Here is a 288358-nt window from a genome sequence, read left to right as displayed (position 1 = left end):
GTTTTCTCTGCTATGGTGGTTTTTTTCACTCCTCTTTTTTGCCCTCAGTGAGACAGAGCACAGATAGTTGGCTACTTCCTGAGAACACAGTGATCCTCACATTTTGGGCTGCGGGTTGTGTTTTTCACGCTCAGGCATAGGATGGGAGTTAATCAGATAGCCATGGGCAGCTCTAGCAAATAGCACATTTGCATCAGCAGAAGGTAGTTTCAGCAGACTTGCCAGGAAGGTTTTCTGCAGCATGCCACCATCCTGCCCTACTGACAGGCACTGCACATTCATTTGACAAAACAGATGACAGTAGAAAATGAAACTTTTAACGTTCTCTTTTTAAAACACTTGAGAAGCACCTTACCCTGAAGGTGTGAGCTTGTGATTCACATCAGCTTTCCATGATGAATTTGAGGTAAAGGAATTTGAAGCTATGGATGAGCCATACTTATTTATCCAGGTGTCAAGGAGAGCTCTTAGAACCACTCTAATGCAAGTGACAACCCTGATGACTAACAGTTTCCAAGAGTCCAAAGGCCTTCAAGTAGAATATTTGGATTACTGAGATTTGAGTGTCTTATTTGCTCAGAAATAAACAGCCATTACAATTTTGTCTTTTTGTGTTGGACAAGTAACTTCGTATTCAAAGCTGACTTTTTCTCTCTTCTAAATGAACAAAGCATCATTCATCAGTCACAGATTTTTTTCATTTTTCCATTTGCCTCACACTTAGTCCCACCATACTGTCTGGGTGTCAGTATAAAATTTAGGTGCTTTATGAATCCTAGGTGGGGCACTGCTGATGTACTGTCTCTGGCTTGGTAGCAACAAGGAGCTGCAACTTGGTAGTTCATGGGAAAGAAGGCTTCCTGATATGTTACGGCATGTTAGGACACACATTTGTTTCTACCCTGAAAATCCATCATATTTGCTGAAAACACAATGCAATGTCTTATCGTGTGGAATATTTGAAAAGCACCTTCAGCATGAACTGGGGAGATGCTTTTAAAAAGATTCTTCCAAGTGAAAGGCGCTTATGCTGGCTAGGGCACGCGACTAGGAGCAGAGAGGAAGTTTGACAGAAACTTTGCATGCTAGACATTTTCAAATATTCCATAAATGCTGAGATGGCAGGAAATGCCAACAATGATAGTTTAAATAGATCATTAACCCTTACAGGAGACCAAGTTTGATCACCCACTGAATGCCTGGCACCAGTTTTCACAGCACAGATCTTGTTCTAGTTGCATATAATTGTGTGTCCTTTGTCCATTTTAGCTCTTGCTGTTGGTGTAAGGCTGAGAAAGGGAGTGAATTAAGCTTGGGGTTTTTCTAATGCCATTTTTTTCCACTTGTTTTGTTGGGACTTTTTTTAATTCTCATTTTACTTTGTGGCACAGGGCTACTGGAAAAGAACCTCTGTTAATCTAAACACTGCACAAACACTAACAGAAAACCCCAAAGAATTTACAGTCTAATTAAGGCTATATATATATACATAATTGATTAATTAAGCTTTGCAAGTCCTAGCCAAGGTAAGTGTAAGGTAGGGCAGAATGAAATGTAATCAATTCTGCTGTGCAATCTAAACCATATGCAATATTCTGGAGACAAGAGAGCAAACTTGTTTTTCTAACAGATGCAGCAAAACAGTCTTGTGTGTTCTCCTCCAGGGTGCAGTGGGATTGGTTTGGTTCAAAGTATTCAACTTTGTTTTAAACCACATCTCTTCAGCTTGAAAAATAAGATTGAAATATATAAAGCAGGTGAAAATAAATAAATTAAGGATTTGGTGATTGTACATGAGGGAGTAAAATAAATATTGTCAATGAATTATTAGATCACTTGGGGGAATCAGGAAATAATTAGTTTCCTGACTTCTAATTAGTCTAGGTTTTAGTACAGCAGAGCAACTTACTGTATCACTTGGACTTCTGGAAAAAGAGGATGACTGATTCCAAGCTCTGTGCCTGGCTTTGAAAGGCAGAAATCCGGGGTTGTATCAGTTCAGTGAGTGAAATTTCAGCCTGGTGCTGATGTGACAGAAGTGAGTGAGGCTGGTCTTGGGAGGCTGGGGCAGCTGAAGATAAAGTAGGGACATATGCCCAAATTTCAGGATATCAAATGTATACTCTGGTCCAGACTTTTCTTTATGCTGAGATGCTTCTGAAGATCATTTGCACTTAAGAAAAAATACTCTAGCAATTTGGTTTTGGAGTGAGCTTTCACACCTCTTAACTGAACGTGTATGAGAAGCACAATGCCGCTGAACTGGAGATGAGAGTTTTCAGTTTCAGGTCATTTCCCACACCAGAGGTAAAGGCTGAGCCCCTCTCTTCTCTCCTTTCTCAGACCACTGATTTTTTTGCCATGCTGACCTCAGTGTGGAGGATAATTAAGAACTGCTTTGGCTATTAAAGAGCTTATGCTTTTTTTTTCCTTGAGGTAGTTGCCTTTGAGATTTTTACTTCTCACTTGGAACAGAGTGATAGCATGTGAAAAGGTCAGTTGAGGATAAATAAAATTTCTTTCCTGATTCTGCATCAGTCTGAGGAAGAAAAAGTTTACTTATTGACCTTGAACAATCCTGGATAAGGAAGAGCAGGCTGAGGGCTCCAATCATTTGCTATCCAGTATTTTATGGGTAGAACCAAGTTTATTAGACTGGGCAGTAATTTATACCTTTGTATAATTCTGTGGGATGTGTCATAGACTATGAGTAGCATTTTCACAAATACCTAAGTTACATAATTTTTTGGAGCTACAGCTTCTGCCTACTCCATGGTCTCTAATCTTCTTCCATGGAACGCATACTGGGAGGGTGACTAGCGCATGGCCAGATTTCATCTTTATTAGTTAGGACACTTGAGGGGTTGTACCTGGATAAAGCAATCACTCAAAGCAGCAAAATGGCTTTTGAGTTCCCCATTTAAAAAAAAAAAAAAAAAAAAAAAAAAAAAGTCTTATCCCCATTTAAAAATAATTGAAAAATGTGCAGATAGGGAAGTAAGGGCACATGATGGATTAAATGTCTTTCCCATGGCCACACAGGAAGTTACTAAGCTAGGAATTAAACCTAGATTTTCTCAGTCTGCATCCAGTGCCTTGCCCCCATTTCAGGCTGTAAAATTTTGTTTATTATCAAATTCTCTGTAGGCTGAAGCAGTAGGACAGTGAGTGTGAGAATGAGAAATATTAGAGAATAAATACTATTAATAATTGGTGAGAAACTGAGAATAGTTCTGGATCAAGTATTACCCATTTCTATTGCTATATAATGTTCTCTTTTTCCAAGTTTACATCAGCATAAAAATCCCCTTGTGATATTGTTCCTTAACCAAACTGCTTATGCCTTTCCCTATGGCTAGGGTTGCAATGGAGCCCAATGCTTAGCTGTTTCCAACTGTTCTGGTTTGACAGTAAGTAACATTATGACTGGATTGGCAGAAAAGTGATTCTATTTATGCCTATTTTGCTTTACATTTCTCATCCAAAGTCAAACAGAAAAATTACATCAACTTCCCGTGGAGAACATCCATTTTTTCTATTTTCTCTCTTACCATGCTCATTTGAGTTAACAAAACATTATTTTTATTGAACTGCTTCATGACTGAATTCTATCCTTGCAAATGCTGAACTACATCAAGAGGGGTTCCATTGAAGTGGAAACCAGACCAGGACCAGTAAAGCCAGAAGAAGGCAGGTCATGCCCCTAAAATCTGAAATAATGAAATAAGCAGAAGCCCATATCTATAGTAGGTAGGATACGACAAGCTAGGCAAAATCATCACAGTCATCATAGTTCCTCTCACGTAAATGTACTGGGTATTTCACAGCTTGGTCGTTGCCAGCCCTGCAAGAACAATGCACTGTGCAAACTCTGCCCTTGTAGACTAGAGGTATGGTGCTGTACCTGTAGGCAGCTGGGAGAGCAGTAACAGCTGCAGGATGGGACATGCAGTGCAGGTCTCCAACAGCAATTCCATCTCAGGGACTGTTGCCATTCACTGGAGGATAGTGCTAACTCCTTCCTACGCAGGTAGGTAGTCCCACATATCCCATATTACATTAACTTTAGCTGAAGAAATAAACACTGCTCAAGTGGCCCAAGGATATTTTCTAATTTACAGATAAATGGTAGAGAGAAGAGCTGAACCTGCTGATATTCTGTGTTCAAGAGTATTTCAAAGAAAGTGAAACCTTACTAAAACCCATTTCTTATCACCTCCTGACAGACTCTTTTGTGGGGAATAGCCCCAAATGGTTTTGACAGTTCTTCTAATAAGGTAGCTTTCATGCAGTGAGGAACAAATAAATATACCACAGTACACCTTTGTGTAACACTCATGTCTTTATTTACATGCAGGATTTAACCCCTATCTTCCTGAGAAACTACAAAATTCAGTTAGTCACCAGATAAGACAAAAACTGGAGCTTGACTCAAAAATTATGCATAACTGTTAGTGTTATGATCTTTATAGAGGGTCATTTTTTACTTTCTGCTTAGTTCTTTGTCAGACAAATTCTTGCTGAAAAGTCCCTAAGAAATGGAAGAGTGTAAAAAGCTGGTGTTCTCACTCTGTTCTTAAAGAAGTCCATGCTCTGTTTTGTATCTATTTTGCCTGGAAATGAAGAAGAGAAAATCCTACATGTGAATCTCAAACGTTTTCTTCTCCAGCCAAGTTTCATTCTGAACAAGTGGGACACATGATCTCAGTGGAAGGACTTCCTAAGTTGTCTGCTCCATCCACTGCCAGCCAGGCGGGATTGCCCAGTTAGGCAATCCCTACTCTGCTTTAGCCAATTTCCTTCTGTACTATTCCATCACTCTGTGCCCCACAGCTGCCTTCAGAAAAAAAGACCATTGTCTAATTGTGCCTTTGATATGAAGGTAAGGAAAGGGCTGGTGGTTAGTTCAGGTTTGGAGGCGTTCAGCTGCACACAGAGAACCACAGTTTGATGCCTGTCTTAAAGCAGGTGAGAAGGGAATACATGTCAAGTGTGTGAATGTCAGAGAGGAATAGTAATCTGGAAAATTACTGGAGAAGCAAAAAAGGGCTAAATCTCTCTAATTTTTTTTCTTTTTTTTTTTTTTTTTTTTTTTTTTTTTTTTTTTTTTTTTTTTTTTTTTTTCTCTCAAAGCCACTAAGTATAATTCCTGGTCTATGGTTCCCTTTATGTCACTTCTCCATAATTCTTAGCATTTCAGTTGGGCTGCTATCTCTTGGCTGCTTCCTCTTTTCCTGCTTTCCTATATTTCATTATTTGCCGTTCTTCCTCTTAGAGTACTTTTATAACGGAGTGAGGAGGATGTGGAAATGTTACAATGTGACACACAAACTGCAGTGTCACAACTGCAGTTCTTTTGTTTCACCTCCAGGAATACAAAGAAGCAAATCAGAGTGGAGAGGCAGGAGTGGATAGATGAGTGAAGGAAGGGAGAGATTTATAAATAGGGAAGAGAAATGACAAAAAGTCAGAAAGTTTCCAGCTTGGTAACTTGAGATAATATCTTTCCACATAGTTAATCCCAAACTGAACCATCACTGTGTTCTTGAATGCAAAGGAGAGATGCAGGCAGTACCAGTGTAGAGGCCTCCCACAATACTGCTGCAACAGAGGAGATAGAGTCATGATGTGTTTTTGAATTTACCTGTAGAGATGAAAGCTGAGCAGAGATCTAGACCTGTATTGTGCACAGTTCTTAAAACTGTCCTTTCAAAACAACAGACAAACAAATAAATAATAGAACCTCAAAAGAAAAACTTAGGGCCCATGTCTATATGTGAAGTAAACCTTTGGAAGATAACATGGTTGAAAATGAGATGCTGTAGCTTTTTTGAGATATCAGGCAGCTGGAAAAACTCACTCTCAAGGATTTTTTCCAGCTGCTTCCTAGGGCACGCATTAGTTAGAGGAGCTTCTCTTCTCTTCTCTTCTCTTCTCTTCTCTTCTCTTCTCTTCTCTTCTCTTCTCTTCTCTTCTCTTCTCTTCTCTTCCTCTTCTCCACTAGAGAACCTTTCAACTTGAGCAAATTAAAGTTACATCATAGCAACTGGTGTAGAAGTTGATCCAAACTTCTAGACCATGACAGATGCTAAGGAGATAAACAACTGTGGGTAGGGAGGAAATATGTCCAGACTGCTCTTTGAGGAAGGAGTTAGAGGAACAGTAGGTAAAGGTTTCCTGTTAAGCCAAGGGGACAAGGGGGAAGCTGTAGTACCTTCTCAGCTATGGCTGCAATTGGACTCAAGTTTCACAGCATTCTCAGTGTGGGTTTACTTTTTCTCTACCCCGCCCAGCACCCCACCATGGGAAGCTCAGGTTGTCTTAAAAATCTGAATATCACTAAAATTCGAAGAGATTTAAGCTCCCAGATAATTTTGATACTTCAAAATTGCTCTCCACTGCAACACAGTTGCTTCCAGTGCTGCAGTGGACCAAGGATTTCAGAGTCTCCCTCTGCTGCAGATTGGAAAGCAATAACTGAACCATTTCTGGGATTTGAAATGCCAGTACAGGTCCTTTTTATTAACTACTGCAGTACTGATCAAGTTACAGGTTATAAAAAACAGAGTTTGTGAGGAGGTAACAAATTCCTGCTTGCACATGCAGGTTAAACAGATGAAGCTTCTGAGGTGACTGGATGCCCAAGATTCAGATACAGAGCTTGAGACAGTGGTCTGATTTCTTAGTGGATCAGCATTTTCCAGGGTGATCTGTTTTCAGATAATCTAGTTTCATTAGTATCTGAAATTGGGGTGCCTCAAAACATTAGCTGATTTGTAAAAATCTTTTGCTGATAGACAGGTGTTTAAGGAATTGGAAAGCTTATTGAAATGAGTGGAAGAGTGTTTGAACACAAGTTAGACCTCATTGGATTACTCTGTTCTGCACCTCATCCACAAATAAAGCTTTTGATGGGATAATTTCTGTTGCCTGAATTATATAAGTTTCTGATGTTCATAATAATCAGTTTTGGGCTCCTTGTCACAATTTACTTGGGAAATTGGAAATATTGGAAAATACTCAGTTTAAAAACTATTATTTTGAAAGACTTGTCACTTGAAGCTCTGCCAGCAAGGTGTTGGCTTGGATGATTTGTTGTTCTCTAAAAGTTTAGAAAATGTTTGCATTTTGATGTAAGATATCCTGTATGGTTATTGTGACTGTCAGAAGATGGTGATCTTGACTGTGTTTACAGTGAATTTCAAACGTCAGATTACTGATTCAACAGAGGTAAAATAATTTTAAAACACCTTTTACACTCACCAGCCTTAGACATTGCTGAAGAATTGTTCAGAGTTTGAGGAAGCTGCACCTGAGTGGATTGCCTTTCTCTTCTGGAAGCATGGTGATACCTACACCAGAAACTCAGCTAAACTTCAACTCTGCAGCATAGTTACTTTCTGGTTTTGGAGACAAACTTCAGGAATAGGGACTCCTGAATTCAGTGGTTTCAAATCACAGATGAGGTGTGATTGCAGAACAGAGTTAGGAAGTTCAGCTAGGATGCTGTAATATCTTTTATGTATAAAATTATTTAGTCTTAACACCTAACATATTTTTTCCACATCTTTCTGAGAAACTCATCTTTTTAAAATATTATCTCCTTCATCATTTGCAGATCGCTAGTGGAATCTAGGTTTTTCTCTTAACACTGCACTCAAAGACCCAAGAAAACAGTATTTGACCTTGCAATTGTTGTATATCTCACAGAAGAGGCATCCAATGTCAGGGATGACTTATCATAGCCACAGTGTGGTTAAGGATGGATTCTGTTTAGGAAAGGGAAGGTGTGCTTGTTTTTCCTGAGGTAAAAGCAAGAAAACTGCAAGCATGGAAAATGATATAGAAGTGAGGAAAGACAAGAAGTCTCTTAAAAATATGCACTAAACTCAGTTTGTAGATTTTCAGAATAATCCAGATCGCTGAGTGCTTGCGAGTTCCCCAGCATCATTTGGGGTTTCTTGCCGTTTCAACATAGAGGACTGATTGCCAGAGAGGGAGTACAGGTTGCTGTAGCAAAGCATTGTCTGTGATACACAGTGGGAAAGAATTGATATTGTCCCAACATTTTTCCCCTCAGGGGCTATCACATATGTCCATATTCAGAGAATTTATTTGACATTTCTGTAGAAAAATATTTGCCTCTTCCCCAGAAGATGTAGATTAGGATTTCTTTTTTCTGGAAGGTTGAGTACACTCTAATCAAATAAACAGCAGTTTAGTTTGCAAAACTTTCTCATGATATTTCTAAAATCCAAAAAGAAGAATCTTCGATAGCACCTGGAAAAATAACTGAGCACTCAGGGTTAACAAACCTAAAACAGGCTTCCTAATTCAGCATCAACTTCTTTGCGCAGTCCTCAGAGAGAACATCTACTTTATCACTCATAAAGTGATGACTGTATTTTATTTGCGTTAGTCTAAAATAAGCTTTCGATATCCCTGGGGTTTTTTTCCCCTTTGTCATATGAGGGAGGCACAGAAGACTCTGCTCAGCAATTTGTTTTTAAAGTAGGCAAGATAATAAAATTTTCATAGTGTATTCCCTCCCAAGTGCTGAAATGGCTGGGTTCCTCCCCATTTCATCCTCTGACCTCTTCTCAAAAGAGGACATTGACAGTGCAGAGCTTTGGCATGACACACAAAGGCACCTCCCCAAACCTAAACACAGCTGCTTGGTCTAAATTTAGATCTACTGACCCTTTGACAGCTATGGGGAACTATGTACATTGGTGAAAAATGTTACTCAAGGCATCATCATGGTAGCTGAATGGTCCCTGGAAAAGTCCCTGTGTCCGTTCACTGATAGTGAAGGCACAGCACATTGTTAACATGCATGTCCTTGTTAATACGGATGGACTTGCAAGGGCCTGCCCTGAGACAGGGTAGCTCTGTGCCACTCTAGGCACAAAAATAAGGATATGCAAGCAGCTTACTGAGTTGGTACATGAAAAGGGGAGAGTTTGCAAAAAAAGGGCTAACTTTGCATTCAGGGCAAAGCAAACCTAAGTTCTCTGAAGGAATATCCAAAATAGTTCATCTCCCTGCTTTCCCTGAACCACAGAACCAAGGGCACTTCATTGCTGCCAAGTGGTAGTTTTGTTCTTCAGGGCAGCAACTTTTGCCTTCATCTGGTACCCGACCAATACCCTCTGTGCATATTCAGATTTCACAGGCTTTTCTCTTGGTCAAGCAAGCTTAAAACTCCCCTTCTAACTACAGGCCACATTTTTTATATGTAACTGATCACCTTGTCTGTTTTTAATCGTGTTTCTATACTTTTTAAGACCTTTGCTGTGTTAAGGGATGACCACAGTAACTCCCAGAAGAGCCTAGCTGTTTCTTCCATCTTCTGGAGCTTCTGGTCTGCCTGTTGAATCTCAGTATAGTCATTCCTCTTCTCCAAAACATTAATCTTTGCAGGTGCATACTCCTTTCCTGTTCTCCCAGCTACACGTGCGACTGCCTTTAGCTAGAGTTTTGTTGCATTAGTTGAAGATGGGTCAACACCCATGACTTACTAAACGTGCTTTGTGGAAGGATTATAGAAGGGAAAAGCCTTATAAATGTTAGGTTATCATATATCTGAGGCTTTGCTGTTCCTGGATAACTGTTGCTGTGTGGGGAAGACCATAAGCTGCAATGATTGTGCCTGTAGTCTTTTTGGAGAAAGCAGCTTTGGAGGTTCCAGTCTCAGGACATGGGCATGTGTGTTCACAGACACACCTGTGTGAGCTGAGAATGTTTTCAAGTATGGTAGTTTTTTACCTTACTGTTGTGCATTGTTACTTAAGGTTACTTTGTTTTTTAAAAATTTTCTGCTAAGGGCCCTTTTACTACTCCCTCATCCTTTAATGCCCATATTTAAAAAATTAGGTGAAAGCAGAAGAGACAAAAAATTTGAGAATGAAAAGTGCTATTATTACTATCATTTGTCAGCAAATTTTTCTATCCAGTTTGAAAGTGTTCCCAGCTTACTTCTCAAAGCAGAGAAGTATCAATAAAGCCTGTTACCAGCAAACCTGCAGCAGTTCCTTCAGCTTCTCCATCATGCAGCCAGTAAAAGATGCAGAGTATTTCCAATCTAGGAAGCATGGATTACACATACATGTAGAACTTGAGAAACAGGTTAAGTATGGCATTTCCTGACAGTGCTCTTTCTCTTGTCTTTAAAGTCTAGTTTAACTTGTAGTTCAGATGATGAACATCAAAAGCCAGGTAGTTAACTGTCCTTTAGAAAAACAACTTGAATCCAGTACAAAATGTACCAGGAAGTGTCACAACAAAGACAAGAAATATGAACTAGACCAGCCCCTTGGTTTGGTTACAGATCATTTCCTACTGAAACACAAATTTAGAAAAGTGTATAAAAGGCACGTATCTTCAAGTATATTTAAGGGCATTATTTGAATCTGTCTTTAACCAATACACCTTTACTTGTCCTTTAGAAAATTCCTCAGGTAGCTAACAGGAGGCTGCTGGGAGAATGTACAATGGAGCAAAAGCCACTTTTTCTACCTAGAGAGAACATACTTTTGTTCACTTGTTTGATTCCATACAGTTTGATTTCACTGCAGCCCCTAGAAAAATATGTTGATGTTTTGCAATGCAGTGAAGCACAGTTCCCTGCTCCTTTCTGCTGAGGACAGGCTGTGCATGCTGACAGGCACTGGTGCTGGCTCACGGGGTGGGCACCTCCCCCAGACAGAAGTAGGGAGAAGTTGCAGTCATGGGTAATGACATGGGTGGAGCTCCTCACACCAGTTGTCCCATGGGAGATAGCTTATCTGTGGACGCCTGTGTTTCTGGAATAATATCCATTTGATTGAAAGCCAGAATTAGAGTAAGGAAGAAATTGGCTGCCAAGGGCTGATTGGCACTTGGAGTTAAAAGAAGCAGCATGGACCCCGTAGTGAGGATCTCCTTATCCATCAGCACCAGCCTCTCTACCTGAAGGTGTGTCCCAGCAGTTCCTGCTACTACTCTTCCTTCTGTTATTTTTGTTTCCCTTTGAATGCCCTCTAACTTTCAGCATTTTACACAGAGACACACCACAAATGCTTGATTAGCACGGCCAAGGTAGTGCTTATGTAGAAAGGAGGGAGCAGAAGAGTAATTTTTAAGAGCACTTGGGTGCACCTGCTTTTTCTGTAGCTAAATAACCAGTTAGTTTGAACAGTCCCATCTCTGTTCTGTTGTGCCATCAGAATTAGACTGAAGAAGAGCTCAAGGCATTGCATTATGATTCCTCTGCCCAGACCTTTTGTTGTCATTTTTCACACCCACACAATTATTCTTCTTGCTTTAGAGCTCATAAGGGAAAGAAACTATTAATGGAAACATAATTTAACTTAAAGAATTGGTCATCATTGTTTGTTGTCAAGTCTGGCTGGCGAATAATGACTCCTTAAATATTCTGTGGAAAGACAACTTTCATTTCTGAGGATGGCATCCTACACAGTGCAGTGTTATTGTCAGGTGAGAACAGAGCTGATGCCACAGTAAATGACCATGATATAAAAAGGAAAGGGAGAAGGATTTCAGTGCATAAAATCAAGTGCTAAAATTTTTGTATGCTGTTACAAAACAGAATAGCTGTTGTGTCTTGTATCAGAAATAACAGGTGGGATTGCTGACAATATTGTTTTCTGAGTACCTATGTAAACAAGATGAGATCCTGTCTGCATTTATTGACACATGTTGGCATGATGAGGTGATTTATTTTGGCCTGATAAGTGGGGCTTCTTCATCTTATTCTGCCTTTTTAGCAACGTTTTCTATTTTTTGTTAGAAAGGATGGTGTTAATTTTTTTTTTCTCACCATTACAGTGATAAGCTACTGTTCAAATCAGTCAGGTGGGATTGCTGGTTGAATAGTTGTGGTGTGTTCATGAGAACTCCTGGATTTTAAAGCTATGATTTAAGCATCAACTAATATCAACAAAATACTTCTGACTTATCTTGGAATAAAAAGTGAGCCATGTAAACAAAAAATTACAGGCACCCAAACTATTTGCAGACACTTGAAGAGAAATCTCTCTCTGCTCTTGGCTACAAAGTACAAACAAGACATTTCATGACACAAAACCAAATTATTGGGATTGTTTTCAAATAAAGTCTAAAGGATAAGTTCTTAAAGGCACATATATGCCACAAGATACAGTTTAGTACTTACTTGGATAAAAGGTCAAATCCCATTAAAAATCAAAGAACTCTATTGTTTAAATGCCTCAGAAGCTTCAGTGTGATTTGTCTTTTCTGCTACTCTTTAAATACCTTTGTTAGCCAGGTCTTAATGCTTTTTACTTTAAAAATCCCATTGGAGAACAGTATGACTTGGGAGGTGAATGCCCCGTTCCAAACTGAATTATGGCCCAGGTACTGAGACCTATACCATTGCCAAACTCTCAAAAAACTGAAAGCATTTTACAGATGGGAGGGATTCTCATAGCTAAAAAAGAAGGTAAATTGGCAGTGGATTGTAAACAAATTACTAATTGTTCCATGCATCTTTTTTCCAGCTGCCTATTTCTCTGTCCTTCGAAAGCCACCCTCTACGTCCAGTTTCCCAGGAGGTCTGTTTGGTTTCTCCTTTCTGCTTGCTATCAACTCTTTCACCCGTTGCAAAATGCCTCCCTTCCATCTCCACATTGCTCAGCTCTTCCCAGGGAAGCGTGACGCTGTCTGCTCTCACACCATCCTGCTCTCGTGACTGCCCCGGCCCAAGTGTGATGTGGAGCCAGCAATGCTGCTCTTCAGTGATAAATTATATCACCACCTCTCTCCCCTTTGACATATCAATTTATTTTTTTTTTGCAAAACTTGAGTAAATCACCTTTAGACATAGAATATTGAACAGATGTTTTAACATTAATTTCAAATGCTCTTCAGAAAATCCCAAGTGAAGTTTCCAGTAAACATAAGAGACCACAAGGGATCCAGTGACTGCCCTGCTTTTGGGTAATTTTTCCACACTCTGGATAGGTAAAAAAAGAATGGGGGAAATCTATCAGTTCAGGTACATCAAAAACTCTGCACTCCTTCCATAGAAAAAAAGGTTTGTATTAAACACCCCTGAATTGTGATAATGTGTACAAAGGGAATAAAATACCAAGCTTTTTAAGGTCACCTCCAACCAAATTGAAGTAAATAAATTAATGAGTAATTTCTTAATGGTGTTAGAAGAGCCAATGAGAAACTATTACCATTAGTTATTTTAAAGCTAATTAATGAATGCATATGTGTGTGCATAGCTATGGATGTGTACAGAAATTATTTCTGCAAAAACTGTATTGGGTAACACTTTCAGAAACTGGTACAGTCTGAGTACCTTCTTAATCAGTGCACATGACAAACATGATTTACAGGTATTTTTCACATTGTAGTTGCTCCTTAAGTGATTTCTCCACTATAACAAGGGAGGAACAAGAATCACTCTCACAAAAGCAGAAAACACTGATGGTTTTTATTTCCAGTATAAGCCTCCAAGAGTAAAAAAAAAAAAAAAAAAAGAAAGCATACCCTGCCTTCCCTATTATTTAGATTTAATAAAAGTCCTTAGCATTTTTACTGGAGTGATTTCTCTCTCCCTTTGTGTCTCCTGCATCAGTGGGACTCTTTTCACTAGTTCTTGTATTGCAGACAGATTCACAAGAAGTACTAAGTTTGAACAGGGAGAGATTTTTTTTGTTAATTAGACAGATAAAATTTCTGTGAGGACCCAGGGTGAGTCAGATGCCCTCAATGTCCACCATCTCTCACTGGCAAAGTGAACTCTGCACTTGAACTGAACCCCTGCCACGAGCTGCACTGCCAAATGGATGCACATCCTGGCTACTCAGCCTGGTCTGCAAAGGGACACTCATTGAGCAGTACAGCTGCAGCAGTCCAGGACATAGCTGTGGAGAGCTTTAGTGAATATTGGCAGGATCAATATCCCTGTCATTGCTTATGTTGAGTAATGAACTCCAGCATTGCCTGTATCAGCATGCCCAATGGCATGGTAATTTGTGTGTGGCTACTTATAATATGCAGGGTTTAATATATTTGGACAACTGTTTTTTGTAAATACCTTGTGAGGACAAGCCTTAGAAGTGCAAACCAAAAATATGCCAATATACATAATAAAAAATACATAAATATGTAAACCTGAACTCCCTCTTCTTCCATTGCATAAGACCAGCAGGTGTAAGAGGAAAACAACACAATTTCACTTTTTATAAACTGCAGAGACTAGAAACAAGGATGTGTAAGAGATTTCTGTCACAGAAAGAGGGCATATTGGCAAAAAATAATTTCTGAGGAAGCTGCACTGTAGGGTCCTGCATTGACCCTTTTGAGACAAGAGTTAGCAAGAGTTCCTCTTTACTTCAGCAGGAATTACTGCACAAGCAAGGGGATTACCCAAGAGCTTCTAGAAAACATGATAAAACTTGTTGGCTGCTTTGGAAGAAAAGGGCATTTTCGCAAATGGGAATTGTTCTAGACGAGTCAGGATTCCCCTGCCAGCTGTCCTTCTCCTGTTCCTCCTTCATCCTAAACTGCTTATGTTGCTTCTGTGATGATAGTTTTGTCTTTCTCCTAGGTATTTATCTTATAGCAATAGTGCCATCTTCTTTTGCATTTACTGCTAGCAGTACCACAAACCAGCATCCTGTTTGCCTTCTTTATTGCAGCTGCATACGGGGCAGAAGGCTTTAGGGACTTTCATGCAATAATTCCCAAATCTTTTTCCAGTAAGTATACTGAAACTCAGTTCACTACAGAGCATTTCCATCTAGTTCCCACTTTTATGATTTTTTGTTTGTGTCATTTTATTTCTGAGTAATGTATGTTTGTCTGCATGCACTTAAGTAGTTTGATCTTTTTATTTTGTTCATGTGTATTTTGTTTTAATGTAATAGAAAATCTGCTTAAAAAGCCACCTTCTCCAAATCCCTAGCAGGCAAGGAGCCTATAATTGTTTAGTAAAAATATATATTTATTATTCTTATAACTGAAAGGAAAAAAAAATTACATGTAAATTGTGGAAAATCTTGTCATATACTCAAGCCAAATATTTTTATTACTTCCATTTGCCTTGGTGAAAACAGCAGTATGAGGTTGTATTCTGTTCAATTTGCAGAATCAGTTCTGTTTAATCAGTCATGCCATCTTTTTAAGTCATTGTTTGGCCATTGATTTTTTTTATTTTTTTTTATTTTTTGTATATCACTAAATTATTCCCCCATTTAGAACATACATTTTAAAGGAAAACTGCTATTTATGTTATGCACTTATTCTGGTTTGCATATGATTTCTATTAACAATGCAATACTTGAAAAAACTTTAAAATACCTAGATTGGTAGACTTTTTAAAAGGTGTCCAGTGAAGCAGTATTCATAAATGTGAAGACTTTAGGCTTCTGTTTCCCAGTAGGATTTTGAGTCAGATACTCTTGTCAGTTACATCCGTGCAGTCCTTCTGGGACACCTGTGATGTTGCAGGATGTATCAGAGAAGAGCTTGGACATCCTGTCATTTTCAAAGGAATATCAAAGTCTTTCAATCTCTTGAGGTAATTATTGCCTGTAGCTTTTTGTTATCACATTGCTATACCATCACTTTTCAATGAAGTTACCATAAAACTGTTGTTCCACAGAAGGAAAAGACCTGGACTTTATTGGGTGAAACAGATCCCTCATATTTTTAGCTACCTACTGAAGTAAACTCCTTTTTTTGGGGTAGGTTGGGATGAAGGTAGATGAGGTTTTACTGTATGGAAAGTAGGATTTTGGGCAATAAAATGATCTTTTTCAACCTAATGAAGAAGTATTTTTTCACCAAAATCACCAGACTAGAAAAGAGGGAAATAACAGCAAAGATTATTTTTTTTCTACATGATACATCATACAGTCCTGTGGAGAGAAGAGGAATGAATACTGGCATGAAGTTGTCTGAATCTTGACCCTTTTCCTTAATGTTGAAGTTTGATGTGTTCATATCACATCCAATTTACTAGCCTCTATGTTATCATATGTTGTGAGGCTATGGCAAATTCACCTAAGTTCTTATTCTGGCTGCAAGAAATTGCAACCTATGGGATTACAGTGTAAAGCATTTATCCACTAAAGTCGTAATAGTTTTTCCAGCCACCTTTTCTTTAATTGGTTTTTAATCATGACTTCTGATTCTAGTAATCGTCTCCAATTACTCAGCAATCCTAATCTTGCTGTCCTAGAAACACAACTGTCACTCTTATAATTTCCTTAAATTCTTCCTTCCATCCTTCTCTACCCTGCTTTCTTTATCAGTGTTTGTACTCTGCTTTCCCATTGTTGTTGCTTATCCCGTAGAACTGCAAACCAAAAATTTGGAATCAGTACAACCCTTGGAATCTTCCTGCCAAGTGGAGAATGTTGCATTTTCTGTTCATTTGTATCCATTGAGTTGAGTTACTTACTTTGACAATTGTTTTGGACAAATCTCTATGAAGTGGCTTAATTTTAACTTTCATTCCAATTAGCCTGATTGTCAGAATGAAAGCTAGAAATGCAAAAATCTCAAGGCGACCGAGAAACAGACTTGTAATATTGTTTGGGTTCTCAGCTCCCTGGATGCCGTGTATTTGTTTTACTGATATTCACTATTCATTGCTCCATGTGTTACAAACACATCACATTGCCCCTAGAATTATAGTTGAGGTCACAGCATTTGTTATTTAGTGATATTGTACCTGCTGTTTAGAAGTTAACTCCTTTCATGTGATTGTTTCTTTGCCACATTATTTGTTCTGTAACCAAACTGAGTGGCATCCTGTATTGTTTCTTTCAGCCGGTAATATTAAAATAGAGACTCAGAGTGATGAAGAGAATGGGCGTGCCTGTGAAATGAATGGGGAAGAATGTGCAGAGGATTTACGAATGCTTGATGCCGCAGGAGAGAAAATGAATGGCTCACACAATGGCCCAGGCAGCAAGGCTTTGTCAGGAGTTGGAGGCATTCGACTTCCTAACGGAAAGCTAAAATGTGATATCTGTGGGATAATTTGCATCGGTCCCAATGTGCTCATGGTTCACAAACGAAGCCACACTGGTAAGGCCTGACGTAGTTTTTGCTGTAATTGACAAGAACTGGCCACATATTAGTAACTAAGGCTTATATTCTGTATCATGCACGTGTTGCCTCTTCTAAGGTAATGCAGCAGTGGTGAGCCTTTGGAACTCAGTTATTTTGGTGCATTCTTTTAGCCTGCAATTGAGACTTATTCATGGAAGTCCACCTATTGGACTAGAAGTTGTGCTTTTTGTTTGATTTGAAACAAAAAATAAATAAACAAATAAATAAATAAAACTGAAAAATCAAATTTAAAAGAAAAGTAAAGAAGTCTTGTTTAATTTCTAAGAAATTTCTGAGAACTGGTGAAGAAAAACCTATTTGTAGCTAACTCTGAAATTAACCCAGTTGTAATGTTTCCAACAAAACAGCAAAGCTCATTGTGGATCAGTGATTATAAAAGTGATTGGAAAAATACCTATGAAGAGAACTGTATTGACAGACTTAGTCAAAAAATACTTACATTTCATGTCCAGTATTTCATTAAGTAAAAACAAGTATTGTCACAGGTCAAATGTGCACTAAAGTGTTTCCACTGGGGCACTAAAAGAAACATGTAAAGATTTTGTGTTCCATAGGGATGGCTTTTCATTATACAGTGCTGTGAATATTCTTTTCTCAATTTTCTGATTCTGATTAGTCTCAAAAAGGGCCAAAGATGAAGAGGCTGAAACAAATGAAAAAGTAAACAGTGAGTCTCACCTTGCCTGATATAGGATGTCTGAAAATTAGTCTTCCAATTCTAAACTTTAATGTCATTCATAGCTAAAAGAGAAGAACTGAAATGTGCTGTTATTTCACAGAAGTTGCTTTGAAAATAAATTTGGGAATTGGCATTTTTATATGAATATTCCAATGAGAGGGAATTTTAAAATATTTTTAAGGTAAGAATTGATCTATCTTATAGTTACATTTGACTGAAATAGTTGTGCCAATAAACACATAAATACTTTCTTCCTCCATATCCTCACAGTCTTGCTTAAATAACTTTCTCAGAGTTACTAAGTAGTGAGATTAACAAAATGCTTTCAGAGTTAAAATTGAGAGGATTCATGAAAAACCCCGCAGTGTGTTCCATTGCCCTCAGTGTTACTGTCTGCAACAGGAACTGTGCCTGTTCAAGCTATGGAAGCGTGGGATCTGTTAGTGTAACATGGGTTAGCCACCTTCAGAAGCAATGCTGTTACACTGCCTGCTTCAAAGTACTCTTCAATTCTATGTGATAAATCCCTCTGTCAGGAAAGAGCTGACAATTATTGGAAAAGCCACAACTAGTACTCAGAAGAGAGGCTGTAGCCTACTTCCAAGATATAACAAAGTACTTAATGATTTCCTTTCCTTTCTTTTCCTTTCCTTTCCTTTCCTTTCCTTTCCTTTCCTTTCCTTTCCTTTCCTTTCCACCTTGCCTTGCCTTGCCTTGCCTTTTCAATATGGTCCTTTAAAAAATGATAAAATGAACGCATAAAATGTGTGCATGTGAGGCCTTTTAAACAGACTCATGGGCTGAAGAGGATGCTATAGTGGTTGAAACAATATGTTGCAACTTGAAATGCACTTAGAGCTAGAAGTTTTTGTGCTTGTTTAAGCAGACTGCTCTTTTGTTAAAAAAAAACCCCACTGTTGCTGGATCAGGTCCCTAAGGGTCCATGGCAGTGTTTGCACCAGGGCTAAGTGGCCTGTGTGAGAACACACCTGACTTTAGGGAGGTGATGGGCACAGCTGCCTTTGCTTCTCATGAGATCCTTGGTACCCAGCCCGCTGTCTCTGAGCATGAGCTGGGTTGCCTGGTCCCTGTGACAGTATCCCCAGGGGCCACCTCACTGGGTGCCAGGTCATTTCCCCCGCACAGACCTTCAGCTCCCCAAACTTCTTGCCTGGCAGAGAGACCCATTTGCCTGCCAAGGATGCTTGGGGTGCTACCAAACAAAGATTGTCATGTGAAGCCTTCTTCAGCCTTCACAGAGCTCTTCCCTTGCCAACTAGACACTCTTTTTAATAAGGGAATATAGTTCAAGCCTACAGCAGAAGCACCCCACAAGAGGCACTTTGCTCAGGACAACCCTCTTCTTTTACACTCAATAAAACTAAAGGGTGTGAAGTTTTGTGCCTGGGTCCTTCCATGGAAAGAATGCCTTTGCTTTCCTTCCTGTCTCATCCTCAGCTCCTCTCCTGAGCAGCCTCTTTGAATGAGCTCAGGTAGTTTTTCAGGGGCTGGCAAAGGAGTGGAAGTTCAGAGCTGGTAGTTTAAATTAAAGGGATGTCATGGGGAAACAGTGGTGACTGCTTTTCCTTTCAGCTGTGCTGTGAAAATTAAAGTCGAAATGGGATATACTGTTACAGACATTTAACTGACTGTGCTGAAGCCCATTTCAATACATGTCTGGTGAAGGAATAAGCCTCACAAATGAATTACTTTGCTGCTAATTCATGTAAAACCTGCATAGCAGTGAGGTTTTCTTAAATAAATATTTGATAAGTGAACAAAACTCTAGCACACTAAAGTGCCAAAATAAAATGAGTCCCTGACCTAATAAAAGACGTAATTGTTTTTAATGAATACACCTGCCAAGTGCAGATATGCGGAGCAGCACCTGACATTTCTGCCCTCTCCTGCCTGCAGGCAGCTGTACAGCACTGACTGCTTCCTAGAGCCTTACCTGTTGCTTACAGCTGCAGAGCAAATCCCAACTCACAGATGCCCAACTCTTCTTACTCTCTTTCCCTTTCAGCACATTAATTTTCTCCAGCTTTTCACTGTCTTGTTTGGTGTTTAAGAAAAAGGAGATCTTGAGAGGAGAAAGAAATTCTTGTTCCTTGATGCTGAAACCTCAGGGTATATTCAGGGTTCTCTTGCTCGCTGTGCATATATCTGCATATTCATGCATATCTGTGTATGTGTGTGCAGACATGTATATATTGCCTCTTTATATGTACACTAAGTTATGTCAACAGTTAGTTCTTAGTTCTCTTGTTACTTGGTTCTGAATGTCTCAAATTTATTTAGAACGAGAGCTCTGTAGATCTCTGATTATTAGGTGATCTTGTCACTGTTTAAGAAATTAGAAATATTTTAATTAAGATTATAAGTATTCTTCACTGAATAAGTGGTCCAGGGCCCAAGCTCCTACGAAGGCTTGCAAATCACTGCAGTGGTGATAATGGTTGATTGAATTCAGGGTCCCATTGCAGTTTTTGTTCCTGGGCCTATATTTGGTCATGATTACATGCCCTGGACAGGTATGTACTTCTCAGACCTGGAAAAACCAATACACTATTTAGGCTGTTTAGGAAAAAAAAAAAACAAAAAACCAGTCATTACGTATTTTTTTCTTTTCCATCCTTTTCCATCTTCATTTTTGGAGGTATCACCACACCCAGTAGCCTTCCATCAGTGGCTGTCATCATCCTGGCAGGTCTGGGAGTTTTGTTTATATCAATAAAGGAGGCACCCCAGTAATTGTAGCACAGATAGCTGAGGGCCAGCCAAGCTACATTTAGCTTCACGGTCTTTTTGTGACAATGTTGTTCTCCTTCTACAGCAACATAAGTTCAGGCTTGCTTACATCTGATCCCACTGTAAGTTCTGTAGAAGTATTGGGCATGCAGCAGTCTTGTTTGAAATGCTCCATTCATCTTTTCCACCTAGTACAAGTCTTCACCCTGTGATTGCGAGAGCTGTAGGCTAGAGATACATTGAATTCCTACTTTTACATTTAATTTCTGGAGTACTTTTATGATTCTTGTTTTGTCTTCTTACACTCCTCTGAGTAAAAATAACAGAAATTAATGCTAGAAAATCTGCTTAGTAAGAATTAACTATTTCTTCTGAATATGTCCCCCTTGCTGAGCTGACTTCTTCCATTTACTGTTTCAGTCCATTTCTGAAAAACACTTTCCACACTGAGTAACTGCCCCAAAGATTAAGAAGTAGAGAGACACTTAGCTGTTTTCTCTTCTCCCTAACCACACCATGCATGGCTTATGAAGTACATTTCAAAGTCCTGTAAGGCTTATGCTGGCATTTTTGCATGCCACCCCAGCTGAACCAGATGCAGGTGTAGTTTAGATGAACAGAGCTACTTGATGGACAAAGTGAGCTCATTTGGCTTTGCAGGCACTATGTCGCTGCACTTGAAACTGACCAATGAACGTCTTGCCATAGAGGGGATTCATTTGGCTGTTTGCTGAATGCTAAAGCTGCCAGCCCTGATGGCAGGGCTTTCATGTTTTTGGGTTGGGACAGTGCTGCTGTCTAATTGATGTTCAGCTGTTCTGGTGCATTACCCAGAAGTCCAAAATTATCATGCTGCACATATATGGACATAAAAGGTCATCCTAGGTATCCAAAATGATATATGATGTTTAAGTGAGAAAGAAGGAAGAAATTGTTTTTGTTTTTCTTTCTTTTAGTATTTTAACTTCAGCACTGAAATATTAAATACAACGTTATTGTTGCACAAAAAAAAACCAACAAAAAACTAAGAACAGGTCATCTTTGGGCTCTTTCTATTGTTGATGCACTATAATTACTACAACAGATAGAACTGATGCCTAAGAGAAACAAAATTCAGCAAATGTCTTTTAAAGGCTAGTTTGACTTAGTTGAGGACAGAAACAGGCATGCAGGAGCAGTTCTTGCTGATAGAATGCTCTTAAGTATAATTTTTCTGTTTTTCTTATCTGGTAAAACTGGAAACTTATTTTATTTGCAGTGATTTCAGAAAAGGCCTCATCAATCTTAAATTAAAATTAAAAAGACAAGAAAAAAAACCATAAAAAAACCCCAAACTAATAAGGTATGTCGATTTTAAACAACACTAAAAAGGAACAGCAGCCATATTAATTTTTGCAAAGGCTTTGATTCACTTCCTTGACAACAGGCACCAGTTTAGACAAATCAAGGCTGCATCTCTTCAAGTTTTTCCCCATCTGTCCAAAGTGTAAACCATCAGAGCCTGTTTGTGCAGCTCCTCTGTTCATACCTTACCTATAGAAAGGTTGGAACTTAGACATGGAAGTACAGGGCTTCCTTTGCAGTGTCTTAACTTCTGTGATTTTACTCTCTAGCTTTCTCTCTTTTCTCTGTCTCTTTCCTGATTTGGCTGCTTAGGGACAGACAGGTAATGGAGAAGAAATTGAAAGGGAAAATACAGGGAAAATGTAAATGAAAAGAAGTTATTATAACTGTTATAATGAAGTGCCTTTCATTTAAATATAAGAATGTAACGCTGAAATGAACTTGTGATCCTGAAATGCATTTTTAATGAGTTTCCTTTTTATTTTGCTGCTTCAGTGGCATATTTTAAAGACCCTTTGAAAAAAGCCACATTAAAAACCCCACCAAATGCCACAACATGCAAAATTGGATATTGGTTTATTCCAAAACTGCTGATCAGGAAGAGTGGCTCTTCAACACAAAATGTTGCAGTCACTTTATTTAAATGAGTTTGAATTTGCATTGTGATGTGCCATTCTGATTTAGAAAAAAAAAATTAGATTTTCAGATCAAATTGACCCAGCCAGTGAAGCATTAAGAAACTGGCAGGTTTAGTCTGAAAGCCTCATGTTATATCAAACCTGCAGCCGGTGGAAGTCACAGAGCAGCAGTGAGAAAACAACTTTCTCCCTGAAATCTTTCTCTTGTTACCACATAAGATTTTTTTGTTCTCACATATTTTCTCCTTCTTCCCATAGGAGAACGCCCTTTCCAGTGCAATCAGTGTGGTGCCTCCTTTACCCAGAAGGGTAACCTCCTGCGCCACATAAAGCTGCACTCAGGTGAAAAGCCCTTCAAGTGTCACCTGTGTAACTATGCTTGCCGCCGCAGGGATGCCCTCACCGGACACCTGAGGACTCACTCTGGTAAGTAAAGGTTTGGGAATAACCAGGGCTGCTTATCACCATACCTGCTGAGGAGATGGGGGTGGCCACCAATCCTGAGAACTCTTCTCACCCTGAGTAGCCCCATCTTGGGGTTAACCAAGCTGTGAGCTGGCCACAGCATGTTAGCAGCAAAGAAATGACTAAACACACCTCACACTCATGACCCTTCACCAGAAGAACTGGGTTTTTTCCCATACTTCTTGGCTGATTCAAAGTTTCTGTATTAAAGTTTCACCTTACGAGCCCCGTGTGAGTAATCCATTTCATGGAAGTACGAACTTTACTTAAGTTGATGAATGTTTTAGGGTTAGAGTTAATATAAAGTTGAAACACAGTCTTGTATTCATCTTCAGCCTAAGGAGTGAATACTGCTAGCAGTGAATACTGCTAGCATTTAGCAGGAGTTATTTGTTGCACGTTGTTATTGCAAGTACTTTGAAAGAGAGACTGGGGACAAGGCAGAGGGTGGGAGAAAGAAAGATAATCATCTTCCACAAAAGAGGACGCTCATGGAGTTTTTCAGTATCTGTCTCAACAGTAATATAGAGATATGAATAAATATTTTTGAATAGCTGCACTTTCCCATTACCATAAACATCTCATTGTTTGACAGAAGCCACAGACACATACCTTCTGTGAAGTAAAACCAATTTAGCACATTTAAAGTGCCTTTAAAAGCAGAGTGCCATCTCGTCTAGTTCCCCAAGCTAAACTGCAAATGCAAATTGCTATTTGGATGGGAGACCTCCAATATACATTGCTGGAATTGACACTGGTAACGTTACTTGTGAAAGTTGGTTTTGGGTTCTGGGTGGCAGATAGGAAGCTCTCAAAATTATATTCTTGTGCTCCAAAAAAAGTAGGTAAATTCTTCTCTAGCACATGTATTGAGTAATAAGATCCTTAGATTTCCAAAATAATTTCTGTCTGTCCTGTTTTTTCCTAGCCTGATTAAGGAATATTTTAAATAGTATTTTCCTCCCACTCCCTCGTTGTTCTTGATTTTCATGAATGCACAGTTTGAAACATAGTTTTCATGTATGCATATATATAAAATCTCACCTAGACACTCTTGGTAAACTCTGAAGATTCCGTAGTTAAATAGACAATGCCTAAATTATGGATAATGATTAGTTCCTGCAATTGGCAAATTGGTACCAATACATTATAAAATAAGTTGGATGTCTGAATCTGATTATCACCTAAGAATCTGTAAATAAAATTCAGAAATTAAACTGTGTAACTATCTAAAATTGTGAAATCACATATAAAGTGATGCAGTCTTATCATGTTAAGACAAAAAATTCAAGTCCAGAAGTACACAGAAAAGTATTGTTGGTGGAAAATTCCTAGAACTAGCTAGATCTAGACTGGTGTAATACAGAAAATAAATTGTCATGCCATTTATCTTGAATTTCCAGAAGCAGAAAACACACAAAATCTAAAATTGTCTTAAAAGAGTTGAACTGGTTCTGTTGACACCAGAACTGACCATGAGCCAAGCAAGTCCCTACCTACACCACCCATTCATCCACTGGCAGTCTCTGTGTGACTGGACACTAGAGAAACTTCTCCCAGACCTTTGAAGGTGTCTCACTTCCTAATCTGTGTAGATGCTGTTTTTGAAGATTTAATGTCACAGTCTTTATCTGACCTGAATCATCTAAAATCATTTTGCAGCACCCATAGAATTGGCCTGTTATTGTAAAGATGTACAATCAGTTTTCCATTCTTTTTTCACTTAGATTTTAAAATTTACAAAATCTCCCTTCACCACAGCATGGCTTTATTTTTGGGGTGGGCTTTTTATCTCTTGTCCTTACCATTGTTAATATGCTGTTGAATGCCTCATCTGAATCTCATAATGAATTGTGTTTTCTCCAGTTGGCAAACCCCATAAGTGTGGATACTGTGGTCGCAGTTACAAGCAGCGCAGCTCTTTGGAAGAACATAAAGAACGCTGCCATAACTACCTTCAAACCATGAATCTCTCAAGCAGCATCTATCCAGGTAATAAAAAGTGTCTCTTTGGGGAATACTGCTGTCCTGTCATAAATGCAGAGAAAGGAGTGCAAAAGAATTAGTAGTACCATTTGTGGCAACTTTTGCTTTGGAGAGTCACACACATCCTCCACATGTATGATACAGCATCTGGATATATTCTTTATTTGATAAATATTTGGCTGTTTTTTCACTTTTTTGGCTCCAATAAAATGCCAGAGTACAATTCAAACATGTAGCAAAACACTTGCAAGGCCTGGAAAGCATCAGTTTGTCATGTCAAGACAATATGGCTACATCACCTCACTGCCTTCTCTTGGAGATCTATGTTGCAATACACTTATGGATGTATTTTTAATAAATATTTAATTCCAGTGTTCTAGTTGGTGCTGCTGCAGAATTTTCTGTACTGTACATCTCCTCCCCTTCCCAGGCACAGCTTAAAGGGCTTACTTGACCACTGGGACCACTCATCTAACAAGGATGAGATATCTGGCTTTGATCTCACTCTGCCAAGCAAGAGGACATAAAGCCAGAGATATTTAATTTAGGCAGTTTGACTTGAGACAGTCCAGAATGGCTAATAATTTGTTGACAGCCTTCTTCCCAAGCTTCCCTTTGAAAGAAAACTGGAGGGAGGTAAGGACCTGTGTTGAGACTAGTGTAGTGTTAAATGTAAAGTCCATTTCTTGGAGAATATCAAAAAACTATACCCAGAAAGAGAGCAAGCAGATATTGGGGCTTGGATTATATTTTTTAACAAAAATCCAGAAGATCTGTAAGGTATTGATCACAGTAATTAGCCATACAAAGTCCTCTTGCATGTACAGTTTTAGATGGAGAAGATCCAGCTTCTATGGTGGAGTTTAAACCCAGCCAGTAAGTTCCATTTCTGCATACCTTTTTAATCCTGTCGGTATATGTTATTTAGTTTGTCAAATGACAAAAAATGGAATGTTCTCTCTGCCCTCTTTGCAATGATGCTTCATTTAATATTTTGTATCTGTACAGACCCTGAATATGTTTTTACATGCTATCAAATAATGTAAAGTATATGCACATAATGATAGCAGTGAATACAGCTGAGATGCTTCTGCGGGCAGCATGTTAGAGCAGTGCCCCTTCTAATTTTATTGAGGGGCTGCAGAATATATGAATAGAAAAATCTCAATGTAATAATACACAGTAAGAAGAAATACTTATTTCTCAAAGAGATGGCAGGATTCAGAAGCAAATATTCTGGTTTGGGATTTCAGTCTTCAGTGTCTAGCATATGGATTTAAGTGCCTGCACACTGAATTTGAAAATCTGTGTGAATAAGTAGCTGAACTACTACAAAAGTCTTAGTAAGATGAAAGTGATGTCAGGAATCATAAACTTTAATAAGAAATAAAACATTTTTAGAGACTGACGCTTATTGATACCAAATCCTGAAAGCAGAGTTTGCACTAGCTTACAACTAATCATCTAATAACTCTGTGGGATGAAAACTTAAGGAATTAATTAATGCTTTGGAAGAATCACTTCTTCTTGTATATATATATATATATATATCTTCTTGTATATTCTTCTTGTATTCTTCTATATTCCATATTTGACATTATAGGACTGCTTTTGCAAATTAGAAAAAAATTAAATTAACTAAAGGGTTTAAACCTCATATTCAGCCAAAGACTCCACCCTTAAAGAAATTTAGTCCTCAATTACAAAATCAATTCTATACAGTTCTAAAAAAATGAAACTTTCCTGCATTTTTCCTAGTATTTTGCATGATGAAAATGTAGAAAAAACAGTTGAGAATGAGTGGATATCCTGTGACTTTTACTGTATTCTGTGATATATCTGGAAAAGCAAGCAGCTATAATATCACTGTTCTTAAACTATTTCAAGGTGTTGTGGATCTGTTAGAGCCATTATTCAGACCCCTTTTTCCCCCAGCCTCAAAAAAAAATTCAAAAAATTGGAATAAAAATATCTGCTAGACCATCTGATTTGACATTCTGCCACAACAAGATTGCTTTTTACAGCATTTTTAAAATACTTTTGGCAGCATGCATAGAAAAATTATCAGTAGCAAGAACCTAAACTTGTAGAAGATTTCCATCAGCTTGGAAATCTAAAAAATGCAATTGAGAAAGAACTTAAATAAGGGAAAGACAGAGTAAAAGGGAGTAAGAAGTGGAACAAGAGATTGTACCTACATTTTTAACTTTTGTTTTCTCTCTTTAAGAGAAGAAAATATAACACAAAATTGGAACCTGATTAATTTAATAGCAAAATTCTTGTTTTAGAGGATTATAATCTCACTGTCCACATGAAGTTCTTCTCTTAGAGATATTATTTGTAGTTTTGCATTTAAGTTGAGTGGAAGTGTCCTGAAGTCTTACCAGGCTTAAATAAAACAGTAGGAGAAGTAGTTTATGAAGTTTTTAAAGGGCCAATTACAATTCTTCAGTCACTGGGAATTTTTGTTTGAAAAGATAATTTTTATTTTTTTTTCACTTTACAGACACCAAATTATGGAGAAATAGCTATTCATTTGGTAGCAGATTTCAGAGAGTTTCAGTTCCAATGCTGGGGATTAGTACATGATTCAATTTCCCCTCTTTTTCAATAACAGTTTTAGAAGTTTGAAAGTTTGACTGTTAAATACATGACTCACCCTCTCTTGGACTGATTAGAAAAGAAATGTTTTTATATCTTAAACAGATATTTCTTGATCATTTCAACTTTTAACTAAATATTCATTCTTTCATGTCCCTGTTGAATGTCTGCCTTAAAACATTCTCTGTAAGTCTCTTCCTGAGATGGTACCTGGAAGCCTTGGTCAGCACAAAATGCTGCTGTGTGCTTGTTCAGTGATGGCTGTGTGCCGTAAACACCCTTTAGTGTCCTTCACCTTCATGACTAAATTCTTCTAATTTCCTGCATTGGTCACAATCTTAAGTGTCTTATGAGGCTGGAACACAACTCAGTGAAACTCTGTGTAACTGTTATTGGCACTGGCATTTTCATTGTCACTATCACTGTCACTGCAGTATGTGCTGCTGCAGCAGGGACTGAGGAACCAGTTGTGTACTCCTCTGTTTGGCTGCAGGGCACTGTTGAATAGGAAACTTCACCTGTTCCTCGCAGTTATCCATCAGAGCTGATTTCATATATTTCAGGAACAACAAAATTTTCACAATCATCCTTTTATGGCTGTGGTATATTCTCAGAATAATACTGGATTGCTACGATGTGTTCTCAGCTATTGACAAACACCCAGGTACCAGAGTAATGGGTCCTGTGAACCAGTAAATCCAGTGATAAGACAAATTCTCCGCAGGCACAGATGGAGAAATGTAGCAGAGTGGGGCACTTAATTGAAACAACTCAAAGAATCAAAGTATAAAAATCATCTTTTGCGTCTTCCTTTAATAGCAACCCAAAAGTTCAGGAAGAATGTCCATATCTTAGTAGCAAATAAAAGTAAAATTAACCCCTTTTTCTGCCTTGACAAACAAACCAAAAAGACTCCAAATCCCACAAACAAAAACCCTACAGCAAAACAGTTGTGTTGTGATCTCAGTCCATTCACCTTCCTCTTAGATGCTGGAGATCAGAAATACCTTTCCATACCTTTTTCACAATCATTGTTTTGACACTGCATTTTCATACATCCCTTTTGTTTCTGCAGGAAAGTACTGAAGTAGAATATACTGAAAGTGAAATAGTCTCCTTTTCCTAGAGCCTCACAGTTAAGCTCCTAATTCTACAGAGTCTCAGCAGAAGCAGGAGGTTGGGAAACAGGTTTGAGTATTGGAAATCAGTGTTCCACTGAAGGTGTGATTTTATCAATTAAAATTGTTGAAGTCTGAAATAGCATCAAGAAAATATTGAAATATTTGCTACAGGATAAAAGGGGCTGGAGATAAGGGTTTGTGTAGATTGCAAATACATCTTCTACTGCTGGAGTTGAGAAGTTCATCCATTTTTCCTGCTGAGGAAGCAATTATCATATGGGAGGTTTCTCTGGGAAAGGTGCAGAACAACATTGTGGGGGGTTTCAGTGGGAGAGTAGAAAGATGAACTGCATTGTGTCCAGGGTAAAGTTAGGACCTCATTTATTCACAGAAATGCAGAGTGGCTGTAGAACAAAGGGTAGAGTGATTATGTGACATACAGGCAGAAACCTTGCAGTTGCTATCTCATTTTTGTGTCCTAAATGAGGAAAACATGAGCATGTACAAAGATCAATCAGCGTGAGGGAATTTGTTACCGAGAGTCAGAATTGTCCTGTGTCTCATAGGCTGAGCTCCTTCATCCAGCTGCTTGGGAGCTAAAAGACATTGACTGACAAATGATAACCTAAGACAACAGTTCCATTAAAATGGAACCTGCCTAACCCTTCTGATGTCATTTGATTTCAGTCATAAAAGACGAAAATAACCAGAGTGAAATGGCTGAAGACCTGTGCAAGATAGGGTCAGAAAGAGCCCTCGTGCTGGATAGACTAGCAAGTAACGTCGCCAAACGTAAGAGCTCTATGCCTCAGAAATTTGTTGGTAAGAGTTAAACGTTTGCTGTCTCCTAAAAATAAAATAAAACAAAGCCCCCTAAAAATCACAGCATTTTTACTTTTGCTTTATAATTTTACTTGTTTTGCTAGATTAACAATATGTATCTCTATAGAAGCAGATGTGTTGGAGGAAAAAAATAACTAAACATCTCCAGCATAAATTTCTGCGTGTTTAATTTTTCACATTTGGAGATCAATTTTAAGCCTATTTCCTGCCTTTTTAAAAGTTTAAATGACCAGATCATTACAAAATCTGAACAAGTTCTTGAAGTTGCCTTTAGAACCTGAAGATAGGAACAAAAGTTTCCTGTTGGGATAGCATTTGACCACACTTTCAGAGTTATTTTATTGAAATCTTGAATGACATTCAGATCTGGGCATATTGGTGTTTCTGAAAGTATTTGTGAATAGTTGAATGTAGACTGGGTAATATTCTTCACCCTTTGATAAACTCTGTTTATTTTTACAGCCCAAATTGATGTGTCTGAAAACAGTACCTAAATGAAATGTAAACTTTGCATACATTCTATGAAAGATGCAAAAACTTCATGCTCATTTGCAGATAGCAGTTCTTGTCTTAACAATGAAAAATTTGACATTAAGCCTATAAAAATGAAGGCTACACATATTGGTCTGTTTAGTAGGCCTGTGCTAACTAGGGATTACAGCAGTTTTGTGAGATCCACATACAATATTTTGTCAGATATGTAAGGTTATTCTTCAATAAATTAAAGCATGGGAGATCAGAGGACAGCATGTACTTGTATCTGGTTAGGTTCTTTTTTAATTCTCTGTACATTTAAAAAAATGTTACTCTGTAGGAAACAAAGAGATTAAAGTATCTGAAACAAAATGCACATTAAAAGGGCCTTCAGTCAAAAGTCAAGGAAAACAAAAAGACCAGTTTATGGGACAGAAAATGCAAATATACTTTCTTCAACAAGGACACAGGGGTGAAAGGAAAATTAGTATTTCCTAGACAAGGAAAGGGGAGTTTCGGCTATGTCAGGAGGTGCAACAAAAGGTTTTAAATTAAATTCCAAGGCTTTTTTCAAGTCCAAATACAACAATTCTAGGAGGTAGTCAAGGTAAAGAAATGCTTATGCTTGTAAAAGGGCAAAAGTTGTAGTAGAAATTGACACCAAAAATATATCAACTATAATATATATGTAAGGCCAACCAGACTAGTTTAGACACTCTAGTAACTGTTTGCATTAGGTATGATACTAATTCTATGAAAGCTCCAGGAAAGCTTAAATTTAAAAGGTACTAGCAAATATACTATATGTAATGTATCCTTGGATATGGACTGGCTATTTCTTTCTCTTTTTCCTCTGTTCACCCTGAAAAACAGTAAAGACAGCCAGTTTAACTATGAGTTTTAGGAGGGCAGAGTTTCCTGTCAGTTTTTCAGGGTGCAGTGTAGGAAGACAACCTACTGACAGCAGATATTTATGGAAATTTTCTAGGCATCAAAAGAAAAGTTTGCTAGGTTTCAAAGTTTTCTAACAAGGAAATGCTCCCAAATCCTTTCCTTTCCAATCCTCATCTGCTGTTTCATACAATAGAAAAATTCCTGATTAACACAAGGCTGGGCTGGCTGCTGAGGAGAACTTTTGGGTACTAAAACAAGTTTATTGCTCTTGTAGACTATCATGTCCCAATACCTGTGCTGAATTCAGGGGAGAAGGATAAAATGGCATCCTTACATATGGGAAGGAGTGTCTTCTGCTTCACTAGTTTTTCTGAAGACTATATTAATTACCTTTCAAAAATTAGATTGTTCAACAAATCCAGCCAGTTACCTGTAAAATTTTCTCTGTGTTCCAAATTGAAATAGTTTCCAAACCCTAAAGAACTGGGCCATCCAAACCAGAGAGTGAGAACTCCATGAAGAGTTGATATATGGTTATAATGTTTAAAAGAACAAGCAGCCAAGAGAGGGATTAAAAAATACTAAGAGAAAAGGTGCTCACATGCAGTGAGTGCATTTTTACTGTTAAAGTACCTGCTTCAGAATCCTGAGCAGTGCAAACCTTAAAGTGCATCAAGCCATTAGCAGTTTAATTTACTTATGCTCTAATAACCACAGAAATGAGCTATTATTTTTAATGAGTGCAAGTACAACTGCATTGCCTAGGTATGGAAATGGTGCCTGCCTACCCTAACTTTGTGTGTGTTTCAGACACTTTGCTTGGAAACAAATTTTTCTTATGAACACTTGATTCTCTCAGCACAACTACCAACTAGTTATGATACATAAAGCAAATACTACCCAAGAAACAGATATTAAAATCTTGCTTTCTGGATGCCCAAAATTTTGGTTATAATGAAGAACAGTCCCATTTTTCAGTGCTGTGCAGTGCCCATGGAATATGAATGATTTTGGCTTCATTTTTTCCTCCTTGAATATAGTGTATACGTTCATGTTAGGAGAGTTTTTCTGTACTTAATTCGAGAGCCTTTTACAATGCCTATTTTGAATCTTAGGCAACTCTGCCTCAAAAGTATAGTGTTATAGAGGATAAATCTGGAATAAAAAAAAAAAATGCAGCCCAAATTGGCAGAATGATTGGGAAAGAAAATAAGAGGAACTGGAAGCTTGTGTAGCATAGCAGCTAAAAGGTGTCTGTACCCTACATCCCCTATAGGAACTTATGCAATTCTCAGGGTATTTCTTTTTCTGCTTGCAGGGCATGGAACTGGTAAGAAACCATATCTTGTGGGAAATGTAGCCCACAGGACTTCCTACACTTTAGCCCCCATCATTACAAAAGTGTTGTGCTAGAAGGTTTTTGGTCTCTTCACTGACTTTGAATGGTCAATCTGAGTAGAAACTGGGTGGAAAATTGTTGATAAATTAATGTGCATATCTTGTGGTAAAATTTCCATGCTTCTGTTAGCATTTCTTTTGAGAAATTAGGACTTTCCAAGACTTACCAGTAAATTTCGTGTTGATCAGGAAATGGTGACAGCACTTCACAGAGATGTTCGTGGCTTTTAGTGTTTCCCAAGATCTGAAGAGGTTGAAAATCCATCCAGACTATCAACAATATATTATTGGTAGACCATAGGAGCTTGTGAAAATCTTTTACCTCTTTACATTTGCATGAATTTATTAAAGGCCTGGTAATAACTTTGAATGGTTTACTCTGTTAGAGAAGACTGCTCGAGTTCATAAAATCAGTATCTGTGTGTTTAAATAGTTTTTTCCACTCCTAACTTTTTCCTTCTGTGTTTTGCTATCTGTTCAGTTATTTGGGGGAAATTGTAGTGAACCTCAACATTTAATACTGGGGTATCCAATTAAATATACATTAGCGCAGTCTGATTAAAAAAAAAATTAGATAGATAGATGATAGATAGATAGGTAGATAGATAGATAGATAGATAGATTTACCCCTCACTTTAGGCATCCCATCAGAATCAAAGTTACCAGTAATAAGTAGTCTTGCTCTAGATAGGGCTTTCTACCTTGTAGGAAAAATATGCTCCAACTACAAATGCACTTAAATTTTTTCCATGATTCTTGGTTTCTCCTGTATACAAAAACTTTTTGACACAAAATATTTAGGAACATGGGTAGCTTCTGGTAATGTGTTTAACATGGCTTATGGTAGGTGTGTGGGGATGGTGGCAATATGAAAAATAAAGTTTTTATTGATTTTTCTCCAGAATGGCATATGTGTGATCACATTATGGATATGGGTTATTTCTAGGAAACTGAAGGTCTGAAACTAAACCATACACTTTCCAGTCTGAGAATGTAATGCTCTAGGTAAAAATATTGATAATGTGCTTCATGCTCTGAAGCATCAGGCCAAGCTTGCTGTGGCTGTGCAGGCACAGTGGCTTCAGCCAGCACAAAGGCAGTGAGCGCATCTGCTCACTGTAAGAGGGAGTGAGAAAGGAGAAAGACATGACAAAGCACTAGATCTGTAGCTCCCATGATAATGGTCTGTAGTTCTGTATAATTATTTCCAGAGTTTCTTTCATGCATTTGCTTTTCCAAAACCCTCAAATTATTTTGCATGCTGAAAAAGACCACCAACCCACCACTTCTCTGAGCAGCTGTATTAGAGAACCGTGAATACCTTAGGTGGATTTCAGAGGTGGATTCGGTCAACTCCCCTCTTCCCTGTTTTATTAATCCATGATGTTCATTTCCTTAATCATGTAGAAATCAGCCCTCTAACTCCTCACTGTTTTCCACTGCAGGTGACAAATGCTTGCCTGATCTTCCATATGATGCCAGCATCAACTACGAGAAGGAGAACGAGCTCATGCAGACGCACGTGATCGACCAGGCCATCAACAACGCCATCAGCTACCTGGGGGCAGAGTCCCTGCGTCCCCTCGTCCAGACACCGCCGGGGGGCTCTGAGGGAGTGCCCGTCATCAGCCCCATGTATCAGCTCCACAAACCTCTCGGGGACAATCAGATTCGCTCCAACCTCCCTCAGGACAGCGCAGTGGAAAACTTGTTGCTGCTTTCCAAGGCCAAGTCTGTCTCCTCGGAACGAGATGTCTCTCCCAGCAACAGCTGCCAAGACTCAACAGATACAGAGAGCAATAATGAGGAGCGCAGTGGTTTGATCTACCTGACAAACCACATAGGTGCCCATGCAAGAAATGGCATCTCTATAAAAGAAGAAAACAGGCAATACGATGTCTTGAGAGCAGGTACTGACAATTCCCAGGATGCTTTCAAAGTGATCAGCAGCAATGGGGAGCAAGTAAGGGTTTACAAGTGTGAACACTGTCGAGTCCTTTTCTTGGATCATGTGATGTATACAATCCATATGGGCTGCCACGGGTTCCGCGATCCTTTTGAATGCAACATGTGTGGCTACCACAGCCAGGACAGGTACGAATTCTCTTCCCACATAACTCGAGGGGAGCACCGTTTCCACATGGGTTAAAACACTGGCACAGATCAAGCCTCAACAGCTGTGTTACTGGAGCTGCACGAGCCATGACAGCAACAAAGGAAAAGTCAGTTGGACAGTAAAAGTCACAAGAGACTCATAAGTTCAGCAATGTTCTCCCACAAGAACAGAGATTTCATTTTGGTAGCATGCATTGCAACTCAGTTTTCTAAAATGAGTTTTTACTGAAAATGTTTGATCACCAAAAACATTTAGTAATGTAAGTAGGAGTTTTTGTAGACACATAGCTGAAAGCCCTTCCCTGAACTGATGCTTCTTGCAAGCTCCCCTTGCCAGAACTTTAAGCATGCACAGGGTGCCCCACATGACGAAGACACAACAGGCAGCAGTGACCAGGCTTTCTCTCTTAGCACCCTGAGCAGAGGGCTCTTCTACCAGATGTGTGGTTTTTTTGGATTTCCGGTATTATTTGACTATTTTGAGAAGATTGAACTCAACTAAAGATGAAGGGACCCATCTCAGATGATTTCACGGACAGCTGGGGTGGGATGGGACCCCCCACAGCCAGAAGGTTCCGAGCTGCTTTGGTGGTAAGAAGAACATTTCCACCTGCAAGGGTGCTACTGGTATTGACAGCACAACATGCCTTGTTTGTGTCACTAGGCTGGTGGGTAGGAATGCAAAAGATAGAAGAAACACCCTCGTAATATACTCTGTGAAGTATGAATTGCATTTAATGTATAGAAAAAGGGTATTGTTGGCTCTTCTTTGAATAAATATTTTCTCTTCCTATCCAATAAATCCCCACTTTTTCTCAAGCAGCCCCTCCTTACTCTGCATACAAAAGTTACAATGTATTTAATGTTTCTTTCTCTTTAAAGTTTTAGTTATTTAGAAGAGTTGATGTACAGTTGAGAAAGTAGATAGGTATATGTGTGGGGAGTCTCCTTAAGCACATTTTTCATCTTTTTAAACTGTCTGGAAAAATATCCAAATGTTCCTCTCTTCGATATAAAAAAAAATCCCATTTTGCTGGCACAGAAGGTGTCCTCTTGTAAATTTTGTGGCTCTACTCATAAGTGTTGCACTTGATTATTTTTAAAGCACTGAGATAAATTAAACCAGCCAGTCAAAATTTGCAGCCGTCTTCTTTTTTCCTGGCATTTGCTATTTAATGAGGGACTAAGACCCACAAATGTGTGGTGACCCTTTACTTCCTATCCAACCAGTCATTTCACTAAGTGCTTTGAGTTACTTTTACTTCAGTGGAACTAATCTTAATATATAAATATGTTGGGTTTTGCAGAATGGAGACCAGAGGCTGCAGCACTTTTCAGAGTGCAGAAAAGTCCACCAAAATCTTTCTCCATGGTGGGTTCTGCTGCAGGTACTGTAGCTTCAGTTAGAATCAAAACTTCTATGACAAATAGATTTTAACTCCATACACATCTGACAAAAAACCCTCTTTTTTTAAAGCTTCTACTTAGCTTCCTCTTCCAAATATTTTATTTCTCTCCCTTAACACCCTCATGCTTTAAGACTGGGCAAAAATAAATGTTTTGCAGCTGCATAAAAATCTGTCACTGGTGCTGCAATATTTCTAGGGAAACATTAATAAAAATAACCCATCTTACTATCTCAATGTAGAAAATACTTCCACTCTTTCTAAGGAATGAGTATTTTACAGTAAACACAGTCAAATACCCAACAAGACTAGCAGTCTTGTAACACATTTACAGATTTTCCATTCACAAATGCATGCAAGCACACATATTTACTATAAAACAGATTCAATGGGACCATGAACAGCTTATACCCGGGCCAATGTGGCCTGATACTACATTTGCAGCTATATTTGATAAACATTTCCTATATACACATGCTATTACAAGCATGCCAAGTTCCTTCTTCTGCTTTCACTTTGGCAGGTGTAGGTCAGGAGCAACAACACTGAGGCTGAGGAAGGACACCGATGAAAAAATGAATTACAAATGTGTGCTTACACAACCTCAAGCTTTAGCTGTTCATGCCAGCTGTGAGTCCCTTGCTTCACTGGACACGTGGGCATGGCAGTGTTTTTACATGCAGGAGAGCCTCACAACGTGGTGGCTTTGTCACCAGAGGTGAATGCTATGTAGGAATGCCCACAGATCGGTGCATACATCCACAGCAGGGAAAACATATTAAGAGTACATGTTATCCCCCAAAATGAGCAGCATGAACTACAGACCCAAAGATGATCATCTTCCTTCCCCACATTAGGACTCGGTTGCCTTAAGGGACTTTATTGATGCCCTCTACTCCTGCATTATTACTCAGCTGAGAGGTTATTGCTTGTTACCTTCCAGCCCAAGAGGCTGCACAAGGGGTGGGCACAAGGAATCCCTGGCCGCTTTCATGCCCCAGCCATGGTCTTGTCATCAATGCCTGCTACACATTCAGCTTCAGTTCACCTGGCAATAAGGTGTTAACAAATATTTTTCATAGGAATGATCTGAAGAGGACTTTCCAGGGGTTAACTTACATGGATGAATTTCCTTTACTTTTTACCTTCTTTAAGTACAGTTGGAATAGGTACATTTTTCATAGCTGGCAGGGTTACATTCAGCTGTTCTTAACCTTCTCCAATTTTGATTGATGCCAAACGAGAGGGGACAAAGTAATTTCTGAGCCCTGCTGCAATGTCCTGTGTGAGATCAGACAATGGCTATACAGAAATCTTCTGCTTTTATTGCTCTTAGACCTCTTTCCTGTTCTTCTTAGGTTTAGGTCACTATATACCCCATGTCATAAGTTTTTCCATCCTTCATTTTAAGACTCCCCCAGCTATACAGGGGAGGGGGACAGCAGCTCACTCAGGTGGTTTTGTTTCTTTGCTTTTACCAAAAAACCAACACAAATAAAGCCACGTGCACGAACCGTGTAAACAAGCACAGCTCCAGCAGAGTTCGAGTGTGCCTCAAACACAGCTTTGAGAGGTGATTTCTGATTCCTGGGTAGGTTTGCTACCTTCACCACATCTCTGTGCACACATGCACCTGTCCAAGTCCCTGTGTCTCTCCTCCTGTCCACATGCACATGCCCTCTCTGTGGCTTTGTGTATCATTAATATTTTATATACATTTGTATGTGTATATATATCTAAAATGGTTGGTATGACATGATGATGCACTGTCATTCACAGTGGGTTTGTTTCCTGGCTCTGGAGTTTTCTTATTTATATTATAACAAAATATGTTGATGTTGTATAATAAACAGTACAGTAGTATAAGTATATTAAGACACAGTGTAGCAGGGCACAGTCTAAAGGCGAAGCAAATGGCATTCTCTGTTCACTAAAGGGCTTTTTTAGTTTTGCTTTTTTTCCAGTGTTTTTCTCTTTTGCACAAAATCATCTTCAATTTGTTTAGGAACAAGTGGTTCAGTGATTTTATTTATGAACATATGCAAGGATGGCATGAAGATAGGATGTTGTGTCTGTGTACATTGAAACAAACTGTGCCCTCAGAAAAGTTTAGTGTAATCTTCTTTTTTCTCTTTTTTTGCTATGGTGCAATACCCTGATATGGCTTAGTTGACCTTTAAAAGGAGTAAATATGTGAGTGGTTTTAAGTTTATATCTGTTTTAAAAAAGTAAAAAATAATTGCTTCCCGTTCCTTCCCCAGGCACTGCCTTTTCTAATGGAAAAAGTTGTATTTACACTTTTTTTTTTTTTTTGCTGTGGTTTTATATTGTAACTTCATTTTCTTTGAGACTATTGTATTTAAAAAAAAAAAAAAAGCAATTTCATAAAAATTGGAAATATTATTAAATTATGTCTGCAAACTGAGATGTATCTTTTGAGACAAGAGAACAAGATAAAAACGCCAAGCCCCAGAATATTTTTGTCACTCTCCTCGTGGGTGAAGGAGGCACTGGGCACAGCCGGAGGCTCTGTGTCTGTGGGTGTTCACTGTGTGGGAGGGGACACAAAGTAAGGTGAGGTGCAGTTAGCACCCCGTGGGGAGTCCATCCATGCTGTCCCTGCACCATGGAGAGTCCATCCATGTTTTTCCTGCCCCATGGGGAGTCCGTCCACGCTGGCCTCACAATCCCAGCTCCGTGGCCAAAAAAAGCCAGGCTGTGTCACCACCCTGCCCTCACCTCCTATGTCAGGCAGCCTTGCTCAGCCAGCTCCAGTGAAGATCAGGTCCTGAACTGGCCACCTGCTATCCAGAGTGTCCCTGCCCATCCCAATCTCCCACGTCCTGCAAGCAGCCGACCGTTGAGAAGTGCTTCCCCTCCAGCCCTCTCCTCGCACCCTTCCCTCCCACCAGCCAGATGTGGACTCATTACAGAACACAATTACTTCTGCATGTAGAGTCATGGTAATTCAAAATAAAACACAGAGAAATTATTTCTACTATTCGCCATAACAAAGGTGATTTCTCTGCGGGTGTCCCTGTTTCCTTCAGATTCCAGCACAGTAAATTTCACATCACATATTTAAATGCAAACAAGAATCAATGTTTTTCTCAGAAAATGCACCATTTATAAAGTTTAGAAATATTTCCATTTGTTAAACTGTATTATTATGAACAAAATGAGATTTTTAAAAAAAGAAAAACAACTCCAAAACAAACCCTTATGGTATTGCAATAATTCTTTTACAGGTTCCTAAAATCTAAATTTTCCTTAAGTTCCTTAAGTTTTTGTAGTATAGTTTCCCCATAAACTATGACTACGTAATATATGAAGGAGCTAAGATCCTAGTTTCTTTGTTCCCCATCATAGCTGGTTCTCAGTAAATGAAACTACAGATTTCTGTTTCAGCTGGTGACTTTTCTCCAAAACAAATATGTTCTGTTTAATAATAATAACAAACACAAAAATAGACCAAATGTACTATTCTCAACCATTGTTATTAAATCCTTTAGCTAGAGAAATCCACAGATTTAAATGCAAGTTTGTGTACCTAAAAATCTGTTCTGGGTCTCTTATCTATTATGCTTCAAAGACTTCCTTCAAATCAACACATTTGTGTTTTTTCCTACTCCAAAAGACTGATTAAATTACATCAGAAACTGTGGCAGGTGCCACGATACAAATTGTTACACAGACAAAACCTACAGCTACCAGGGGCGAGTATTTTCAGCCTCAAGTGCTCAGACCAGCTTCCCAGTCCATACATAGGCATCAAAACACCAGAACAGCATTAACCTGTCCTCAACAAAGTGTTTTTGAAATCAAGAAATACACGAAAAGACACACAAATATTTTAGAGATACCAAAATGAGAACTCAGAGCCAGACCTGGAGCACATGGATCTGATAATGTAACAATTTCCTGGCTTTTTAATACTCTGTATGTGTGTGAGAATCACTCAACATCGTACTTGGGGGAAAGGAGTTAGAAATGCCCCTGACTTTGCCAATACACTGAAGGTGTTGCACTGCTTTTATCAGCTTGTGAGATGGTCGAAAAGCAAGGAAAAGCTTTCACTGAAAGCTTCATGTTTCAGCAGCAGCACCAGCAATTTGAAAACTGAAAATAATGCAACTGGAAAAGCAAAATATTTGATTTCTGAACAAATTGTTCATGCCTGTCTTGTGGGTCAGACCTCCAGGGCATCCTTCCCTGCTATGGGCCAGCCAGGCCCCGTCCACTAGCACAAAACACAGAAAGCTACTTGTCTGGAAGGAAAATTGTACATGAGAACAAATTCTGGTCAAGATGCATCATGAAAGGCAAAAATTCTTCAGACTTGGCCTGTGGAAGGCAACAGAAATCTTAATCTTAACAGGACATCCATTACCCCAGTTTCTAAATTTTAATGCTTCTTTATTTTGGCCACACAGACTTTGACTTCTAGGAGCTGCTGAAGTGAAGTCACTGGCAGCAGCAGCAGACAAGAAGCATTTCTGAAATCCTGCTGTAATGGCCAGTAGATGGGCATGCAGAAAACAGGAAGGACAAAAATTTGCAAAGTTTCACTGAAAGTGGGATAGCTGGAAGTGAGAAATCCAAAGCCAGGCTTCAGACAGCAGGAGTTAATCGCATTTAAGCAAAACAAGGCTGCACAAGCATGACTGAAACCCTGCTCTTGCCAAATGAACAGATCCCTGTTAACTGCAGTGAGATTTCTGCTGCATTTACTGTTACAATTTTTTTTTTCCTTTTCATCTAGAGAAAGGTCTCACTGCTTTAAAGCTATCCCATGACATGGAACAGTTCCTGGTTTTATCTGTCGTGACCACACGTATGAAACATGTGAATGATAGAGGGCAGCTGCTGCTGCTCCTGCCGCTGGTGGTGGCGGCTGCAAATCACACAAACCAACGCCTTCCTGTCCCTTGGGAGAGAAGTGAAGGTTCTGGTTTATGAGCAGTTAGAGAATAAAAAAAGGAAAAAAAAATAGAAAAAAAATCTACACCTTGCAGCAGACAGTGAGCCAGGGGCTGGTGGGGGTGAGGAAGTTAATCAGCCCCAGGCAGGCTGTTCGGGATGAGGCCAAACAGATGGCTCGTCTCCGAAACGGCAAAACGGGAAGCAGATGTGGCCACCGCTTCTCCCCATGCATAACTGGGAACCAGCCGGTTGGTGAGGAACTTTGCATAACAAGGATAATTTGGTATCAAAACTGTCCCTAGAAGTGATCTGAATGGATCTGGGCACAGTTGACAGTTTTCACTTCTTGTTTCCCACTCTACGTTCAACCAGATTAAATCTTAACTGTGACCTGACTGCTTGCCTGGGGTTGCTCTCAGCTCTCTTCTAGGGAAACCTCTGGTGGGAGTCCTCAGGTCTCCACTGAAGTTTTCAGGGCTCAAACCCTGTTCTCTGTTCTGTCAGTTGACATTTTAGTGGCCAATTTCACCATGCTCTGATTTTTCAATCTGAAGTCCATAAACTTTTCAGCAAGCAGCAGAACTGACCTTGAACTCATCTCCTTTATTTGCATGCCCCAAAACTCATAGAGCTTGGATACAGGAATGCCACGGGCCTGGGCTAACATCCCCTGTAATCTCCTTTCCACTAGGAACAAAGCCAAGGGCCCCAGGGGACTCTGGCATCCCCTCCTGGGGAGAGATCATCTGCCTGAGGGAGCAGGAATAGGAGCAAAAAAAACTTACCAACACGTCAGAGCATTTGCACCTACCAGCCCTGCATGCACTTTACAAAATAACTGGGAAAATAACCTGAGTATTGAAGGAGCAGTTTAAAACATAGATGGGATGTGTACTACAAGTAAAAGGTGTTTTTCTATTCCTTCCTATTTTGTTTCAAATGAGATAGAAAGCCAATTTGACTACAGATTTACTTTGTAGTGTCCCTGTTACATTGACAAGGATTAAAGAAACTACAGCCTTAATATGTCATATAAATCAGAAGAGAGATCCACAGAGCTCTTAACACTAAGGGTTGCTCAAATCTGGATTCAAACACTCCAGGTTTATTTAACTGATAGTTGCAGTGTACAAAAATATATCTTTATCACCTTACAGAGATTCCTCAGGGTAGCCATGGAACAGAATATACACTTACTCTCCATTGTGCTGAAGAAAAAGTAAAGGGTGCAAATATTTGCCAAAAACATATTTGTAGGCAGTAACCAAAGCCCTGTTACATGAATTTCACTTTTTTTTAGCACAGAACATAAGCAATTTATCTCCCCAAGTCCAGCTCAAACATTCACAAACTTTATTTTTGCTTTGCATCCAGTCACTTAGTTCCTGACTAGTAATATAGATAGTGTTTTATTTGCATAGTCTAGCAAATGCACATGGGAATTGTGCTGAGCACTCACATGTACGTAGGGGGTTTTTGGACTCCTTAAGTATTGGTACAAATTAGAATGGTTACTTCTGCTTTGGAAACATCTGTCTCTCCATCCCTCTGTAACGGAGGCTGAGACACCAACCAGTCTTATCAGGTGTATTGTAATTATACCAGGATATTATGATAGTGCCTGACAAGAGAATTTTTTCTGCACGAACCAGGGTAAATCTGAGTAAGTGAGAATACTCAGGCTCCTGAGGAACACCCAGCACCAACAGACCCTGCAGCTGCTTCTCCCTGAGCCACAACTCCATCGTGTTTAACTGACCTTTAAACAAAGGTGGGATCCTGATCAGCAGAAGGAGCAGAGGAAGAAAAGCTCGAGTGGTTTTAGGGAAAAAATTAAATGCATGTGTTAATAGAACAAGTAATCTAAAATTAGGCATTTCCACCCATTTTCAAAGTTAGGCATTTCCAAACCCCAGGCCAGGAGAAGGAGACTACAGGCATCTGCCTGAGTTTCATTAACTACTTCTTGATAGCTTAACCATTGGTCATTGAAAGTAGGACCAAATGTACCAGAAGTGATAGGCAGACCAGAAGGGAAATGAAGGGTGGTAGAAGATTGGGTGGAAAAATTAACATATCAAGTTCAGCAGTGAAGAAATTACTGTCTACCATAAGGGTTATTACTATGGAATTAAGAAAAGCCAAACCCAGTGCATTTCAGGGGAAAAAAAAAATCCACTTTTCTTAATGGCTGCATGCCTATTACGGGTGCCTACTATACCATGGGAGAGTTGCCCTCTTCTCTTGATTATCCTTAAACCTGAAATCAACTTCTGAACTAAAACTACTCTTCTATTTAGATCTAAGTGACAGCTCCCTACCCCCACCCCTGCTAAATCCAGGCAACCAACACAGGAGCTCCCCCTATACATTCACACTTCCTTTTTGTCATCTTCTGACAAAGCAGAGAATTGTGTGGTGCAAGTATTTTTCAATAATTCCTTTGATGCTGTCATTAATTTAAATATATATATATACACACATATATATTTTCTTACTATCCCATTCTCTGGAGTTACAGAGTCCTGGAGAATATCCATTTTTGTTTCCAACACAGCAGGTGTGTAGCTCTGTTGACTTCGGGATGAGTGTGTGTCTGTGTGCATAAGATTACAACAAGTGGAAATTACTTTGAATCAAAAAGTGATATAATTTCTTCCTGTTATCTTTAAATTTATTTTATGGTTTCCAAAATTCAAGATACTTTTTCTGAAAGGTTGTAAACAGCAGCACTAGTGTGAAACAGCTACATCCTTCCCTCCCCGAAAAGGAAATTGAAGCACAAAACGTTCCCTGAATTTCTTATGCAAGCTCGTGCAATAGGTTTTTGACAAAATCAGGATTGGGAGCCAGGTCTTCCAAGACTTATTTATTCTCCAGCCACAGATTAGGCTTCCACTTTGGTGGACAGTAAACTCAGGAAACCCCACTTGCAGACCCTTGCACTAAGAGCTAAGAATTGAAGAAAGGCCACAAGACTAAGAAGTCAGGCTTTACATTACAAGTGTGTGTGTCTTTGTGCACATGTACTGTATGTGTAAATACTACATGTATGTCTAATTCAAAATTTTCAATAATTTATATCTTTTTAACCAAGAGCTGCCAGTTTTCCTTCCACATCTTTGTTAATGAAAACATCTTAGGTTGCCTATTTTCACAGAATATTTTGACCAAACATACCAAGACACGTAATCTGTTCCATGATTAGCTGTTGAAGTTAGACACCTTTTGCCTTGCAAATGCATTTCAAATGATAGAAAGACTTAGATAGAAAAAGAAGCAAGTTGGGACAGGGGCTGGTGTCTGGTGTACAGCCCTGTGGGCCCTCTTTCCATTTTTCTACGGATATGTAATGTTCTGCTCAAACATCTCTTTTATGTGACCAACTGATTTAACAAGCTGGGATGCTTTTCTAAACCTTCAAAAGTACAACACAAAATTACTCCATTTGCCCTCACAAAAATGTCAGGGAAGAAACTAAAAAAAAAAAAAAAACAAAAAAAACAAAAAAACCAAAAAAAGAAAAAAAAAGGCAAGGGAAAAAAAAAAAAAAAAAAAAAAAAAAAAACAAACCCCAACAAAGAAAAAAATAAAATAAAAATAACAAAAACAAACAACCAAACAAAAAGTAAATCAGCCTATGGGGGCTTTAGTTAGAGGTTCATTTGCAACGGAAAAGATGAGGCTCACCCAAACTTTGCACAAATAGGAACGTGCAAAATAGAAACTTCAGATAAGCTGTGGAAAGAGGGTGGGATTTCCAGAAAATAGGGAAGAACTTGTTACACCCTCCTTGTCTAACTTTGCAGGATCACCACAGCTTCTCTGGAGAAACAGTACATGCCGAGGGGGAAAGCGAAGAGCTTTCCTTTTGGTTCTGCTTCTCCTGTATAAACTGCTTGCCTAATTTCCTTTGCAATCAGGGAAATATTCAACTCAAACCCCATCATTTCCACATCTGCTTTTGCTACAAAGTCTCTTGCTACTTCCATAATTTTATGCCATGAATATTGTACCGGGACCGTAGTTCTTCTCCAGCCCAGGACTGCGTTAGTGCCGAGCAAGCTGGAGCCTTCAGGGCAGGGGGAAGAGGGAGAGGCTGGAGCCGCTCAGGCCCACAGCACGCCCTGACAGGTCTGCTAGCATGGGGTTAGAAAGGAAATGCCCAGAAGAAACAAATGCCAGGAGGTTTGGAGGCAGCACAGAAGTGAAAAATAAATTTACACAAGATTTAAATTAAAAAAAAAAAAAAAAATCGGGCCGGGGGCGGGGAGGTGGATGTTAAACCACAAAAATTAATTTCTTCAGGAAATTGCACTTCTTGGCTTCTTTAGCCTAAGCCTGCCTCTGCACCAGGAAAACACTGGGAGGAACAAAGGCAGGTATAAGAAACACCTTCTGCAGTGAGCTTTCTAAAAAGTTTTGCAGCAGTGATAAGGAAAAAAACCCCATAAATAGTATTACAAATCGTCAAATGCAGTCAGCACGCAAAAAATTGGGCCTGGAAAGAGCTATCCCAAAGATGAATATTACAGAGAGGGGATTTACGTTTTTTTTTTTTATGGCAGTCTCATATCAGTTTTAATTTTACTTATGTATCAGGAGAAAAAAAAATAAATAGGCATTTTGGATTGGTGTGTGAGCATCTCAGGAAACTACACAACAAATTTCTGGACCCCACAGAGTACCTTGGCCTGCTTTAGGCACACAGATTAAGTCCAGGATCTCCAGCTTGTCCCGCCGAGGCTCCCCAGCCTCACCCCAGCGAGGCTCCAGCAGCGGCGCCCCCCGAGCCCGCACAGGCCGGGGCAGAGATGCTGCCACATTTCCTCTCCTTCCCTCAGGCCATTGCTCTTTGAAGCAACACTCCCTCCGAAAAAGGGAATCGCAGCAGCGCCGGGCTTTCCCCCGACCGTCCGTGCTGCCGCGCTGTGACGTTGCTTTTCCAAGGATTTGCTGAGCGCTGCTGTGTGGAAAACCAAATCCGTAGTCCCGAAATCTGTTGGCTCAACAAAAGGGATGGCTGAAACAAGCTGCCTGACAAAGAGCGTGCGCTTCCTGTTGTTGGCAGAAAGCGAGACTTCACGCTGTTCCCCCTTGCTTCCTTTAAAAACAGTGCCAGGAATTGATGTAAATTGGCTTCAGAGCATCTGACCCACAGAGCAGGGAAGTGAGAAACTGTAGGACTCAGGGAGACAGAGCGATATTGGCCGCCTATATCTGAATATACATGGGCTTTTAATATCCTCGAGCAGCGATTGTGGGTGGCACCAGCGCTTTCCCTTGAAACCTGCCCAGGGGCTGAAGCTTCAGCTGCTCCAGGGCATTATTCCTCCCGAGCAATCAGCCAAGCGGCTTCTCCGGCCTCAAAAGCTCCACTGCAGCGGGCACGCCGGGCCTGCTGCCCGGAGAGCTCAGTGCGACACTGGCACAGGGATCGCCCGCCAAGTTAACTCCTTGCCCAGCGCCAAGGAATCCTGGCCGGACACGAGGAGCGGGCGCTGCCCCTGCCCGGCCCTGGTGCAGCAGCACAGCGGCTTTCACCTCTGGGACAGCCCTGAGGGAGCAGGCAGGGCCATCTGCTGCCTACCGAAACTCAAATGGATTGAGACTTTTGGCTAAGTGCACTCAGCTCCTGTTACCTGTTGTGTATCCGCATGTCAAAGCGCTTTCAGGATCTTCAGCCTGGGAGACTGTATCTGCTATTAAAATGTCCAAGATCAAGCATCAGTTTAAATACAAATGCACTGCACCAGGATTTTCACCTCTTTTCCAAGCCTCCGTGAATGTTTCTAAAGAACAAACCAGGCAAAACATGCACCAGGAATCACAAAAATTAATTCAGCTTACACCAAGTGGGAATTTGCAGATTCCTTATAGTCCTTTCCAGACCCATAATTCTGTGGTAATGCTATTTTGGCTTCACAGCTATGACCCAAGCTTATATGAAACTTCTGAGACACGAAGTAAAATTAATCTTTTAGAATCCCAGCTTTGTTAAATAGGAAGTTCTCTAAGTGTCAGCCTGGTTTTCACAGCTCCCTCCAAAAAAAAAAAATCTTAAAAATTGAAGTCCACCCAACAAAAAAACCCCAATAAATACAATAATTAATAAAATTCCAGTAACATGTCATTGTCACTGGATGATTTTAAGTGACAAAAAGAGGAAAGAATATTGGCGACTCTCGGGCTGTCCTTAAATTGGATGGACTTCTTTAGGAAAAGAACTCCATCTGGTGGCAGGCTAGAAAAAAGAGCAACTCAAACACTACAGCTGTGCTCCTCTCCCTGGAAAAGACTGCTATTATTGGAAACGGAGAGGAGTCCCGGGGATAACTATTTCTCCATAAACTTCTAAGATTTATATAGGATAGACTGAGCAAAGAATCTTTCAGGCTTGTCCTAAATGCAGGCAGAGCTAAAGTTTTTAACTCACCTGGCTCCCACACCCTGCTGCGCAATTTCTGCTGCTGACAGCGCTGTGTGAGACATTCCCAGCCTGTGGGAGATGAGGAGCAGCAGTGCCACTGCCACCTGAGTCTGCAGGCATATGTGTCCAGGATACTGGGATTCATCCACAGCAATAACTACATTCATTCCTCCCTAGTGATAAAAATAAGGCAGCATTGCTTCTCCACTGCTCTAGGGGCAATAAAGACTCTTAAAACATGGATTTTTTTTTTTAAAAGGGATTGTTCTACATTCCCTGGCATGAATTCCCCCTACTCTGGGGTGATGAGAGGCACGAGCTGTACTACCATGACTATCTGGGGAGTTGCAGTACCACAACTATTTTTAAAAGCTCATGAAAAATAGTTTTCATTAATGAAACCACAGTGGAGCAGTCCCCAGCGTGCTCAGCCTTGTCCCTTCTGAGACATTTTCAGACAGAGCATTAGTGTGTATTTTCAGCAGATGACAACAAAATTTTCTGAAAATTTGATCTTCTGTTTCTCTGATGCAAAACTTCTGGTTTTGGAATGACTTCTGATATCACAATGTTTTAATTATCACATTGAATTTTTTTCAGTCAGCTCTAAGACTCACTGTCACATGACAGAAAGGCACTGCATTAAGCAGGGTGGAACCTTGTAAATTTAGCATTAAAATCACTGAAAAAAAAAAATCACAAAGTATGTTCAGAAAATAATGAACTGATCACAGAATTGTCACCACAAGATTTTTCTTTGTCTCCAGTTGTAGCTATGCCAGCCCAGAGGTTCTGTGACCTTTTTGAAAGTGGTTTGCTTTTTCTGCTTTGTCCCATCACCACTAGATATATGTTTTTATATAACAATAAGCCATTGACAGGTATTGCAAAATACATCATCAATGACAAAACAGCCTGAAAGTACACGTTAATTTGTGTCTTTACATGTAATCAATCTCCCCATCCGCAGTACTTTTACATTTTCTCTGTTGATTCTGTTTGGATTTTCTCTCTTTTTTATTGAGAGAAGCTGGCATCAGAATAGCGTGCAGATACCAGCTTCCAGAGTTTGTGCCCTCTCTGGAAAACAATTCTCCATTACTTAAGAAAAATCAGGAGTTTCTACATGTAAATTACTATGTAAATTACTATGTAATTACTATGTAAATTACTATGTAAATTACTATATCCTTCACTATACCAGATCTATATCCATTTTGTAGTGCAAATAATTGGTGTGCAAAAAATACAATATTTCAAGTGAATTCTTTTTTCTTTCTGAATTTGGTAAAAAAAAAAAAAAAAAAAAAAATCCACAGGTCAAATAAATTCTCCTTCTTCAGAATATTGAATTAAGTATGCCAGCACGAGCCATTTCACAACAGCTCTTGTAAGAAATCTCACTGATTACATCAGACCAGCAGGGAGAAGCAGTCTCTAGTTGCAAGTGTCACAAAATACAATTACTCATTTGGGAAAGGAGAAAACTGACTTGTAGGTCTTCACCACCACTGAGGAATATTTTGGGACTGGAGACATTTATTAATCAAAATGATCCTGCACAACAGGCTTAGGTGGAACTGCCCCAGCTGGCAGAGGCACGCTTGCCTTTGGCTGTAGGCAAAAAGTTACAAATGACAGCTTTACTAACGCCAGTAATCGGAAATCGTAAAAAGCCCTCTAAATTTAAAAGCAGAAGCCTAGGCAATGTAATCCTACTACATTTTAACCCATAGTACAGAATTCAAAACCTGTAAGAATTGGGTAGGAATTTTCACAAGCCGCTTCCCAGAATTTTGTGATCTACTTCTGAAAATAAAAAGGCCAGCTTTTTCAGTCCCCTGTGAACACACAGTCCTTCCAGACAGTCGCTCAGAGCAATGCATTAGCAGGCTGGCCATCATTTAATTCTTGGTGCTCAGGTGCTTCCATTTTACAAAGCTCAGAGAGAATTTCAGATCGCAGCATGCCAGTTCCAAAACCAGGCCAACTAACCTGAAATTTGAGTTTTCTACCAGCACAGTTTAGGGAAAGCCTGAGCTCCTGGGAGCTTTTCTCACGTGCCTTTGGTGGAAAGCCTCAAGCAGCCTGGCTGAGTTTGATTGCGCTGCACGCGCCGTGGCCAAAGCAGGATGTGATAAGATCCGAGGCACGACGGAAGCCAAGATTCCACCCTACCCCTGACCAGTGCAAACCAACCCAACCCCAACAGAGGGGCTCCCTCGGGCTCAGGGTGTTTTTTGGGAACCTGAGAGACACCTCAGCTGCACCCGTCACATGCACAGCAGCCGTGTCCCTGCTTGAGCTCAGACAGCTGAAGGTTCCCCTTTTCTGTTCCCCCCTTCCCTGCCCAGCTAACGACTCCAGTCATGCCTGGGTGAAGAAAGGGCAGTTGTTCCACTTTTCCCCAGTTACCTACAGTGAGGAAGCACTGCATCATCTCTCCCCCAGCCAGAAAGCAGATCTTTTTTCTTTACAGCATCCTTTCAGCTTTCACTCACTTTCCTTGCCCCTCAGTTTCTGCAAGAGAACAATATTGCCTTTTGCTTACTGCTCCATCTTAGCCACAAGAAAACAACTTAATATTCCTTTGGAACAGGTTATGTGCCTTGGTAATATGGGAATATGGACACAGGACACACCTTCTCTGAGTCTTTCTTGTGATATTTTCTGAAGATGGAAATTATTAAATTTTTGTAACACCTCTGCCAGTTGGCTGTAAAGCCATAATCAAAGTGCATTAAGAGCCAAACAACAAGGCATGCCAGAGATTTCATGTGGGTCTTTCCTGCAGCTGTGATGATGGATTCATTGGTGACTATTAGTGATGGAAGAGGGAGGCTCCTCTGCATAACTGTGCTGTTGAAACCAACCTGGGCAAGAGGGGAAAACACAGCAACTTCAGAACAGCTTTGCTGAAAATGAACACTACAGTGAAAGTTCATCTACCACCCTGCAGCCATGGTCAGTCCTGCTCTGCTCCAGTTCCATCCCTTACCACTGACGAGCACTCTCATTTGGGGTATCAGCACTGAAGAGAGATGAGCACACAGAAGGGATCAGAAGTCTAACCAACAGGAAATTATTAAAAGGAGCGGAAGAGTGACTTGTATTTAGTACAGGTACTATTGCAGTGCCAAATGATGACATCTCAACTGTTTCAGGTACCTGCCACCAAGGGGATGATTAAACCATTCCCCGTGTCTGTGATGTGAGAAATACAGACAGGATAAGGCACAGAACACTCCCATCACAGTAACTGAGAGGAGACATTAGGGAAGAATTTTACTCACCTTCAACCTTGCTGAAGAAGAATCCAGGCAAGAAAGCCACTTTATTAATGGCTAACACTAAATATTTACCACTCTGTGTTTGCATCTTGGCATCCACTGAAAATGTCAGGTCCTGACTGTGATCATATCACTGGTATAGGAATGAAGTCCAAAAAGAAACCAAGGTTTTTGTAAGTACTGAGTGTTTTTATAGAACAAACCAGGCAAAACATGCACCAGGAATCACAAAAATTAATTCAGCTTACACCAAGTGGGAATTTGCAGATTCCTTATAGTCCTTTCCAGACCCATAATTCTGTGGTAATGCTATTTTGGCTTCACAGCTATGACCCAAGCTTATATGAAACTTCTAAACCAATGGGACAAAAAAAAGTACTAGAGACTCTATTAGTGCTACAGCTGCTTATATCTATAGCATCTTGCATGACTGATTTTCTACAGGTAAGATACAGAATGGTAACAAAATGTTAAAAAGCAAGGCTAAGAAATGGGGACTTTGGGAATACTGTGTCTGTATCTTTGCTATCCCACTTTCAGATGAATTGTTTGTGCTGGGTGCAGGGTGAAGGTGTCAGTAGGGGAGGGCTGCAGGGGCTGCAGACTCCTTGGCTGGCTCCAGCAGACCCAGGGAGCAGCTGCCTGCACTGCAGCCCGGGGGACAGCCCATGCTGCTTGGTTTGGTGGGCTGTGTTCCAGTGTCACGTTGGCTTGCGAGCAGTTCCATAATTTCTGTTAGAAGGAAATTGCCTTGTTTCAAAAGGACTTTCAAAAGGATTTTCAAAAATCTTAGCGATGCTCTTAAGAGGCCAGTCTGGTTTCCATCCACTCGCCATTAGCAGGTGATGATCATTTCTGCCTCATCAGCTTTTTCCCTACATGTGTTGGCACCGTTTTCTGCAAATGAAAGTCCCCCAGGGGACTTCATACAGCTCTGAGACAATTTAGCTAACTCAAATCCAAGAAGCACTGCGAGTCTGAATTGCCTTGTTTATTAATAAGACCTGACTTTTCCAGGACTGCAATTATTTACCTTAAAAAGAAACTGAGAGATTGTGCACCCAGTGTTGCTGAACCACAAAACCAGAGTTGTGCATTTCTTCTTCCAAAGATCAGCCACCCAAAAAGAATAAATAATGAAGTACATAGGTTTCTGCATACACTAAACAGATCCATTAAAGTGGATTTATCTGCACCATTTACCTTAAATTACAATCATGCCCTCTTTCTGTGCAATTTTCTGTATTTTGTGAAATTATGTTCCTGGCAGTCGAATTGCTGTGTGGTGGCACTGTTACAGAGGGTTATGAAACTCCTCTTGGGCTGAAACTGCAAGTCCTGCTGGCTCTGAGCTCTGCAGCAAAGCCCAAGGAACTCTACATGGCTGGAGAGATGGTTGTGTCACCTGCATCATTACTGCAACACAAAAAACTTTACCTAATACTCCCTTTCACTATTTCCACGTGTTTAAAAAAAAAATTAAAAAAAAGAAAAAGCGTGTTCATGTAATCCTTGTAATGAATAATCTAAAAAGTAGGAGGAAGAACAACAGCAAAAAACTTTACCTAATACTCCCTTTCACTATTTCCACGTGTTTAAAAAAAAAAAAAAAAAAAAAAGAAAAATCCTTGTAATGAATAATCTAAAAGGTAGGAGGAAGAACAACACCCTTGTCTGGTTCTACCTTTTATCTTGCTGACAAGTTCCACTTTGCAGAAGACAAATACAGAGGCACAGAACTTTTGTCTCAGTCCTTGTCACCTCAGGAGGAGTTTTATTCTCTGTCACCATGTGGATTCTCACTGGTTCCTCCTTGTAGAGCTTCCATTAAAATGTGAAAATTCAGATGCAGAGATGACCACAGAATGCTCACAGCACACCAGAATAATTCCCAGCATAAATAAGGCAATTATTTCATCACATATAAGGCATTTATTAACCCTTGAGCAACCCTTAATTTGACTTAAAAATTAAAATTCTCTGGTGTTTCATTTCACTTGCCTGAACAATGAATTTAAAGAAATGTTTGGAGAAAGCAAAAATCTTACCTAGTATGTGTTTATAGCTCTCCAAAAGGGAACTTGTAAGAACAGGCTTAATCTCATAATCTTCACCCAAGTGGCACAAAAGTCGATTGGTTTGAACCACATCACACATTTATTCTTTCAGAATAATCTAATTATTCTATTTTCACTGTCTCAAAAATTAAGATAAATTCCCATACCAGAATTTTTACATCTCTACAAAACAATTTTTGATATATATCAGACTTTACTATAATCATGAGCTATGAATAAATCTAACTCATTTGTTTAAATCAGGATGAGCTCTAAGAAATTCTAAGCCTTCCAAATTATTCTGAATTCAAGGCTCACTGTAGTCTCCTGGGCCCTTTACTTTTCAAATGTCTTTAAAAAATGCCAGTCAAACATTCATCTAACTTCAGAGAAATCTGAGGAAGAGCAGCTTTTAAGCTCTGCATTTTCCCCAGTAGGAGAAAAAGTTCTTTAGAGAAGCTGAAAACGAAGCACAGAGAGCAGAGCAGCCAGCTCTGCCACACTGACAAAGGAATCCAAAGCAAAGATTTCCATTTATTTTCCTCTCAGGGGCAGCTGTGCTCAGCCAGTGGGCAAGGACAGGTTATCTGAATAAAAGGCTGAGCATTCTTTCATGCCTTAGGTAAGAATGCCAAATACAAGCTAGCCAAGAATTTTACCATTGATGCATGAGGACTTTTTAAGGAGCGGTGGAACCCAGGAGGTGTTAGGACACGGGATCTCTCCTTCCTGACCACTAGAGCCCAGCACTCTCGGAGGTCACCAGAGTGTGACACAACCCCCACACTCTCCAGTTTCACAAGGACACCTCACTCACGGAGCCTTCAGACACTGCCACGGGATTCAAGTTTACCAAATAGCCACGTCCAGACCCTGAGCCCCCTTGTCCTGCCACTGGGGGCTCTTTCCAAATCCTGCTCTTCCTCCTTGCCAGCTTCTCCAGCCCTTAGTTTGGCAGTGAGTTTTGGATCCCTACAGCACCTGGCTGCCCACACTGGCTACCCCACAGCTGGGCTGAGATCCTAAAGCCCCTAAGACCCCTGGCCTCTTCTCCACCTGCAGGTGTCCAGACCTTCCAATAAAACACACCCACACATGCTGATGCAGCACAGAAAGTAAGGTCAAGCAGAAAATCATCAAAAATAAGTTTTTAATGAGAAGCTGGGATTGACTGCAGTGATGAGCCAAAAGACTGTCAGACAAGAGCAACACTCAAGAGACCTTCCTCTTTTGTCTCCCCTTCCATTTTTCCATACAAGTCCACATCCACCTCCACCCTCTCCTCCCAAACAAAGCACCTCAATTATTCTTCCCTATCCAGTTTTGCCATACTCCCCCTTCCATTTTTCCATACAAGTCCACATCCACCTCCACCCTCTGCTCCCAAACAAAGCACCTCTAATTATTCTTCTCTATCCAGTTTTGCCATACTCCTACCCAAAATGGGTATTTCTGCTATTACTTGAATCCCTTACTGACACAGCCTGGTGGACCTTGCAAGATTTCTCCAACATTCCTTTCAATTATTTGTGAGGTTTGATAGCCTTCCCCTTAAACATCGGTGACATTTGTTTCCATCTCTCCCAGCAACCTGTAAATGCTGCCAGCCTCTCAATGCCACTGCTGTTCAGCGACTTCTCTTATCATGAGCAGCAGTTCCTCATGGTCTTTTCAGCTGGCAAAGCCTCAGCCAGAGCCTGGACATCTGCCTGTATAACATGAGAAGTTTTAATTCCAGGACAGAAACAAAACAAAGTGCAGAGGCACTAAACAGCCACAGGTTTAATACGTGGCGGTGCCGAAATCCTGAACTGCTCCTGTGCAACAGCTGCGATGCAGCTCATCTGCCGCAGCCAAACGTCTGGTTCCAGGTTTCATAGAGCTCCAGGTCCTTGGGGGACACGCTGGGCCGCACCGTCCTCAGGGCACTCTCAAAGTCCAGGAAAGAGATGGGCCGTACCTGCTCCGGCGTGATGGTCGCAATGTCCATGGATTGCAGGCTGCGGATAGGGCCCAGAGAAGCTTCCCGACACAGCTGTGTCATGTCTGCCCCAGAAAACCCATCGGTTTTCTGGACTATGAGTTTGATTTCCTCTTCATTCAGAGAGCAGTGCTCCTTTGCCATCAGCCGGGTGACAATCTGCTTCCTGGCGGAGGCTTCTGGGAGAGGGATGTACAGTCTCTTCACCAGTCTCCTTCGGGCAGCTTCATCAATTTCCTGGGGTCGATTTGTTGCTCCAACCACCAGGATACGATCTTCAGAGGAGGTTGTTGTCCCATCTAACTGCACCAGAAATTCAGTTTTTATTCTCCTGGACGACTCATGCTCCCCCTCTCCGCGCTGGGACAACAGGGAATCGATCTCGTCGATGAAAATCACCGCTGGCTGCTGACACCGCGCCACAGCGAACAGCGCACGGACCATCTTCTCCCCCTCACCCACCCACTTGGAAGTCAGAGAGGAGGCACTGATGCTAAAAAAAGTTGCTCCAGATTGGCACGCGATGCACTTGCCTATGAGGGTCTTGCCAGTCCCAGGGGGGCCAAAAAGCAGAATTCCTTTCGGAGGACCACGCAAGCCGGTGAAGATGTCTGGTCTCAGCATGGGCCACACCACTATTTCTTTTATAGTGGCTTTGGCAAACTCGACTCCAGCAATGTCATCCCAGCTGACCGGAGGCCCGTGGTCCATGATCTCGTGCATGATGAGTTCAACCATTTTTGGTTCTATGTTTTTCAGCCGCTCATCCACAGGCAGCAATGGGTCTGTTGATTCCCCGACATGAGGCTTACACTGCGCTCCTCCGTTTTCACTTCCATCTTGTTTTGGAACTGGAGGCACAAACTTGCTGAATGGACCCCGAGACCTGCCTGCACCCAGGGATTTTTTCATGCCTCCATATGACGAAACTGGTGCACGCTGGTTTTGACATTTCTTTTGCTGATCCATCCACAGCTGCTCCTTTGCAGTTTTAAACCCAAGAGCACTGCTTTCTTCATTTCTGTTTCTCTGCCCTGAAAAGCCATTAGTTTCTGTAGAAATGGAAGCCTGACATGGAGCAAGGCTGGGAACAGCTGTGCTGCCTTCATCAGCCAGACCATAGAACGCTTTTCTTTTCCCAGAATTTGCAGACCAGGCAGGTACAGCTGACTGGCTGAAAAGAGACGAATTTTGTCCATCACAACAGTTACCTGACATTTTCAGAGAACTACTATTAGTGGCTTCTTTGCTTCCAAAGAGCGGAGTTGCCTGGAAACCTGGAAGAACCTGTTTGCTTAAGGAGGCTGTTGTGGCAGGAAGTGTGTCTGGAGTCCTGGTCACAGGAGGCACACTGCTTTGAAGTGACTTGGAAGATGAGGGATGCCCAAGAAGATCTGGTGCCTGACTCACACATTTTGCTGAGCCAGCAGTGAGCTCAGTCTCCCTGGTACTGCCGAAGACATCGAGTTTAGGAAGAGCTGGAGCCGCGGAGGCGCTGACCCCTTTATCAGCTCGTACACGGGCATCTGTCGGTGCCATCTGAGAGCTCTGGAAAATTTTGCCAGCCTGCATCCTCTCTCGCACACACTTCAACTCAAACACGTTATCTGTTGTCAAGGCAGATTGCCACTTGTCACTGTCACTTTGCTGACATTTTGCCAAAGTCAAAATGTTTTCCGCATAGTTATTCACGCCGGTCTCTGCGTTGCCAGAGTCAATAATCGCGGAGTATTTCTCTGCGTACTTCTTAAACAGGTTGGCAGCGCAGACCTGGGAGATCTCGGAGTTTGCCCATGCATACTGAATGCGCAGGATCTTGGCACGGTATCCATCTGCCTTCTGCCTGGGCGTGCAGGTGCCAGAGGTGACAGCAAAGTGACTTTCCTGCCAGTCACTCAGGTGCACCGCGCTGGGGGTGGGGGCCCCCATCACTGACGCTGGAACAGACAGAAAATACCTGCAGTTACAAAATGCCATTTCACACCATTTGCACCAGCTGCTTCTCCCCTTTCCTAAATACTTACACAGGAAAACCTACATTATTTTAACTGTGAGAAATAGAGCAGGAGGTCTTGCAAGCTACTTAGCCAGTCTGGACACTTTAATCTTTTCAAAAAGCAACCAGCTTTGTGGTGCAAAGGCATTTAGGCTGAGGTTCTCTTTTCTTCCTTGTCCAAAGAAAAGAAAAAAGTGGGGGAAAAAGAAAAAAGAGAGTTTGCTTCTAACCAGAGGTCTCCTGGGGAGGTAAGTAGGCTGCAAAGAATGGTAACAGATGGCCAAGCAAAAACTGGCCTTGTTAAATGAAATCACCAGTGCTTTCATTCTTATTTGACAGAATATGGCACAGTGCAGCAGAGGACAGAGGATACACCACTGTCAGAACGATTTAATCCATTCCAGTGATGGCAATAAAAATGAAACAATTAAGCTAGTAAGTAAAATTGCGTGCAGTGTCTTGGAGGGGAGATAAAAATGGAATGAATAATCCTGAATGTAGCAAGCTTTCATATTAAGAAAATATTAGCAGATTACTAGAAAATGTTCAAAACTATTTCTTCTATTTAGAAGGCAATAGAAGGTCCCCATTTTACACTTTAAAGAAAAGATCTTGTGTGTTTAAAGCAATCCTTGTTTCTCAGTTTCAGAAAGTGGAATTTAAGCTCCTTTAGTGCTGGGTTTCTTTTAAGAAACAGGGAAGATGACATTTGGCTCAGGAGGAGTATTTTGTTTGACTTGAAATGACTTGCCCACGTTCACGAGGTACTTTCTTTCTCTGCCAAGTGTCACGTCCATATACTCTGCACCCTTCCAACAGAGTGTGTGTCAAGTTGCAATCCTCTGGATCAGCTATGGACTGCGTAGGATTGCAGAGGAAAGTACAGGTGCAATGCTCATGCCAGGCTGGGGAACTGAAGGAATCAACGCTATGTGAGGGTGTCCTCCCTAATTGTTTGCAAAAAGTCTGGCATCAGCATCAGACAACAGAGAGCACAGTATGTTTATTGCTCATATGCTTATATGGTTACACACACGACAAGTAACAAGGATGTAAATCATTTTGGTTTGAATTTTTTTACTACAGCCCAAATTTGTAGAGCTGTTTAGAAAAGTCAAAATACATTTTACCTGCAAATCTGGCATTTCTACAAGCAAATCCAATTAAAACAAACAGAATCGAACCACAGAAGTAAGAGTTGCTCACCGAAGAGTTACTGCCAACTTTTGTACTGTGAGAAGTGTAACTTGCACCAAGAAAATTTGATACAAACTCACATCATCATCCATCCACAGCTGAGTGACAGATGAACAGGAGATAAAAGGCTGCAGCCTTTTACTTCTTTTCTCTAAATGGCTTTCACTGTGCCCGTAATTATTTTTTGTAACTGTTGAATCAAAAATATCTTAAGTGATACAAAAGCATAAATTCTGGAAAAGTTTTGCCCCAAAGAAATGCTTGCATAATTCAGAACATAAAATCTCAAGTCCACCACCACTTTCTTAAGGATTCAGTGGTCACCTTCATAGCACTGAGGGAAGGTCAAAACAAGTGAACAGTGGTAACCAGTTTGAGATTTCAGATTGATTATTCTCAGAATAACAGAATGGGCAAGGCTGGAAGGGACCACAGTGGTTATCTGGTCAAACCTCCCTGCTCAAGCAGGGTCATCCCAGAGCACATGGCACAGGATTGTGTCCAGACAGTTCTTGAACATCTCCAGTGAGGGAGACTCCACAGCCTCTCTGGGCACCCTGTTCCAGTATGATCACTCCCACAGTAAAGTTCTTCCTCACATCCAAGTGAAACTTCCTATGCCTCAGTTTCTGCCCATTGCCTCTGGTCCTATTGCTCGGCACCACCAAGAAGAGCCTGGATCCACCCTCTCGACACCCACCCTTTAGTTATTTATATACATGTTAAACACCGTCGGGCACCATTCTCTCCCCCGGTCTAACCCATGTTAATAGTCCTCCCAGCCTTACAACTTCTCTCCAAGCGAGCCACATGCACACACGCTCAGCCAGAACAGTTCCCAGACGAGGCCAGGGTACTCCGTGCGCACGCCTGCAGCCGGGGCTGTATCCAAGCACTGCCAATGGATCCGGCACTCGGCTGCGCGCTCGCCTCAGCGCGGAGCGGGCGGGAGCCGCCGCTGCCGCCGCACACGAGCTCGCCCAGCTCGGGGCCCGGGGAAACACAGCCAGGTACGGGACACAGCCGCCCCTTCACTGCCCTCAGGCCGGGGATCCAGCCGGGAATCCGGCCGGGAAGCTGCCTGGGCATGGCTGAGCCCTCGCCGCCCCTACCCAGCCGGCAACCACGGCCCCTCAGCTTAGGAGCCCTGGCCGGCCCGGCGGCGGGCGGATGCCCCCTCAGGGCACGGGAAGCGGAGGCCACAGCCCCGAGAGGGTCCCGCCGCTCCCTCCCTTCTCCCTTCTCCCTTCCCCGTCCCCTCAGTCCCGGCCGTGCCGCTCCCGCGCCCCGCACCCACCGGCCGCCGCCGCCGCCGCCAACCGCGCGCGCCCGCTCTGCGCCCGTCCCCACCCCGCCCGCCAATCGGGTAACAGCGCGCCGGGAGACTCAGCCAATCAGAGACCGGGAGGACGGGCCGAGGGGGAGAGGGGCGAGTTTGCCGCGACGACGTCACCCGCAGCGCTGGGAAGGACGGCGCGCGACAGGGCGGGCGCTCCCTATTGGCTGCGCCGGAGGTGCTCGCCGACCAATGGGCGCGGGGTCCGTGCCTTGCGAGGCGGGGCCGGCTCCGCGCCAAGTGCAGCGCGTGGGGGTGCGCGCGCCTGCTCTGAGGGGTCGGGGGGGGGGGAATCCTCCGCGTGCGCCCTCCGCGTGCGTCCCGCGTGCCCTTGGTGTGTTCCCTCCCGGATCCCTCAGCGTGTGCCCTTCGGGTCCGTCCCGTGTCCCCTGGTCTCCCCCCGTCCTTCCCGGGTCCCTCCCGTGTCTCCCGCCGAAGCCGCTGCCGGCGGCCCCGGGCGCTCCCGGGTGCCGGTGTCTCGGCTGCCGCGCCTTGCCAGCCCTGCTCGCACCCTTCTGAAAAAGCTTTCTGGTCGGGCCTTGGTTCCTCCGCTGAAGGTCACAGCACCGAGAAGGGAGAGGCTGGAGAACGTAACAGGTTCTGTCACGTTTATTGCCTGTCCAGGCCATTTTCAGTAGCAGTAGAAACGTGGAGATGTGCAATTTCTGTGAGGCAGACGAGGTCTTTACCTTCAGTTCGGTGATTTAAGGAGCAGAATTGCCGTGGCTCTTCCTGTGTCAAACTCGGCTTTGGCTGCCCAAACCGGCAGAGCATCCCACCAGCATTCCCCGCTGCCCGCTGTTTGTTCCTCTCCTGGCAGTCGGTCGGAAGGCCCTCTGGATGCCCTGTGCTCGGCTCACAGGCGGCCAGGACAGTGTGTCCCGGGCTCTGTCCTTGGCAGCAGCCCTCCGTGCAGGCCGGCTCCACAGGCGGCAGGTTCCATCAGTGATGGCCCAAGCACAAAGCCCTGGCGGTGGCTTGGCAGCCTGTGATGGGTACCTGGCCCTTAGGCACACGAGACCTGACCTCTGCAGCCACCTGTGTCATCTCTACCGCTGTGCACCGGCTGCAGGACCGCCACAGCCACCACGGCAGTGTCACAAGGGGACTCTGTCTAACACTCCTGAAAACGAACCACAGCTGCTGCACAGCCCTTTTTGGGAGAGCAGCTCTGACAAGGACAAGAAGAATGACACGCTGATACAGGGCAGAAGATGCTGGTCCATGTGGAAGTATCCCATGAACTGAGTGTGGTGGCGGAGTCCCCATCTAGATCACACCAACCCACGTTCAAATTAGCACACAAATCTAGATGCAAATGAGCACTCTAAGCTGCAGTTACACCTCTGGTATTAACAGAGATGCTTCTGAGTGGGTGAACATTTTATTTCCCGTGAGGAACCTTTCCTGCAGTTACTGTCAGGTTTTTGTTATACATCAGGCTTGTTATGCCATCAGTGCAGACAGCACATTAAACTGCGCTGGTATGCAAGCTATCATCTCAGACCCAAGTGGGCTAACATTTAAATAGCGTGTGATGCTGCCGCCATCAAATTTCTCCCGAGGCATGCTTGCCTGATCTCCCTGGGATTGCACAGAGGCAGGGAGCAAAGCAGCCTTGGGGATGTGGGCTGCAGCCAGGGGTCCCTTCCCTGTCCTACTGGATGGCACCGGAGCTACAAACCAAAGCCAAAGCTGGGCACGTGGCTCCAGTGGCAGATCCAGCTGCAGCACTGTGCAGAACTTGGCAGAAAGGTCAGCACTGGCCCTTCTGGATATGTCCAGGTACTTTTCAGATTCCTGTTGCTGAGGAGGAATCTTCCTGCAGGAAAATTTGCCAACTCCCATATGCAAAGCAATTGAAGGACGCATTGAAAAAAGTCTTGGTGGTGAAAGTCAGGGCACTGACTTGATATGAGTGGGGAAGTTGGGCCTCTTACAGCACATCTGGCATGAACGAGACGAGAACAGCTTAGTTAAGTAGAAAGGGACAATAGCTGTAGTTTTGTTTTGGTTTATTTATATTGCCAATTAAATATGTGTATTCAGGAGCCTTTGGGTACAGATTTTAAAGGGAGTCAACAGCTCACAAATCATAATTAGAGCATTAGACTTCTGATTATTTTTCCACTTAGCACATACAAACTCTACATATGATATACAGATATTATCCATTGATGGTTATTTAACCTGCCCTCGCCAACCACCTTGATCTTCAGGATCCTCAGTTTTATTTCTCATTTGCTGTTGTCTTTGAGCAATTCAAGTTTACATATCCCAAGGTTTAGACTGCTGTTGTAAGGCAATTTTAATGTGATTACTACTCATCACACATGGTGATGAGTAGTACTTCAACAACAACAAAACAGCCATAAGCAGAATCTTGTATGTAAACACAAGAAAAAATTAAAAATTTAATAATTATAATGCAGTTCAGAGTAAAATATATTACCAATACTTTCATAAATACATACATTTTCATTATTTCACCATCAGTAATAAAATATAATCTGTCATTAAGAATGTAAGTACTGTACTCTGCTAGTTTAAAAAAAATAAATTGAGGTTCCTGAAAGTAAAAGTCAGGTTTTTCCCTCCTTCTCTAATAGCCGCAGTCTTCCTTGAGATGTGGATATTCTACTAAAGTACAGTTTTGGGATTTTGTAATTACTTTTACTATCAAACAGTATTCATCGGCACAGGCTATATTAGCTTTTGCACACAAGGCACAATAAATCCAGGTTAACATTAACTATTCATAAATACAGTGTTTCTCAGTTACAGATACGTTGCAAAGCTACAGGACAGAAACAGCAGTTACGTTCTTTTTTAAAACTTTCCTTTCAATGCTTCTTCTTGAGTTGATTACACAGCCCACATTTCCTTTTCAGATGACCTAATGTTAATAGTCTAAGAAGGAATTATCACATGGAGAAAAGAAGGTTTGAGAGACTGAATACTATGAAGGCCTTCACTTGTTACATACTTGAATCATTCTATAATTTCAGAAACACCAGAACTGTGAACTTCAGGTTTTGATATTGGACTAGCCAGGGGGAAATGTAATTCCATGGGCCTCATCACTGCTGCTTATTAGACAGATTTACTAACGTCACTTCTTTAAAAAAAAAACCCGAAAAATTAACTTTTGCTTATCTATATTTTAAATTAGCCTTTATCTTAAATTCTTCGCCAACAGGAGTTTCTGTATCTGGACAACAGCCACTTCTTAAACTGATATCCAGATACTGAGAAATGTTTAATTCAGTGTCAGTTTTGGCAGTATTTTCCCACAAATGTCTAAAGGGATCAATGTCTAATTCTGGGTTGTTGAGGACATTTCACCTCTCCTAGGTTTGGGTGTGCATCCTGCCTGCATCCCAGTTTTAAAGCAGTTTGAGGCTTGAACAGGCAGGCATCATTCACCTCTGCTCTGGTTTCCATGGAGCAGACTTCCAGCAGAATCTTCTTATGTTCAGTTTAGGGGTGCCTTACCTTAGGCCTTTCTTTTCCAATACTTATTAGTCAGATTTTTAATTTCAATTATAGTCACCTAAGCCCAAATCAACTCCATTTCATTTCAGTGGAATTATCCTGGATTTAGTCTGTGATAGCTTTGATCCAAATCTGATCTCTCTCTCTCTCTTTTTTTTTTTTTTTTTTTTTTTCCTGGACAGTCCTGGTTATATATTTCACATACAAAATACTAGTCTGTCTCACAGAGAAGTGTAATTCTTTGGTTCCAAGATTCTAGAGTTTTCATAATGTAAAAGTTGTAAAATTGTATCAGTGTGGAAGATACATGTTATGGATGAATGTTGTTTTCCAGGTCATGCGATCTGAATATTTTGTTTAAAAAAACAGAGTAACAGGGAAAGGCAACAACTGCCAGCATTTTCCACTCTCTTCAGTGTACCAATCTTCTGCATTGTGCTACCACAGAGAAGCTGGATTTCATATTGGTTCTGAAGAGAATGGTGCTGTCAAAATTTCTGACACTGTAGCTGACTGTCTTGTGTCAGTCACCTGCTCAAGTGTTACTGGGTTTTACCAAATTCATTGGTTATCCCTTTCTTCATCTGTTACCTGGGAAAGCAGTTCCTTATGGAAATAGCAATCCTTCCCAGTTTGCACCCCAGAAGTAGGGGACTAGGAAAGACAGAGGAGCAGACCACATGCCAAATTAACTGTCCTGATCCATTTTCCCAGGTCTACTTGCAACTTCCCAGCTGTAGGAAGTATGCTTGAAAGGGATGGAGAAAGAAAACTGAATAGTTGTGCACATTGCTCAACAGACTGTAGAAGTTAATACGAGCATTAAAAAGGAAGATTGAAATGCAAATGTAGAAATGAATCCTACCTATTATTTTTCTTCGAGCAGCTACTCTTATTTGGAGTATTCTTATTAGTATTCTGTTTATTCTCAGAGCAGCTGTTCTTATTTACACAGAAATAACTGTCTGGAATTTATGTTTTTAAAATGGCAAAAGTACTTCTTGATTTGATATTGTTCTGACGTTCACCTCTAACTTTCATTTTAGCTCTTTACTGTGCCTGCCTTTGACAGGATGATGTATCAATGATTTGTGTCAAATATGTATGATTTGACTTTCTCAGAAAGAGGTTTTCCAGTATTTTCATTTTCCATTCATCACTGTTAATGGAAGAAAACCACTGATGGGGACACCAAAGCTGATATGGGGGATTCATTCTCTTACTTTTTATTTTTATTGTCACTTGCTTACTCGTTTCCTAGCTAATTTGAGAAACCAAGAGTAATAATATTTTTGACATCACATTTCTTACCACATTTTGTCAAAGATTTATTACACCATGAAGTAATCAAAATGGTAGCTATAAAAAAATCACAACTCAGTTGTGCAGAACATATCTTACTGACTATTTTCAAGTAATCACTGATAATAACTTGATTAAAAATATAGAATACCAGGTAGCACATAGCTGTTGACAAAACTCTTTAGGAGGAGCTTTTCAGGGACCTCATTATGAATGATCAGTATGGAAACCAATAGCCAGCATAACTTATTTGCTGGAATTTGACAAAATGGCTGTTTTAAAAGCAAACAATTTGGGGAAAGTAGAGAACCTGTGAGAAGGATAATTAGTAATTGATTAGTGCTCATTCCCCTAAGTCTGGCCATGCAATGAAGGAAGTCTTGAAGTCCTTTGTCCTTTGTTCATTTACAGAATTCCTGCAGCAAGTGTATCGTGACATGATAGTGCCCCAAATCTTGGCAACATTTGTGCATGCCTATTCAGATACTAACATATTTAGAACCCTAACTAAACTTCCCCAACTTGGGTTCTTCCTGCAGTCATAGTAATGTTAAATTAACTGGCTATAAGACCTCTTAGTTTCATCTGTGAAGAAAGGAGGGGGTGTGCTAGAGGTGAATGGGGACAGTGGAGGGAGCACCAACCCTTCCATTTCCATTGCTTGGTTGAAAAAATGCTCTTGACTACAGACTGGTAAGAAATGACAGCTCAATTCTCCTTGGCTATGTGCATCCTGGAAACAGGCAAGATGAAACTACAGTACAGAGAAGGAAAGATTATGGTTACATCTCAACTTGGCATGGATTTTGCTACTGCAGCTGGGCTATATAACAACAGGTTTTGTACTTTTTTTTCCTTCATAGTTTGACTTTCCCACCTGCACCTAAAATAAAACTTGGCAACACAGAGAAAACCAGTTAATTACCTCATCTCCACTTATACTTCACTGCTGCTACTGCTGGTGGTGATTTTGTTCCCATGTTTTCAGAAGATCAGTTGCCAGCTGTGAGATGTGCTGCCAGGCAAACTTGATGTGGGTGGATTCCACTGTGCGGGAACAAATAGCAAAACGTAGCACAAACTTCTCTCGCAGGTGGCACGGGACCAGATGGATCTTCTTGGCATCATTTATACTTTTTAGAAGTGCCTCATTTAGTTCATTTGAGCCCTGAAATCATTGTAATTCAATGGATATGGCAATGAATTTCAGAAACAATTCTGGAAAATGTAAATCCCACCAAGCAGCCAAGCTGAAGTAGCACCAGTAACAAGCAGTCACCCTCTCATCTCTCAGTGCTTTGTCCTCAAAGGATCACAAAAAGATGTTGAGATGTAAGAGAGAAGTTTTGAGCCACAAAGTGCTTTAGAGATTACCTTCAGTTTAGAATCAGTGCTCACACTGGGGCATTTGTGATAGCTGACTGCCTTTTTGTGACCTGAGGTCATGAGCTACATTAAAAGCATTCATTATTGTATCTATGTTATTGCACTCTTCTTGGATCTAATCAAACAAACATGGGAGGAACTTTTGCAGTGAGCTGTAATAACTTTCCTCACTTAAGCATGGCTGCTGTGAGAGATTCTTTTGAATATGAAATCTTACCCTTAATTAAAAATTTCTTAAGGTAATATATCCCTGGTATAATTAGGTTTCATATGATCAGTGGAAACCCTAAAAAAGTATATGCCTCAACTTCTATAGGAGTTACCCACCACAGAATCCATCAGAGGAAATATCTTAGGTACTGTGCAACCTTTACTCTCTCTATTACACTGGTGGCAATGCATAATTGCAAGAGATTCTGGGAGCATCTGCATTTTTACTGCAGTGCCCCCTTACTGAGCACTGGCTATGGAAAAAGAGTTACAAATGGACAAATCCCTCTGTTCAGCAGCAGTTGTGTTACTGTGGCAATATTGGTCTTCTTGAAAACATCCTGACCAGAAAACACCACCTCTGAAATTCAATTGTGACTTTCCTGCTTCGCCTTTTCCATATAAAACCAAAGCATAAGGCAGACAGTTTCCTACTGGCAGCAAGGATAAATGCATCACTCTCACATTTTAGGCTATATTAAGCATTAAGAGTTGAACTAAAGTCAAAATTTTGTTCTGTCTTACCACAAGTCATTATGAATTTGGTGTGAAGTCCTAAAGTTCATGGCTTAGCTTTACTCTTCTAGGAGATATTTATGAGACTGAAATGCTCCTAACTAAGTAAATGGACCAACTTTGGTGTTTTGTAAGTCCCCACCTATCACAGGTCAGTCACTGCTGACAATGATGTCCTGCTTTCTTATCAAACGCAATGCATTATTAAAATGACAATCCTTGCCTTTAATATCAAATGCACAGCACTGACTTTCAGGCAATACAAGCAGTTATATGATGTTAAGTTGGCAGGAGCAAAGGGAGGAAGAAGAAAGATTCATTTATCTTTCTTCTCTTCTACTCTCACAGCTCCACCTTAGGGCTGCTGTGACACTCGGGTGTCACGTCAAATTGAAGTTGGTAGTGACTAATCCTCTCCCAGAGCTTTGAGAAGGCAGCTTTGATTGAGTCTGTGAGCTTCAATAAGACAGCATTCTCACCCCCTTGGAGAAATTACTAGCTTGACTTGTATTCATCTGCAGTCATGACAAGGAGGCCTAAAACTAACCCTTTGGCATGACATATTTGATGAAATAATTATAATATGAAAGTCATAGGTAATTAGTCCATTTGCTCAACAGTGTGAAAGACAAAGAATTAAAAGTTACAGCTAAGCAAAAAAAAATTTAAAAGGGCTTCTCAAGAACAAAGGAAGTAAGAAAAAATAGTTGTACTTTTACAGCTCTGCAGTATTATATAGTTCAAGTCCCCTGACCCTTAATCCTACTGTAACTACGTAAAAGTTACAAATATCCTACTTCTAAGTTGTATGAATTATATGATTATATGAATTATAAAAATGACAGATTTTTGAAGGAGTGATATAAACAGCAATTAAAGCTGCTAAAATAGCTATAAAAACCTAATTTGAAAGCTTGCTAGGTTTTTTTCTTTTTTTGGATTGGGTAGGCAAGAAATAAAAACACTGCTCTTTTAACACTGGGTTTCAGTGGAATCAGGCCTTTATTCTGCAACTTGTTCAACTATTTCTTTGCTAAAGGTCCAACATTTACCTCCTATTGTAAAATTGTCCTTCCCTTTAGATGTGATTTCTTCCTCTGAATCTTGAGGGACAGGAGAACAGATGCAGATGAGCTACTGGTCTGATCAAAAGTGACAATTCCTGTGTTGCTATGCTCTATTTCACCAGAACTGTTCCTTCAAAGTAGATGTAGAGCACTGACTAACAGCTGTGTCTGGATCTGCAAAACTAGTGTTTGCTTGTTCCATGTGAGAGAGCAGACTGCAACCAACATTTTGTTATTGAGCAATAAAAGCCACAGAATCTATCCCTCAACATATTTTAAAAGTTCTTGTTAGGAAATAGATTATATTCATGTTTCCACTGACTGGAAAAACTACATTCTGTAATCTGTCTGATCCCTTAAACATGGGGTCTTTTTAAATTTAATTTTAAACATTATAAATTCAAACAAAACCATTTTCCTATTTCAGCTGAACTCACCATTACTTTACTATTTACTTGTTAGCTTCTTCAGCTATTTGCATCAAACTCAGGTAACTGGGGCAACTGAATGACTGAGAAAAGAATTTGTTAAAAATAAACTACCCAGAAGGAGAAAAGATGTGCTTGCAAGCCTTCTGAAAAACTAGAAGCTCATTTAGGTATCACATTAACTAGAAAACACTAGTGCTGTTGTTATTGTTATTGTTGCTTGGTGATCAGATTCAGTGTTACAATGCAGTCCTCTGCAGAGGCTTTAGCTGCAAGCTCTTCTAGAAAATTACTGCTTTACCTAAACTGAGACACTGATCCCCTTTTAATGGCTAATTGAAACAAATGAGCTCTCCCAGCTACTGCAGCTTTTATGTTCCAAGTGCAGAAAGAATTTTCTAGTTTCCATTGGGCAAGGCCTCCACATCAATGAACTTGGCACTTTGAGAGATTTTGGGCAAAAGGATCATGTTCAGCAATAAAAAGCAGACCAGGAAAGTTGGCCTCCCATGTAACCTGTTCTAAACACATCTTACTTCTATTTTCCCAGTTTTACCATCAAATTTTATAGATGAAAAACCACTCTTTAGATAAAAGTGTTTAGTGCTCTGATTTTTAACTCAGTTTTTTTTAAAATAAAATAGAATATTAAATATATACATATAAGAAATTAACTTGACAAGAAACAAGTAATACTCATCATATTCAGAAGTCTAGGGAAATACTAAAACAGTCATCTTTATCAAAGCTCCCACACACAGAATGTAAGTAATTTTATATGACTGGTTTAAACACTTGTTTGCCTTGACTGTATGTTTCCATACCTTAATATGCTTTAATTTCTCTTAAGCTTTTGATTCAATTTTAACAAAATTGTCTAAAGCTTTTTTCTGTCATCTGCTTTGTTCTAAAAAAACTCGCTTTACTTCCCTTAAAAAATAATCAACTACAAAGACTATTCAATTGCAGGTTCTGGTGTTGCTATAAACCATGAGAGAAGAAATGGGAGATCTTAGCTGCCTTACCTTCAGCCGGAAGCAGACCAGTCCCAAAACAACCTCAGCACAGATCTCAAACCTCTCATCCTGAAGGACTAAGTGCTCAAATTGATGCGACAGTCTAATGTGCTGAGAAGAGAAAGAGTATCTACATTGAATACATTTGATTCACCAAGAAAAAAGGTGTGCTGAAGTATTTTCCATTCCATTGCTTGTTTCCTTCTGCTGCTGTGTGATAATATTCACATATTGCCATCTGTTTGTGTTAACTTCCATCCCGTTTATGACTTCCAGAGACCATATGGAGCCATTGCTGTATTAGGATCTCAGTCTGTCTTAGGCAGTGCTGGTCTGCTTCTTGAGACATTTCAGCACAATTTGATATGATACCACATTAAGAGTAAATAATTTTAATAATTCTACTTTAGGTTTTACACCACTGTTAGTTTTGGCTGGGAATGGCTAAAGAATCCAGAAGTCATTAGAGGGAAAGGGGGAAGTGCACAGATATACAGGGAAAAAATTGTCACAATTTCAGTGAAAATTGAGCTGGGAAGATACACTTTTTAAAATAGCTCACTTAATATGAGAAACCTGTGAAGAAAGGGAGAACTTGCTCACTATTCTGACCTGGGTGCTCAGGTTCAGTTGAAAAAAAAGCTGATGGCAGTATAAGCAATAAAATGGACAGCAAATCTCAGTAAACCTGTGGAGAAGTTACTGAGGCAAAAAAGGATGACACTGGGCACCAAGCTAGAGCAATTATTTCGAAGAAGATGAAACCAAAATTCAAATAAATAGGAAAAATACCAGGAGACATACTAAAATCCAGCTGGGAAGCCTTAACATTAGTCAGTGATACTTGCATACTCATACCATGTTTTTCTTTGCTTTCTTTCAAAGAGAAAATTAATTTAAAAGCACTTTCAAAAAACCAACACATATCCTCATCAGATACCTGCAGTACCCTATCCAGTCCCCCTCCTACTGGCTATACCATTAACTTAGTGTTCACTATTCTAGAAAAAGCCAAAAAATACAACCAAACAACCAACAAAAAAAGGTAAGACAACAGCAACCAGCCATTTGAATTATAGTTTGTCTTCATGCAATAGCCAATCTATACCAAAAATTATCTGAAACACCTAGAAGTCAAGTTTAAAGATTTTTCAGCTTTTATATATTTAGGATTGCAAATAATTTTACAAAAATAAACAACTAAGCCCGTGCTTTTGCACTTTGACTTTTTGTAAGTTCAAAGACGGCTATTAAACAAAAATGAAACATATTACTTTGGGTCAAGGGTAAATGTGGAATGTATCATCTCACAGGAACTTCTTCCAAAAGGACAAGGCAAAACAGAAGCTACAGAAAAGGGAAAAAGAAAGAAGAAAAAACCCAACACATTTTGCAATCTTAATCATAGCTTTCTGGTGTTTTTTTTATTTCTTAAAATAGAAAAACATAGTTTAGATTGAATCAAAATATTTCTTCAAAACCTTCATATTGGGCTTACTGGTACCCTATGTAACCAGCCAGTTTTCCTGTTGTTACCACTTCCGCTCTGCTGTTTGTTACATCCATTTATCATCTCCCTCTAAAATTAGCCTGAAAGCTCTTTGAGTCAGGAATGAGACCAATAAAACCCTCAATCCCTTCCAAGGCATTTGAACATTCTGCTAATACACAGAGCATGAATTTATAGCTGTGAAATCCAACCAGAAGTATCTGCATACATACAGATACTTGTATGCATAACACGTGCATGAAAAACATATGTAAAATAGGCACAGGTGTTTTAATAGGCTTTTACTGTCTCCTCCTACCCTCATGTTCTATAGCTTTAATCAAATATGTCTTTTACATAGCTCCACAAAATTCTGCACTGCATGTACCATGTCTTGGAAATCAAAGCCATAAAACAAATCATGTTCAATGAGATAAGTATTTCACAACTGTCCAGGTGAATGTAATCACCAGCTGAATTTCATCAAAATTTATCTGGGTAAGAATTGAATAAAGCAAACATTTAAGATCTGGCTTACTGTAAGAAGTTTGTACAAGAAAACTCCAGATGCAAGCTGTGCATGTTATAGCAGGTACTTATGTCCACTTCTTGAACTAAATGATTTTTCAGGAATTCGAAAGAAATAAAAGGGAAAATAGAAAATTTTGAGGTAAGTCACAAACCATAATTCTGGAAGCAATTTGCATTCATGTCTGGATGCAAATACTTTTATTCACAGCAAGTCTCAACAAATAGCAATAATTGGTAAAGACACTGGGGGGCACCAAGTGTTTTAGGTTTTACTGAACTGGAATGAGAGAAAGAGGGGATTTAACTGGAGTTTCACGTGTATAGCTTTACCCAAGGCCCTGCACCTTTGAACCATAAGCTGTTATCCTGAATTGCTCTTACAGAGATTGCTGCAGCAGTAAAGTTAAATATTATTGAGCCTGGAAGTTAAATATTTTTAAGCCTGGAAGTCCAAGTTCTGTGGAACTGCAGGGCATTTAGGTGTCACACGTGCCTCTCTAAGTCCAAAAGCTGTACACACGTTCTGGATGTGAGCATGGCAATAATTCACAGGAGGACACATGTGGCTTTAGTGCTTCAGCTTTTCAAAAGAGGCGGGTACACTGTGAAAATAAAACTGCAGGCATTGAAACTGAGGATAGGAAAGAAGAAGAAGCAAAAGACTGACAGGCTGTTGTCAGTTTTCTGCTGAATTTGTACATACCAAGCCTGCCCTATGGATATCTTTATTCTCCAAGTGCTTTTGATTTTGACATCTGTGTCAAGCTGTGTCCCTAGCACCATTAACTTGATGTTGGTGTTCAAATATTATTTAACTTTTCGAAATTATTTTATTAGAGCTGTTATTTGATTTAACAAAAGTGTGGGCATAAGCAAACCAACTCATATACTGTTTCTAAAACTGCCATTTGAGCAATCCCTCCATCAGGTGCGTTCTCACAGTGGAATCACATGGACTGTGCTAGTGTCCTGAAGTATCTTTGTGTACAGGAACAGAACAACAGCCCCAGTCTTTGCAGTACAATTTAGCTGATTGAAAAAAAGAGGATTGTTATGTGTCACTTCTATCTCAGGTACATAACCTTTGCTCTTCTACAGAAGAGTGAGAAAGGAAACAAGGGATCTAATTAATTTGGTTATTCTGGATTAAGGGAAATGTCTTACATAATCAGTAATAGGAACAGTAAACTTGTGAGGCACTAAGAAGTGGTCCCTATTTAAAAAAACATCTTTATTTTCCTATGTATGTCTGTGAGTAAATAACAAAACTTATGAATATAAATATAAATTTAAATTTGAATGCTTCTGCATTAAAGTGTTCAAATTGAATTTTAATTTTTGGGCAACGCCTTCAAGAGCTAAAATAGCTTTTGATTGCAGGGAGCTTCTCTGGAGCATCAGAGTACACTACTGTGTATATGCAGATAAGCATACTGCCCTAGTCTTGATCACTTCATACTTTTTCTCCTATAAATTTCACTTCTTTGCCTGCCTTAGCCTGCATTCCACTACACTAGAGGGAAATGCTGCCAGAACAGTCTTCTTAACAGCCACTTGGACTGTGCTACTCTCCAGTTCAAATACTATCTCTAGTATTGCTGCTCTTTACAGTTCCAGTTTGTTGGACTCTACTGTTAATTTTTAATGGCATTCATTATCCTCAGTACACTGATTACTTCTGGTCCTAAGGAGGACTCAGCAGAGTCACAATGTTCATAGGGATTGCGTACTAGATTTTGCAAATTACTTCTGAGCTCTTTGAGAAGACTTAAACCAACAAAGAAATAAGAAAGAGATGGTCAAGCAGTTTGCAAATGAGCCATTTACAAATGAGCCATTTGAATTTCACATTTATACGGACTCCGAGTGGTTGGCATCAGTCCAGAAGACTGTTGTTGTTGAGTTTGCCCTCTTTTTACATCTCCTCTGTGGCTTTAGGACTTAACTCCAAAATTTGTATTTGTCTCTCCCCACATCCTTCAAAGATGACTATCCTCCCCTTTACCACTGCTTTAAAACCTATACTTTGCAATAGATTAATATGACATGCTGTGTGTGAAAAGAGTGCATAACTGGAATGTTTGGAAAACAAAAAAAGTTACTGCATCTAAATCCAAGTCACACATTCTCATCTCCTGGGAATATTTTACTTCCTAAATGCCATCCTCAAGCAAGTGCCAAGTTGCAGTGGTTATCCAGTCATTTTGATGTAGACCTTAAGGCTGCAAACACAACAAACATATTTTCCTTAAAATACACTAATAAAAGAGTAGGAAAAATAATTTTTGCAACAGTTTACATCAAGGAAAAAAGGTTTCTCAAGAGATAGTTACAGACGTCTTTGGTCTTCCACATAGAAACTTGAATAGGGTGGGTTCTTAAGGATCTACAGTGGTTTTTTCTTTCTGTATCATGTTAGAAGCTCATCTCCTGAAAATCTCAAATCCCTTTGTAAGTAACACCAGGCTGCACAAAAGAAGCCTAACTAGAAACCTATAAACACTGCACAGATCTTCCTAGAGTTTTCCATGACTTAGGAGCAAACCTAGGCACCTCCTTTCCCAGATTCCAGCCCAAGGAGCTGCTTCAAACCTCCACTCTTCTGCCCGACTCTGTTACCCTTTCCTCGGGGCAACTCCTTCATCTAACAAGAGAGAGAGAGAGAGAGAGAGAGCACTTCTTCCTGATTCCCCAGCTCCAGCCCTCTGTGCTCCACTGGAAGGCTGCAACACCTGCCTCTGTCACCTTTCCTAGGTCTCTTCTCATTCTACCTACCTATTCAGGCTGGTTTAGATACTTCATTACTACTCTACCAAAAGAAAAGTCATCACAATCTACCTGGAGCTCACGATAATTCCTGAAAAGACAGGAAAAAGTACAAGATAAGAAACACATTTTGAATTTTTATTTTCCAGCTAGTGATATAATTTTATCAACATATCTGAAAACTCACAAGAGATACCCTAAATTCTGCTATGGAACAAATGAAATGCAATTTTTTTCTTGAAATTTAAGTTTAACAGAGGCTTGCTGTAGATATAGATTAGTTTTTGGGGTTTTTTTAAAGATGTTTTGGAACCCACTGAACCAGCATTCATTGCTGGTGTGTAAGGAGGTATGAGGAGAAATTAATTTAATGGTTCCAATTTCAAGATGTATACAGTGAGAAAAATTCTTCACCTAATTATCCCTCTTCTCTTTTCATAACTTATTTTTATATCTGTACTGAAGAAAAATTTAGTCCTTAGAAATATAAAACAAACACACTCATTTCAACAAGCTCTTGGAAATCTTAGCTGTCTGAATCACCTTTACAAATGAGGAAACATATAAGGGTTTTTCTTTGGAGTCAATATCTTTAAGAAAATATTAATTTGCTTAGCCTTCCTGAATTGAATTGTTACACAAAATACCAATGCTTGGTCCTCAGCTGTGATTCTATGAAGACAAGCAGCTTTTGGCAGAACAGCCAGGGAAATATGTGGGAAACAGGGAAAGAGGGAATTTTTTGAATGTAAATACTAACCTGTGGAAACCAGCCTGACAAAAGGCCATGCAACTGATATGAGTCTTCCAAAGCTTTTCTTAGGAATTCTTCTGTTTAGTACCAAAATTGAAAGCTATGTGTGTCTGCAGGGAATTTGGTATGCTAGGCTAGATCCTTAGCTAATGGATATTTTTGTAAATATTTAGAACCAAGTCATGGATCTCCCCTCACTAGAGGTTTCCCTGAACTTCATAAAGATGGAAAGGTATGCTTGAATTTGACTTTACTGCTACAGAGAAATTACATTTAAAATTTAGATGGGTGCCACATGTGTTTTTTAATGATTAAAAAACCCTCCTTTTTTCACCAAGAATAAACTTAGTACTTATAACAGTATCAACAGACTGTAAATTGTACACATTCTTTTTTTTTAACAAAAATATATTTTAGACATTAAAAAAGCAACAGCAGAGTCAGACATGCCAAATAAGTCACTGTATTCCTTAATCATAATCTAAACATCCTATCAATGCATGCACATTAATAAAATAAAGAAGTAATGAATATCCATGTGTTTCCACAATAAAACCATCTATGTGCTCTGGCTTAATCTGAGAGGGAACTGTGGTACCATACTGTAGAAATTCCAAATTCTGAGACATTTCTTTCCTAAAGATGAGCACAAAATGAATGGCACCTTTGATGCAGCCATGATATGAAATGGTGACCTTACATGGGGCAAACGAGCAGCAGCCTTGTTGAACTGAGCTGCCTCAAACTGTTTTGCCTGTGCTTTCTGATGTGTACAGAAGTCATGGAGAGTAGACAGGCAGCCAACTCATTTTCCCTTGCCATCCCACCACAGGGATCCCAAGAAGGCAATTCCCAGTCACCTTGCGGATGTGCTCCTGCAGCCCCTTGACCCCGTACATCCTCAGCACGAACCAGAGCTTCAGGGAGCGGAACCTCCTGCCCAGGGGGATTTGCCAGTGCTGCAACCCAGAGAGAAGAGCCCGTGTCAGAGGCCACCACTGCAGTGACACGGCAGAAAGCATGCTCTGCCATGGTTTTGAAGTGAGCCACATTGCCACATCCTATGGGCGGTTGCTGGAGGTGGATCAAATAATAGAAGAAATATCTATTCTTTATTAATCCCTGTTTATTAACACCATTTAATACTCAAAATTTTCAAATTAAAATTGGCAAAGGAGTTTGGAGTCAGAATGGAAGGGTCACATGGCAAATCAAATTTTCTTTGTGCATCCTGAATTCTCCTGAAAGTCTTTAGAAAAACAGGTATCTGAGAAACTCATGTACATTGGCTTGTTTAAAGTTGTGGGGCTAGCATCTAGAAAGACAGGCACGTTTTCCATTTCAAAACAACAATGTTTCCATGGTAAAAGATTAAAATAGAGATGCTTTTAATTTTTTTTAAATTGTGTTATTCACTATGTTAAAGAAAAAAACACCAAACCCACAACTTTAGAAAATTTCTTTATGCTGCCCAAATCTGAAGATATTGCACATGCAAGACAATTTCTGCCTTTAAGCGTTTTTTTTTTCAAAACACAAAAAAAAACCCCAAATTTCTGTTTGTTAAAAAATTTAGTGAGCTGCATCCTTCTTGTAAATAAACATAAAGTTTGGAAGTTTATGGTACTAATGGAAAATAAAGTCCTAAAAATACATACAAGTAATATTATTAATTATTACATTGATACTGTACTTACCCGATAATCTGTTACAAGACCTGGAAAATAAAGAAAAAATGTTCACATTGCATTATCATCACAACAGCCAAAGAAAAGGAAAGACTTCAATCATTCTAATGTTATTGAAAAAGTGGTATCTTAGCTATCCTTTACATCTGCTGCAAACTTCTGCATCATCAGTGTCAACAGGACCACTAAATATCTAGCTGGGTACTTGGCAGCAGGTTAAATGAAGGTGCTTGCAAAACCTTTGTTCCTTAGCTAGACAAAATATGCCACTAACAAACAGTTTACAGAAGAAACGCTATTTTCCTTTCAGTTATACTGCAGATACTATGGAGATGGCAGATCAAATATTATGTTCATTTTCTTCCTATAGAGAAAACAAGCAGTAGATAAAATGACTATTATTAATTTTGGTTTAAACAGTTTGCAGAAACCCCAGACTCACTTCATAACCCATTCTCTGCTGTGAAATGTCATTGCCTTTACCCTAGTGAACTGGTAACACTCTTTAAAATAATCCACTTCTAAATACCTTTTATACTCATGCATATATTTGTTGCTAATTCTTCAGGATATCTGCTAAGTGACTGGAAAAATTGTCTCAGAATTTGACCTGTTCCTGCTTGGAGAACAGTATTCTGCAATTTTTTATGGTTTTTCTTTTGATGGAATGGAAGCCCCTTAAACAGATGGACTAAGCCACAAAGCAGTCCAGGAAGGCAAGCAGAGGGCATTATTAGCTGTCCTTTTACATAAGCACACAGTGTCAGGATTCACCCACCTTTTCTTTGAATCAAGGAATTCAACTGATTTCACAGTAAAGTAAACTTGAACACAGTCAGTTACTTGCTGTAAGTCAGTAACAGAAATTAAACTGACGTAATATTTAAAGCACTTCTCTAGGAAGCATCTGCTTAGCTTCCTTATTCTGCTTTATTTATTTGCATTGGAGTATAAGTTTCATAGGAGAGTATGTACTTGGATTCCTTGGGAAAATGCTGGATGTTCCTGGAATTGTTAACTGGAAGGTTGAACTGTAGCTTCTGAATTTGACCAGTATATGCCATTTACATAATTTTCAGCCTTTATGTATTCCAGGGAAAAAAACCAAACAAGCTTTTCTTTGCTACAAGCTCTCTTGCCAATGTTCTCTCATTTGCAGCCAAAACACAGGAAAAAACAAGGTCCTTCTTTCCCTGTAACAGAAGGCCATTAGGTTCTTTAACCTGTCACTATGTTGATTTCCAGATGGTAAAAAACTCAAATCCACAAAGCAACGAACAATCATTAACTTGTTCCTGGTCTTCTGGAAATGAATGTGGTTGTCTCTGCTTGGTAATGAGGAAAATCGATAACATTCCTATTCTTCTGCATTGCAGCAGCCATTTCTGTTTGATAGCTGCAAGACTGGTAGCAAAGAGAGTAAAGCAACTGGTGACAAATAAATAATCCTACGCTCCTGTAAGGGGCTATGTCTAATGATCCACAACAACGCCTTTCACAAGCTGTGAAGCAGAATGTAATCAATGATTAGTGCTTGATTCCTTGATTACAAGCCTTAGTCTTACATCTGTATTTAACCAGGAGGAATTGCATTGTGGGAGCGTATGTGTTCACAATAGAGTATAAAGCTGCACTTTTCTAACACTTCCATGAGGATTTGACCTATATCCTGGGTTGCCAGGCAAGCTAGCATAATCTTTCTGGTGTGGTGATGCAAATCACATAAAATTATAATTAATGACAAATAAAGACTCTCCCCTTCGGGACACATATAATTGCCATATGGTTAATAAGAGTAATTGCTCATGGACAGAGATATTTTTCTGCTCATTTAAATTCTTGAGTGAGAGATAAGTGAATTCAGAAATACCACTTCATTTACTTAGTAAACCAGGACAGGAATTCTCAGACCTGAGAATACTGAGAATTCAAGACCCTCCATTTGGCAAGTGATATTTTCAGGAGTGCTGACATCCCACAAATCACACAGGGGTTAATGGGGACTGCAGCACCTTCATGTAGCAAATTTGACTGTGTTTATTGAAGGAAAAAGTGTGGGTTGGAAGTTTAACCAGAGGCATTTGCATTTGAAAAGTGTTGTCCAACTCCTTAGAAAATTGGTATCATATGGAAATGGAGCATAGAAAAAAACTGGCATTTCTAGACTGCTAGTAATCAGCTGATCTTGAAATCAGTATGTTAGATCACATAACATGCTATCCCGCTTCTGAAGGCAAGATGAAGGCTAAAAAACTCTTTCTCCAATTGGGTGATAAAGTTTTTAGGCCAACTAGGTGGCCTTACTGAAACTACCTGTTTTTAAGAAAGGTTTGGTTTTCTTCAGGTGTTATTTAATCCAGGTAAGACCAAAAGTTCTTGTGTCAGCACTATCAGTTGTCCCAAGAACATATTTTCGTTTTAGTTAAGGCTGGAATTTTTTCACCTGAAGATAAATATTTTTGATGTATGTTAAGTAGAAGCTAGTGCCTTAAGTGTATTTGCTGTAACTTGTATATTCCATTTAAAAAGGCAAAAAAAGGTATATTTTTTTCTTAATCATTTGAGCCTTTAGAAGGTAAACATCAGCTCCAGAATTACTGCATGTTCCTGTTTATTGCACTGTTCTATGTTTGCATTCCTTAGAAATGGAGGAAAGAAATAAAATGCAAGGTTTGTGCTAGTTCAGGATTAAGGCACATGAATCCATTTTTCCTAGGGCTTTTTAGTGAATAGTGGAATTCTGGGTGGTATTAATTTAAATGTCAATGAGTTCATAGCCATAACAGGATGCACTTCTGAACACAGATCAGCACCAGCAATTCCAGGAAAATTATGAGGTTGAGTATATGGTAAAACCTTCTACAGATGATTCACTCTCTTCAGAATGTTATGAGGGAACTTCCACCACATGTTGACTGTGCACTGCTGTGATCTTCTTCACAATTATTCAGTTAATAACCAGATGTGTAAAAATGGGCTTCAGGAGGGCAAATACTGCTCTCCAGTTGCTAGGTATGTGTAAGGACCAGCATGAATCCATTAAGGAGCTTTGTGAAGAGCCTGAGATTTTTAAGTTCTTTGTGAGCATTTTGTAAAGAGCTTTCATGAACATTTTGTACAAAACAGACAGTCCGTTCTTACTACCTTTCCCTATAGCCAGGGTAAGAGCATGAGGGCTACAGCACATTGTCCCAGAAAGCTATCACTCAAAAGCAGAGCACAGACAGCAAACACAGTTCACGCTTTCTTTGTAGTTTCTGGGAGTGTTTATTTCCTCACAAGTGTTTCTGAAAAATTTGAATCAGAGCTTGCATGAATAACTAAGAAAAAAAGTCACAAACCTTAAAAACTCTTAAACCAAATCAGATCCTGAAATCATTCTGGAGAAAGATGTGTTGGGGAAGACAGGTTAAGGGACTTGTTACACAACACCCAATAATACATTTATCTGACAGCCAAAAGATAATAAGAGTTTTCTCAACACTCCTGCAATCAATCAGTGGTAAGTCTGCAACTGGGGAAATCCCAATACAAAAGCAGTAATGCATAATGCTTTATGAAATTACTTTTCTTGTATTGCTTTTAACTAACTAAAATCTCACTAGACATGTATTTGCACTTTAATGAGCTTAGCTCCCTAGAGTGCTCATAAAATGGAAACGGCCTCCTAAACAACTTGGGTAGTTTAAGAATTGCCATTTTCATCTTAAATCCTATTTTCCCATTAAATATCAGAGCGCAAGCAAAATAATAATAATCTCATTTAATTATAAAATTACCAGACTCCTGATGGTGATGCTGCAGGTAAAGAGGTTCTAATTTAAAGGCACCTATTAAATCTGATCTTTTTTTCACCCTGTATAAAAAAAAGAAAGAAATCAAATTGAGAAATTTAAGAATAAAGACTTAAGGGATTAAATTTCCACAAGAAGTGAAGTCAAATTGAATGTGTTTAAACTGGCATATTTCCTGAGCACAGCCTGTGCCATTTTCAGCGCTTTTTCACAGCCATATCAGTACTGTACTTACAAGCAGTTAAGTGTAAGGCTCAGCAGGAACGGGCAGCATAACTGCACGACTGCATATTTAAAAACAGACAAGAAACAGACATAGAGGATCTTTTTATGGTGATAGACACTCACACCAGAATGTGAGACTAGCTGAAGCAATGTTAATGTTTGCAGTCAACAGAAGTTGTCTTGAAATTACTGCAGTACAAAGCTGCGTGGGAAGAGCTGTTGCTTCCTAAACATCACACAAAGCTGCGCTGAGGCTTTGGGGGTGCTGGCCACCCTCTCTCCATGCTGCTGTGGAAGTAGCAAGAGCAGCCACTGGAAGGGACAAGCCCCCTTTTCTGACTCTGGCTCCCCTCTTGTACCACCCTGCCATTAGCTGGATCCACTACACAATTCCTGACAGGCATTCTACAGCACAATGTTACACTGAGAAGTGTAACTTACTATTGCCAGCTAGGGGTGGTGTGACTGGACTGAGGTTCCAAAGCCAGTGTGTTCCTTTTACAGAGAATAAAAGGTGTTTTGCCAGTGATTAATAACATGATTTTTCTGGTTCATGGTTCATGCTGAGTAAGACTGACTCACCTCACAAATGTTGGGGTTTATAGAGGCAGAAGAAGAAACCATAAATCAAAAAGGGAAAGACTGCTACATCTTTATATTATGCCTATAAATATATTACAAAGTAAGCAAAACTTAACACAGGGATACTCTAAAAGACAAAAGTCCAAATCTTTTTTCTACGTTTTAATGGTTTAATGTAGAATTGTAAATTTCTAAGTAAAAACCTAATTTCCAGTATTTTAGCGTGTATGTATAAATGCACAGGCCAGTACATACTCACACCCTCATTCACATCTAGATTGTAGTCATAAAACATCTTATTCAAACAAACAAAAAGCTTTCGTCTCTCTAATGGTCAGGGAAGTACCAAGGTTAACAGCTAAGTATTTGCCTTCAGGTATGGGAAGTACATGGCTGAAAATAAGTAAACTTTCACATATGAAAAATAATGACAGATTTTCAGATAAAATAAGAACAATGAATAACCTAATTATTGCTGAAAATGTCCCAAGGACAAAAGGAAGAAAACAATAATTTAAATCAGGTTTAATTAGGATAAATATTTTTAACAAATTTTAGGTTGTTCTACTGTAGTTTATTTGAAGTATTTGATTACTTTGGTATATTTGTGTTTCAGTAGCTCATTCTCCATGCAGCTAATCCAAGTTACAAGCAATGTCTTTAGATGTTTTGTGAGCACTTTACTTCTTCTCCTGTAAGGTGCTGTATTAAACAATGGAATGGGTAACTATTCTGTAGCTACATCTAGCTTAGAACACACAAAAATGACATGGAAGTTTCCATAGCAGGGAATGCAGGAAGGGTGCTGCTGCATTCTGCAAGCAGGTCCACACCTCAGGCAAGCCCTAAGTGCTCAGGAGGTCCAGACCAAAGTGCTCAGTGCTCAAGGTCTCTGCCATAATGGTGGCCCCCACCTTGGAGCCAAACCCATTGTGTCGCCTGAGGCAGCACCTGAGAAGTCTAATGCTCTCACTCAGATGGAACTGGTAAGGAAGGAGGTGTCAGTACAGCTGGTGGCTTGCAATGGTAGCCTTTTCTCCTGGAGAAAAGGCTGGTACCTGCACAAGGTGTGCACAGGTGGATGACCTGTTGTCGGATGGCTGCTTTACAAGACACATATGTGGCTCCAGAACCATACACCTCCAGGGGATAACACTGAGCTTGAGACACCTTGGACCCTGGTGATCAAAAATAAGCAGGGCTCCAACCTCCACCCTCCAACATTCAGAGTAAAATCAGGTATGATTCTTCAGCGGTCTGAAGATGTCTCTGAGCAAGGCAAACAAGGAGAGCCTACATCAGGAGCCATACAGTGGCTAGTGTAACAAGAAAAGTTGAGTGACTGTAGTGGGTGGCTCTCTGTTAAAGGGGCTCTGAGGCACACATCCACCAGCCTGAAAGATCTTCCCTGACTACCTCTCAGGAAGAAAATCATAGGGCTAGATGATCTCCAGAAGCCCTTTCAAACCCTAATAATCTGTGATCCTGTGAATATGAATTTCACAAATTATACTGGTAAACTAGAATTTTTTTAAGGCTGGATGTTATGCTAATAGACCAAGACCTAACTTAAGTAGCACAGATTCATATTAAGTATTCATAACACAAAATGCAAAAAAAAACCTCTTGGTGAAATAAGTAATGAAAATCTGTGAGAAGTGACTTGAATTGCACATGTGCAGCTTTTAACTGCCTCACTCTATTTTGTACATTTTTAATGACAGATAAAAAGGTGACGCCATATTATGAACCAGCGGGAAAATTTCAGTTTGTGTTCAAGTAGATTGTTCAAGTTTATTCAGCTGGAGTTAGGAAAGTGAAATACAATTTCATTTCAGGCACTCTTCAAGACCAGGCTGGATGGGGCTTTGAGCGACTTGGGCTAGTGGAAGGTGTCCCTGCCCATGACAGTGGGATTGGAAGTAGATGATCTTTAAGTTCCCTTTCAACCCAAACTATTCTGTGTTCTATGATCTACAGATAAGTATTTCCTGTAAGCACCTTCTTCCAGTTACTGAAACACCCTTCCTAATCAAAAGTTAACACTTAAACTCCAAAAAGAGTAATAAAAGTAAAAAATACCAAGACTTCACAAGATTATTATTTTCACTCTCTCTGAATGAAGACACTCAGTCCTATTTTATAATATTCCAGAATATCATTTAAACAAGTCAGGAAAACTGACTGTAGTTTCAAGACAAAGTGTCTAAAGGACTCTGGTATTTGAATATAGAATATACACCCTTCTTGGACTGGCTTTATGAAATTCCTTTTTATAGGAAATTGACTGCTCTTTTCTGTACATCAGGAAGTCTGAGAATATTTTACAAAAGGTTTATAATGAAATTGTCTCCAAATCTGAAACTACATCAGTGCCACATATTGCACTGAGTAGTTACACAATTACATTACAGATCTAATGGGTAGATTATTTTAATCAGCTTGAAGAGAAAAGAAATGCAAGTGTTTATTGGGGAAAGTGCTGAGGAGTCTGAGTTATTTTGAAGTCTGCCCATCAATGGAACTCAGATTACTTTGGTTCTGAAATGGTGTCCAGCGTTTACTGAACTCTTTCCATACTACCATAGTATTGTACTTGATACTTTTCATGGATCCTAAGAGAATGTATCCTTCACAGTTACTTTTTCTTACCATCCTTCATCCTTTAGTGTTACTTTTCCACCTTCTTAGGGAGTGCTACAGTTGGTAAGACAGGTGAATTTTGGACGTGGGTCTTAGAATTAGCTGGACAATGGACTTGGCTTCAAGTCAAAGAGTTTAAGTGTACATTTATTCTGTGTTAAGTGAATAACCCCTATAGAGAAACGCCTATCTGACTTGAAGCCCAAGTGGCTATAGTTGTGAAATTTTTACTTTGAGTAAGGAGATGTTGCAAGGTCTCTTCAGAGTCCTTCTACTGGAATCTTCCTACCTATAAAAACAAGCATTTTATGCAATGGCTTATCTAAAAATAAAAACAAAAAAACCCAACAAGAAACAAAATGCAGAAAAAATATCTTCCTAAGTCTGAAGTCTAAGTTTTACTAGGAATAACCTAAAGTCACCTGAAATGGGAACTCAGAGTATGATTGTACATAACTTGTTTTACTGGAAAGCCAGGTAAAAAGCCTTTAACATAGTTCCACAGGGTTTTCAGGGAAAGCAGAATTAATGAGAAACTAAATTGTTCAGGACTAGACTGTGGCTCCTCATTGTTCTACAAACATTAAAGAAAATGATAGTGTATTGTCTAATTTGCAAGTGGCTATGTTTTTAACAACGTCTTTGAGTGATGAGAAAAAGATGGGAGGAACTAGTGAAGGAGTTTGTTTCAGCATCTTCCCACCTCCTTACACACGGAGACACAGCATGTTATGGGGTGCTGTCATTACTCATGAATTAGAGTCAAAATGTGAGCCATCTACCCTAGGGAAAAGAAAAAACCACAATGTGTAGGAAGATTTAAAATGTCTACATCAGCCGAAATATTGAAATAAAAATCATAATATATTACCTGAAAAGTCAACTTTGCCAGGGAAATTAAAAGAGATGAAGGTTAACCAAAAGCAACTGAGTGATCACTGTCTTACATTTATTCCACTTTTAAATAAGGTGACCTATTTCTGGATGATGTTTTGGAGTCTTCTTTTTTTCTCTTTTGCAAATTTTGTTCTATTACAACTGAAATAAATGTTTTCATTTATTTTGATAAATAGTGTGCATTTGTTGAATAGCTGTTTTGCTAACAAGTATCATTAATTGTGATGCTGGTAATCATTTAGTTTGGGACAAAACAGGATCATCTATGGAATGTTTTTAACAAACCCATGCTATCATTACTGCTATGATACTTTGCTTTGTCTAGGGGTTTCTATTTCAGCACCATTTAATATCAAAATGTCTCGGCTGTCATCTGGGAAAACTGAAAGTCAGTACAAAATTACATAAATAGGCCTTTTTGAAATCAACCGCTTTTCATCAGCCAAATCTTCAACATTTTTAGAATGGCTTTTAAAAGAATCAAACAAAAAGAAATGTTATGATAAAGAAAATGAATAAAGAAAAAAAAAAACCTGTTTAGCATGCTGTTCATTGCACTGATATGCTTAAAATAAGTTTTTTTATTTATGTTTTAAACAGTCCCAAAATGAAGCAAGTATAAATCTTCAGATTTTTGGGGACTTCTCTCTCTTTTTGGAACATAATACAGAGCTCAGGTCTATTTCAAAACTTTGTGCTTTGGAAACTTGGATGAAATGAAAGTTTGAATTCTGTAAATAATTTATAAGATTTAAAGCTATGCAGTCCTCCCCATTTCAGTTGAAAAATATCAAGAAATGTCTACTGCTAGAAAGGAAAACTAATATAATCTCATTTTTGTCTCTTGTAATGTTTCCCTTTACTGTAATACTTACCACATTGCAGAGCAGTCAAAATTCACTAGGAGCCATTTGTGAGGATTAAAGTTAAATGAATCTGCAAACTGAGTATGGATAAATAAAAACAGAATTACAAAAGAGAAAAGGATCCATGTGCTAACAATGTGACTTTGTCAAATTGTCTGTATAACTATAAATCAATTCCTGAATCAGGTCTTTATAATGTTCATATTAATGTCACCCTTTTTAGTAACTGTTGGGAGTTAAATCTTCATTTATTTTGGGAGTGGAATTCACATTACATATGGAGTTAGGTTAGTGGTATTATCAACATTTTGAGTATTTGTTTACAATTATACTTTCTTGCTACATATCTTGTGGAAAAGTAAATATCTTTTTGTGATCTTAAATAAATAAATACATTTGCATACTCAGAAACATTCACTGGGGTACACATCACATTTTCCAATAATAATTCCCTATGCTTTCTACGTCCAAGAATATGGAACTAATACACATAAAATTCATATATAGCAAGAAACTATATACGTAATTCAGAATCTGCACATCATATTTCTTCAAAAAATTACAACTGACTAGGACTTTTTTTTTGTTTTTTTGGTTTTTTTTTTGGACAGGGTCTTTTCTTTCACTGGAAATTATTGTTTCATCTAAATCAAAAGAAAAACCACCAAAAAGTAAGCACTTGCAGTAAATACATATTTATATACCATGTGCCAGGCCTGGTTTACTTGACATGTTTAGGTGGGGCATCAGAAGAAACCCAGGTGGGCAAGGATTTCAGAAGGGCTTTCTGTTTTAAGAAAGGCAGATGTCACCAGCCTTAAAAAGCTGGGGATGGGGACCCAGCAGCACCAAGGTCTGACTATTCCATATTGCACTTTTCTGTTCTCATTTGCTTCTCATAACCTTCCCTGTCACCTGTAAACAATTAACAAATGCTCCAATCAGAGAAGATGATCTGCCTGTCTCTCTATCCATCTATCTATCTATCCATCTATCTTGCTATCACCCTGTACTATACAAGGTAGGAAACCTATTCATGGTTGATAAATATTTACTCTTATGACAAATGCTGGCCCAGACAAGGGAGCTGTTTCATTTCCTTCAGGAACCAATAACAATAATTTTAAAAATATTCCCCCACAGGAAATTACAACAAGCTTCATTTGCTGATAAAAAAGAGACAAAAAGAAATGCTTTATTTGTGAGGGGGTTTTCCCGCCTCTTCTTCATTACTCACTGCCTATCAGTGTTGTGTTTAAACTTCTGGCTTTACCAAACAGTAATATTTTCTCCACTGATGTGGAAGACAAGGACTTATCTGACTGAGGGGAGCAGCAGGAAATTGAAGTACTCTTATCTAAGCAACTGAATGCCAAGTAGCTCAGTAAGGCAGCAGAAAAGGAACAGCAGTGCTGTTAAGGGAATATTTCATTTAGGTCTCCTGGTTATTAAACCCTGTCTGTTTGAGATACAGCTACTCGCTCTATACCATATGAATTTCAGGATGTAAGACGAAAACCAGACATAATGAGCTCATTAATTTGTTGAAATTATTTTTTTTTCCTCATTTTTTGTGTAATGTAGGATGTTACAAATATGTCTTTAGCGATATTTGGGGAAAAGTTCCTTTTTTGTATTTGTTGATTCAGTACTACTTGTTATTCTGAACGACAAACTTCTTATAGAGGGGTACTCGCATAATCCCAGTATAAACCATTAAAAATTTAAAAATTTAAGTAATGCAATCGAATGTACAGGGATTGGTAGTGCAAACTGAGGTGCAGCTTACTCAGAGATTCTGGAAGAGCCAATAATCTTGGGTGTGTAAAAACCACATAGATTCTATAAAAGAGCAAGGTTGTTTCAGCAGGCTGCTAGAGAAAAAACACTCATTCACCTCCACTCCATTTAAAAGATGCCTGAATTCAGGGCAGATGAAAGCACTTCCTGCATAGGCTGCATCAATATGCATCCAGATATTTTCCTTATTACCTAAAAAAATAATTGAAGGAAATAAATTAAACAGCTGATTAAAAAGTCCAATTATTTTGCATGAAACCAAATGCCTGAGAGATTTCTCTTTGATGTTATTATTTTCCCAATTTGTAATTAAATTAAAAGATTAAATGTTTCCGCCATCTGGGTTTTCATTAATATATAAATTATCTATATAGTGTATTATTCTTCCTTCCCACTTCTACTGGAAAAAAGTTAAAGAAGCATAGAATCATAGAATATCCTGCATTGGAAAGGAGCCATAAGGTCATCATATCTGGGTTTATCTTACCAAAATTAAGCAGCATAAATTATTTTGTTGTTTTGATTTAAGAGCCATTATAAAGTACACTTTCAAAAATGTATCTAGAGATTTAGCTATCATTTCTATGGTAATAAAACTACTTTTGCAGGAGCAGATAGAATATTAGCTGCGCTCCCCACTTCTAACTCATGAATCACACACACATTTCTAAGCAGTATTTTTTTTACATATTGATAAATGTGCATGCACATGCTTTTGAACTATGTGCAGTAAACTACTCATTTCAAGGATGGAGACACTTAGGCAAAAGCAAGCACTGAAATGCTAAGAAAGTGCTACTTTTGATTAGTCACTGAATGGTTTCTGCAGAAGTATTTTGGCATATGAGCAGCTCACGCATACTCTGTAATTAAGTATTCACACTCTACTAGAGAACACTATTTTAATGCACTCAGTAACAATCATGGTCTATCAGTTTTATGGCTGAAGCCCACGTTTCACTGGCCACCAAATAATTCTGATGGTTATTTCCACATACAGAGGTACATCCACTGAGATCTGCAGTTGGGCACCAAGTTCATGCTGAAATTTGCATTCTTGTGAACTAAATTTTCTTTTTGCAAGAATGCCTGGGAATGCCAATAAAATATTATTCACAACATCCCCAACTTAGGTTTATTTTAAAGCATGTTGAAAGTTTAACTGATTATCTATGTTTAAATATACTTGGTTTGAGACACTGCCTTTATGTCATAGGACTGCTGCTCATGTATGCTAAGGAGAAAATTAAAAGAAAAGCTAACAGAAAAGGTAGCATGAGATTTGTGACTTCACTGCTATGCCATCCTTCTGCTGGGCTCTGCTACACAAGCAGGGAATCATTTAAGTGAAATACATGATAATGGCTACACCTAAACGTATTGGTGCCACTATTTTAATATGTCTTTAGGAATAACACAAACAGAAATAATCTGTAGCTGCTAAGCAAACTACTAGGAACCTGTTTTAAAAAAGGACTGGGAGAAACCAAACCACTGGGTCTTGTGCTGAAAGGCAGCAAACCTCACAGAGCAAATGACCACCATGCAAGCCCCTGAATAAATTAACAGGACATCAAATCAAGCTGTGTTTCTATGAAGTTGCTTCCAGTGGCTTACAGCTATGGATTTCCTGTTCTAAATGTTCACTTGAAGAGATATGGTGTGCTTTGGTAGCATTTTCATCAGCCAGCAAACATGGGATTTGACCAAGCCCTGCTGCAGATCAAAGCTTGACACAACAAACCACAACAGAGAAAGAAATACTTATGAAGAGTCCATGACTTGATCACTGTATTAAGCACACTGGCATTTGTCTTATTTTCTTGGAAGAGGAAGGAAATTGGGAAGGGGAGAGCAAGGATTAAGAATAGATGGGGGATTTTTGGTGCATATTTCCCTGACTTTTATAGTTATTAGCACCAGGCAGAAACAAAGCACTTGGTGCAGAGTAGAATTAAGAGTTCAACTTTTTCCTGATATTCAGCATTGTTCTAGAAGCCCTTGCAGGTACATGGGCTTGAAGAAATATGTTACAAACTGAAGCATTAGAGTAATTCTTAACTGACAGTATTCCAAAATATATCTCCCCCTAGAAAAGAAACCCTTAAGGCAATGTCCTCTAACTTTTTTAACAGCTTAAGAACGCACATTTGCTGCTTGACCTAATATTAGAAAAAAAACTGTAACTGAAGGTCTCATCTAAAAGTAGCTTTATTGTATTTGGACACTGACACTGCATAATGTCCTGGAAATGACTCAGCATGGCTTAAACTGGTATCTGCAGTTTTAGAAAGAAGCAGCAAAGACTTACAAATAGGACCCAGTTCTAACAGTCTGTCAAAGGAGCAGCAAGGGGTGGTTCCAAGTGTTGCACAGAACTGCAGAGCCAAAAAAGAAAAAAGTGTTACAGCACAGAAAATTACCAAAGGAGAAAAATGGTCTGCAAAGGCAGCAATAAACAAAAAGAATAGACACTATAGAACAAAAAAAAAATGTTAGTCATTAGTGGAACTCAAGTAGTCCCTTAGTGGAACTTTTGAGACTGTGGGTGGGTATTTTCAAAGCTCCCATAACAGTCCATTGAAGCAGATGCATACAATCAAATGTTTATATAAAATTGAGTGATAAGTACTGTAATATAGGCACAGTGTTGTGCTAATGCTATATTTTATGTATTTTCTGTAAGTTCCACATGCGTATTGTGTGGCTCAATACTACCTTAACATATGCAAATCCCATCAAAATGACTGCAGTTCATGGTACATGAGCAAATTCTGAACTTGAGCAACTCAAAGGTGCTGGAATTATTGTTGACAGAATAGATCGACAAATGTTGCTGTCTTGATCAGAGCTCTTGCTGAGCTCTGCAACAGAGATTTGTAACCAGTTTATGCTCAAGACATCAGCAACCTGGAACCTGCTCACTAGCAGCATATGTTCACTACTTGGCTTGCAAGACTTTTTCACAAAGAAACTTCTTTTCCCAGATTCAGCCTAAAACACTGGAACAGTTCTTCCTTCGTTCTGTTAATGTCTCCTTTAATGAATCCTTCTGTGTGACCAGTGGGCCAAAAGCAGAGACAACATGCTGAAGTTTCACAGTAGAAAGAGAATATAACTTGGTGAAAATGAGCTATTGTAATTTATTGCGAATATGCAGGTAGAATTTTAATCAAAAAATCCCCAACTACCAAGGGCATATAAACTGACATTATTTTATTTTTCATTGCTACACTTATGTTTTAAATACCCTGTCTTATTTCTGAAAGCACTAATAAAGGCTGAGTATGCTTTTTGTCTTTTACTAGATTTTTTACACAATAAAAGACACTTTACAGTTTAAATAGACAAATAAAGTATGCTGTGTTATAGTCAGAGTTACACAATAAAAGACAGACACTTTACAGTTTAAATAGACAAAGTATGCTGTGTTATAGTCAGAGCATTGAAACATAAAAGAGTTAGATAATTTATCCAAGGTCAAACATAAACTACAGAACAGCTAGGACATGATTATAAAAATGCCAAACCCAGAATTTTGCTTCTTTTATTTTAGTATTTCTGGTTACCTCTTCTGCCAAGTACACTGTCAAGCAACATATTTTGTTCCTACAGTTTTTCCCTATATATCTGGAACTAGATACATTTTTCTGTGTATATGTGTCCCTTAGCAAATTCATGATGAGACCAATAAGAAGAGAAAGGAAAACCTAAATTATACTTGTCCATCCACTGGACTTTTCAAGAAACAAACATCCTGTGCCAGAAAAACTTGAAAAAAATAATTACTAAAATAAAAAGGGGACAATTCAGTATTTTTTCTACATTAAGCTACTAAGAATCAGAGTTTGGAACAAATACAGTTCTGAAAATGAGAAGCACATTGTATGTATATAGTTAGTAAAATCCTAAGCTAACATATTTTTCCTTCAATAGAATCTGATCTTTATCTATACTGGGCCCTCCTATATTTCTGAGACACAGAAGAACAGAAAACTGAAGTGCCTTGAGGTAAGTTTAAGAGTTCTCTGGAAGACTAATCACCCACTGATAGAGGGTGCTTTGAAAAGATTGTAGGGTATTTTTTTAAATAGCAGGAAAACATTTGGTTTCTATTTTTCGTAAGAAGGCATGGGTGTATGGAGTGAAAATATATTTATCACAATGGAGGACACCATGATGAAAATGCCAGTTTTTTATATGTATAAGGAATATGCATATATTGGGAGATAAAAAGAGTGCACTACAGACTTAACTCTGCTTTTACACTTATATTTTATGGTAATACGGTATGAATTTTCTGACAAGATTAGAGTGAAATTGCTTTGGTTAATCCAGCAATTAAAATAATGATGGAAATTTCATATCAAAAAGTTACACAGTGATAGTACTTTTGTACTGCAGTTAAGGTATTCTAATCAGGATAAGAAGCATGTTTTTTCAGTGAGAGATTATATGAGTTGAAACATATGCTTAGTTGTTTAAATAATGGCTTATTCTGTAAAGTATATCTCAATTTCTAAAATAATTTTGTTTTCCTCTCTGCAGGTGTCTAAGCCTCAAAGCTACTTGCTTTAATTCTCAGAAACCACTTAGAGTGACACCATCTGCCCCTGTCAGGACTCTCATTACCCCGCCTCAGTACTACAGAATGAATCTAACTCAATTTGTAGCCTGTGTAACACCAGAAAAATCACATTTGTGCAAAGGGCAGGGGACAGACTGCATCACAGAAATGGGACTGATGGCTCAGTATAGCCTGCAGGCCTTTTCCTTTTTCAGGTTGTGCACTTCAAATTTGACTCAGCCCTTGGTTGTGAATACAAAGCAGCTAAAATGCTTAACTCAGTCATCTCATGTATTAGTTTCCTGAAATGGAGTGCTATGTCAGGAAACACACATGAATCTTTATGATTCCTGAGAGCAATTACTCTCAATCTTTTCAACTAGAAGACCTCCTACAGCTATTGAAAAAGATGTGGACACATTTTGCATGGTTCCACCACAAAGCTTTTCATTTGCAAATAACTAAAATGAGGCAGAACTTTCAATGTTCGCATATTGTTTTTATTTTCTCCTATTCAGTTCTTGCCAGCTTGCACTCATGAGAATGTCTGTGGCCTGAATAAAACTGCAACAGTTCTCTAAACCACCATTCAGTATTTTACAGAACAGCTATCATTCACAAACTGTGGGTTAAGAAACATCACCCTAGACATCTGTACGTGTCTGAAGAATGTTTCTATCAAATGGAAATCTGTGGTCAGGATCTAAGTGTTCTACTGAAAAGATGGCTTCTCTGTCAGTCTGATTCTGATTTGTTTCCCGAGTGAGTCAGGACACAAAAAGCCTGCTTCTTAATATCCTGTGGAACACATTCAGAAGAGTCATTTCATCTAAAATCAGAGAGATTTCATGCTGGGCAGCAGGCAATTGTGTTGTAGCAGCTTTATACTGGTTGAGGTCGTTGAAGTATATTGTATATGCCAGCTGCAATCTGTCAGTGCTGACTTATGAAAGACAGCACAAAGCTCACAGGCCACCTACACACGTTTAGGTGAGCCAGGCTTGAATGCAGTGGGTACTCTATCTGAATTTAGGAGTGCTTAACTTAGTGGTCTTCACTTTTGAGCATCCCAGCCAACAGTCTGCCAACACAGAGGTCTGTCTCAAGCTGGGAGCACAGGGCCCAACTGAGAGAGGCATTTACACACAGGTTTAACCACCAGTGTGTGTTTACAGTTAATGAAATGGACATTAATTCAGCATGTGCTTTAAAGCTCCCCCTTTAATTTGGGGCCAGATCAAGGGCTGCACATCATCTGTGCTGGAAAATGGCTCCTTAGTAAATTGTGGCAATTTTAGTCCCTCAACACCTGACATGGTTAAGTGCTTTGTTTGCACAGTCTGTTTGCTTTACTATATGAAAATACATCTGTTTCAGTTTCTGCAAAAGTATTTTGAAAGAGATGAATTAACACAAGTCTGAACTCAGAAATAAAAGAAAGAAAACAAAAGTAGAGATCAGGGTACCCTACTGGTAACAGCTTTTACTGAACAAAATGATATACACATTACTAGTGCTACAGGACATTGATGGTGGGTAGGAATGCAAAGATTCCTTTGAAAGACAATGCCTGTCCCCAAAAAAAGGCTGACTGCCAAATCCTGTGTATGTGAAAAGCAAACCTTTAGTTAACAGATTGCTGTAATGACAGAATCTGTTTCACATCAAGCTAATCTGACCCTGATTCTCCACTCACCTCTACAAGGAAAGCACTGCTATCAAGTTCAGTATAATGATTCTTCATTTATTCATTAAGACTAAGAGAAGAAAGATGCCTATAAGGCATTGCAATTTACTTGTATTTTCTTTTTAATCCCTTACAAAACCTTTTCTTGCTTCTAAGGGAGACTGTAGCAGCTTGGATGCAAACAAGACGTCTTCATTAGGAATGATGTCTCTGCTGTCACAAGTCTCTTCAGGCAGAATTTCTTCCATCAAACTTGTTGCTTTGATGTTGGATCACTCCCCTTAGTGAAGGATCAGTGAATACAGGGAGACAAGGAATCAAGTGGCGTAAGGTGTTTCCTTGGCAATGTGCATATCTTTGTCGCCAGAACAAAATACAACAGCATCAAATTACTCAAGAACAAAAGAAATGGAAAGGCTTTTGAAATCTGCAAGCCAAAAAAGGGAGCACTAATACAGTGCATGGACTGCTGCTCAGCATGACAGAGAATTAACACACCTTTTGAGTTAAGAGGCCAGCCATACCAATAATGTTTGAGCTAAAGCTGACATATTTTATGTACACAAATAAATGGAAGACTCGATACAGGCTGTATTAACTCAGGCAGAGCCTCTGCTGTCTTTGAAAGCCTGCAAAGCTAAACAAACAGAGGAAGAAAAACAGCAGTTAAATCACCTTCTGTAAAGGTGTCACTGAATACGTAAATTAGAAACCTTTTCTCTCTTGTATGCATAGAAAAATTAATAAGGCCTGAATATTTGTAAGGGGCAAGTTGCATTTTTTTGCTAATGGTCAAAAGCTGAGGAAAAAAGACATGCACAGTTATTGCATGAAGATATCCTGCTGTACTTGTAATCATTTAAAATTAACAGTGAGATATAGAAACAGGATCCTGTGTAAGGTATTATGAACTGGGATAATAAAACAGAGAAATAAAACATGCCTTGTGGCATGTTCTTCACCTCAATAGGTGCGTCCCACAGAAAAAAGTTCTTTTTGGAAACCCTAGAAATGCTTTTTTTCTCAGTCAGAATATTGTTATATCGTAAAGCAATTGTCAGGATGTGCTTGGTCATCCTAAAGACTCACTAGTTCTAGGCACCCTAGAAATTAGCAGTGTTCTTCACATATGAAAATCACTTCTCATTCTAGTCATCCTCATATTACATAAAAAACATTCTCTAAAGGTTAATAACAAGAAGAGTAAAAAGATTACATTTTCAAAAGAGCCTGGTGAAATTTAAGCTTCTTTGTCCCATTTGGCACTAATCTATGAGTATAAGCAAGCTTAATCTTCTAATTCTTCTGAAAACAGTTCATAGAAATTTAAGTCACATTATCCCTTATCAAAATGTTACAACATGAAAGAAAAGAAACAACCATTGTCAGACAAGACTTTTCTGTGAAAAAAGTGACTTATTTTTGAATCTCTTAAAAAATCCCATTTCTGAAGTTCTCAGTTTCTAAATTAATTGTGTGAGGATTTTTTTCTTCAGTGGAGGCCAGTAAAAACATATTTTCTGTAGCATGTTATATCCCTTACGAAATCTATACAGCCTGTGGTCCTTATCAAGTTTAGTAGAGCATAATGCTTGGAAATAAGCAAAGAATTTTGTTGGTGATGTACAAAACCACAACAGAAGTTACTTACTTCATGGGAAAAAACCAAATGGCAAAATCTTGTTTTAACTTGAAGTAGTAACAGTATTCTGAACTGGTAGGAGGAGCAGATCTGATGAATAAGCAATTTTTCTTTTTGATCAGGTACTTATCATGGTAGAACCAAACTTTAGAATTTTATCTAATCTAACAATACTCTATGTCAAAACTTGGGGGATTATGAGCTTAAGCTACTGATACATAACTATATTTGCCTTTGCTGTCCTGCTGTGGAAGTAGGAATCTTTGGGGGGAAAAAAAATGGACAGATAACAGGAAGTGGTGACACCTAAAGTTTCCACAGCTGCATTCTCTACAGCTCATTTGCTAGAGATTAATTACTTACTCACAACTACCTGACTGTGTCTGATCTTGATAATATTTGGGATGTATTATGGAGATTCATTTTTTTGCTAAAGTACTATCAGGAGGAAACTATTGTTTCTTGAAGACACTTGACCTTGAGATAGCATAATTTAATTTATTGCCTTTGAACTTGTTTTATTTGTAAGTAAGTTGGAACCTGAAAAATAAAGGTAAACAGTTCAGAATTCAGGAATTAGGACATTATACCACTGCAGGACTACATGCAACTATGAAATTGACCCCAAACATCATTTTGCTGAGAAGTGCAACCAGCTGCTCAAATTATTTTCTCCTCCTGCACAAAAGAATACTTATGGAACCTCTCCTAGTATTCTAGCCCAGCTGCCTACCAGTGCCTCTGTTAGGGATGAGACCATCTATTAATACCAAAAGAATCTTATCCATTGATTTGTTAAAATCCAGTACTCACAAAGAATGGTATAAGACCAGCAGCTTTGTCTTCATCCAGTACTTTCTTCAGGGCTGAACCACAAACACTGAATGTGTCATCTGAAGGAACATTTTTAATCTTCACAGCACCAATTAGTGCAGCTCTTTCCACAGATGAATGAGCCTACAAGGAAATGGGCAAGTTTTAAGACCAACTCCTTTTACTGGAATGTAAGAAGTTCATTTGAATTTACAAACTAAAAAAGTAAGTCCTTTCAAGTAAAGCCATACTTGAGATATTAGGACTGTTGACGGTATGTAATAGATACATACTTCTCCACCTTTCCTATCAGTAGATGGACACATATATATATATACATAAATACACACACACACAAAATAAACTAATAGCAACCCTGACACACCCTTGAGAACACTGCCATGATCACATTAGACAAGAGTGCCATTAACCTTAGTGAGAGCTTTAATTTACATGGTAGGATTGATGCAGAGTTTCAGGATTTGGCTCTAGATCAATCAAAAGATGTGCAGACAATCACCTTTAATTTACATGGTAGGATTGATGCAGAGTTTCAGGATTTGGCTCTAGATCAAAAGATGTGCAGACAATCATCTTGTCTGATAATGATTCAGGTGCTTGCTAGCATATTTTTATGGTGTATAACTTGTCTGAACTCTAAAACTATACTTGTCACAGTATGGTACAGACAGATATTTTCTTACACAACCATTTTTGTTCTGATAACATACTAACTACATTGTGGTTCAATCATTCATTCACTTTTTTAGGCAAGTAAGGATCATTCCCAATATGTTATTTTATTCACAACATACTTAATTTGAATTTCCCTGAAATAATATTCTTTTAGAAAATAAATCGTATCTCTGTAAATAAAAACAAAGTTATCACTAAGAAATTCTCATAAATTTGTGTGGTACAATAGAATAATAACAGGAATAAAAACTCCATTGACAATGAAAGATACATTAGCCACAAAAGAATCTCTTTTAAAGCATGATTAAAACAAACAACCAGAAAAGCTATTTTATCTTCTATAATTTCATTAATCATCATTAATGTGAAAGAGGAAAATGCCTCATCTTTTCCTATCATGACTATTCTCATTCACAATCTCCTTGTTGATTTTTGCCAGTGCCTAAGACTGCTTATTAATTCTATTTTAATTTAGCATATAATCACAAAACAATCCAGAATTTTGTTGAACTAGACTAGACAAAGTTTTTGCCTTTCAGCTAGACATATTTGTGGAATTACATGCTTTAAAGACAGATGTACCATTAATTTGTGTCTCAGTAGTGCCCCTTTTCAAAGTGCTTTGGTAAGTAATCAGGCACCAACTTGAGAAAATTTAGAAGCCTAGATTTGAAATATAACTTTTTAAGTGGAAAAATGAGGTGTGTGGCATAGCAATACCATACTTCATTCAAGTGTACAATGAAAAATGTATTTTAGAAATTATTTATACTAGAATTGCAAATAAGCAAACTACAATAATACACTGAGGTCGTTAGCCAGTCAGAAGCCCTGAACTGCTTCATCAAGACTCAAAAATTGTAACAAGATTCTTTTTTAAATGCATTCTGGTATTGTTGGGCTCTATCAGTGAATAGTTTTTCCTTCCACTGAATGGTTTGCGTTGAACTTTCTTTCGTGGATTATTGCCTATGAGTCACACAGGTCTGTTCTTAATGCAGAAGGAACGGTGAGCTCGGTAACAATCGGCTTGGAAAGGTCAGCAGTATCTTAAGGCAAATCCTTCCGTAAACATAAGATCCTCTGACCTTCAGTAGGCAGGAAGGCCTGTCAGTCCTCATTTCAGGTCAGCCTCTTATATGGGACAAAAAAGTCAAAACAAGTAAAAGGTTTTGTGCATCACTGGATCGGTAATAGCTCTGGGACTGGTGGTCTGCACAATACTGACCTTAGGGTCCCAAACAAACAAAAAGAAAGGATAAATATCCTTTGTGCCTCTTGAAAGCAGTTATCTTTTCTCATATTTTCTTGTCTTGAATCTTCTCACCATACAAGTGTAATCCCTCTTCCCACCAGCAAAGAGCAAGTGTAGTGTTAACTTCTACAGTGCCCTCTAACATATACTTAGTAGTAAATCAAAGAAAGGCTGAAACTTGGCCATTTTACTCTGCACATCAGATATTACTTTAAAATAAACAGTAAGTACTAAAAGAAGGTTTTTTTTCTGTATCATTGACATGTAGGAAAGAAAATGTCACACATATTAAGAGAAACAACATTGCATGGCCCTTCAGTAGGATTACTGTGTTAGAAACATAGCAGCAGCAGAACTCACATGGGCAGAATTTGTTTTCATTGACATTAAAAGCCTCTCATAGTCATGGCCTGCTGAGAATTTAGTGTAACTCAGTCTGCTAAATACCACTCACAGTCACAAACCAAGGATTATATTTTATGTTTCCTTACAAGATTTCTTAGTTGGATTGGCAGATGGATATCTTAAAGGTTTTCCTTTTTTTTTTTTAAAGAGAAAAAAAATGTTTTTGCTTCAAGTACTGTGACTGGTTTGCTTTTATTCATGGATTAGGTTTTTCTGTGTACACGCATCTGTACCCATGCATGCATATAGGGGGAGGATGTTTGCTTGCACATGTGCTTGTAGGAGGAAAATACTGTGTGCACAGATGGACATAGAAGACTGGATGTGACAAAAGGTACCCTAGACTTACTAAACATCACTGAAATTAATACCTTATTTAATTATCTTTATTTACTTCAAACAAGCTCTTTATAAAGACACTGACATCTGGATATTTATCCTTTATATTATGATAGCACACATGACATTCCAGTTCAGTTACCACAGAATCATAGAATGGCCTGGGTTGGAAGGAACCTTACAGATCAACTACTGCAAATCCCACTATCATGAGTAGCGACATCTACTGGACCAGGCTGCACAGAACATACATCCTGGCCTTGAACACCTCCAGAGGTGGGACATCCACAACTTCTATGGACAACCTGTTCCAATGCCTTGCCACGCCCACAATAAAGAATTTCTTTAATATAATCACCCTACTCACAGTTTAAAATCATTCTGCCTTGTTCTGTCACTACATGCTCTTGTAAAAAGTCCCCCCATATCCTTCTTATAGGCTTTAAGTTATAATTATGACACCCCAAAGCCTTCTCCAAGCTGAAAAATTCTAATTCTCTCAGGCCTTTTCTCACAGAAGAGGTGCTTCATTCCTCTGATCATCTTGATGTCCACCCTCTGTACTCACTCCAACAGATCCATGCCCCGCTATGCTGGGCACCCCACAGCTGGATGCAGCACTGCAGGTGGGGTCTCACCAGAGCAGAGCACAGGGACAGGATCCCCTCGCTGGCCACAGTGCTTTGGATGCAGCCCAGGACATGTTTGGCTTTCTGGACTGCAAACACACTTTGCCAGCTCATGTCCAGCTTCTCATCCACCAGCACTCCAAAGTCCTTCTGGGCAGGGCTGCTCTCCATCTGTTCATCCCCCAGCCTGTGCTGATACTGGGGGTTGCCCTGATCCAGGTGCAGCACCTTGAACTTGGTCTTATTAAACCTTATGAAATCCCCACGGAGCAGTTTTCAAGTTTGTCCAGGTCCCTCTGGATGGCATCCCATCCTCAGGTGTGTTAACTGCACCACTCAGCTCAGTGTCATCTTCAAATTTGCTGAGGGTGCACTCGATCCCTTTGTCTGTCATTAATGAAAATGTTAAACAACACTGTTCCCAATACGGATCCCCGTGGAACACACTTATGATGTACAGTAAGATTTAAACCACCAAAATCAAATAGTCTCCAATCCAAAGAGTTTATACTAAATTTACCTGCCTATTCAGATGGCAGAAATTGTTAAGTATAGACTGTGTTTCCAAGTTAATGAGAGATACTCACCTGATCAGAAGCATAAGCCACCAGCCTGCCCATGATCTCTGTTTCTGTCAGCTCAGGCTTCTCTGACTGCACCTGTCTGATAGTCTTTGTCCTTGCAGCAAGCAGTGCAATCAGGGTGGCCTCACTTGCACTTCCCTGTGGGATAAATTGAGGGAAGATTCAAAATGAAAACATTGCAGAAGAAGAAAAGTGACATTCATTCTGTGTTAATCTGTGAAATAGTTAACAGAAAATGCAGATGAGAAACTTTGCAATTTCATGTTTTTAAAAATATGTCTGCAGCAAGGGAGGAATCTCTGCTTGATCTTGGTCGCCTTCCCAATGCCTCTGCCTTTTCTCTTAAATCTCTATACTTGTTCAGTTTAGCCAACAGCCTTGCAACCAAGTGCTACAAAGCTGGATTCACTAAGATTAAATGTGAAAAGGCTCTCAAACTAGGCACCAGTCTGCCCTTTAATTCATAACAATGTCAGAGTAACTATTGATTTGTGTTATTTCTGCACATCTATGTTCCATCACAACCTGAATGCCAACTCTCACGTCTATCAAGACACATGCCTAATTATACGCCTCCTTTCATGTTAGAATTACCTTGGGCAAGTAAATTATTGTGACTAAAAGAGAAAAAAACTGAAAAACCAAAACTGCTATGATTCAATATAGCTAATTGTACTTCAAAGTATTAGTTATGTATGTTTTCTTCATCACCAACAAAGATGAAAAGAACAATGACACATTATTTCTAAATTGCACTTTGACTCACAAAACATCAGTTTAAAATGTGTCTTGGATACACTGTGATAAGAGAAATAATTTTTTGTATCAATTTATCAGTAGATTTCACAGAAATTCTTTATACAGTTTTCATCTAGAAAATGCACCTGAAACATGCCCTAAACTACTCTTTTAAACTATAAGGAGCAGTTTGTAAATACACACTCATAAGTTTCAATGTACTGGGGAGTCTGTAAGCAAGATGAAGTTTTTAGACACTTTCAAAGTTGATTAAACATCATGTGAATCATAACAGTGCTCTGAATACAGTCACTTATTTTAGTAACTCTGTCTCAGAAATAACCCCAGTGTCAACAAATTAATTTTGGAGTGATGTTTCTTGTCCTGTACCAAAATTCTCTCCTCCCTCTGTTGAAGACTTGAGTATACTTACTAATTACACAAACGTTTCAATATTTGGGAAGCAGTTTTATTTCTCTGAAGGTGAGCCTGATCTGACAGATTTCATATGTGAGAAAGTCTGAACTCACTGGGATCATTCTCCTACACTGAAGTTGGCTGAGCTACTCATATGAGACCAAACTCCCTTCTACACATGTCAACATCTCAACAGTGAATGAATGAAATCCAGCTGAAATTCAACGGAGTAATCAGGGAAAAGGATAGTCCCGGAACACTCATTGAATGCATTGCCAATGATTAATACATTTTATCTGCCTTTCTGGTAGTGTGAGATTTGAGGAATGTAGACCCCAAGGCATTAACACAAGCTGGAGAGTTTTGTGCACTAGTTTGCATTTTTTGTGCATTTTTTATACCTGCTGCTGCTGCATACAGTATTTCAGCAACTGAGGGAATTATTACAGATACAGTATGGAATTAGGATACAATTACTCCTTTTGATCAAGTAAGGTAGAACTTCCATGTGGAGGCAAGGGGCAAAAGAAATTTGGTCTTTTAATTATAGAAAACATAGTTTGGCCATCTCCTCAAATAATGTTATTCTGTGTATGGTCTGTAGCAAGACAGAGCTCTCATCACAATATCAGAACATGGAGAAATCTTCCTACTTTTTCTGTCTAAAAAGTCCAAATAGCTGAAATAAAATAATCATTTACACTGTAGGTGCATTTCCAGGATATGAATGGAGTACACATATTAGAAAAATGGGCATTAATACATAAAAGAAAATGGCTGTAAGAAATTATGAAAGCTAAGGCATTAATTTGATATCTGGAAATTTAGGCTCCCACTATTCTGGTGATCACCAGGCTGGGTGGGCAAATGACTTAGGCTGAAGAATAGCCTCCACTTCCTAAGAAGTGCACCCAGATATCCTGGCTCTTCATCTATGCTGGTGCGTAGTCAATGTACACAACAATTCTTGTATGAATTTCCTTTTACAGAAACAAGGATGAAAAGAAAAGGGCATATTTCCCAGCTGAATTTTGCCTCCTGATATACAGTGGGGACATAGCCTAAAGGTACCTGAATCCAGCAACCTGGAAATGCTTTTGGATGTCTCACAATAGACACAGGATTTTCCCCCTTGCCTCAGTTTCCATAAATCACATTTTTCATACTGAGTCACCTTTTTTACACTGAAGCTTTTCCCACTGCTTGCATTGCTTGGTTTGCAATGCTCTTCTATACACTTGGCACCAAAGTTTTGTGCTAAATATTTTTGAGGGAAAAAAACCGCCTTGGTTCTTGAACTACTTGGCTAACTGACAAGTAAGATAAATCAGCAGTGTTCTTTGCCAGGCCAAAGATAATTTTGTCTCACCCCTAAAATACTTTTTCTTTGCAGAGCAAGAAAACTCTTTAAAATTCAAAGCAGGTACACTTTCCAGCAATTTATCTAGAATGAACAGCAGGTTACAAACTTCAGGAAGAAAGTTGCTTTCTCGCTTATTTTTGAAAGCTGTTTTTTCTCCTCTTGAATGCTGTATTCTGCATTAAGTGAAGGATGATGATACCTTTGCTTTTACCACAGGCAAACAAAGGTTGCCATGGCAAGCAGGCTCAAGAGGCAGAGGAAATATCAGCAAGAGCTGATGTTCATGTCCACCAGAGCTCTGAACTGAAATTTTCTTTCATCTTTTACCATTTTGAAGTGTCATCCTGCACACAACAAAGTGCTTCATATTGACATAGACTTTCAAATGTAATTAAGAGGCAATTTTCACAGGCTCAGTTTTACCCAATAGCACAATAATTACTTGGCATTTAGGAACAGAATGACTGGCACTTTCACACACATTGTCTTTGCCTCACGCTCTCTTGCTTGGATCATTATTGTTTCAAGAGCAAGACAAAATCTGCAGCCCAAATGACTGCATCATAAGCTGGAACAGAGAGCCCACTTTCGATTCTGAAATGACCGGTTTCTGATGAAAATTATGGGCAATCCAGCACTGTCAGCCTGGGGGGGGAAATATTTCCTGCTGATAACAATCAGGCATAATTGCTTGCTTTAACTGGTACAAAATAGATGCTGCTACGATGCATGAGGGAAGTTTGATTTCTTGAACATAAAGCTCTCCCTAGCAATCCTCATGATAAAGATACTAACAGAGCAAGCAGATGAGTAAAGAACTATATGTATACTGGAAATACACTGGTGTAGGTACAGGTCCATCTAGGACAATGAGAGCATTTGGATTAAATTCATTCTTTCCTGGGTAGGTGTTGGGAAGAATTCATTGGAACACACTATAGGCATTTGCAGCTGAGATCAAAGAAAGAAGCCCCCAGTTCTAGCATTTAAATCAGATGTATATTGGAAGTCTGTCTTTGGATAAAATGGATTGTGCCCTGGCCTTCAATGACCAGACTTCAGAGATTATCACAGGAGCACAGAACAATTATTTACATTTCAATCTTCTTCATAGCAATCTATTTTAGATAGAATAACAGCTGTGACCAGAGTTGCATTTGCAGAATGATCACGTGCTAGTGGAGCCATGGCTGACAAACAGCATAGCTCTATTATGCATGAAAGATTGCCCATGATATATTCATTATTGTTCAGGTTATCTGCTCAGACATTTTAAGTTTCATTCAGCAGTCAATGTAAAAGTTTGGGGACTTTTTTCTAGTTTGGATATGCAGTGTAGTTTAAAAATTGTATTATCTATTGGTAGAACTGCTTAGGTTCACATTTTAAACAGCTCTTCATTTTATTATAATATTCTGATATTTCCTTTTGTTATATAAGAAAAACTTAAAGAAATTTCAACCTCTTTGGCAGAAATTGATAAAATTTTTACTACATTCTGCTATTTCTATTAATCAAAGTTTATCTCCAAGGTTCTGTGGAAACTAACTGAAATAATTGCACATATAAAAGGTAGACTTCTAACCTCAGCTATGAAACATTGCTGCATATTTTTGATAAGTATGAGCTCAGTTCACTGAGTAACAAGTTAAATTCTCCATCCTACAATTCTGATTTGAATTTTAAGCCTGAATTTTAAATTGAACTACTAACAATTCCTCACTGAGAAGTATTTTAGAAATCAGCTGATATAAAAAACAAAAGCAATACTTTCATGGATGATCCTGCCTACCTATAAACATTCTCACAGACAATCAGTGCTTCTGTAAATTTGAAAGGAACCCATGTGGCAGCAAAAAAAAAAAAATTCCTTCATTAGTGTCCTAGTATAAAGATTTTACAAAATCATTATTTCATGAACTCAATCTGTATTCTTTTTTGGTGTCCCCTCTTACCTGAATGACTCCTCCACCTTGGCCATCCTTCCCAGCTAAAAACTCCTCAGGCAAATTAACCATCTTCCCTAGCCAATCCAGCATGACAGTCTCCAGCTCTGTGCAAGCTGGACTTGCAGCCTGTGTTGAAAAACAAAGCAGAGGAATAATCTCACTAGAGCATTAAGAGAAATCAGATCAACTAGAGCAAGAATAATTCTCTCTCTTAGTCTCTTTCTTTTGCTATAGAGACTAGATGACTAATGTCACCAGCCAAGTTAGGGACCTGAAGACCATTTTGTGCATACAGTTTCCAACACTTACTAAAAAATATCAAACTAGGCCTTACATAGAACCATGACTATCAAATGTCAAAGCTAGGATTTTCATCTTGCATATTTTTTCTCAACATCAAATACCAGCCACTTTTAAGAAGAGTATACCTCATATGAATGTGGAGGTTGTAAGAAAATTTTCCATTCATCAGGTGAAAAGAGAAATAACAACAATGGCAACAATAACAAACTATAGCCACACTTATTACTGGATTACCAGTATGTTTGCATTTCTATCACTAGCTCTAAATGTTGGTGATTTTTCAAGAGCAAAATTTGTATGAGGAAATAGCCTTTTATTCCTGGAATCATCCAGGGTGTCTATGTGAAAACCCTTAATTCATCAAGGAAATTTGCCTACAAAAATACTCCTGTGACTTCACTGCTAATAATCAATAATTTCATTGTAGAATGTTACTGAAATGCTTAAAATCCTGGCAAAGTGAAGCACCATTACCACACCAGAGTAAACTCACCCAAGAGAAGCCCACACATCCTATTCCACCACACAACATATCTGCAAGAAGAGCTGGGAAGGAAGAGGCTGCAGGGAAGTAGGCAAAAAAGTACGGACTGTGCCAGTGAGTCACCTGTATTAAGTGGAAAATAGTTATTTTTAACTAATACAGGAAGCAGAAACAATTTGTCACAAAATCAAAAAAGGTTAGAGGTTGTGACAAGCCAACAGTTCTTGACTAGCTGGCTGTAACACAGGATTCCATTTTTTAGAAAAACTTACCTTGTTTTTTTTTTTGTAATTTTTTCAGCCAGCTTTTACTCAAAACTAAAAATAAGTTCTTACCCCAACCCCCCAACAGCGCCAAAATCAGAGCTCTCATTTTCCTTCCTAGAAGACAAGAATTGTGGGGTCATGGCAGCCTGAGCTTCTGTGCAAGCTCAGGCTCACTGCTCTTGAGTCTCTACTGCCAGGGACTCTGGTATTTTGGTTTTCCATCTCTGTCATGCAACAGACTTAGGAAGAGTGTCTTCAGTGCAGCGGAAGTCCACAGAACTCTCTTGTCCACACTCTCATGTTGCTTGTTAATTCTCAGGCAGTGAATCTGACCAAACAGCTCCTCACCACAAAATGAAACAACCCATCCCAGTATATAATACCTTCTGTAGAAAATTAAACTCTCATCTCTCTTTAACAATTTTTGATTTACATACAATTCCACTTTGTATGAACTAATATGAGAGAACAACATGGTAACTGCATAAATGGTAGTCAACTGTCTTGCCAAAGCAATGTTTAGAATTCTCTTATATAACATCCAAGCAGTTTTAAGGATCTGTGAGATACTTGATAGTGCTCCACAACTCCAATCTAATAAAATTTGAAAGCAGGAAATGCACAGCCACACAGCAGTGTTCAGTGGAAATAATGTGATGTGATACATTTGGCAAAAATAGCTTTTACATTCAAGGTAAAAGGCAAGTTTTTGAAAAAAGTGCTTCCACAGCTGTAAGCAAGAATTCAGCAGATCTATGTAAGATTTTTTTCATAGCTGGAAGTCTAGAGGCTGCCGAGTTATTAAAGGCTAGCCTTTTCTTACATCATTTTGTTTCCTTTTTAGTACTGGAATTCTTCTATTACAGCTGGAGGATAGTATGACCATACATTATCTCTTACCTGAGTTCAGTGTTTCTGTGCTGTTTTGTTCCACATTCATTCTCTGATGAATTTTAGCATTTACACTCCTCTCTCCCAGTCTGTGATAAGGTTTCTGGTTCTAGAGCTAACTCAGGAATTGCTATACCACACTGTTCTGCATGCAGCAAATAATCTGTTTCTTTCATCTTCTAACCTTCCTCATGCCAACAACCAGCTCTTCTTTAAGGGATGTGATCCATGCTAAGGGGAAACTGTCTAAACTCTTGACAGAGTGAATCAGGTATCACTTTCCCTGCTGCAGTGTACCAATTTCAAATGTGCCCACCTCTTTCACAGGAAAACATCTTCTATCCATGACAATTTTCCACTCTCTAAACTAGCCCTGTACCTGCTATGTTCAAGATTTAATTTTTAATGGTCACTAGGCTGAAACCTGTCAAATCACTTATCCAAAGACAATCCACTGTGAATCTTTTCAGCTGTATCTCATATTTGGTCAGGATATCCTTCTTTGCTGTAACAAAGTTTTAGAGCTCTTGTGGCAAATGTCTTCCTTCACAAATCAGAAAAAAAAACCTGGATAGGACGTGGTTCTCCAAGGGAAAACAATAAAATATTCAAGAAGCAGTGGTCCCCGATAAGATCCACAGGCACAAACTTTCACTGATGCCTGTAATGAGCCAGAGCTGCCACTGTTCATCTCCCCAGCTCTAATCCTCTGTGATCTGTAAGACTTGTGACATTCATCTTAGGTTAATCAAGTTAAACTGACTGCTTGCTGGGAGCCATTTGCTTGATGAAACACAGCAGATTCCAGTTGCACCACTCACACAAATCGAAAAAGCTAAAAGCCCTGGGGCAAGTGCAGCTGTGCTTCTTCCTCCTGCCTCCCCTTCCCCCGTCCCTTGAAGCAGCTGTAAAATTATTTTTTTTCACCATGTTGGAACAGATACACTTAGTCAGATATTGCAAAGAGCCTGACATAATTGATGCCTGGGTTTTTTGCCCTCTGCTGATGCAAACGTCTTGGATTCACTCTAATTACCACTCTAGTGCTTCTCAGAGACATTCTATTTCCAAGATTTCTTCTAAGGATGTCTTTCTCTGGCTTGCTTAGTCTAAGAAATAGTCTTCCTTTACCACACACTAAGGACAGGCACTTCAGCTGAAAGTTCATAGATTAATGGATCCAATGGGAGGAAAATTAGCATCTTGAGTTTGCAGTTACAACTACTTGATCATTTTTGGCTCTAAAAAAGAAGGACAACAAAACAAATCTGAAAGTGAAAGGAGACTGACATGTTTACATGCAGAACCTTTCCTACTGTCTGCCTGCTGTGGAGATCAGAGTTCTGCAGTTATTCCCTCTGTCTCTGTGTTAGAATCAGGAACCTAGTGCCATTATTGTCATTATCATTGGGTGGACTGCCCTTTGAAGGTCTACCTTACGTTTCACAATTAAAGATGTTTCACTACTCATGAACGCTTTTCTCCTACAGGGTGAAGACAGCAATAGATACTGCATTATTATCACTTTACACAATTGATCCCTGCCCTTCTGAACGAACACCATTTTCACACTTTTAGTCATACAGTAAGTAGCGAGTATCTGAAAAAACTAACACAGTAAAGATGTCAGCATGAATGAAACAAGAATCACTTATGAGCCACCAATAGCTTACAGGCAAAACAAGGGTTAATGATATGTCATATTACTTATTCTTTCTGAAAAAGCTCTTTGTGAAGTTCTTCATTTATAAAATGGATATAAGACATTCCCGGGTCAAACAGTGGCTAAATCCTATAGATAAAAACACTAGATGTACTTTTAAATGTTATTCTTGTCAGGAAAAACATGGGAAGAAGATTAAGGGAAAATATAACCAGAACAATTAGAGCAAAAACATCTTTGCAGACTGGCTGGATAACCTGGTAAGGAAGAACTTTAAATTATGAATGATGAAGGACTGAGAGGAAAACCCATAATCAAGGGAAGAAGATGGACCAAGCTGGCAAGGAAAGGGGGAAGGATAACATGGACATGAGAGAACTCAGAAAGAAGCTAAGGCTAAAGCAGACCAATCCCCAGTATATCTACATAAATTGGGAAGTGCTGAGAGGTCAGCATTAGGGCAGGGCCAGAACAGAGGAGTTCTCACATTTTTTCTGGGGAATCAAGACAAACGGGTGCCTCTCTGAAGCACCCGTAAGCTGTGGCACAACACATGGGGAACAAACAGAAGGAAACAGAAGGCTGTGTGCAGGTACAGGGCTGTGATTTCACTGGGATCACAGAGATGCTGTGGGATTGCTCGCATGACTGAAGTGCTGCATGCAGCAGATGAGGACAGGCTCCTCAGGAAGTCAGACCAGGAAGGCGAGGCAGAGGATAGTCCTTTATGTAAGAGAAAAGCAGGAATGCACTGGCCTCTGCCTGAGAATGGACAATGAGCCAGACAAGAACTTGTGAGTCAGGACTGGTGAAGATATAGGAATGGGAAACATTTGGGGGTGTGTGTCTGCTACAGACCACCTGATCAGAAGCACATGAGTGCAGCATTCAGACATCTGGAAGAAACCTCATGTTCATAGGTCATAGTCCTCACATCTGCTGGACAGACAGCACAGCAGGACACAGTCTGGAGGGTTCTGGAGTGCACTGATAATTACCTACCACAGGAAACTGTGGAGGAACTGACAAAAATGTGGGACATGCTGTGGGACTGCACATTCACCAACAGGAAAGAAGCGGTGAAGGCAGTGCCCTGGACTGCATTCAAAGCAGTGTGGGCAGCAGGGGAAAGGAGGGGATTCTGCACCTCTCCTCCATTCTGGTGAGACCCCACCTCGACTGCTGTGTGCAGCTCTAGGATCCCCAGCACAAGGGAGGACACTGACCTACTGGAATGAGTCCAGAGGGCGGATATCAAGATGATCAGAAGAATGGAGCACCTCTCCTGTGAGAACAGGCTGAGAGAATTAGGATTGCTAAGCCTGGAAAAGAGAAGGCTTTAGCGTGATCTAACTGTGGCCTTCCAGTACCTAAAGGGAGCCTACAAGAAAGATGGAGAGAGACATTTTGCAAGGGCATGTAGTGATAGGACAAGAAGGAATGATTTTAAATGGAGAGTAGGTTTAGATTATATGTTTGAAAAAATATTTCTTTACTGTGAGGGTGGTGAGGCACTGAAACAACTGCCCAGGCAGGTTGTGAGTGCTCCATCCCTGGAACTGTTCAAGGCTAGATCACATGGAGAATGAAGGGGAAAGGCCAGTACTTCATTAAATACCTTGATGATGGGATAGAGTGCACCCTCAGCAATGTTACAGATGATATAAAACTGGGAGGAGTGTTTGATACACTGTGTGGTCATGCTGCAATTCCAAGGGACTTTAACTCTCTGCAGAAATGGGCCAACAGGAATCTCATGAAATTGACTAAAGAAATGCAAAAGCCTGTACCTGGTGAGAAATAACGCCCTGCCCCATACAGAGCAAGGATCAGCTTCTGGCAAGCAGCTCAGAAGAAATGGACCTGCTGGCCAAGCTGAACATGAGGCAGCAATGCACCCTGGCAGCAAACACTGTGACCCAAGAGCATTCTGGGCCATGGTAACAAAACTGCTGCCAGAAGGTCAAAAGAGTTGATCTTTCCCTTCTATGCAGCACTGGAAAGGCCACACCTGGAATGCTACATCCAGTTCTGGGTTTTCCAGTACTAGGAACAAAGACATACTGGAGTGATTCCAGTGAAAGACCATGGAGATGATTAATTGCTCTATCTGTCATGTGACAAGCATCTGAAAGAACTGGGGTTGTTCAGCCTGCAGGAAGCTCAGGGGGTACCTTGTTAATGTGTATAAACACCTCATGGAAAGATGTAAAGAAGATGAAGCCAGATTCTTCTCAGATGTACTCAGTGACAAGACAACAAGAAATGTGCAGAAACTGAAATAGAGAAAATTCCACTTAAACATAAGAATAAGCTTTTTTACTGTTAGGGTGATCCAACTTTGGAACAGGACAGCAGAGTTCATCCTTGGAGATATTCAGTGACCAGCTGGACATAGTCCTGAACAACCTGCTCTAGCTGACTCAACTTTGAGCAGAGGAGATGGATCAAATGATCTCAAGATACAACCAATCTCTACTATACAGAACCTCGTGGTTCTGTGCCCATTACTATAAGAACTGGGATTTATATTGTGCTCTTTGTGTCTCTAACATTTCACACCAGTGGAAAAATTTAGGATACAATGATTTTTCTTCAGAATGTATCACTTTGTAAATTTATTTGCAGGGCACATAAATATCAAGAAAAAGTCGATTTAGTTAAGAGAGAACATGACATGTTGATGACATAATTGGAATTCAGTGTCTCACTTTCTACTCTCTAGTGATTAATCTCTTATTTTTTAATGCATTATTATTTTACTGAAAGTTCTCAGGTGTTCAAAGTGTTTTCTCTTCTACTTCACAGACATTACTATTTTCCTCCAACGAAAAAGAAAGGGCAATTGTATCTATGAGAAGCAATTAAAGTATTTGCATGCGTTGGGCATAATTCTCTTATCTAATCTGCATTGATTTAATTCCCTTGGATTTAAGATTTCATCCTAAAATCTTGAAAAGAGTGCAGAGGTTTCGACTGACTTCATTGGAGCTTTTGCCTGTTAAAGTACAGTAGGCTGGCTCCAAGGAAAACAAGATAAAATTATATTGTATATCAAATATTTGCATTGGTCAATGAAAAGGAATTGGCATCACAGTACACTGACTAAAGCCATTTCGATTGTGATGTCCAGTCCCGTCACAACCTAGCCGCATCTAGAGAAGAAATCCAAAGTGTTTATTGAAGAGATCCAAAGGAGGGATTCCTCATTAACATCTACTAATTCAGTTCTCTTCAAGCTACTTAAAGGCCTAAGGAGACAAGTACATATTTAAAATAAAAAAGGTGTTCCATGAGTGGAAAAACAAGAAAATTTGAGGCCTGAAAAAATGCCAGATGCTTTGCCAAGTGTTCTGCATTGTCTGTCCAAATCTGATCTATTCAAGGACTACTATTTAGGCAGTGGTCGTCTGCCTTAGAAGTTACGAGAAGCAGTTGACATTTAAGAGACTATGTCAACAGAACAAGTATTGGGAAGAATCCTTTCTAGTCAACTCTCTAATAAAAAGAAGTCTCCTAAGAGAATTTTAACATTTAAAGATCAGCTTGAAGACACACTTTGGGCACAGCAGACTAATAAAAATACTATTTTGTAAAATATTTACTTTGCTATGAAAGTAGTAAAAATATCACATGAAATTGAAAGTTCTGAAGTTTTGTCTTGAACAGTTCAAGGGAGGAAAGGGAATTATTTTCAAAAGTAAAACATGCATGAAGCAAAAGAATGATTTGATTATTTCTAGGAAGAATGGAAAACATTAGTTAGATCACATTCAACATGCAAAGCTGACTCCTGCCTTCTAAAAGTTAATCAGTGTGGGTACTTATGTTGGTAAACCCACACTTTCTTTAAGGTGTTTGAAAACCTAAATGCAGTATTGAACATTGCACTACAGTTCCATTTTTCTTACCCCTGGCATAATGATCTTCTCAATGTCTTTAAAGACATCCTCAAAGCTCTCAGGATCCTGAGGTGCACAGTCTGCGATGAGGGGCCGTAGGTATCCTGGTTCCACATCTGGGAATACCTGTCGTTTCTCTATCTTCTCCAGGTAATCTGCAACATAGTCCACCATCTCCTTCCCTCTCCTGCGGAATTCTGCAGCATCCATGGGTATCAGAGTTTAGGGCCTATTCTCAGAAAAACACTTGAAAAGAAGGAGAAAAAACAATCATTTTTGAAAGGGAATTTTACTAGTTTTAAACCTGTTATTCCTAGGATTTATAGGAAGACTCATATGGTCATGATATGAGTAGATTAGATTAATACAGATAGAGAATAAATTTAGCACAGAAGAACAGCAGAAGCACACTGATGAAGATTCAAAAATTACAGATTTATTTCCTACAGCTGCTGGTTGACACAAGGATGTGGCACTGTTAAGTGGCACATAATCCACTCCCTCCTGCCTTATGGAGAAGAAGTGTAAGAAAACAGCCTGCTGTGTGTCTCTATTATAATCTGCAATAACAAGCTATAATAATCACAGTGATCCACTCTACTGTCCTGTCATTTTAGCTGTTTCTCAACTCCTGTCTTGCCTCAAGATCTAGCTTCTTTACTCTTGCACTGCAAATGCACATGCTTTGTCATCTACAAAACTTTGTGAGGTTTCAAAAAGAATTCACTTCAAGCTGATCTGTACTGTATTTTGCAGGAGAATGTGAGGAAGCTCTGTCTGGGGTTGTCCATATTTCCAAGACGTTGGTCTGCAGCTCCAGGCATTCTTTGAGATAGGCAAATTGTGTGAGCACACCCAAGGTGATACACAGCTCAGCTGAGATGAGCTGGAGCTTGTCTGCAAAGTGCTCTGCAAACATAAATTCATGATATAACAGTACCTGCTCCTGCCACCCTGGCCCACCCAATTTTATTACTCTGTCTAGCTGTGCATTTTGAGTACTCAGTGAATAATATATGGCTGAAACTTTTTATCCACTGAGTACCAAAAAAGTGTCCCAGAGTCTTTATAATCTCAGATTGAGGGATACTGTTCTTTGGAATCCAGTCAGAAGACTGGCAAGAGAAAAAAGGATACTCACTGTTGGTCTCAAGAACTATTGTGCTTAGCTCACACACCTGTAGATCTTCACTTGGTAAGGAAATAATTATATTAAGCACAATGTGAATAACAGATAAGTAGAAGACAATTTTTCAGATAGCAAGTATTTGTGATAATGATTTCTAACTGAGAATTTTGAGAAAACAGAACCTCCTGGGCTTTGTTAAATTTGAATTAGTACTGTAACATCACAAGAAAAAGACATTAATAAGCACAGTCTTAGACATGTCTCTGCTGCTACAAACAGAGGATCTGGGATTTGTGTGGAGCAGCTGCTGCTTCTATTTGAGAAGGCAGGGTGCTGCTGTATGTCATGAAACACTTGGGAGAGCAAGGATTTGCACAGTAGGGACTTCTAGATTCCCCAGAGATGGTTGCTCCTGTTGCGATTTTACTACAGTTTTAGTGTTATCTTTCATTATCATGTAAGTGTTTGTCTCTGTCTCTACCTTTCATAAAGGGGTATTAGGACCTTTCTCATATCTTCCTACTACGTTGCTGGAAATACATTACCAGTGCTCATTACAGTCCTTAGAATGTGCAGTGGGCAGCTTTGTGTGTCAACTCTCTTTTGAAAACCTGTGTTTAAGTGAGCAGTTTTGTTTCTATTCCTTTAAAATCAGGATAACTCAATTTCTTACATACTCCCCAAATCTTATGTGCATTTTCATTTAACACATCTTTGTTCATTGCTCAACATTTTAATAAACTCTCTAAAGAAATCAGCATGAACTGCAGCAATCAATATGCATTTATGTGGCAGCAATCTAATTACACACCAAGGCTCTGTTCTTTGGTTTGGATATTTTTTGCCAGAAGAAACTGAAATACTGTACTGTTGCACTTCTTTTTCAATGCATCTCTAACTTAACTCTTAAGTCACGCTATTATTATTTCTTTTATGCTACTTTATTCATGGATTCTTTGCTACAGCATGCCCTAAAGAACTTGCATGAGATGATCTGTTATTTCTTCCTCTGATTTCAGAGAAGAAAGCTGAAAAAAAAGAATTTAACAAACAACTGACAAATTAGTGGGAGATGCCTGAGACTGAACTGACTCAGAACATGAGGATTGGTGTTTCCAGCACTGCTGTTGCTCACCACAGTGCTACAGTTATTCCTACAGACCTCTACACACAGATCACTTCAGCTGAGTATCTCATTCCACATCTGTGGTTCCAGTGAACCCCAAGTACAGCATCAAGATGGGTAAGAGCATCACTGCATAAGAGCATCACTACACTACTCCCTAGCTTTACCTGGTAGTAATGAAATAAAAGGGACCACTTAACATAAAAACTTCTGTGGATCACGTGGTCTTTTCCGAAAATACTAATCAAATGGCATAAATTAAATCACATTATGTGTAAGCTCAACACAGCTCATAAACACACAGAAAAAAATAATTTATTTAAAAAAAAAAAAAACAACAAAAAAAAAAACCAAACTTAATTATATTACCAGAACATACATGGTATGTTTTATAGGTTGTGACATTTACATCATCTTGTTGCTACACAGTATGCTGATATTATTATTTTTATTACTAGAAGTTTGGACAAAGTTATTTTTGGATATCAGGATAAGCAAATAAAATATTATATCTAAATATCAGATACACATTCTATGGTTTTAGTCTATCTCTATGGAACCCAATTTGACAAAATAAACATTTTGATCTTGTTTTGTTATCGAGTAACTTTACTTCTTCCCAAGAATGGGTGGTTCACTGGCTCATCCTAGCATTGTTTTGGCTGCACTGCTTCTGTCATTAAACACTGTTGCAATAGCAAAATTCAGGTAAAAAATTAAATTACAGGGGAAACCCACTGTTTTGCACGGAAGTAACTGAACCCAGAAGCTTAAATGTTAAGATTCAAAGGTTGAGCCTTTCATCCCAAATGTGCTACAGTGGTTGCACTGTTATAAATTGATATGAACTAATATTTACTTAATCTCTAATACTCTGACAATTCAGTTTGATGTAGTGAAGTATGTCAAACTGCTTCAATCTGAAGCAAAGTATTTAACCCTTTTTTTCTCCAAAGACTACACCAAGAAATTAAAAATCTGTTTTTTTCTATTCATGCATCTTCCTTCCTAAAATTCCCTACCTACAGTAATACACGTATCTCACGGGGGAACTGTGAAGGCATACTCCTTGCAGGAACACAGTGGTCATCCTTTTCATCTCCTATGTTATATCTGTTCCTCTGTGATTGACAAGACCCATTACCCTTTCATCCCTATTTTTATTCTCTTCCTGAACTGTTTGCTATAGATCTCATTTCACTGCTTGAAAGTAGTACTTGCTATGGAAGCCATCTCCAGCAGACAATTGTAATGCTCACTAGTGAGTACTATCAAAATGCAAATTACTTCATCTTTCTACCAGTACAGAATATCTCCACTTGCACACACATAAAACTCATGTACAATGCAACAACACAATGCATAGGGAGAGACCTTCCCTCTATGCCAGTATATTTTTAAAATATAGAGATTTTCTAAAAAGCAAAATATTTCAGAGAACTCACGCCTTAGGGTTTAAAATGAAAGTGCTGTTAGAGAGGATCTGTACTTTCTGAAGGGATGTGTGTTACAGTCTGCATGCAGTCAAAATATCCACTTGAAGGAACTTAAACTGCAAAATAATGCAAGCCAAGTTTCCAAAATTAAAGGGAAATTTCAGAGAAGCTAATCCTCTTTCTAAAGTATTTAATAGGAGTATATCTTCTTGAAGGCCTCTAAAAAGTGAGAAAGTCACCACACTTTGAGAGATCCCACACTTCCCAGGATGAGGTTCAGCATATTCAGTATGTGCAAGCTGAACTCCAAGTGAGGAGAGCACAGCTTCTCAGGAGGTGCCCTGCCTAACTATCAGCCTCTGCCACACTGTGAGCAGTCTGTATGCAAATTCACTGACAGCCTTACTCTGACTGATAAAATACAATTTTAATGAGCATATATTCTGCCTGAGCATTTTTGTTCCCAGCAAGAATCAATGGCTACTGTCACCACTGCATACTTCTGATCAAATACGACTTTACTGGAAAAGACTGAGTTCTGCTCTAAACTGCAGGTAAAACCAAATAAAAACATGTTAAACCTTAAATTACATCAGTATATCTTTTTTTTACTTATGCCTATATAAACTCCTTAGTCTTTTATTTTGCTGTAATTTGTTAGAGGACAAGTATACTACACAATCTAAAGTTGACATATCCTTTGTTGCTTTTTTTTAAACTACTTCTTCTACCTCAGAGCACTGAAATTAGAATACAGACACATTTTATTTTACTAAAGTTATTGAAAATTGTTGCTGGTCTTGAGATTGCGTATCTTCATTTGCCAGCAGTTTTCTACTTCATCTGAAACTGAACTATACAAATGAGTAATTTACACACAAGCAATTATTAAAGATATTTACAGGTATAATACTTTGTTGGTAACATTCAGCTTATTCATTATTTCTGTTAAAAGGCATTGTCTATGATTTTAGAATCTGGGTGGGTTTTTTCATATTTACTAAATATGAATGTAAAATATATCTAAATGCTACCAGGAAATTCATTATGAGAAAGTAAAAAAGATGAAAAAGCAGAAGAAAGAGGGAAAAGAGGAAAAGCAGAACAAATGAGGAGAGAGGTATATTTGATGCGTTGTAATTTTATGTATCCCTCTTCTCCAGTTGATCAAACTAAAATAAACAACAGCTAACAAAATAAAATCTTTTAGAAGCTCCTGTTTATAAGTACAGACAGGAAGAATGCATAGACACATTAATAGCACCTAAAACTTTACTTTTTTTGAGCAAATACAGCTATAACTGCGTCTCTTTCCAATATGAGTCAAGTACATTTTCTATTCTGCCAACTGATTGTTGCAGACCAAAATGTAATTTAAGGGCTCATGGTGTTTCAGTGACACCACTGAAGCCACGAGAACTTCCTGCTACTGAACCCAGCTGAAGGTTTTTGCAGCTGTTGCCACTGTTAAGCTGAACTTCCCCTGCTGGCAATAGGATATTGCCAGAAAAAGAGCCAAAGGATGGATTTTACTTCAGCACAAGTAAAAAGGAACTGGATCTACACTGTATTTCTACCTTTGCACAAGTCAAGAATTAGGAGTATATGTTATAGCCCCTACATTTTATTTAAAGAATTGCATTTTCCAGAAGTTGCTGGCTGTATTAATTTACTGTCACTGGCACAGTGTTTGCAACCTCATAATGTTCCCTGCTGAGGTCTTACTACAGTGATGGGAAAGGGTTATTTCTGAGGAAAACTTCACCCTAAAAAAGTAATGCATTTAATTTATCTTGAAATTCTATTATTCAGAATATTTGGCAGAGAATTTCTCAAGTTCTGCTTGGTTATTGCAAGCACTGCTGTACTTGGAAAGGCAAGGTAGAAACTTTTGTATACATGGGATTCTACATAAATGCATATAAACAGTTACAGCTGACATACATCAGATGTAACAAAAAGCAAACACAACACAATAGGTGTACATTACATTGTGCAAATTTGGATTAAAAATAAATGTTATTATTGTTAACATCATCCCTAAAATAACACAAGCTGGCTGTTTATTAACTGAGATCCCACTCTCCATAACCAATTGTTGCATTAATACAAAAGCACCTACTTGAATTTAATAAGGACAAAGAATATTACTTACAACGAGTTGGTAAGGTTTTTGCTTCTCCCCTGCCTTTCTCACTGCCCTTCTTTTCTCCTCAGTGACAGATACAAAGCAGAGAGGATGCAGCTGCCAGCATATATAGGCAGAGTATCCATGTCCCTCCAGCCTATCACAGCCACGGGCTTTGCACTGAACGTGCAGCAGCAGCATCTCCCCCTCCCACAGCTCCTCCAAAATATACCTTGCAAAGGAAGCTCCCTGAAAAGCAGCAGGATCCGACGGAGAAACGGCCCTTGCCTAGGTTAACTCTGCAGTGCCCTGTGTTTTCTTCCAGGGGCTCCATCCACAAGTTCATTAGCAGTGAGTGTCTGATCACATGCTCCCTGTCTGTGCTGCACACTCCGGGACATTTCTGCTGAGGCTGCTGCAGCAACAGCAAGTGCTCTGATTCACTTCTGTGAAATATTATTGCCAGGAACGAAACACAGATATGATTGAAGTACCACTCAAGCGACTGCAAGCTCAGGTATACAGCTGTGGAATAAACATCCCCAGATAAGCTTTATCCAACTTCTTCCAGTTTCTCTCTTTGATCATATTGTACACTTAAAAGCAATTCTAAGTGTTTAAGATTGGTTTTCCTATTCTAGAATTTTTATGCGGAGTTCTCTTTCCTAGATGAATCCAGGTGACTTCCTGTCATTTTTATTTCAGTCAAGTTAATCTAAAAAAAAAAAAATAGTATCAGGATTTCATAGTCCTAAACAGCTTATAGAGAGGTAGTGCGGCAGATTTGGGATGGTCATTGCTCTCGCACCAGTCTCCAGTCCATTGCAGTCCATTATCACAGAAAACCTTTTTGTGAAGGAAGAATAAGTCACAGCTTTTTAAAACTGTCATGGCAGTGTTTTCTCTTCTAATGTTACAAGACCAATGACAACTCTGCTACAATTCTGGAAGAGCCTATTCAAAATAAAACCGGTACCTCAACTCCCCAGGTGAGCTTTCTGGTGTCATTGCACTTGTTGTGCCAGATGTTATTCTATGATCTGACTTGCATTTCCAATGCCGGGTCGGCTGCTGTAATGATTACTTCTTCAGTCTTGAAAAGCACCAAGAAATCCCAGAGTCAGTTGCCACAGCCTCTGAGACATTTTCCACCTCAAATCAACTCCTGAGTTCACAGAGTTATAAACTGGGCACATTGGGATCCCACAGAAAAACAGGTGTTTTGCAGACTTTTCCTATATATTTCTTTCCTCCTGAATTTGACTGAAAAGGCTGAAAATTCAGAATTTGTTGTGAGGGTATAAGAGATGCAAAAATTGAAGTTGTCCCTAGTAAACCTAAAGATAACTGAAATTTCACTTCAATGTTTCATCCAAATGGCTTGCAAAAGGTAATAACTTTCAAAGGAAATTAAAAATGGAAACTAAAATTAAGACTGGAGTATTAAAATGCTGGTTTAACCAGCGTTGAAATACAGCCTCAAAGTCACCTGATGTGTTTTTATTTCTCTGCTGTACCTGTAAAGCTTTCTGTGAAGAGGCAATAGTTGCATTTTCCATTAAAATATTTCTTTTTGTTATTTCTCCGGAAGAAAAAGGAAATTAAGTGTGAAGGTACAACAGGCAAACTGGAAAAGGGGAATTAAATGCCCTTCTAAAAATCATGCTCCATGTCTATTCTATAATTTAGAAATTCTCCTGGCTTGTACTAATTTTATAATTCTCATCATTAACTGCTGGAAATAAATCTTTGTTTAACAGAATCTTTCTGAGGTGGACAAAAGGAAGATCACTAAGCTTTCTATCACAGGTTCTGGCTAGGTCAGACCTGATGAACTTGTTCTAGACCCTGCAGACTGCTCTCTCTTTCACAGACAGAGAACAATGTTGTTTACTACTGAAACACAACAAATAGAGATTCCTCCTTTAGTGCCAAACTGCTCCAAAATTCAGGATATTTCTCACCAGTGTGTGAGAAATAACAGATGACCCCAAAAGTTTTAAAGGCTGGGGCTTATTGGTAAGCACCCAACAGACCTATTATTCACAGCTAACAAGAGACAAGCTTCAATATGTTTTTGCACATGGAAGTTGACTGTGATGATGATACATAAATGATGCCGTGCCCATGCAGCAATAGCACTGATTTATTACCTTTACTGGACCCTTTGGTTTGCAAATGAGGTGGGAGAGAGGCTGTGTTTGAACAGGAGGCTCCAGCACAGCACCAGAAAATGAAGCAGACAATGCATTATCAATCACTGCAGTTCCATTGTCAGTCCTTATGCAAAAACACAGATCAAAGCAGAGGGGATTAAACAGTTTGTACCTACTTTCTAACAGCTTTTGCCTCCTCCATGACTGTAGAGTGCAGGTTAGAAATGAAAAGCCAGTTTCTTCAGGCTTTTAGTCCAGCTATGATTAGATGGTTCCACTCCCAACTTTGTTTTTCCCTCACCTGAATAGCCTGACACTCTTCTCATGCTAGCCTCATGGTGTTGGTCTAGGTACTAAATTTGATGAAGATGTGTTTGGGCTGTAGTTCACTGAGCCTAACATTGTTTGAAAAAACCTGTTCTGAGCTATAACATGAAGGGCTTTAAATTGACTCAGATACACTCAATATCTTAGATATTGAGAAAATAATTTGAAACAATTAATTAGAGATCTAGCACAATGTTTGTGCCTGTTTTCCACATTTGGTGTCTAGGTGTCAAAGGAATAGAAACTGTTGCCTATGCATAAAAAAAACCCACTGGTTTGTTGTATTTGGTTTATTCTGTGTCTGTAGTTTAAGGATGCTGTTTGGAGACTGCAGGCATTTTTTTCCAGTTTTCCTTGCAGCTGCTCCTTCAAAAAGAGAACAGTAGTAGAACCCTATCTTTGTCTTTCTTTTTTCCCCCCAGCATAGTCTTCCATTAATATAAAAATACTAGTTACAGGAAATTATCTACGAGAAGGTAAAAGAAACACAAACAAGTGAGAATGGATTTTATGTTTATGGAACATAAAATCCTTTTATGTTCCATAAACAAGGTCCAAATCTGCATAAGCACAAAGATGAGACAAGAAAGAAGAGAGTATTTTAGATAAAATGTGCAACTAACAATTTTCTAATTAAAACAAAGGGTATATTTCCTTTGGAAGAAAGTAAGAATTAAATAAAGCCTTCTGACACAAACAGATGGATTACTCTCAACGTATGAGGATAAAACCTAAGTCTCCTGCAGAACGTAAGTAGACTTTGCAACAGATTAGCCAGGAGATGAATCTGAGACAGAGCTGACAAACTGGGAAAGTAACTATCCTCTTTTTTCATAAATATTTTATGTGTGACTTGTTTTCCCTGTTCAGTTCCTACTGCTGGTTGTGTGAATATGTGAAGGTAAACCAAAGAAGGAAAAAAGGAACTGCTAACAAAGAGAACATGGACACAGATTCACACACACAGTTTCAGAGAAGTTAATGTACCATTTGCTGGTTCGAGGCAGCCTGAGCATATTACTGTTATGGAAGCAAGCCTACAGAAAAGAGAGGTTGTGATGAACTGAGAAAGTGTCAACAGAAAAACTGACAGGCTGTGAAGAGTCACAGAGACGGTGAGAGCAGGCTGCAATCACAGTAGGCAGAGTCTTCCAATACCAAGATAGGAATAGCTTCTGCTGTGAGCTGAGATGTGCTTACCTAGGGGTGTAGGCACTGCCAGGGCATCCATCCAGCCATATACTGCTCACAGAAAGAATGTTCTCAAGCATTGACTATTGTCAGCTTCACAGAAGCTGTGGCTGACAGATGAACTGCTACGAGGCCTTAAATGTGCTGTGAAGACCTCATGTTAGAAAAGCAAGTTAGAGCAGTTAGTTTATGAATGGAATAACCCCTGTGTGGATGAAAAGACAGACCTAGATGAGGCATGAGGAACAAAGATGGCTTGAGATAAGAGGGAACACAATGCAGCACTTGCTCTTGAGCAAGTGATTTGTTCAGATCACTGTTTACAAAAATATTAAAGAACACACAGTGCTTGGTTGAGAGGGTGTTTTTAATTTATTTTAATCACTGACTGTGATTAACACCTTGGCACAAGGGCCATGCACTTGCAATAAGCTTGGAAGAGCATTTGCCACCACTGTAAGACTTGAATCATTCTTGAAAGGATGAGAACATCAACATAGAGTCTCTTCATTAAGAGCATGTTGGTGCCCAGCAAGTGCTATGGCAAGGGATCACACCAGTGTTTCTTGCTCTACCTCTCTGTCAGCTTTTCTACAAAGGTGTCTTTGGCCCCCCTTCACTCTGTGCAAACACATGCATCTTTCCAGAAAAGACCACTGCAAAGCTTCAGGAAACTTTACGTTTAGTAAAGCACATTGGAGAAGTTCATAGAGGACTGTCTCCTGTGGGAGGACCACATGCTGGAGCAGGGAAGGACTCCTCTATCTCAGCAGCAGAAGAAACAACCTGTGATGAACTGACCATAACACTTCCATTCCCTGTCTCCCATCACCACTCGGGAAAGAGGAGGTAGAGTCTGGGAAGGGTTGGGGCAAAGGTGTTTTAAAGACTTATTTTACTTCTCATTATTGTCCTTTGATTTTATTAGTAATTAATTCAATTAATATCCCAAATTTGAGCTTGTTTTGCTCATTATAGTATTTGATGAGTGCTCTCTCCCACTCCTTATCTCAACCCAGGAAACCTGGTTGCATTTTCTTTCCCCTGTGCAGCTGTGGAGAAAAGTGACAGAGGCTTTTTGTGGGTGCTGGCATCCAGCCAGGGTCAACCCACTACACACATATCCCGAAATGAGAGCACTGAGTGGGAACCAGATCTTCCACATGCACAGGGTCTCCCTGGTCATGGACACACATTCACAGCTGAAACAACGAGTAAGGTAATATTTGCTCCCTTCTGCTCTGAGTTGCTCTCTTTGCCTCAGGGATGGGAGTGATATATGTACACAGCCCACCTGCTTGAGTGCAGGAAGATGCATTTACACTAAGATGAGTCTTTCCATTGAGTCATGTGACGTTGCTCCTAACTCCTGCTAATATGATTAGCATAACCACCACCATTTCCTTAGACAAACAGCCATAACATGTAAGCATGCTGGTTGCATATCACCTCCTCTTTGCCACTTTTCAACACCGTAGTTGTCACCAAGATGTGATGACCCCCATTACAGAAGAGCCAGATCCCTTGTCAGCATTGTGAAAAAACTATTTGCCCCTCAAGATTGCTACCAGGATGTGGTGACACCTGATCTGGAATACAGAAATGCAACAGTACATGAGATACTTCCTATAAAACCAAACAGCTGCAAGGCATGATGCTGGACAGCAAAACCCGTGATCCCCCAATGGTCTGGGACACAGCCACTGCTGTCTTCTTCCTCTGAAGAGGGAGTGAATCATTTCTCCTGGGTAAAGTCTGAGTCTAGATTATGATTATTGTATCATGCACTGATTACTAAGATTTTGAAATGATCTGCAGAGGGTCCAAGTAACTAAAAGCATAGTAATTACACTCTTGATAGTAAGAAAGCTACAATTGTTATTACAAATTTTGCTTAGCTGAAAGTATAATTCATAAAAACTGTGCAATAAACTACACTAAATCTTACAAATTGTAGATAACAATAAACTATGCTGAAAATTAAGAGTTTAATTGTAGTAATAAAGGTCTAATTGCACCTAAAACCCAGCAGCAAATTCTCATTCTACCAAGGATCCCTAAAAGAATCTGCCAGTCCCTGTGACATTAGGTGACAGAGCCACCAAGTGTTCACATGCTCCATCCTGCCAACTCCATAAGACATGTAATCATCTCCAGCTAGGAGGGAAAACAGTGAGCCAGGAAAGATAACAGCTTAAGCTGCTGCAGGTAGCTTCACCACAGTACAGCCAGCCATCTCCCCACTCAGAACTGCTTGCCATCTGTTCTCCTTATGATCTTGTTCACTTCCACACCTCAGATAATCACAGCTTCCACATTATCATTAGGAGAGACAGGCTCTCATTTAGCCAGGATTTAGTGGCAGAGACAGGCAGTTTAATAAGAAGGACAGTCCCATGTATTCATTACATTTGTACTCAGAGGCCTTAGTTCAAGCTCCTGCTTTCAAGTACAGATGCAAGTCTTTGCCATATGCTGTGAAACGCTGGGTAAGTTCTAAGAGGAATTTTCCATAAAATATTTTGTTAGAAAGGGTTGTTCTCTTCCAGCTTATTTTTCTGTGCTACCACATTTGGCTCCAGCTGGATTTGGAATCCAAACAGCCTAAATCTAGGCCAGGTTTAAAGTGGCAGCACACTCTGTCAAAACTGTGGCAGTGTTTGTCTCTGGTCAGAAGCAAAAATTTTGAACCTCTCTGTGCTGAGGTCAGATGAAGCCAGTCTAGAAGCAAATGGTTTTCACAGCAGTCTGATATTCTGCAGAAATCTCTGAAGGACAGTCTAGGAAAGTTTTAGAAATTTTGAGATTTCTGTTTTCTTTCTTCCTGGTAACTCTTAAAAAAAGCACTCTCTTATTAAGTGATCTTGTTCTGTGTAGTCTCAAGAAACATCTCTTCCACCTCTACCACCAGGCTAACTTTTGTCAGCAGGAAGTGGTTAAGAAATGTAATTTTTCACTGTTTTTCAGTGCTCAGAGAACACAGAATGGTGTGAAATTATGCTTAGGGAAGAAGAATCACTGCCACATTTTATGTTACATACACTGCAAAATATAATGAAGCAAGATAACTTACCTGTCCATAGCGTCTGCTGAATTCTAGGGGATATTTTCAGTTTCTCTCTTTCAACACACCAGTCTCAACTTATTACTGTTGCCCATTGAAGCAATAAGTAAGAAAACAGCTATGTACCTACATTCTCTGACTTGTGAGTGATTTAAAAGCAGTTAAAATTTTACATTAGTTGCTCATTTTCTTTCTTAATATGTATGCTCAGCATGTAAAATCACAATAATCTTTCATCAAAATTATAATTTATTTACTTTATCTTACACAATAACCAGCTCATACAACCCAGGTCTACATTTTATGTGACTGTAGTCTTCAAGAAGAATAATTGTGGAAATTAATTCACTATATATATATATATATATATATATATATATATAAAGCCTAACTCAAGATTCTTCAGCTGTGAGTACAACATGTATCAACCGCATTCCAATCCTGCAACACTGCTGAAAGAAATAACTCAAATCTATGTTAAACAAAGGATTAATTACATGATCTCCTTACTTCCCTTTCACTGAAAAATAAAATCCCATGAGAAATAGTGTTACACTATATTCAGTGGATACTTACAAAGAAGAGCTGGTTTCTACCAATGCTAGAATAGTAAGCTGTCACAAAAAGCCTGGCAGTATTTTTGCATGCCCAAGACAATACAGTTCTTTTCAGCTCTGCAGCTTTCAGCTTTGCTGGCTGCTACTGCTGCTATCCAGGAAGACAAGCTGTAAAACTGTGATGACCAGGTGACCAGAAGCAACCTCAACGAGCACGTGGATCAAGATTGGGGAATAAGAGATTCAAAACCTGTGTTAAGACTCAGAACATCTGCTAGAGTTCTGCCTGTTGAATTTGAAATAGAGATAGGTGGAGCTGTGGGTTTTCTTATAGTGAAGCTCTTCACATCCTGATCAAACATCAAAATCAATTTTTTTCTTAGTGAAAAATGGGCTGAATATTGTGCCTGGGACCAAAATGGGAGTGTAGAGGCACTGTGCAGTGAAGAAGGGAATGATGTCCAAATTACAGCAGAGGACAGAACTTCCTGTACTCAGAGCTCAGTAACACTGCATCATCTAGCATTACCTATTTCATATTTCTCTTTTATGTTTGTCCTGTTAAACATCTATTGAATAAGCCACTCATGTTCATAACATTTCCTGTTTGGTTGAAAAGATAACCTTCCTGCTCTTTTTCAAATAAATGAATGGTGCTTCTATATCTATGTTTGCTCTGTTTTCCTTCCAGTTTCTTTTAACATGTACTTTTCTTGAGCAAAATAATATTTTAGCCTACTTTGGATACAATAAATTTTGATTCATCATCTTAGTGATTTCGAAACATTTCCACTACTTATCAGAGGCTTCTGTTGCTAAAGTAACTATGAACTGCCTGTAGGAACTGCATTTTTTTCAAAAAACCCCTAATCCTCTCCTGAAAACAAGTATAGGATTCACTTCTAACATGGAATTCTGCTGAGCAGTAGAAACCAATAAAGATGACAAATCAAAACCTGGCAGCAAGGTCAGCTGTACTAGATGTGATAATCTTTGTATTGTAATTATGTTGTAACAACATGATGTAATAACATTCAAAACTTCAGAATAGCAAATGTAATAACATTCAAAACTTCAGAATACCTTTCTTTGCACAACTTTTGTAATTTGTGTACCAAACATACGTACACTAAAAATAAATACTTGAATGCAATTTGCAGCAAATAGCCTCCATAGCCTTGTTCTTGTGATGGAACTTGACCCTCAAAACAAGGAAGATAAATTAAAGATGTGTCAATATGCCTTTCCCAGTAAAACACCATAAACAAGTCTATAGGTCCACCAAAGAATCTGCATAACATCAAGATTATTTAAAGTTTCAAAATCAATGAAACATTCAAATTAGGGATGATTTTCTAAACAAAATGGTCACCAAAAGGTGTTTTTTTAACAGCCACTATCAAGAGCAGGATAAATAAGAACAGGTAAGAAAGAAGGCACTAACACACAGTAGTTATTGATGTGTAATAACCTTTTTTATTTTGTGATATTAGTAACACTGGCTTCCCTATACCACTTTTAATATCTCACTCCTTCTGCCAGCTATGAAATTTTAACCAAATTTATGTGCTTTTAAAATGACTATTCATAACGAGGTATTACATCAAAAATTGTTACTCCAAAAGGGCACAATATATTTTTAAGAAATATATATTCAAAAGTGTAAGAAATCTGCTCCTGAAAAATTAAAAAACACTGTCCAAAGGAGCCTTCAAAATAAAGCAAAAACTGTAGCAAAGAAGACTGACATTTTCTGTCTTATTTGCTTTTTAACCTTGAAAGGAAACATGTGAGAAAGCCACAGTAGTAGCAAATGAGTAGTTCACCACTCAATCTTAAAGTCATTTAAGGACTAGTATGCAATTAAGTAATTACTGGGCTGAACAGAACAGCAGTCAACATGGTAACAAATTACTGCAATGGTAAAAAAATATATATATTTTTTTTTTTAGAAAAAGGAAAATTAGACAAAAAATATGTTTGCATCTCAGATTTTTGGCTAGAGCTGGAATGGAAATCACCCAAAGGCAGGAACATACTCATTAGGATGTACAATAGAAATGTGTATCAATAACCTTGAAAAGGAGGAGGCAGAGGTAGGCGTAAGAACAACCCAGGGCATGAATTCACACAACAGTTGTGTGCCGTGGGCAGATATTCTTGAGATCAGCCTTATAACTAGCTGAGCTGCTGATGCAGCTACAGAGAATCCTCACACTTCCATACAATCATAATAATGCATTCTATTTTTTGTGCCTTATTCTTCATTAGCACAAAACACATTTGCAAGGCTCTGGGTTTTACCTTTTGAATTTTAACTTTTCATTATAAGAAATGCCATTTTCAGCAGCCTAGCACAACAACAGGTCCCTATCCTGGCAGATGTGGCAGGCCTCAAGATGTGGTCCTGCAATACTTGATCAGGAATCAACACCTTTGTACCTGGTGCCCAGGTACCCAAGGAGAATGGTACAACATGGGCCCATTTAAGAGCTGGCATGGCAGGCAAACAAGGAGACAAGTCTTTGCCTCCATAAGCAGTGCCAAGAAAAAAATCCTGGCATGTGCAAGGCAACAGAAAACAGGAGAGAGAGTGTGTGAGGCACCTGTCATGTTAGCAACCAGCAAATGAAGGACTTTTGAGAGTCTGAAAAGATCTTGTAAGAGAAGCTTAACATATATAAGCATGTGCCTCTATACCTATCTGAGTACAGGCTGTATGTCATTAGCCTCGAGAAACAAGGAATGTACATCTAAATTATTAAATAAATTATAGTTGATGATAAAAAGGAGTATTCTAGGGAAAGATGCCAACGTTAAATATAAATTTCCTTGGAAAGAAAAGAACAGTGAAGAAACAGAAAAAATATGCCATAAGAAAGAAGATTAAAATGCTAAAAAAAAAAAAAAAAAATTTAAAAAGGAAAATCACAGCAGTATGTGTAAGGTGTGCATCCAGTCAGAGGTTGCTGGCTTTTCCTGCTGGCTCAGGCCAGGGCCCTGCTGCTGGCTGGTGACTGCCTGGGGATGCCTCTAGTGGTACTCCAGCTGGGGTGCAAAATGCTTTTTGTTTGAGCGTGGACATTCCTCAAGGTTTATGCTGTTATTGTTTACAAAGCTTCACAAATGCTTTCTGTTGCTCAATAGGTTAGTTTGAATGAATCAGTTGAATTGGTTAATGACGGTGAATGAATACCAAAAAATGCATTTGGTCTCAGGACTTCTGTTTCTGAGAAACTGTAGTTCTGTATCTGCATTTGTTACAAAGATTGACTTCATACGCCAGTTGATCATTGGTTCTTAATAATAATAGTGTTAAGTAGTCATGCAGAGGTTTTCAAGTTCTCACAATCAAGTATTTCCTCTGATTCTACATTGTGATATTAAATTTTATTACACATTATTTTGGAAACGTATTGATATGAAGGAATTTTCCTCCTAGATTAAGACCATCACTAAGTTGCTTTTAATAATTAAACTTTTACTATTTAATATGAAGACGTCTAACACCTTCCTAGTTTCTACCTTTCATTAGAAATATTTCAAAAAGAAACTCTCTAGCCATAATTTCTTTCTTTTCAAAAATCAATTATTTTGTTCCCCGAGTGTTTCCACTTGCAACACAAAATCCATAAAATTAGCCGGTCTTTTACACTTGGGCAGAAAATATGATCATCTTATGGAACATCTTCAGTATGTGTCAATAATCCTGGGCAACAGACCACAGAATCTCAGAATGGGTCAGGTTGAAGGGACCACAGTGGTCATCTGGTCCAACCTCCCAGCTCAAGCAGGGTCACAGCAGAGCAAACGGCGCAGGATTGCGTCCAGATGGTTTGTGAATATCTCCAGTGAGGGAGACTCCACAACTTTTCCAAGCAACCTGTTCCAGTGCTCAGCCACCTGCACAACAAAGTTCTTCTTCATATTTAGGTGGAACTTCCTGTGCATCACTTTCTGCCTGTTACCTCTTGTTCTGTGGCTGGGCACCACAGAGAAAGACCTGGATCCATCCTCTTGATACCCTCCTTTCAGATATTTATAGCCATTAATGAGGTCCCCTCTCACTTGTCTCCTCTGAAGATTAAACAGGCCCAGCTCCCTCAGACTGTCTTCTGAGAGATACATACAATATTCCTCTTTCTCTCCCACAAATTCTCTTAGATATTTGTCTTTTATCAGAATACAGGCTTACCCATCATCTCCCACCTCAGACCTCTCACTACCCATCACTATAGTGAGTACTCTTTCTGGTCCATTCTTTCTGTGTCCCATCGTAACCACAGCTGGAGGTCACAGAGTCCTCTACTTCAGCTACCTAAAATATATGAAACCCACAATATATGGGGGCTTTTATATTTGTGAGGTACAAAAAACTTGCAGTGAAAGAGTATCATTCCATCATCCCATTATCCCCCTCCCCCCTCTCCTTTTTTCCTATTAAAGATGCAGCCATAGGAACTGGGGAGAAGAGCTAGGAATGTCACATCTTGAATAGTCAGTACAGAGTTGCAGGAAGCTCAGTACAAATAATCTGAAGCAACGCAGGATACAGGGAGCGTTAAGAAGTCTTAAGGGTCAAACTTAGTCTAACCAATGTTGGTGGCACTGTTGGATGAAAACCTCTGTTTAATAAGTAGCATGATCAAGAATAGCAAGAAGTTTGGATCCACTAAGAACAAGTTGGAGAATTAGAGGATAAATATTCTAGTGACTTTTGATCAATTGCTGGAACATTTCTCTATCATTCAATATTCTCTCAGATTTTCACTTTCAAAAATATTTCAGTGCCCTCCTGGAGTATAAGAGAAGATTTCTCTTCAAAGACACTTATGTTGTCCTCTGGGGAAGATTCAAATGAGTGGGCCTGGTTAGCTTTGAAAACAGAACAACATGAGACAAACCAAGGAAAGCATAAGAGAGCGAAAGAGTACAGGGAGAAGACAAAGAACTTCTTTCTGTTTTTCAAATTCTAAAAGCCCAAGAGGGACAATTCTGGGAAATTAAAGACAGCACATTAAAAATAGACAGAAGGAAACACTTTTTCACATCATGTGTAGTTAAAACTGTAGAAAATATAATTACCACAGGAAGAATTACAGTCAAGAACTCAGCAAGATCCTGATGGGTTTGCAGATCTATAAGGATATCAAACATATCAAGAGCAATTTAAAACTGCTGGAAGACACATGTATTTCTTAAGGGAAAACTGTCCAAGCATTTTAAAACTGCACAAAGACATGTGCTAATCAGACTAAGAGACAAAGAAAAAGGTCTCTGCAAGATAATGCACCCACAGGATGCCGCTAAAGAAATGACACCTCCTCTGAAATCCTTTGCATTCATTCTCTCTCCCTCCCTCTAAAGAAGCAGCACAGAAAGGGACAATATCTGCCACGCTGAAAGGCCATTTCCTTTACGGTATTGTCCGAGATGAAAAGGTGTCTGCCAGCCATTCTCCCAGCATGCTGGCATTTCAGCAGTCTTCAGCTTGTCCCATGTGTCTGGAAATGCATATTTGCCTTGAAATTCATAGAGCTGGTTCTACGATTAGCTGGATCCTTTCTACTTCTCAGAGCTCAGATTGTTTTTAAAAGCAGAAGGCACCATATGTAGTATATCTGTAATTTCCCATCTCGCTTTTTTGCATGACTAGTCACAGCAATAATGCTTCCCTCTTGTTATGTCACGTTAACTGTACCTGCATTGTCATGTGTCAGAAAAAAGAAAATCTAAAAACTGTGAGGTTTATTCATTCAAATGAAATAGTTTGTCAATAGCATAACTGAGTGCAAGTGAGGCCAAAACACAGGGAGGTGTCATAAGTGACTTAGCAGCAGCATTACTCTGGTGCTGAATTCATAGCTTTCCTAAACAATACACTCCAGTGCATTTTTTTTCTAGGACCTCTTTTTGCACCAATTTTAGTCTGCTACTTATATCCTGTCTACTGAGCAGGAAGCAATTATTCCCTTCCTTTTTGTAAAGTGAACTCCAAATTATATGCCAGTACTGCTGACACCAGTGCTTGACGTTGCCCTAGCAATCAGACAGTAGATGGTACTTGGTATATAAAAAAAAAAAAAAGAAAGAAAAGAAAATTAAAAATCTGAAGCATAAGGAATGTCACAAACCCAAGTTTGGCACGACTGGCTTGAAACTCTGAAATGCTAATAATAACCCTGACTTAGGGTTATACATATTCCAGCTTCTACTGGAATGCACACTTGCTGTTACTATGGCTTCAATTGCCTCCAGTGTTAAGATCAGATGAATCCCATGTCCTCCCTCCTTATGCTCCTTTCAGTGACTGAAACCTTTCCACTTTATCTTTGTTCAAAACAAAACATTCCTAACCTCTCTGCTTCATATCCAGCCTTGCAAAGATAGGCTGTACCTAACAGATGGGGAGATACATCCTCTACAGAGGCTGTTTTGATAGGTGACACAGTACTGGAGTCACATCTTTGCCTTCAAGTCATCCCCCGTTCCTGCACTGAAACTCACAGCACAGCACTTCACTGAGAGAGAAAAGAAGAAAAAAAAAATCATGTGCTGCCATTAATCCTTGCATCAGTCATCAACCTTTTAGGGAAAAAATCTCTGTGTCTGCCTCCGATGCTGTAAAAAACAAATTCAGAAATAAAGTAGTATGTCTGATGTAACATAAGAATAATAACATTAAACTACATTTGACTCCATGTAAACCAGCCAATTCCTCTGAAAACATACAACCAGCAAAGATAAAACTAATTTCTATTTACACCTTCACAAAGCTTAGCAAACTTGCCCCGATTTTTAAAACCTCTTTTGAAACAAGAGGAGAGTGGAGGGGAAAAGGGGAATGACACAGTATTATTTAATAGTAAACTCTAAGAGCAACTTTTAAGCATACAATGCTCTTGCCAGCTCTCTGACAAAGAGCCTAAAATTAAAACCCCAATGTATTTTCGAAGAAATGACTGTTTGCCATAGTATTTCTTCTCCTGTTTATTCATTTGGTTTTGAGTAGATAGCAATACAATCCACACAGGATCAAGAGAGTGAAAAATGTACAATAAAACAGTTGTTTCATTTCCACAATTTTCTACAGGAAAAATATCACTGCTAGGAGAAAAAAAATATAATCAGCATGAACTGGCTTAATGGGGAGACACTCATCAGAGGAACACTGGAGGATTGTGGACATGCAGAGGAAAGAGAGGTGAGTAACAGGATTTGGATGAGGATATGCTGGAAGTAAATTGAGTGTGTTGTATAGGTTGAATTTTTTTTTCACTTAGCAATAATGAAACACTGTTGGCCATGTATTTTTCTGATTACACAATATATTACCTGTGATTGAAAAAATATACCTTTTTTTGTGACTCAGAAGAATGAGATGAAGAGTTCTTCACAGAATCACAGAATGAACTGGATTGGAAAAGACTTTTGAGATCATCAAGTCCAACCTATGACCATCATCATCAACTCAGCCATAGCACTGAGTGCCACATCCAGTCTTTTTTTAACACATCAAGGGATGGTGACCCCACCACCTCACCAGGCAGATGATTCCAGTGCCCAATCACTCTTTCAGTAAAGAATTTTTTTCCTGATATCTAACCTAAACTTCCCCCAGCACAGCTTCAGACTGTTGCCCCTCGTTCTGTCAGTGGTTGCCTGTGAGAAGAGACCAACCCTCACCTGGTTACAAACTCCTTTCAGGAAGTTGTAAGGACTGATAAGGTCTCCCCTGAGTCTCCTTTTCTCCAGGATAAACACCCCCAGCTCCCTCAGCCATTCTTTGAAGGGCTTGTGTTCCAGGCCCTTCACCTGCCTTGTTGCCCTCCTCTTGACACATCTGAGCACCTCAACATCCTTCCTAAACTGAGGGGCCCAGAACTGGACACAGCCTAATGGAAAGAACAGAGTAAGAAACACATACTAATGCAATACAGGAATTTCCCACTGGTGTGTGTCAATTGACCAAAGAAACTCTCTTACAACTTTAAACAACCTTTAGCAATTTTAGCAAGAAATTCCAGTTTCCTCCCTTTGTGTTGCTGGAGGGGGATGCACATTTTGAACATCAAAATTCCAGGATTGCTCTTCCTTGAGGCATCACTCACCTAAGGAAACTTTTCAGCATGTGTCACAGGTATACTGCAAATCTTGTTTTCATTGACCTTTCATTACAGTATCTTCTTTTTCCCTTTTATTTACCATTGGCATAATCAGTAAATTTCTGTAATGTAAATAGTGATTGTCACTTTATTTCACCTTTCCTTTCCCAATTTCAGCATCTTCTTATTCTTCAAATCCCAGCAATGCTGTGATAATTTTTGCTGTTTCACAATTAGTCCCACATAAAATTGGAGAGTCAACACATGAAGATCAGTCCCTGAGCCATAAACAGGATCTCTACAAGAGGATACACCTCATGTGACAGGTTTATAACAAAACCAAGCTCAAGGACTAGGAGCACAAAATTTTCAAAAAAGTAAGAATTTTTTCTTCTGACCAAATTTGAAAATATTAATAAAATTACCTTGTCAGCTGGGATCCAGCTCCAAGACTGCTCAGTACACCACCATTTAGTACTGCCATCCCTCTGCATTGCTTCCCTTAAGCAGCAGTGCTCTCAACTCAATTTTTAGCAGCAGTTAAGAAGAGGTTCTCTTAAAAATGTTGTGAACTGCAAAGCTTTGATTTCAAAATACTTCATGAACTCCTGACTCTTTCACCAAAACTGGCTTAAGCACATGTCAATTAAAATATTTACATTTAGCATATTATGCTGCACTTCTAAACACTGACTAGTTTAATACCTAACAAATTACATGGGTTTGTTGGTTCAGATTATTTGGTGAAAGTGCAGAGGTAGCTTCACTTTCGGACATTACCGAATTTATCCTTACCTTTTTGGGGATTTCACTCCTTTTCCAGGTATCTTGGAAACAGGTATTGGTTTTAGTTGCCTACAATTAGTTCCCTGTAGCTCAAAGTCGCCCTGTGAAGAAGAGGTCACCAAAAGTGGCTAAGGAATTTTAATCTCAAGAAATTTCTACGGCTTTTGCAGCAACTATCGCGGCTTCACCCACTTCGTTAACCATTAACCAGGCGTGGCCCTGTGCCAGCTTTATCAGCCGCTCTTTCTCAGCACGGGGAAACCAGGAAACCTCTGGGCTCATCCAGCCGCAATTCTCAGCCATTGCGATAGGAGGGACGTCGGAGTTCTCACTTATTCACAGAGCCTTGGGTGAAAAATCCAACGAGACATGGGGTGGAGCGAGCCAGCAGCCCCGGCACATGCTGCCTCTGCCGGGAGGAGGATGTCCACGCCACGGCGATGTCTGGCGAGTCACACGAGCAAGCGAGTGGGACAATTCGGGAAATCCCATGGCCAGAGCTGCCGGGGCAGCGGCTGCCTGGCGGCTCCCGGGGCTCCTCAGGGGCACCACCGGAACGGCGAAAATCTCCTGTCCCCGAACCGGGACATGCTGCTCTTGGCGGGGACGGGGCGGGCGCCGCTGCCAGCCGTGCGCCACGCTGCCATTTGTAGCAGCAGCCCCGCCGGAGGCACCCTGGCCGGGCTTGGAGCTATTTTACAGCGGTTTCACAGGAGACGAAGCCAAGGCTGCCCTCACAAAGCAAGGGAACACCAAGCACGGGAGAGCCCCGCGCTCCCGTGTGGGGCAGGCCCGGGCTGCGCGCCCTCTGCCGGCGCGGGGCAGCGGACGGGAGCCCGCCGTGCCCGCGGCCTCGCCAGCCCGGCCTGCCCCGGCTCCGGGGCCGGCACAGCCCGGGCTGTGTGTCAGCTGGCTCATGCGACGTACTCCAGGATTTAGGCTTGTCAGAATCGGAGACTAGAAATCAGCAAAATGGGGTTCTCTGGTCGCCAGCTCCCGTTTGTCAGAGGCGATCCGCAGCCCCTCGCAGGGCAGCAGCTCCCGGGGCCAGCCCTGGTGAGCCCGTCCCTGAGGCAGCACAGAGCCCAGCCACCTCTGAACGCCTGGAGACAGGATCCTCCAGGGCGGGATGGGCTGGGCACCAGCGTTTGATCTCATCAATGCACAGAAATGCCTCAAAGGCGGGTGTCCAGGCTATGGTGCCAGACTTTTCTGTGGTGCCCAGAGTCAGTATGAGGAGCAATGGCCATAAGCTAAAACACAGGTGACTTCAACACTTGATGTTGAAGTTCCACCTCAACATAAAGAAGAACTTCTTTGCATTGAGGGTGGAAACGGCTGCCCAGAGGAGGTCATGGAGTCTCTGTGTCTGGTGACAGTCAAAACCCACCTGGGCACATTCGTCTTTAACCCGATCTAGGTGACTGTGCCACGGCAGGGGGTTGGACTGGATGATCTCCAGAGATCCCTTCCAACCCTAAAAATTCTGTGATTTACTCCTTCCATTCTCTGACTGCATGAACAGCAGTGGGTGGCTTGGGAGAGCCTGGGCAGCTCCCAATGTGTCCCCCACTCCTGGCCTCCCCACCCCAGCACAGCACTCTCCCTCCAGCTGCACCGTAGCTTTCGGCAAGAAAAATCACCTGGCTTGAGCAGGTGCACACCCCCTTCTGTTCCCCAGATGTCAATGGTATAAGGAAAACATGCGTTTTACCTAGGAGAACCCTTTACAACATGTCCCTGTGCACCGCTGAACAAAAATGCCCAGGGATACCTATTTACATGCAACTTATAGTATACTAATTTCTGACTGGAAAGGGAGTAGCACCTATTCTCTGTTTAGTACTCATTTTAGAGTACACCTCGAAAGCTCAGTCCTGATCAATTATGACCCAATTTTGAGGCTGAATGAAGCCAGACACTACTCTTGAGCAACTTCAGAACCCTGCTGGACTCAGCTGTGCTGTGGCAGCCCGCACACCCGCAGCAAACCCTGCCAGTGGCAGGCTGGAACAGAGGAAGGTGCACAAGGACAGGAAAGCTGTTGCAGGTATCACTTCCTGGGGTGGGGTGGTAGGAAGAAAATTCCATACTTACATGACTGTTTCACTAAGGTCAGCCTTAATTCAGTCAAAGGGAGCCTCCAGTTGACTGTAGAGCAGGTTTTCTCGGTTGTTCCTCAGGTCTTAAGTGCTGCCTTCAGTTGCTACTTCTGTATGAGCCAGCCCTCATGTGGGCACATTACTGGATCAGATAAAAGGTACCTCTAGCCCTTGTCTTAGTGGACATGCAGGAAAGATGTACTTACATATGTGCTGTTAAGTAATGTTTCATTCCCCGGAAGACTACTCCTGCCACTTGGTGACATATGACCAATGGACTTTCAGAGAAAAAGGTTTTTGTAGTTATTATCCATCAGCTGAGTTTTCTCTATCATAATGTGATAGAAGCCCTTTGTGAAGCCATGTGAACTTTTGCCATGTGCTACATTTTGTGGTGGACAATACAAGAGATTGTATGAGCAGTTTATTAAGAAATACTTCTGGTTTTCCTGAACTGGTCCTCTGCATACTTCAGGCGACTTATGTATCAAAAAATAACATAACTGCTTTGTTTCTGCTCAGCTGCCTATGTTTATCTATAAATCTATTACACTAGCTCACTGAACTGTTTTATTATATCTTTGATTTTTCCTCTGACATTCACGTTTGGTCTTCCATTTGTACTGCATCCTAAGTCTCTTTTTCTGCTGTCACTGGAGTTCCTGTTGTCTTATACGTTTAGGGAGAGAGGATGCAATCCCTTCCCAGGTACATGCGCTTCTCTGAAGCAGTCTGTTTTCTAGAGCAGGTCAAATGCTTGTTACAGCAATTAATTTTAAGTATTTTGAGGCAAACTTTGTGAGCCTTCAATGACTTTCACCCTTGTTCAGCCAGCTGTTTTCACAAACCTTACTATCTAGTGAAAAAAACAAAACAAAACAAATAAGTCTTCTATCCACCAATTCTATAATTACCAATTTACATTATTTCATAACTAGATATGTTGTGGAGTTACTTTTCAGTAAGCTCCAATCCTCAAAGCTTGGTTTATTTCTATAATAGTTTTTGATTCGGAGAGTGCTGTAGCAACCTTTTGAAAACTAGGAGTTGGTAAGAGTGACACAGAGCACATTATTATCATGCTCAAATTCAGCAGCAAAGAGAAGTATTATGAAGGAAATCAAATAATGAAAAGGTCTAAATAATTAAATAATTTTAAAATAGGATGTGCCTAGGGTTCTTTGTGGAGCAATGATATTGTACACTTTCAGGACTGTGCTTAGCCATTTGCTTTAATCATCATCGTCCTTGGCAGAACCATACTAGCATTCCCCACCTTCCTTTCTTCTTCAATGGCAGTTGGACAGGCTGTTTTGGAGAATGGACAGGCTGTAGAGAACACAAATTCCACTGCTGTTTCTCTCCTTGGTAATGTGAGATGCCAGTTCTAACACCTCTGGAGAATGTTTCAAAGGGCAAATACGATGGGAGTCTCTATGCAGAAGTGTCTTCACAAGTTTGGGGGAAGAAGGAGAAACTGACGGAGAAACTGACTCTTAGGGAGCGGTGTGCAGCACTCAGGGCATCACATCACTGTCTTCTCTGTGCTCCTAGTCACACCCAAACAGCCCTTGGACAATACTGCCCAGGAGTAATTATTTTCTCCCTTCCACTTCCCTCCCTGTGTCTCTTCTGAGCTCTGAGAAGTTGTACCTCTGAGCACAGCCAAGCTGACATTCAGGGCCCATAAAGCCAGGCTGTATTTTTGCTCAGGGCCAGCAGATGTTTGCAATTGCACCTTCCTATTCCTTAGTTGTGGCACCAGGATCTTGCAGCCAAGGGATGGCAAAAGACAATTATAGAAAAGCATAACAAACCTGGGCAACTAACAAGTGCTGTAAGAGCCTGTTAATCACAACTTAGTGTCCTGTGTGAACCTGTGTTTCTTGCTAAAACATCTGCTGGTATCTGTGCAAACTGACAAGCAATTAGAACAGAATTGGCTTTGGGCTAAGGGTTTGCAATGTGTGTTACATAAACAAATTCATTTTCAAATCTCAGATGTGCCTAACCACAATATCTAATGAAAATCATATAGGCCTTGGACATAATTGTGGTTATGTTGGATTTTCAAATACTAATTAAATTGTCTTTTAAGTCAAGGAGGGAAGACTTAGGATTTAGGATGCAGAAGCAATCCAAATGAAGGCAGCGTGGATATTTCAGAGTAAGGTATCTTTTCCCTCCATCTGCTGACATTGTTACTGAAATTTCCAAGATGTCAGAAAAACAATGTCTGAGACACAAAGCAGTCTACAGACTGGACATTGACAAACCAGATTAAAGCATTACTAAATTAGCAATAACAAAGACCAAAAGTTCAACTTGAAGGGAAGTGGCTCATCTGGTGATGTTTTTCTCATCTGGTTTTGCAGGTACAGACTGAAGCAACAATTTAGTGTTAAAGGAATCCTAATTTAAGGCTTTATATCAGGATGAAAGTCCTGCAGCCACATGTTGTAAAACATGAGTCTGATAGGAATTTATTCACAGGTCCAAATGTGTTTAAGCTGTTTTGCCTGGTGAACTTCATGCTAGAATGCTTAATGTGGGATCAGATATCTGATCATGTCTGTTGTTCTGCAACTAATGAAAAGAAGCACAAACCTATCAGGCAAGTAATTAAAATCTGTAACACAGACCCACTTCTGGTCCAGACTAACTTTGTACTGGTGATATTCTGATAGCCCAAGCACCCACTGCTAATGCCAAGGGCCAGATTTCACAGGTATTATTTTGCATCTACCACAGAGGTGGGCAGTTTGGACAAACATGCTGGCAGCAGTACCTTGCCATGGGGCAGGCTTGCTGAGATCTTCTTACCATGTTGTTTTTGTTAATGCCATCTTCTTGTCTGTTTCAAATGCAATAAATACAATAAGGTAAGGTGGGGTTTTGGTTTTGATTTTTATTTTTCGTTTATTTGGGTATTTTTTAAACAGATTTGTGTAAAATTATTGTCTCTGACTTTTAATGATCATAGTGGGAGTCAGTTTCAATGTTTCAACTCCTCTGGCCAAGCAGGAAATAGGCATCTGCAGTCCCTTTAAACTTAGTGAAAAAAGTAAGCTACTGCATGCAGGATAGTGAATTCTAAGCATTTTAACATGCATGCCCAGATAGAAAAAAAACTTGAGGAATATCAAAATCCAAAGGAAGTACGCTGCCTCTATGTGCTGATGAATGATTTTCATCATGCTAACATATTAATTAACTCATGCTGTAGTGCAATATGGAGGCATAACATGCAGAAGCCAGAGCAGAATGCATTTGATGGCTTCTGTGGATTAACAAGGAGGAAACAGGTGAGGATTGCGTCCAAAAAAATAAAAGTGAAATATTCCCAACCTTCTGTTTTTCTACGTGCCTAAAGAACCACCAATCCCTTCACCCCACTCCTTCACCTCCCCTGGAATTTTTATGTAAAGATGTGTTTTGTGCAGATGATGCTTTTCCACCCAAATTCTGACAGACCACTCAAATACAAGAACTACTGGGCTAAACAACTGCTTTCTGGAAGTACTACTGAGAAGTTTTCTGATCCAACAGCTATCAGACCAATAAAGTGTTTTATGCAGAGTGTGCATTTTCAATGAGTTATAACTTTATGACCTGAAAGTTGGTCATAGTGTGTTCTCCTGATATGATTCTAGCAGCCTTCCCAAATGAATACTGTAAATATCATAGCAGAATATCCCCAGTAATTTTTCTCAAACAAAAGGAGTGAAGAAGTTCTTTGCTAAATAAAATGCAGTCTATCCTAGTAGGAATATTAAAGACAACAGCCAGAATAAAGGTATCTTGGGGATTGTGTTCTCCTCTTCAAACTTCTTAAAAGCTATTTAACATGACTTACTCAATTAACCTGAATTGAGGCAAGAGATACACAGTGTACTGATATATCCAAAGGACGACATTCATTCCAATATAAAATGAATAGCATTGTATTAACGTTTATTTCTAATTACAAGAAACAGAATATCAGTCCCTTATTTGTACAAAAATACCTGAAAGATTACAATTAGGTTCACAAGCCAAAAAGCTATTTACAGTATGAAGCAAAGCATATTGAATAAAGGTTTTGTCTCTTAAGTTAATACCTTTTGCATTCCCTGAAACTTTAAACTTTATTCCATTTTACAGTCACTAAATCTTGCATTGTGACAATATAATTTACGATAAGCAAGTCTTGCCACTGGAAAGGTGCATTGATTGGTCAAACTGTCAGGTATTTAGTGCAGAAAAGATAAGACAAAACATCTAAACTGAGGCACGTGTTTCTTCAAGATTAATTAACAAATAAAAAGTTTTTTGTACTTTAACACCTATCGTAACATAACTTAACTAGTAACCTCATTACCAAAATGGTTTGGCATTTTCCTTCTCAACATATTCAAGATTGCTACATGAAGTATTTATTTAGAAAATAAAATCACAGGCAAAAAGATAAAAATTCAACAGGCTCCAAAACAACCCTGAGCATCCCCTTTACATTCATGTCATTTAAATACAAAAATAAGAGTCAAATGTCCTTCAGTCCTTGGTATCTGAGCTGGCAGCCAGCTGAATCTGTTGGAAAACTAAGGTGGCATTGACTGTTTTCCAGCAGAAAGAAGACAAAGCAGTGATCTGCTTAAGTAAGATTGTTGCCACTTTGAAGGTGGTCACTTTCTCAAAACAGCTCACTTTAGCTGGGAAGAGTACAAAATACTAAGTCAACCATCTACATACAAAAATCATGGTTCATAGTCAAACTTTTATTCTCAATTTAAATAAGATGCAAAGTTTTTTTTTTTTATAAATATGAAACACTGCAAATACTATCTGCCTACTGGGAAAAATGCATGGTTGTCACTAAGCTATGTAAACAGAAAAACTTAAAACTACAGCATAAATGGTCTTATTAAACTGGTAATGTAGTCAATAACAAGTATCTTTTTTCTCCTAATAGGGGCCAAATAGAAGCATGCAAAGTGAAGTCAGACTTAAGTTAGCTTAATTTCAAGGTTTTAAAATACATTGTCTAGAAAGCAGGAACACTCATTTCACTATGTACAATTAAAAAAAGCAAAACAAAACAAAACAAAAACGGCTTCTACTAAAAACAAAATCAAGTTTCTTCATTTTTAGTATCTAGACATTAAATGGAAAAAAATACTAAATGTGTTCTGTAAACTAAAATACAGTGTTTCTATACCATTGACATAGTTTAAGCTGATATGGACGACTCAGGCAGGTTATGGTTTGTCTTAAGCTATTCTTAACACTACATGAAGACCTAAAAGTGTAGGATTGGTTTTCCTTCTTTACCCTTTCAGATGGCTAGGATTTCAAACCCAGTGGCAAATATTAAGGATTAACTAGCCTTTGTAGATAATTTACCATTTTACAAATGCTCCATTCTCCACTACACTCTGCAAGGTCCCAGGGTGGAATACTTTTCACTGTGGCTCATGGCACCAAGCACCGGGAAGTTATTTCATTTCAGACAGTTGCTGAAGGAATGGCTGGTTGCAACTGCAGGATCAATGTGGGACTTGTCTGACTTTAATACTGATTTATCATCAGAAAGAATTATTGAGTAAACATTAAAGAATTAAACATTGACAATAAAGTAGTTCTGATGACAAACCAGAACCAGAGCAAGATACATGCTTGTCTGCCACAGGTACTGGTGTGCAGTAGCACACATGACACAGGGATCACCAGTTACCTCAACGGATGATATTGCCAGCAGTTACTTCACAATCAAATCTGTTTCTATTCCCAGCATGTTCCTTCTCACCATGTAAACTTTCATTGCCTTACAAGAAGCAGAAGGGGTTCAGTTCTTCTTATGCCCTATCCCCAGGAGAGCGTTGTGTCACTGTAGCTTTACTCTATTGAAAGAGCTCTTTGAAACAGTCTGAAAATTCAAGGAGCTATAAAGCTAAAAACACTGGTTTTAATTTTTTTTTTTTATTTTGTCATACTAAGACTACCTGCAGAAGAATCTTCTCACAAAAAATGGTGGTTTCAAATACAAGTGTAGTCATTCGGTCCTACTCTATTTAGTAACAGTAAGTTTCCTCAGGAAAACAGTCAAAAGGCTGTAAAAAACAAACCACCACTCCAATAATAAAAGTTTGTGCATAGAATCTAATACAGTCTCTGCATGACTGGATGCCACTAATATGCCATCAACGTACTACAGCCATAATGCTACAAGTCAACAGTTTTAAGAGTACGTATATTGGTGGTATGTTCTTTTAGAATTGTATCCTCATTGCTTCTTCAAAGACATCGGCAGATCATTGAACCTCAGGTCTCCAGAGAAGTACTGAGACATACGCGCGCGCACACACACACTTCTTGATTTTCTTCTAGATCCTTTTAGGCTGAAGCATTCCATACATTTTAGGGTGCAGATTAATACCCAACTCCTGCATGAATTTTAAAAGCCACATCAGCTCCTAATATAGGCTGCATACAATATCCGAAACAAAGTAGGAGTGCAAAAAAAGTGATCAATACAAAAAGTAAACACACTAGTCTTAATTGTCAAGATTATTCCAGGGCAAGAGTTCTTTTCAAAGATTTCTCTTCACACTTGTTCCTGTTAAGTGGCCCAGCCAAGATAGTTTCCAGTTTTGTTTCAAATTTACTCATTGTTTTACAGACCCTCCCCCCGTTTTTGGGATGCTGGGACACTCAGCAGCAATCACTCTTAGGTGTTAGACAAACCAGCAATCTTGGTCTGTTGGCACCTGTCGAATCCATCCCTTTCAGAGTCCCAAGGTGCATAATATTTATTTTTTTAACCAACTTACAAATCTGCCAATTCCCCAGTGTCAACGTTCTCTTACAATTACTCTTCTATCAAATCCAGTCTTCAGCAAGAATCAGATTTGAGGTCATAAGGCCACTCGGATGCAGTGGTGTTTGAGTTTGCAGGGCAAGACTCCTTTGTTTAGTTGATAGAATTCAACAAGCTGGATTAGATCACTGAATTTGGTGTTCCCATCATCCAGACTGAAAAATATCTGTCCATCATCTTCACACTAGGAAAACAAAATATCCTTTTCAAGTTAGGCTGCACATGAAGAGAGACACAAGTGGAAAAACTTAGAGAGTACCACCAGTGTGTGACATAAATAAATGACGGACACTCGGTTGGCACTCAGTTGCATAAACGACACAGTGTCTGCAGTTCTTTATGAAACCATGCACAGGGCTATAAAAAACATACCTTAACCCAACTTGTAACATTTTGCTTATGAAAGTGGAAACTTGTGGGCAGAGTAATTGAAAGTTGTACAGACAGCACTGGCATTCATTAGATAAAACAAAAATACCCTAAAAGGATTTGTTAACTTTTTGTAAAATTGGCCAGCTAAACCATAGAAAAGGGTTTGGAACAATGAAAAGGTCTATATAATCTTAAATTTTTCACACTTTTTTGGATCAAGATAAAAATCAAATTGTTTTCCAACATCTCTGTGTAATGTTATTTGAAGCTCAACATTATTGGATAACCTCCAGAATAAAACTTTTTAAAGTTTCCCAAAGTTATTCTCCCTTAAGAGAGAAGGGAGACAACAGCTGCTGTTGTCTCTGACAGTCACAGAGAACAAGTTCTGTGCATTACACAGACTTGTGTAATGTAGTGACTTACAACAGTTTTCCAGCAATGTTAACCAATAATTTTAATCAGACATTGGATTGATTAAAGAATATTCTAAAGAATATCCACTTATATATTTGCTAATGGAAACATCCTTGTTAGTTACATCACTAATTAATAAGAGATCTCCTCAGACGTTGGCAAAAGCTTAACGGTTTAAAATTCTGGGTTTTTTTTCATCAGTATCAAAAATAATCTACTTACCGGCAAGATTTGAAAATGCTTTATTTTTTGATGATGGCATAACGTAAGTACAAATGCCTTTGGATTGCTTTGGCTGTCCCGGAGAAGAAATAATCTAGGAGAGAACATTTTTAAGAACAAATTGAATACCCCCATCTGTTTGTTCTTAAATAATCAGAACCACTAAGCAATATTGTGCCACTGCCGAACTCTTCTTTAGTGGCATTAAGAGGTGATTCTGTAACTGGCAATTTGCTTTCTATTATTATACCATGGCTATGCAACATTAACAGATGAATAAACACGAAGTGCAAGATACATGATGGTAGTTCTTCCCCTAAGAATGTATTTATGAGGTTTTTTTTTAAGGTTCTCTCTAACTCAGCTTTCTATTAATGATAGGTACTCTCACGAAGAAAATGCTATCATTTAATTCCAGAGAAAATATGAATTTCTGTAGATGGGAAAGTAATATATGGGAATCTGTTCCCACTACAATATCTTTCATCAGTTCACAGAAATCCAGTGTCAGCAAAATTATGTGTAGGTTAAATGGCTGCAATTGCACAGAAACAGGTCAATACTTTCTTAAAATTATTTACCAGTTAAGTAGCTTCCAAATTATCAAGATGGGGAAAACACACACTGATTTTTCCTCTAGAACAGTCACAGTATTTTCCCCTCAGCATGTGGAAAAAAATGTACACTAGGTGTACAGCTACCAATACCATACACCATATAGCTGTCACTTTTAAGTTAACCTACAAAACTGAAGTCCTACCCCAAACAGACTTTATGTAACATCCATACTGGGAAGCGGAGGAAAAAAGCTAGATAAAAAACCCTGTGTTTCCTCCCTTTGATATGAACTAAGGAAGCAGATCCTCTCCATGCCACAGGAAAAAAGAATGTACCTTTGGCAGAAGGCTTATAGCAGGAAGCACAAGTGGATTTTGAGAGATGGCTGAGCACAGGACTGGGGCAGGCCTCTTAATTGCTGACCACTAAGCAAGGAACACACTTTTCCAAGGTGCAGTTGAAAGAACTACTTGTAGTCTTAAGAACCCAAAAGATTTTACTCTAGTTCCTCAGAACTCATTGAGAAATGTCAGTACCAGAAAAATCCTCCATCATAACCAGTGAGTTCAGTAGTAAGGGACAGGCATGTCTTGCCACTCTCAGAAACCATGCATTGTATTTGAACGTTCCATTGTAATCCTAGGAAGACCAAATGTGTGGAAAAGGGACAAAAGCCTTTATAAATTAGCATCCATGTGAGGGAGAAAGACCATACCTGCCCTGTGGTTGCTGCAGTTCATGCAGGTATCTCTCAATTATTTTTCATCTAGCTGTTTCTTATCATGCATGGTATCCTAAGCTGGTGGCACACAGCAAAGGTCTGCACAACTGATGCTGCAACTGTTTACTCAACCTCTGGCAAGCAACCAGCTTCCACACAAACAATGGCTACGAGAAATGCATCCCCAGCAAGAACTTCCAGAGATATCCAAGATAGCAGCATCAGTTGCTTGTATACAGTGTTGAGCCTCTTCCATGAACCATCAGGAGACTTAACTTTCTACCTCCTTTTGTTCAAGAACACACAGAGCAGGAAAACATAGGCAGGAGTTTTCCACCCTGAAAATCATGATCCTTAGATCTCAGAGCACATAAGTAACCTGGTTCTTTTTTCACTGCTGGTGGACCTTACTATGGCTAAACTAACCAGTTTTTACATTCCACAGTGAGTAAGCTGATTCAGCACAAATTTAACACAGCATCAAACACATGAACATGTTTAAAAAGGCCTCAAGAAGGATGGGCCACCAGATTCCCAAGGCAACAAAACAAAATGAGCCCAAGATTATAGTGTGAGAAAACCAGAAACACAAAAAGTCAGCAGTGCTCTCAGCAGTGCTCTCAGCTTCTCTTCTCTGTTCAACCTGCTTAGCTAAAACCCCCTGTCTAGCCTTAGACTAGACAAAACCCCCCCAAAATAAGCAAACACTGCTTGATGAATATATATATGTATATGCACTAGCAATTTCTACTTCCTTGATATATTTTAGTCTTCAGAAAGATTAGTGTTGCTTCTGAATCAGAAAATGCTGAAGGAAAGATTTGAACTTCAGTCTCCTGTGAAGCCAACATGGATGTTTCTACCTTAACCCTGAGAGCAATGAAGACAGTGAACCAAAGGCAACCATGCCTTCCCCATCCTACAAATCAACAATGCTGAATGCAATTCAAGCAATAACCGTAACTCCATATAAATAATCAAAACAGAGATGCTCAGAAAATACTTAAATAACGACCACAGACATTTAAGAGAGTGCTAGAACAGGTACTTTCATTTCTTTGCTCTAGAACAGAAATAGTGAGCAAGCACCATTAAGCTGCTCTGATTCATGCAGAAGAGCACGGATGGCTGATTATAAATTTGTTGGCAAATGGTTAGGTACAGCTTTGCCTGAAAAATATCTCCTCAACGCATATTACAAGAATTAACTAACTTCAAATTCTATAATCTAAAACTTGACTATCTCTGCTGGAAAAAAAAGAAAGATAATTAAGTGTATTTTAAGATTTTACTTTTCAAATTAAAAGTTAGGATCCATTCCTACAAGCACACACTCTGACTTTTTGGAATCCAGGCAGGTTATAACGGGACTACTCAACAATCAGATTACTCAGAAATGCTATAAACCTGTAAACTGTTACATCATAAGTTGTGCTCTCATCTATAAAGCTTACTGTCAGATCATAAATGCTGTGCAACAAGAATACCTACCCATCTACAAGCCCTTGTTGCTTAATAATCCTGTGAGATTCTTCTCTAGAGATTCTGCCGTGAAACCAGTGCTGTGTCCTATGAATAACTGGAGGTGAGAGGAAAAAGAGGGAGAGGATGGTTAAAAACAGTTACACATGCAACCATTTTTTTCACATACTAATTATTTAAACATTTTAAAAGTGGGTATAGATCTCTTACAGAATATAAAGTATCTTCCATCAACCTATATAAAAAAGAATCAATATAAAAAAATGCATCTACTTAATATACCAAGTAGAGAGGCATCATATCTCCATGTATTTTCCAATTTGCAGATACACAATTAGGTAAAAGAGAGAAGTCTCTTATAATACTGCCTTCTCATAGCTTCTTGAACACACTAGGACTAACATTCCTTAGAACTCAATGTATGAACTAATGAGTTCTCTAAATCTCAAATACAGAAATGCAATTTAGATGGTGCTTTCAAGAGTCACGTTAGTCCCCAATATTTTTATCTTTATTGTTTTGTTCTTCAAATGGTATTTTAAAATTCTGTTAACAGAATAGCAAGAGAAAATAGCTGTGTTTCCTCCAAGAAGTCTAGGATATTAATATGAAATTTCCTGTTGCTTTAATAAATTTACAGTTTCAAAGAAATGTTGAGGACTTGCATATTTTACGTTTTTCAGTTATTATGGAACAAATTCCACTTTGAAAACTCTCATTTCTACTCTTTAAAGATTAAAAGATTACTCATTGACTTTCCTTGTCCAAAATGGCAAATTAACTGCTGGATTATTTTAAATGAAAATACTTATGGAGTGTCTATTTTTACAAAATATGAGTTTCAAAAGACTAGTCCTAAAGAAAAGTTTGAGTGGGCCATCAAAGGAAAACAAGTTCCTTCTACGGTACCTGCATGGGTAGGCACGTTAATGACACAGGAGCTACTGATAAGGATTGTATTTGACATCAAGGCATTCGTACTGTATGGCTGCACTCTGTGTCGTCTGTATGAAATGTACCTTTTCTTTACCCACAGAGACCTCTGATACTATGGTTACAAACCATCAGAATTTACCTGTACTCAGTGTGGAAGGATGGAGTGGACTTTGGCTACCCAAGATGTTCATTCTTGTGCTACGTTTCTATAGAGAAAATGAATTACCGTTAAATCCACACTAACGTCTCGGGAGAAGAGAATTAGTGCACATGCAATATAGATTAAATTTACAGGAAACTGGGGGCTGGGCAGAATTTAATGCAAGGATGAGAAAAAGAAATGCAACTTTGAAGGGGGCTAATCTACAAGCAGCAGCTCATTTCAATTGGCTTAAAACGCGAGCCAGATGTTAATGATGAAAGCTCAGTATCTTAAAAAAAGAAAAGGAAAAAAAAGACAGAAAAAAAAGTAAAGACTGATATGTTTCTGCTCAGGCAAAACACCAGGCACTCAGTAAATCAAGCAGTATTTCCCTCCCGTACATAAAGCACCAGCTAATGCTTCAGTAATGACTCCTTTTCCCTAAAAGACGAGCATGTGGGAAAACTTGTACTGCAGCTGTCTGTCCACAAGACACTATAAACAAGTTACATCAGTTTTCATTGCAAGAGGTCCTGCCTCTTGTATATTCTGCAATTAAACTTACTGGGAGCAAGCCATTAGTCAGAGCCCCAGCCTCTTCCATGTGGGGAAGCATTTAATTTGACATATTCCTCCTCAGAGACTGGTTTTGCAAACTGGCAGTAAAGTTCTGGTGGGTCTGCTTTCCCCCTCAACTTTCCTCTGGACACTAGGGGGACAGAGAAGCAGTGGTAGAAGGTTGTTGTGAATGTGACAGTTTTGCTAAAGATGGATATTGACTTTCAGATCTGCATGCTTGCAGTGTGATTGCTTCAGGTCGGAGCTAAGCTATACTGTGACCAGCACTGAACTAACATCATAGCACACTCTGTGTTTTGGCTCTCAACAGACACTTACTGATTGCAAAAATAGAAAAGAAGAGAAGATAGCTACCCTCCAAGCATGTCCTTCTTCCAAGGCAGCACTCTGTGCTTCAGCAGGATTTTCAATAACTCTTCCTATTTGCCCCGAAAAATCCATTGCTACTAGTGAGTTTTCAGATACACTTCTCTGAAAAGGAATTTTCACTTGTTTCAAAAAACAGGGAAAGGAAAAACCAGCTTGAGAGTTTCACTTCAAACTGTTTTGGTTTCAGAACACTATCCAAAGTCCTCCTTCAACAGCACAGAAAATACATCTCATTTTTTTCTCCTTTCAAAAGGTTCACAGACACAAAAATAGATGTTTTTTCAACTGTAGGGGAGGGAGACGATTCAAAGGCTCAGAATAAAATCTGTTTGCTCAAGTTGCCCACTTGCCCTATTACTATATTCCAGTCATTTTCAGGGCCAGTTGGGATCCAAATATAGGCTCTTCCCTTTTAGGTAGTTAACAGTCAGCTCTTGGCCCAACATATTTTAGGAAATCTACGTGTTAGTTTTGCCAGACCTAAGCTGGCTTCTGCAGAGACAGCCAGATGTCTCTCTGTGCCGTACATCTCAAAGAGCGTGACGTAGCCAAGATTTTTCAATCATGTGGATCATGTAAGCCTAAGATAATGGAGAGCCAACCACAAAAACTGTAGTCATGCAAAACATGAACTTTACATTGATTTGCTACACAATGCTGAATTTACATTTTATAGCATAAAATTTTCCACTTTTAAAATGCAAAAGCAAATGTATTTTTTCCAACATCATAGATCAGTGAGGTAAAGTTCATCACTTACTACTGGAGTGGAAAAGTGTGGAAGCATGGCTTTTCGCTGCTGGGGAATTCTGTAATTCTGATACAGTAGCATTCCATACTGCCAACAGAAACACAAGGACATTATTATTCAAATATATGCCCTAGGAAAAAAAACTGTAGTGATTTCTTAATACCACTTTTATACTAGACCAGGGTCCCAAAGCCATTTGTATTGAGTAACAGTGATTGGCAGGTGGCAAAGAGTAAATATGCACAAAAAGTTTTATTTAAAAAAATACAAGCTTGAGTGATATACACAGGTTATTTTTGCCACTCTCAGCTACAATCATGTTTTCCTTGTAGAACACAAGCTTTCATTGAGATCAGAACACACATATTAATTCCCTCCTTTTCACCCACTAGAACTTAAAGAAATTCTGCACAAGACATTCAAACTCAGTTTTCACAGTGATAAAAAATAAGAACCTTTCTAATTCACTAGCTCTTTCAATAAATTTCACTATCACTTGGTACTTATCTTAAAAAAAATAAGATGATTGAATTCCAGTCATGCCCTTGGTTGAACATGATGAATTTTAGCAACACTTGTAGCTAGAATAGGTAAACAGCTACTCAGTGCCTTCCTTAGAGGCACAGTGGAGAAGGAGAGCAACATTGCTTACTGAATGTTCTAACTGAAACAGCTTATGCCATTTCCAAACAGGGTAATACAGGACTATGGAAGGTTAAATGAGATGGTGAATAAAAAGGAGCGTTATGGACACAGCCTTGGGGCAAAGCCTTAATTTTCGCTGACTGTACATCTTTAATCATCTTTTGGTGTGTCTTAAAAACAAAGTCTTTTGTTTTCAGTACATAGGACATAGTAAGGTGGAGAGAAAAACACAGCAGTTTTCAAAGCAGAACATTCAGAAAAAGACTTAGAACCAAACCAGAATTTATGCACATTTTCCTATGAAGATCAGGAAGTTCCCCCCTTCAAAGGGCACCAAATAGTCAGCTTTCTCCTCAGTTCCCTCCATCCAGATTTTGTTTCAAAAAGCAGTGAAGCCTCCTATCATATTATCAAGAAGAAGTTTCATTGCGTTATTCAGATATGAACAACTTTCACCCAGATATAGGGTTACTTATTTTTGTTACCTTTTCTAATAGAAAAATGGGAAAAAATGGAAAAAATTGGTAAAGGAATGCTGTTCTGGTAAAGAGAACCACTAACCATTATAAAGATATTTTCTTTAACTATGTGATAACTTGAAAATACCCTGTTAAGCAGGTTTTTTAATTCGTTCTCATATCTCAAATTTGTATCCCAAACTAAAACTGTACTTGATTCATATGTGAAGGAATAGATCTTAGTCCTGTGCTTAAATTCGTAGGTGGGATAGGTCTGCTTGGCATTTTGCTCTTATCTGTATTGTTTTGGAGCAGATGATATTTAAGAACATATAGGTAATTTCTCATTAACAAAATAACCAATGCCACTTAACTCTAGGTGTAGCTTTGCAAAAGTAGAAGAATTAGCTACCTTGAGGAGTCGAAAGGCAGTCATCCAGCACGTCCTGCTTTGCTCGTCTTCAGCACACAACAACCGCAGTTCCTTAGTTTCATTTCTCACTCTGTTTGGCTTTAAAGTATTAGAGGGAAGTCAGATACATTCATCAGAAAACCAACAACGCTGTAAGCTTAGAATCACTGTAAGCAGGGTAAAGGCAGGTACAGTATTAGTCTAAAAACTAGCCACAAAAAGCTCCCACCACACTGAATTTAAAGCTTAGGAGAGGCTGAGCATGCTCTGAAGGAAATCACTTTCTCAGCTGGATCCAACAAGATCAAATGTTGGTGCCTCCTGACTTTTAGAAGATGGGGTCATTGATCCTTGTAGGTCCCCTCCAGCTCAGGGTTTTCTGTGATTGTGTGGTTTGAAATAACCTGCAGTCCTAGCAGTTTGTAGGAACAAGGTACTCAAGCCATGCTAGAACCAGACCTGGGCGCTTAGTTTTGTTGGGTTTGGTAGTTGGAGGGTTTTTTTTTGTTTCTTTGGGGTTTTTTGAGGTTTTGTTGTTGTTATTGTTTTGTTTTGTTTTTTTTTTTCTTTTTGTTTTGTTTTCAAATTTGTGAGAAGTTTTATAAACCCCCATTTTGAAAAGAAGGATGAAAGTTTCCATAACTGAGGGTAACTGAAAGTTTGCTTCCATCAGTTCAGGATGTGTCCTGCAGCCAGTCTCTTTGATGCAAACTCTTGCTGTCTAGCTCTGGAATGGCTGCTAGGAAGGAGATTACTTCACTACTGTCATAAAACCAGCTCCCAGTCTTATTTTCTTTCCAGAAAATTACACTTTTCAAACCTTTGAAATACTTTCCAAGTGAATCTTTCAGCACAACAGTTTTAAAAATCTTCAAAGGCAAATGGTTATTCTTACATTAATTTTTCCAATACACTCTTCCTCTTTAATAAAGGCAAACTTCTGGCCCACAATAATGATAAAATTGCACCCCATCAGAGCTTGATCCTTTGCTACTATATAGTTTTGGTGCTTACTGTCTACAGCAACTCTTCTGTTTGATTAGTGAACTTTGGAAAAGCTTTCATCTCTGAGGTGAACCAAGGCCATCTCACAAGCACACCATGCTTCAGCTCTGAGCTGCTCTTGCACAAAAATTTCCCAAACCAAAGGAGCACCAGATAAAGTGTTAAAAGTGTCACAAAAAACATGATGACAAGATTCACAGGACATGCTTGCCAAATGAAAGATGTTAAAGATCAAGTCCTTGTGACAGAAACGGCTTGCAGAGTTTTTACATACAAATTCCATTTAGCTGGGGGTTGGGGTGACTCTGGGCTACCAACACTGTCTGGAACTTTGGAGGAACTCAGTGAGAAGATTTACCTTTATACAAAATCCATACTCTGCAGGAGCATTGTACAGCTTCTTGCCTGCTATCAACGAGAAGATATTGCTGTCTTCTAGGTCAGCCAACAATTGCAAATGTCTTGGCTCCTGGGGAAATAGCACGATTTAGCACAGGTAAGTGAAAGGTTTTGGAAGATGTGCAAGCTCTGCAGTCTCTCAAGCTCAGCCTCCAACAGAGGGCAGTGCATGAACACTGCTCCTCTCCCAGGCAGCCTCAAGTGGCCGTGGCACACACCCCTTAAATACCAGCCTACCAGCAGAAAGTGCTTGGTACAGGAGACTCACAAAATACTTATGCAAACTCATCACATTAAAAATGGCCTGGCCTATTACATTGGTCCAGAGAAATCTGAAGGTTAGCACAACTTTAGTGGCCACAATGATGTTGCCTGGCTGGTTTGTTCTTATTTCATAATGAAACTCTATGGTTATGTTCATGCATTGAGAGCCCAGAGCTCGACTGCCATTTGACGTGCCTTACTTATCTTTTTCTGTGGAACAAAAAATGGGAACACTGTGTGGAGATTTTTAAAAAACAGCAAAAAATACCCACTGTAAAAGCAGAAAATGCTTTCACAGGCTAGTACTGTGCAACTTCTTTTCTAATCTTACCTTTGAAGTTCCTTTTGTAGAACAATAAAGTCCTGATCTCCTCAAGCACATAAACAGTTTCTTCCATGATTTCCTACCCAGCTCTTTCACATGCAAGAAACCTTGAATTTCAGGGCAGCTACTGGAGTTTAAAAAGTTCTGTTGGAGAGGAAAATGTAGATGAACATTGTATCCTATGGATGAATTGTAAAATCGTCACTGTATTTGCAGAACAGAGAATGAAATGGCAAATCACTTTGCTGACTTGAGATGTAGTTTCACACTAGGCTTAAAGTGACCTAGATGTTTAATCTGGTTTATGACCAAAACATCATTCCTGCTCCTCCATTCTGTCTACCTGGCCATCTCCTGGAACTGACACCTTCCTATTCTCTGCATCAAGACTTAAATCTCAAAAAAGCTACTGCTTCTCTGTATTCCCATTCGTCTTGCACCTGGCCTGAAGGGAGAGAAAGTGAGCTTATTAATTCTTAAAATAATATCTTGTCACAGCAATTCTGGAAAATTGTCTAACTTGGAAACATTGGCTAAAATCTCTGTTTTTATCCTCAAGTTTTTGAAAGGGAAGAGCCTATTTAGGGATTTCATGTTGTCCCAAGACAAGAGGTATAACAGACAACAGAGTATTTAACTGAAAATGAAATGTAGAGCAGTCAAGTAAGTGCCAGCAATTATATCAGACCTCAGGATTGAAAAGCATTTAAGTTCTTGACATAAGTTGAGGAACCACATACAAAATAATTTGATTTCTGATATATCACAGGAAGGAAGAATTAATTACGGAAGAAGAACAGATCGATTGCTCCCTTATTACAACAGGCCAGGTTTTTAAATGCACAAGAAGACTTGATCATTAGGTTAAATGCCAAATTAATAAATTCAATCAGTATGAAGAAAAATGCCTAAGTCTGGTTAGCCTAGATGTCTCAGCAATTCTGCAAAGTTGTGTTTTGGTATGGATAATGCCCATAGGAAACAAAAACAAAACCAGCACCCTGTGTCAGAATTCTTACTTCCATTAAACCCTAATTTTTTTCCAGTCCTCCTCCTTATCTCATCTAACAGAATGGGAAAGAACAATCAATTTTCTTGCTGTTTGTACTATGAATCCACTTGTCAGCTATGAAAGGGAAAGACCAAAAGGAGAACAGATTCTTTTTGTCCAGTCAGTTAAAACAAAAGTAAACTAAGATGGCAAGATTTTCTGTATGTCAGAGCCAGGTCAAGACCAGGGAAAACAGATTCCACTGGTTTTAATGCTATTGTCATGACTAAAAATACTAGCTCTTAATGCAGTATGTGATATCATGAGATGATATTTAATATTCTTCCCTGTCATGTGTGTAATTAAAACCAGCAAAATTGCTCTAAGAGGCCTCAGCTGCAACATGCTTAATGACTACTAGGCTGAAGGAGGTTTATCTTGAATAAATTACAAATGCCATTGAAATTCTGAAAAATGGTTGTGTGTTTTTCAAAAGAAGTACTTAATATAAAAATTGGAACAAAAATAGGTTTTTTTATGGGTAAACAATGAACTAGAGGGAATATGTTCACCCTCTTTCCCCCACCCTCTTGTGTTGTTAACTCCCATGACTTATGCTTCTTCAGGACTGTCCCTTTCTGAGCCTTCCCAGAAGCAAACTCATACCTCATGAAGCTGTTTTCCTTTTGCTGCCACATGAGGTACCCTCAAAACTTTTCCATCTTCAAGAACATCTTGTCTTTTGGGGAGTCCCACTGCTTATATTAACAAGCAAATTCAAATCTCCACTTAAATTATAGGAAGAAGGGTCCAAGGTGTGAAGACCTCTCTTCCTACCGGTCTGTGGCAATGCCAGTCCATGCTAGTTTTGGTTCATTGCACATGACTTTCATTTATAATTCCAGAAATTGGCTTGATTTTTTTTTTGTTTGATTGTTTCCCAGACATAAGTGATGCTAATGTTTTAAATTCTTCTCAGTGAATGTGGAATCAGATTTTAATGGACTACAGTATGGTTATGGGACAAAATGAGTGCACTGGATCAAAAGTCAGTGGAAACTTGTCTTTAAACAGAGAGTCAGTATATATTTGCAAACATGCAAAATGACAGAAATCTAAAATCAGTTACTTGTATGCTTATATTCTTCATATATTTCTGCTTCTGCTCTATAATTTGCCTGTTATTCATGATACTGTCTTCCAGGCATCATGGTCCTATGTTCTTAGCACAGTACTTCTCTAATAAATTTTGTTTTAATTTTGGAGTTGTATGCCCACAGGTTGAGAAAACAAGTGAAGTGAAAAGGATTTATAGATTATGAGGCTTAGATTGGAGTGCTAAAATTGAGAGATTTAAGTGAATCAGTTACTGGTCAGAGAGGTAGCCCACCGTCCAGCACCATCCTTGAAAGCCCACTAACTATGCCACCACCTCCATTCCTTTATGAGCAAGTAAGAAACTGTAGAGTGACACCAGAACTTCAGCATAAATGCAGTGCACGTGCCACCACCACACAGAGTGCACAGCTCTACCAACACGTATGCATAAACATGCCTGCAATTTAACCTGGGGAGCTTTAAATGGGATTACTTTGCAAATACTGTGTACAAATTTCTACTTGCACTTACTTCTTAGGGCATTATTTTTCTATACAAAAGGCAGCTAGTTGGCTGAACCATGGGGAAGTTGGTCCTTGTTGTTAATTCTTGCCAGGCACAAACATGGGACACAAAAAGCAAAAGCAAAACCTCTCATCATCTCAAACTCGTCTTCTAATATCCACTTGCATTTTTACACTTTCTCCTGTGCTATGATGTGGAGTACAGAAGAATACTTCTGTTCTGCCTTTTATAAAATGTATATTTGTTTTTCTACAAATATACCTTCCAAGACTGTTTGCGAGTAACAACAGGTAGCTAAACCAGACACCCACAGAATAAGCTGAGTATTAATGGAACAAATATGTATGACCATAGCTATGAATACTTTGTGTTTAAATTTACACCTCAATGCCACTGGGTAAGATCTTTGTCAGGCATTTTCAACATTAGCCCCACATGCTATTTCACTATACTGGTCTTTCTCTGACTATTTTCCACACCTTTGAATTCTCTTCCTTCCTGCCTGCCTCTCAACATCCCTCACCCCCTCCCCCACCCCGCCACCTCCACCTTCTTTGTCCATACAGATAATTTACAGTACCTGCAAAAGTTGTGACTGTGGGATACTGCCATTTGTTTGCTGGCACCAGGCAACCATTTGTTCGGGAAAGAAATTCTAGACAGAAAAAGAAGACAATTGGAAGTCACATTATATTTAAACACTTACAGAGAACTAGTGACATTTTCTTCCAGTCATTAATTTTTTGGAACTATCATTATTAAATCAATTTGGAGATCCCCTGACACAGAAAGTAATACTAGGGCTTTTCAAGTGCAGTTCTCCCCTTCCTTCTGCTCACCAGATGCCCATGCAGACAGATTATGGGTTTTTAAAATATCTGTTATGCAGCATTTCCTAAGTGCATTTTCCTCTCACTTCCTCTTCTACCTAGGACTTTTGGGGATCTCTACCAGCCTCTACTTTCTTGGGAAGATAAGGATGAATGGTCCTGCAAGTTGAGCATGCAGTGACTCCTTGCTTATTGCACCAATGACTTGACTTCAGATTTATTCCTCCAGTTCCCCTTTCATCTGCTATGTTTTAAAATTCCTGTATAATTTGGTACACTGAATTTACTATACACAGCAATGACAGGAAATCATTCTTGGAGTTTTTAAACATTATTTGAAGCATGGAGACATCCAGAAATGCCTGAAACAAAACAATGACTGATTATAACAAGATGAATCACAACAAAAACATTTCCAGTTTAGAACATTTGTCACTCTTCAGGCAATATAAATTTCAGTCTTTAGGGCATAAAGAGAAGGGCTGAGGAGGGATCACCCTTCTGCCAGGTAAGTTGCACAATGAGTTATGAAAGCTAACATTTACCAGCCTCTCTTGAGTAGAAACAGTGCCATATGGCAACAGCTAATGCAACGGATAGGGAGCCTTCGCATTCTTACACCACAAGAATGATTTATTCTGTGATTGCAGGAGCCTGGGACTGAATGCCAAGCATTCTGGGTTTTACTCCCATGCTCTGTTATTAATTAAAATATACCACATGAAACTAATGCTCTAGCTCCTATGATACCAAAACTTTTGTACAACGCTCAGATGTTCGTGGATTATCAGATGGTGAGATCAACAGAAGTGAAAAACTAGGAACACTCCATGTACAGAAATGTTTCACAGAGTAAGTCAAGGCACAGACTCTGAAAGAAGCACCAGCAGATGACAAATGTACATGCAAGCACATGTGTGAGGATGCAGCAACTGTGCACTTGCATCTATGAGGAAAGGAATTAATTTATCATGCACAGTTACTTCAGCAGTGAGTTTACACATGACCTCGTGTATCTTTTTTCCTTCTTGCACCGCAGATGCCTGACTGACCCAAAATCTGTTCTTACCTAACCACCTCTGGATTACCCTTCCTCAGCTATCTCAATGGGTCGCACCAGCTGACACTGGTTCATGACAACAGTCTGCTCCAACATAATTATTTGGATAAAATGTGAAAAAGTCTTCCTCAGATAAGCAGTTACACAGTAACCACCTTAAAATTACAACACTCAAAGGATCTTAAAAATTCAGGAATAGGTATGGCATGCAGTACTTTTCAAGCATGGGTATACTGGGCATATAGAGAGGGCAAGCTACTGTGATCAGCAAAGAAGGCAGAGCACACTAGTAAAGCACAGCCATAGGTGACACAATGTTTGATATATCTAACAACAAACTGGAAATTCCTTGTATGGAGTAAGTGCTTTAGGGGTCACCCAGATGGGTTTGGTGCTTTATTAATGATTACAGTCAGAAATTAAAGGGTTTAGATACTGCTTATTATGTGATGAATTTGCTTTGAATCAAGTAACTTTGACAATAATAAGTAAATTGTGCTTCTGATTGTTTTTCTTGAACTAATGAAAATTTCCCTGTCTTGGTCCCTCTCCAATGTAACTACAGACATTTTGAAACATTTTGAAAACACTTGAGGTTTTTAAGCTAGGAGGAAAGTACAAGGAATTTAAACATTGGTTAAAATTTCTTTGGAAAGAATTCTGTTAGTTGGTTGCCTTTTTTTAAATAAATGTTTAAGACATAACAGTGCCCAGCAATGTTATTGCAATCCACCCCTCTGTGGTGTAAACAACCAAGTAATGAGACTCACCATGGGATTTTTGAAAAATTCGTATTTTGCGTAATTCTTCCTGAACAAAAATTTACTTTCACTTCCCATGGTGGATTCAACTTGAACTATGAGCTCATGATCTTCCAAGCACCTCTCTGTGGAAAAAGAACATGATGTTAACACACAGCCAACCAGAAGTGAGACCAACTAAGAACAGAAGTTAAAACAACCCAGTGCAATTCCATTACCTTTTAAGAAATTAGCAAAACACATTCTAACTCTCAAACCATATTGCCATGAGGCAATACTTTACTTTGTAATGTATTACAAAGTTTAACATTATATGACAGTGTTCCTCAAGGAATTCCTACATCAGAGCTTCATAAGCACAGACTTTTGAGAAAGCAATAGATTTTTTTTGCGTGCAGTAGCTACAATAATACAGACAAACCTCTTCTTTCAGCACTGGTTGTGTGCTGTGGAACTAGCAAGGTGGACAGGTTTAAGGGGGCAAAAAAGTTACAGAAAGGCCACTGTTAGGTCTTGAACTATCACAGAAATACAGTGTTGTATTTGATCACACTCTATAAAATCAGTCCATTTCAAGGTGAACTTCAGGCCTTTATTGTAGATGCTAGACAATGGGGTTTATTATGAAAGAGGTCACAGGATCTACTTTACAGGAATACTGACAGAGACAAATGTTTTGTACACATGACAGGGCAATTTTCTGCTCTAGATTTGGTTACAAGGTAACTGCCCATAACCACCACTTCTCTGGTCAAAAGAATGGCACATCAAAGCATGAACAGATAGCTTAACAAACCCAATTCACTGAAAGCAGTAACTCAAAGAAGGCAACTGACTAAGTGTGCACTACTTAATGAACTCATTATCTTGACAAGTCTTCAGAACTTTCTCAGAAAATATTTAGGTATTTTTCAAAAGTTTTAACTAGGCAGTGCTTTCATGCCTTATATAATACAAAATTTAAAAATTAGGTCAAAACATAATTTCTGCAAAACTTTAAACAAAATGCCTGTGACTTGCTGACCAAAGAAGTTTGGAGAGTCCCTTCCCCACTTTGTGCTCCTGCAATCCTTGTATTCCTACAATAAGAAATGTCAGGGTGCCACCCGAGTTCTCTTGGGGTGTTTTCAGGATAGAAAGCACCCAGTCATTGGCATCTCTAAGAGAGCAAGCCCTGGAATATCACTTGAACTACTGAACTCACCAGATTATGTGGTGTTCTTTGAAAATTTAACCTATGACCGAATGACTCCATGATCTTTTTCTCCGCACTTGGGCTGTCAGTCGTCACCAGCTCATTGACGACTTCAGCATTTACTGTGCATTTGTGATGTCCAGCCTTGCTCTAGATTGCGTTTTCAAAGGGGTTAACATTGAAAAACCTCCATAGTGGGCTGCTCTCAAACAAAGAGCTGCTTCTTAGTGCATCAGGTGTAAGACCACTTTGAAGGTTAGTTCTTTGACTAAGTGCACAACAATACTGCTACAGGGTGGCTGTTAGTAAAAGACATTTGGCACCACCTCAGCATTCATCACCTAAACCTACTCATTTCTAGGGGCTTTGAGGATAAAGTTTCAGGTATTGCTAATCTGGTGCTACTATCATGGTTTTTAAGCAACTGGTGAAGTCAAATCTCCTCCACATTGTGGTGAAGACTGTGGGCCTATGAGGGTGAAGGGCCTGTTTTTTAAAATTATGCTTCCCCCAAAAAACCATTCAATTACATTGGTATGAAGCTTTATCACAGTATGAGCCCCAAAAGATCCCATGTCCTGTTACAGTCTAGTTCACCACCACCCAAAGTTGTGGTCTTCGCTTTCCTAACACATTAAAAATTGCTTGTCAGGGAAAAACTCTTCATTCTGTTCTAAGGAAATGAAGTATAGATGAACATTTGTGAATTGGTTTTGTATTTCAATGTTTAGTTTGTGTAAATATATTTAGTGCCTGTTTCTTAGATTCTTTAGACAAGTGACTAGATGTATTCTGTTACTACATCAAAACCCTTCTGAGATTCTCTGGGGACATTCCTGCAGATTTAATGTTTATATTTTCATTTTGATGGTCAAAGCCATCTTGGAGAAAAGGTGCAGCATTTCATAGTACGTGCATGTAAAAAAAAGAAGCTAGTCCTGGTCAGTTTGCTATTACTTCATAGTAATACATACACTTGGGAAGTGCTTGGTAATTTGCACTCGGTTGGTACAAATGGGATGAACTTGACACACGAGCAACTCAGCCTCAGCCCTGCTTTGAGCTTCCTGCTACAAAACTAGAAGCACAGATGTCAGCCTGTTCAGTTCAATAGGTCAGTCTGTCTTCAAGTGGCATTGCTGTTGAAGTGACCAGAAATGTGTCCTTTCAGTTTATCTGATAGGCTCCACTTTGTCTCCTCTACACACTTCCTGGAACAGACTTTTCCCCCACCGCACCCAAGTTAATCTGCATTATTATCAGAACTTCTACTAAACTGTAGCAGTGATACAAGGTGGGAAAAGGAGCTGGGTTCCATCATGAAAAACTCACAGGCATAGCCCAAAATTCCCAGTCAGAGAATCACTACAAATGACAGGTGGACCCCTGTATCAAAGAGCCCACCCTGATTTTGCATTTAAGCAAGTGCTGTGTTTAACTGTTCCACTTTTAATTCACTCATGTTAAGGGAAATCAATGCACGTTAACAAAAAAGTCCAGGTACAAAACTGCAGAAATGCTTTCTTTTAACTCTCACATATTTCAGAGCCCTCTACGTTCTCTCCTGCTTTAATTGTATTTAGTAAGGTGTACAGTCAATTCTGGAGCTCGAAAAATGAAGTGTGTAGGTAGGGAAGGATTCTTTCAGTGTCCAGACACATATAATCACATTAATGTCTTCACCATTAACATTTTCATTAATGTCCAATACACAGATCTCTGTCCCTGTCCTAAACTGATGATAGTTAAGTATGGAATAGAACACAGGGAGAATACCACATTTTATAAATGTGGTATTTATAAATATAGTTAGTTATACTTATAGTAGCATGTGAAATAATGAGACCAATTCAAATTTCACAGACTGCTTAAATATTGACTACAATGTGTTTAGGTATTAGTGGTACAGTGCAGTAGGAACCACTTTCAAATGTCAAATCAAGCAAGTCTGATGGCAAATTGTCACACCACTGCCTCCAGCAAGAACACAAATATCTTGTACAGTCAAATAGGTGTTTAAAGTCATGTGTAAGTACACATTTTATTTGGAATATACTTGGCTATGTGTGTGAAGTGAACAGTGGGTTCCCTACAAAGTGGGACCTCAAAGACCAATGCAATGATAAATATGTAGCTGGCTTAAAAAATTTCATCTTGTCCTCAGTCTGTCCAATAGTAAAACAATGAATTGGTTCTGCAAGACAAGCTCTTTTGGAAAGTACTATTAGGCAAAATACAGGGAGCAAAAAAACATAGTGAACTAAATGAAGGAACTCCTCTCTTTTGGTGGGTTTCACGACTACCACCTAGAGCACTATGCCAGCAAGGATGTATTGTATAAGAAATATCTTCTAGAAACACACAGTTCTGACTGCTCTTTAACCATATTTCTCTTCACACTATGTATTTATTCACCATTGTGTCATACTTAGACTAGCAATCTTATATCTAGAGGAGCATATATGGACCATCAGATGCCTGATGATAACTTCATCCAGGTTGCAGTCACACTACTACCTTATCTGACAGTCTCCGAAATACTACAGGGGAGCTAGGAATAAGCAGCCAAATAATAAAAAATTCAAACTGCAAGCAAAACTGGTGGACAGTTGGTATTTAAAGTTTATTGAGTATGTATACTTAAGACCCCAAATTTAATAAACTGGATGATGTTGTCTCCTGTTAAGTAAACGAATTTATTCCCTTTCCTGTCCTCATCCTTTCAAATATGTGAAATCTGTATAGTTACATTTTTAAAAAATTCTTTAAATTTTTTTGTCTGTTGGCTTTACACCCCCAAAGGCTGCATTACTTCTCACAGAGATCTACTTCATGGCCTACAGCGGACAGCCCTGGGGCTGTCCCTGTGGAACCAAGTTCGGTGGCTGCTGAAGCCCCAACCTGCACACCCCGCTTCTCTGGGGGCCTGCTTTGTGCTTCAGTGTGAGACAGAGGTCCAAGGCAGGCAGGTCCCCATGTATATAAATGCAGCCCGATAAGTATCTTGCTCTTTTCCCATCATTGTTAATTACCAAGTTATTTGTGTGTAAACAGAAGCTTTTGATTTCCTAATCAGCCTCCTGCCCGATTCATTCAGAGATGTCACACACCAGAGTTTGACAGCACAATTAGTCACCATGGAAGCTATTGTGATGTCACAAACACTGAATTGTGGCATCATTGAATGAATCTGGCAGGAGAAGGATGTTGGTTACAAAGGAGAAGGCTTCTGTTTACACAATACCTTGGTAATCAGCAATGATGGGAAAGAGAATATAGAAAGAGAGAGCCTGGTAGTTTAATGAGCATTGATAAAACTGAGTATTTGCAAAGGTTTTTAGAAGCGCATGTGGTGTATTAAGCTACAGAGATAAAGATTCTGTAATTTATACCTTAATTCTTCACCTCATCCTATGTCCTCAGAATTGAAAGTATATCACAGACACAGACCAGTGAGTGTTTCATGTTAATTTTTTCATATATTTCTACTCTAGGAGAGATAATAAAAACATTAACTAATCAGGATATCCTATGTCTTTGGGGCTTTTTTAAGTGTTAGTCTGCAGAGCAGTGAATTTATTAGTGTTTAACAGTATTGGTTTAGGGCATCACATTTCCAGCAAATCATTTCCTTTTTTTATTCGTAAGGGTTCTGAATTACATTTTTAGACATAAAACCCCCTCTGTTAGCTACAGATAGCATTCACAATTCCAGTGCTGGCGATTGCAGCTTATAATTTGCCTTCTTCTGTTTTCTAGAAAAAACATTCCCCATGAAGTATATCGTCTCATACTCCAAATGCTACACTTTTTAAAGCGTTATTGTATGCCTTGGAGAATTATAGATAGTATTATCTGAGCGATACGCTGTTGCGAGCTGCACAGCAGAACCCTGTAACTAATCAGTGCCACAAAATAACAGGAAAAGCAAGACTGAATAACATGAGATCCTTTCAGGTACTGTAATTAAACCAATTCACGGTGTTATTTAATTCCCCACAGCTCTTCCTCTTGCTGCCTTCTTGAAACTGTAACCATGACACCTTAATTTAAATCAGGTGGAGGAGCCGCTGCCTGGAGAGCAGATACCACCTCTGGTCCAGAAATTGCCCATGGATTTGCAGGTGGTGCCACCATTTTTTCCCTGCCTGAAGTCAAGTTTAGCCAACCCCCTCCCCCAGCTCAGCATGTCTAGCTTTCATAAGCATTACTGTAGGTATGTAAGGCTGAGTCTGTTCACCCAGGTCTCCCAGCTGGTGATGAGCTGAGCTGTTTCATAGGACCGTACTCTAAGGATCAAGCTTAATTTGCCTAAGCTGTTTATTTGCAATAGCTTCAGACACAGCAAGGTAGCAACAGAGCGCTAGCGTGAAGATTAGACAATTCTTTTTTTTCTTATAATAAAAAAAAACCAGAAGATGGGAAATAAGGGAAGGACTTTAAATAAAGGCTTAAACGCTTAACACATCAAATTGTAATACACAGAAAGCACATATGTGACTTCAGCTAATTGTACAAATAAAAGCAGTGGAAAAGAAAACGTTCTGTCTGGAAGCACATTTATATGAATTACACGTTTTATGTTCCCAGGTAACCATGCCACCCCTTTGACCATTCCCTACCTAATCCTAGGTGAGGGTGATGCTCCACTAGAGTCCAGCTGTTATCATCCACACAATGACTTTTGTAAACGAGCAGCTGACAGAGGTCCCTGGCTGTCATGTCTGCTAGAATCTCGACCACTTTGCTTGTTCCATCTTCACTAAAGACTTTTACATCCTGCAACATAAAGGGTACACTTACAGATCAACAGCTCTGAACATAGGCAAACCACACAGCTACTGTAGAAAAGCATCATCCTCTTGGTGTGAGGGTTCCAAGCACCTCGGCAGGACAAATGAAATGGATGATTCACTTTATAACACTTTCTCTCGATGCCCACTAGACCTATTTCCCCTCCCCCCTCCCCAACACCTCCCTGCACTAAACAAAGATTCAGCAGGGTTAATATGACCACGTACACAGGAAAAGTGAGAGAGCAGGTTCTGTATAAAGCTGTGTAAGGCAAGCAAACGTGAAACAATGTCGAGAGAATACTTTGGCAACAGTGGGCGAGAGAAATCACATCCAGTCAAACACACACAATTTTCATTGCGATCCCATTGGAGGCCGCTGAACATTCACAGAGGAGCAGGCCAAGACCCCAAAGCTTAAAAATGGCTCTCTTGTTTCCCACTAACTTTTGATTGTTTCATGTGTGGAAGTCCCACTTACAGTTTGCCGGCAAATCAATTACCTAGCACAGTCCACACATTTCTCTCCCTGCCCTGACTTCTCTTTTGATCCTAGCTTGAAAGTAGTTTGAAACCAAATGTGCCTACCCTGCACATCCTAAATATCAATGGGGATGAGAGAACAAGTCAAGAACCTTCTCCCCCACCTCCTGAATTATACAGATGCTTTCCTCTTTGCATTGTTCTGCTCAAACGAGAGACACTTCCCGCAAAATTATTTCTCCGGGCAAATGTGCAGGTCCCAGATTTAAATCAGCTCCGTGTTTAAAACGCTCCGCATCCTAGCTAGAGAAGGAGAGTCTAACAAAAACCTAGAGGGTAATTCGATACGGAAAATCTTACCTCAACGGCACGTAAAAGGCAGCAGTCGGAAGAACAAGATGGCATTTTAAATGGGGATTGCCTCTTGAGAGTTAGTTCTCTGCCTCCGCCGACCCTCTGCAGCCTGCGGCTGGGCGCCTGGGGTGCCGGGCGGCCGTACCCTACCTGTCACGTAGCCCCTGCTATGGGGACTGTTTCTGGGGAGGGAAACAACTCTGCCAGAGCTCCACTCAAAGGGTTACACGCAATCTTTGCGGTAGTGAATCAAACCACACTGTGCAGACCAATCCTAGCCCTCCCTCCGACTGATGTAATCATTTCCCACACACTATCAGACTTCCAAATTATTCCCGCCTCCCCCACCCCCCCCACCCAAGAAAAAAAAAAGGAATTACAAAGGAAATGTGGGGTTTTTTATGACGACCTCGGGGCGCTTGAGGCCCCTGGGGCGGCGGCGGGGCGGGGTGCGGGGAGCCCGGCACGCGTGTGCTGCTGCCCCGGCGCCGGTGCCGGTCCCGCCCGCAGCCCGGCCTGCCCGCGCTGATGTCATCGCCTGCAACTTGGGCACTTGAACTTCTCCGCCGCCGCTCCCCGCTCCCCGCCCGGCCCGACCCGCGCCCGCTCCGGCTCCGCTCCGCGCCCCGGCGCTGCCACCGCGCCGGCGGCGAGCGAGCACGGCCGGCGCCGCCCCCACCCCCCGCTGCCCGCTGCCCCGGCTACGCACAAATTCGAGCCCAGTGAGGGAGGAGTTAAAGCCTCATCCAGCCTAAGTGACTCAAACCCGCGCGTTCAGGAAACGGCTTCATCTGACAGCAGGGATGAGCCAGCTCTTTCAGAAGTGGGCTCTGGAAACGAGAGGAGGGGGAATCCCGGTTGCTCTGGGGAAGGCATGCGTGCTGTGCAATGTTACGGCTGCACTCCTGCCAACGCTTAGCCAAGCCAGAGGCATCCTCATACACGCAGGAATTTGTTGGGCGTGGGGGTGTCCCCGTTTTCTGTCCTGCGGGCGAGTCTCTGTTGTGTCGCTAGCGCCGTGTCGCAGCAGAGCCCCGCATCACGCCCGCAGCGGTCCCGGCCCGCTCCGCCACTCGGCAGCGCGCCCGTGGGACGGGGCCACACGAGTGGATCGATGTCCGAGACTCCCCGCAGGCATCGCACGGCACCGCAGTGTGCGAGTGGGGAGCGCAGCCCTCATGCTCCCTTCCCAGGATGGGCAAGCACACCGAAAAGCCAGTATGCAGCAAGAGAGAAAGTAGCTATTTTGTTTGTTTTAGTGGGGAATGGCAGGGACTAACACCCGCTTGATATTTATTTTTTCTTCTACTTTTTACAGTATAGCCACAGATTGGACCAAAAAGTTGGTGGTGAAAGAATTCTTTTCTACTTTCAGCTTATTCTGCACGTAACTGCACTTTCTGTATTGAAACGAAACTATTTGGATGGATTTCCTGCCTCGGGAACCAACCTGGTGACATCATTCATTCATTAGTCACCAGAAGCACAGCCCTCTGCTCTCTGCCTCAGCTTTCACAGGGGAGCCCGAACCAGGAATACGCCACAACAATCGCCACTTTCGCAACACCTGGAGCACAAACCCCGCCTCTTTTCCTTTCCTGCTGGGAACAAGGCAGTGGTACAGACAGCACCTGATCACTGTCTGTGCCAAGTCCCAGAAGAGAGGCAAAGCTGTTTTGCTGAGGGTGCCTCTCCAGCCCGTGCAGGTGGAAGAGAGCTGTAAGACAACCACCACACTTTTCTCTGCTCCCAAGCATGGAAAGCCTTAATGCCCTGTGGCCACTGGAAGAAAGCTGCAGCTGTCTTTTATGCTCATTCATGCTGTGCTCTCTCAGTGTGAAGTAAAGGGGTCAGGGGTACGCGTCCCACCCTTCCCCCTCCTTGCCCAGAATCTGAAGTGATGTTGATGCCGATGCCAGCCCCCCTGAAGTACCCAGCATTTCAAACTACTACTACCGTAATGCCATGTTCCCTCCTCCGGAGAGCCAGGCTCTGGAGGCAGCACCCACTATCCCCACACCACAGACACTATGGGAGTTGGGTTACAAACATGGACATGTTCATTCATGGGACCAGTCAGCCCTTGGGCTGTTAACAGGGCCCTTAAGGCACTCCAGGGTCTGAAGTGCAATGGGTGGGCAGCGTGAACTCGGCGATGAGCAAGCCAACTTCACTGACTATTAATAGTGCTGTGTTTGCCATCAAGGACAGTGCAAGGCCATGTATCACCACTGACATCACAGATATAAAACACTGCATCAGGAGGGGATGTAATGGCCTGCACTGAACCCTGCCCCAGGGGACAGGAGAGAGGCAGAAGTGAGATGAAACCCTGTGCCTCTGCAGAGGCAAGAATGCAACAGTCCCTAAGAGGCTTACATGGAAGGTAAGGGGATTTTATGCCTCCACACAACTCTGCAGAGTTATGAAGTATAACCACAAATACGAAACCAGCTTGATGACAAAGCTTCACTTTTAACTTTCTGACAGTTTATGTGACAGAAGACACAGATACCAGTATTTCTGTTTCACAGAGGGAACTGAATTTAAAGTCAATTGGTCATATCCAACTCTCTCACTTTTCCTTTTTCTCTCTTTCTTTCTTCCTAAGGAAGCACCTCCCACTTTAAGGGCTCCCTATTCAAACTGCATCCAGCAGAAACAATGTTTCATTTCCAAAACTGTTTAGGGCTTATTACCTACAAGGGAAAACTAAGCAAGATTCACTCCAATAAAATACTCCAATAATGAAAACACTTAGCCTGATGAGAGGTTAAAAAAGTTAGTCTGACACTTTTGCACTGCATCCCTCTGAGAAATGCAGTGAAATGCAACAGCAGACTGCCTGCAACAGTGATTTACAAAAGGCCCTAATTACGTCAGCAGCACAAGGCACCTTCTATTCAAAATTAAGGTTAAGAATGCTAAGCCAACCAGAGCACTATATTGGCTGAACATTCAGTGCTTTACAGCGCAAAGGAGCAGATAACAGACTGCACCATTGTTCTGGGAAGAAGTCTTCCCCCAAGCTTTTCTCTTCTTTTTTTCTAAAGACAAAAAAGACTTTAAAAATTAAAAATTTAAAAGAACATTAATATTCATCACTTCAGAGGTTTCATATAATGGGTCGCATATCTTGAGTATCTTCATGGCTCTTTCATCTTCCAGCCTCAGTTCCTCAACCTCACTCAATATTTTGTGTGTATCAAGTAATGCAAATATTTTAGGAATGTGAAGGGAAAAAGAAAACAACAACAAAAACCAGAAAAACCAAACAGTCATGTGATGGTCACATCAATTCTTCTCCACTTCTTATGCTATTTCTTTCCTTTTTCTGCAAAACAAAACTTATGACTATACACAATGATCACAGAAATTCACTCTTTTACATAATGTTATGCTAAAAATCTTCAGTGGGAAACAGATTTAAATTTGAATTCTACAATCTGAAATTAAACAGCGTAATTTTTATCAGTGCAGACCAACCCATGTTATCCTGGGTTATGACTCCAAACATAAGAAGGAAGCACCAGTTATCAGAAGGCCCTCTGACTGAAATCTAATAGATCAAAGGTTTCAGTACACTAGTTCTTTTAGAGTTTTGCTTTATAAGAGATGTAGATCAGAGACTTCACAGAAAGCTATTAAAGTGCACTGAAAAGTCATTACTAAGAGCTGCACAAACAGAAAATCAGTTCAGCAAGTTTTGACTTCCATCCCCCAATTTCACTCATCAAGACTGTTCAGACATGATAATCATACAATCAGTGAAGTGCATAGAAGGAAAATGGAACTGACATCTATGCATGTACCTTGTGCAACCAGAAGCGCTATTTACTGCAGAAGGCACCTATGTACTAGGCAGATACTTGCTGTTTTCACTGGAACCCTGTTTTGGTGAGATCTTTTTTTCTAAAAGCTTTTTAATAATCAAAGCTTATCAGCTCACAAGAGCAGAGTCAGAATCATTGGAGGAATGAGGAAGCTTTCAATTAGGAGCGGTCAACACAAAGCTGCTGAAGACTCAAGCTCAGCCTGCAGGCTACCCTTGAACTCCTATTTGCCTGGTTGAAAAGGCAACACATAAAGGAAGGTTTTGCTTCCTGAAGTTACAAACCTTTGAAAAAGAAAGGCCTGTAAGCACGCTCTGTGCACACCTGACAGGAAAAGAACTCAGTCAACCACATCTACATGCTGGAGCACCAGCCAGTCCCCCTTTATTAAGACAGCTTTGTAAGACATGGAAAATTCAACTGCTGCAATCAAATAAATATATAGGTCAACCCTATGGCTCTTTTTGCCTTCTCTGTTGCACTGCTCATGCAGGAAAATAGCCCTTCAGACAAACAGCAGTGGTAACAGCAATACAATGTGGATAAGATCACTTATACACAAGGCATCAGATAGTACTTCCTTATAAAGAAAAAATCCTGTGAGGTATTTGATCATTGCATTTTTCCCCCTACATATACACATTAAACCCTTGGAAATGCTGAGGTTAAAGTTTTCATAGCAACATTAACTCTCTCCTCTGGCATACACTATATTTAGGTACACATTTAAAAGCCTATGAACAACAAATGAGAACAACTGCTGTATGATCAAGAACTTAGTCTATGACTTTCATATTCAGAACAGTAACCTCAAAACAAAATCCCACAAACCCCTGCTTTAGTTGGCCATGTTTCAAAATGTTCATTCTGTCCGCCTTCACTGGGCTATTGAATTTTAAACCCATTTCCAAGGGTCAGAGGAATAACCTGACCTGAAGGGGAATCATAATGCCATCTTATGTTCAGTGCTCATCAAAACCAATACTGAAGTCATAAACCCCAGGAAGGTTCTACCAGCAAGAGAGGTTTTGGGAATCACAGGGATGGGCAGGGCAGGATTAGCGCCGGGTTCAAGTCAGCATTGGTATTCAGAAGGTTAGCTCTCCTGAACCCATGAACACCCAGTGACACATGCACCCAGTAATTCCGAAGAGTTACATTCCTTGTGAAACTAAGGGAGAGAGATGGAGCAACTTACTGTCTGAAGCACGTGACAAAGGCTCCTGATTCTGGACTTAAGATGGATGCTGTAAGCTACACTGGCTAAATTCAGGCCACCGTGGTGATTAATCAAGCAAACATCTCTCTGCACTATTAACATCATGGTTTAACCCCAGCCAGCAGCTCAGCCCCACACAGCTGCTGACTTACTGCCCCCAGTGTGAGGGGGGAGAGAATTGGAGGGAATAATGTCAGAAAACTGATGGGTTGAGACAAAGACAGTTTGATCAGGAAAGCAAAAGCCATGCACATGAGCAAAGCAAAACATGAAATTCATTCGTCACTTTGCATGGGCAGGCAGGTGTTCAGCCATCACCAGGAAAGCCCATCATGAGTAATGGTGATTTGGGAAGATAAAAACCATCACTTCAAATGTTCCCCCCTTGCCTCCATCCTTCTTCTTCCCCCAGCTTCATAGGCCAAGTATGATACCAAGTGGTGCAGGATTTCCCCTGGGTTAGTTGGAGTCAGCTGCACTGACTGTCCCCTTGAGCTTCTTGTGTTCCACTCCCCTCCTTGCCAGAGGGATGCGGTGAGGACCAGAAAAGACCTTGGCTCTGTAAGCCCTGCTGAGCAGTGACTAAAACATCTCTGGAATTATCAACACTGCTTTCATCATAAATCTGAAACATGGCCCCATACCAGCTAGTATGAAGAAAACTGACTCTACCCCAGTCAAAACTAGCACAATTACACACTGCAATTGCTGACATTTGAGCTTAAAGAAATAAGCAAAGTGTGTTATGTTGCATGTATACAAAGCACGTTTAAAGGAACATATACAATGAGCACATTTGAGGTACTACTAAAGTTTAAAATAGAAATATTGTAATAACAAGCCAAAGCTTTTCCTCCTCTAATTCAAAACTGTGAAATATATTTCACAAATAATGTGAAAATTATTATTTTTTTCTGAGGGCACTGAATTATCTGCTTCTATCTTCTCAAAACTTAAAGTATTTCTTAAATCTAAAAGTATTGCTCTCTTTATAGGTTTAGCATTGTATAGAAACTGCATTGAAGCATCTTCAAAAATCTCAGCTATTTATATACAACTGTGCAGAGCACATTTTCAAGTCACAACCACTGCCTGCATGAACAAAAGATTTATTTCTATGTGTGTGCACATACTTAGAGGCTGAAGGTTTGGAAACTGTAAGCTGCTACCCTGTAATTTCCATATTTTAAAAATAAATAGCGGAATGCAGTTTTAAATGATACATACCTACATACAGACAACACATCAATTTTGTGACAGTATTCCCAAAAGCTGTTTCAACTCTTTCCCACTTTGGTTTAATGTTCAGATGTTCAGATAGATCATTTGACCTGTTTGACATTTTCACATCTTCCCACTCAATTCCTCATTTGCCTCTCATTTTTAGGTAAAAGAAAGGAGAAAGACTTTTTCAATCCATCTAAGAGTAACAATAGGCCTTTTATGAATTTTGCTGAAGCTTCAGGGTATTTGCAGAATGCTGGAAGAGAGAAGGCTTGGGAAGCAGTTTGTATAGGCTTCGACAGTCCACACCAGCAGGAAGGGAGTGCAGCAACAGCTCACTCAGATCTGGAGCTGGGGGTCCAGACTGTTCCAGCATTTTCTGTTAGTTTTGACTTTAAGTCTGTAAATGTGCTCCCTTCTCTCCACACAGCTCCTCCTAACAGCAATTGCTTTTTATGCAAAAATTCTTTCTGGCTTCAAGATCCTTTACATACATTAAAAAAGACAGTTACAGACACTGTTACACTCCTTTGATTATGTAATGAAAGGCATTAAATTATTTTGCTGGCATTAACCTTTATCTTTCAGATACTTTATTGTGCAATTTATCCCTAGATAGCTTGCAATTCTCCTCAGCTGTGCTTACAGAATGCATTATTTATTGTCTGAATTTGCTCCAAGAGCAAGGTTTAGTACAAAACTTCTTGCAAACAGAATTTAAATCACTAACAACCCTAGAAAGGGCAATATAAAGAAAAACCATAATAATTTCTTGATTAAATCCTTAAGTAACCAAGCTAGTTACTGAGTATTTTAAATTGCTTTGCCATTATAAATTACTCTGTAGAAAAGGAATTGTTACCACATCTTCCTTGCTGCACAGGCTTCCAACCACAAGAACCACATTAATTTGAAGCTTGGCAGAGGGTTCAACAAGGCTCCAGGGAACAGATTCCCATTGGATTTAGGAAAATGGTACAGGTCCCCAAGACCTGGATGGCTCCTTCTTTCCCAGCAGAACACTGTGACAACAGCAGCTGAGGCTCTTGTCATCTAGGGCCCAGGCCACCCTATGAGCCAAAAACCCATTCCAGCACAGGGCCTGGCAATGTGCAGTTCGCTTCTCACTTTGATTTACGATTATCCAAGCAGAACTTCTCTGTGGGTAGGCCACAAACCCCCCCTTCCCTTGCATGTTTTTCTCAGGAGAGAGGAGCAGAGAGGTTGCAGAGCAGACAACAGGAACACCTTTAAGTTCTGCACACACACCTAGACCTGGCTCCAGCGTGCTATTCTACATCTACATCTACATCTACATCTACATGTCCAGCCAAATATTAGTAGGAAAGGGACCAGAGACTGCTTTCAAAGATGTCTTTGGAGACTGAGGATTGGTATTTGAAAATGTATGCATTTTTAATGCATGGGAAAACCTTTGGGGTGGTGACTGTCTCTTATGTGATAAAATGGGACCTTGGCATTTTGATTGTGGTTGATGTAGTAACAGAAATAGAACAAAACGAGCAGCCCAACAATTGGGGACAATGCCAAATAAACTGTATTTGGAATGTCCAGACACAACAAAACAAACACATTATTTTACGAACCAATAGTTATGAAATTTGTCTTGAACAAATGCAATCCAATTTACCTAGCCTGGCAGCAGAGGAATCTAAGCAAGCATTAAGACGTAGGGCTGAACAGAAATTAAACTTAGAATGCAATACAGGGTAAGACAAAGATAGACCCTCTTCCCACTTCTGTGTCTTCCTCCATCCTCCCAAAAAAGTAATCACAAGGAGAGAAAAAGCCAAGGATTTAAGGACTTGTGAATCTGTTCCCCAGTGCTTGCAAGAGCACAGTTCCTAAGGGTTCCTCTGCATCCCTGAGGGATAAAATGAATTAAAAAAATTAATGAAAACAAGTTCTTAGCTAAAGCCCCAGTTCCCAGACAGGCTAGCATTGACTTCAGCAGCATGAAAAGAGTTTTCAGAAACAGATACAGCAGTACACTAGATTAAAAAAAAAAAAAAAGAAAAAAGAAATCAATTATCTATCTTTACAAGAGTTCCTTTATTCCTCATACACACACATGAACACACACATCCTGATGAAGCAATGACATCCCAGAAGAGGAAGTTACACCAAAGATGCCAGGAGAGAGGGGGAAGCTAGAAAGCAAAACAAAAGAAACTTTTTAAGAAAAACCTCTATGAATTCAACATGCAAAGCTTGATAAGTGAAAAATCAAGCATGATATGTCACGTGGAGAAAAAATACAAGGACTACAACCAACCTAAGTATGAAAATATGAAGACGAGAACAACTTAGAACAGTGAAAAAGATAACGGAAGCTACTGGAAAAAAAAAAGCAAAACATGAAGAAAAGACTCCTCATGAAAACTGTCCGTAACCTGCAGGCACTCAAGGAGTGATGACCATTTGAAGAATAAACACCCTATGAAACGTACAGCATAATGGCTTCCATGCACTGAAAATCCCAAAAGCTCAAGCACACTTGGAAATACAAATTTCCTGCCCTCCGACAGCATCGGGCACAACGCACAATCGGTTTTTCCAAGCGGGCTGAGTTTGCACTGCTCTGGCAGCAGCAGCAGGGTGCTTTATAAGGAGAGGGTGACAGGCTTAACTCCAGCAGCATGGCAGAGCATCCCTAATGCCTGGCCGTGCCGTCAGCTGCCTCCGCGCCGTACAGTATTCAGCAATATTGCTTAACTTCCCGTCTCCCAAGCTACCGGCTCTGGAAGCCGGCGATTCCAAGCAGCGAGTATCAGCTAATTGTTGCTGCCTGCAATGTTCAGGATGTTTTATGGGTCAGTTTGTCACATGCACATAATAAATGCTGTTAACAGAGCTGCTCTCATTGGGCGGGGAGGGGATTTCTGCGCAACTGTGTAAGCATCGATTGTGTGGCCAGAATTAACCCCCTGCAGATCTTTACCCAGGAAAAGTTATGTCAATGGAAGAAGAGAGCTTATGTTATCCTCTCCCCAAGGCATGTGCAATTTTCATTTCAGTGATTTCTTTGATAGGAAGAAAACTGTTCCATGAAATTGCTCTGCTGTTTAATTTTTGGTAAATTTAAGTATCAGAGGAAAATAATGGCGTGATATAGCAAAAGTTTCTAGCGCTGATGCAGCTAGCCCCATGCAAATCTCACTCTCTTCCCACCTAATAAAAATTTTTCATTTTCAGTGGAAAAAAGCGAGAAAAATATTGGCGTAAATCCAAAAACAATAATACAAGAGATTTATTAGCACACAGTGTCTAATTACACCACCCCAAAATACTTCATGTAGAGATCCAAGGTACCAAGAAATTTTTCATATCTCTCACTACTCTGCTTCACTGCTGCACCCATCCTTCCATGCACACTACAGGAAGATCAACTCTCAAGTTTAAGTCCACAGCAAGCATCTCTAACTTATCTGTTTCCAAGTTCCCTCTCCAGGGCTTGCTAGAGACCACTCTGCACACCCCTTCCTCCGAATAGGGGCACCACAAACAAAAAAACAAACACAAAAAAACCCCACACAACCCAACCATTTGCTTAGCTTACAGGGACAAATTCCCTGCTGCCATGGTTACCACTCCAACTTCTCCTGTGGAACTAGAAATAAAAAAAAAAAATTAAAAGGAAAAAAAAAACTTCCCTGAGAACAGACGGCTATATGTTAGCTCTCCCTCCCCTCACTCATCATTGTTAGCCACTAAATCAGCTACATCTGGCATATTTAATTTGGACTAAATAAAATGTCACTAATTAAAAAGATGCCGAACAAGCAATCCATGACATTATAGAAACAGCTTGGTATTCAGCCTATTATGAACTGAAAGGAATCAACCAGTTTTTACCAAAAGCTGAGAAACAAAGGCAACTAAATGGTCCTCTATACAATCCTACTCACAACAATGTCCTCCAGCTCTCCCCTATCATCTACATTTACTGAGGTTTCCAGGCATTAATTCCTGGAGCAGCAGTGGCTCAAAAGTGAAGTAGTTAGCTCATTATAGATTGTATTATATGGATTGAAGTCTGCAGCATTTATGCCAACTTTTAAAAAGAAGGTTACTTTGCTAAAGCGACAATAAGTAAGACATTCAGCAGGCACACACACAAGTTGCTTTAAAGGACCTGTGGCAACAGAGTGGATGAACAGTAATAGCCTCTCCCCTCTTGTGTTCTCCCCAGTTCTCAGCAGCCTGATTTGAAGTATCACAAACTGCTCCATGCTTCCTCTCTTGCAGCTCCTCTCTTCAGCCTGCTCCTGAAGATTAAGATGTCAGCTCTCTGCATCTCCTGCTGCAGGTCACAGTGCAGAGATGTGTGTGCTGCTTTGTACCAACACTTACTCCAGGGCAGCTCCTCTTGCCCTGACATCAATACACCCTCCCCACCCAGTCCTTCCCATCATAATACACACGTCTGTCTCCTTTGCAGGTACATCATTATCAGTATTACACTGCTGCTTATCAAACAGATTTCAGTGCAAAGCTGCACTGAATCATATAAACCTCTTTTCACAGCCCTTAAATTTCTTCCATCATCTTTTTTGCCAACTGGTAATCTTTCATTCTATCCCTTGTGACTAGTTGAATAGGCATTTGAGTGACGTTATTTTTTCGTGCCTCTAAGGCTGAGGATTTCCCAAGAGAACAGATTATCTTCTAAGTGCTCTGGTCCAGGTTCTCATCATTTATAAATCAGACGACTGGCTACTCTATTTTTACTGATATATGACACAGAACACATATTTAGGTGTACTTCGATTGCCATTGTTCAATTTCAGTACTATTCATAATCAAATAAGATCTAAATATTCAACATAGAAATCCCTCCACTAAAGCAAATTTTAATAGAATTCTTACAAGATATTCAAGCAGCTTATGTTGGTAATGCTGGCACATGCCAGGCAAGCAAAAATATTACTCTTAGAAACTCAGTAGTTATAAATTAATTAACACGGAGCTTTACCCTCGTAACTCCAAACTTTATTATTAAAGACATGAGACAGAGATTATATGTGTCAAGATCGACACACCTTTAACCGTTTTTTGGGTTGAGGGTTTTTTTTTTTTCATTATAGAAGTTTAGGAACAATCACAGGCTCACATAGAGTTCAGGGATGGAAGGGATCTCTGGAGGTTATCTGATCCTCCCTGTAACTCAAGCAGGGTCACCTAGAGCCCTTTCTCCAGGACAGCATCCAGGTGCCTTGGAGTGTGTCCAAGGATGGAGATTCACAACCCCTCTGGGCGGTAACTGAGAGCAGTCAGTCACCCTCACAGTTAAAAGTGTTGCCTCACATTTGGAGGGAACATCCTGTGTTTCCATTTGTACCCGTTACCGCTGGTTCTAACCCTGGGGACCACTGGAAAGAGCCTGGGTCTGTCTTCTTTGCACCCTCCTTCAAGGTAATTATGCACATTCATAAGATGCTCCTGAGCATTCTCTCTTCTAGGTCAAACAGTCCCAGCTCTCTCTGCCTCTCCTCACAGCACAGATGCTCCGGTCCCCATATCATCTCTTCAGGCCTGTTGGATGTTCTCTCTGGGGGAGCCCAGAGCTGGACCCAGTACTCCACATGTGGCCTCATTAGTGCTGAATAAACCTCCCTTAACCCACTGGCGATGCTTTGCCTGAGGCAGCCCAGGATATCATCAGCCTTCTTGGCAGCAAGGGCATATTGCTGGTTCACATTCAACTTGGAGGCCACCAGGACCCCCAGGTCTTTTTCTGCCAAGCTGTTTTCCAGCTGGGTGACTCCCAGCATGTACTGGTGCCTGGGGTTGTTCCTTCAAAAGTGCAGGACTTTACACTTGCCCTTGTTAAACTTCATGAGCTTTCTTGCAGCCCATTTCTCTAGCCTCCAAGCTCTTATACAGATAGTGAAAAGTTACATAACCACGACATTAACTAAAAGCATAAAGAAGATCTTGTTTGATCATAGATCAGGAACCCTAAACGGGTCTTTTTGTGGGATTCTTCATCACTATTTTCCCAAGCCAAGCCAAAGTGGTTCGAAGTTCCCTTTAAATTAGTGTTATGGTTTGTTTGTCAAAGGCTGATGAACTTAACAGCGTAGGTATAAATATGACATACTGTGCTGAAATCAATGTCACGATAAAAAAAATGCTTCCTCATATAGAACTAGATAACATAATGCCAGAGATCTGATGCCAAGGGCTGCATGAAAGAAAATGCTACTTCTTCATTCAGCATCTGCTTCAGATTATTTTACATGGAAGTCACTGCTGCTCTGAAGCTGTCAAGGCACAGTCAGTTTCCAATTAAGCTATCTTATCTTTGAAGTTAATTGGAAGCAAAGCTTTCTCCTCCCTATAGGCATCCCCCTACAAGCAGGTAATCTGAGATAATTTCCAAACATATTCACTCTGTGCTGTCCACCCAATTAAATATCTTACACAAATGCAATCAAAGAGCCTTCTCTCTAATTGTAAAGTTTATGCAACAATTTTCAGGAGGATCCCATTAAACATTTAAAATAATTACCTGTATTAAAAGACAATTATATTCAAATAGCTCATATGCCTAGTTTCTTTGTTTAGTGCAAGCAAGAGGGTATGAAAAAAATCACAAGAGGAAAAGAGCAAACATTGGGTGAATCTTTCAAGAGAAGAGACACCCTCTAGAAACAAATTCTGCATGATATTAAGTGGGAAATCTTTTTAACAGTGGCCTACTGTAGCTGATCATAGAGAAATCAACCATTTCCAAGACTCCAAAAGGCAATGACAAGGGAGCTGACTCTGTATTTATATGTGTTATAGGTAACACATAAATGTCATTACCTACAAGCATGCTTCCTTCCGCCCCTCTCTCCCCTCTGTAAATTATTGTCAAGGGGTTAAAGAAATTCACCATGCAAAGATACCAGTAACTTTATCTCTGTCCTGGCACGAATGATAATTTTTTTCTCAAAGGATTTTGATGGCTCTGTATTTATATCATGGATCTTCTTTAGGATTATGCTGAGAAAAAATCTGGGTCATTGAAACCTTCTTGAACTGAACCACAGAGAAAATGAAAGATAATATAAAGGCACTGGTGTCAGGTTTATTAAAGGAAAATGCCTTATCCCAGGCTCATTTTTCCCCCCAGATTGACTGGAAGAAGGTAGATCATCCTTTGGACATCTTTCTTATTCTGAAGTTTCTATTTCCATGAGTGCATAATTATATTCCCTGTCAAAATAAAACATTTTTTAAAATGCTGTGCAATTGGCTCACAGATCCAGCGACATAAGTTTAAGAAAGCTAGCCTCAAAAGGGAAAAGTACAATTTAGATCAATGTATAAGGAAGGACAAGTAAACATCTCAGAATCTTAGGGTCCTGGGCAACATAAAAATTTAATAGTCTCTTCTAGGCAAAACTTGAATCAAATATATTTCAACACAAACAGTGTTTTCCCCTTCCCTTCCTTCCCCAAACAGCAGCTTGGGTTTGATACAAATCTGAATACTAAGATCCACTTCCCTTATCTCTATGCTTATTGCAGTCTTGTATTTATGTAAACGAGTAACATACACTTAAATATCATTCTATACACTTCAAATTTCAATATCTAATTCTTCCATTCAATTGCCATGTAGAATTTCATAGGTTAAATACATAGTTGTACATAAGAAAACTAATTTATTTTGAAGCGTCCTTGAAAAATATATTGTATTAATAAATGGCAATAATAATATTAACTATTAATTAATACTTCATTTGTAACTGTGTCAAACCAATCTGCTGACTTCAGCAAATCTCACTACTTACCACTTTCAATTCATTCATGTAGAGATAATTCTACATATAAGAAAAATTTTATTGCCTTTTCAAGCTTCACAAGGTTGGTGGCTTTGGGTGGTGGCAGAGTATAAGGCTTCTTACTGGAGGAACATCTATCTTGCCTTTTGTACAGCACAGAAAAGTGCCACAACACTTGCTTGTTCCACAACCCCCCATCTTCCTGCACAATATTACACACAGCAAAAGCAGAAATTTTTTGCTGCCTGCAGAGTATTAGCAAAAAACACTTGGTACTGAAACTATTTTTGGTTCAACTGTTGCTTATACACTCTTCAACATAACTGACACTAATCAGACCTAAAGTGTAACTCGTAATAAATAAGTGGTTTTGTGGATTTGTTTCCAGACTTCTGTAGGTTCTTCTTTCTGTGAACCCAAGTTTGCTTGGCTCACATCAACCAAGGCTTTGCCAACCTGTGCACCCTATAAACTGCACTTTTTAAAGCTTAACAAAATAGCTAGTGCATTAATTTTCTTCAGCTACACTATGAAAACTCAGTTTAAAGAAGAAGTGAAAAGGTACACTTCTTTGAGTGTGATATAACACACTTCCCTTCCACGGACAGTGCCCTGTTAAGCCAAACGTCTTGATCTTTTCTGCAGACACCATTATTTTCCGTATGTACAGGCTGGATTAGATAAATTACCAGGCAGCCTCATTCTGGGGTTCAATACGGAAAGCACCTTGAGATGACAAATTCAGCATTTTTAGTTAGCTAAAGCATCCAAAAGAGATCTTAATGACTTTGATTGTCCATAACGAGGATAATCAGTTGGGGAAATTAAACCTCCTTCCTTCTTCACAAACCAACTCAAGTTTCTTGCATTTGCTTTTCTACAGAAAATAAGAGCTAAAGGTAGCTTTCCCTAGTACAAAATCAGAAAGCAAATCAGAGGTAAGTTACTTTCTGAAATGGCAGTCCAGTTCCTCAGCCCTCTCCCTTAGAAACTCTTGCTATTGCTCTCCCCTCAATGGGCTTACTGGTTCTTGAAGAAGAGCTATTTCCCCAGCCCAGATTCCCATTTGTTATTAAATTTTATTTTTCTCAAAAATTGGCATCACTGTTGTGTATCAAGTACCAATGGCTAAAACTATCTGTCCATGAAAGTCTGTATTCCCTCCCTAAATCTTATCTATAATCCTCTATTGAAAAGGCTACCTCAACTGTCTGAACACAGCACACGGAAGTGAAACTACTGAACAAATGTGGAAGAGTACTGACTTGAATTTGCACAAGACTGTGATATGAAACTCATAATTTTCCACAGGCCCTTAACAAATGATAGAAAAAATCAGCCCTGGAGCTGCCAGCATCTCTCCAGATAAACAAACTCTGCTGTTTCTTCCAGGCGTAACTGAGGACATGGCCATTCAGGCACATGGTCAACAACAATTTCCCACTTAGAGTCCAGGCCCAATTTGGTCCCAATAAAACAGCTCAGTAACATAGGGTAAGGAAAGGATGTTCATGATCACAGATCACTACCTGGCTTACATTCCTCCTGAACTACACAGAAGAGGTAGCAGTCATTTCAGCTGTCACTAGCCACTTCAGTCAAAGCACATCCTGTCTTCACTAGTCATTCAGGTTCCCACTGTGGTCAACAAAAAGAGGAAGAGGCACTTGTGCAACCTATCATCTTTTATAGCTTTGCTACCCTAAGACAGTATGAAAACACTTAAAGCTACTTCCCTGTGTCACCACTAGCTGAAGACAAGCAACCCAAGTAAGATGTGAGGAGGAACAGAGCACACACCAAGTTCCCTTGGTCAGACCGTAAGGCTCATCAAGCAAAATATGGAATGCGACACAAACAGCACTTTCTGTTGTTTTTGAAAAGAAGCAAGCATATACCTGAAGAGGTCTGTGAATAGACTGTAAATACAGTAAAAGGCTGGGACTACCATCATTGCATCTGACAACATAAGGATGATTAAACCCAAATCTCTAACAGAACTTTTATGAGACTTATGCACTGAGTTTAAGCCAACTGCTGATATGACCACTCAGGATATGAAGCTGGACACAAAAACATCAGGATTTCTTCACCAAGAAATTCCAATACTATTCTTTGAAGTTAAAGTTTTTTATCTCCACTTCTTCCAAGCTGAAATTCAAAAGAGGGCTCTCTGTAGGTGGGCAAAACAACTATGCAGGATATGTTCATTAGTCTACATGCTACTTTCCAACAGCAAAAAAAATGCCACTGCAAGCAAAAATTATGAGAACTGGCCATTCCTACTACTTGTCTGCTATAGGTAAAGACCTCCAAGTTTGTCTTACATTAATGCACATATTTTATAATTCAATATGCAATCAATAATCAAAATAGGTATTTATTTCCAGATACTGGTAATTCAGCTACAGCATATAAATCTAATTTGCAATCATGCTATGCAAAGTCAAATATGTCCTTCAAAAACACTTCATTATGGTTGTAGTGCAAAAGCAGAATTGTCCAGCATAAAGAAATACTCTTCAACAACCATTCAAAAGATCTGTTAAGTCACTATAGAAAAACTTGCCTTGCAAAAATTTTGCACCAACACAATTAGGTTTGAACAAAAAATCATGGAAGAAGTCCTCCTATATCAGGGTCAGAGTTCTGCATTGACTGCAAGTCAAAGCCAAGTAATCTGAGCAACTATCCAGTCAGACTTAAACACCTCCACTTCAAGTATTTCCAATGTATTTCTTGAACTCAGTGAGACCTTACTGGTTTGACATTTTATATAAATATATTTTATATAAATATCATTAATTTAAAATGAAGAAATAATTACTTTCTCCTTCCCTATATTACTCTATTTTAAAATAAAGAAATTAAGATAATTAACTAATTCCCCCACAATCTATCAGTCCTCATACCTAGATATTGCCATTAAGTTGCACCTAATATGTTCAGAAAAGACGTAACTGTAGTAGAGATGAACTCAATTATGCAGAAAGCAGAGACTGCTGCAAACTCAAAGAAAGCATCCACTATGAATCATGTCTGACACTGTACACATTTTTTTACAATCTTTTTCCTGGAATTTTACTAGAGTCTCCGCTTTCTTAATGGCTAGTATTTGAATGCAGGGCTATTAGCACTTCCAGGCCTCTAGCACAGGGATAAAACAAGCTCTTTGCAAGCACATCATCCTTGAGCATTTTGATAGATGAGTTAAACATCACAGCTTTTACAGCTGCACATTGGAGAAAGTCCGGGAAAGAAGCAAAGCAGAGAAACTGATGTGAGCATGTTTACAGTGCGGTAAAATTTATTTTACCATCTTCAGAGCTACTAGGCTATTTATTTATTTAAGAGATTAAAGTAACATATAGAAAGCTTCCTATGAGTTCATTCAGCTCTTTCATTTTAATGATTATACACCATCATAGCAGTCTTTCACCTCAGAGCCATTCAGACATCAATAGATGAACTGCTGGAGACACCCAAAGCCAGCATCTGCTGCACAGGCAATTTCTCTACTCACTGAAAGACACGTGCTCTGCCTCATTTCTTCCAGAATTTCTTGCTTTAACTGAAATCCTAAAAGGTTTCTCTGTGACCTCTGAAGATTGACCAAGTGCTATTCCATGGACACAGAAGGCAAGACACAATGAAACCTTACAGACACAGCAGCTAGCACAACCTTGGGCAGAGCACAAAGTTAATTTCTTGTTAGTCAGATTGCCTTGAAGTTCCTCTGTATTACTTGAAGTGTTGCAATTAAGTACTGCTCTAAGCTATGCTTAATTAGGCTGTAAGCAAATGCGCACTTGTAACTTGCATGCACTGTAACGCAGAACTGAATGTTCACTGGGAGCAAAGAGAAATTATACTGAAGGTACACTTGCACAAATATAGCTGGCAGCCTCCTGATTTTCCACTTCTTATTAATATCCTAGAAAATACTAAAAGATGTGTTATATTGTACAAATGGTTAGAAATTGATAATCTTTAACCCTGGGACTGAATGTAGTGCCCTCATGACCCCCAGTTGACAAGCACTTCCCTTGAACTGACAGCCTCTCTCTGCAGAAGATGAAAGACTCAAGATTTAGATTACCTTTTCCACCTGTGCAGCCAAAAAAAACCCCAAGAACAACCCGATGCCAAAAAAACAACCAAAATCCCCAACAGACTAGCATGCAAATCATGGCAGGTAAGTACGCTCAAAGAAAATCGAAAAGCATAAACCAAAACCTTCACCAGAAACATTGACTTGGGTCCACATTTAGGAGTAAAACCCAGTCTCAGCACTGCTCATGAAGACAACAAAAGAGGTTCTCAAATATATTTAGGACCTTTTAAATGCTAGAAATGGAATGACATTAGCTTCAAGCGGAACAAGAGCATTTTTCAGCAAAACATTATTTGAGTCTGCCTTTCAGAGCATGCTCATTTGACAAGGCTGCAACAAGAGGCAAGGCTCAGCCTCACTTGGATGAGCTTTACAAAGCTTTAACAAGCTAGTTTGCTAAAGAAAAAGGTTCAAAGGTCAGCCATGGGAAAAAAAATACATAGAACAAACCAGCATATAACACAGAAAAACACATGGAGAATACAAAATAAAAAGTTTTATCTGTATGACTAGATGTTGTTATTCCCGTAACATCAGCTTTCTTTTCTTTGCCTTATGAAGAGGAGGGTGATCTTTATATATTTAATGCCTATTTCTTTTCAAGCTGTCCCATAAACCCATTATAAGGTGACAGTATTCCAAGCAATCTTTTCATTTTCTCCTATACACAAGGTTATATATGTGTGTGTGTGTGTGTGTGTATATATATATATATATGTATACTTCAAACGTTTAAACATAACACTGCTCTGGAGTTTGTGACAACTTAGTAAAAAGCATTCACAAACTGAAGCACAACAGGTATTTTTCAATGCTAAAATTCTGTACCTGATACCTGATGCTTATCAAAGATCCCATCTATAGCTTGTTCAGCAGAACTGAGTACTTGGAGAATGAAAATTGCTGAAAACATCTGTAAAGCTATTTATAAACTCCAGAAACACTCTGGTCATCTTGTTTTTGGTGGATTTTAGTAAGCAACAGGGAAAATAAGTGCAACCAGCAACAATGTGGCAAGTAAGTTTCTTCAGAGTAATTAGGTGCTCTTAAATTTTGCAGGCAAGGACATGTTCACAAATGACTCACAGAAGCCTGAGGGCGACTTGTCTGTAAAATTAAATCCAGGTGTTTTACTACACAGACACTGTTATTTGGCTTAGAATACTCTCATTAATGTTTTGCACCTCCTTTTTTTTCCAGCATTTTTTAAAGCAGTTTTTGTTCCTTATGTACAGCTTTTTCCTATTCTGGCAAGGATGGTAAGGAAAGAAAATTTTTAAAGGTGAAGGTAAAAAAACAAGAGAAGGAACACAAGCAAGGTCAGCACATGGTGAGGCAGCCAACCTTTCCTGGTGACTGTCAGGCACAGGCATCAGTTCCAGCACTCAGGAGCTGCTTCCTCTGCAGCAGATACAGAGATAACATTCCTATGAAATGTCTGGATGGACAATGCACACTGCAAACTTTGTGCGTGTGTAGAGTGAAGCAGTGTCCTCATAGCCCATCTCCAAATAACCCTCCAAAAAAGAGTGGTTCCTCACTCTGGCCAGACAAGAAATCTAGGCACATGAAAGGGGTAGCTAAAAAGACCTGGGTGCTATAAAGTGGCACCTGTTTGGCAAGACACAGAAGCAGCTTTTAAAGGTCTCTCCCACTTTCATCCCCTTTTCCCATAAAAAATTACAGAACAGTGTTTTCTTTGATGTTAATGAAATCTCACTGCAAGTAAGTCTGCTGTGACAAAGCGACTTTATTCACATTCCCCAGAAACATGCTCTTGGGAGGGATCTTGCATCCAAACTTCCAGCTGATCGTCAGTCCATTTTGTTTCGGAGCGCTATTCATTTCTCCCTCAGCAACACCAGAAAAACCCAAACAGTCCAGGCATGAAGCACAACTATAGTATTTCCAATTCTGATGCCTCCTGAAATGCAGCAGGAGAAACCAGCTCCAGTAACCCTGGCAGCAGCAGAGTCTACCACTGGAGAGAACAAGCAATCCTAATGCCAATGGAGAAGCATGGGATGTATCTTCTATGAACCAGTGATGGCTTGTCGTTTAGCAAGTCCAGATTAAACTCACATTTATGTAAATTTTGTAAATGATGTTCAGATTACAGCCAGGCTGAAGCAAAGATTGAAGGTATTTACATTAATTAAACAAAATCACTTTTTAGTACAGTAATTCTGCACTCTCATTAGGAGGAAGAATAATATAATAAGAATTTGACAGCAATAGGAGGCTATAAATCAAAAGCATAGACAATTTAAACTCATCCCACAATGATTTAATTAACTTGCTATTAAATTCCAACTGACATTTCCCCCTGTTTAGGAAATGGAACAAAACCATATCTGCAAGTTCTGGCACAATGCAAGAACATCCTATTACCAAAACAATGAACTAACTCCAAGTTCCTTCTTCCCCACGCATCCACACACAAACACCACCTGAGTGAAGATGGACATTTTAAACAGATTCCCACTTTAACTGTGGGCACAGGTCACTGTCCAGGAAATTAAAAGAAGTCCAAAGAAGCCTTTTACCTGCTCTGGATGAACAGCATCTCTCCTCACACTTAAGAAACAACTGTGCTGATGGGTTGGAAAGGAACAAACTAAACACTGGCTTTGCCTGCCATCCCTAGAAGTAGATGCCAGCAAGCAAGCAAAAACTTGGGTGTCTTCCCAGTCCTGCACTCCATACGTCCACAGCATCCAGGGATCACCAGCAGCTCAGCTGCAGGTGCCAGCACAGCTCTGCAAGAGCTGCCACAGCTCACCTCGGGAAGGACCTCATGGTCAGCTCACCTACCAGCTGCTGGCAACAAACTGGTGCCACAAGGTCACAGAGGATACACACAGCAGAGGCTCTAAATGATGAGCTGGTGCTTTCTTTCACCTGCCCCTTGGGTAGCAGAGGTCCAAAAAGGCTTCTATCCAAAATGTCTGAAGTTCACTGAACTCACACCTCAAGTCCAGACAACACAGATGTCACACAGACTCAAAATGGCTGCTCCTACCTTGCTGAATGACTCCTTAAAGGCTATCAGCACAAAGTTATGACATCTCTGATTCATCTCAACCATTCATTTATGGTATAATTACGGTCACTCAGTTTAGTTCTGGGGTTTTTTAAATTCCCTGCTTCACTTATGCTTACACCAAAACCCATTCCTGCCTACCTCACTAGGCACAGAGAAAGTTAGAACTCCTTCCATATTATGCTTTTCCATTTTTCACTGCCTTCTCAGCCTGATTGCTCCTCAGTTCTGTCAATTCCTGATCAAAACATAGAACAGCAAAGTTATACTCTTACTCTACTATTAATAAAATACAGCAAGAGGAACTTGCAACAAAATGTGCAAGTGCACACGTAACTAAGATGCACACAGAAAAATGCAGTATGGCCACACTAATGCAGCTACTGGTGCAAATACTACAGGCTGCTCAGTATTATTACTGTGCAACAGCTGTTTAAAACAACTGCAAGTATTACTGTGTGCCTGGAGACCCAGTGAGGTACCAGCACACATGGAGCAAAGCAGGCTTGGGCCAGGTTGGCTCCGTCCACCGGATGGACAAAGCGTTCCCTGCTGGTCCTGAGCACACAGCCCTCCTCCCAGCACACCCCCACAGCCGGAGCATCATTTCCAGGTAGGGAGCCAAAACGCTCCTGGGAGCTGGGCCAGGTTTGTGTCATTGGAAACAAACAAAAAAAATCCAAACAAATAACATAGTCTTGGGTTTGAGCATGAGATGCCTTTCATATTTCCAGTAATTCATGTTGGGACTGTAACACTACTGTTCTGGCACTTCCCAAAAAGCAGGAACAAAAAGACTTATTTCTTTCCACCACAAAGCTTCTTGCTGTTAAGAGGCATGAGGAAGGAGAAATAGAAGCTTTGCCTCTGTGCTGATCCCAGTCCTCAGCAGCCCATGTGTAGGGCTCCAGCTGGAGAGCCTGCAGACCCACCAAACAGCACCAAGGCCTGCTGGCCTTTACCTTAGTCCAGAAAACTTGTAAGACCTCAGGTATTCATCATTCTCTTCTTCAGTAATAAGTAAATGCGACTTTCAGCATGATGTGAACTCACCCCCAGCCTGACATCAGGACAACATGTTTCCATGAGAGAGGAGATAAGATGACAAGTAATGCAACATCTTTCCTACCGTGTCCATCAAATTTAACTCATTTAGTTTGGGAAAGTGTTATTTCTCCACATAACAGAGAGGCCTGCTTTCATGCAGTTAGATCACAGCCCTGCAGCAGACGCCTGCTCTTTCCCTATTTTTTCCAAACACAATTGCAACTGCCTTTAAAGAAAGCATCTGAGTTAAACATGCTGCAACGCAATTTATGTTTGGTTTATTTACTTAGCGTAAGAGACTTGCTGCAAAGAAAGATTTGAGAGAAACAGCACGATGTGTCATGGCAGATACTCCTGAAAACCCATGTTTTAAAGTTGGGCCAAAGGGAATGCCTAGACTTAGACCTAAGGAAATGACCAGATTATATCCAGCTATAGATTTGGCCTGTTTAAAGGAAGTAATGCCCTGTTGACTCACTTAGATGTCAGTATTTATTTTCAAAATGTCTTGTTGCAAAAGATTGTTCCACTGAAGGATCAAGTACAAAATTTGCTGTGACACACACAAAATCCAACTTAGTACATAATGCCTGCATTATACTGAAGTTCATATTTTCATACAGCTTTTCTTTAGAAAATCAACATCCACATCTTCAAAAGAGCCAATATAAAAGTTTTATGGAAAGAAAAATAAAAAAATGTGCATCATAGCATGTAATTAGAACAATAAAAACTAAGAAGTCTGTTTACACAAGCTCCCTTGAAGAGTAACTAAATCTGGAAAAAAGAATGACATTAATTCATACCCACTTGTGAATTTAATTTGCTAGAAAAGAGTAAATAATTTGGGTACATCAAACTGCTTTTTGGAAGTTTGCCTGGGTTGTATAGAGGGGGGATGTGAGAAATTTGCCCTATTTTTACAGTTGAAAGCTTCATTGACTCACACAAGATACTTAAGCCTAATATCCTGTGGCATTGCAGTGACCTACATGTAATTATTGCATGCTTTTTCCAAAATATTTGTACACAACCAGAAATTATAACCTAAGTTACCAACTAGCTCTTCATTTATACCAGCCACACAAAGATGGACTTCAATTGGCAGTAAGGTAGCTGTCTGATGTTTTTAGCAATCTTTTGGACAAATGTTTGGTCTTGGTTTGGTGTAATTTTCTGGTTTCCATTTTTCTTAGACAAACATATTTATCCTGTTAAGTAAACAATGGTTTAAAAACTTTCAGCTGTCCCTTCTCCTAGCCTGCAACCCAACTTTCCCCACTTCAGACATGGGGTGATCTTGTGTTTGTAGGTGTGCATGAGCCTGACATACAATTATGTGGGGAAAAGGGAAAGAAAAATGGAATGCCCCTGGTGTCACCCAGACCATGTCCTTCCTGCTCCTGCCTTTTCTTGCCCTTCCCCTGCATGGAACGTGGGAGTGCTCTCAGAGGTCCGCTGAAGTTTTGGGCTCTGTGGTGGTGGGCAGATGGGTGATACTTAGAGGGCAAAACCAGGCACAGATGAAGAGGGGGAATGCTTGGGCATGCACTGATCAGGGAGCTCCTCTCCTGTCAGCCTCCTGTCCAAGCTCACAGACATTGCTGCTCTCAACTCAGGGACTTAAGAGTTCTTTGTCAGTTATCACTTGAAGGATCATGGTTTTCCAAGCACAAGACATCTGCACTGTCTCACTCACCACACCAGCAACTGAAGTAGCTACTGACCCAACAGCACAACCGGGTGGTATTTCTCATCCAGGTGCTCACCAGCTGGTTGGCTACATCACTAAAACTTCAGCTGTGCCATTTTTTACAGACCCATCTGCTGTTCACTATTCACAACCCGATATCTAATATTTTTCACTATAGAACTAAGCTCAATGTGGGCCATTTCCACCTGCCGACCCACAACAAAAGACCATACTGCTGAACTCCAAAGAGGCATGTATCTCTTTAATTACAAATAATTTCTGAATGTCCATCACCAGATTTGTTTGGTCACACAACCCTATCAGCACACACGTTGTAGATGTTGTTCAGAGCAGGACAGCCTTTGAAATGTAACCTAAAAGTTCACCGTTATTTATCTTCTAAGTCTTTTACTACTAAATTATGCTCTAGTTTCTCAACCTTTGTGTGCTCAGAGAAAAATTATCCACAAGATTAAGTTCTTTTTCTAAAGCAAAGAAGATTATCCAGAATTAAAAAAAGCACCCTCTAAAAAACAAATCTAAAATGATTTCAATAAGGCTAACACTCGACTTTTACCTCCCAGATTGCTTCTCCCATTAAATGACTATCCCATTTGCCTACACGTGTGTTTAGTTTTGTGCTAGTACTGAAGACCTGTTATTTCCCACTGTTGTCTGTCTTCTGGGGGGCACCTGCAGTACACTGCTGCAGCCATCAGCTTTAAAAGCAGTATTCAGTGCCTGACTGGTAGCAGAGTTAGAGGTGGCATACTGCTTCCTGCTGTGGTGAAATTAGTACCATTACCCAACAGATCTCGTAAAAATATTTTCCGAAAAATGTACTCTTTTGAGTACAATAAAGAAAATGCTTTGTCACCATGAGAAGATAGAAAAAAGGACCTAGCACAAAAAAGTAAGAAAGGTTTATTACAGCTATTTTTCACAGCTTTACTGTTTTTATCTTTCTTTGCTGAGGCAAGAGTAGGAAACAAATGCAGAACAGCGCATAAAGCAATGCTTTGAACTGCTTGTTAAAAAAAGCAGTTGCAACTACATGAAAAAAATAAGGAAGAGATTCAGAATCAACAAGAAATTTGTATGCCAGGCTCCAGCTACAGAATAAAATTTTGCATGAAAAGACAATATCAATTTTTTCAGCCAAAAATGTAATTCAAGCTTTATGACCTGAATGCTTCTTTACTCACTCTTTCATTTACACACGCATTCTTTTCCTAGGGGAAACAATACACTGGGAAAAAGTACAACTTTTAGTAAAGCTTGAATAGAGCTGGCATTTCTTTATGCTAAGGCTTGGCAATATGACATGAGACTCTTGTATGTTTAACAAGACTGGATCTTTAAATTCCTCTTGCATAACCACTACTAGATTTTATCATTGCAGAGTTGTATTTTGCAATTATTAAATAACACTAAGGAGTTCCAGGAGGAACAATACTGAAATTTCCTTTCTTACGAAGACCCTCCAGCTTCCCAATAATCTCTCTACAGTTTCACAAGGTCAGCAAACAAAATACTCACTTATTTCTGAAATCCCCAAAGGCTACATTAACCTGAGACCCTCTCAAGTGCCACAAATCTGAGCTGACCAAAGGCAATACTTCCTCCAAACCACGTGTGTGCTGTGATGCCCTGTGTGATCAGAGCTGCAGCGCTGCTGGCTGGAACTGCTGTTGGCTTATTTGCCTGTAAATGCTCAAGAAGCACCAAAGGAACTCACCAGCACCTCATATATTCCATGTAAACCGAATGGCTGATTCCCATCTCCAATTTTAATCTGTGTTCATAATTTGCAAGCAGAGAACCTAAGTTAAGCATCTTGATGTTTTACCTTGGTTAGCAGCATTTAACATCGTATTTATGTTTTCCTCAGAGCACAACTTATTTTCCCTAACTGCCAGGTACTAAAACTTGTTATTACACTCCTTTAACTAAGCTCATAACTTGTTTTATTAATCAGTAGTTTGTATTGTATTGATGGACATTTATCTCAGCCAGAGCATGTCCTAAAATAATTTACTCCAATTCCCAAAGTCTACATTTTTTAATGGGTTGTAAACATGTATAACATTTCTTAAGTTACTAATTTTTTTTTTTTAAACTCATGATGTTTAGCAGACTCCCGTGAAGGGAACTAAAACTGAGTTAAACAAATTACGAGGAGGTTGAACAGAGAGATTATTTTGTTATCCAGTGATATTCCATGTTTAAAAAGTGAGATAGTTTTCTTCCTTCATGAAGAAACCAAACCTACTCTCTTTTACCATTCATACTTTAAAAACAGAAGGTTTTTTTCAGTTTTGTTTCTCTAACCCTTCATAAAAGAGAGCAAAATAATTTGATAGAAAGGAAAAGAACACTTCCCTATTCTTCCCTCACCCTGAGCCAGTGTTTCTCAACTGCCTCCAATGAGTTGATAGGCTGAAATGAACAGTGTATTTGCATCTACAAAATAAACCATTATTGCCCAACATGCTTTACCTCCTCAGCTTGTACCCTAAAAGTTTTTACCACTATAATGGATTGTCTTTGATTAAAAAATTCAGCAGCAAGCATATCTATACAATATAAATGATTGCATTTTTAGGCTTTCAAAACATTTGTCAAAAATTTTCATTTTAAAGTAAGGTAGAATAATCTTTTAAAAAATTGTAAGGTAAAACTTGTGAAAAGATCTTCTATTCTGCCTTTATAGCCATCTTCTTACATACATTAAAAGGCTGGTTATTTTTATATTTATCTGCTGTTAAACCACTAGTTTCTAAATTCAATCAAAAACTGACTCACAGATCATTTAGGGTTCCTTAAGGTTTTCCTGAGCCAAGTTTAGGGTGGCTTGGGTAATTTTAGTAAAACATAGAGCTAAAAGGCAAAGAAACCCTGAACCAGGGGAATATTTGGAGAGGTAAACACAAGTTCATCAGAAACTGAAGTTTATTTCAGAAAGACAGCTCTGCTGCTGTCCTGCTGGCAAGTGCCAGGAGGCAGAATTGCCCCTGGTTTTCTCTCCCCAGAGTCACATCAACACTGCCTTGGCATGACAGCTTAGCCAGTGCCTGGGTCACTGACAGGGCCCTGTGCTAAATTCCCAATGGGGTGGCTCAATTTTTTCCCAGGGAATGATTTGGCTACCTGTCTGTCTTGTATGGGTAAGAAATACAGTAAAACCAGTGGAGGTGCACTGTGTCTCTCGGGACAGGAGGCAGCTGTTTATGGTGCTGTAGCACAACACAGAACACACATTTGGGTCCCCTGCTTGTAGCTGTACCCAAGCCCTTTATCTCCCAGATAATTTTGCTAATTACAAATTAATTGAGCAGTGGCACAAAACTTCTCCATATTTTTGGGTACTCAAGAACAGAATTGTTGTAAGCCAATACTCAGAGCAACCCATTTTTTAATTCCCATGCAGGTCAGCACAGTTTATAAAATAAAGGTTTTTGAGCCCAGCTTTAATCTTCAAGTGTGTTTGAGGAATGGTAACAAAACAAGATGATTGTTTCTTATAGAGTGGAGTAGGATAGAGAAGAAAAACTTCTGTGTCACTGAGGTTACTGCTCTGGACCATGTGACAGCTCAGTCTGGGCTATCTTAACTGCCAAGAACCCAGAAAATTACTCCACCAGTTTTCCATGGAACAACCTTCCTCTTAAATCCCATTACAATGAGCTGTGCCTAGTTATAAGCTCTAAGAACGCCTTTTCTTTTTAAGCAGCTTCATGAAAAACAGCAAATAAAGCACCACCATGTCTTTAAAGAATTCAGCTTGTCAGTGTTTTTGTGACACCTAGTATAAAAGGCACAGATCCTCATCCAACTCTAAGATAATTCACTTGACTTCAGAATCAGTAAATATTTAGGCTGAATAACAAAATCTGAAGGATATTAAGCATTACTGCTCCATTCACAACATGCATTTATCTGAAAGAGGCTTACTTAATTTTTACACATCTTTCTTACAAATCATTTAAAAAATGTCTGAAGCCTATTTGAAGATACTCTCTCGGTCAGTGCTGCCCTACTCACAAGTCCACAAGTGTTTTTACTTATCTGGAAGCTTTCTTTCTGCCTTCAAAATGAAGTAGTCCACTGCTGGTTTGCACAAGAATGGATGACCCAAAGCTTCATCCCATACTCACATGCTTACTAGCAGGTTGACTCTGAGGTAAAGATCCAGGGGCCAGCACTGGAGAGCTTGCGGGGCTACAAAGTTCTGGGAAGGGGTTTGGGATGGCCGGCAAAGACGATGTTCGGAATTGCTGCTCCTCTTCCTGAAGACGCCTGTAAACAGAGAAGCACTATGCATTAAGAGGAGCAAACTGGAATCATTAGACCCGGCTCTCCTGCCTCAGGGTTTGTGATAATGACACTAAAGACAAGGAATCAAACCCACTCTTTTTCTAGGTAACTACTATACAGTTACAGCAACTCCTCGTGCAAAATAGGTAATTGCATGTAAAAAATGACCAGTCAGGCATCCATGCTTGTTTTGTTGCTCATAATTTGATTACTTGGCTGAGTAACTGAGGTAACTGTGCAAATAAAATAAAGAGAAATATCTATCTGTACTCACTGTTGTAAGCACTAGATTACAAGCTTAAGCTGTGTGTGCCAGAAAGTCAGTAAAGCTCTTCCAAACCAATGTGAAAGAGGAGAAAACAATGGCAGTCACTCAGAGCCAAATTCCAAGTGGATTTGAAAACAAACATGTACCCTACTGTAGAGTTCTCTAAGCTGAGACTTAAACCAATATTGTCACCTCATTATAATACCAGATTCTATCTCCAAGCAACTTGGCATTTCCCAGAGAAACAAAAAGGCAAAGACGTGGCTTTAGCAATAGGCAATTAGCTGGAATTGTACCCTCCCACCACCATACAGTTACTGTTCAGACAAGTTTGCATCCACCAAAGTATGCCTCATGAGTCTACCTGTAGCAGAGTTTCAAGTTCCAGTTTATAGTACACCTGCAGTGCCCACACCGACAAAAGAAAAACTAAAACCTACCAGAAAAGCTGTAAGAGCTATTTGTGACTACACAGATGGCTTTTGGTTTCCCTGCTGCCAGGGCATCACCACTGAAGATGCACTAGCTGACTGCAGCAAGCTGCCCTTCAATGCCTAAGCAGAAGGCACCATCTAGTGGCAATCATGCAAGTTTCCAAATAACTAACTCCTGAATTTGAAAGGCAAATCATTAAAAACTCAGTTTGCTCTCATTTTTCTGCACGCCTTCAGCAAGCAGAGCCTACATAACAGAGCTGCCTGGGAGACAACAGCTGGGTTTGTCCATGGCAGCATCTCCCACTCTGGGTACTCTCATTGTCTTTGCCTCTAGCTGGGGGATGGCAAAATTTAACTACTGTGAAATCTGCTCCACAGGTAACTTTGTCATGCAATTTAGTTGCCTTGGTATTCCATGAATGAGACTTACAGATCTGGGGGGTTGCAATAAATAGCAGGTTCCAATCGTAACTATGAACTATGCCAACAACTTCTTGATCTGCTTCGTATTTCTTTTGTGCTCCCCATGTGTGCATTCTCTCCAGCACAGGGTAAAAGGACAGTGTAAGATTTTTCAGACCAGTAGACACGTCATATCTGTGCAATAGGGTGCTGTGCTGCAAGTTTTTGACTGACCTCCACTGTAAGAAGTGGAACCAAAGACTCAATACAATTAGAAAGGTGTGGTTTCCTGAAGCTGGGAGCTCTCTGTGCTGTGCTCTGCTGTGCCTGTACTGCTGCCTGAATAATTTACTTCGTAACTGATACACACATAAACCTGCGCTCCTAGGAGACCACAGTCAAATCACTATGTTCTGGTTGCAAACAAGATGGGTCCAGATAACCCTGAATAGAAGCTTCACCATTACCTTCTTTGATGTTGACAAACACAGGATGTTCTGGTGTGCATGGAAGTACAGATTTCAAAAAGGCAGAGTGTTCTCAAAATAGGAGCTTCTAAGTTTTTAAACACGAAAAAAAATTCAAGTGGTTTGACTGAGATATTTACAAAATATCAACATCTACAGTACTCCAGAGAGCACCTTTTCCAGTACAGCCCCATTCGAGGTTAACTATGAAATACCTGTAGAGATAGCATCATTAGCTGACTTAGCTGCACTGCATATCCATTCAAATAGAAAAGCTGCCTGTCTTACATATACCGTTCCTATAAGCAATACATCAGTGTTAAGAGTTAGAAGCCACCCCTTCTACACTTTCTTTTATTATATTATTTTCACTTCATTCAAAAAACAAACTGTTAACTAGCAGGAGAGAAATTAATTTGCCTACTGATGCTGACAGGAGCTCCCTTCCTCCTGCTGCCTAAAAAGATTTTAAGAACCTGTACAACACATATGTACTCTCCCATCAACATCAAGAGTTTTCCACTTGAAGCCTGAATTCCCGTCCTCAGCTTTACAACAGGGGGACAACTTTAACATTTTTTTTTGGTAATGACTTACATACTGCACTCGAGTGAGTTGAGAGTGCTCTGTGAAGAACCGATACATAACTAAGACATGCTCTTTTTTTTGTTTGTTCGTCTTAAACCATTCAGGAAACCTCCAGAAAGAGAGAGGCACTTGCTATATATCAAAACTAGTTGAGCATACCTTCATCTATCTACATGATCCCTTATGTTTAATAAAACCTATAGGCTGTCAGTGGACACCAGACATGAGAACACTGGTTTTAACAGTTTGGAAAAAAATACAAATATGGATATAGCTTCTGCGAACTGGTACCAATGACACACTCCTACAGATCAGTGACTGCAGAAACATCAAACCTTTCCTAGAGGAAGGGTGATAATACATGGAAATATTATGTCCTTGACCTACTTAGTACACTTCTCTATGCACAAGTCCAGTCTAACATTAAGTTCCTTACCCAAGTGGACCTGCTATTTTAAAATATAGATCTTTTGAAGCCAGTTCATGACAACCTATGGAAAAGGAGGCGAGTGCCTTGTCCCTACCTGACTGCCATGATGCGCACTGGCTGGGAGCGCTGCACCTTCTGCCTCGGGGACATGGGCTGCAGGGTGCTGGACCCCGAGGAGGGCAGCTGGCTGCGGTTCAGCTGGCCATTCTGGAGGAGCGGAGCAGTTTCCGACTGCATGCTGCATGTAGAGTATAAACTTTCAAATGAGGAATTCATGTCGTTTACCAAAGCTTCCAGGTCCACATCGTCATCTGAAAGACAAAATAAAGGCAGTGTAACACACCTGGAAGTCCCAAGCAAAGGAAATGGCAAGAGCAAAGACTACGTTTCAGTAAAATTGTAACATAATTACTTAACTACATTTTTACAGTTCAAATTATTATTCCAGAAATAATGTATTTCTCTTAAAGTAGAAAACCACAACAAGCAAGAGCCAGCAATGGAGATTTGTTTTGTCTTCCATGGAGAAAAGCTATGGACACAGAATAAATATTACAGTATTTACTCTCTCTCTCTCCCTCTATACATATGTATGTGTGTGTGTGTGCGTGTGTGTGTATGTGTAACCAGACTTTGCTGGGATTTTTAATAATGACAATGCTAATGTGCAGCACCACTTCACTTACTGATAAACTGCCATATATTTCCAAAGCATATCACTTAAAAATACCTCAGTTTGGCTTGGCCAAGTATCAAGTTTAGATTGTCCAACACTGTAATAAATACTTTACAAGATCGAATAATTTAAAAGAGAAAAAACTAAGACAGGGCTGCAGTCTTGTAATATATCATTACACAAGTGACTATTACATCTTGTTAAAAATCCTACCGTATTTTTGTGATATGGTATTTTGAAGGGCAGTCCAGTGACTTTCATATAAAAAGATTTATCTGTATCCTTGCTCTTGCAGTGTGATAGATAGACTTCCACCTTAAAGAGTACAAATGAAATCAACCAAGGATGTGGTGTGGCTGGCTGGAGGAACATCAGTCCCTAAAAAGGGCACCAACCTTGCTATACACGCCACCTTACCTCACTGTAAATAAGTAACTTGTGCTGAATCATTCCTCCTTAACGATCATAATTACTCTGCAAGACAAGAGAACTCTGCAAGCCCTTTGCACTAACCACTCTCTGAACTCCTCTTGCAGAGCACTGTAATTACTCCCTAGCCACAAGTTACATCACTCCCTATCAGGAGTTCAGCAGCCTGATGAACACACACATCGATATCTGCTTCTGGTTACAGCACAGCCGCTGCCTGAACAGCTACTCCTGACCCAACAGAGCTTTTTGCAGCCAAAAATGTGCCCTTATTTTCCAGCTGTATCAACTGGCCTGGCAAAACATGCCACTGCTGCCTGCAAACTTTCTGCCTCACAAAACTCTTCATGATAGGGATGGAAAGTAAAGACAAGCGATGGAGCTGGCAAACACACACTGCTTTGCAGCTTAAACACATTGTGTTTTCTAATATCCAATCTTTTGCCATGTTTTCTAGGTAAAGGAACCACCAGAAGCAGCTTGAAACCCGCTGCACTATTTTCATTTAGATACCATAAATGATTTTGTACAAATATCACATTTCTTGAGGATATAATCTAAAACAGCATCACTCAATTTCTGTCCACCAACAACATGCCCTGATAGCCATAATGAGACCTGAACATGGCATTTACATGGCAATTGTATTGGGATGCTGATGACCTCCATTCTCACTGTTGGATGAACAAAAGACATGCTCAGAATTAAACAGGTTTCTGGTCATGCCCCTACACCTGAGCTCTATTTAGTGACCTGAAACACCAGGTTTCTCACTGCAAGTCAGTAGGCTCTTTACTGTAAAGTAACAGCCACTTAGCCTTCATTAGAATGTACTCAAGAGGATTTCAAGGTTTGAACACATGTCAAAAAAAAAAGAAAAAAACCACCAAAACTGAAAGTAAAAAAACCACCCCAAAACCAGGTTTCTTCCTTTCAATTCTTTATGGTAAGTTCCCTCAATTTTTGTACTTAACAGGTACTACACTACTACTAAGACTCACCTTCACTAGGTTACACCATCTTCTCTGTATGTCAGCTAGCTGATGCATTTTCAACAATCTAAGCTTTGCTTTTCTTGGACAAAGTCTACAATAATTTTCCTGCTATTTTTAGCGATCTTGAGACAGAGCTGCAATTTAAATTTCATTCCATCCTCCAGATTCTTATCCTATTTGGAGAGGACATATCGAAAACACTTCTTGAGCAATCACAAGGGAACCACAGAAGTAGGAGTATAGAGAGGGAGAGGCCGAATTACAAGGCTTTTAAATTTTATCATTCATCTAAAGTACTGACCTGAAAGTAGGGTGTCAGATGGCTGTCAAGTAAAAGCTTAGGGGTTGGATGTAGGAGACATAAAAGACAGACACTGACCACAGAGTCAGGGAGTAAATTACAGCAACTAACAGCAATTGTTTAGCATGGTGAAAAGCAGAAAAGGAAGAAAGTCGAGGCATTTATTCAGTGGAAGTCCATATGGCTTGGTCCCTGAGGGTGCTAATTTATTAACAATTTAGACAAAGCTATTAGCCTGCAAGATCATTAAGTTTTCAGGTGATTGTAACAGGGGACGAATGATTAAGAGTCATCTCAAGCTATCCCTGAATAAGCATATAGTTGCAAAGGTATCCTATGTAGCTTAATATGCACAAAATGAGGTCCTTCATGCAAAACACTAAGCAAAACAAGTACATAGTTTAAAGTATTGAATTACCATTAGCAGGCATTTAAGTATATCAATTACACACCTAAATTCAATTTCTAACAGGAAAGGCACTGACAAGGTGCATATAGAGTTCTCCTAATAATATGCTGCACTGAAGTCCAGAATCTGGTTTCACTTCTCTGTCAGCTCCTTTTCTCCGTGGGTACCGCACTGTCTATAATAGCCCTCAGTCTTGCTATAAAACTTTTGCAGGAGCAAAAGATCCTTAAGATCCTTAAGCTTTTCGAAGACAAAGCCTGCAATCTTGAATTTCATACAGTTTCATCTCTATACAATGGCATTTACTACTAAATACCATTATGTTTTGGAGCGATTTCAGCATGATGCAATAGGAAACCTCACTGCCGTAGCCTACACCTCAGAAGTGCCAGCAGATGTCTCAGCCTGCCAAGTAATCCAGGATGTTACTGTGATGGCTCTCCACAGAGCTTAACTAAACAAAAATTAAATAAGCCCTCTACAGGATTTCTAACTGTTTCAACCATATGCAGGCATACTGTTCAGAAGTGTATTTCATATACAGTGCAATCCTTCAAAGAATCTCTCTCTACCAACCAGTGAGATCCCACCTCCATCAAGACAACACTATGTAAAAAAAAATTAAAAAAAAAAAAAAAAAATTTACAAAACTGACTTTGAGAAGGCTTGCTAGTAAACAGCAAAATTTGCAGATCATTGGACTTTGATCCATCACAGCACCGTGCACACACAGATTTTGTGACTGACCTGAAAGAATCTAGCAGGCAGAGATTCAGGTAGCTGAGGAGCTTCCAGCTCCCCAAATACCTTGCATACATGCACTTCCAGGGATACAAAATGATATTTTCCTAATCTGTATTGAATTCGGTCATAAAATCAAGAAGTAGGAAAGTGGATATTCAAGGTCTATTCTTCCATTTTAACTGAACAGCACAGATGTTACCTATCACCTCCTTGCACAAACATGCAAACAGCCCTTAGCTTCTGACTGTCATTTTTAAATGAGAACACTTGCAAAACCCAGGTCTGACATACTTCTGGTGGTGAACAGGGTACTGGCAGTTTTGTAGATTCTTCTGTGAACTATGTTCTTTCCCAAACTAGAACCAAAGTGCACACACTGGCAGCTGTCTGAACTTCCTTTTGTTTCTTTGCCCACAATTTGTTAAACTTTGGCTTTGTTCAGAAACCAGCTCCACTTGATGTTGCAAGTAATATTTTTGGTAAAGTACACCATGATTTCAATTACAAGAAAAGATTTAAAAGTTACATTCAAGGAAAGAGGAAAACCTTTTCACAAAAACTCTACTAAGCTAGTTAAGCTAGCTAGGTAGGTAAGCTGCCATGCTCCATTTAAAAAGAAAGCACCTTGAATACATTTTTAATGTTTTCAAGCATAACACAGGAGGGTTGATAACCCCTAAATTAGGCCTGAGCAAACTTTAATCTGTACTTAACCATGTCCCACTTGCCTTTCTGCTTCTAGCCCTTCTCTATCCCCCTAGATCCTCATTTATTTACTTATTTTGGTAGTTGTTGGCCTCGACATGTTAAGCTCAGCTAACAAGACTAAGCAGGATCCCACTTATTCTGAAGCGACACAAAGCTGAAATGATCCTGCTCATCTTCAGCTGTGCAGCTTCCTGAAGAAAGCAGGTATTTTCACGGCTGTCAAGGGGCTCACTGCATCACAGAAATTCTATTTACTGAAAAAGGGATAAACATGGAAAGAATCTCAGCTTTGGACTACAGAGCAGGATGCATTTAATGTCTCTAAATGAATGTTCAGCAAACAGCCTTCCCTTTTACATGTTGTCCACAGTTCATAGGGAACACTTTGAAAAACATCACAGGATCTAAATTAGTTGTGATTTAAGAGGCTTGTAAAAACATTTGATTTAATAAAATAAATCATTTCCTTCTTGTTTGCTCATTTTTGAATTTAATCATCCAGCATTATCCCTTGTATCAGTTCCCAGAGATAACTAATGCAAGAGCTACTAGGAATTCAGTAGATGATTTATAAAAAGACTATAGCACTTTTCTGTCGCCATGGAATTAAGTCTGATACTATAGGAAACCTAACAACACATCTATAAACAAGTGTTTCTTGTGTATCTATAAACAGACAGGCAGCTGTTGATTGATCACCTATTCCTATCAGACAACATAACACAGCAAAATGAGTTTCAGAGCAGCACACTCAAGAGCCATCTTGACAAAACAAAAAAGCTAAGATACACCTGATGTAAGATTTCACTGAAGTTAGCTGAGTAGGGCATGGTATCCAAGTTGTAAGCAGCCTCTCCAGCACATATGAATTAACCCTCAAGGAGACAGATGGAAACAGTGGAAGAAAAGGAACACAGCTGCATACAGCCTACCATCCTGCACTGATGATGCAGTGAAACACTATGTAAATCACAGGTGATACAGGGAAAATTCATTTAAAGTAAAATAAACAGAAGAACTGTACCAGAATTTGAAAAGGGGGGAAATAAAAAGACATATAAAGTACTTGTGGTATCTATCTCAAGATCCTGTTTCAAATCCTCTAAAACCACATGTAAGCTATTCTGATTCATACTGGTGATGCAATTAAGTTTTGCAAGGGTTTTGGCACTGTGTAAATCTCATGTTTTAGGATCAAAAATGCAGGTAAGGATTACCACAGTGAGATGTGTATACAAACCCTTTTCTAAGACTACCCCTCATATTAAGGGCACAAGAGCACTGTAGCATGTCCCTCCAGTACCGTGTCCAAATGCCATTTTAAAAAGACTTTTCAGAAATCTCCATCACTACAATTTTTTGAAAGGCTACTATTACTGACAACACACAGTTGTAATGATGCAAAGAGAAGTCCATTCTAGGTAACACTCATACTCCTCTATTACTTTCTCCCTCTGAGCATGTTACTACACTCGCTGTGTTTACACAAATGTCACATATCCCTCCATACTCTGGTTTCAGCTTCCACTAATGCCACAGGCACCAGCTGATCTGTAATTTTCATACAATTGGTATCCACAGCCCCCTAAGGATGCATGTATTTAGTACTTGGCAGCTTCTACACCTCTGAGAGATGCATGCAACAGAAGGTGGATGATAATAAGCAGATCTCTTACAATTTTTTAAAAACCTCACAGTGCCCTCTACAGTGATGCTACAGCTGAATGACACCCTCTGTTCCAATATCAGCTTCAATTCTATGCAATCTCTCCCCTCCTGATTTCTTGAAAGCTCCATATGGATGGGAAGTTTAGCAGAAGAAACAAAAAGACAATATAAAAAAAACATTTGCAAACCCTATGCTTTCACACTGTTCTCCAGATCAGAGAAGGCTGTCAGACAGAATTACAAAAATATCAAGACTGCCTCAGTTGAACATTAGAAGCTTAGAGGGTATTTTTGTTCATTTAAAGTGAAAGCAGAAAACACAAACACAACTTTGTGTCCTAGAGGCATCACTAACCCCAGAGTAGCCACAGTCTGAATTAAAAATACAAGCCGGAACCCCAAAACTACCTATGTCCTGTAAGCCTCCTTATGGGCCTCTGCACTCCTTTCCTTTATTGCATTCTAATGTTCTTCAGCTTAAATGAAATCATCTATTTTGTACTGTAACTATGGTTGCTGGCCTACAGAATGTCACATCAGTGCATGTGCAGCTTGCAAAATGCTAAATGGACCATGCTGTGGAGAGAAGGGCAAGAAACAGAGATGCTGGTTGTCAGAGCATGAAATTGAGATAGGCATCTGTGATCTTTGAGCACACTGAAACCAGAGAACCACACAGAGAAATCAACAGTGAACTTGTAACTGCTCCAGTATTCTCCAGGTGATTTTTAAACGCCACAGACATCTATTCCCATGTCTGCCAGAACAGCAGTGATGGCTAATACCAAGTATACATACATAATTACAGGTGCTGGAGAGAACTCTCTGTAAATTATTTTACACCTCTTTCTAAAGGTTCATGGTTGGACTCCAGATATGTTCTGAAAACACACCTGATAGATTTCTTGAAATAGAAGACAAAATAAATTGAACAAAATTAATGTTGCTAGGTAACAACTATAGGAACAAGCTACATATGAAAGGTGCTCATAAAAAACCAGAAGCTTCAATAAGTAACAGGAACAACTGGCTATAGGTGCCCTACAGCAGGAAGGAATGAAGTTGTACACTTGGATTAGTGGGTAAAATGAGTTTTAGGAATTCTGATAGAAAAAGAGGGAAGACTAAAAAATGAAAAATTCAGTTTTTGTCCAGTTCACAACTAACGTTTGACATCCCAGAAAGTGAAGATGATGAAAGCTAGGTATTTGGGGGAAGGGAGGATGGACAAGGAGGGTTTATTTGCTTATTTTCCTAATAAACTACAGCAAAGCACATCTCTGATGGAGATTTTACTGGGCTGCAATTATTCACAGATAACATTCAGAAGCACTTCCCACTGTACATGCTCCCATTTCTAACCCAAGGACTGCAGAGTCAGGTTGGTCCTGTTGTGGAGTGGATGGATATTGGTTGACAGATGATTGCTGTAGAAGGTTATCACCACCACCACCATTGCTGAACTCTTGCTAGACTCTACTGCACACGCAAGCATTGAAGCACTAATGGCATCAGTATGAGAGGGGTTTGAAATCCAAGAAAATCATCTAAACCATCTAGAATTCTGATTGCACATGTTCCAACTATAAGGGATAAGATTAAAATATGTAAATCATGGCCAGTCCCTTTTCCAGACTCATGCAGACCATTTAGAAAACAGAATTCCCGATACCCATTTTCTCAAAGAAAATTTGCAGCTTTGGGGAAAAAAAAAAAAAAAAAAAAAAAAAAAAAAAAAAAAAAGAGAAGAAAGCATACCTTCCTTCCTAAAAAAGCACTAAAGTTTGAAACCAAAGCCAAACAGGACACCAGCTGATCCTGTGTCACTGCACATGGGGACTGCCCACCTCCTGCTGGGCGAGCACACCCTCGTCCAGCTATCGCTGATGACAGCAATCAGCCGGTCGGCTTTCCAAGCCCTCTTTGCAGGCCAGTGCCTGCACAACCACTGCTGTAGAGTAACTATTGAGTAAGCACAACACTTAAGCAGAACACCAGATTAAGCAGGCCTCCGGGAAACCATAATTCTTGAGCAGATTACAAAATCCAGTGAAAAGATTGATTTTCAAGTAACTGGTAACATCTGTGGGTTTTTTCCATGAACATGAGGTTCAGTGGTTTTCCTGTACCTTTTTCTCATGCCACCTGCTTTTAATTCACTGATTTAAGAAAAAGACTGATAAAGACTTTTAAAAAGAAAGCATTTCTTTGTTTGGGTTTATCAAGACAAGGAAAACCCAAACCAGCCTCAGTTACCCAGATAGAATCAGCATCACAGAAGGCAGAATGGGATATTTTCCCAATTGCCAAGCCTGGGGTCAGAAGAGACCAATCCTCAGAAAACCCCTCAAGGACAGAGCGATTACATTGGTGAATGCTGCAATACATCATAGAGTGCACAGGCCAGATGGATTTTCCTGGCCCAGAAGGAGACAGGAACAGAAGGAAAGCTAAAGCTTGTCATAACTTTGTGAGAAGTAGTCATGAACCTATAGCCTTGTTGTGGCCTACCCTTAACTCAAGACAAAAAAGAAAAGAAAGAGTGAACATGAGACACAGACAGATCAACTGACCCCAGGGATTCTCCATTCAAGTCTTACCTTCCTGGTGAGATGAACTGGGTGCCACACTCTTGATACCTTACCTCAACGGCAAAACTGAGAAAGCAAGCCCTGATGCTCATATAAAGACTGTCACTTATCCTGTAAGAGGATGTGTGCATGGAACACCTGGGCAGCTGTAGGGCTTCTGGTCTGTGCAGCCCATACAAAACAAACAGAAAATCCACTGGAACTTTTCAGACAACAGGCAAACCCAGTTTAACCTACTGAGCCATTAAGGAACTTACAACTCATAGCTCAAGAAGCACAACACTGGGTGGCAATAAAGAGGTGAATTGAAATACTGTCAGATGACCACACGGTAAATGGTAGACTGCGTACTATATTAGACAGTCATATTTATAAGAGAATGGCTTTAAAAAGATATCTTGTATCAGTGAGAGCTGCAATTCAACACAGAAAAGGTCAGGTTTAGCTGCATTTTTATTGAGATTACCCAATCCTCCATCAGAAACAGAATAAAAAGCTTTAAAATGCCGAATAATTAAATATTTTTATTATGTTTACATGAAAAAAATACTATTTTTCCCAATTTATTCTACCATTTTCCATATACAGATTTCTACTCATAGTGCTTCTCTAAAGTTTTACTTGGATATTTTATTCTTATTGTCCGTGTTGAAAAAAAAGAAGGAAAAAAGTGAGAGTGCTAATCAAATATAGACAAATAACACTACTACACAAGTCACCATTCAAAAGGAAGTTTAAAATTCACGCAGATGAGAAGAGCTACACGTGTCTTGCAAATCTAAAGCTATTAAAGGCAAAGTTAAAAACAGTCAAAGCATCTATTGCTTTCCTTTCGGGAACCTGTGTTCTCCCTCCCTGATTAAACACCATAATACCCAGCTGAGTAATCCCAGCTGAACAATCCTTACAAATCAATATAAGTACCACTGCACGGATTAGTCCCTCCCATCCTGCCAAGAAAGCCCAGGCTTTATCCCCTGCTCCGGGAAACATCGTGCATAACCTCCTAACGTGCTGCCGTAGCTCCAGCCAAAGCCTGCAAATGCCCTGCCTGCCCCAGCACCGGTGCCGGCAGCTGCTCCAAGAGAGCACTGCCCGACTGCTTGGGGAAGTCCCTGCCCGACAGCCAGCAAACTCCAGCTTTCTTGCATAGTGGGGTTCATTTCAAATCAACTTCACAACAACTTCAACAAAGCTTTTAAGTAAAAAGCGGTTGGATTAACCCAAAAAGTCCATTAGCATTTCTCTTCAGGAAGTGATGGTTCTGCAGAGCTGGTGCTGAAGCATTATTATTATTATTATTAAATTAGGTGTGTCCCTCATCACCTGATACCCCAGCTAACCTTTACTCCTAAGGTTAAACCATGAGTTTTGAATTTTGCTTCAAACAGGTTTGTTGCTGGCTTAGAAAGCATGTTTGAGGACGTAATATAAGTTCCAAAAGTTGCACACAGCAATTAATGAATCAGCTATTCTTCCAAGTTAATTAAATATTGCGTTTTCAGCATATAATAGTTACCTAGCTATGACCGATGGACTTACAAAGCAGAAAACTTGGAATATTTCGTATTTAAGGTAATTCTTGTCAAACTTAACAGAACCAAAGTCATGTGAAAAAGTAAAATGCGTAAACACCAGGGTAATTTTGGTTTCTTTTTATCTGTTGCTTTAATAGTTCAGTATTAACTGTATTGTTATTTTGGTAAAATAGCTACAAGAGACTAAACTGGGGGAGAGTTGTTTGGAATTGCAACACTGCATTAAAAAAAAGCCACCTTTAAGAGGCTGTTGGGGACTTGTAGAAACTTACTTGTAGAACATTAGAAATTGCCTCTGACTTGACTTTTAAACCCACTACCCAACAAATAATGACGAGCAAGCCTAGCTACCTTAGCTTCACTTCAGAGACAAAGGCAGCTGCCATCCAGATGTCCTCTTATTGCATAGGCAGCACCTCGATATAAGCTTTCCCTACATTTCTCTGCCCTACTAAAGGAGCAGCGTTTTGGGGCACGCATTTAATTTCATCTGCACACAGCTCTGCTGTCCCCAAATCAGCTGTCTATTTTAGGCTCTTCTTTCAGGCAAGCTGAGCAGCTGCTTCTGAAAAATCACACAGTCCTTTGGGGTGCAGAATAAGGAGATCTCCTCCCTTGGCCTTGTCAGCAAAGGGTGGATAATTTGAGAGGAATTACTGCTGTAAGGAAGCGTGAACCTCCACTGCAAGAGAAGGGAACGCTTCAGCCCTGGCGCACGGATCCCCAGATGGCAAAGCATATTGCTGCAGTCTCATCCCAAATGGCGGTGTGGAGCCACTGCTGAAGGTGTCTGTACCCCACTCCACTCAGGAGGAAAACAGTCATTTATAAAAGCTCTGTGATGCCTCCCTCTGCCATGACTACACTGATTCTAAGAACTCCCATTAGTCAATCTAGTTTGGTTTTTTTAACATAAAATAACAACCAAAAAAAACCCCAACCCCAATCAAGGATTATGTCATCAATAACTATCCTGAGACCAGCAACAACACAAAAGAACAAGTAATCTACATTTACCATTCAAAATTTCACTGACAATCAGTAACATCAGCCTGACTTTATTTAGGCCTAAGAAAACCATGAGCTAATGTTTCTTCTGAACTCACCAAATCGAGTTTCCTTTCTTTTCAGCTAGGCAAAGCCTGGTCCTTCCTTCGTGATTTATATCCCACAGGTAAGTTGCACTGGTGAAAATCAGTCAAGATCAGGCTCACCCAGAAGGGAAACCTGCAGGCGTGCTATGCAGAAGACTCATCACAGCTCTGCGTGAGTCAAAACAAACTTTTCCATTATGCCTGCTTTCCTTCTGAGATCCACGTGCCTGATTTCACAAGCTGTGCACATTCCCAGTTCAGGTACGCAGGGCATACCCTGTGATTTTGGGGAATCAGCCTGCTGCTCTTCTCCATCTAGTTGGTATTCATGGAGCCCAATCCCCTGCCTACTCACCTCCTTGCATGTCCACAGAACAAGGCTGGAAACAGAACACAAGATATTTTCCCTTAAGGGTACTCTGTTAACAGACCATCACTTTTTATGAGGCTGTCTCCACTTCTTTTAACTCACGTGACAAGGATGCCACCAGCATGCTCAAACGAGCTTGCCGATGTCCTGCACTGCGCTGCTTTAACTCACCCCAGTACCCCTCTTAGGAGAGATGCCCCAAAAACCTGTGGACACAGGGTCAGCGTTCTCAAGAGGTGAGACAACCTGCTCACCTTGCTCTGTTTCACATCTGAAATACAGCCCAGAAAAGCAGAGAATACTGGTTTGCTCCGCCAAAAACACACCCACGTATTTACAGACCTAGAAAGGCTTAGACCTAGAAAGAGGCAATGCGTCAACAGGACAGAGCTCAAGGTAGGCCAGAAGTGTTGCTGTAAAGCCTGAAGGCTCTGAAGGACTTCTCTCAGTGGCTTTTTAACAAAGTCAGCACCTCCAGGTTAGCCACCATAGGAATAATACCCACGGGTGTCCCAGTGGCAAGCCTTCCCAGCCTCGCTTCTCCGACCGAGTGACTCATCAGTGATGCCACCCTAGCCTTAGAAGTGACCTGTATTTCGACTTTAGTATATTCCACATTCTCCCCCAATGTGTATTTTTCTGCTTAGGCTTTAAAACTCATTGTCATCTTTCTGAAGAATATTTATGGTTATTCTGGAGCCTAGAAGCTGTGGTCACGGGGCTCATCACCCAATTGTCTTTGAGTTGCAGACCTTGCAACTTAAAAACCTATCATCTGCAGTACTTCAGATTTCAGAGGGACTTGGAACACTCTACTGTGCCTGAGCTCTCCAAGATTTTTCAACCACTTAAGGACAAACCACAAAAACATACACAAAAACAGTAACTCCCTTTTGCCCTCGAACAACAGCAAGAAAGCTCACAAATTAATTGCAAAGATAAACAAAAAAATTAGCAGCCCCCACGAAGCCTTGTTTGAAATATAAACTTATTGCCATCCTAGCTTATGAAAATTTATAAGTGCATGCACATGTAAATTCTCGAGCAATGTATGTTAATTAGGAGGGTTAACACGGCACAGTCAGTTCAAGATGCTCCTGCGCAGTAACAGATCCACTCAGACAGTGGTGCTGTAACACACCCTAACATCGCACTGTTCCCAACCTCATCTTGGACATGGCACAAATTGCCTGCAATCTTGATTTGGACAGAAAGACTTAAATATTGTTACTGCAATCCTAACGCGATTAATGAAATTACATACTAATTGCTTTGGTCAGTAGCACCCTATATACTTTAATTACTTAAGCAGCTGCTTGCTGTTAAGAACTCCAAGTTTAGCTACATCTCATGCTGTATTTTGAAAGGGGTTTTTTTGTTTAGCTGGTTTGCCCCATTTAACTCTGGCTTTTTTTTTAGCTGAAAACGCAACTAGCTTGACAGAATCTTGTCCTTTTTAATAGGCACAGAGACTTAGAAAACTTGTAACAAATTCAGATTGATCTTCCCCTTGAAGCTTCTTCGCTTTAAGAGAAGTGCTGCAACCTTTTTCAACCTCAATGCAAGAATGTCAGCTACTTTGATGCATTTCTCAAGTATCCTCACATGACACAGCTTGCTGAAGTGCTGTCATGAACCACTTGCAGCACAATGTTTACATAAAGGCAGAAATAAATACTGTGCTGCTTATCACAGCCAGGTAAGCTGAAAGACAGTGATGACTGAAGCTCATTGTTACAATGGTGCACTGTGGTAAAAGATTTTAGTGCAGAACTGACGTCAAATTACAACAGAGTTGTTTTTTTTCTACAGATTTTGCTTATTTTATTAAATTATGAAATTTCAGGGGTTTTATCTCCTCCTCTTATTACATGAGCTTAAAACAAGTCTCAAGCTTGCTATATCTGCTTTACAGACAAAGTAAGAAATCTGAGTTACAGAAATGCACTGTTCTAGTTCATTTTGGGACAGCCTTAACACCACAAGATTTTTTTTCAAAGGTAAAGGCACCATAAATAATGCAAGACTACAGTATTATCTTTTGCTATTTTACTCCTCTTTAAAATTTCAAAAGTATTTTCTTTGATATGACAACATATTTTCACTGAAGTTCCTCAATCTTTTCTTAGATGGACCTGAAGACCATCTGATAGAAAAACAAACAAACAAGCACAGACTTTGTTTCCTTATTTGACAAATTTGCAACCTAAGGCACAAGCCAAGGCAGCTGCAGCATCAGAATGCATAGTTACCTGAAAGTATTTTTAATCTTTAGTAGTGAAAAATAAATGAAGGTTATTTCTCTTTTCTGACACATTTATGCACCTAAACACACTTAACTCTAACCATAAAATGAATAAAACACCAACATATGGTCTCAGAACAGGAAAGACCTGCACCAAGAGCTTCTGCACCATGTAAAGCACTAGAAACCACTTCAAAGTTTCCTCCATCTCCAACAGCTCTCCAAAGTAGACACTCCATATGGGCTTCCTTTCAACTTGCAATGAACTAATTTTGAGAGTTATCTTACTGAAGAGCAACACCTTCTTTTATACTTGACTCAAATAGATTTCAGATTCTGTCTTTTTCTTTCACCACAGTAGGGTACCATTTCATTGAGAGCTACTTATGTTCTTTTCTACCCTATTAACCTCTCTAGTGTCCATGCTGTCAACAACATTTCTCAATTCTATCCTCATCAGCGAGTCTGTCTGTTGTCCCCTCAAAACTGAGAATGCACTAGAAGACTTCCCACATGCTTCCAATAAAATTTTGTATAGAAATGCACATTTGCCTGAAATACAAAGAAAGGTTGCAAACCACCAGTTCAATAGAAGTGACTCCACATTTCTACTACTTTTCCTGTTAAAATATCTGTATTTCTAGCCCAGTATAAATGTCTAAGAATGCTTTTATTGCTGCATTTCATTTCACTTGTCAAACCAGAATAAACTTCCTTCAGAGAAAGTGGTTTTTTGCTATTACAAGTACATTAGGAAGAGTGCCAGCGCAGCTGTACCACCAAACCCTTGGGAGACACCAGACCCTGGAGAATGCAAATGGTCTGAGAACATCTCTTTTCAGGGCAAAGTCATCAGCACGAAGATCACCAAGTCTTCTTGCTCAAACACCCTCACTGTAAGAAAGGAGGCATTCACCCCAGCCATGCCTTCAGCAAATTTCTCTGATCGTCTCAGTTTGCCTCGGAGCCAACAGTCTGACAGATTCATCTCTATACTTGCTGTTCAGAAAGAGATCTCTCTGTTTTGTATTTCACCAGCATAACACAGCAGGAGACATGTATCCTGGCCCAAAAAATCTCTGCACTATTGCCATAGGGAGGAAGGGTTGAGAGGGTTTTTTGTTTTGCTTTGTTTAGTCGTTTTCTTAAACAGAAAGTTTATAGAGATACACAATGGTAGAAAGATATTACCACAAACATAAATACTGTATTAGTAGACATCTTGGCTCCTACAATAATGAAAACAAATTAGATCTCTTTCAATAGCTTCATTTCAGCTACATACTAAAACCATCTTAAAGCAACTCCATGGCTTTTCACTTATGCCTCAAGTGTTTTTAACTTATCTCTTTATCCCACATTTAATGCCTTTTTTTTTTTTCAAAGCATATGGTCCAATGTCATCTGGCAAGTCTGGTCACTGTTCCCAACCTTAATTTCAATCCCCACATGCACAAAGCTTCAAGTACCCTTCAGCTTAATTCACTGACCTACTCCCTCCTCTGAGTCAAGAATTATGGACCATCAATCAAAGTACATTTATGGTACTTAGAGGCTGCATCATCTCTCATCACTTCCATGTCAAAGGCTGCACACAATGAAGTAAATTTACAGAAAGGCTACCCATCATATCAAAGTAATACTCTATGATTTACCCAATGCATTAGGACACAATCTCACGTATGTTCTCATTTCAGTCTTGACTTCATCTCTGCAGAACTGGCTTTCAACTTAATACCATGAATAACGCTGAAGTGAGACTTTGTCTTCAAAAAGCAGATCTCAACCACATATTTGACAGAAGTTCTGCAATAGTAGCATCCTTATTTTGCTGTTGGGGAAAACGTAGGCAGACATCTACAGTTATTCGTTTAATTCCATGTAGAAGCTGATTCACCAAACAAGTGCTTCTAACTCTTTGCCTGCTCCACACAGGCACTGTGGACAACCCCAACAAGTATTTCCCAACTTCTACACAGACGGGGTTGTGGGCTGTGGGGTGGAGAGCCCATGGCTACTTCTGCATGCTCACGTGAAGAAGCACACACTTGTCATCATCCTGCCATGATTTCTGCAGTCCAGTTATTCTGAGCAGCCTGGTTAGCTACCACCACACAGCAGCGAGGTCTGCTGCTGCCATCATCACCTACTGCAGTTTGCAACCCCTCATTCCCATCTGTGCCTAAGAGTCCAGGCAACCCCACAGCAGAGGCTGCAGATGTTTGTTACTCTACACAACTTCCAAAAGGAGTGAGAAATAACCAACCCCCCAACGAGGACCCTGCTACCTATAAAGCTGCCAGCCAGCCCAAGGTCAATCACATTGTTTCAGCAAGGACTGGCTGTAAATAGGCAGGACACTCTGCAGAGATACAGGGCTCACAGAAAGAACCAGAAAGTTCCTGTAATCAAAGCCTGTACCATTTTACACTCTTCTTGGTATCTGAAGTCTGACTTCATTCATGAATCTTACATCATTTTTTAAACATAGAAAATCATGCTGATACTTAAATAAACATAACTCTGCCACTAAGAAAGCCTACTTTCACACTGACCCAAAACCACAGAAATTTATTAGCCAAGTATTTTTAGCTACATGCCTTTTTTTTTTTTTTGATACACCACAGTGTATGTTCTTTTTTGACATAACTGAGTTAAGGTATACTTGCTGATATAGACCATGAGTGCATTCCAGTGTAATTTGTTTGTCTCAACTAGAAGAGATACAGTCCTATGCTAGAAAAATCTTAAAATCTGCAGTCCTCAACTTCCCAGTCATCTGGCAGAAGCAGTCTTTATTTTATATACAGATTAGAAAAGACATTTCTAAGGAAGACCATGTTTAAGCTTAACTTGAACTGGGCATTTTCCTCTCAGCTGTACAATGTGTTATGTCTCTATGCGACAATCCCATTTTTCTAGTACTTAAGCTCCAGAAAATTGTTTTAATGTGCAGAACAGGATACTAAAAACTTACACAAATTCTATACTTGTTCAGACTGCTTAACCTAAATTTGCTATAATACTGCCAGCCAACTTTTAAAATCCATTTAATTTTTAAGCACAAGGACAACTTTTGTTTAGCATTTGTAATTCTTCCTCTAACAAGTGAAAAGGAGGAGCGCAAAGTAGTGGAATGAATCCTAAAGCACCAGAAGCCTTTAAGAGCACCAGAAGCTTGCAGGAGAACTGCAGTATCAGAAATATGCCACATTTTACTATTGCAAACAAGTCTTTCTTCACCTTTGTTCTATTTCTCACCCCTAGAAATGTTACAGAGATAGACATTGTTTAGTTGTTTTTTTTATTTAATAATTTTTATTTTTTTATAAGAGTACCAAAGTGAATTTCTGTATTAATTACTAAGATGATAAAAGCTCTGCTTTAAAGATGAAGCTCAAATTAACTTATACTTTTCTTCACCTGAGGCATGGGAAAGAAGAGACATAAATCAAAGGTTAGGACACTTATTGGGACAAACAATGGAAGGAAACTAAGAGCTGTACTGCCTGTTCTCCACCCTCTCACTACTTTGACAGAGACCAAAAATATAACTTTGAAGGTCAGGGGAAACCAAAAATCTAAAACTCAGATACACATCTCTCAGAATTGTTTGCAGACAAGAGGGCTGCACTGTGTCAGCTATTAAAAATCACCTGCATCACAAGGAAGATCAAAGGTGCATGGGTGGTCAGAGACAGAACAAAAATCAGTTCAGTGTGCTTTTAACAGGGATAGGAACAAGTCAGGACTTTATCTGGTTAAATGAATTTCATTTTGGAAAAAAAAGAAAAAAAAATCTGATTCCAAATTCGTTATGTGTTCAGGTGAAGTAAGGCTGTTAAAAAGTTTCTTGCAAAGATGAAGTCTAACAAATATTAATTCAGGGAGAAGTTTCTGACATTATATCTGCCCCTACTTGACCACACCACTGCTACCACACTCTTGGAAATCAGTTTCATAGAAAATGGGGTCCATTTCCCCCCATCATCTTCAGAAAGCACAGAAGCACAGTTAACATTGTCCTGTTGAGAAATCTGTCTGCTTTTACCAAAGCAGAGGGATTCATAAAATAAAACAGCCTCCCCTCAACAGTCACAGTGATTTCAAATATTCCATGTGCTGCAGATAAATGGCAATCAGTTTCTGACAGATGATACTCTTAAAAGTCTGAATAAGCAGAATAGATTTATTTCAGATTTGAACACAGTCATGAAACCAGATTAAAGCCCTAGAGCTTTCCATGTAATCAGATACTGAAAGTCAGTTCTGTTTCCATTAAAGCTGACCTTGCATAGTGACAATGTACTTTTATCTCAAAAATTAGAGACACTTCTTAAAAGATTATTTTCAAAATATATAACAGTATAGCTGCAGTGAATATGGATTGTTTCCATCTCTAAATATATTCTTCCCCTTCATATATCAAAATGCCTTTAAAATTTAGAATTTGATTTTGATTAAGGTGTCAGAATTCCAAGTTAATATTCTGATGTTGCAGAGACACTGTTTTTACTGAACAACTGTCATTGTTATAGCATGATTAAAAGCCAGGCTACATAATAAATCAACTTTCTTAGCTGGAAATCTCATTAGTATTGAGACTATTTTAAGTGCCCACAGCCATGTTTTGACATTTGGCTATAACACCTTCACTAAAAGGTTCAAAAGCTTCTTACATAAAGCTAAATACACTTAAAACATTCCCCCTAACAGGGAATATGCAAAATCCAAGAACGTAAAGGAAGAGGGTGTAGAAGCACAGGCAAGAATTCAACCCAGCCATGTTAAAAATGTCATCCAGAAGCTATCAAAAGAGCTTGTGTTGATACTACTAATTTCCATCCTTTTGCTCTAACATGTTGACAGTAGAAATTTAGTCAGATTACAAAAGAAAACATAAAGGCAATACAGTTATGCCAGAGAACATAAGAGCTCATCCCATGATTTTACAGTTAACTTTCACTGATTAAATTAGAAGAGGATATTTCAGATCACTTAGCTCAATTTTGGACCACTAACTCAAATGGAAGAAAAATGCTGCCCAGTAGGCAGAGGAAGACCTGAGACCAGAAGTGCCCCAATACCTGTTGGACTGTATAAATAACTATATAAAATGATTTTAAAAATAGTGAAATCTATCACATTTAACTGCTTTAGCAATGGAATGGTGCCATTTGCTAAGCAAATACACTTAAAGAGGAGGGAGTGCACCACCCATAGGATAACAGTTTTACTCCCTCATGAAAGACGTGAGATAAACACAAGAAATGAGCTCAGCCCTGATACCTGGGAGAAACACCTAATCACGAGGTAGATACTGAACCACTGGTTTCCCTCGGATATCTGAATTTCCCCAGGCACACCATGTCAAACAGATGTGTCAGACCCGTGAGCTCAAGCCTGAGAAAGGGAATGCCCGGAACGACATCACCCCCATGAAGGGCTTGCATGCGGCTCCCTGCCAGGAGCCCCCTCTCAGCCCCTTCAAGGTGCTCTCCTTCCCACGGCCTCACCAGCCAGGCTGTGGCAGCAGGCTGCCCGCACACAGGCGCCTGCTCAGGGAGGGGCTGGGTGACCCAACACCGCTGCAGTGGTGGCAGCGGCACAGAAAGTGTCTGCGCCACCGGTGGCATCACCTCACGGAGCTGGCACGTGGCTAGAGGAGCTGCCAAACGTGAACAAATCCGTGATGTGAGCATCGGCCTCCTGCAGACACTCCCAACAGAGCAGCGTGTTCAGGTACCCATCCCTGGCACCCCAGCCCCGCACCAAGAGCCCCCTGTCCTGGGCTGGCTACATGACGCTTTTATCCCCAATCATCTGGTCTGTTTATGCTGGATAATAAGTTTTGTACCTTTAAGACTTGTTACAGAGCGTGAAGCGGGGGAAAGAACAAGCGCAGAGTTTATTTTCAGACACTGCACTCACTCCTCCACATTCCAGCTCCTGGACTGTGTTGTCTGCGGATGGACAGACAGCAGAACTGAGCTCTGCTTTTAGTTAGTTTTAGGTAGCTGAGGCAAAGAAGTTCCCTGGACTGTGGCTTCTTTCTTTTCTTTGGACCTGTTCAAACCTGCTCTGGACTGAACACCCAGAGGAGCACCTGGAACTCGCACCTGTGGCCCACCGGGCCGGGCCTGGGCCGTGGCATTTCCAGCGCCGGAGGGACTGATCAGAGACTGAGTGAGCCGAGCTGCAGCCCACCAAGGGGACTGTCACAGCTTGTCTCTCTTTTGGAGTGGCAAGAGGTTTTATTGTTCAGTATTGTTCCATTTTTTTTTTGTCATTTTGTTTTTGTGCTGCTGAATGCTCTGCCTGTGAAACACACAGGTTTTTCCCACTTTTTCTCTGAGGAAGTATTTCTCCTGAACCAGCTGGGGGAGGGGCTCATTGAATCTCCTTTCTAGAGGAAACCATCTGGAGGTTCTCTCCCAAATTTGCCCTGAATCAGGACACCCCCATATCGTGCTGCTCCCCTGAGCCGTGTTTGCACAATAGCTGCAGCACAGGGAGGAAGTTTTCCACCAGATGCCCCCGAGCGCACATCCACCAAGAGAGAGGGCATTCCATGCTGCCTCTTGCATTACCCAGCCAAAGGATGCAAAAAGAACAGTTTATTTGCTCTTCTTCCGTGGCAGCAGGAAATCCATATATTTTAATATTAAAGGCAAAAGTGAATTAAAAAGGACATTTGATTTTACAATTGATTTTGCAGTGTCTCTATTTGATTTGTGGCGAGTTTCTTAAAGAGTCATAGCTGTACACTTATGCTAGCACTAAGCTAACTTGTTTTCAAGGAGGTAACACATAAGGGGTGAGGGAAGTAAATGCCCTCTGAGACAGATCTGTAAAGAAGCAAGAGAAGCTCATCACCCAGATGCCCAATTTACACCTTCCCTTTCCAAAGCCTTAGACAAAAATTTAACAAGAACAAGAAAAGAGCCTCTAATTACCCTGAATTAATGCTTTGTGAATTTACTCCCTTCTGTGCCATGGTAACAGCAGATACAAATCTTGAAAGAGAAGCTGGAGGAACACCTATCTGCAGTATAAAAAAAATCCTAAACAACTATTTCAGAGGTCATACATCCATATAGCTTCAGTCCCTGAGGAATGAGTATGGTGCATCATGGTCTGTCTTGAGCAAGGAACCCAGTTTCCCAGTCCAGCTCCACTTGCTTCTCCAATGCAAGTGCTCTGCCCCAGCAAGCATCTTCCTCCAGCAGAGCAAGACGGTCATTGCAAACCTAGTAATAATGTTACTATTCTCCCATAGGCCACAGAAAAAAAAAAAAAAGGTTTAAAATTAATTTTTAATATTGTAGTACTTCTTCGTTTAGGCTTACTTAAAATTTTTATGTTTTTCTACATCTCACCTTGTAAAACTTCCAATGAACAAAGGCCCCAAGGTAAACCCTATAAAAGCAAGACAGTGGGCTCCTTCCCTGCACTGAATTCACTGAATCCTGTCTCATCAGAGAAATTCAACAGATAGACACAATGAATCCTTAGATTATAAACAAGCTTAAAATACCATGCTTGTCAACTATGAGATATTACAATGTTTTTTTTATTCATATCATGTGGCTTGAGAGAAACACAATTAATTTTAAATTTGTCCAAAACTGATGATTTTCAAGCTGATACTAAAAAGTTAATAAATAAAAAGTAAAGTAAAGTAAAAAATAAAATTAAAATATACAATAAAAATTAAACAAAATCCATCAGTTGCCTACAATTTATTTTCTTTGTATATGCTACAGTTTAAATATCTTTTGGTCTGTTTCTTTTCGTTTCACTGTTTTCACTCAATCTTCATTACATTATGTACAGAGTCTTCCAGCTAAACTCGATCAGTTTCAGTTCATCTGTCTCCTGTAGCTTGCTGCAGATCTCTGAAACAATCTGTACTATACACCAATCTACTGTCTTGTCTTTTCATTATTTTTTTTCAGAGTTCTGTCAGCCCAAGGGTTTGGAAACTAATCTAATGAGGGAAGTTAAACTTCTACACAGCTATTATGAGTGCCCTCCTAGAAGCCATGCTAACATGATTCATCACCAAATATAAATGGAAGCATTCTCCAAAAGAAGACAAAGGTACTGTAATGAGCTAGGCAGGAAGCAGGGCCTCCGCTCTCCGCGTAAGATTAGTCAGTGTAAATCATTTTGGCACTAATGGTGGCTTTTTTCTAAGGCTGGACAATGACAACAACATTTATACAAAGCAAGAGAATTCATGAATGTCTGGCAGTATTGTCTCCAAAATACAAACAATGTTTGTTTTTCATTCTACACTTTCAATTCAGTACCAGCTGGATTCTGGAAAAAACATGGGTTACTTCAGACACACCAGATAACCAACTCATCCCAGTCAGATCCCACAACTGAAGCATTTCAGAAGCAGCACTGACTGTTACTAAACACACTCCCCTTTAGCTACAGAATGAATAACAACATCACCTCAATCTCCCATGTCTATCCTGAGGCAAATACAGAAGAAAATACATTAAAAGCAAGTAATAACAACAGTGGTAGAGAAAAAGAGTGCTACACAGTATTATTTCTCTGGGCTAAATCTTATGCATGGTAATACTTCACCTACACCCATGCTCATTCCAAGGTCTGCCTGTATTTACATGAGCTTATAGTTTTTGGACACAGGACTGTTCCAGTGTGCTTGAAGGGAAGCTTCCACCATGCTGACATTTACTGTCTCTCTAAAAATTAAAGTATTAATGATTAGCCAGCAAGGTACAGGACAGCATCCACCTCAAAAGTCGACTGCAGCATGATGCAACTTTTGGCAGATGCCCTGGATCCCTCCAGTTTCACTGAGAGCCAAGTGGTCTGTACATACAGGCAGGAAATCTAGGGCCCACCCAATCCACAACCAAAGCATATTCATCATCTCACTACCAGCAAGACTTCCGACTATCACCAACCAAGAAAGACCAAAGGCTTTTAAGAAAGGACAACTGTTGGCTAAAACAATTTTATCACCATTTCCTTTCTGCTGCTGGAGCCACCTGGCTGTGGGGCCAGAGGTACCATAAGTTTCAGCTCAACTCTGTCTGCAAACTGCAGTGATAAAAAGCACCAAGTCCAGCAAGAGCTGAGAGCACCTTGGGAAAGGAAGATTTTGTGTGAATGCACTAATAAAAGGAAGATAAATCTTTCATCACAGACCCATGGCAAAACACATTTGTACAGAAACTAACAATCATCCCATGAGTACACACATACAGAAAGTGCCAGCACTGCATGTCTAATACTTCTACTAAAAGGCAAGGTGACAGAATGTACTTTATTTATGCCTGGCTTTAAAATTCTGAATTAGAAGTGGCTGCGCAATCTCAAAAAGTACATGTCAAGTACCAATAAAAAGCATTGCCCATAAACTTCACATCTGGGACTGAAGTTGGCTGTATTTGCTGCCTGCTAGAAAAACAAACAGAAAAAATGAGCTCCAAAATATGTATCAACAAAGAAAACACCAGAAGTATGGAGCAAGAAGACAAACAGCAGTGGCATGGTGGGCAGCTTAAAACCCCTGTAGTCCAAGAGTCAACAAATTCTGTTGGGCTTAGAGTTTTCTGTAGCATAGTGCATTTTGCCATCACAATTCATATAGCAAAGCTCTTCCACAGTAGCACAGGGAAATCTACATGATAGTTTTGTCCTGCTACTGAGACACATTCAAGGTTAAATTTGGTGGCATCACACAGCAGCAGCACAGAGCAGCCAAGGGGAACAGAGGCTGCACTGCCAGGGTACTTAGAGAGGAGAACCAGCAGCACCCTTTGGGAAGGGTCAAGGGAGAACAAATGCAGGAGCCCGTCACCTTTGTGGAAGGCCTCTAAATGGCATCCTGTGTGAATGGAAGGACTGGAAGAAAAATCACTACTGTGGATCCCCAGCTCTGCCTCTCACTACTGGACAGAGTACCAGTACTGTAGGCTACACACTGCAGAAAACTTGTCATTGCAAAATTTTAAATATTTGTGACTGCAGAATCTTTTGCAAAGTGAGAAGGAAAAAGTTTTGGAAATAACAATACCTGACGTTGCCTCCTAAGCATGCTCTCACTTCCTCTTGGTGTTTTTGAAGATGATAAATAATTACTTTGCTTGTATCTTCACCTCCTACCTTTTCCTCTTCAAAAAGCCACATAGTTTAGACACATTTTTCTTCTTCAAGCCTGGAGGCTTTACTACAGCTTCTGGAAGGACTGTTCCAGAAATACTTAGACTTGCTGGTTATTAAATGCCATAAGCTGGCTGTTCTTACCTTTCTCTAACTTTTAATAGATATATGAAGCATATTTGTTCCTTTACATTACTGGATACTAGTATTGTTCAGCAAGACAGCTTGTTCTTTTCTATTACATTTGATTTATGAAGTATCCTATGGGGAATATAGGAAAGACATCATAGTTCACACTCTTTGCATTTAGTACCTTTACAAAACTTGCCCCATTAGCAGAATCACTGAGAAGTGATAAACTAAGTAATGGCTTAGATATAAAATTATTCATTGTTAAAGTAAGCAAGTTTATCAGCATACCTACACAAAAGGAGTTATTAAACTATTTCTAGGAAAAAAATACTATTCCATCTGCACTCAATTTTGCACATTACTTTCACATGAAACCTTCCTATTCTAAAGACTCCTCACTTTACAGAACCATCTTCTGCTCCACAATGTATACAAGACATTCTTTTGAAAGAAGAAGCCGAAGAGTTATAAAGCATCTGCTTGTGTAAAAACAGTGATTCAGCAGGAAACACGCACTTGAAATACCCTTCACAAGAAAGGGCTTATTCACGCGGGGACAGTTGGCAGGGCTATCTCAGTCTCCACTTGAATGCTCTTTTTCCAGTTTGTGTTAAAGGGATTCAGATGCCTGGGAAGAAGCTAATCACCATTTTTATAGGCTATGGAAAGCAGTCTTGGTTCAGAACTGCAGGTGCTTGTACCGAAAGCTCTCCCAGTGAAAAGCAAAGGACCACAAGTTAATGTTCAACAGAAACTGGCAAATCTGCTGCGCTCACTGAGCAATGTGGTCAGGTGTGAATTGCAAGTGCACACATAAAACAACGTAACCACTATGGCTGCTCAAAGTTCAGCTGCAGTGTTTAACGCACAATACACTAAAAAGGCAGAGAACACCTAAACAGGAATTATTTTAGCCAATTCTAATTCTTTCCCAATTTCTGCTCATGCCAATCACAGAAAGCTTTAGGCTAATAGGCATATGCTTAAATCAGCAAGTAATGTTGCCTATAACTGGAAGCAAAAAATTACCATAGTCTGTTCCAAACATCTTTATCATCGACATAATCAAGGCATACCACCAAACATTAATTTGCAGTGGTTCTGCAAGTTGCTTCTGGATACAGGTTTACTCTTTCAAGCTTTAAACCAGTGTCAGTGCCAGCCAGGCTTTAATAAAAAGTAATGGATAACAAAGTTTAGTATAAGAATAACAAAAACCAAAGCAAATAGTGGCCACAGAATGTAAAAATCCATTTCAAGTTAATAATCTAATCTTCCTATTTACTGTGTGACTAATATAACCATATGGGAGCTAGTTCAGACCATGCCATAACTCCCTGAGATGATGCTCTTCATGTTGTATTTTTCTGCATTCTTTCACTAATCTGGAATTCTAGAATATATGCCAGCTCTAAAAATACTTGTATGTTCAAGTTCTTGGACAAGTATGTATATTTCATATGCTATGAAAAGAGCCTAGATGCTCCTACTCGGGCAGAGCAAACACTCAAGACGTGATGTAACATCACGCTTATGGCCACTTCCATTTCCAAGAGGGTACCAAAGCAGCAGGGACCTTGCTTCCCTCCAACACTGCAAGAAGGCAGAACTCCTACAGCCCAGCTCAGCATTAAAGGCCACCGTTGAGCATTTAGGTTTCAGTTCTTAATCCAGACCACTAAAATAACAGCATCAAGATTGATACTGTACCATACACTTATTGCAGCAAAAAAAAAAGCAGAAAGATATTAGAAACAGTGGATTTGATTGCTGTCAGTCAGTTGATATAGAAGAAAAATCCCAAATAAGTTGTGGATGCATAAGCAATCTTTACTTCAAAAAGTACAGGGGAAAAACATAAAATAGGTCTTGCTTGAGAAACAGGCATTGAACTGCCAGTACCCCCTATGCAAACCATTTTCTCTAAAGACAGCTGCTTCCTAAATTAATTGGAACATTTGTCTCAAAGCGGCTGAGAAAGAGCCACATGTCAGGTGACACTGTATGGATCCTTTTGCAGTACAATATTGATACAGGAAAAGAAGGACCTGAACAGGAAGTAGGAAAATGTCAGGCTGCAAAGCTGGCGTTTTCTGCCATTGAAACAGAGTGTTACCTATTTCTTCTATAAATGTTCAGACTTCAAAAGCAGCAGACACATGCACTGAAACACATGAACCCAGACCACACAGGATGTACTTCCACCCCACCCACCCTGCAAATCCCTTGACTAAAGGGAAATATTTGCAAATAGCTTCAGAAGTCACATGTATAGATCTGTTCCACAATTTGGGCATCTTGACATAGGTGAAAATAATATAACAAACATTATTAATTCTAAAGTACATGAAAAATTGAACTTCTAAAATGTGTTCTGTGCAAGCGAACATGCCACTACACACTGCCTCTGCTACTCTAAGTTTTAGACTGGATTACATTGCAACCTGTTGCGTTCTCTTTTCATTGAAAACAAAGCTTTAGAAAACACCAGAACACCTAAAGCATGGAAAGGGGAGCAAGTTAAAATACAATCCTCATTACACTCTGGGACTTATTTGTGCAACTTTAATTGTCTTGATAATCTACAAGTCATGGAATTTGAGTCTTGCTGCCCTTGACAAATTAAAAAAAGCTGAATTTTTAAAGGAAAAGTTAAGCATGTTATGTTTGGCAAATATTTTAAGTAATATGCTTATAATCTTTCTTGTTTCAATAGTCTTGTTCTGTCTGCATTACTATTAGTTGTTGCACTGATGAAACAACATTTGAAGATGACCTTCAAGGACTTGGTTTCATCTTGGTGTTTTTGAAGATGATAAATAATTACTTTGCTTGTATCTTCACCTCCTACCTTTTCCTCTTCAAAAAGCCACATAGTTTAGACACATTTTTCTTCTTCAACCCTGGAGGCTTTACTACAGCTTTTGGAAGGACTGTTCCAGAAATACTTAGACTTGCTGGTTATTAAATGCCATATGCTGGCTGTTCTTACCTTTCTCTAACTTTTAATAGATATATGAAGCATATTTGTTCCTTTACATTACTGGATACTAGTATTGTTCAGCAAGACAGCTTGTTCTTTTCTATTACATTTGATTTATGAAGTATCCTATGGGGAATATAGGAAAGACATCATAGTTCACACTCTTTGCATTTAGTACCTTTACAAAACTTGCCCCATTAGCAGAATCACTGAGAAGTGATAAACTAAGTAATGGCTTAGATATAAAATTATTCATTGTTAAAGTAAGCAAGTTTATCAGCATACCTACACAAAAGGAGTTATTAAACTATTTCTAGGAAAAAAATACTATTCCATCTGCACTCAATTTTGCACATTACTTTCACATGAAACCTTCCTATTCTAAAGACTCCTCACTTTACAGAACCATCTTCTGCTCCCCAATGTATACAAGACATTCTTTTGAAAGAAGAAGCCGAAGAGTTATAAAGCATCTGCTTGTGTAAAAACAGCGATTCAGCAGGAAACACGCACTTGAAATACCCTTCACAAGAAAGGGCTTATTCACGCGGGGACAGTTGGCAGGGCTATCTCAGTCTCCACTTGAATGCTCTTTTTCCAGTTTGTGTTAAAGGGATTCAGATGCCTGGGAAGAAGCTAATCACCATTTTTATAGGCTATGGAAAGCAGTCTTGGTTCAGAACTGCAGGTGCTTGTACCGAAAGCTCTCCCAGTGAAAAGCAAAGGACCACAAGTTAATGTTCAACAGAAACTGGCAAATCTGCTGCGCTCACTGAGCAATGTGGTCAGGTGTGAATTGCAAGTGCACACATAAAACAACGTAACCACTATGGCTGCTCAAAGTTCAGCTGCAGTGTTTAACGCACAATACACTAAAAAGGCAGAGAACACCTAAACAGGAATTATTTTAGCCAATTCTAATTCTTTCCCAATTTCTGCTCATGCCGATCACAGAAAGCTTTAGGCTAATAGGCATATGCTTAAATCAGCAAGTAATGTTGCCTATAACTGGAAGCAAAAAATTACCATAGTCTGTTCCAAACATCTTTATCATCGACATAATCAAGGCATACCACCAAACATTAATTTGCAGTGGTTCTGCAAGTTGCTTCTGGATACAGGTTTACTCTTTCAAGCTTTAAACCAGTGTCAGTGCCAGCCAGGCTTTAATAAAAAGTAATGGATAACAAAGTTTAGTATAAGAATAACAAAAACCAAAGCAAATAGTGGCCACAGAATGTAAAAATCCATTTCAAGTTAATAATCTAATCTTCCTATTTACTGTGTGACTAATATAACCATATGGGAGCTAGTTCAGACCATGCCATAACTCCCTGAGATGATGCTCTTCATGTTGTATTTTTCTGCATTCTTTCACTAATCTGGAATTCTAGAATATATGCCAGCTCTAAAAATACTTGTATGTTCAAGTTCTTGGACAAGTATGTATATTTCATATGCTATGAAAAGAGCCTAGATGCTCCTACTCGGGCAGAGCAAACACTCAAGACGTGATGTAACATCACGCTTATGGCCACTTCCATTTCCAAGAGGGTACCAAAGCAGCAGGGACCTTGCTTCCCTCCAACACTGCAAGAAGGCAGAACTCCTACAGCCCAGCTCAGCATTAAAGGCCACCGTTGAGCATTTAGGTTTCAGTTCTTAATCCAGACCACTAAAAAGCATCAAGATTGATACTGTACCATACACTTATTGCAGCAAAAAAAAAAGCAGAAAGATATTAGAAACAGTGGATTTGATTGCTGTCAGTCAGTTGATATAGAAGAAAAATCCCAAATAAGTTGTGGATGCATAAGCAATCTTTACTTCAAAAAGTACAGGGGAAAAACATAAAATAGGTCTTGCTTGAGAAACAGGCATTGAACTGCCAGTACCCCCTATGCAAACCATTTTCTCTAAAGACAGCTGCTTCCTAAATTAATTGGAACATTTGTCTCAAAGCGGCTGAGAAAGAGCCACATGTCAGGTGACACTGTATGGATCCTTTTGCAGTACAATATTGATACAGGAAAAGAAGGACCTGAACAGGAAGTAGGAAAATGTCAGGCTGCAAAGCTGGCGTTTTCTGCCATTGAAACAGAGTGTTACCTATTTCTTCTATAAATGTTCAGACTTCAAAAGCAGCAGACACATGCACTGAAACACATGAACCCAGACCACACAGGATGTACTTCCACCCCACCCACCCTGCAAATCCCTTGACTAAAGGGAAATATTTGCAAATAGCTTCAGAAGTCACATGTATAGATCTGTTCCACAATTTGGGCATCTTGACATAGGTGAAAATAATATAACAAACATTATTAATTCTAAAGTACATGAAAAATTGAACTTCTAAAATGTGTTCTGTGCAAGCGAACATGCCACTACACACTGCCTCTGCTACTCTAAGTTTTAGACTGGATTACATTGCAACCTGTTGCGTTCTCTTTTCATTGAAAACAAAGCTTTAGAAAACACCAGAACACCTAAAGCATGGAAAGGGGAGCAAGTTAAAATACAATCCTCATTACACTCTGGGACTTATTTGTGCAACTTTAATTGTCTTGAACAAGTCATGGAATTTGAGTCTTGCTGCCCTTGACAAATTAAAAAAAGCTGAATTTTTAAAGGAAAAGTTAAGCATGTTATGTTTGGCAAATATTTTAAGTAATATGCTTATAATCTTTCTTGTTTCAATAGTCTTGTTCTGTCTGCATTACTATTAGTTGTTGTACAAGTCATGGAATTTGAGTCTTGCTGCCCTTGACAAATTAAAAAAAGCTGAATTTTTAAAGGAAAAGTTAAGCATGTTATGTTTGGCAAATATTTTAAGTAATATGCTTATAATCTTTCTTGTTTCAATAGTCTTGTTCTGTCTGCATTACTATTAGTTGTTGCACTGATGAAACAACATTTGAAGATGACCTTCAAGGACTTGGTTTCAAATTAAAACATCAGGAAGCCTGAGGGTAAGAGGGTTTACTGCTTAAAAGAACACTGTTATCAATTATTTCAAACCTAAAACAATAAAGCTGAGCTGAAGAGTCTCTGTAGTAATAGCAACTGTTGTCTTTTAGGTCTCTGAACAGACAGAAATCAGTGAAGACAGAGTTTTAAGATTTGTTTTAGCTTTTTATGAATAGTCCTGTTGAATTACAGAAGCTAAACTATTACACCTACATTACAACATCTAGTTCAGGGCTGTCTTTTCACAAATGAGCTGATTTCTGTCATGGAAAGCAAGTAAATATGTTGGAGTTTTTTTCTTCTCCTACTGCAGACACTGTCTTATGGCAGTCAAAGATTTTTTTAAAATGCAACCTTAACATTACAAATGTTGAATTTAATGTCAGTACTTTTCTCCTCCCCACTCATAAAAATAGGAGAACGTCCCTATCCCCCAAGATAGTAATCGTATCTTGGGTTATGAGGTTTGAGATGCACACAAGTCCTTCGCCACCTTCACTCACAGCTCAAAGGACAGTTGTGACAAAATCAATTTCTTCAGCTCTCCTTCTTCAGCCATCCAGAACATTTTCTTTTTCCCCCAGTGAGAAGAAACAGCCATGGAGGCAAAACCATGCCTGCACTCACCTGAGAACTCTGGATTTCCACGCACTATTCCTTACCTTGGTGGTTCAGGGAGATGCGGTTAGATGGTTCTTGGAAACCTGGTTCCACCAGATCCCGCCGACCATGAGCTGAAGTCTGATCTACATTGTCCTAAAAACAGAAGAGCACAATATCTCATCAAAACCAGGCATTCTGTATTCACTGCAAGCTACATTACATGGAGTCAAACCACCAATACAAAACAAAAAACCCTGCCATGCCTCTGAAAGGAGAAACCAATGTCAGAGAAGGTGGGGGAACAGATCACAGGGGGACACGAGGCTGTCACATTAATACGTGTGGCATGGATCCAGAATCAATGACTGTGCTGTTGGCACATCAGTACACCAGTCTGCGTTTCAAATGGAGAAACAGTGATGTAAATGCACTTCCTAGTTTAACAAAAGTTTCTTGCATCAAATTATGTGGAGGCTTGGGGCTTTGTTTTCTTTAATTCCAAATCTGTGGCTTAGGGCTTTGTAACTAATTAACTGGACTGAAACAGATTCAGTAGTGAACTACTAAAACTCAAGAGAAATCAGAAGTTCAGTTTAGATAAACATCCATGGCTCTGGATGCCAACCTGTTGTTTTTTTCTACTGGAATTCTCACAAGATCAAGTTTCATGAAGTTTTAACACAAACAGAATTTGGCTAAGTCTAAAACACCACAGTTTCTCACAGATCTTGCCAAAGAAGTCAACTAGGAGAAAGCAGGAAAATTTAAATATAAACAAGAAAATAGAAAAAGCAAGGTAAGTCACATTTTAGAAGAATGAGAAGGAGATTGAGAGCAGGTGCGTGGTTTTACAAAACTGGCATACCTTTGCACACACCAGTTAAGGGTGGGTATGGAAAACTGTGGAAAATTGACTGCATTGATGTATCACCAAGCATAAGCTGCTGCTGTGATATACGTGACTATACACATCATCCCACTGGGCCCCAAGTGTGGGCTAAATACACAATGGCATGACCTGCTTTTATGTCAAAACACAGGAACCACCTTTATGGCAAATGACATTGTAATTAAGGCAGAGCAGAAACAAGCACACAGTGAGTGGCAGTTCAACTACACACAACCATGAGCCCTCAATCCAGTAGTGACAAAGTACAAGCTAATGCTCAAAATCATAATGGATGTAGTGTTTGGGGACTAGAACTCTATACAGTTATACAGTACGTGAAATAAATTATCTCTTCTTCGAAGAGACTGTCTCAGCAAATGCTTGAGCTTTGGTTCAAGTACTCAAGCACTGCTCTCAAGTGCCATCACCATCAGGGATCAGTTCAGAAGCCCATAGGCATTTATAAGACAGAAACTGACAACAGTGGTATGACTAAGGAAGGTTTTTATGAGTAAACACTGTATGATAAGATACAAATGGCATCCATCTATTGATGCCAGATACAACTGGGACCACTCAAACGTCTGCCTCCATACTGGCTATCTCCCCTTATAGGTCTTTACGTTCTTCACATTGATTTTCACAACACTGGCGGCTGCTGTTTCATGCGCCACATCTCACTTATCTCGTGAGTTTTTGTTATTGCTTCTCAGGAACCAAAAAAAACCTCAAACCACATCAGACCTTCTGTCAGCACAACTGTCTTTGTTCTTACTTTCTTGAAACACAGCGGTATTTGTTAGCTCTTTCACAGGAGCTAACTGAACACTTACTAGGAACAAGCAACTCACGAGCTCCTGTTTTCATCAAATCCCTTGCAACCACATTGTAACATTATTAGTACTTTTGAAGCACTAGTCATTCTCACTGGATTTATCTCATTTTCTTTGGGACACCACACGGCCATCCCTGACCTGACCCACATCATCTCCATTTTAAATTTGAGGCAGGAAATTTGGGACTTGCAGCATAAGAAGGCAACTGCAGGACAGACATACAAAATTATGACTCTGCTCCCCAGAAAGTTCAGTTGTAATTTTTCCAAGGTGCCAAGGGCAGCAGTGGGGAGGAGATGCTTATCTAGGAAAGTTTCAGTCAAAACTTAAAGCTGAAGCTGACTGCTCTCAGTACAAAGGCTAAGAGGTAAGCATCACAGGCATGGATAACTCAGAACATCCCTCCCCAGCCCAGAGCTTTTCTCTGTGCATTTCCTTCCATGAAATTCAACATGACCAATTTTTATAGGGTAGCTAAAACTTCACAGATGCAGTTTAGCAGCATTAGTTCCACTTCCCAGGAAGAAGTCACAATGTCTAACACAAGACGCAGTGACAGATTGCCTCTTGGCTGGGAAGAGCAACAGGGCATCCCAAGAGAAATAAAACTTGGAACAAGAAAACCAGATATAAGCTATTTGTCACATATTTAGATGTGTTTTCAGTTGTCCCAAAATATACAAGTTTCTTCTGGAAGGCAAGATTCATGAAGTATTAGGTAGTAACAGAGGTGAAATGGGGCCGAGATGCATGATTTTACATTTGGGTTTCCCACAGCAGTAACACACAAACAGTTAACGGAGAGACCTTATTTCAAGGTTTCACCTGGCTCCAGGGCCGTAACTCTTCAATTAAACCAGACTTTTATTTCTTTTAACTAGCAATTGCCAAAAATTTACAGGAACAGGATACACCCTCTCTGGAATCGCCTTAGATCTTGTACCAGAAGATGCTGAGAGCCACAGGCCTTACTCACAAAGTGAAGCCAAAGCCATGGTAAAGTAGATCAAAGTTTTCAAAAGCAGAGGTTAGAGTGACTAATGACTGCTGGTGCTGCCCTTTTAAAGATGATGCCCCTGCCTGTTTGGCCCGGTGCAAATGCCTGCCCACAAGATCCAGAGAGTTCTCCTGCAGCTTGAGCAAAACAGGGAGGCAAAGGTTTCCTCCGGACACTGCGGGCCAGCAAAGCCCAGGTGCTAAAGCAAAGCGACAGGCCGTGCATAAACAAAGCCACACCTGTCCGAGCAATGCGGGCAGTGGAGGGGAAAAGGTAAGGGCGGTGAGGTTTAAAGAGCCAGGGGTAGTTTCGCATGACCCTCCAGAATCTGTTTGTGTCCGTTGTGCACAGACAAACACTGGCACTCGGCCAGCTGCCGTGGAGATCACATGCTGGAACAAGGGTAAAAGAAGCAAGGGGAGGGGGGCAGGAAATAAAGTTATATAATTACTCTGTGCCAGCAGCCTTGCTGTCGGGCCCCAGCACAGGGCTGAGGCTGTGGCCCCCAAGCAAGGTGGGCACCTGCTTTGGTCCGTCACCATACCCCACTGCAGCTGAGAGCGGCCTCCAAGCAAGTCATCTGTTTGCTTCATGGTTTAATCCCCAGCTCTCCCTCCTCTTCCAATAAATGCTCTCAATATGAAATTAAAGCATGTTACTTAACTTACTTTACCATCCAGCTATTGTAGTATTTTTAGAAACTAGCTTGAGCATTAGCCCTCACTGACTTTTTGCATGTGCTGTTTTCTCTGTCAGTCAGCCTCTGCAACCAAGGATGATTTAATCGAGTGACTAGCAAGAGGCATAGAAGGACCTGAAGCAGGGTCCTTTAAAGCATTAGCATTTCATAAAGCCAAACACACCATCATTACAGGTCAGATTACAGTGTCCTTTTGCAAACCTATGTTGCATGACACAAAATGTGACGTGCTTGCATCGCCTTAAGAGCCAAAGTCCACTCATAGACAGTGTTATCTTTACGTATCAGTAACCAGGACAATCTAGATTTATTTTTCAATCTATAACCAAGCCTTTCAAGTTGCACTCCTTAACTATGACATACAGTGTTTGCTGCTGTTTGTGCTAGCACGATAAGCATTTCAGTTATCTAAGAAAACATTAAATCTCATCTTTGAATCAGAGAATCACCCAGACATATACTACAGCAGCTTTGCTGTCTGCACACGTGCTCTTTAATCACCTCTTTGGCTCCGAGTGCCACTGTTCCCACCTGCAGTTTAGCTCAGAAGAGTATTTATCAGTATGAGACAGCATTATTAGACAGACCAGTGTGTTGCTACCACTCTACTGCTGCTTCTCTCATCCTAGTTTTTTCAGCAAAGGTTATCCAGTCAGTCATTCAGGATAATCTTAAAGGTAAATAGCGCTTAGAGAAGGGAGGAGGCAGATTTGAATGTACAAGTAATGAGGTTTCATTTATACTTCCCTTCTCCTTAATTTTTTGTCAAGAAAGGGGTCTAGCATAAGAGGAGACAGAGCAGCTTTCTGGAAAAGTCTGGAAATCCCCTGAAGGGTTCGGCTTCTTCTAATTTCAGCAGTCTCTGCAAGTTTACAAGATGAAGAAAGGCTACAAGTGGCAGCACAGCTTCTCGGAAGCTCCTGGGAGCATGGCCAGACTGAGGATGTCCAGACCACCAAGACGACAGTCCCTGGTTTTGGATTTACTGTAGCTGCCTGCAAACCCACACTGCCATGCCCCTGAACAAAAGGTTCAATTGAGCAAGAGTCACGCGTACTCATGCCAGCAGTCCCACAGCAAACGATCAAGATCATGACATACTTCTGATGTTTGTACACTGTCCAGCACAACAGAAAGTAAAGTCAGACGTGCTGACGGGTCTCACTGCAATTTAGGAGACTATCACGGCAGATACGCCTCAGTTTGCAGAGAGGGCACTCCTGCCAAACAGGAGCTCCCTGCCAACCTGGCGGTGCTCCTTAATCACACCAAGGTACAGGTCTTAAAACTAGCTGGGCGTAAAGAGAAAATTAGCAAAGTCATTATTTGAACCACCAAGCTTTACTCTGTTCAGGCAACTTGTGTAAAGCAAAATTAAGTACCTTATGTTAGCACAGACTGAGGAAGCTATTGCAGAGTGCTCAAGTGTAAGTGGTTCCCAGCCAAAAAAGCAACTACAAAAATTCACTGAAGAGGCGAACACCAAGAGCCGTGAAAAAGTGGACGTAGCTCCAGGCTTCAGAAGCAGAAAGGGGATACTTGGAGAAATTTGTATCTGCAACTTGTTGCTCTTAGAAGAAGGACACAGATAGACAAACATTTCTTTACCTGACTCAGTAATGTTATTCTTAGCATGCTCCTGGAGTTCCCTTAGGCAATGAACAGATTAGACAGCATTTCTTCTGAGGATGCTTCATAAGATTCTTCACTTTCCAAACAAAAGACTGTTTGCATTTATGTAAAGTAACTTCCTGCACTGCTTTTTAAGCTATGCTGATTCTTTATACCATGAATTTGCAGCTTTGGTTTCCTTCAAGCATCAAATGTACAAAGAGGATAATAGACTCAATTATGCTAAGTGCCGAGTAGCCAGCTATTCATCTCAGCAAACTTTCCTAGAGCTTACTGGTATCCACAGCCATCCAGAGTTTCTGCACACTCACTTTTACTCTTAGCCCTGTGAAGGCAAGCATACAGGCTATTACAAGAGTAAATCCAACTGACATATCCAGACCAATGTTCAAACTCTAATCCAAACTCCACAGTTGATTAGTAATTCATGTGACGTTCCGTTCTTAAAAACACAGCAGCACAGTCCCCTACCAGACAGCTGTTTGGTACAATGTATTTTCAGCAAGCTGACACCCCAGAGTTTGAGGAAATGTGTTCCAATTAAGAGTCCTGAGGGAAGTGCAAGGTTCTTGGGTTTGTCCAAAGTCACTGCTTTGCAAACAATTTCAAGTTTACTCAAACAGCGTGTGTATGCTTTACTGTTTTCTGCCATAGTGTTCAACATGTCATACAAATAAAGAAAACACAGGCTTTGCACAGTAGGCAAAAAACTTTAAAGCACATTCTCAGACAACCCACATATTACATAATTAAAGACCTGTAACCTGGTTTCCTGCCTCTTAACTATAGTCATTTGACTAGGTAAGAGCCAAGTGAAAGGCTCAGTAAGTCAACAGAGTAACTGTGAACCTAGAATTTTAGCATTCCCATTGCTAAGAGAGCTTGTACAAACAAGGGCTTAAAATAAAGCCACTTAGCTTTGTCAAAAGTTGGGCTTTCTCTCCTGAAGTAGCAAAGCCACTAACTGCAGGAATCCTTCTTATTTTACAGTACTGGCTGTCAAGACTGGGAGCAATAACCCTGGAGACCAAGAACAAACAAGCCAGTTCGGGATTAAAGGAGCAGCAAAGGCAGCAGCACATTCCTCCCAACACACCACAGCACCTCCAATCCTCTGTGCCACAAATCACTGAAAACACACCATAACCTGGCAGGGCACACAGACTGTTGTGATCCACACATTCCTACAACCCTCAGCAGACTTACCAACCCACCACACAACATATACAACAGCTACAACAGAGCAGGAATTAGTGAAGGGAGAAGGAAAATGAGGCTGACAGAAAAGACAGACCTGCGTCCATGGTCCATGTCTCTGCAGTGGCAGAGAATTTGTTAAATGAATCACAGGAATTATATTACGTCCCATGATACAGGGGAAGGCAGAAAGGCTTGTCAGTCTGACCTTGGAGGAACTTATCTCCTGACCCCCTCTGGGCTTTAGCAACTCACTGATCAGAAAACCTTCAAGTCTAAAAAAACCTGGGGGTTTGGACCCTGCTGTCAACACTGAAACCCCATAGTGTGCATGCCCTGAGCCACTGAAGTGTTTCTTCCTAAAAGCTATAGCCCAACACAGTTATAGAAGCCACTGCTACAGCTGAGCCAGAAACTTATTTTTCTGAAGGTGCTTCAGATTTATTTTTAGGAGTCTAGTTATGTGACTTATCACTACCTGCATTGCAATTGCTGTCAGGGCAAACCAAAAAGCAACATCACTCTTTCTGTCACCCCCTGCCGAACTCCCAGTGTCTCTTTGGCATCCAGGAAATTAATTAAATAAATAATTAATGTAGTCTACCAAGAGCTGGACCACAGCTAGCAACCTCCAGCAGTATCTGGTAGCAGCTGTTTACTCCTAAAAGGCATTTCTCCAGTAAGGCAGGAGTGAGCATAGTGAGTGTTAGCTGACAGCTCCAGCAACGCACTTTTACAGCATGCATACAGGCTAACACTAGAGGTTCAGCTTCTCTAAGCTGATCTTTGCAAAACTGGCTTTAACAGGGCTTTCAACACTCCTGAACCCAACATTTGGCAAGAACTCTCTCACTAGATGCAGTCCTCTCCCAGTAGGAAGCAACCACTTCTGCAAAAATTGAGCTGTCTCCCCATGCTCTGCACAGAGAAAATGGATAGTATACTCCACAGTGTGCACTTCTTGGACCAGAATGGCATTTATTATGGTAGAAGACAATTCAATGCATCATGGTTGCTGTCTTTTAATCAGCTAGCAATGAGGGAATCCAACTGACAGCCTTAGAAATACTAAAAGCTTTGTTCTATTTTTAATGAGATTTAAACCACTGTGGCTGTTAGAGATAGTTTACATAGTTTACAGCTAAAACAAATTCTTGAAATACAAAAAAGAAACAATTGCACAAAATTCTCAGTGAAAGCAATCATTCCTTAGAGTTATCTTCACCTATAAATGAAGTACTGACTTACTGATAAAGTATCCTTTAACTTTTTTTAAAAAAAACAAGCTAAGTTTCTTTTCATTTCTAACAAAACACCACTGAATAAATGAAGTTTATATTAGGAAATTCTTCACACTAGGAAAGTAGCATGCTTACATGGAAATTTCATTTCTTCTGCTGGCACCCACAGAACCTGATAACGTATCTCTAGCTTGTACTTAATTGTAAATTAGCCTTACCTCCAAAGCAAGTCACTCTCACTGGCAAGGGACTACCACTGACAAAGATACATGTTCAAAGCTACATCTTTTGCTGCATGTTCTAAGCTCTTTGGTTTTGGTCAATACTGACTCAAACACTGAAGTCCCTGAAAAATCTGGTATTTGTTAGAGTGAACTGTACTTATCAATAAGAATTCAATTTAAAAATTGAGTTTTATTACCATGAGAAAGTATAACCTAATGCAGTATGTCATATTTCTCTCTCTCTCTCTCTTTTTTTTTTTTTTTTAAGGAGGCTTTTTAGTTAGATCTTGTATCAGAGAACTGACACAGAGCAGACTACAGTATTTAAACTGAGCCAAAAGCACAAGTTCATACCTGTTAACTACTATACTGGACGGTGCTCACACAATCTAAGGGAGGAATATTACCCACAACAATGTGTTGTTGCTCATAAAACCTTTAGCCTATTCAAGAATCCTTACCAGGGTCACTTTTTTCCAAGTTTCTGAAATGCACTGTCAGACTATATTCCTTCTTCATCAGAAGGACAAAAAGAAACATTATGGGAATGAATATTTGTACTCTGGTGCAATGGAAAATTTCAACATCACACACTTGCTAACACACCTGTCCAGTCTGAGAAAACATCTTCAAAATTATTTCCTTTAAGCTTGTATTAAAAAAGAAACAAATTTTAAAAAATCTCATCTATTATTTTGGGGGAAGCCGTAACACAGAAAGAAAGTACAGGAAATTTGATCCTTTCCAACACACTGGCCTCCCCACGCTCAGACCTGTGAAATACAAGGTAGCTCATCTGTTCTACTTGGCATCAAACCTGCTACAGCTTTGGTTAGGGTTAGGCCAGCTGCTTCCAAGAACACTGGCTTTGGGAGTCAGGTTTTGACAGCATCCTTCTACCACATGGACAGGAGACGTTCCGCAAAATGCCTTGGACAGTCTGTCCTAGCACAGGCTAATGATGCCCTGAATTAACCTTGGAAGGCTCGGCGCTTGAAAGGATGAGCTGGTGGACTCTGGATCTGGCACTGCAACAACATATTTGTGTGTCTCAGACCAGGGGAGGAAGCAGAGAAGGGAAGATGCCACCTGGGTTGAAGGAACCACCGTTTCCATACAAGTGCATTCTCTTCAGGGATTGATATTCAAATCTCTATGCTTTGGGAAGTGGCAACCACAGCCAGATGACCTAAATTAAGAGTATGTAAGCTTATAGCTAGGAACCCCTAGACATCAAGACAGATGAAACTCAACAAAGGGATACAAGCAGCATGAAACACAGAGGAATTTATACCATCTGAATGTGGGTCTGCTCTCTTATGGCAATAGTGCTATCCTCCTTTTGTCTTTGTGATGGTTCAGGTTCAAACTGAGAATCTGAATGGGCCAGCGAGTGAAGATGGTTCTTCACAGCCCTCAACAGAAGTGATGAAATGATAAACCTCCTGTGGGGAAGGAGCCACTGTGCCCACATGTACCATTAAAATTTACTGGATGTCAGTGAGCAAACTCTCACTTGCTAATGAAATTTCTCTTCAGGTCTTCAAACTGATAATCTGACCAATTTCAAGTGTCATATTTAACAAATTCATACAAGACTACTTCGCTATCCTTCCTTGCTTCAACTATTAGCAACGTGGACCTCATCACTCTACTTTCTAGGCCATTTGCTCAGTTGCTGAAATTTAGGGTGTGCTTGGCACCCCTCCCTCCCCTCCTTCCCAACAGTGATCCTTGGCACTAGATACATAATTAACCAGGTCTAGAAGTGCCTATTCCATCTGATCAAACCTGTGATCCTAATTACCTGGACCACACACCTTTCTGCTCAGATAAACATCCATTCTCCTGTTACATGGTGCCACCTGCCCCAGAACTCACTGCTCACTTCAGACAAGGGCATTTGTAGTTCTGGTGACTTGCTCACAAATCAATACAGAATTAATTCTTTACACATCTCTGAAACAACAAGCCTTACCAACAACAAACCAAAAAAAGACATTTCAGAATCTCAGATATGGGGCAAATGTTTACATACTTCAGTTGACTGCTCTACACCCTACTTAAACCCCACAGAAATCACAGTCTACCAGTCTAAGGCACAGTAATTATTCATGATTAATAACCTAGCATCAGATCTTGTATTGGAACAGATTGCTGTGTTCTCCCCTAACCATATATCAGGGTTACAGTCTGAATAAATCAGTAATGTAGTATATGCAAAAAAATGTTGGAGCCTAAGAAACAGTCTGCAATATATGGGTACTTAAAATTGTTGTTTTGTACTGCATATTTAGCAGTAATGGGTTACTTTGTAAGCCTTCAGAATACGAGAAATAAAGCACAAAAGCCCTCATCATTACCAACAGAACAACATGCCTGAATGTCTGTGTTTCTTTCCTTAATTATGCATGAATCTCATTTAACCTATACATCTCTAAGAAAGTCACATACATAACTGCACCTTTCACTCAGAAGTTCAAAACAGTTTTCCTGAAAAAAAAAACTTCACAGCGATGCTCTATCAGACTTCATTAAGTTGCCACCCCCAAGGATTAACACACAATAGTTGGCAAAATTTCTAATACAAATGATGCTGCAGCCCGCATTACAGAAATACCAACATAGGAATTGTCAATTCCTAACAAATGAAAAGAAAACAAAAATTAAGATAAGACTAACAACATGAGCCATTCTGACTACTCCGGTACATCACTGTCTTACTGCAGTTTCTCAAACTGAGAGAAACTTACAGAGTTCAATACAGGGGCCAGTCCTCTTCAGTAGCTTTGATACTGAGGATATCAAGTGTACCCTCAGTAAGTTCATGGGCTACACTAAGTTGGGTGGGAGAGCTGATCTGCTACAAGGCAGGAAGTCTCTGCAGAGGGATCTGGATCAAAGGGACAATTATATGAGGTTCAACAGGTCCAAGTGCCAGCTCCTGGACTTGGGTCACAATGACCCCATGCAACACTCCAGGCTGGGGAAGAGTGGCTGGAAAGCTGCCCAGCGAAAAAGAACCTGGGTGCTCTGGTCAACAGCAGCCAAACACGAGCCAGCACGTGCCCAGGTGGCCAAGAAGGCTGATGACATCCCGGCTTGTATCAAAAATAGGTCAGCAGTGCCAGGGCAGTAATCATCACATCTTTTGAGTCTCTGTGTCCAGTTCTGGGCTCCTTACTACAAGAAAGACATTGAGGTGCTGGAGCAAGTCCAGAGAAGGGCAATGGCAGTGGTAAAGGGTTTAGAGAATGAGCCCTACAAGTAGCTGAGGGAGCTGGGGGTGTTTAGCCTGCAGAAAAGGAGGCTCAGGAGGGACCTGATTGCTCTCTACAACTGACTGAAAGGAGGCTGTAGCCAGGTGGGGGAAAAAGAACCTGGGTGCTCTGGTCAACAGCAGCCAAACACGAGCCAGCACGTGCCCAGGTGGCCAAGAAGGCTGATGACATCCCGGCTTGTATCAAAAATAGGTCAGCAGTGCCAGGGCAGTAATCATCACATCTTTTGAGTCTCTGTGTCCAGTTCTGGGCTCCTTACTACAAGAAAGACATTGAGGTGCTGGAGCAAGTCCAGAGAAGGGCAATGGCAGTGGTAAAGGGTTTAGAGAATGAGCCCTACAAGTAGCTGAGGGAGCTGGGGGTGTTTAGCCTGCAGAAAAGGAGGCTCAGGAGGGACCTGATTGCTCTCTACAACTGACTGAAAGGAGGCTGTAGCCAGGTGGGGGTCAGCATCTTCTCCCAGGCAACCAGCGATGGGATGGGAGGACACAGCCTCAAGCTGCACCAGAGAAAGTTGAGGTTGGACATCAAGAGGAATTTCTTCATGAAAAGGGCTGTTAAACAATGGGACAAAGTGCTCAAGAAGATGATGGAGTCACTGTCCCTGGAGGTGCTCATGACGGGACACAAAGTTTAATGTCATAGTCTAGTTGACAGGGTGGTTATCTGTCAAAGGTTGGACTCAATTATCTTAGAGGTCTTTTCCAACCTAAATGATTCTGATTTTCCTCATCTTCATTGTCCTTAGAAAAACAAGTATCTAGGTTTGACTATAGTAAAATCCAAGTGCCTCAAAGGTACTTTTTAGCCTGAGAACTTCTCTCAATGCTCTGCCTAGTTTACCTATCTCTGTCTAACTTTCAAAAATCCAGGTACCATATGAAATATGTGTTACATTTGTTCCAGTATCAATAAAAATATATACTTGTATCTATCCATCTCAAGGTAGTGGCTGCCATGTTTTCCTTTCCTTGAGGAAAGGGAGTTAATTGCAAGTAGCTCTACCAGTTATCCTGCATTAAGAAGATGGCTTTATCAGAAAATCTTTATTGACTTAACATTCTCTGAAGGAAGAAAATTTACAAAAGATCAGCAATTTGCATTTAAATAGTAACAAATTACATGTAAAATTGCACGCTGTCCCAGAAAACACAATACAAAGTATAAATCTTCAGTTTTTGCAGAAGCTGGCACACTAAAAGCAATGACATCAATCACCTCTTCATGCTTGGAAGGTTTTCTTTTAGTTTTGTTCTGTTTTAAAGTTGTTCACAGTGTAAGTGTGTCAAGTGACCAGTTATTTTATACAGCTCCTCACCACTTCTTTTAACACCTACTGGACACATCCAAGGAAGCTATCCACAGCACATCAGAACATACACTGAGGCACTCCTACACGGTTAGCAGCAGCTGCTTTAATTCCACACAAAGTCTCTGAGGCTACATTAAAGCCTCAACAGATCAAACGGGTTTCTTAACTACCAGTGTGCTACTGAAGGAAGGTCTGGTGTGCCAAACATTGCCAAGGCAGCACATGAAACAAAACAAGCAAACCACCTCAAAACAAGACCTGCCCAGGTAAGGGTCTCCAAACAAGGAGATTTGAACAGAGATTGCAAACCTGGTCAGCCAGAAGAAAAGTTCAAGAAATCCCACAGCTGCAATAAATCCAATGTTTGATCAAGCTGGCTTTAGCAACACTGAAACACTACTGCTATCAACCTCAAGAACCTCTCTGCAAATGGATTTCTACTGTTCGCTCCAAGAAAAGATGGGATGCAATCGGATGAGCTGCTGTTCAATCGGTATTGAAGTGGCTTTTCTTTCTCTTCTGTGAAACAACTGCTGAAGACCAGGGAGGGGAAGTAACTTGTTTACCTTGCAGTTCAAGGGGCTGGCAGCTTGCACATGAGCAGCTACCACACTTCAGCTGAATGGTGACTAATTCAGGGTGGCACCTTTTCCAGTACAACCAGTATTTATTGTACTGCTTCCTCTAGTTTTGAGCTATTCTTTCTAACCCAAAAATGCAGGTCTATGAAATAAAAGGTAGTGGTAAACATTCCTGCTGAGATTAAAGTCAAATCAGACATAAAAAAAAAAAAAAAAAGGAATCACAGGATAAGGTGGAGAAGAGGAAAAACTTTGAACTAGGCTTCAGAATCGAGCTGTGGGTGAGAGGAATGGGCCACCTAATAATACATGTTATTGTGTCAATATCCCTGTTTCAGAAGATGCTACCGGGACAGATGATGGATGAGAAGTTTCTGGTCTTGTGGGTTTGGGTTTATTTTAATCTTCAGGGCAAGTCATACTCAAAAGATACGCTGTCAGAAAACTATTTTTCCAACTTGCTCTCATCCAGCATAGCAGTTATGGTTTGTGACTTAACCATACAGACAGTTCATGTTCAACAGCCAGCAGCTTGTCATAATTCCAAGGACATAAAGGACTCCAGAAAAAACAAGATTGCAAGAGATGCCTTTTTCAGAATATCTTTAGCACACTTCAGTTAACCCTTCTGCTCACATCATGCCAAAGAATAATATATTTCATACAGAAATATCCCCAGCAAATATATAGGAAGGAATTTTTTCCATCCAATTTGCAAACCACTGCCTTATATACTTCTGTGCGGTCAGAAGTAGAGAAACAGGTGCTCTGAAGTCTTTTTACCTTAGGAAACAGGTTCTACAAATGCTTCCAGCTACAGAACACTTAAGGTGACTACCTCAAATATTGGATATTGAAAAACTCCTTGGGTCTGTCCTGAATTTGAAAAGGAAAAAAAAAAAAATCACCTAACTTGAGAGGGCATGTGTGGATGAGTAAACAAGTTGCTTTAATAAATGGATTATTTATGGATGTATGTAACATGTATGTTACATATGATCCTGGAGTTACCTTCTGCAGAAAACTTTCCAAAAGGTCATTGCAAGAGGTTATGGTGGTGTGGCCACAAAGAATGAGCTGAAGAAAGAGCTCTGGAAGAAGCAGGATGTGCAGAGGGGGAACAGGGTACAAGCACACAGAAAGACTGTGTAGGATAAGAGGGCTTCACCCAACCAGGTGGCAGGACCCCACAGAGAGTGACGAGGAAAGATGTCCCATGGAAGTGGACTACCCATAAATACAGTTAACTGTCTCCTAACATCATCATTGCCAAGATGTTTTCCTGAAAGAGCCCGTGATCTCCTTCCAGGAGAGTTAAAACATCTTCTCCCAAGCTCCCCCAGGCACTACTGTCCATCAGCCTGAACACAACCACCCAAGGAAAACCTGGGAGGTCAGGTCTCTGCCAAAGATGGAAGAGGTAGAAAACCCAGAGGTAGGAAAGGGAGATGTTAGCCTTGCCAGGCGAGGCACGAACCCTTTACAATCAATAAAACAGTTCATGCATTGGAAGGCTTTTGTCAGCCCTTGCTTCCTGCACTGCCTCCATGCTCTCCAGGCAGACTACCCATAAATACAGTTAACTGTCTCCTAACATCATCATTGCCAAGATGTTTTCCTGAAAGAGCCCGTGATCTCCTTCCAGGAGAGTTAAAACATCTTCTCCCAAGCTCCCCCAGGCACTACTGTCCATCAGCCTGAACACAACCACCCAAGGAAAACCTGGGAGGTCAGGTCTCTGCCAAAGATGGAAGAGGTAGAAAACCCAGAGGTAGGAAAGGGAGATGTTAGCCTTGCCAGGCGAGGCACGAACCCTTTACAATCAATAAAACAGTTCATGCATTGGAAGGCTTTTGTCAGCCCTTGCTTCCTGCACTGCCTCCATGCTCTCCAGCCTTTGCTCCCTGCACCGCCTCCATGCTCTCTCCAGGCGTGCAGATGGCATCTCTTCTGCAATGGGCCCACAGTGGAGAGGAAAGGGGAGCATCTGGCCAGGACTCCCCTAGGTGTCTCCCCACCAAATAACTCCGAGCCAGAGGCAGTCATGACCAAAGGACAGCAGCATCAGTCAGATCTGAGGGTGGATGCTCACATGCCACTCAGCAAGGGGGAGCTTCCCTACACCACCCCAAGGACAGTCCTGGGGAGATATATCTGGCAGTAGGTCCTTGGAGAAGGCAGTATGGCAGACACTTGGATGTAAGCCTTGTGAGAGAGAGTAAACATCAGGGAAGCCAGGAGAGCGCCACAACAGGAGACTGAGTAGCGAGATCCTGACTGGGAAGCCACAAGGAACAGTGCTGGGACAGGAAACACCTGGACAATTGGCTAGCACCTCTAGGTTCTCCTTTGCTTCTGTCACACTGCCAAGTCCCTTATTTTCCACCTCAATACTTCTTCCCAAAAGAAGCACTCAGCATCTTTAAGAAGATTCATGTTCAGAATACCTCTCTTGCTCAAACCAAATGAGTCCATTTTTGCAGCCAGGTGCATGGGATGAGGAGAAACTTGACACATATCAGCTAAATCACGTTTCTGAGCCACACACAAGCAAACAGTGCCGTTCCAGCTGCAGCCAGCACTGGACTCTACAAAGATTTCTGGAGTGGGTTGAAGTTAACTTCACAAGTGATCAGTGAGCCAACAGGGGAAGCATTTTGCTGCTTGACCAACAAGCTGGCAAAGCCAACTGACAGACAAGGAAGAGCCATTTGGGGAGGAAGAGGTTGATGGCAGCAGAGATGATGCAGAGATGACAGTAATGAGTAAGCAAAGAGAGCAAGACTACCAGCAGAATTACAGTCTTGGACTGTGGGAAAACAGATTTTTGGCCTGTTCAAGGATCTGCGTGCGAGGTTCCCATGGCAGACTTCTCTGAAGAACCAAGGTACCCAGAGCAACAATCTGACCTTGCAGGACAGCCTACTCAAACCTCAAGAAAGGTCCATTGTGGCATGCAGAAAGTCACAGGGGAATGGCAGAAAGCCATCTGAATGGACAGGCATCTCCTGTCTCAGCTAAAATGCTGAAATGCAAAGAGCGTTAAATCAGGAAGAGGTTACACAGAAAGATCATGGAGATTGTGCCCATGCAGAGAAGCTGGAGCAAGCAAAGGATGCAGAGAAAAAACAAGGCATTGTTATATAGGCAAATAAGGACAAAAGGATGGCTACTATTAGTTTAGCTAGTTCTCAGCTGTGCACAGGATCCAGCAGCTAAGGACACAAAAGACCAATGATTTTTTTGCCTCAGTTTTTCCTAGTTCCTCTTCATGTCTCCCAGTTCTTTGAGCACAGTGCCAGCATCTGGAGGACTGAACCATTACTGACAGCAAAGGAAAGTTAAGGATCAGACAAGCTAACTAGGAGCAGATAGGATGCATTAGAAAATGCCAAGGATGCTAACCAACACTATGTTAGCAAGGCTGCTCTCTGTTATCTTCAAAAGAGTAAGTAACTAATCAGAGGATGATCCTGGCAAGTGCAGAGGCAGAGAACACATTCCTCTTCAAAACAGGTGAGGATGACAATATGAAGAACCAGAAGCTGGTCAGCCTTGACAAGTTGGCAAGAGTATGAAGCAAGTCCTTCCAGAAGTTGCTGCCAGGAACTCAAAGGATAAAAAAAAAAGCAACTCTTAAATCTACACTGGCTGTTCCAAAGAACAAGTCATATTCATTGGCAGTTTTATACCACTTGTACTAAGGGTCTTATCTCTCAAGAAACCAGAACACTTACACAGATTGTGGGTCATTGTGCCACCTTCTGATTTCATCTAGCTGCACAAACTAGGTGTCTTCAAGTACATCGTTAAAATTTTACAATACTGGACAATCATATGGGATTTCTGGAACATCTATTTTCATTAGAAGAGCAGGCACTTCATTTGTACTCCCTACAGCCCAAAGCAACCTGCCTCAATATAGCTGAAGGCTGTAGAAAAGTCAACTGAATACTTGAGAAGAACCTACTGCAACAGCATAGAATTCATCAAAAATCCCTCTTTGCCTCCACTGAAGTATTAATCCTACAAATCTCATGTGAGCTGAAATAATGGCCTGCCACTCTCCTACACTACTAGCTTCAAGAACTTCTTCAAGAAAGGTGCCAACACCACTTTGTCAGAAACCCCCCCTGAACTGTACAGAAGTATTCACTATTCTGGGGAACTTGCCAGCATGACAGTATTTACTGTATGACTAATATGCATTAATGAAGCACAAATGGACAACTATTTACTTGTGCTAATAACTAAAGCGCCTTATTAGAGCTAAGGCCTCTAGCATGAAGGACTGCCAGGCTTCCCCACTTGCCAAAATTATGTCAAAAAATGGAGCCCATGTGTAAGACATCAAGAGCTACAGCCACTGTGTAGTAGAGTCTTAAGTCATTGTTTAACATTCAGCTTGCAAAGGACCAGCATGCTCCAAAACCACTGGCTGTTTCCGAGGGCTTGTCTTTTCATTGTAGAGGCTAGAATTTCAAATATGCACACTGGTCGTACCAGCACACAGGCCAAAGCTATCTTAAAATAGCAGTAAAGCCTGAGAGCTTTGCTGGGCATTTGTGTTCCACCTTTCATCGCTCACTGTTCTTTCAAAACCAGATATAAAAACACTGTATCTTAATGCCTTGGATTAAAATATCAATACTATCTAGCATAAAAGGCCATTAATACCAATAATCTGGCCCCTTGTTCATGAAGGATTCCTGAAAGCTGATCAATTTAGTAAAATTCCATCCTGAAAAAGGAAAGTCAGCTGCACAAGTCCTTGCTCTGTGCAGCACTTTCCATCCCACCTCTCCACAAAGGGAACGTACCTACAACACTAGAAATAAAAGACACACCTCAAGAAGTGGCAGGGTTTTGTGGGAACCTAGGAATAACTTTTTTTAGAAGACCACTTCAGATTACATTATATTAGGAATGGAAAAGAAAGTTCTTAGGGGATGCAAAAAGAGCAGGTAAAGACTGTTTTCAGTCATAGCTAGTATTAGGTTGACCTGATATATTTATCCCTAGCTTCACAGAGTAAATAGCACCTTCACCACACCAAGGCCACAGTGAGTTCAGGCTCTCCACTCTTCTTTGAATCAGCAGCTTGAGTTTGGAGTAGAAAGTCTGCAAGTGTAGAAACAAGGAGGTCTCTGCCACAAGGCATCACAAGAACAATAAAGTCTGGAAACTGTACCCACAATTTCTTTCTAGAAACAGGAAAGTTCTCTTCTCAGATTTGATCACACAAACAGCTTCATTCAGAATCACAGGATTTGGGGTGGCAGTTTGGAGGAGTTTTTTCCCCCCACCTTTTTAAACTTTAAAAAATATATATAAGTAAGTGCTTATGAGATATTGTCTTTCCTTCAATCACACAGATTCTTTTTAGACTATGTAACGCAAGAAAATGTACTGGGCATAACTTTATGCAAGGTCTGTATCTAGATATATTTCTTGGAAATACTTAAATATAAGGCAACATTATATCACTGGTCTTTTCCAAGGATAGAAAAGTTCTCTCTGAGCCAACTGGCATGGACAACAACACTAAGAACTATCTGAGCCACAGTGCTTTCTTGAAAAGTGACAGCTCCAAGTACACAGCAATATTATCTTCTGCTTAAAAAACAAAATAATCTCCACTGGTTACTGTTTACTCAAATCTAGAGCACAGAACATCTGTATGAGGAAGGTTCATTAAAAGCACATCCCCCCAAACTATCACTAATGTAATTCCAGTTGGCTATAAACAATGCAGTTAAAAAAAAAAAAAAAAAAGCTTCCATTCCTTTGTATTTCAGGTTTCTGTCTTTTTATATTTATGCAGGCATTTGAAGTGTGAAGCTGTCTCAGGACTGGTACATCAACTCTCTTCTGTTAAATTAGAGCTGTTATTAACATGAAAAAACTCATACTGGTACTTCTCCAAAATAACCAGTTGGTAAACAGCTTGTTAAATATTTACTCATTTGGAAAAGATCCAACTCATGAAAAAATATGCAGGATTTTGTTTGGTGCTATAGTCTGCTAAACTGATTGTTACCATTGCTTCAGAATGTTCTCATCAAGTTTTGTGAGAGAACAGCAGAAAATACTTTGTTCTTATCAACATGGGTATTCAGTCTGGAAGTATCATCTTAAAAGTTGTGTAGAACCTGAAGAGACCCACTGCTTTTGATTTTCACACTATCACTAAATGATTGGGATTGGAAGAGACCTCTGGATGTCACCTGGTCCAATCCCCTCCTCAGGAAGGGCCACCTTCAGCCAGTTGCCTGAGATCATGTCTGGATGGCTTTGGATGATCTCCAAGGATGGAGATTTCACCACCTCTCCCAGGCAACCTCTGCCAGTGCTCAGTCACTCTCACAGTGAAAGAGCATTGCCCAACACCTAGGGGGAACCTCCTGTGTTTGAGATCATGTCCACTGGCTCTGGTCACCAGAGAAAGAAGCCTGGCTCTGTTCTCTTTCAGGTACTTATATACATTCCTAGGATCCCCCCTCAACTTTCCCTCAAGTATAAAAGTAGAAAATTGTAGGCTTAAGCATGAATGAAAATCAGAGCTAAATCAAGAGACTGCTTGCATTTAACGACAGGGTCAGTCTAGTGTTTAAGCATGAAATCATTAACAGGAAGATGCAAAATTAAACTTCTTTATTTCCTCACTTGATTTGCAACATCTATGTTGTTTCCTGACCAATGGTAGTAGTAATGCAAGTAGCAAATGGTATGATTGACCACTAGGGTGTTTTTGAGTCTTTTTTCTCAATGGATTGAAAAAATTCATGTCATTGTAAAATGTAGACTGAGCCGCTTGAAATTTCTTGCTTGCATTCACCTTCAAAAAAAGACTTCATGTTTTGCCAACCAACTTCTGTAAATCAGAACACAAAAGCAAAAGTGCAAACAGTAAGGTAGATGCTTGCGACTGGAAATGTAGAAAGGCAAACTAGTACATCCAAAAAAAAAAAAAAAAAAAGATTGATTACTATTTCTTGTCAGAAGGGAAACTGTAGTCAATTGTATATAAGCTTAGTGCAAGATACAAATTTCTTTGATGTTATTTTGTTTCATATAAAGTATTCTGATGATACACCATAACGGTGGCAACTAGACTTCCACTCCTCTTTAAGTGGAGTGTGGTAAGCACCACACTTTTTTAATGTTAATGAAAACAACTGCTTTCGGGACAATTTTTTTAAACAGATTTCTTTCCAAGAAAAATAAAAGCTTCAGTTGGTCTTCAATGAAAACTAACAAGCAGCATCAACTCTATCTGTAAAAAACATTTGCAGTCTGCACTCAGGGAGACAGATTTCATAACTTCATATTGAAGGCAACATGTCTTGTAAAAACATTCACTAATGTTCGCGCTGCTTTGTACTTTGTCTGCTCCAGTCCGTCAACCCTCTACACCACATACATGTAAACTGTTAAAACAAGAGTATCGTCAATAAAAGATCTGTTGACTGACACCATATTTCACAAATCTGATGACTTTCTGCATTGGCAGTAGCACATTTCAGCTTTTCTTTATGCAATATGTAGAAGAATGATGCAATGTAATAATGCATCTGGTGTTTTTTCACTCAGCTATGCCCAAGGACTTTGAAAGCCTGCTTGTGCACTCTGGTCCTTCCATATTGCCCTATTAGGGTGAAAAACCCAAACTCCAGGATTAATTTTATGCAAGCAGAATCCTTGTACATTTAAGCCTAATAAGAGTAAATTAAGCCACCGTTTGTTTTGGATCTTGAAAATCATGTATTGGGTTTGCAAGAGAAGGCTTTGGGAGTGGGGGGAAGGACCAGGTTGACTTCTGTGAGAAAAAAAAAACCCATATCTGCTCAATTGTGTCCTGGTTCTGACCAAGACTGGGTTAATGTTTGCAGTAGCTGGGAGGTGGCATTACTAGGACATGGAGGTTATTCTACACCACCTCACCTCACCGCCCAGGGTGGGAAAAGGAGGATTCTGAGAAGGGGTTCATTCCTGACAAGCAAGCCTGGCACTGGTCAGGTTCCCTGAGCGTCCTGCATGTGAAATCACTCTCCAAGAAACACTTTTGTTGTCAATGTTGTTGCTGTCACTGTTCCTTTTCTTATCTCATGGCTGTTTCCAGTAAACTGCCCTCATCTTAACCTGTTATCTTTGCCTTTTGTGCCTCCAATTCTCCTCTCTGGCCCCCCCAGTAGTAGGGCTGGGGGGTGACCCAGCAACAGTGTGATTTGGAGAGTCTCAGTGGGAGAACTAAAGCAAGGAGTACCATTCCTAAACCACAACAAATTGCAGATGAAGAGAGGAGTGGGAATATTCAAGAGAAACAAGTCTGCAGAAACTGGGGTCAGTGAAGAAGGAGGAGGAGGTGCCCCAGGAACTGGAGCTGAGGTTTCCCTGCAGCCCATGGTGCAGAGCATGGTGAAGCAGCTGTGTCCCTGCAGCCTGCAGAGTCCCATAGGGGAGCCAGAGACCCACTTACAGCCCATCCAGTCCTCTGTGCCACAGCATGTAGATGCACAAATGAGGCTGTGACACCGTGGGAAGCCCACACTGGAGCAGGCTGCTGGCAGGACCTGTGCAACCATGGAGAGAAGAGCTCACACTGGAGCAGGTTATGCCCTGTGAACCCCACAAGGCACAGCAGCCTGTTCCAGAAAGACTGCACCCCACAGAAGGGACTTATGTTCATGTGGGAAGGACCCACAGTGGAGACGTTCATGGAGATCTGTCTCCCTGGGAAGGGCCCCAAACTGAAGCAAGGGAAGAGTGTGAGTAGCCCTCCCCCTGAGGAGGAAGGATTGTCAGAGACAATGTGTAATGAACTGACTGGAAACCCCATTCCCCATCCTGCTGCATCACTGGAGGGGAGGAGAGAGAGCAAATTGGAAGCAAAATAGAACCTGGGAAGAAGGACAGGGTGGAGGGAGTGTGTTTTTAAAATTCAGCTCTATTTCTCATTACTTTACTCTGATTTGACTGGTAATAAATGAAAGTAACTTCCCCAGTCAAGTCTGTTTTGCCTGCATGGTACCCAATGAGTGATTTCTCCCTGCCTTTACCTCATCCCATAAGCCTTTTACTATGTTTTCTTCTCCCTGCCCAGCTGAGGAATGACCAGAACCATTTTGGCCTGGCACCTTTCTTACCACAACTGGCAAGTGACATCTCTAAAGAATAGATAAACAATTGTCAACAGCCAAGCTAATGAAGATATTCAAACAAAAAAGTGTCAGGCAGACAATGAGGGCCAAAACATAGGTTTCAACCGCCCTCTCCAAGCTCACTTGGAGACAAATTCTGCAAACAAATGTTTCCCATAAGGGTTTTTTATGATTATGATGTCCATTTTATGCACACAAACATGGATTGCAGCATGTTTACCTATATTAACAACAAATAACAGACTGTTCAATACCGAAGTGGCAGAGATGACTGAGACATATAGAAGGCATCTGGATGTTACAAGGGTAAGGATTATTGCATCCATCAAGGTAATTATCTAACTAAATTAGAGATTTTTTTTCAAATCAAAAGGGGTTTTTTCCTCCCCTTTCACTAAAAGAGAAACCCTCTCTTCTCTAGCTGCCTAATCTAAGCATGCCATCCCTGAGAATAAAAAAAGCAAGTTTCCCAAAAAACCACACTCACTAATACGAAGCACTCCAGAAAAACAATATGCTATGGACTTTGACCAGATGACCTCCAAAGGTGTCTTCTAACTTACTGTATCATTTTACTGAAAACAAGGATCAAAGCTGCCATACTAAAACCTGGAGAACCTCTGCCTAACTGCTCCTACAGACAAAGGCAGAGCAACGTTGTTATTGTAGTTCTAGTATTGGCAGCAAATCACCTCCCCATCCTCAAATCTGACATCACTGAAAGAGGCTTTCATTACAGTAGCTAGCCTCTGATTAATTCTCTTATGTATTTAATTCTTACTCTTGAAGTGCACAAAGCTTCTCAAGTATGATGTGCTCTATTTTGCACTCTTATCTGATCAAAAGGATTATTAGCAATCCTGAAATCCACAGCTCTGTAGACGTAAGAGAAAGCAATTTCCATTTTCTCCCTACTTTGTGGCCAAGTGCGTGTAGTCCATTTCATACCAAGTTACAAGTTCTTTCTCAAATAAGAATTCAACTCACTAAAACCAAACTACATTAATTATTACTGAAGTCATACCTGCATCTTGGTCATGAGAAAACAAACAGAAGGCAGAAGGTGGAAGATGAACAGAACATTCCTGTATGCCCAAAATTTTATCTTCATAAACTAAGAAAAAAAGCCTGGTATTTTGTTATTTATGTCACTGAGACTTGTACAATTAAAGCAAATGGTTAAAGAACTAACTATTCCCCAAGAGTTCAAGTCACTGCACATAAATACTGTTGTGACTACAGATTGCAAAAGAACGGAAACACAGTAAATCATCCCATTTTTTTCTGAGAAATTCTAGGACTATGTTCTGAATTTCCAGGAACAGAAGACAAATACTGCCAATTCTCACTGCTGGATTTTTATTAAAGAGTTCAAGAATTTGGAAAGGACTCCTAAAAGCCACTGAAAGATAGTATTGATTTTTTTTTTTTTTAACAGAGCTAGAGATTATTTCTAGGAGAATGCACTCAGTGTGACTGGTTTATGTGCTAACTCCTGAGAAAGTTAAAAGAAAAAGAAGAAAAAAAAGCTCTTAAACAAGACCTGAAAGGTTCTGAAAGCATCAAACATTGCAAACAAAGAGTCCAGTAAGAAAGTCAGAGATCTATACTTTGTCCATCTCTCTAAAAATATTTTAAAAAATAAGGAAAGGTGGATTGGCAGCAAGACATTCTAAAGGATATTCTGTAGGGCATACTCACTTACCCAGGTTCTCATTTTTCTTGCCTTGAATATAATCCCAACCTCCAATGAGTCAATTTATTCTAATACTGAATTTACAGCATTAAGGTCCCAACCTCGGGATCTCTGGAGCTGTCCTTCATAGCTTCTCATTCACATTAAGTAAGAAAATGTGCTGAAAAAATAGAATACTTCTTTACACTCTAATCTAGAGCATATTTAGTTTAACCTTCTTTCAGCCCTTTACCAACAAAATGCTTTCACTGCAGCCAAATTTGAAAGACAAGTTGATGAAAGCTCCTAAGTCAGATTTAGTAGGGGTGGAAAAACAGATGTTCAGGATTTTTTTAATGCAAACTTCAGTTCTGACAGAAGGCACAGTAGTTGTGAATGGGCTTCCAGAGCTAGTCTTCAAACTGGTTATAAGCACTTAGGGTAGTTAATACACAGTAAGCTTTTACCAAAAATAACTGAGTCACTTTCCCACCATCTTAAGTCACCCCATGTTGCTCTGACACTTCCAGTCTGCTGAATGCCCCAGACTAAAGCAGATTATCTACAGGGCTTGTCAGAGAAAGGAGAGTACCAATGAAAATTCACATTTTTACTTCCTATGAACCACTAAAGACACTGTTTTCACAGGAGAGATTGACACTCAGTTAAAGAATTTGCAGCTCAGAAATGACTGCCTAGAATGTCAAGTTTCTCTTACATAGCTCCCCTTTCCCTAAGCTTCACATCATGACTCAGATGATGCTCTAAATGAATTGGAAGCATAATTTCACAGTGCATCAAAATTATGAAGTCCAGGCACATCTATTCACATATTCTTTTAAACTCATAGATCCAAGTATAGTAACAGATTTTCAGGACATCCGATTTCTCAAAGTCCAGTCTATTTTTATAGGTGCAAAAGAAGCTATAAAAGAACTGTTATGTTTTTCCTGCAATCAGGAAAAGCATTCAGGTACATTCAGCTGACAACTCAGCACATACTAACATTAGACTTTTAACTAATTAGAGGTTTCCTGTAGGGGAAAAAAAATTGTAAGCTGACATATTACACAACATGTATGAATCCTAATCTTAAAGAGAATTTTTGGAAATGTTGTTGTTTTTATCTAGTTTTTTGCTTTTCTTCCAAATGAGTAGCATGACTGTAGTAATCACTACTAGCAATGTTTCTCTTGGGACAAAAGCAAAAGGTTTTCATGTCACATGACACTGTTTAATTATTTGTGTATCTGCAGGGTCCAAAATCATAACTGAATCCTCAGGGCGGTAATCATATTATGAAAACAGAAGATAAAAAGTGCAAAGAAAAGATCATATCCAAACTAGCAATTTACAGTTTCATAAAAAATACAAAGCAAGCATTATGCCAACTAAAACTGCCCAGGGGAAAAAAAGAGAACTTCTACATGCATTTTTGTCAAGTACCTTTGAATTTAGCTGAGGATTTTTAAAATATACTCTTTGTAATATGCCATATTGGCTGCTTAGATACAGCACAATGACTCAAAAACACAGGATCTAACCAAGTGTAAAAATCTCTGCCTTTGTTCCTACAAATATAGCATTCTGCAAACTGATACATTTTGATGCAAGGCATTTCACTGGGATTGTAGTGAAACACCTTTTCTTTGGAAACAAGTACCTTCTCCCAATTAGGAAATGGCTATTTTAAAGACAAATATCAAATCCGTATATACTAACGACCCAGTGTTTTCAGCATCAGAACTTGAATACAGGATGGTAACAGAGGCTCTGTTTCCAAAATGTTAGCAAAACCCAGAGAATTGCCAGACAGCTATTAGCAGTTTGATGAAAAGTTTGAATGCACAATCAATCACCAGCACACAGCAATATGATGCTACAAGCTGACATGAACATGCAATTTCACAACTTACTATCCGATAAGGAAGATGTAAAAAGGAGTCTGGGCAGCCAGCTAAAGCCATTTGTTCCTTCAAATTTTCTTCAAATTACATCTACTGCTTCCCAGGACCTGCAGAGTACAAACAAACTGTCAGAAACCATACTGAAGACATTTCATCAACTTATTATTGAAAACAGTTGGAGGAGGGAGACCGAGAAGATCAAGATGAGGTGATGAGGATTTGCATCAACTTGAAGTAGAAAATGTGCACATTTGCTGCCTGTAGCCCAGCAAACACATTCAATTTGATATTTCATTAAAAAACCCAACATAACTTCTCAGGCTGTGTGGCTCCTGCTTTATTTCCACTGTTTAGGCAAAAATGAAGGCCTCCCTTCACAGCAAAACCCGAGGCATTTGAAAACTGGCTCTCACCGCCTGAGGCTATGTTTTCAATTGTGGAAAGAAAACACTGAAATCTCTGAGTTAATTAAGATGACAGTCACTTATCGCAGAATCATTTTAAAACCCCTAAGATCACCAAGATCACTATGCAGCATCAGCCTCCAAAGCCTGCCTACAGAACTTCTAACCTTTACCCTTTTCTGCCTGCCTTTTCCCCCGTGGTTTTATTTTCACACAATATATCAAACAGACTGTCACATACAAATTCATTCAGGTCTTGCACTTGTTCTTCTGAGTGATTATTAGCAGCAGCTTGGCAAGGTGAGTTGTGTATCCTTTAAAGCACCACTTTGTGATCAAATAGAGCTCGAAAAGAAATCTGCAAACATTTTGAGCTACATATGGCTAAAGAGCTACAAATAAGAAGGTAACACAATGTCAAGAAAGTTATTATAACTGCCTCAAGACAATGTCAAGAAAGTTATTATAACTGCCTCATAAAAAGGAAACAAAAATAAATCTAAATAAATAAAGCACAGTTTGCTGCTCCAGCATTTATTCCTACCTGCAGGGGTGGACACACCCCTGGCAGTGTAAGACAAGTGATGCCACCTCCAAGTAGATGAAAAAGGTATGACTGGGGATGACAAAGCAGGCTGCAAAGCACAGTCAGAACTTTTACTTCTACTACAAGCAAGCTCCTGTCTGGCTTGCTGTTAATTATCAATTATGTGTTCAGAACAAAAGCCTGAGTTTTAAACGGGCTACCCACTGCTCTCTGGTAAGCACAAACCAAAGCTGTCAGCAAAATTTATGGGATAGTTAAGTGAGGGACAAGGGTAAAAAAAACATCTTGGACAAACTGTTCCTGAACAACTTCCTGCCTATGGTCCACAAACCATGCACTCATCAAGGAAGCTTTATTTTATCTAGGTCCAGAATGAGTTTGGCTGAGGTACGGTAGCCTCCTCCTCTATCAGTAAGGCAGGCAAACTCCTGGGAACTTCTTTCCAGGAAGCAGTTACTGGGCTTCTGCAGCGATCAATTCATACAGCCAAGTACCCCGGGAGGAAACTGGTTTTGGCAATAGCAAGTCTGAAAATCCATTTAACCAAATATGCACAAATCTAGTTATTTATTCTAGATAAGCAAATGCTATGGAAAAAAAAATTAAACCCAAAATCTTACAGGATTCAAAGTGGGGGGGAGGCCACATCAAGCATATAACTCTGTAGGCACTTTACTCAACTTGCACTATTGCTAGTCTTTAAACATATAAAGAGTGATCTACAGCCTTCTAACTAATTCTCCACACCTAAAAGTTTGCAGTCACTTTTAAAGATTGATCTGTAGATTTCACTTTAATCACTCACTTTGCTCCAGGAGAATTAAACACAGATTTAACAAAAGCTCTTAAAAGTCTTTTCACTTGGGGAAGTACAATTTTTTTTTTCTTTCTCATAAGCACATCTACAGAGAAATTAAGCAAGCCACTGAAATAGCTGTTATGAAGTTGGTAAAATGCATCAATAAGGAGATCTGTATTATTAGCCTCTAAACCCAACAAGACTAAAGAAAGTTAACATAAAGGGGTAAGGGAAAAGAATTGAGCTCTACACTGCAACAGTTTTATGTTTATTATCACTTCAGTATTTAGACATCAGGAAAAGGCACAACTGCTGCAAGTTTAATGGTAGGTTATTTAGGACTGAACATCAAAATACCGGTCCTCTGACATTTCAGCAAAAGGCTCCACTTCACTTACAGCAAGATAGATTAAATATGTTCCGAAACAATACCAGACCAATTTGTCTACTCTAGGGCGTGCTGCAGTTTATGCCACAGCCCCATTACACCAGTGGAAGATCATAAATTACCTCAAACAATAGTTGGAGTCAAGACTGCATAATTTATCAAGAACCATTCGCTTTGCTGATACATTCTTGAGTATTCATTTGTTAACACTGCAGAAACAGAGGAAAGCAATAATCTCTAGATGGTATCACTCCTGGTCAGTCACACATTAACATTGATTTAAGATCTCATCTCTTTTGATCTGTCTAAAAGCAGTTTATCAACCTAGTCCTACCCCAGGAATACAAAAAGCCTTTGCTCACCTTTAAGACCTAAGGTCCTTTGTACCACATCAACAAGTAATAAATTTCATAGGGACATAACTCTACACCAATTCATGCGTTCATGACCTTAAAAAGAGAAATAGATCAGTTTTTCCAGTGCTGTTGTCTTTGAACATGGTATTTAGCATATCACTTCTCACCAGATGTAGCTGCACACAGACATACATGTTCTTTCCACACAATTTACACAGCACAAATCACAGAGGTATTCAAGTGCCAAGCTACTGCCCTTCCTAAAAATGCCTTAGATGAGGGAGGGAAATTCCAAAGGATTGTAAATAGGAAACAAGCTATGTAGTCGATCACTGTTACAAAACTCAGGACATTCAGTGGCGAGAACAAGTGTCATGCAGCATCGAGCGAGACAGCCTGTGCACACTCAGAACCAGGAGATTTCATGTGCTTCTACTGGCTTCAGAGCTCTACCTTGGACAGAGGCCCTGAAAGAAGGAGAGTCATGATAAACCATGCTTCAAAGGTCAAGAGACTAATTTTTGGTATAACATTCTCCAGAATAAAGAATGGACTATTGTGAGGCACAGCTTGGATGTCTCAGCCTCCCAAAAGTGCTAAACAAACTCACAAGATTTAAAAGATTGATATCAATCCTGCATGGAAAACACTGCAGGTATGCACCCTGGAGACTGTCACCGCTCTGAATGGGTTGTTTAAGTCACAATCAAATTACTCAGCTAACCAGCAGATTAAGTTGTCTATTAACTGCAAATTAAGCCCATCACAGGTATGTTTTTCTGATTTATCACTTGTTATCTGCACATTCCCAGCAGAGGAAATGGTATCTCGCCCAGCACTCTGGAAGCAGACACAGCCTACGCACCTACGGATACTGTGGTAGGAAAATGGCAGGGGTATGGTCACTCTGCCAATTCAGGACGTTTTCCAGGTTCTACATGTGCCATCTGTCAAAGTCTTTAAATTCAAGAGAAAAATAATTTTTAAAACGCAATTGCTTGCAGATTAGTTAGGAACAGGAGGAGGAGGAGGAAAAAAAAAAAGGATTTTAACCTGGCAGAGTTGCAAGACAAGCTCCAGAGCTCTTGAAAACTGGATTTATGCTCTGTTATAAAAGGTAACTTAACAAATTTGTTGAATGTTATAACCTTTTAAGTATTTAATCATTTTTCTTCTATAATGTTCTGCTTTCTGTAGCAGAACCATTGTCAAAGAGGGAAGGGGAAAAAGCTTCGTCTTTTATCTAAGATCTCAAGTTTTACATACACGTTAAAAACCTTTCGCCCTTTAATGTGTATCTTTTATTCTCTCAGACACTAAGTATCACTATTCATTTCTTCCCACAAGACTGAATGAAGTTTTGCAGACCCCTGGATTTTCCTAAGAAACTAGAACAAAGTCTTAAAAATATTCTCCCCTAACTTACCTTCAGAACTGCCTGAGTTAAGTCTACTGCACTGGATTTAACGTCTTGAAGACCCAGGGAGAAAAAGATCCTCTTGGTCTACACAAGGAGCAATCTCCAAGATTTTATCTGGCTGTTCTTCTGGCTGTAGGCTCCTCACTACTTCATACGATCTAGGAAAGTGTTCTGTTTTTTACTGTAGACACGTGTGTACATACATATATTTATACACACACATGCACCGGTGTTTATCTGTATCACCAAAACAGGTTTACAAGATGAGGTGAGGCAGTTCTATGGATACACCAAGCAACCCTCTGCAACACAGGCATGAGCACCCATACTCCGACACTCTCTTACCAGTCTACTCCTATTGCCATAGTTACAATGGAAATAAAGTTGGATACAAGCAGCATGAGGCATGCCAGTGAATTTTCCCTAGTTGAAAGACCTGACAGCTAGCAATGTCCCCGGCTGCACCGATACTGCAAGACCCAGATGTGCTTTTGCATGCAAGATCCAGACAATTTCTCACAAAAATGAAGCCTAAATGACTGTGTGGGCTGAAAAGAAAGTGCCATCGGGTTCCTGAGATGGCTGGACCAAGGAGACAAAAACAGCCTCAGCAGCACACAAGTTTGCCATCAGATTTCATCATGGCTTCAGCAATCAGTACACACAAGGATTTCTAAAGCATCTTCCCCTCTTTAAGTGATAGCTTCAGGTGGAGACTGTGTCAATTTACAACACCGAGAAAGCCCCTCACCCTCCCAAAGGAATCACTTGGTCAGCAGAACTGGATTCATCCCCTCAAACATTTTACTGACCACTTTCTCAAGTGGTCAGGTTTCTCACCTACTCAAGTTCAAACACACACTTGCTTCTCTCCCCAGCTCTGAATGTTCCTCCTCACACCCAAAGTCTCCAGCCTGCCCATGCTGAAAAATAATACCTGGCTAGTTTCCCTTCAAACAAGTTTGGTTTTCTATTCCTCCAAAACATGTCCCCAAACACTCCAGAATGGAATCACTCTCCAACCACAAAAGACTCAATGACATCATCGTCAACACCCTGATGGTCTACTGAGATTAGCAGCAGGTAATATTTAAGAATACCTGCAGCTTTCCCAACTTCTCCCCATTTTCCTTGCAGGAATTGGTATTTTCACACCCATTTTGTTACACATATGTACCCAAAAGGCATTTGCAAGTCTATGATATGGAGCAACTGCCTAACTAGAGGAATACTTTGAACATCTTTGAAAACAAAGCATTGTTCTAGCTAAAATTTCAAGCGAGTGTTGCGCACTAAAATCAAAAGCACTGTTCAAAATATAAATCATCAATCAAAAGCACTTCAGTTACGTCCAAACACTCCCACGAAACCATACTAAAAAATCTGGTCTTATAAAAAAAGGGAATATAATTCTTTTTTGCCATTCTTAATTGCAAAGCTGTTAGTCTAAATATTACACCTTGTAAAGGAAGCCATTTGCCATTGTACTTTTGCCAGAAAGTGAAGAATCTTGGCAACGGCAATTCAGGCTTTTGAAAGCCAAAACAGATACATACTTCAGAAGAAGCACAGAGAGCTGATGCCATCCCACTTTGAGCCTTGCCAAATAAAATTAAATAACATATATGCAGTTCAGCATTTTTTGGTTTTCTGAATCTGCCTAAAATTTTGAAAGGGCTCAAGACTCATAGCCTGTGAATTCATATTCACCTTCTGATAGAACATCTTCACTGACAGCAAAGATAAGGTCCTGAGGAAAAAAAAACCCCAGTATTTAGCCCAACAACACTGGACAACACCACCAAAAAAAACAACCAAGAAAAATAACCAACAAAAAAAACCACCCAAAAAAGCCAACAAAACAAAATCAAAAAACCAAACAACAAATCCCAGATCTATAATGACCTTTGGAAATATTGACAAAACTCTGCAGTTTCACTGTCTTCCTTGATCACTGAAAATCCTCTTCTATCTCCTCATAGCTTCAAATCAATAGTTTTGAAGCAGGAACTTTGGCAACTAAACACAGACTTGTACCAAAGTCTAAATGAAATGCTAATTAGACAGAAACTGAAATAAAAACCCATGTAGTATACAGCAGACAACCCCACCAGCAAGCCATATGCAGAGGTAGAGAAGGTGCAAGGATGCATGACTGGGACATGAGAGGTACACGAGTGAGGCAGCCCAAGGAGAACTTCATCTGAGAGTGCCATGACTAGTGGTCTCCAGTTTTGCATATGTAGTTTCTCACTACATCCATTGCCTCCAGAGAACCAAAAAAACACTGTCTCCATTCTCTCTGTGTTGTCACTGTCTTGCCTCCCCTGCCCACCCCAATCTAGTCACATTTCTCGTAAAACAGAATCCAAAATTTTGTAATTTTGGGAAGCAGTCTAAATAATTATTTCCTTATGTTATTTTAAGCTTTTATTATCCAACCTGAAGACTTAGAGTGAAGTTATACAACAGTAAAGATGATTTAATAGCTTGTTACTGCCAAAAAGAGGACAGACATCCCACTCTCTTCATCAGCCCTTGTTCTGCTTTCTTCCTCCACTTCCTCCCAGCAGCTTCATGGCACTCCCTCCTTCTCCCCCTTTTGTGCCATGTATGGTCCTAATGAGTTCAGCTTGTGTTAATTAACGCACTTGTTTTGCTGGGTTAGTGTTCTGCTAAGGAAGCAAATGCAATAAACTTAGATGTGACAGGCAGCTCAGTTGGCACAATGTGAACGGCAGGAGACCATGGGCAAGAGGGGAAGGGAACAGGATCACAGGATCACCCCCTCTCCAGTGGCAGCTACCTATTACATTGGCCAAGGCAACCTGTGAACTTTCATTTTCTTTGTTTACTTCTATTAGGAGCTGGCAACCCTTTCCTACTGCACATCCGTGAGAATTAATGCTTTCCAGGCATCTCACAGAAGTAAACATTCGGACAGATCTCCAAATAAAATAAGAAGTTTTTCTCAAAAGCACTTTCACCTTCTGGTACCAACTCAATTAAAGTCTGCTTTTCTTGCATACTTACCAAAACATTGCTTTTTTGCATTTAACACACTACTGAGCCTTTATGTTTCCAACAGGCAACTGGTGTGAATGGTCCTTCCCTTTGCTCTGCGGTGGAATTTAAAAACCAAGGGCTCTAGACCCGCCCCAACCCAGAGACTAAACTACACACAATATATTTTTCTGAACATTTTAAGTTCATCAGCCTCTGCACAGTGTCGCTCTTTGGTTTTTTTTTCGTTTTTTTTTTTTAAGTCAGATCAGTAGAGATTCTGTTTGAAACCATATCTTAATCTACGTGCCTATCCATAAACATCCATTGGACAGATCTACCAGACTCAACTTGCCTTTACTACGGTGACAAGATGGTAGCATGCACTCCTCAGCTGCTACTTTTACAGCCTCCAGACAGAAGTTAGGAGGCTGTAAAAGTAACAGCTGAGGAGTGCATAATAATAGTTGAAATATATATACAAAGGTTTGATAGAGATACTTTTCAATTCACAGAGCAGTAATCTGCAGCAAGGGTGCCCTGCTCCCAGCTTCTGGTACCTCATTTTTCTACAACACTCCTTCGTTTTGGAGAAGAATCTTCCATAGCATGCAGAAATCCTTCTTTCCCCTCCTGGCTGATGAAAAGGACAAAGATATTAAAAAAAAAGAGAAACAACAAAAGGCAATCTCCTATCTGATCAGTTTTTCAAGCATTTTAAGCCTGTTGCATCCAAATGATGCATTAATCTATCACCATAATTATTCACAGCCTATTTTTCTTTCCTTGGATCTTTATGCAGCGGGCACCATAGCTTCTCAAAGAACTTGCCAGGTTTTGGTTACACTATACTAACTACAGAGGGCTGACCATAAGGCTGACTTCAAAACCAACACCAACACTTGTGCACAGAAAGCAACAAGCAGATATCTATCAATACCATTCACATCCCTCCTTAGGGTCTCTCCTGCTCCCCAGCATTTTCAGGTGGGTTAAAATACTTTTCCTGGATTTAGAATTTCATTATTGTGGACCAATGATACCAGAGATTAGTGCTTTTACTTTGACAATTTACAGGTTTTAATGCTGATAGTTAACACAGTAATTGTACATGTATCACTAGCTGTTCTCTTGGTACAAGATTTTTTTGGGAGGAGTTATTAACTAGGAATATCAGAAGCTTTTATACAGACATCAAGCTCTGCATTTTTGAAGAAAATCAATTGAAAGAGGCTTTTGCAGTTATCTGTGATTTATGTTCATGAATAAGCATTGGTTTATTTACATAGTCCCGTCCCATACAAATGGTTGAGGCTAGAAGGCAAGTTTAGACATTTCAATTCAAACTGCCAGCTACTCATTAAGATGGTATCTTTTTGAGATACCATAAAAGGTACTCTTAAGTGAGAATGTTACTCTCAGTATACCTCATTTATATGGTTAGAGCACTCAAAAGAATGACTTTCTGCTTAGCCTCTGAAAAGAAAAATCACATTCTGTGAGCAGAGATGCATTCCCCAGCATCAACGGTAGGTTAATTCACCCTCCAAGTAGTTTTGTGGTAACTTCTCCCAAACATTATTTATTCCAAATAATTCAACTGTTGAAACAATTCTGACGAGGACACCACAGTAAGCAACAGCAGCAAGTAGCAAAAATAAACAAGCAAACCCCTTTTACCTCTCACTCACAGCAGGGTAAGGGTTACCACAGAAGGGCTTGTAAGTGATAATGCAACAGAGCCAGGAGAGCTCTGGACTACATCAACCCCAAGCAACGAGGCAACGACCAACTCTGCTTCTAGTTGCAAAGAGTGCAAGGAGGCTCCTCCAACAAATACTGTGCTGCTCTTGAGATGAACAGAAAATCCTGCCAATTCAAGAGGGCTATAATAAAGAAGTGCAAGAAGTGCAAGGGATAACACACAGAAATTAAAGGAACACGTACGCCCTTGATTGACTGGAACATAAAAAACTGTACCCAATTTGGAGACTGCACTCATTCACTCCTATGCAATGAAGCACCAGCAGTGCCAGAGCTCGCTCAACTGCAAAAAAACTGCTTGTAGTTTTAAGATACTGATGTCACAGATACCCCGTGTGTACTTTAATGCTGCCTCACTAACAAATCACAGCAATCTCTTCTTAGAGCAAAGAGACCATTTTGTAATCTCAAATGCATTTGCTGGCATTATGCAACACACAAGCTTCAAATCCACGGGTGGCTTACGGTTAGCAGCAGGCAATCAGTGCCGACTTTCAGAACACAACTAAAATGTTACTGGTGCTCTATTCTTGAATACAGGCTAAGAATTTCTATAAATAAATAAATAAAGGATATCAGCAATGCAAAAGTCTTTCTTACCCTCTTACGTTTTTTAGCCCTTGAAAAACAATTTCAAGCTGACATCTCAAAAGCAAGTATGCTGACCTACTTGCAAATATAATACCACGCTGGGACAAACAGGGCATAGCTTTTTCAAGTAAGTACAAACAAAAGAGAAAATAAACCTACAGAATAGGTTAATATTTTGCACAAGAGCTAATGTTCAACAAAAAGCTGAAATCTGGCCAACTGATCACATGTTTCATGTGCATTAGTGAACACTTATTTACTGCTGTTAACTTGTACCTGCAGAGAGGAAGAAAGAAGATATTCTTCCTTTGATTCTGAAGGTCATAAGGTGACCAAAATCCCAGCTTAATGAAGACTATGGTGAGGTTGCAAGTGTCACAGCTTCCACCAACCCTTTCAAAATGCAGTGTTAGAAAACACAGGGAAGAAAACTGAAGTAATACCACCCAGGTTTCACAGACTATGTCAGCTTCATTAGAATGGTATTTTGGCAGTACCAAAAGATTACATATCGAAGGCTGAGTAGCAGGCCAAATAACTTGACTAGAATATTTCACCAAGCCACCTACATTAACAGCTTCTTCCCTACTGTATTTTCAGGGTGCCATAAAGGAAATCAGGCCTTGTGTCAGGCCTTATGTGGCTGTTTAACAGAGGTATGAAATGTTGAATATCCCCAGCACTGAAGGTTTACTAGATATGCATTAAACAAGGAACATCCCCAGGTAACCTTCAGACTCCAGAGCTGCCAGAGAGGAACATTTGTTCTCCAAGGGTGTACGCTCCAGATGTAGCCAAAGTGCCTTCCCTGTATACCAATGCACTTCAACCCACAAAACACCCCGTACTCCAAGCCTGGAACCCACACATAGGTCCCAACTGCATTCTCTCACCTCCAAGGCTGTCCAACTGGTACTGGCAGCAGTGGAAAGGAGGGAGAAGACAGCATGTAAGTGTCCCCTCACAAACAACATAATTTCACAGGCCTGTATACACTGCCCACAGAAGCAAATCAACATCCAGGCTACACACGGAGCTGAGCACTATTACAGGATATGAAGGCAGTCACATACCCTAGGTGGTGGTGGTGTGCATACAGGAGAAATGTACATGCCTAGACTGCCACATCAGTCAGGGAGGAGAAACAGGCTCTCCTTTTGTGCAGTCCATCTCATTCCACAGCAGCAATCTGGATGTCAGAGAAAGCTGGGGCTTGCATGAGATCAGCTCAAGAAGCCACTTACAACCCACACAATTCAATGAAGCATACCACCAGAGCACCTGGTTCTTTCCATTGACAACAACACGAATTTAGAAAACTGGTCCACATGTAGCCATCCATGATCTGGAGACAAAAAAAAAAAAACAGCCAAAGAAATCCGTCCCCAGTGTACAGCACTGAAACTTCAAATTTTCAGCACCTGTGGACAAGACAATTATGCCAGACCAGTCATGCACTATGCCCAGACTTTTGGTCTCTGTACTGCAGAAGTAAATCCTGACAAAGCTTCAGTTTCTCCCATCAACGTTTAGGGTTTAATTTCACTCAGGTGTCTGTGTATATACTACATATATTATACACACATATGCACTTACCTGTGCCTGTGAACTCTATGAACTCTAAATTAAGAGATGCTTTATCAGCAGCACAGGATGCAAGATGCCATGGCAGAACTCAGTCAACCTCATGAAAAATAAAAATCTCAGTTCCCTTCCCTGAGTTTCTTTCCCTGTTTGATGCAGAGATTTTGTTCACACTTTGCTCTTACAGAAAGTTCTCCCTCTCCCAAAATACACTGCAGTATAATAAAACAAAATGTTTATCAAAGGAGCAGATGAGCTCTCTTGCAAAAGCCTCTGTGAATATCATAAATTTGAATTTCTAATTGCCACTGCTAATTGACAAAATAACAATTCCAATTTGTTTTTTGCTACTTTGTATTTTGATCTATAAAAGCATTCACTCGTCATTAATACAATCAATTTGACAGATTCATCAGAAAAGTTTCGATTTTCATTTCAGCCCTGCTAATTAGCGGTTCTATTTTATTAAAAACCAACTCTGCATGAAGAGATGGCTTCACACAACTGCCTGTTTTACACAAATACCTCCCACAGGCTTTCATGCTACTTTCTGTCACTGGAAGAGGGAGAATATTCCCTTTACCTAATGCTCTGATGCTTACAGATCTCAGGAATCACTAGCTTGTAATACTCCCCATCTCCTTCAAACTGACAGCAGTACCACAGGATTTGCCACCAATGCCCAATATGGTCTCCCCTTTATTGCATTACTGGTCTTAGATAAACTGCACTATGTCTTGGAAATGATCACATTTGTTTCCTGCAACATCTTTGCCGATACATCTTTTCCATTCCAGGAACTTGTATAAGTCAACAACCTAAAATGAGCAGCACAATTTTCACGAGGACTCTCCCATTTAACTAAATTACAACGTCCTCATTATACAAACCCAAAAACACAAGACAGAAGTAGTTCATTGAAGCTGGATGCCTCTCAGGAGTCAGGTTTGAGAAGGCTGCTCCATACAGAAGTGCTATTCTCTCTGTGGCAGGTGATGATAGCCACTGTTCCCAGAGAAGTTCCCAGTTGCAGAACTTCCTAGTCTTGTCTCTTAAGCTGCAGGCATACCCTCATATTCTGCTCCTACAGAAATGCAACAACACATTGCCTAATGCAGCACTCCAGTCACTCTCAGTGGGACAAGCAAGCAACAGGAATTACACAGATACCATTCTTCCCATGACAGCAAGAAGCAGCACTTAGTCAGAAAAGACTTTGCAGCTCAAGTTAAGAAATGCAGGATTACAGAAAATCACTACCAATGCATGGGGAGGGAGAAATATTGAGCACACCAGGAAACAAGCACCTGAGTTGCTCCCATGGCCTAAGGGACAGAAAGACATGCCCGATTTTCTACCAGACTTTGAAGGTAGATCCCTAAGTCTTAACACAGATCTGTCTTAGGCAGGTTAAACCTTTTAAGGTTTCAATGCCTAATGAGATCCACTTTTTAAACACGCCAAAAAAGACAACTGGAAAGCGTAGAATGACTCTGCTTTTGCGCCAAGTCAGAACACAAACAGCTCCTTCTGTGGAAACCACATGTGCCAAGAAGGACTAGGCTCCAGCTCCTGGCACTTGAGCAGCACTGAAGTTTTCATTCTCTGGATGGAAAATACAACACTGCTGACCATTTGCACTGCAGACAAGTTAAGAAATCACCCCGGATAGTCAGACAAAATTAAGCAAGTGTGTCGTTCATTACCAGAAACCTTCTCCCCGATATCCAGTGACAGGATGTGTGGGAATGGTTCACATCTGAGTCAGGGGAGGTTCAGACTAGATACGCACAAACACTTCCTTTACCAAGAGGGTAGTCAAACACTGGAATTGGCTTCCTAGAGGAATGGTCAATGTCCCAAGCCTGACAGTATTTAAGATGAACTTGGACAATGCCCTTAACAACATGCTTTGACCTCTGGTCAGCCCTGAAGTGGTCAGACAGTTGGACTGAATGATCACTACAGGTACCTTCTAATTGGAATGTTCTATTCCATTCATCAGACATTCAATGCTCCATTCAAGGAACATTCTTATATACCAAAATTGCCTTACCTGAGTGAATGGTCTTAACTGAAGTTCAGGACATTCTCTTTAATGTGTAATTGTTTGGTTTTTTTTCTGATGCAAGTCAGGCATTGAGGCAGCACTGAAAATAACTACTTCTAAAAATGTCCATCTCAGACCAATTAGTTGCCCTCTTGCCATCAAATTTGAGCTTATGGAAAAATGACAGTCAACTGAGAAAAAGTAACCTTCCCATCAACAACCCTGTTCTGTCTCAAAGTAAGAGTAAAAACAGTCAGAGTCAAGAACAGTTTAGGAAAAACGGTTTTATTTGACACTAAAATGGACTGGGAAGTTCAGAGGATAAACTGCTATGTCCAAGGTAAGGGGCTGACAACATCCCACAGCCATCTCAGGAACCACCTGACCCCCACCACCACAGTCCCCCATTTTACACACAGTTCCCACTTCTCATCCAACACCCTCACTTACAGCATGTGGCTCTGGGGAAAAGCGTGGAAGCTTGCACTGACTGCTGACCAGTGATGCTGGCCAGCAAGGGACCAGTTAACAACACAAATTACACAAGCCCACAATTACAAAACAGATATGAGCAAGTACTCTGTTGGCAATTAGAGCTTCAGCTTTATTTTATTTATTCTAGTATAAGAACAGATGTTGCAGTTATTCAAAGGTTTTCACAACCTTAATTGCTGACCTTAATTGTTGTTAATCTTTCCCATGAAGTGGAGACAGACAGACGCCACCCGTATTTTGTGAAGAAGATAGTGAGCTGCAGGGTATGAATAATAAAAGACAGTATTGTCTGCCTTCTCTCTCCTGTGTGAAATACAAGGGTATTGGGATTGGCCAGCAGCATAGAAGAAAAAGAATGAACAAGTGACTCAGCTGTTTTATTCATTTTTTTTAAGGATGCATCTGCTACAGGGCTGACCCTTGAGATGGACATTTCTTCCCCCTCCCCAGGAATGGGGAGCCTCCAAGTGCCAGCGAAGGAAGTGCTGTATTTAGCCTTCACGATGCCTGAAACAGCCGACACACAAAGCATCCTGTCCACCTCACTGGGTATCACTAAAGCTGTAGTATTAAACAGAGAAGTGTTGAGTTTCACAGGGCAATATTAGGTTTCATAAACAAGTTCTCAGACTGGACAAGAAAGCAGTACTTAATTATGCACAAGAAACATGGCAAAAGATACATGAGAGCTTCCCAAGTCTTTTCCTTTGCTAGTGGAAAGCCTGCCTGACTTCTTACTCAGGTATGGAAATTTTATATCCATCCTTTTGCTGCAGAACTTGATAATTTAGGTTTTCTAACCAAGAAGTACACTCCTCTGACTTTGTTCAGCCAAGTCTACTGAAAGATTTTAACTTGGTGTCCCAGTAATTTGAGACCAGGCAACGCAGAGGAGGGACACAAGTTCAGAAGTTTAACCTAGGAGTACTGGTGCAGGCATGCCCTATAATCTAAGGCAGGAGCCCCAGAAGTCAGGATAGTGAAGATCAATTTCATGTTTATGGTGCCTTCAAGCAAATGCCCAGAGTGAACTTGGGGCACAAGACTTAACCCAAAGACCAGAGCAGAAAGGCATCAGCTACCAGCTCTGCTGCAAAATACAGGAAATCAAGTCTTTCCTCCACCTCTCACATCAAAACTCACCTTAACTGTGAAGGATTCAAGGATTACAAAACTTCAAGGATTCTTGACAGAAAGAAAAGGTAAGGACTGCTTAGTTTTAGTTCCTTAAGAGATGTTACATTTGTTCATTTAAAAAAGTCAAAATAAATAAGCCAACCAGGCACCATGTATACTAAATAACTGCTCACACTTTACATTTTAAGAGCAGCATTAAAAGATTTTTGTAAATTGCACAATGGAAATAATTCAGTCAATATTTCTAGAAGGAAAACATCAAGCTATTAATTGCTCTATATACCCTGTCACACCTACAGGGATCTGGACATAGCACGAAAGATGTTAAGTTATATGCTTTTAGAAATGAGTTCCAGGTAAATCCAGGGAACTTAAAAATCAGGAAGATACTTTGCTTCTGAAAGAACTAGCTAAAACTAGATACCACAGACACGAATAATCAATAAGATGGTGTGAGCAAATGTCACTACAGCTTCTGCAGAAGTTATAACTCAAATCCACCCAAAGCTTACGGCACTGCATGAACGAGACACAAGTGGGCATTATCCCCAGGGACTCTTAGAAGGACCTGAGCTGCTGTAGCCTGCACGAGTGGTTCCCCCCTTAGCATCCAGCCAAAGGATAACAGTTAAGGGTAGGAAAACACAGACTGTTTTCCATACAAGAAGTCTTCAGAACTACCACAGCGGCCATTCTTTTCAACATATCCTTAAGCTCTCTGAAATGTGACAACCAGGGAGGTGACACAAAGTTTGTCAGCAGTATAATGTGTTCAGTCAGATCTGGAGCTTCATGCAAAGCACAGCAGAAGATCTCACGATCACAGGCAAATTGGTAGCCAAAAAGGCAACTCTGATTTAATTTCCACAAACTCAAGCTAATGTGCTAGAAGAATAACCCTGCCTGTGTGTACCACTGAAGTAAGTGTCAGAAGTCTGAAGTCTTGTTTGAAGTATCATCTTAGAGGAAAGAGGGAGGGGAGGAAAAAAAAAAGCAGAAAATATCTCACAAGGAAATACAGTATTAAGAATCAAGAACTGCCACAAGCAAGGCAGAATCATGACAAGTCATTAAACCCAGGGCACACCCACTCCTTGAAAACTGTGGGCTGTTATGACATTGAAAGGGTAAAACACAATTAGAAAGAGTACAGAGAGGAGGAATTCCTAAAGCAGAAATGAATAGTCCTGGATCATCTGGCACAGAAAAGAGACAGCTGAAGGAAAAGAAGGCAGACACCAAGTCAGTTATAGAGGACACGGAAAAAGTGCCCAGAGAACAAGCATTCCCTCTCAAAAGAAAAATTCAGATAATGTGAAATCTATAGGAAACCTGAAAATCTTTCCCATGGGGTGACTGGATTTATAAGTATGTTAAAATAATAATAATAATTTAGGCAAGCACTGGGGAAAGCTCATAAGGGATAGCAATAAACATGCACACTCCAGATAACTGCAGCACAGCTCACCAAAAGGCAGAAGGGTCTAAAAGCAGAGAAAAACTCCTTGCAGGCTTTCTACCTAAGCAACTGCAATTCAAATCAACATTGTTCTTTTTTAATTAATATTCCTGGCTGAGAATTGTGGGTGCTAGACATTAACCTAATGGGGATAGTGGTGAAGAAGAGCTGGAGGAACAGCCACATAACTACGGTGCCAAAGCACCACCTCAGCACTGCCACACTGCATCCTCCAGAAAACACTGCACCAATCTAACAGATCTGCACCTTGAACAATTAGGCACAACCTAAAAACTACAGTTGCTAGGCATCCTCCATGTAACATTTACTTTCAACAGCAAGTCCTACAGACTGCTGCAGCATGCAGAGGGAAGAATACGTGTAACCCACAAGCCGACAAGCACACACCAAAATGCTGGCTCTCCACAACACACAACATGATCCACTTTGCCAAAATGCCTGTCCCACTATTTCCCTGGGAGTTTACTACGCCCATGATGCAATTTTAGCAACAAATACAAAATGTGCAGTTTTCATAACTGGCATCTAGGAAGACCCCTCCTTTGCATTTCGGGACAGACAAGAGCAAATTGAAATCTAAGGTTTTAAAGAACACGATTCCCACATGATTAAGGAAACATGATTAAGTCCTCCCAAAATCACAACTTAAGGCTAACACCACACTGAATGCTGCTAAGAGACCACAGCTGAACAAAACCTTGAATACCTCTTATCAGCTTTTTATTTTGAAAAAAAAAGTAGAGCTACTTTCAAAAGAGCATGAGAGTCACAACACCGGAAGGATTATGGCTTTTTCATGTTCTCAAAATAGCATGCTAGAAAGATATCTACAAAAATAGAAATTTTAGGTGCATTTCACTTTCATCTCGACATCAGCTCAAGTCTATCCAACGCAGCATTTGCGTAAGGCTCCATAAAGCATTCCCTCATACATACCCCACTCTGATCAGTAACAGAAAATTGTGATCAGAGGCAGCCAATCACTTGAAAACACTCCAGGACCAGAGGATTTGGATGCTGGAGCATGTTTGTCCCTTCCCCATCACCACACAGACACTGTGCACTGAGAAATGCAGATTCCTCTAACTTGCTTCACTGAAATCCAAGCGAGCTAATAGAAGGTGGCAGCCAGCAGCATCACCAAAAAATAAAACCCTCAGAGAGAAACTAGTGAAGTGTAAAGTAATGCTTTGTTTCAGGAGGTTAAATATGCAAGTTATTTTCACTGTACTTCTTGACACAGAAAAGCAACAACAGCAGCAGCAACAAATTTCAGGAACCATACTCCCTTCTCCTCCATGCCCAGGAGGCAAACCAAGGGAAAAGCAATTGTTTTCCAACAGCCCCTCTGCTCCTTGACTGCCCAAATTCACCCTCACTGCCCTTCTGTGTGGGAGAGTGAAGCTCACTCAGTGTGTCAGGGAGAGCATCGCTCCTCACCTCCCGCTCCCTGCCTTCTAGGAATTTCCCAAGCCAACACTGGAGGATTAGGAGCTGTAATGCTATTAAACACTGCAATATCAAAATGTGAACTAAAGCACATAAAGCCTGCCTTCAGAAGAGGAGCATTTTGGGGTTGGTTTTTTTTCATTTGTTTTTTTAATTTAACCTCTGGAAAAGCATCTAACGAAAACAGTGAGGAAGCAGTGTCAAAACTGGCAGCTCCGCAAGCAAAATAACCGAGTTTACGTGCTCACTGCAGCCTGCCTGCTACTTCAGATTACTTATTGCAGAGCAACAAGTCATTCTCTCCCTAATTGGGTCCCAGTCTAAAATAGTCCTGTTATTTTTAGTACAGTACTTAAGTATCTGAACTGTGCCCTGTACTGCCAAAGCTGGCATGCATCCCTGGCCATACCAGAAATTCCGATGTTAAACAAGAACACACATGCCACATACCCAGGCCAACGTTTGTTCTTCTGCCTTGTCTTTGGTGGGTGACTTTAAAGACTTTAAACATTAACAGCCAGCCAAAAATGGCACAGGCTTATATGCTAATTCTGCATTTAAAGCCTCTCTCCCAGCTACTGTGCAACAAGAGAATCAACCCAGCAAGGAAAGACTGAGGGTTGCAATACCACTGATTAGTAAGAGACAGTCACTTTGTCTTTAGGGCACAGATAGAAGATAAGAATGAGATTATTTTATCTCCGTTTTGCTTGGTTTGCATCCACACAAGTTCTAGGGCACTGAAGGAGAGGATAAATCTAAAATGCACTCTAACTCACCCCTCTTCTGTCCCCTTCCACACTGCATGTACACTATGGATTAAATTTAAACTAGTCAAGAAACAAAAGGCCTATGTTAAATATGTTTACACACACCACAGAAGGAGGATTATGTAAGCTCTGTCTCACAAACAATATGCTTCTTCTGAAGAAGAAATGAGATGATCAAAGCAAGACTTGTGCACATTTCCAAGTCAGTCATCCCACCTTCCATCACAGGGGTGACAACCGTCCTGCAGCATGCTAATTCTGGAGTGCAGGGAGCAGAATAAAATCCAAAATATCCATAGGCTGCTCCAACAAAGCCTTACCTGTCACCATGAGCTGACTGTCCCTCACCTTGCGCTTCCACTGTAATCTCATTTTTGTTAAACCAGGAAGAACAAGGTCCCAAGAGGAATTTACTTTGTCCTTTTACCAAGTACTTTGCAGCAAGGAAGTCAACTCTATGAAAGAGCTTTAAAGACAAAATCCTAACCTGAAAGACGGCTGCCAGCCAACAAAAATTTGTTAGTCTCTATTACCACTACACCATCTGTTCTTGAAACTGTACGTTCCTTTTCAGAAGGGTTTTATTTTGTGAACAGCATCAGCATTGTTCACTCTCTCCACTCTGTCAACATCCCCTTATCCAACACACTTCTAGATCTGGTGGTGACACAAGACTAGGTCTCTAGTTTATCATATCATTATTTAGGCATTTTGGGTCATCAGTATATTTCAGTACTTTCTATTTTCAATTATTCTAACCACAGACAGTAGCAGAAGCAACATATGTAAAACCTTTCATGGCTTCTGAATTATGGCTGAGCTGATCGGGGCAACAACTAAATGTTGTTCTCAATGTCAAGTCTGACAAAAGAGCTGAGGCAAAAATTCAGCCTTTTGGCATTTGCCCTTTAACCATTTCAGTATATCGATTCTGGATGAAAGAACTTGCTCTGTGTTTGAAGAGAGCCTTCTGCCACTGAGTGTTCATTCTCTCTCATCTTCAGTTTTTAGTTAATCCTCAGACCCAAGATATTTAAGCTTTGCTGTTGCCCATACATGACAAAAAGCAAGCAATAGTTTGTCTGTCAGTCTTGCTAGGTAAAGAGGTCAAGCCAAGGCCATTCATCTGCACTCCTCTAAAAGAGCAATAGCCTGCAGACAATTATTGCAAGAGCAAAATAAGTGAAAGTGAAACAAGAGACATCAAAAACTGACTCTGTAATTTCACAGCAATAAAATAATGATTAAGGGAAAGGTCAGTCAACTCATCACTTTCTCAAAAAAGCTACAAGGTAACAAAACCAAACCAAACCAAAAACAAAAACCCAAACCATGACAAAAAAACCCCAAACAAATAAACCCAAACTACTGCTAGTGATGATAGGAGAAGGGAGATTTAAAAAAAAAAAAAAAAAAAAAAAAAAAAAAAAAATTCCAACTTTTTTTTTTTTTTTTTTTTAAAGCTTCTAATCATTAGCAGTTATTTTTGAAAATCCATAGTGCATTGACAAGGTAGCAGAGGCTGGAGAATGGCAAACAGTGATTTTCTACAGAAGTGGGAGGGGAAAAGAGTGGAAAGTAAAACAATAAGAATTATATTTGTTGCTTAATTCACACATTTGTGATTAAACCCATTGGCTAGCACCAAGAAGAAAATAAAAGATTGAACTCAACAAAAAACTGGTCGTTCACGTATAAGCTAAGTCAAACCAACTCAACACCCTTCTATGTCAGAACAATGTATTTTAGGAACACAGAAGCAATAGACACTGAATCTGAACCCTGACATTAGCAAAACCACATCAAAAGATTCAAATTGCATTGTCACAAAAGGATAAGAAAGCTTTGTCTTACTGTTATCAGTGCAAACAGTCATCTAATGGCAGATTTGAAAGTGACAGAGCAACTGCACTGACTTATATTTGCTTGGAATGTCAAAAAAAAAAAATTGACATACTCACATAATAGCCTGACATACTGAATAACCTCTGCAGAGATCTGCCCTGGTCCCACACTATTCTAACACTAATGATCTAGATAATGAAGGAGAAAATGATACTTATTAAACCTGGGGAAGCTGCTAACTTCAAGCTGTCAGCTTGCTGGAAGACTTAATTCAAAGCAAGCTTTAGAAACTGGAAAATTCTTTGTTGAGAAAGAGGCAAATACCATAGAGGAATGTATAGAGGAACATATGTGAGAATCATGAAGCAACAGTTCTGCTCTACTTGTGGCTGATAAAGCTTCCAGCATGAAGCTGTACCCAATCTTCAGCAAATTTCAGAAAAGATCAACTGGAAAGAATCCAAGCAAAAGCAATAGGAACATCACAGAATTAGAAAAACATGACATCTGGGAGGAAAAAAGAAAAAACAGAATTAACTGGAGCTTAGCCAAAAGAAGCAAAAGTAAGGGTCATGATGAAATCTTTCAAATCTGTGAAAGCCTTCTGCAAAGAAAGAAGGAAAAATATCTTCTCCATGCCCACAACTTTCAGAAGAAACAGAAAGGTTTAAAAAGCGAAGATTTAGGAAAACATTGCTGTACTGGGGGGAGTGAGGGCATAGGGAAAAGATAAAAGAGAAGCACCAAGTCAAAATTGCTCAAGGGAGGAAAAAAACCAGTGAGTCAATACCCAAGACTGTGAGGAATAAGCAGTTTCCCTCAACCACTGCCACCAAGCTGCCATCAGAAACACAGCTACACTCCAGCTTTTCATTAACTAGTTTACCTGCATCAAGTCTCCTCTCCAGATCCAGCACTGTGCTACAAAAAAAATAAGCTTAACAGATGCATTGTCTCCTCTCTCTTCTCAAAGCACAGTGCCCAAAATGAGAATACCAACAAGCTGCATACCAGCTGTAACCTTTAGGGCTGAAAGGACTCAGTCTTAAAAAAATAAGAAAACCCCCAACCAACTCAAAACCTTAGGTGTAAAAATACCTTTTCAAGAAGCGTAACACCGACACTTGCCTCTGTTGATACACAGATCCACCTACATCCTAACACCACAAACAAACCAGAACCTGACAACAGAGAGACACATGGACCATACCCTCAGCCCCATGAATTTTGTTCTTCAGCCTCATTCTGGAGCACAAATAGCAGAAGCACCACTTTGACTGTAATGTGTATTTTTTTAATGCTTAGCCTCAATCTACAAGCTGTAGATCACAATTTCATGGTTCCACTGCCTGTCAGATTTTTGAGAGATACAAGAAATAGAGAAATTTCTTCTTGCAGAAGAGGGTGGAAGATAACCAGCACAACTAACTAGAGACAGTACTGCAAGGTGCAATCCTATTGTTCTGTAGTTTGGCACTACACTTATTCAGTAGCAAGCATCTCTGGAAGCTGGGGGAAATAGGCAGGGGTAACCAAGAAAACTTCAATCCCTTCAATTTTTTTTAGCTCATGGACTGTGAGCACCAGTGTATTCCAAACTGCATTTGCATTTGTTCTCACTATGCAAAACCTCTGGGAATATCTACAGGAAATGAACTCTGATTAGACATAACTGCAAGCACTACCATCTTATTCAGACAATTTTCTCTCTTCAGCCCCTCTGCCCACACATGAGTTTGACCTCCATCATTTGTATCAATGTAAGTAGCTGGGGATAGGCATTTCACAAATCTCACAAATCCAGGGTACAAGCCTTATTTCAGCATTTAACTGTGCAACTGGAAGATATTTAAGCATACCACAGAGGCTTAAGGGAGGCTTTGAAATTGCATTTGCTTTATATTGTGCATGTCAAAAAGACAGTCATTTGTCATCTTTTCTTGAGTATCCCTGAGTAAGATGCTGATGCAAAGATAAATATTCATAAGGCTAGCTCATGCAGCTTTCCTCAAATCTGACTAGATCCAACTCCCTCTTGTTTAAAGAAGTAGGAATTATATGTAAATATCACAGCAAAGGAAGGAGATGTAGATGTTAAGATGCAGGAGCTAAGATGAGGTTTCTGTGCATGGGAGGGACCCACTGTGGATTTACAGGATTAGTGGCAGTGCCCATCCCTCTCTATCAGGAATGACCCTCTGCTCTCCACTTTGCAGATTTACAACTGTAGATACCGGGATCTTGGACCACGAGCTGACAGTCCCCAAAGGCAAAGCACTCGTCACTCCTAAATAGTAACAGGGCTGGAAAATAGAAGGGAAAATAAAATGGTTTTAAAAAATAAAATCCATAGGTGTAGACACTTGAAGTTAAGAAAGGTTAAGCACACATTTCCACTTCATGGAGTTCAACTGTGCCACTATTTACATTCAGCAGAAGCATTTTTGCTCAGGTGCCTCACCATGTGGTTATCCCTGGAATCCCTGACTGTCCAAATGGCCAGCAGGCCACAGGACATGGCACATAAACATCCACTCCAAAGTAACACTTATGGTTTAGACCAGGACCAAAGCCAGGCCAAGTTTTAGACACAACTTAGCTACCTGTATCACAAGTGGGATGTTTACTACGCACTGTGGCATAAATACTCCTTCTCTCCCCATTTTTTTCCTAACACTTCCTCCACCTTTGGAGAAGCCATCATCTCTGAGAGAATTTAACTTCCATGAGCTGGGACGTGGGAGCAAACACAGAGTGATAAAACCATCACACAGGCAAAACATCCACCAAAAACTGCAGGCTTTTCTCATACAGATGCCTCACAGCAGCTCCAAGAGAGCACTAGCATTATTCCAAAGAGATAATATCAGTAATGATTTTCAGAGCCATGATTTAGCCATGCTGTGAGTTAAGACATTCCCCCACCCATCATATCATCTTCAGCAGAGAAGAGCTTACTTGGCCTTTTCTCTACATCACACTAGGAAGCCACACGTGACAATGGAAGTCAATTTGATTCCTTCTCATCTCACACTGCTGAGAAATGGGCGCACTACGAGGAGGGAAAAGATCTCCAAAAGATCAAGGGGATGAAAAAGTTGAGCTGTATCAATATTACCCTTCTTAGTGCCTTCTCTTCCAGGTTCTCAGCATGGCCCCTTTAAAGCAGCTTTCCTTCTCCCTTCCCAATGCTACAAAACACATATATGAGCAGAGAGGTCACTTAGAAACTGCTAATCAAATGCTCAAAACCAGACTGAAATAGTTTCTGATGTTTGTTTTTCAGTATGTATCACAATTTTAAAAAATCCAACCATCTTTAGTTGGCCTTCATTTATTCTCTTAGATAAATTTTAGATCTTTTGCCTGTATTTCGTTTTTTCCTCCCTAATAATGGGATGACTCAATTCTTTCTTACAGGATACAAAAGAGCAGAAGACTTTGTGGTGTTTCCCAGTGGAAGATGATAAGAAAATTCAAAGCTTTATAGGTTAGGTCAGTTTTAGGATACAGCTACTTCAGATTGCTCTGCTTTGGTTTATACAAATCCTGTTACTTCTTCATTGGCCAGGCAAACCTTTAGGAAGATTACTGCTATGCTACAAAATCATCTCCACTGATAAAATAAAACACTTGTAATCCAGGCTGCACTTAAAGCAACAAGGTTGTAAATAGAATCTTCTTATAAAAGCGGCAAAAAGTCATTAAAATTCATTTAAGCTACCTAGGCTATTTGGTTAATTTCAAACTGCTAATGGATTTCAGAGACAGCACTTCAGGTAAAAATCACTTTTATTAAAACCTTTCAGTCCCTTGGTTTTCTAGGGACCTCATTTGACATGGCTAAGGTGCCAGGTATCCTGAGTCACCCCATTACAGCACTACTTTTAAAAGGATCCCAGAAAACTCTAGGAAGACTTGACCAGAAGCTCCTTCCTCCAAGCCTCTTAGCTCCAGCCACAGCCCTACAAAGCTCCCACATTACCACCAAGCCCAGCAGCCCTCCTGCCCCATTCAAACTTCAACACAAACCAGCCCTCCATACACCACATAGCTGAAAGGCTTCATCCTAAGGTCCCAGGGATTCCAAAGAGGTGTTAGATGCAGCATGCACTGAACCGCAGAGGAGATACACCTCCCTCAGACACCATAAAAGGGCTGTATAATACAGTAATATGTCCAGTGTACATATATATTCCACTTTGGAAACCTCCAGGTTTTCAAGACACTAAGGATTTAAAGAGTTCTCAAGCTCCTCACACACTTCTTGCTTGGTTTCACAGAGTCACAACTGCAGAATTAGAGGATATTGGAAGAGGTGACTAAGACCAAGTACTGGATGAAAGCATCATCACCCACACAATGCAACAATTTATGGCTCTAACATAGGTTTAGGCAAAAATTCACTCTGACCACACCACTTGGTCTGTAGTCAAACATTGACTTTAGATGAGCCACAGTTACACACAGGAAGAAAGCTTCAGTCCCCACACACTTTAGAAAAATAAATAAAACAATTTTTAGAAGTACTTGTCCCATGAATGCTTCTCTGGCTGGATGAATCTTCTCTGAACCACGGCCAAAATCAGTACAGATAAGACACAGCTGAAGGCAAGCATACAAGTTGGCCATATACCCCAAAAAGAGGAAGAAACTTGCTATTTGTACACAGCCACATAAGCGTGCCCAAGAAATTACTGCTCATTCATTACTTCCTTCATCTCAAGGGCCCCAAAACCTGACACAGCTATGCCAAACAACTGAAGCATCATAAGTAGCATCTGCTACAAAACCTGAACTTCTGTCAACAGCTGATAGAGTGCTCAAAGTAAAACACAGGGTATGGGGAGAACATTTAATGTACATTTTGTCACTTTCCAAATGACCTTGCAAAAGACAGAAACTGTTTCTAGATGGAGGCAAGTCCCTGTAACAAAGGCTGAGAAAAGATCTCGTCTTCTATCCATCCAAGAGTTCACATACAATGGAACTGGTATCCAGCCAGAAGGACTGAGCTAGTCAAAACTCAATCATTTTTGTGCTAAAATTATGGAAAAAACTATTAAGAACTTTTCTGAAGAGAAACCCCAGTCACTGCTGTGCAATCCTGAACCCAAGCACCTGAACGCCAAGTCTTCCCAAACTCTGTTTGGTAAAATGAAGAAAACCCATGACATGTCACCTTGCCCCCAAAATCATTCCACATTTACCACAGACAAGAATAATTGAAATTACAGAAGAACTCATTTTGGTTTTCAGTCTGCAGAGCTGTTGTTTGGTTGGGATTTTTTCAGGCTAAAGCAGACTAGCTTTAACATGGCTGACAAACTGGTGCTCTAAGGCAGCACCTCAAGAGTCACCGGTGTTCAAGAGCAAGATCTGCCCCACAGCCACCAAGACCATTTCCCAGCAGATAGCAGAGCAGTCACCTCAAATGCCTTTATTTGACTTTGGCTACAGAAACCCTTCTTGATCAGAGCAGAAGGGCTGAACCAGCTCACAAGCAGTTCTGGGATTCTGCGACTGGGAACAGATGAGACATTCCAGGAAAAAAAAAAAAAAAACATTTCAGCTGGTAACTGGTCTGAAACAAATATGTTTTACCACTACATTTCAGAGCAAGTCAACCAAATCTCTGGTGTTTGAACAGCTATCATGCTTACTATTTTTCATAATATAAATAATGATGGATTTATTACCAGTTATTTCCTCAGTTGCTCTGTTTCATGACGATCATATAATAAGATACAGCTACACGTACCTTACATAATCTCCTGAAACTGTGAAGGTGCTATTTTTATCTTCTTTAAATGTACAAGCAAGAGTAACATTTTTGTTACGGCTGAGTTGCTCAATAAAAACCCCACCTAGCACTGACACATTTCATGCTCATTTTAAGAAAACAACCCAGTACCACAGGTCCATTTTATTAGACGAAGAAGTAAAATTAAAAAGATATGAATAAATACAACATCTATTTGATCCACATTCCAGGGCAGCAAAGAGATCAAACACAAGTTTAACCCCCACATATTGCAGAAAACTCCCTTCAACGGGTAAACCTTGCAAATACTGGCAGGCACTGGAGATTCTCTCCTAAGCCAGGTTTAGTCTTTACCTTGTTTGCTTGTGTAGCTCCAAAGGATTTGCTGAAATTCACAAAGAAAAAAAAAAAAAAAGTTGATGGGTTGCCCAGCTGGCCCAGCAGTTTGCTGCCAGTGAAAAGACATGGGATCTATCCTTCTCTTTCTCATTTCTCTTCCTCTCCCTGGAAGAGCACCTCACCTCAGCTGCCCCACCACATGCTTCCAAGAACTGGTCCCATCCCTTAACCCAGAAGAAAATCAATCCCAGAAAAAACAAGTACACAGGATAGCTTTCCTACCCACTTAGAGTCAGCCATGCACACACGTAGTGAACCACCAAGCTGGCCCACGGGAAGACACCCAAACACTCCAGCAAAACACTGTCAGATTTTGGTAGCAGTCAGCTCTTAGCATGGCCCACATCCTTTGAGAAACGAAAACGTGCCTCTCTTCCCAGGGAAAAGTTTTTTCACCTCTCCAAATTGTAGAGCTTTCACACACAGAAGAAAATTAGTATTTAAATACTCAAAGAGGTAGAAATGACCTGCCTCTCTGACAGCTGCACATGTGCTGTCTTCCTGAAACTCTACCATGCACTGCCAAATTGACCTGAAAGGCAACTTCACATCACCTACAGATATGTCACCTTAGCTCACATGAATTTTTTATCAGACTCCTGAGGAATAAATCTTTCTAAGGAAGAGCTGGACTGTTGGACATGAAGGACCCAAGAAGTTCTCAGAGATTAATACAAGCAAAACAAACTCAGGCTGTTACAGCACAGGACTCTTCCCCTGAATTTTTCAAAATCATCCATTTTCCAAACATCTGTCAGAACTTCTCCTGCTCCTGGGAAGAGATGTGGAATCATTTCCAAGTAAATGAAGATCAATTACATGTTTACCAAAATTACCTAAGGCTTATACTAGCAAGACATCTTGCAATGCCATTCTCCTACTGAAGGCTGTATCAACACTGTTTTTCAAAGCACACTGGGGAAGAAAATTATCCAGCAATTCAACTGGGCATTACAAGTGTTACCACACACCCAAACTGCATCAGCTGCAAGAGCCTTTGCAATGCTCCTCTGACTCCCCATGTGTTAAGAGTGTAACCCACCTTTGCTAGCAAGGAACTCCACAGAGAATTTTCCTGACCTTTATTAGCATCAGCTCTAGAACAAAAAAAAAATGCATGCTGAATGTGAAATAAGTCTGAGTACACATTAGAGATGTCAGCAACTCGAACAGCATTTGCTCTCCACTCCTCAAGCTCATCTCATAGTCTTGCTGCTCAATTCTCTTGAAGCCTCTTTGAAAACTTTTCAACTACTAAATGTGATGACTATGTGTAATGTTATAATAGCCTACCAGTAAAGGATATCAAAAGAATCAGTTCAAGAAAATCACACATGGACTGTGACATTCCAGTCTACTCATTTCTAGAGCATCACAAAGGGCTATTTCGATTTCTTTCCCCTCACAAGACTGTCCTGGTTTCAGCTGGGGTAGAATCATTTTCTTTCTAGAAGTTGGCACAGAGCTGTGTTTCAGATTTAGGATGAGAATAATACTGGTAACACACCAATGTTGTAGTCATTGTTGAATAGCGCTCACACCAAGTCAACAGCTCTTCAGTTTCTCACCCCACCAGTGAGGAGGCTTGGGGTGAACAATAGGTTGGGAAGGGATACAGCCAGGACAGCTGACTCCAAGCTGCCAAAATAATGTTCCATACTACACAGCATCATACACGGCATCATGAAAAGAACTGGGGAGAGGCAGCAGCTTGATGCTTGGAGACTGGGTGGGCATCAACCAGCAGGTGGTGAGCAATTACACTAATCATCACTTGTTTGTATACTCTTTTTCAGTTGTTACTATTTTACCTTCCTTTTCAGTCCTCCTACACTGTCTCTATCTCAACTGAGGAGTTCTGCCTTCTTTCCAATGCTCTTTCCCATCCCACTGATGTGGGGATAAAGTGAGTGTGGCATTTAGCTGCCTGACAGGTTAAACCACAAGGGCCTTCATTATAATAATTTAAAAACTAAAGCTAGGTGCCCAACAGCCAGGGAGGGGAAAAAAGCAAAACAAAAAAAACAGTAACAAACCAATTGACAGAAAAGGGGAAAAAAAAACCTCCACGACCAAACCCACACACTTTTGGACTCAACTTTTTGACTTCAGTTCAGAATTCCTGGAATGACAAACAAAATAACACAACAAATAATGGAACAAAACAAAAGAAAACAATGTTACAGCTGGTGAGTTTTTTCATAAAGCATTAAAAATGCATGCATTCTGCATCTAGATGATGGCAAATCCACCTCTAGCATAAGATGCAGAGGCAAGAAGTACTTCATCCTCACAATCACGCTGCACAGATAAGCTTCTCTTGGAAATTGTTTACTATATCTCTTGCTGTGACCATGTACAGTAACTGGAACATCACAGTTAGAGATGGACAGGATAAATAAAAGCAACCTGACCCACCAAGAAAGCATCTGCAAGCACTTGGGCCATTGTTCTGCACAATATCAAGGCCTGAATTCTCTGACATCCCCTGACATAATCCCCTGACATCTCGGGTGATGTCAGCACGAGCAGCTATTAGAATGAAGAATGATCCCCCACAAGACATTAATTCAGAAATAATTGATGGTCTTGCAATACATATTTCTCCCTTAACATTCTCCTAAATGGACTTTAATACATTTGAGCCAGAAGGGAAAAGCAGGCCTTTTAAGAAAGCTTGTGATATTTTTGTCTTGTGCCAAAGCCTTCTGAATTTTTAGCTTTTCCAACTCCTTGAAGTTTAATTCCACACTTGTGCTTTGATATAATAAAAGCTCCTCATTCCTTTCCAAGGATGCTCAGAGTTTTAACAGTACACTAAGCAAGACCAACCTACAGATTTTACCTTCCCCCAGTCCTTCTCACCCCCTCTCTCAATTCCCATTTAAGGAGAGAGAACGTTCTCCTATCTGAATCTGTACCTAGTAGTTTGGCAGACATGAACATCACAGAAAAGAAGGAAAGAAGAAAGCAGGGAGGGAAAAAAAAAAATCATCTCCCCATTTTTTTTTTTCAGCCTTGAAAACTTTTGCTCCAATCCTTTCTAATGCACAACTATCTTGTCCTACCATCCCCCAATAAAGTCAGTATCTGGCAAAATTTTTCTAGCAGTTTTTTCTCTAGTAAAGGATTAAAATCCTTGCTGCCAATTAGTTTTGACATCTACAAGTATATGAAGCATGCACAGACACAGAGCCCAGTTGCAACTCCATCACCAAAAATATGTTTAAGTGTCAAATCAGAATCACAGAACCACAGATAATTCACTAACAGCAACATCAGCAGTGAAAGATGATATTTAATGGATTCTCTTCCTCAGTTTTGAAATTAAAATTAGTACCTGAAGATAACCCAGAAATAAAGTTAAGCAAAGTAAAAAAATAACTTCTGAAAACTTAGTCTGTGCTACAAACCAACAACATGAGTTTGGACAGAGCTGCAGTCACTAGATCAAGTCATTAAAAGGGAAAATTAGATGCTGAGCACTGAAAGAATTTTCTAAGTATTCATCAAGTGCTAATCTCCACCATGAAAAGGCACTGCAGACTTACAGATTCTCCCTGCTTATTGATTTTCTCACCAGGAATGCATAATGGAAGAATGATACTGGTCTCAAGGAGTATTATCCACCCTTACTTAGATGCCTTCAGCAACCACAGGCTCAGCTTGGATGCAGACACTCAGTTTCTCAGATTTCTCTGCTGACACAAATTCTGCAGCAAGAGCATGAAGGGAGTGGAAAGACCATGCTCTGATGTTTACTGTGTGAACAAATGCAGAAATCCCCACTGCTGCTCAGCAGGAGAGCTTCTTCCCACTGGGCTATAGGTTTATTCCAACAGGATGGTATGGTATTTCCTCTATGGTTTGTCTGCCAGGAAAGTCATTTCCTATTTTTGTCCTGTTATGAGCTAGCAGAAGCTGGCATTGATGGAGGCTGGGAAGAATGAGAGGTTGGTTTGCTAGTGGTTTAACCAAACATGTGTTTACAATTACCCCATTCATCCCTGTCTGTGCAAAACAGTCTTTTTTGGAACGTCCCCATGGTCCTTGGATTTGGCCTCCACAAATGCTGAAAAAGACTTGCTAAGAAATACATTGAATATTACAGCTAGAGCAACAAGACTGTCCAATGGTTAATATTGCAACCATTAACACAATTGTTGGGCATTAAAATCAACATAGCTGCCCAACTTGTTGCTGTTGGCCTAAAGATGACAGCCCAACAGCAGGAGGGTAAGATAATGGGAAAAGCTCTTGCAGCCTTCCCCTGGAGTCCAACAAAATAATACAACAGAAACAGGGCACCGTGTTTCTTTCTCAGATATTCTACAGCATCTGCTCCATTCCTAGATTTCCCTGGGTGAAGAGTTGCAACCGGTATATTTTGGATACAGCCAGGAGCAGGTCCATCTGCCTGCAGAGAACGCAGAGATGGCCATGGTGCTCCCAGGAAGTTTGTCTAGGGCACTCATCACCTCTGCATACAAGGACCGTCACTACCAACCATTGTCCCAAAGCTCTTTTCAGAAATACACAGCATAATATAATCAAGACTTTCAACTCCTCCTTAACCTCTCCCCAGTTCTCACTTTAGGGAAGAATAAACAGAGTCTGTTCTATCATCATGTGGTAAAGGGGGAATTTCTCACTGCTGATCCTTTCTCCAAGAAGAGGTCAAACCATTATAGCAAGTATGCCTTATCCCATCATACCTGAAACAGCATAAACTCAAAGACAGCAGTCTTGAAAGCTGCAGAGTTCCAAAAGGCAAGCATTTCACCTCTCTCAGTATCAGTGAGGTAGACTTTCATGCCATGTGCCTAGATTATTCCAAATCTAGTTTGGCAATCTACAAGCTTGATATAACCTGTAATTTTACTTCACATCATATGTCAGCAAACTATACTTTCTCCTCTACCATTTTACTCACTCCAAAGTTATCATTTGATATCCAGGAATATAATGACTTACCAAAGGTTTCTGAAAGGATTCAGAAAGAAGAAGGTCCCTCCCACTAATTTACAGTAGTTACATGTTGTATTACCCATGATATGGGAGAAGGTGTTCTACTCTGCTAAAGAGATCATCCACTTTAAAACAACTGATCTTCATGACAGCTTTTACCGTAACCATTCAGGAGTGGTAATCTGCATTCCCCATGGGTTAACTAATTGGGATGCAATTAGCAGGTTTCATTAAAAGCTCTCTTGACTTGTAAATGAGCATTAGTGCTGGGCTTTGAAGAAACCATCATTATTCATCCTGACTATATTTTTGTTCCATCCACACCTGAGTCTCTGGTCAGTGCCACTACAGGTTGCTTGCCTGTAAAAACCCAAGCAGCAGCCATAAAGCTGATGCCACCTTCTAAGGGAAAGTGACTCACCCAGTGCTCATAATCCCACATTTTTGTGAATGACTCCTCACCATTAAACAGAATTCCCCAGTCTTTTCTCTTACAGAGACCAGAAAAGACAGAATTGTTCACAAGGACACTACTCTAAAGCAGGGAATGAACTTGCAATGCCTTCAGTCCTGAGAGCTACGTCCATGTGCTCTGTATGAACTGATCCACCTATGACTTATGAAAGATCCTAGGAAGGCAAAGAAGGAAGGAAGTTTTCAGTCAATGGATGCACATTAGTGTGAACTGAACATCTCCTTATTAAAGAGTTTCAGGACTCTCGGCACTGATATACAGTGCTCCTATGGACATTTGAAGTCCAAAGCTGTTAGAAACCATAACCACCATAATCAGATGAAGGACCTGTACAAAAAAAGTAGAGTCTGTCTGTCTTTCTACACACATACCTGCTGACAAGGTGGTATCCAGGGGAATAAATATAAGAAAACAGAATGTTGAATATATCCAACAAAATCTTAAAAAGTCAGGCTATTCCAGTTGTTCCATCACTGAAGACATTAAGAGCCTGTTTGCAGAGAGGACACCTCATACTGATCAACAGTTTTCTCTAATGATGCCCCCATAGTGGAATCTGGCTTTCTAGGATAGTGTTCTCCACATTCCCAATGCGACAGAGGAACCATATTGAGCTAAAGGGAGAACTGCTATCCAATTCAACAGATGGCATGAGAATAGCAAAGACCTGGCACAGGACTCGTTCAGAAGTGCACAGTTCAACATGTATAAAGAAAGAGAAGTCAGTGAGGTGGCTTCTGTTTGCTTCACAATATTATGTTTCAAAACAACCACTGGTTTGGGAGAAAAAGTAATGGGAATCAAGACTATTTTGCCACATCCAAGTTTAGATTGCAACATGCTCTCCTGACCAGCAGGCAGTGTAAAGACAGCAAACCTGTAAATAAAGCTCAATGCTAATAAAGGGATTCCTTGGCAACCTCATCCCTTGTAATTCCTAAAAAAGATTGTGGGGTTTTAACTTTTTGGTAAAGGATCTCCATTCCTAGATTTCCCTGGGTGAAGAGTTGCAACTGGTATATTTTGGACACAGCCAGGAGCAGGTCCAGTTTCCAAGAAAAACAATCCTAACTTCTTAGCCTGCTTTCCTACAGAAGGAGGCTTATGCAATCACACTGTAGCCAAGCCAGTTGGCAAGCTGCATGCAAGCCTGACAGAGGCAGAGGTCTCAGGAGTTATCTTCCTTGTTTATGAAAACACTGGGCCAGGTGGGCACACTTAAGAAACACTGCACTGTGAACTGGCATCAATACTCTCATAGCTGAGATAAATCCAAAGAAAAGCAGGCTTCCTTAGTCCTAGTTTGGACAGAAATGTTAGCACAAAGTGAAGAGAAGCTTTTTCCCTGACCCCATTAATAAAGTCCACTCAGAGATTTAGAATAAAAAGGCCAGCAGAAAATAGTAAGGGGTTTCACCACAGTGTTTGCTGCAACCAGTGACATTTTTAATTGAGCAAATACTTAAATGCATCCTAAAAATGCATAGCACTGGACATCAAAAGGCACCCCACCACCTATTTCCCTACCCCACACATTTCAGTGGTCTGAAGAAGCAACTGAGTGCATTTCACACACAAATATATACACACACTTCCTAGGACAGAGCTGAGCTGGTCTAGGCAGAAGTTATATGTAGAAATCTGGCCTCATTTAGCACCATCACCTCCACAACCACGCACAGAGAGGCACAGCACAAGGGAGCAACAGTAGGGTCCCACCCAGAGTGACACCACCCAGGAGCCCCTCAGTCTGCCTGCTGCCACTGCTACCTGCACCCAGGGAAGCTGACAGTGCCTCACAGTCTAGAGGGACATCTGCTCATTTGGGGCTGTCAGAAAACAAATTCCCAGCGCAACACTCCGGTGCTGCTGGCAGAAGCAGTGCATGACCCAGCTATGCCTCTCCTCTGCCAGCTGGGAACTCCCTGCCTTGGAAGAATAGCTTTGCCAGAAAGATCCAGATACTTTTTGCCCATTTACATCCCAAGCACAGATGGGAACATGACCAAAGATCTCTAAAAAACCTTCGTAACGATTCTTGCTAGAGTCATTTAGGCACTCGCAAGACAGAGGGCTGCAAACACTTGTTTTATTCACAGAGTGCATACTATACACTTCAGCAGAACTGAGATGCAGAAATCCATTTTGCATTTAGGCAGAGCTTTTGGACTACTCATTAAAAAACACAGGAACACTCTACTGAAATCCAGGTGTGGCTGTATGCGAGGATAAAAGCCAACTCACACAGTGCTAAGAGAAGGGATAGTTTGATTAACAAAACCAAGGAAAACCATGGAAGTACCACAAGATCTTTAATATGTAGCCAGGGCAAACAAGACCTACTTTGAGAACAAATAACGTCCAAGTGAAGAAAATAAATCAGACCAGAACATGGAATAATGAGCACCGGAGGCAAGCGTCAGGGTCTGCTGCTCTGTCGGTTTACTGCTTGCAGGAAGGCTACCAAACAGTACTCTTCAGGCTCTGCTGTTTGCTCTACACTGTGCTGAATTTTAAAAAGAGTCTGGTGTTAGATAAATAAACCTCAAGCAGCTCTGATATTAACGTATAGCTGTACAAAGGTAGCCAGAGGAATACAGCTCTGGAACAGCTCTCCTTCTTATGCTGCTCTGAGAGGTTAAACCCTGGAGAAAGGCTAACAGCATGGGAAGAGCATCCTGCTTACCTCCCACACCCTGCCTCAGCCCCAAAAGCATCATGAAGCACAGCCAGAGCTCTCATCTAAAGTTTCAAGCATATTTCCCCTTTTCCAAGCAGGTTTTCTAATCTCCATGTGTTTGTGGTGCTTCTTTTTTAACCTGTCCTCATAACTCACTCCTTTTAATCCCAGGATTAGCCTTGTTGCCCTTCTCTGTACCTTTTCTAGAGCTGTAAGTACAACTACTATCCTCAGAATGCAGGAATAGATGGAGCTGGAGTGTTAATGCATCCTTGCTACACATCCCACAACATCTCCGTTAAAACACATAAGCACCTTCAAGAGACAAAACGATTTCAGATGCCCTTAGAAGTGTAACTGAAGGTGGCAGATGCCCACATCCTGCCCACTCCTGCTTTACCCCAACCCCAAATTCATTCTGCCTTGGAGAAGAGAAAAGCAAACCACATTCTTTGGGTCTGTTTTAGAAAACCTGATCAATGCTGCTTTGACATACCAGCAACACATGTTCCCATTTCAACAAATGGGAGCATTTCAGGCAGACCACCACTTCAGATGGAGTGGGGCTCCTGGCTGCTGAATCAGCACTTTCCATCCTACTGGCAATACAGAGTTATGCGACGCTTCAAAGGAAAGCGGGGAAAAGGGGTGGGAGGGGGCGCTGGCACTTGAGCAACAGAAGCGGGCAAGAGGATTGTGCAGGAGTTCATCTGCCAAACCAATTAACTGCAAACTGTTCTTATAAAGATGCCACAGTTTCAGCCCCGGCTTGCAGTACCACGGTTATACAATGAGAGCCATGCGTGCCCGCCTCTCCCGGCGGGGAGCTGGGGCAGGAGAAGCTCCGCACCGCCCCCCAGGGAGGGTCTCCCGGGCTAGCGAGGGGCTGCGGGCACGGCCTGAGGTAGGCAGGGCCGCTCTCCGGCGGGCACACGGGGCCGGGCACATCCCCGCCAAGGGTCAGCAGGAAGGTGGCAGCACCCCGGGGTGGCATTTCTGCGATCTGCCCATCCGCCAGCCCTCCCGCCAGCCCTAAACGGAGCGGGGGGAATACCGGCGAGTTTCGGCGGCAGCAGCACCACCAGCAGTTGGCGGGGCAGGTCTTCGCTCTCCTCCAGCGCGGGGCGACGGGAAAGCCCGGCTCCCGGCACCGCCGGGGCGAGGCGCGCAGCAGGCGAGCAAACAAAACGCGGCAAGGAAGCCCCGAGACGGGAAAAAGGGCCGATCCCCTGAGCCCCGCGGCCGCCGGCGAAGCCCGTCCGACCCCGGGGGCTCCGCGCCGGGCGGGGGACGCTCCCCGCGGGCACTTGAGTGGGGGGGGCTCGCCGGCGGCCCCAGGAAAAGGAAGTTTGCTCTCCTCCTCCTCCTCCCACCGGCCTCCGCTACCGAGAAGCCGGCGAGCCCTCACCCACCCCGGCCCGGCCTCACCCCGCTGCGGCTCCCCAGGGGCAGCAGCAGCCGCCCCCCTGCGCGCCCCGCGCCGTCCTCCGGCCCCTTACCTGCTGGGCGGGCAGGCGGCCGGCACCGTCCCCGCCGGGCGCCGCGCACCCGCCAAGTTTGGGGCGGGCTCAGGGGTCGGGGGAAGGGTCGTGCGCGGCGGTGGCGGGGACGGGAGCGCGGGCGGGGAGGGGGATCCTCCGGGTGGAGCGGGGCGCGGGCGGGGGAGAGCGAGCTCTCGGAGCCACGCGCCTCAAAACCAACAATAACAAAAGAAAAAATTAAAACTGAAAAAAAAATATTAAATCATACAATTAAAAAAAAAAAAAAGCAATTAAGTGAAAAAAAAATAAAAGGGGAAGGGAAAAAAAAAAGCAAAACACACCCAACGCGAACAGGGACGTTCGCGCCTCCGCAAGGCGTCCCCGGGCTGCGGGAGGGATCTGCGGAGAAAACTTCTGCCAGCCTGTCCGCGCCGCCGGCTCCGGTGCTAACGGCGCCCGCCGCCGCCGCGTTCTCCCCTCGCGCCCAGCTGACTCCCGGCGGGCCCCGCCCCGCTCCCGCCCCCGCCGCACGCAGCCGCAGCCCCGGCCCGCCGAGGGCAGGGGGCGGCCGGGAGCCCCGGCGGCTGCGGGCGGTGTGGCTCCCCTGTCCGCCCTCCCCCGTACCGGAGTGAGCGGCGGTGGAGGCGGAAGATCGTGGGGCTGTGGCGGGTCTCCTGCCCTCTAACAAAAGCTCACCCGCAGGTAGCACCGGCGTGTGCCTTTCTTGGGAAGGGCTGTTTTGTCTTTAAAAGAAAACCAACAGAGCATCTCCACACGCGAGGCATTTGTGCGTGGACTTTTTCTTTAACCTCACCAGTCCTGTTCTGTTCTCGCATTTTTCCCCGCAAAACTGCGCAGGGCAAGTGCCCCAGCTCCCCTTCCTGCGCTCCAGACAGCACGGAGCAGGCTCCCGGCATGTGCTGACTGTACGGTGGGCTCTTCGGAGCTCCTCCGTGCTGCAAAGCGCCCTGCCCTCCCGGCATCCTCAGGCTGCCGCTAGCACTCCTGCAGACTGCTGCTGCGAACTTCTGTGCACTGGGACCTTCGCTATTTCACCACGGTAGCTCCGAGCCATCCGATTTGCAAGTAGCTTGCAAATAACTCGGACTGTGGAAAAGTTCTGTTAAGGGAAGAAAATTGCACGCCGCCCTAAGAGCTACTGGTGTAAAATGTATTGACTTCCAACAAG

General features: G+C 40.3%; 4 protein-coding genes across 13 annotated transcripts in view; 1 reads left to right on the top strand and 3 right to left on the bottom strand.

The window, feature by feature from the left end:
- The window catches only part of IKZF1 (IKAROS family zinc finger 1), a 69135-nt gene extending 30974 nt beyond the window's left edge, over nucleotides 1–38161 (top strand). The window contains exons 4-10 of one of the 3 annotated variants that reach the window (XM_041411825.1): nucleotides 12522–12575; nucleotides 14676–14735; nucleotides 16813–17073; nucleotides 22789–22956; nucleotides 24862–24987; nucleotides 29391–29525; nucleotides 33758–38161. In XM_041411825.1, the coding sequence (XP_041267759.1) occupies nucleotides 12522–12575; nucleotides 14676–14735; nucleotides 16813–17073; nucleotides 22789–22956; nucleotides 24862–24987; nucleotides 29391–29525; nucleotides 33758–34461 (1508 nt within the window). In that variant the 3' untranslated portion in view covers nucleotides 34462–38161. Of the gene's footprint in view, nucleotides 1–12521; nucleotides 12576–13023; nucleotides 13058–14675; nucleotides 14736–16812; nucleotides 17074–22788; nucleotides 22957–24861; nucleotides 24988–29390; nucleotides 29526–33757 lie in introns of those variants that run through there. The other 2 variants (XM_041411828.1, XM_041411826.1) reach the window with 2 other exon arrangements.
- A 15539-nt stretch (nucleotides 38162–53700) lies between these two features.
- On the bottom strand, nucleotides 53701–59033 carry FIGNL1 (fidgetin like 1). 2 transcript variants are annotated; one of them, XR_005953210.1, is made up of 3 exons: nucleotides 59005–59033; nucleotides 53902–56451; nucleotides 53701–53803 (listed from the first exon to the last, which is right to left on the bottom strand). XR_005953210.1 is itself a non-coding variant. In XM_041411760.1 (2 exons), exon 2 carries the CDS (start codon nucleotides 56441–56443, stop codon nucleotides 54374–54376), a length of 2070 nt encoding a protein of 689 aa, XP_041267694.1. In that variant the 5' UTR covers nucleotides 56444–56451; nucleotides 59005–59033; the 3' UTR covers nucleotides 53881–54373. The 2 variants fall into 2 exon arrangements, 1 of the variants encoding a protein (XP_041267694.1); XM_041411760.1 differs by lacking the exon at nucleotides 53701–53803 and having other exon boundaries at nucleotides 53881–56451.
- A 5750-nt stretch (nucleotides 59034–64783) lies between these two features.
- On the bottom strand, nucleotides 64784–111316 carry DDC (dopa decarboxylase). Its single transcript, XM_041411785.1, is given in 13 exon segments — nucleotides 64784–65008; nucleotides 68473–68574; nucleotides 74864–74962; nucleotides 75701–75720; nucleotides 79471–79547; nucleotides 84708–84775; nucleotides 86596–86690; nucleotides 88810–88876; nucleotides 95208–95351; nucleotides 99119–99253; nucleotides 103589–103708; nucleotides 104379–104492; nucleotides 111101–111316. Coding segments are annotated over 13 exon segments (1467 nt in total). The 5' UTR covers nucleotides 111302–111316.
- A 27819-nt stretch (nucleotides 111317–139135) lies between these two features.
- Nucleotides 139136–287662, bottom strand: GRB10 (growth factor receptor bound protein 10). 7 transcript variants are annotated; one of them, XM_041411773.1, is made up of 18 exons: nucleotides 287511–287662; nucleotides 287188–287412; nucleotides 251330–251427; nucleotides 225747–225840; nucleotides 195177–195393; nucleotides 192331–192472; nucleotides 163194–163350; nucleotides 157386–157501; nucleotides 155306–155380; nucleotides 152118–152255; nucleotides 151482–151592; nucleotides 150119–150217; nucleotides 148613–148690; nucleotides 147802–147954; nucleotides 146902–146968; nucleotides 145836–145923; nucleotides 143066–143159; nucleotides 139136–142238 (listed from the first exon to the last, which is right to left on the bottom strand). In XM_041411773.1, exons 3-18 carry the CDS (start codon nucleotides 251378–251380, stop codon nucleotides 142092–142094), a joined length of 1827 nt encoding a protein of 608 aa, XP_041267707.1. In that variant the 5' UTR covers nucleotides 251381–251427; nucleotides 287188–287412; nucleotides 287511–287662; the 3' UTR covers nucleotides 139136–142091. The 7 variants fall into 7 exon arrangements, with proteins under 7 accessions (XP_041267707.1, XP_041267708.1, XP_041267709.1 ...); XM_041411774.1 differs by having other exon boundaries at nucleotides 287188–287377; XM_041411775.1 differs by lacking the exon at nucleotides 287188–287412 and adding an exon at nucleotides 253821–253907.
- Between the last annotated feature and the right edge of the window lie 696 nt (nucleotides 287663–288358).

Source organism: Onychostruthus taczanowskii, unplaced genomic scaffold (genome assembly GCF_017590055.1).
Source record: "Onychostruthus taczanowskii isolate IOZ18803 unplaced genomic scaffold, ASM1759005v1 scaffold37, whole genome shotgun sequence".
Classification (NCBI taxonomy): domain Eukaryota; kingdom Metazoa; phylum Chordata; class Aves; order Passeriformes; family Passeridae; genus Onychostruthus; species Onychostruthus taczanowskii.
This window is presented reverse-complemented; position numbering and strand designations above follow the sequence as displayed.

Coding starts and splice junctions, on each gene's coding strand:
- FIGNL1 (XM_041411760.1), bottom strand. CDS start 56,443: ATGGGGGCCCCCACCCCCAGCGCGGTGCACCTGAGTGACTGGCAGGAA.
- GRB10 (XM_041411773.1), bottom strand. CDS start 251,380: ATGGCTTTAGCTGGCTGCCCAGACTCCTTTTTACATCTTCCTTATCGG. Junction 150,218..151,481: donor AGTATGGATTTTGTATAAAG/GTAAATCTTCTC, acceptor AATACTTTAAAG/CCAAACAGAGTGAGAAATGA. Junction 147,955..148,612: donor CACACTTTTCCACTCCAGTA/GTAAGTGATGAA, acceptor ATTCCTTTTCAG/AGAAGTGTATCTGAAAACTC.